Source organism: Rana temporaria, chromosome 1, assembly GCF_905171775.1.
Source record: "Rana temporaria chromosome 1, aRanTem1.1, whole genome shotgun sequence".
NCBI lineage: Eukaryota > Metazoa > Chordata > Amphibia > Anura > Ranidae > Rana > Rana temporaria.
Window position 1 is genome coordinate 529,333,876 of NC_053489.1, and position 288,358 is coordinate 529,622,233.

The 288,358-nt window shown below is 42.5% G+C and overlaps 3 protein-coding genes and 1 long non-coding RNA gene across 8 annotated transcripts; 3 read left to right on the forward strand and 1 right to left on the reverse strand.

Annotated features, from left to right (window-relative positions):
- The first annotated feature begins 26,576 nt into the window (after nucleotides 1-26,576).
- Nucleotides 26,577-153,775, forward strand: LOC120920129. Of its 3 annotated transcripts, none has more exons than XM_040332046.1 (21): nucleotides 26,577-26,666; nucleotides 48,465-48,750; nucleotides 50,493-50,593; nucleotides 52,749-52,818; nucleotides 55,532-55,662; nucleotides 58,906-58,994; nucleotides 62,381-62,480; nucleotides 66,088-66,131; nucleotides 70,598-70,675; nucleotides 80,615-80,811; nucleotides 97,814-97,872; nucleotides 112,954-113,060; nucleotides 113,316-113,421; nucleotides 115,268-115,367; nucleotides 132,319-132,358; nucleotides 133,772-133,823; nucleotides 134,901-135,012; nucleotides 140,629-140,712; nucleotides 141,584-141,707; nucleotides 150,119-150,209; nucleotides 152,514-153,775. In XM_040332046.1, exons 2-21 carry the CDS (start codon nucleotides 48,546-48,548, stop codon nucleotides 152,586-152,588), a joined length of 1,965 nt encoding a protein of 654 aa, XP_040187980.1. In that variant the 5' UTR covers nucleotides 26,577-26,666; nucleotides 48,465-48,545; the 3' UTR covers nucleotides 152,589-153,775. The 3 variants fall into 3 exon arrangements, with proteins under 3 accessions (XP_040187980.1, XP_040187986.1, XP_040187992.1); XM_040332052.1 differs by having other exon boundaries at nucleotides 26,605-26,662; XM_040332058.1 differs by lacking the exon at nucleotides 26,577-26,666 and adding an exon at nucleotides 46,669-46,760.
- A 491-nt stretch (nucleotides 153,776-154,266) lies between these two features.
- LOC120920151 lies at nucleotides 154,267-157,636 on the forward strand. The gene is made up of 2 exons (XR_005744687.1): nucleotides 154,267-155,148; nucleotides 156,171-157,636. It is a non-coding gene; the product is annotated as an uncharacterized LOC120920151 (long non-coding RNA).
- Nucleotides 157,637-180,993: 23,357 nt separating this feature from the next.
- On the forward strand, nucleotides 180,994-196,452 carry LOC120920155 (lecithin retinol acyltransferase-like). 2 transcript variants are annotated; one of them, XM_040332086.1, is made up of 2 exons: nucleotides 180,994-181,764; nucleotides 187,064-189,651. In XM_040332086.1, exons 1-2 carry the CDS (start codon nucleotides 181,231-181,233, stop codon nucleotides 187,094-187,096), a joined length of 567 nt encoding a protein of 188 aa, XP_040188020.1. In that variant the 5' UTR covers nucleotides 180,994-181,230; the 3' UTR covers nucleotides 187,097-189,651. The 2 variants fall into 2 exon arrangements, with proteins under 2 accessions (XP_040188020.1, XP_040188011.1); XM_040332077.1 differs by lacking the exon at nucleotides 187,064-189,651 and adding an exon at nucleotides 196,132-196,452 and having other exon boundaries at nucleotides 181,023-181,764.
- Nucleotides 196,453-226,531: 30,079 nt separating this feature from the next.
- LOC120920168 (lecithin retinol acyltransferase-like) lies at nucleotides 226,532-261,940 on the reverse strand. 2 transcript variants are annotated; one of them, XM_040332105.1, is made up of 2 exons: nucleotides 261,274-261,940; nucleotides 226,532-226,897 (listed from the first exon to the last, which is right to left on the reverse strand). In XM_040332105.1, the coding sequence occupies exons 1-2, from the start codon at nucleotides 261,802-261,804 to the stop codon at nucleotides 226,745-226,747; spliced, it is 684 nt and encodes a 227-aa protein (XP_040188039.1). In that variant the 5' UTR covers nucleotides 261,805-261,940; the 3' UTR covers nucleotides 226,532-226,744. The 2 variants fall into 2 exon arrangements, with proteins under 2 accessions (XP_040188039.1, XP_040188030.1); XM_040332096.1 differs by lacking the exon at nucleotides 261,274-261,940 and adding an exon at nucleotides 229,919-231,382.
- Between the last annotated feature and the right edge of the window lie 26,418 nt (nucleotides 261,941-288,358).

Here is a 288,358-nt window from a genome sequence, read left to right on the forward strand (position 1 = left end):
GTAAGTAGCGGGAGGACGGTACCCGCCGACTGCAGTGGCTCCAGCCGGGACCTTAGCCCACACTGAGGTGAGTGTGTCGAGACAGCGTGCACGCTGAGCCTAGATGGATATCATCCGCACTCCTCCTCTCAGCTGATCCAGACCCAGAGGTACATTCGATGCTAACAATTAATTTGTGGAAGAAAAAATCAGAATGTTTGAAAACAGCAATTTAATGCAGACCTATGGAGAAGAGAGAGGTATTTTGCTCTGAGAAGTTAAATTAGAGCTGCATTGCATGGTATGACATAGAACAATTTAATACAATTGAACACATGAGAATAGAAGATCAATAAGGGAAGCTAACGGGAACCCAGAGATAACCAGCTGTATACGCTATGCGAACTTGTATAAAGAGGTGGATAAGATGTGTCACTATGAATAACTGATTGCTGCAGCACTTTTCTATACTACTCGATTGGGGGAGACTATTTATACTGCATGTTAAAAACCTAAAATAGGTAAAGCCGGCATATACATTTTGTATTCAAAATTCTATCTGCACGTTCTGCTTGGAGCCTGGCCACTCGTATTTCCTAAATTATTTATTTATTTAATTTTGTTTTCTTTCCTTTGATGGAGGGGAACCTATACGCTCCTCTTCCCTTGGGGAACTCTTAGGCACCCCTGGTGTTGGACCTTTATTTCTTTTGGGTATCTCCTAAATTCCCTGGATGTTAAACAGCAGGAAAAGGGAAAGACCCTTGGAGTTATCCTGCCCCCCTCTTCAAAACCCTATAAACGAATGGTAAATAAGGGAACTCCGTCTATCCATACCCCTTATAAATACTATTTGTTGTAAATTGAGCAGGCAATATTTAAGGAAAGAAAAAAAAAAAAAAGGGGGGGGGGGAAACAAAGGGGGAACAACGATATTATTTAAAACAAAAGAAGACTGAGGATAAATAAACCCTCGGGATATATCAAGTAGGAAAGTAACATTAGATAAAAGGGACCCTGGGCTAAAATTTAGGAAAATACATATAAAATGTTGATATGAGTCAAGTGGACCCACAAATGTAGGATATGATCTGAGCAATCCAAAGCGGGGACACTGGAATCAATATTTAATTTGTTTCTCTGAATCGATGAGACCATATACTTAGGGAGTCCTTTGGTACCCCTTGGCTCCGAAAAGGGGTCATAGCTCACGCTCACCCCGAGAGCTTTTTTAACCCCGGGCCTCAAATACCTAGACACTCAGACGATCCGAAGAACCGACTGTCTATACGCCTCCCCTGGACTAAAAAGAGAAGGGAGTAGGGGATAAAGAGGAGAAAGAACTCTGAGGAAATCTGAAGCTCAGATTTCGTTTTCTCCTATTACCCCCATAGATAGAGGAATATAGGGAGACCCTCTTATCCTCTCTACCTTATCTTGCCCTTTGTACACACAAATATTGGATATATTGGTACATCGATAAGCGTTGTTCAAATTATCAGAACCGCCGAAATAATATTAGTAGGGTAGGAGCCAAAAAGGGGGTAGAGGGGGAGAAAATAAAATTAAAATAGTAAACCCCTACAAAGAAAACCTCTGGCCCAACCCAGTATAGTACTTTTTACCGGTTTCTCCCTTTATATATTGGTTTCTATATCAATTGGGGGAATAAGAGGTCAAGCTGGGGAAGAGAATCAGAAAGAAGGAGACTAATATGAGTAGAATGACGAGTAGATCAACAAAAGGGGGACCCCCAACTACTCCAAGTAACACAACAGCAACAAGCTCAATAAGGCCATTTGTAACTAGAGGGGAAAGTCCGCGTGTTCCTGGAGCCCAGGGAGTAACAAAGCAACAACAAGTGAATAAAGTAAAAAAGGTTGAAAATAAGAAACCCCAGAGTGATAATTCCAGAGAAACATCTATAGAACTAAGAGAGGAGGGGCCCACTGGAAATGTATTAGAAAGCAGCAGGATGGATGAACGAAGCACGGATACTCAGTCCCCCTCAAAGGGAGAAATGGCGGAGATGCTGTTAAGATTGGAAAACGTGATAAAAAGTGAAATACAGAACTTAAGGACCGACTTTGGTCACATGCTCTCCAGATTAGAAACAGTAGAGGAACAAATAGAGAAACAAGACCAGGAATCAAATACACTAAAAGTCCAGATGGATCAGATTCAACTGCAACAGAGACATATTCTCTACAAATTGGAGGATCAGGAAAACAGAAGCCGGAGACAAAACTTAAGGATACGGTCCATACCGGAGAAGAGGGGCGAGGACCTCAGGACAATAACACAGACGATATTTAATCCACTACTGGAAAGAACAATAGACAATCCAATTAGGATCGAAAGGGTACATCGAGTAGGAAATCCGAAAAGAGTGACCACCGAGCGAACAAGAGATGTCATAATAAGGTTCGGATTCTATGAAGATAAAGAAGCAATTTGGAAGAAGCTGAGGGGACAATCCCCGATAGTGTTTGAAGGGACGGAGCTGCAGATATTCACCGACGTGGCCCCAGAAACCCTGGCAAGGAGATGGTTGTTAAAACCACTCTTAAAACAGATGATAGATCTGAATATTAAGTATAATTGGGGTTTCCCTGCTTGCCTAATTGGAATAAAAGAGGGGAGATCTGCGACACTAAGATTTCCCGAGGACTTGAATGAATTCTGTAGGAAATTGGATATTCAGGTCCCTAACCTACCAGGCTGGGGGTAGGAGGGGAGGTGGAGGTGGGAGGAGGAGGAGGGGAGGAAAATGGAAACTCCCCCCCCATCCTCATTTCCTCAGCTCTCTTTCTAGTTGCACTTTTTTTTTTCTTTTTTTGTTTTTTTTCTTCTGGGCTACGTTTGAAGTTCTTTTTGTGTCTCTCCTCTGAATTCGGGCTTGGGACAGGTCCCCTCCCCCCCCTCCCGGGTGGAAAACCGGAGGGGGGGAGGTGGTCCCAGACCCCACCCGGAATGATCTGAACCATGACATGGAAGATGGTTCAGAGGTCTTTAATAGACCAGATAGGGGGGGTAGGAGGGAGGAGGGAGGGAAGGGGGGAGGGTTGGGTGGGTTGGGGGGAGGGGATGGGAGGGAGGGGGGAGGGTTGGGTGGGTTGGGGGGAGGGGGGAGGGATGGGAAGTAGGGAGGGAAGAAACCCTATCTCACCAAAACAATCAGCAGAGATCGTAACCCGAAGAAAGGTAAACAAAGATGCCAGTGATTAAATGTTTGTCCTATAATGTAAAAGGCCTTAACAGCCCAACTAAGAGACATAAGATATTAAAGGAGCTGAAAAGGTATAGGACAGACATTGCCTTCTTACAAGAAACCCATCTTACACTGGGGTCAAACACAAAGATATACTCCCCCGACTTTCCCAGATGGTACTATGGAGATACCATTTCCAAAAGAGCCAGAGGGATAGCAATCGGAATAGCGAAGGGGACTAGGTTCGTTCTAACGGACAGAATGACAGACCCGGAAGGGAGATTCCTCTTTTTAAGGGGAAATCTGGAGGAGGAGGAATACACCCTTGTAAATATATATGCCCCAAATACCTCCCCGATGAAATACCTGCTGGGAATTCTAGGGAAATTAAAAGATTATAGGAGGGGAAAGTTAATATTGGGTGGAGACTTAAACTTTTGTATGGACCCGAAAGTAGATAAGACTCACCAGACATCAGAAACCCAAGACAAACAACTAAGAAAGGTTAAGGAAAGTTTATATAGAAATCAATTAGTGGATACATGGAGGATCTTTAACCCAAGCCAACGAGATTACACGTTCTATTCCCTGGTTCATGGGAGCTACTCTCGGATTGACCACATACTGGTAGACCATAGAATACTGGAAATGGTGGTCGAGACGAGAATAGAAACCATGACGATTTCGGATCACGCCCCCATTAGCATATCCATAAAAATCTCAGGGAATCAAAAGCCCTATCAAAACTGGAGACTTAATGAGGATCTAATAATCAAAGAGAAAGGTTTTCTGAGGGTTAAAAAAGAATTAGAAGAGTATTTTAAAACAAACGAGATAGATGGAATTTCTAAAGCAACCCTATGGGATGCCCATAAGGCGGTGATAAGAGGGATCTTGATCTCTGAAGGAGCAAGGAGGAAGAAAGAGGAGAGTAGTAAAAGGGAAAAACTAATGGGGGAGATCTTTAATCTTGAACAGAAACATAAGAAAATGGGAAAACAACAAAACCTATATCTAAACCTAGTAAATAAGCGAAATGAACTTAAAGAACTCTTAGATCAGGACACAAAAAGGGAACTTAACTTAATAGCAAGGGAAAGATACAGGTGGGGGAATAAAACAAGCAAACATCTAGCTCGGATGGTACAAAAAAAGAAATCAAGGAATTATATAGACAAAATTAAAAACGAAAAAGGCGAGGTCTCACATACAACAAAAGATATTTCAGAAACATTTAGATTATACTATGAAAAACTATACTCGGTAGAACAAAAGAACTGGCAAAAAGGGGAAAAAGAAAATAAGATCACTACATTTTTAAAGGAAGCAGGAATATCGAAAATTGGACAAATGGAGGCAGAAGAGATGGACAGGCCTATTACAGAAAATGAAATTAAACTAGCACTAACAAGTACAGAGGCCGGTAAAAGCCCGGGCCCTGACGGCTTCACTGTGATGTATTACAAAAAATACAAGGAGATCCTCCTCCCAAAATTATGCCAGTATTTTAATGGCCTTGGAAGAGAGTATAAATTAAGTAAAGAAGCATCAGAGGCAACCATCACGGTTATTCCAAAGGAAGGTAAAGACACGGGAAGCTGCTCAGGGTACAGGCCGATATCTCTTCTGAACACTGATATAAAATTATACGCAAAGGTACTGGCCGGAAGAGTTAGACAGGAAATGACAAAATTGGTACACCCGGACCAAACGGGCTTTGTTCAAGGTAGAGAGGGAAGAGACAATGGAGTAAAAACACTCCTGATACTCCAGGGAATCAGGGCGGCAGGATCCCCAGGTCTACTTCTGTCGATCGATGCAGAAAAAGCGTTCGACAGAGTAGACTGGGGATTTATGTTGCTTACCCTGAAGGACATGGGGTTTGGACAGAGAATGATAGATTGGATTGCAGCACTTTATGTGTCTCCCACGGCCAAAATAAAGATAAATGGCAGTTTATCTCAAACTTTTTCAATGAAAAATGGTACAAGGCAGGGGTGCCCTCTGTCGCCGCTCCTGTTTGTGCTCTCATTGGAGCCTCTTCTGGCCAGGATCCGGAACTGCCAAGAAATAAAAGGGGTTAAAATAGGAGAGGAGGAATACAAACTCTCTGCCTTTGCAGACGACGTCCTCTTCTATTTGGATGAACCCAAAACATCAATCCCAAGCCTATTAAATCTATGCAGAGAGTACGGGGAAATTGCGAATTTCAAAATTAACCTCACCAAAACGGAGATTATGAGTATAAATATAAGTAAATTAGAAGAGCAATTCTTGAAAGTGAAGTACCATTTCGCCTGGGTCAAAGAACTTAAATACCTAGGGATATTGTTAGCAAACTCTACTAAAAAAATGTATGAAATAAACTTCATCCCCCTATTAAATGAAATTAAGATAGAAACAAAAAGAGTGGAAAATAGAGCAATATCATGGATAGGACGAATCAACTATTGCAAAATGGTTATTATACCTAAAATCTTATATAAATTTCAGATGATTCCCATAGCCCTCCCGAGAACATTATTTTCTGTACTAAAAAAATTAATTATGAATTATATATGGAAAAATAAGAAACATAGGATATCACTCCAGACCCTAAAACAACCAAAAAAAAAGGGGGGTTTAGCGGTACCGGATATTAAAGGATACTATGACGCAGTGGTAATAACAAGGGTGGTGGAGTGGGCCAGAGCCAACAAAGAAAAAAGGTGGGTAAGTTTAGAAAATTAATTAGCACAGGCGAGGTTGGACAAGATAATTTGGAACCCTCCCCAATTTAGGACACTAGATAAAAACGCACATGAAATAACAAAAAATGCACTTAAAATATGGGATAAGGTATATAAAAAAACTCAGAAAGAATATAATTCACCTTTTATAGCACTAAAAAATAACGATTATTTTGCACCAGGTAAAACACAAGTGGGGGGTAATTGGATTAAACAGGACACTGTACAACTAAGGGATATAATGAAGGATGGTCACATAATAACACTACAAGAGTTAAAATTTAAAAATAATTTAATGGAAATCAATGAATGGAGGTACCAGCAGCTTAAACATTTTATTCAGGATCTCCCAGGACCACTGAGAACGGGAGACCAGTTAACAGAATTAGAAAAAATATGTTCCACGGAAAGATCAAAAGGAACTACCTCAAAGTTATATAGGATTCTATTGAAGATGGATAGGCAGAACATACCCCCATTCATTAGAAAATGGGAAAGGGAACTGGGAACACAGCAGGATGGGGGCACAATAGATAAAATGTTGGCTCTGACACACTCTTCAGCGGTAGATAGCAGTACTGCGGAGATGTGTTTTAAATGCATATCCGGATGGTACATGACTCCGGATAAGCTAAAAAAGTATAAAGAAGAACAGACAGGAGAGTGCTGGAGGGGATGTAAAACATCAGGAAATATGGCACACCTCTGGTGGGGATGCCCTAAGATTAAGAGGTATTGGGAACAAATTTTGGCCTGTGTGGAAGAGATCACGGGGAAAAAGATCAAGATGGACCCATGGGTCATCCTATTCCACGGGGGGGACGAAGGTATAAAGAGTTACAGGAAAACGCTTGTACCGCATCTACTCAACGCCGCTAAGAGACTTATTCCAAGGAAGTGGCAAGAGGTGGAGTGCCCCTTAATCTGGGAGTGGATAGATGCGGTTGAAGAAACATACAAAATGGAAGAACTAAAAGAGGCTATAGAGGGTAACAACATCCTACAAATCACTAATTGGGATAAATGGAGGACTTTTAAGAAATCGTGGAGTTACGCAGAAAAATTAAGGGTAGATACTTAAAAAGATATACCAGAAGAAAATTAGAGAGAACTAGAGATATAAGAGATTGTTTAAGGTGAGATAGGGGGGGATGGGAGGGAAGGACTAGGGGGGGGGGATAATTGAAATTACAATTACTTTGCGCCTCTTAAGCATGAGGAATGATATTAAATAAATAATTATAATATATACTTATATAAAAAAAAAAAAAAAAAAAAAAAGGGAAGAAAAAAAAAGTAAATTTCCACACAAAAGAAGCGACACTTATGATGCAAAACCAATATAGAGATGCAATGGGCTGGTACGCAGAACATGAGCATATAATGCACACTCTATGAGGTTGAGTCTGAAGTGGAAAAAAAAAAAAAAAAAAATAAGTGTGTCAATGGGAATGTTTGACCATTCTTCCAGAAGCGCATTTGTGAGGACAGGCACTAATGTTGGATGAGAAGGCCTGGCTCGCAGTCTCCGCTCTAATTCATCTCAAAGGTGTTCTATTGGGTTGAGCCTTGAGGTCAGGACATTTTTGGCACCACATCGTGGACACACTGGACAGGTGTAAGGTTAAGTAGGGGTGAGCAGCCTTACACTGAGGTCCTGCCCTAGGGGCTGACGTAAGGCTGCCCTATACAACACGCTGGACATAGCACTGTATAGGGCAGCCTTATGCTGAGGTGTGTGATGTCCTGTCAATGCACCACAGGACACCAGACAACTCAGCAAATAGACAGAAAAGGCCCCTGCACAGCGCTGCTCTATGGAGGGCCTACATATAGGTTTTGGAAGTGCTGTCAATAGTAGTAAATACTATTCACTGCTATTGACAACATTCATAGCAACAAAGGCCCAGATTCAGTAAGAATCTGCGCCTTTCTTACGCAGGCACAGGGCAGCGTTTTTTGCCCTGCGCCTGCGCAAATTTTCTGCGCTGCCCGCGATTCACGGAGCAGAAGCTCCGTAAATTGCGGGGGCGCTGTGTTAACTTTCCCGGCGTACGGGCGCCTAATGTAAATGATCCCGCCGGGGGCGGGAATCATTTAAATTAGGCGCGCTCCCGCGCCGAGCGTAGAGCGCATGCTCCGTTGGGAAACTTTCCCGACGTGCATTGCGGCAAATGACGTCGCAAGGACATCATTTGCTTCAAAGTGAACGTGAATGGCGTCCAGCGCCATTCACGATCCACTTACGCAAACGACGTACAATTTGAACGTCGCGGGAACGTGGCCATCCTATAGCATTGGCTGCGCCTGCTATTAGGATGTGTAACGTTGCGCGAAACCCGACGTACGCAAATTACGTAATTTGCGTACGCAGGGCCAGCGCAAGTTTGTGAATCGGTGTTAGTATGCAATTTGCATACTATACACAGATCACAATGGGAGCGCCCCCTAGCGGTTTTCGCTAGAATGCAGCCTAAAATCTGCGTGGCATAAGACCCTTATGCCGCGCAGATTTTAGGCTGCAGTCGGCGTAGCGATGTTTCTGAATCAGGAGCATTCGCTACGCCGGAGCAAGTAAGCAATTGCGCCGTGTAACCGGGCGCAATTGCTTCTTGAATCTGGCCCACTGTGCATATAATTGACAGTTACTGGTCTATTTTTCTTTTTCACTAGTATGATATTTACTTTTATTGTCAAATTTGTCAATGCTAAGAGAGAGAGAGAGGAGTTGATAAAAAGCAGTGGTTGTTAAAGTTTCACATACTAAAGGCATTTATCATTATATTTTTTTCTTTATTTATTTTTCGTGTTCTTTATTTTTATTTTCATTTTCATTTTCAATTTCAATTTCATTTTTATTCATTTATTTTTATTTTTGATTTTTTTTTTTTTTTTTATTCTATTTTCATTGTTATTTTCATCTTTGTTTTTGTTTTTGCTTGTTTGGGGGTGGAGTCTGGACGGCCCCTGGGAGTGTTTCTGTGGTCGGTGGTGGGCGGTGCCTGGGCCTACATGTTTTCCTATTTAATCAGTGGAAGTGGATGGTCATGTCACTGCTGGGCCCTGAGGAAGAGGTCTCTGTTACCTCGAAACGCGTCAGCCAGCAGCAACGCACCTCGCCACCCCCCTACAGTCTGGAGTGTGGTTTGAGGGGTATTTCAATTATCGTTTGACAAGCCTTTTATCATTTCATGTTTGTGAGTAGTTTTCATTATTTTATTATTCCATTAAAATTTGCCAAACGGTAGTACACGTGGCTGGTGCGCCTTTCTTTCTCCCTTTTTGTCTAAAGGCATTTATAGCCTGTGCATTTTTTCTGTGAATTTGATTAGCAATTAGGACTGTTGTTGGATTATTGGTTCTTGGTATTGAAGTAAGCGTGACACACAAGTATTGTGTATGCTTCCTATGTTAATAAATGGAGAATAATACACTTCTATTTGACTATAGAGAGGTCGCCTGTGACAACGAATACTCTCTCTTCAAAGGCTTGAAAAGCTGGCATAGCCAACAGGTCTAATGCAAAAGACTTTGGGCCAGATCCACAAAAACGGGCATATATTTAGGCGGGCGTAGCGCATCTCATATGCGCTACGCCGCCATAAATCTGAGTGGCTCGTAGGGTATCCACAAAGAATTTGCTCCCATCGATGCACCAGCGTAACGTAAATCTGCCGGTGTAAGGCCGCGTAATTCAAAGTAGGCTTGGAGTGGGCGTGTTGTATGCTAATTTAGTATGACCCCGCGTAATTGACGCTTTTTACGAACGGCGCATGCGCCACCCGTGAACGTATCCCAGTGCGCATGCGCAAAATCACTTCGCAAATAGTCAATGGTTTCGACTTGAACGTAACTTACGCAAAGCCCTATTCGCGAACGATTTACACAAAAATGATGTAAACGATGGAAAATTCGACGCTGTCCCGACGTCCATACTTAACATTGCGTACGCCTCATAGAGCCAGGGGTAACTTTACGCAGGAAAAAGCCTTACGTAAACGTACGTTTGAGGATCGGCATATCTAGCTAATTTGCATATTCTACGCGGAAATCAACGGAAGCGCCACCTAGCGGCCAGCGTAAATATGCACCTAAGATCCGACGGCGTACTAAGACGTACGTCAGTCGGATCTAGCCCACATTCAGGCGTATCTTGTTTTGTGGATACAAAACAAAGATACGACGGCGCATCGTAGAACTTACGCGGCATATCAATAGATACGCCGCCGTAAGTTCTTTGTGGATCTGGCCCTTTAACTGGTAATGGAGTGTCGCTCTTTGCCGGACAAAAATCTGTTCTGGTGTCCTTAGTGAAGGCAACTCTTCCTTAACCACTTGCCGACCGCGCACCGTCGTTATACGTCCACAAGGTGGCTCGGCTGGGCGAGAGCACGTAATATGACGTCCTCTCTCCCAGCCGCCACTAGGGGGCGCGCGCGCGCGCCCCCCGCTCGCCCCTGACTCCCGTGCGTGTGCCCGGTGGGCGCGATCGCCGCCGGGCACACGCGATTGCTCGGTACAGAGCGGGGACCGGGAGCTGTGTGTGTAAACACACAGCTCCCGGTCCTGTCAGCAGGGGAAATGCTGATCTTCGGTTCATACAATGTATGAACCGAGGATCAGTGTTTCCCCTAGTGAGGCCACCCCCCCCCCACAGTAAGAACACACCCAGGCATACTTAACCCCTTCCCCGCCCCCTAGTGTTAACCCCTTCACTGCCAGTGTCATTTTTATAGTAATCCAATGCATTTTTATAGCACTGATCGCTATAAAAATGCCAATGGTCCCAAAAATGTGTCAAAAGTGTCCGAAGTGTCCGCCATAATGTCGCAGTACCGAAAAAAAATCGCTGATCGCCGCCATTACTAGTAAAAAAAATATAATAAAAATGACATAAAAATACCCCCTATTTTGTAAACGCTATAACTTTTGCGCAAACCAATCAATAAACGCTTATTGCGATTTAAAAAAAAAAAAAATATGTAGAAGAAAACGTATCGGCCTAAACTGAGGAAAAAAAATGTTTTTTTATATATTTTTGGGGGATATTTATTATAGCAAAATGTAAAAAATATTCATTTTTTTCAAAATTGTCGCTCTATTTTTGTTTATAGCGCAAAAACTAAAAACCGCAGAGGTGATCAAATACCACCAAAAGAAAGCTCTATTTGTGGGAAAAAAGGACGCCAATTTTATTTGGGAGCCACGTCGCACGACCGCGCAATTGTCTGTTAAAGCGACGCAGTCCCGAATCGCAAAAAGTACTCTGGTCTTTGGGCAGCAATATGGTCCGGGGGGTAAGTGGTTAAAACTCAGAACAATTCAAGATGAGGACTTTGTTAGCATGATGTAGACAGTACATAGGAAGATTACCTTTTTAACCAAAACTGAAATAAACAATTGGCAAATATTATGAAGATGAAAAACAAAAATTCAAAAAGAGATTGACTGCTGCATGGAGGGTATCTATTTGCAATGATTTGTGGACAAAAAGGACTCATTCATTGCTATAAGTGCATGCTACTTTTGTAGGTACCAACAGATCGACATGGACCAGACACCATCTGTGTGGGGCATACTTTACAACTTGTGGCCCATGTGGTGCACAAGGAGGGACAGAACGATGCCTTTGAATCAGTCCATGAAATGACAGACACAGCTGCCCCTGTATCAACATCCATGGAGACAGGATAGCCATTGAGTGTGATATCCACTGTATGCAAACATGGGATGGGAAAGCTTGCTCCCCAGTGAATGGCAAAAGCTGCTGTAGCACCCTGGTTGTAGGCAAGGTTGCTAACAAATTTAGTTTGCTAGGTGCTAACTAGGGATGAGCTTCATGTTCGAGTCGAACCCATGTTAGACTCGAACATCGCATGTTCGATCGTTCGTCGAATAACAAACGTTATGGGCCGTTCGCACCAAATTCGAGTGGCGTGTCATGGTCCATAATTCACTGCAGCATCGCAGTGCATTGCTGGCTGATGATTGACCAAGCATGCACTATGACCCGCATGCTTGGCCAATCACAGCTTGCAAAAAACAGAGAGCCATAATTGGCCAAGGCCAGGGTGGCTTTGGCCAATTATGGCTCAGGGGGTTTAGTACACGCCCCACACTATATAAGGCCGCCTCCCTGGCAGCCTTGTGTAGTGTGTTGCGGTGGTTTACAGAGACAAGAGAGACAGTCATTTTTTGCAGTTAGATAGAGCAGGCAGGCTAGTCAGTTAGAGTTACAGTGTGTAGAGGATATATATGCATCCCAGGTGTTGTATATATATTTATACACTGTATTGAGTTTAGCTAGATCCGCTCTTCCTAATATACTGACAGGCAGGCAGGTGATTGTGCTAGCTGCAGTATTTTCAGGTGGTGTACTGTCTGTGTCCTCTGTACAGTGTGCACCTAAAGCTACGTAAAGCTGGTGTTTCTCATATTAGAAGCAGGGATCTGCTCATATTAATACCACAGGCAGGGGATCATTCTGCAAGTACTTTCACGTGGTGTACTGTCTGTGTCCTCTGTACAGTGTGAACCTAAAGTTACGTGGTGTGTGTACTGTGTGTGTCCTCTGCACAGTGTGCACCTAAAGCTACGTAAAGCTGGTGTTCTCATATTAATTCCTACAGGCAGAGATCTGTTCATATTAATACCACAGGCAGGGATCAGCAGGTATTGTCAGTATTTGTGCAGCTACATCTCCCTGCAGGCCATTAGTATGTCTGGAAGGACAACAAGGAGAGGCAGAGAGTCACGGACCGATAAAAGAGGGCAAGCAGGCTCTGCGTCTAGAGGCAACAGTGCTGGTCGTGGACACAGTGCATCCTCATCAGCACGTGGCCGTGGGACACGCTCGTCCTTTTTTTCGGCAGCTGGCCGTGTTGAGCCTCAACATGCCGAAGACTTGGTAGAATGGATGACCAAGCCGTCCTCATCCTCCTCATCCTCTCTCACCCAGGCTCAGGGTACTTTGTCTGGCAAAGCAGCTGCCAACGCGGCCTATTCCCTCTGCTCAATGGCATCAGTCACTCCTTCCCTAGCACTACCATGTTCTCCTGAGGAGTACCCCGAACTGTTTGATCACAGTGTTGGGTACATGCTGCAGGAGGATGCACAGCGTTTTGAAGGCTCCGATGATGGTACACAGCTAGAGGAAGGCAGTAACGTGAGCCCAGAGAGAGGGGGTGCCCAAGAAGGACAGCAATCTGGCAGTCATGATCCCCCAGCTGCAGCATACCGCCAGGTTTTCTACAGTGATGAGGAGGGAGGGGATGATGAGGTCACTGACTCCACGTGGGTGCCTGATAGGAGAGAAGAGGAGGAGAAGAAGGAGGAGGCACATCTCCAACGAGGCAGGATGCCCTCCGGGGGCCAGCTTAAGGGCAGCACACCGACTGCATCACAACGCAGAGCTCTGCATGTGCAGGGCGCTGCTGTCTCTCAGCGTTATTCCAAAAGTTCTTTGGTGTGGGCCTTTTTTGAGACGAGTGCATCAGATCGTACCACCGCTTGGGTACCACATGCTTGACCAGACATATGTCGACCTGCCATGCAGTTCGTTGGCAAGCGTACCTCAAAGATCCACACCAAAGAACAAAGCGGACCTCTCCTTGCTCTTCATCAGCTGGGATCTCCAACCCCACTGTAACGGCACCCCAAATGGGACAGGGGTTAACGCAGTTTCGGATATTCAATTCCCAAACACAAGGCAGCTACCAACACTCCACAGTCAGGCGAACGCAACACAGCTCTGTATGAAGTTCAAGCAGGTCTGACCCTTTATTGAGAAATACAAGCTCTTATATACAATTTAGGATACTGCAGTAACCAAATGAACAATGACCCAACTCCACCCACAACATCACACAATGGTACAGGGAAAGGGAGTCACCGCTCCAGGTGGGTCCAACAAGAAATCAGGAACCTCTCAGGAAACCAAGGGTGCTGGCAGTGCACTAGGCAAATGAGGAAGTTTCAAAAAGGATGGATAGCCGCACTCCAAGGGAACTTCAGAAGTTGTCTTTATTAGTAAAATTGATGGAACTGGATCACAGAATACAGCCAAAGAATCGGGAAAAAGGAACAGCCGACGCGTTTCACACTAATTAATGCTTAGTCACACAATGGTACCTAACGAGCCCCCCCCCCCAATACACATCATCCTTAATACATCTTTTAGCAGACATCCTGGCTTCGGGACCTGACCTAATTTACATGAGCTAATTAACTACAGCTGATGACTCAGACACCTGACCTTTAGGTTGTCTGTTAACTTACAATACACATTATCACAGGACTCCTTCACACAATACAGGGTCAATTAGCTCAAGCACAATGAAAGGTCCTCAGAAGCCATCCTAGATTCATTTACATCACAACAGACAGACAGGTGGGCTGCAGTTGATGGCATTAGCATCTAACAGTATGTGTCCCCGCATTATGAACGAGTCACTCTTTCAATTAACCTGTTGAGTTCAGAATCAACAACCAGTAAATAGTTCTTTACAGATATCCTGGAATATATTGTGAATTACAGACCCATGTTAAAGCAGTCCAAGACATATTCTGAATGTCCATTATTTTCTGGCTCATGCTTTCTAAGAGCTTCTGGGTTCCGTGGGCCCTCCCATTACACCCACTATACCCGCAGTCCTCTCTAAAGCCTGCACTGATAGGACTGAAGGAGTAGAATTACTTGCGGGCAATCTACTATCGGTACACTGACGTCAGATTGTACCAGGAAAATTTCCCTGCCCCAGCTGCTGCAGTGGCGAAAGAAGTTCTCTCCCAGCCATCCACATGCCCAGCGGTTGAATGCTAGCTTAGCTAAATTGCTAGCACTTTAACTGCTGCCTTTTCAGTTGGTAGATTCTGCCCCCTTCCGTGAGTTTGTGGAATGTGCGGTACCTCTTTTTCTCACAGAAGGCGATTCCGGCTCTGTACCGGGATGTGGAAGGCAATGTCCATGCCGCGCTGGACAGGGCGGTCAGTGGTACGGTGCATCTTACCGCTGACTCATGGTCCAGCAGGCATGGACAGGGACATTACCTATCTTTCACAGCGCATTGGGAGACTCTGCTGGCAGCTGGGAAGGATGCAGGACAAGGTACAGAAGTGTTGGAGGTTGTTCTGCCACCACGCCTCCAAAATGCTACTACTGGTTGTGACACACCTCTCTCCTCCACCCCCTCCTCTTCTACTTCCTCTGTGGCATCTTCCTGTGCTGATGTGTCCTCGGAACCAGCGGTGCTCCGTAGGGGTTCAAGGGGCTACGCAGGTACGCAGGCAAAGAGATGCCATGCGGTGCTTGAGCTGGTGTGCTTGGGGGACAGGAGCCACAATGGGGCAGAGGTTCTGTCAGCTCTGCAGGGGCAGGCTCAGAGGTGGTTGACACCGTGCCAGCTTAAGCCAGGAATGGTGGTTTGCGACAATGGCACCAACCTCCTCTCCGCCCTGCGACAGGGACAACTGACCCATGTGCCCTGTTTTGCTAATTTCCTTAACTTGGTGGTGTAGCGGTTCTTGGGCAGGTACCCGGGCTTACAGGATGTCCTGAAGCAGGCCAGAAAACTCTGTGTGCATTTCCGACGGTCATATAATGCCAGTGCTCGGCTGGCAGACCTCCAAAAGGAATACAACCTGCCCAAGAACCGCCTAATCTGTGACATGCCCACCAGGTGGAACTCTACGTTGGCCATGCTGCAGCGGCTGCACACGCAGCAGAGGGCCATCAATGAGTATCTGTGCCAATATGGCAGCAGGACAGGGTCAGGGGAGCTTGTTTTTTTTTCCCCATGCCAGTGGGCCATGATCAGGAATGCATGCACTGTCCTGTCACCATTTGAGGAGGCCACAAGGATGGTGAGCAGTGACAGTGCATGCATCAGTGACACTGTCCCTCTTATCCACCTGTTGGAGCACACGCTGCGTGGAATAATGGACAGGGCCCTTGAGGCAGAACAGAGGGAGGAAGAGGAGGACTTCCTTACCTCTCAAGGTCCCCTTTATCCAGACAGTGTTCCTGCTTGCCCGCCTATCACACAGGAAGAGGACGAGGAGGAGGAGGAGGATTGTGTCAGCATGGAGGTGGAGCCTAGCACTCAGCATCAGCAGCAGTCTTCAAGGCATCAATTACAGTCCCAAGAAACCCATGGACTTGTACGTGGCTGGGACGAGGTGGCTGCGGATCCTGTCATCCTCAGTAACCCAGAGGACTCCGCACCGAATGCCTCAGCAAACCTACGCTGTATGGCCTCCCTGATCCCGCAAAGCCTGCGGAAGGATCCTCCTATTCAAGGAGAGGGATCATTACTGGCTGGCAACCCTCCTCGATCCACGTCACAAGAATAAGGTTGCGGACCTTATCTTGCCGGTGCAGAGGGAGCAGAAGATGAAACATCTTCGGGATTCCTTGCAGAAAGGTCTGTGCAACGTGTTCCCAGAGACTGGGAGGTTACAAAATCCTGGTCCTGGACAACGTGTTGCTGAGGCTTCGGTCAGTCACAGAAGGAGCGGTGGCAGAAGGATGCGTTCAGACAATTTTTTAGTCCGCAGCCCCAAGGTATGACCGGTTCCAGCAACCATCGCCAGCGTCTGTTTTACATGGTGCGGGAATACCTAGGGGCAAGATCAGACTTGGACACCTTTCCCACTGAAAATCCTTTGGCTTACTGGGTCTTGAGGATGGATCACTGGCCAGAGCTTGCACAGTATGCAATTGAGCTACTGGCCTGTCCTGCATCCAGCGTTCTTTCAGAACGCACATTCAATGCTGCTGGAGGCTTTGTAACCGATCACAAATGGTGCTCCTCTCCACCGACTCGGTCGATCCACTGACCTTCATAAAAATAAATCAGGCTTGGATCACCACCAGCTACCAAGCACCTAATGCTGATGTAACTGAATATTTTTTTTTTAAATGTCAGATCCCTTCAAGACTGCTTATGCTGATGCTGAGTGACTATCCTGTTATGCTGAGTGACTATCCTTTTCCTCCTCAATGATCATGCTGATAGCTTGTAAGAACATTTTTGGTTCTGGGCACCAACACCAGTGCCTAAGGCCTAATTTTTCTGCCCCTGTTTAACAGGGGCATGTAATTACAATTTTTGATGCAATACTTTGCAGCGGGCTCATTCCTGCGCTCCAACTAGAGTATCTGTGAGGGGTTGCAGTGTTGTGGCACCAACACCAGTGCCTAAGGCCCAATTTTTCTGCCCCTGTTAAACAGGGGCATGTAATTACAATTCTTGATCTAATATTTCACAGCAGGGACCATTCCTGTGCCCACCAAGATTAACTGTGAGGACTTACAGTGTTGTGGCACCAGCGCCAGCAACAAAGGCCCAATTTTTCTACCACTGTTCAACAATGGCATTTAATTACAATTCTCGAGATAATAGTTCACAGCAGGGCGTTCCAGCTCCCACCAAGTCTAACTGTGAGGGCTTACAGTGTTGTGGCAACACCAATACCTAGGGCCCAAATTTCTGCAGAGTATATACGACAGGCCCCTACTTTCAAACATCCAACTTACAAACGACTCCTACTTGCAAACGGAAGGAGACAACAGAAAGTGAGAGGAAATCTACCCCGAGGAAAGGAGATTCTCTTCTGTAAGAGGTGTCTCCTGTCTACTGATGCTTTATCACCAATCCCTGTTTCAGTAAAAAAAACAAATTTTCTAAAAATCATTTGTCATTGGGACAGAAAGTGAGGTGCAATCTTCTGAACAGATGCGCACAGACAACAAAACAAATGTTACAGGGGTAAAAACCCTTCTCTATGTTTTCCGAAAAGCTTAAAAATAGATTTTGTGGCTGAAGCTACACTTTAAAAAAGTACCAGTTCAAAATGACAAACAGATTCTACTTAACAACAAACCTACAGTCCCGGTGTTGTTTGCAACGCCTGTATACTGCTGTTCAAAGTATATAGGGCTAAAGGGGCTGGTAATGACCAGGGGGGAGGGGGGGAAACCTATGCTATTTTTCTCAATGATTTTCATCCATGTTGCAGGGACCAGACATTACATTAAAGCCGCAAGCAGTTTTAAATGACTTTTTTCTTATAGTAATGTCATTTTGTGCAGGGACAGTTCTAAACACGTGCCACTTCACAGGCATACTATAGACACCCAGCAGGTACGATATTTAAATGAATTTTTCAATTTTTTTTTCACTATAAGCATCATTAAAATCACTGCTCCGGGAGCTCAGTGAGTGAAGATCTACAGTGGGAATACTGTGAGATGTGAGAAAAGATCTGTAATGGGTTACTGTTAGTTACATGTATAGATCTCTATTGAATGTTGAATGTTGAAAGTTCAGTTGCCATAGGATACAGCAGTTCTACAAATACAGTTGCTGCATCCAGCTTAAAGGCCCTCCACCTGTCTGCCTATTATTTTTGCCTCAGAGTCTGACAATTGTTGCATCTGCCCAAGGGTGTTTTGGCCCTAACCCGTTCTCTACCAGTTCTGAGTGAGTGAGTGAGAAACTTATATAGCGCAGCACATGCAAACTAAATCGCCTCTGGGCGCTTGCTGTTCCTTTCTCTTTTGAGATCAAAAGAGATGAGTTTTGATCTTTCTTCTGAAGGCCAAGTGGTTCTCCTCTAACCTAATGCTGGTTGGTAAAGCGTTCCATAGCCTAGGGCCTTGCAACGCAAATCTTCTTTCCCCTTTGGATTTGTATCTGGCTTTGGGCATCTGGAGCAGATTTTGGTCGGTGGATCGCAGAATGCGATTGGGATTGTAGGTTTTTATTTTTTCGCATAGGTATTGCGGGGCCTTCTCATGGATGCACTTATGCGTCAGACAGAGTGCTTTAAAATCAATTCTGTCTTTCACTGGCAACCAATGGAGGGTTCTTAACGAAGCTGAGATTGATTCCCAGGGTTTTTTCTCGGTCACCAGTCTGCCGGCCGTATTTTGTACGGCTTGCAGACGAGCAATTTGGTACTTTGTGAGTCCGAGGTAAAGGGCATTAGCATAGTCCAGTCTGGTGTTCACCACTGTTCCCACCACGACTGCTATGTCTTCTTTGGGAATAAATGGAGTAAGTCTGCGTAGTAGGCGCAGCAGATGGTGCGATCCTCTGACTACTGACCCTATTTGTGCATCCATTGTCATGTAGGTGTCGAAGATGACCCCCAGACTTTTGACTTTGGTGCTAGGGGTGATGATTTGGCCCAAAATGGGTGGGGGTGTCCAAGTTGTTGCAGGTTGGTTCTCACAACTGGCGTGAAACAGGAGAAGTTCTGTTTTGGAGCTGTTGAGTTTAAGATAACTCTTTGTCATCCAGTTTTCTATCAAAGAGAGACATGCCTCTAGACTGAGATGATGATCCTTTTTGTTGCAGATGCGAAAAATATAGTTGTGTGTCATCTGCATAGGAGTGGTAAAGTAGATTTTGGCTACTGATGATTTCAAAAAGAGGGTGGAGATAGATGTTGAACAGCACCGGTGACAGAGGGGATCCTTGCGGGACCCCGCATGACACCGTGCGTTTTTCAGAAGTGAAAGGTCCCAGTTTCACTATCTGTGATCGGTTTTCCAAAAAAGAGGAGAACCAGGAAAGATCATTTTCTGCGACTTTGGCTACTTCCGCTAGCCGAGCCAGTAATAGTTTGTGATCTACCGTATCGAAAGCTGCGCTAAGGTCCAACAGAACTAGAAGACAAGATTCTCCTTCGGCTGTGGCCTTGAGAGCGTCATCCCATATTTTAAGTAGTGCTGTTTCCGTTCCATGACCAGGACGGAAACCTGATTGGAGTGGATCGAGTAGTTTGTGGGTATCTAGATGCTGTTGCAGCTGTTGTACCACTACTTTCTCCATTACTTTGGAGAGGGCGTTTAGGCCTGTTATGGGGCGACGGTGAGTTGGGTCTTTGGGGTCAAGGGTTGGTTGTTCTGTTCTGTTTAAGAGACAAAAAAATCTATTTTTCTTGCATTCAAAAAGTAACTGGCGCCCATGTTTCCAACTTGCATTACACCCACCATGCCTAATAACCCACACTTTGAGGAAGGATGTCAGCTTTCCCTGACTCTGGAGGTCACCATTAGGCCTTTAGGGTCAGAACACCGCTACACTTGTATCATTGCATGACCTACTACTACTACCTTTTGTGGAAGAGACTAAAACCCTCCCGAGTGACAAGATGTCCATGTCCCAGGCTGCCCTTGTCCTCTTTGATCTACTCAGCCACCTTGAGGACTTTAAACAGAACACTAGCTAACAAGATGTTGCCACAATTGCACAGAAAATGATAGGGAACGTAAACTAGAGTTTTGCATCATTCTTAGATCCAACTGATGAAATGTTCTCACCGCTTGCGGCAGCTGCTTCTTTTGTCAAACCTACTGTTTATCAAACTCTTGTTGATTGCCCCACACACAAGATGAGGATCTGTCTGAAGATGAAGTGGAAGAGGAGAATATAAAAAAATAACAGGAAGTGGAAGAAGCACCATTCACATCAAAGCAGCCAGTATTTCGGTTTCTTTCCATATTCCTCAGAAGACCCTGGCAGAGGATCTTCCCATACAGCATAGAGCAGCACAGCAGATCAGTCTGACTGGTAATTCAATGCGCCCAATCCATTTGGCTATGGCCTCCTCCCTGGCTTGTTGTTCCTTCGAATCAATTTTGTATTTTGAAGCACTTAAAAGAGCAGTGCAAATTGTTTGCTGTGATGCACTGGCTTGACTTAAGGGGTTGTAAACCTTCCCGTTTTTTAACCTTAATGCATCTTATGTCAAATCCAATGACGCCGGCGTCAGGGGGCGGGGCCGAGTCCGGTATTCATGTCTATGGACGCAAATGCTGGACTCGGGAGCGCGCCCACAAGGTAACCCCCTTGGCAAAGCTCTTCCCTGAGGGGGTTATCTGATGCGGGGAGGAGCCGAGACAGCCACTGAGGGACCCCAGAAGACGTGGATCGGGGCCACTCTGTGCAAAACGAGGTGCACAGCAGAGGTAAGTATGACATGTCTGTTATTTAAAAAAAATATATTTCAAACCTTTAATATCACTTTAGCCCATCATTGGAGGTATTGTGTATCTGTATCGGTGGGGTTGCATTAGGGGGGAGGCCTGTAATGCACAATGAGTGCTCTGGATGGTCTGAGGAGGCCTGTAATGCTCACAGTTCTCTGGATGGTCTGAGGAGGTCTGTAATGTAGTGAGTGCACAGGGCAGTCTGAGGAAGCCTGCAATGTACAGTGAGTGCTCTGGATGGTTTGAGGAGGCCTGTAATGCGCACATTGCTCCGGACTGTTTGAGAAAGCTTGTAATGCACAGTGATTGCTCTGGATGGTCTGATAAGGCCTGTAATACACAGTAAGTGCTCTGGACGGTCTGAGAAGGCCTGCAATGCACAGTGAGGGCTCTGGACGGTCTGAGAAGGCCTGAAATGCACAGTGAGGGCTCTGGACGGTCTGAGAAGGCCTATGTTGCACAGTGAGGGCTCAGGATGGTCTGAAGAGGCCTATAATGCACAGTGAGTGCTCTGGATGGTCTGAGGAGGAGGCCTTTAATGTGCACAGTGCTCTGGATGGTCTGAGGAGGCCTGTAATTTACACAGCGCTCTGGAGGGTGGTCTGAGGAGGCCTGTAATGCTGTACACAGTGCACTGGATGGTGGTCTGAGGAGGCTTGTAATGCCATACACAGTGCTCTGGTCTCTGGATGGTAGGGGGTGTCTGTAGATGCTGCACAGTGCTCTGGATGGTCGACTGAGGAGGCCTGTAATGCTGCACAGTGCTAAACACACCACGCCACTAAGCATGCTACGGTCACTACCTTGCTTTCTGGGAGGGAAACACTCATGGGCTTTACAGGCAAAGGGTATATGTCCCTCCCTCACATTTTTGTTCCGTTTTCATTAGTTGCCGAAAATTGGAACTGATTTTTTGCCATAGTTTTCATCAATTGCTAAAAATTTGGACACATTTTTTTGTTTTGTTTTCATCACTGGAAACATGCTGTTGACTAAAATATTTTCGTCAACGAAATTAACACAGTTCTGGATACTGAAACAATCTGATGTAATCAGGTGTAGGGGAGGGGGGGGGGTGTTCAATTTTACAGCCACTGCACTGACCACCAATGTGGGGGTCAGATTAAAAAACATGCCACTGACCACCATTAGTGGGGGATTTAAATAGCACCGCTACTGAGCGCCAATGCTGGGGATTATTATTGCATTCACTGACACCAGGGGCGGATCCAGAGTCTAATCTCCGGAGGGGCACTGCCAACATTTATGCAGGCAATTTGTAGGGGCAATGGTTGGTGTTGGCGCTTCAATCATCACGGCACCGTGGTTAATATGGTGTCAGGATGATTGAAGCACATTATTTCAATTATTACTGTGTGGGAGCAGCCAGGTGGAGGGGGGAGGCAGGGGGGTTGCAGCAAGGTGGAGGGAAGGAAAAGGTGGTTGCAGCCAGGTGGAGGGAAGGAAAAGGTGGTTGCAGCCAGGTGGAGGGAAGGACAGGGTGGTTGCAGCCAGGTGGAGGGAAGGACAGGGTGGTTGCAGCCAGGTGGAGGGGAGGACAGGGTGGTTGCAGCCAGGTGGAGGGGAGGACAGGGTGGTTGCAGCCAGGTGGAGGGGAGGACAGTGGGGTTGCAGCCAGGTGGAGGGGAGGACAGGGTGGTTGCAGCCAGGTGGAGGGAAGGAAAGGGGGGGTTGCAGCCTGGTGGAGGGGAGGACAGGGTGGTTGCAGCCAGGTGAATGGGGAGGAAAGGGTGGTTGCAGCCAGGCGGAGGGGAGGACAGGGTGGTTGCAGCCAGGTGGAGGGGAGGAAAGGGTGGTTGCAGCCAGGTGGAGGGGAGGACAGTGGGTTTGCAGCCAGGTGGAGGGGAGGAAAGGGTGGTTGCGATCAGATGGAGGGGAGGACATGGTGGTTGCAGCCAGGTGGAGTGGAGGACATGGTGGTTGCAGCCAGGTGGAGGGGAGGTCATGGTGGTTGCAGCTAGGTGGAGGGGAGGACAGTGGGGTTGCAGCCAGGTGGAGGGGAGGAAAGGGAGGTTGCAGCCAGGTGGAAGGGAGGACAGTGAGTTGCAGCCAGGTGAAACGGAGGACAGGGGGGTTGCAGACAGGTGAAAGGTAGGACAGAGGGGTTGCAGCCAGGTGGAAGGGAGGACAGGGGGGTTTTACCAGCCATTGGCTCTGAACGTAGCCAATAGCATCAGGCATTGCCGGGTGAATTAGAGCTACTGGGCCCAAGGAGGAGAGGGAGGGGTGGAAATCCCCTGCAGCTGCAGCTCTGCCTGTGTCCCTTCACAGAGAGCCTGTCAGCAACGCTGATGGGGTCGGCATCAGCACAGCCTGCAGTGCAAACTATTTTTTCGGGGGGGGGGGGGGGGGGCAATTGACCCGTTGCCCCCCCCCCCCCCCTGGATCCGCCCATGACTGACACCAATGCTTGGGGTTTTTATAGCTGATACCAAGGATCACCCCAACTATCTCCTTATTGTTTATTGCTTTACATTGCAAAAAATACAGCAGGACCAATTTTTGGTGGAGATGAGTGCATTATAGCCTATTCATTTTTAATGGGCTGCCTAACCCAACACAATGGGGGTTATTTACGAAAGGCAAATCCACTTTGGAGTGCACTTGGAAGTGCAGTCACTGTAAATCTGAGGGGTAGATCTGAAATGAGGGGAAGCTCTGCTGATTTTATTATCCAATCATGTGCAAGCTAAAATGCTGTTTTTTTATTTTCCTTGCATATCCCCCTCAGATCTACAGCGAGAAGAGCACTTGCAGTGCACTTGTAGTGCAAAGTGGATTTGCCTTTCGTAAATAACCCCCAAAGTGTCTCAACTCGTGAAAAAGTGCTGGAAAAAAAAATAGCTGGATAGCTGCACTCCAAATATTCACATTTATTGAAAAATTAGGTGAATATTTGAAGTGCGGCTATCCAGCTATTTATTTTTTCCATTATCTCTGTTGCAAACAGAGCCCCTTATTGACTGTGGAGACAGCTGAAATTAGGAAAAACAATTGTTTTTCTAGGTTTCCTCGTTTAAAGCACACACTGACAATTACCTTGAGTTTTTGAGTTTACTGAACTCCATTCTTCAAACAAAGATCTGATATGCTGATGTACTAAGTAAGATAAGTCATATTCAAATATTTACTTCATGTTATGAAACTGCATAATGTGTGAAGGAAATGCAGATCACATGACCCACAGCCAATCCATTTCCTCTCTGCACTTTAGGTAAAAAGTCCACTAGAATTGAATACAGTGTCCCATTTGACCATCATTGTATGGTATAATATTTGCATAATTGTTATAGTATTTGCAGTACATTCACTTAAAGTTATATTAAACTCCAATCGTTTTTTTAATGGGCCCCCAGGAGGTTTATGCCCTAATGTGCTAGTATGCATAGAATCTGCATAGCATCTGCGCATCTGCATAGCATACTAGCACATTATATCAGACCTACCTGTCAAACCAATATTCATATACAGTGGAACCTTGGTTTAAGAGTAACTTGGTTTGAGAGCGTTTTGATTTGCGAGCAACTTTTTTTTTCTTTTATTCTGACTCGGTTTGACTCGCAAGATGAGCAGAATTCAAGCTAAATAGGCCTGCAGTACCTCATTTGGCCCGAGGTACGGGGGCGCAGAAGCCGAGCAGAGCCGAAAATAGGCCTGCAGTACCTCATATGGCCTGAGGTACGGGGGCGCAGGAAACAAGCCGAAGTGTCCTCGGGCCTTTTCGGACGTTTTCGGTGCTCTCTGGCGCCCTCCCACCTCTGGCCGCATTCGGTATTGCATCCCATTGAAGTCAATGCGGAACTAATTATTTTAGTTTCCATTGACTTCAATGGGAAAATTCGCTTTGATATGCGAGTACTTTGGATTACGAGCATACTCCTGGAACGGATTATGCTCGTAATCCGAGGTTCAACTGTACTGTTAACTTTCCGCCGGTCACAGGGGCTTCCATATTAGCCTGGTCTTCCTTGCAGCTTCGCTTTCTCCAGCCACTCGAATAACTAGGCTGTAAGACATCACTCCTACCCTCCATAAATGTGGTCTGAGCTGCACGACTCAGATTACATTACGGCTGACAGGCCTGGTGAGGCATTTATGAAAGAAGCAAAAATCAATCCAATATAATAAAATAAGGGCTAGATTCAGGTAGGGGCGCGCATTGTTACGGCGGCGCAGCGTATCGTATTTACGCTACGCCGCCGTAAGTTAGAGAGGCAAGTGCTGTATTCACAAAGCACTTGCCTCCTAAGTTACGGCGGCGTAGCGTAAATGGGGCCGGCGTAAGCGCGCGTAATTCAAATGAGGATGAGGGGGCATGTTTTATGTTAATTCTTGGTGACCCGACGTGATTGACGTTTTTCCCGAATGGCGCATGCGCCGTCCGTGGAATTCCCCAGTGTGCATTGCTCCAAAGTACGCCGCAAGGACGTCATTGGTTTTAACGTGAACGTAAATTACGTCCAGCCCTATTCGCGAACGACTTACGCGAACGACGTAAAAAATTCAAAATTTTACGCGGGAACGACGTCCATACTTAACATTGCATATGCCTCATAATAGCAGGAGCAACCTTACGCCGAAAAAGCCTAACGTAAACGACGTAAAAAAATAGCGCCGGGCATACGTAAATTTGTGAATAGGCGTATCTAGGTCATTTGCATATTCTACACCGAAAACGACGGAAGCGCCACCTAGTGGCCAGCGTAAATATGCACTCTAAGATACGACGGTGTAAGAGACTTACGCCAGTCGGATCTTAGGCTAATATCGGCGTATCTTGCTTTCTGAATACAGAAAGAAGATATGCCGGCGCAGCTTTGAATTTACACGGCGTATCTATAGATACACCGGCGTAATTCAATGCTGAATCTAGCCCATAGTTTTGTCTATAGTTTTACTTTATTGGCAGATTTGCTCTTACTTCCTGTTTTGGCTATAGGACAGGAAGTAAGGGTATGTTTCACTGGAACATAGAAGGGGGGGGGGGGGGAACTGACAGGAATTATACCCCTTCTATGATCAATCCAAAAAAAAAAAGTTTTGTCTGTTTCAACTTTAATTTACAGGGATTTCCACCCACTTCCTGTTTTGTCTATGGGATAGGTAAATCTCCTCAATGGGACACACATGGCAAAAAACAAACAAACAAAAAAAACTGAAGGGTTGATCAGTCCAATATAATACAAATACGTTTTGTTTATAGTTCTACTTTATTTGCAGATTTGCTCTCACTTCCTATTTTGGCTATACTACAGGAAGTAAGGGTACATTTTACTGGAACATAGAAGGAAAAAAAACTGTCAGGGATTATAAACTAGGTAGGTACAGACAGTATATACTCCATACAAAGTGGAAAAAAAATAAGTTGTGTAGATAGTACTTTTGTGTTACACGGCGCTCTACTGACATCTACTGGACAAACGTGTGAAAAGCACCAGAGCCGCCCTGGTTGTATTTTTTCCCTTTGGACGATTCCATTGTCTCAGTGGGGGGATATAAAAACCAATCCAGAATGCGAAAATAATCTGTAATGTGTTCCGAGATACAATAACACAATAACTGGTATATTGAACATTTAAAGGACACCCCTGTTTAAAACCAGGTGCTTTTATTTGCATTATTTTATTTTTTTCCCCTGCCGATGCTGTCTTGGTCTCCCCGGTGTTAAAGTGCGGGATGGGGGAGACTGTTATGTTCTTCCGCACAAGCTGCAGCCTCTGCAGAGTAAGTAAGTAAAGTTTGTGTGGTGGTGTGTGTCCGGCTGTGTGCGGGTGGGCGGTGGTGGGTCAGTGATAGGGAGGGGGTGGGGTGGTCTCCGTGTACCCCTTTCTTCCGCCCGGTCAGGGTGCTGGAGAGCCCCCCGGAGGTTGTTTGTGTGTCACCGTGTGTACACCTCTGTGTTCCATTGTATATGACAAGGAGCCCCTTCCTTCCCCCTGCTGTGCTGTGGGCACCATATATAGCGTGAGCAGTGCCTGTCATTGTAGGGAATAGTAAGGGGCTGTGTGTTGTGTAATAGAGGCTCTGTGTTATGTAAGTATGGAGATATACCCAACACACAGGAGTCCCATCCTCCATTCTACTACTACCTATACATAGGAGATGGTGGAACTTTCTACACAGGAGGAACAATCTTCACCCCTCCAGTACTGGGCACATTCACCCCCTTCCTGCCCAGGACAATTTTCAGCAGTGGCAGCCCCCCTAATCCATGCGCCCGTCCCCTAATCTACATGCAGGTCGCCGGACACATGGATTCCAACAGGGGTTTTTCTTTTTAAGCATGTGATTAGAGCCAGAGGCTCGAAAACGGGTGGTCTCAGGGAGCAGAGAACTGAGCCCACCCAGTTGTGTGACAATAGCAAATTAATATTCGCTATTGTCTTCCTGATTCTCCTCCCGACCAGTCAGGAAGTGGGTCCTTAGCCCTGATTGGCCAGCGAGTCTTAGGACTCCCTGGCCAACTGTTACTTGGTGTCCTCAAGTCTGGAGTAGGGTGGTGGACCCTCTTGTCTTGATGACAGGTCCCTGGAGTGTGGGGGAGCAGACGCTGTGGGTAGGAGTAGAAGATCGGGTCATTTTATCTCCTTTTATTGTTCCCCTAGCCAGGGGTCTTCAAACTACGGCCCTCCAGTTGTTCAGGAACTACAATTCCCATAATGCCTAGTCATGTCTGTGAATGTCAGTGTGATACAATGCCTCATGGGATGTTCAGTTCTACAACAGCTGGAGGGTCGTAGTTTGAGGATCCCTGCCCTAGACATAATCAAGCAATCAACCCTCATAGGGTCGCAGTCGCTGGTGTATTAGGAGTTAATCCTTACTAAATTGGAAGTAAAGGCAAAACCTTAGGCCTTTTACACAGGCTTTCCGATCAGGTCCGCCTGTCAGTTTTTTAGGTGTGCCTGATCGGAGTCTCCATTCACTCCTATGGGGCAGCGGATGTCAGAGGTGACATGTTCCCTGACACCAGCTGCTATCCGATCTGATCCTGTCCGTGAGATACAGACGAATTGAGATCCTATTTTCCATCCGTCTGGCGAATCGGATGAAAACGGACAGGCTGATCTCCCCATAGATGAGAGCCGGTGGCTCTGACAGGTCTGTCTTTGCACAGTGAGCGTAGACGGACCTGTCATCTGCCTGCTCAGCGCTGAGCACAGCGGAGTACGCCAGGCGGACCGCCCGCGTGAGAGTGCCCCTAACTAACTCAAAACCTACTCCCTCCCCCATTCTTAGCCGAATCTGTCTAGGAAAGATTGCTTTAATTACCTGTTCTGAAGCTGGTCCCAGGCTGAGTTGTCAGCAGCGGCTTCAGTGTGTAAGAGATTTTGGGCCAGATTCACGTAGAATCGCGGCGGCGTAACTTATCCTAGATAAGTTACACCGCCGCTATTTTTCATCGCAAGTGCCTGATTCACCAAGCACTTGCAAAGAAAACTAAGCCCGCGGCGTAAGGCGGGCCAATTTAAATAGGCGTGTGCCATTTAAATTAGGCGCGCTCCCGCGCCGGACCTACCGCGCATGCTCCGTTTCCGAACTCCCGCCGTGCTTTGCGCGCCGTGACGTAATTTTTTTGAACGGCGACGCGCGTAGCGTACTTCCGTATTCCCGGACGGCTTACGCAAACGACGTTGATTTTTAAATTTCGACGCGGGAACGATGGCCATACTTTAGACAGCAATACACTTGCTGACTAAAGTTAAGGCACCAAAAAAAAAAGTGTAACTTTGCGACGGGAAACTTGACTAGCGGCGACGTAGCGAACGCGAAAAACCATCGTGGATCCGCCGTAACTCCTAATTTGCATACCCGACGCTGGTTTACGACGCAAACCCCCCAGCGGCGGCCGCGGTATTGCATCCTAAGATCCGACAGTGTAAAAACGATTACACCTGTCGGATCTTAGAGCTATCTATGCGTAACTGATTCTATGAATGAGTCGCATAGATAGAAACCGGGATACGACGGCGTATCAGGAGAAACGCCGTCGTATCCCTTTTGTGAATCTGGCCCTTAGTTTTTATTTAGGTTATTATTATCATTATGGCCTATGTTTACACTCTGTTTCAGGTTGATACACTGATACTTGTGCATTTGCAGAGTATTGGTGGCTCATATTACCACCCATACAAACTGTTACATTCTTTCTGACTCACAGCTGCCTTTCATTCCTTACAGGGTCATTCCCTCCCAGCGGCCTGTGATTCCTTGCTGGTGAATGTGCACCACTTTAGAACAGCCCCAGTGCAAGAGATCTTTTATTTGCCCGGAGTTGGGCTTTAACCTCTTCAATACTGGGCACTTTCACTCCCTTCCTGCCCAGGCCAATTGTAGCTTTTCAACGCGGTCATACTTTGAATGACAATTGCGCGGTCATTCAGCGCTGTACCCAAATGACATTTTTATAAAAAAAAAAAAATTCACACAAATAGAGGTTTATTTTGGTGGTATTTAATCACCACTGGGTATTTCATTTTTTTGCTAAATAAACAAAAAAAAAGACCAAACATTTTGGGGGAAAAAACGTGTTTTTTCTAATTTTTGTTATAAAATTCTGCAAATAAATAACCTTTCTTCATTTAGATCAAAATGTAGTTTGCTACATTTCTTTGGTAGAAATAACCCAAATCACTGTATAGTTTTTAGTTTGTGTGAAAGTTAGAGCCCTTTCACACTGTGCCGCCCATAGCGTCGGCGGCAAAACCCCGCTATTTTTACCGACGACGCTATAGGCGGATTTGCGGCGCATTTCAGCCGCTAGCGGGAGGCATTTACCCCCGCTAGTGGCTGAGAAAGGGTTAAAACCGCCCGCAATGCACTGCTGAAGCAGTGCATTGTGGGCGGTATAGCCGCCTTGTCCCATTGATTTCAATTGGGCAGCAGCGGAGGAGAAGCGGTAAACACACCGCTCCTTCTCCGCTCCAAAGATGCGGCTAGCAGGAGTTTTTTTGCCGTCCTGCTAGCGCAGCGCTCCAGTGTGAAAGCCTGAGGGGATAGGAATAGTGAATAGGGACAGATTTTTAAGAGCGTATTGCAGGCGCTATTTTTAAAGCTATAGCGCCTGCAATACGCTCCAGTGTGAAAGGGGTCCACAAACTACAGTATATCTGAAAATCGATTACTCTTTCTTGATGCCCACAAATGTCAGGATATTACAAATACAGTACCCCCAAATGACCCCCTTTTTGGAAAGAAGACAGTTAAAGGTATTTAGTAAGAGGCAAAGCAAGTTTTTTGAAATTGTAATTTTTGTAATTTTTTTTGGTAAATTAAATGTAACATTTTTATTTTATTTTTTTACATACTGTCATCAGTACAGTACAGTACAGCGTCATCATATAACTGGTGTGGCGGTGATCAGGAACACTTTTTCTTTTTCATTACATTTGTTTTTTCTTTTTTAACAAATTTTCTTTTACATATTGTTACCACAACAGAAAAGGGTTACTATAGTAAGTGTGATCAGGATTTTTTTTACACACTGTGATTGCTTATAACAGTATTAATCTCGGTTATAAGCAACCATTTTTTTATGGATGACACCCAGCCATTCAGTGTGTACTATTGTGATTAGCTGTGATTGACCACAGCAAACCACATGGCACAGATGGGCTGCAATTGGCTTAGTCTGGTTGTCTTGGAGGTGTGTTTGGGGTCATTATCATGTTGGAATACTGCCCTGCGGCCCAGTCTCCGAAGGGAGAGGATCATGCTCTGCTTCAGTATGTCACAGTACATGTTGGCATTCATGGTTCCCTCAATGAACTATAGCTCCCCAGTGTCGGCATTTCACTCATGCAGCCCCAGACCATGACACTCCCACCACCATGCTTGGTTGTAGGTAAGACACGCTTGTCTTTGTACTCCTCATCTGGTTGCCACCACACACGTTTGATACCATCTGAACCAAATACATTTATCTTGGTCTCATCAGACCATAGGATATGTTCCAGTAATCCTTAGTCTGCTTGTCTTCATCAAACTGTGGGCTTTCTTGTGCATTTAATGTAGAAAAGGCTTCCTTCTGCAGACCAATTTGATGCAGTGTGCAGCGTATAGTCTGAGCACTGACAAACTGCCACCTCTTCAACCTCTACAGCAATGCTGGCAGCACTTAAATGTCTATTTCCCAAAGACAACCTCTGAGCATGTGCACTCAACTTCTTTGGTTGACCATGGCGAGGCCTGTTCTAAGTGGAACCTGTCCTGTTAAACCGCTGTATGGTCTTGGGCACTGTGCTACAGCTCAGTTTCAAGGTCTTGGCAATCTTCTTATAGCCTAGGCCATCTTTATGTAGAGCAACAATTCTTTTTTTTAAGATCCTCCGAGAGTTCTTGGCCATGAGGTGCCATTTTGAACTTCCAGCGACCAGTATGAGAGAGTGAGAGCGATAACACCAAATTTAACACACCTGCTCCCCATTCACACCTATGGCCTTGTAACACTAACGAGTCACATGACACCGGGGAGGGAAAATGGCTAATTGGGCCAAATTTGGAAATTTACATATTGGCCTAAACTGATGAAGACATTTTTTTTCCATACATTTTTTGGATATTTATTATAGCAAAAAGGAAAAAATATATATATATTTTTTAAATTGTCGCTCTTTTGTTGTTAATAGCGTAAAAAATAAAAACCACAGAGGTGATCAAATATCACCAAAAGAAAGCTCTATTTGTGGGGAAAAAAGCACATCACTTTTATTTGGGTAGAGTGTCGCATTACCGCGCAATTGTCAGTTAAAGCAACACAGTGCCGTATTGCAAAAAATGGCCCGGTCATTAAGGGGGTTGTAATGGTTTGTGTTTTTTCATCTTAATGCATCCTATAAATTAAGGTTAAAAAACACCTGGAAATGACTGCCCCCCCCAGCCCTGTTTTACTTACCTAAACCCGTTCACCTACTGTGCGCGTCCCCTGGCGTCCTCTTCTCCACGGAGTCTGGCTGTTGATTGGATAAATTGATAGCAGCGCAGCCATTGGCTTGCGCTGCTGTCAATCACATGGACACAGTGTGTATGACAGGGAGCGCACCCGCAAGCTAACCCCCTTGGGAGAGAGCTTCCCAGAAGGGGGTTAGCTGATGTGGGGAGGAGCCAAGACAGCCGTTGAGGGACCCGAGAACAGCAGGATCGAGGCTACTCTGTGCAAAACAAACTGCAGAGTGGAGGTATAATATGTTTATTAAAAAAACAAAATAAAAAAAACAAAGTGAAGCAACCCCTTTAAGTGGGAAAATCTTTCCGGTCCTTAAGTGGTTAATCAGGGCTGGGCAAGGCAAGTCCCTCTCAGGCTCTCATGTCTCATACAACCTGTGATGTGTATTTGTACTTACAGTTTTGCTTCGGACTCCACCACCAGATGCGGGTTGTCACCAGCCACACGATGCGGATTGTCACTTGCCACACGTTGCGGGTTGTCACTTGCAACATGTTGCGGATGGTCACTTACGTCACCTGCGGGTTGTCACTTGCCACGTCACATGCCACACGTTGCGGATTGTCACTTGCCACAACGTCACCTGCCACGCGTTGCGTATTGTCACTTGCCACACGTGGATTGTCACTTGCCACACGTTGCGGGTTGTCACTTGCCACACGTTGCTGGTTGTCACTTGCCACACATTGCGGGTTGTTACTTGCCACATGTTGCGGATGGTCACTTGCCACGCGTTGCGGATGGTCACTTACGTCACCTGCGGGTTGTCACTTGCCACGTCACTTGCGGATTGTCACAACGTTACATGCCACATGTTGCGGATTGTCACTTGCCACACGTTGCGGATTGTCACAACGTTACATGCCACACGTTACGGATTGTCACTTGCCACACGTTGCAGATTGTCACAACGTCACCTGCCACACATTGCATATTGTCACTTACTGTGTTTCAGTGTGAATGCAGGCAGCAGAGTGGTTTCGGAGATATTATGCATTATATGTTGCCAAACCACACAGACTTTACACCTTGTTATTAAATCTTACATACAGAACTTACAGAACCTATACTCAGCTTGGGTTTCCTTAATGTAATGCTCCTCCCACTGTACCCTGGAAAACGCAGTATTAGAGCTCAAACAACTGTATATATACAGGTGAAGCTCGGAAAATTAGAATATCGTGCAAAAGTTCATGTATTTCATTAATGCAACTTAAGAGGTGAAACTAATATATGAGATAGACTCATTACATGCAAAGCAAGATAGTTCAAGCCGTGATTTGTCATAATTGTGATGATTATGGCTTGCAGCTCATGACAACACCAAATCCACAATCTCAGAAAATTAGAATATTGTGAAAAGGTACAATATTCTAGTCTCAAAGTGTCACACTCTAATCAGCTAATTAAGCCATAACACCTGCAAAGGGTTCCTGAGCCTTTAAATGGTCTCTCAGTCTGGTTCAGTAGGAATCACAATCATGGGTAAGACTGCTGACCTGACAGTTGTGCAAAAAAACATCATTGACACCCTCTATAAGGAGGGGAAGCCTCAAAAGGTAATTGCAAAAGAAGTTGGATGTTCCCAAAGTGCTGTATCAAAGCACATTAATAGAAAGTTATGTGGAAGGGAAAAAAGTGTGGAAGAAAAAGGTGCACAAGCAGCAGGGATGACCGCAGCCTGGAGAGGATTGTCAGGAAAAGGTCATTCAAATGTGTTGGAGAATTTCACAAGGAGTGGACTGAGGCTGGAATCAGTGCATCAAGAGCCACCACACACAGACGGATCCTGGACATGGGCTTCAAATGTCATATTCCTCTTGTCAAGCCACTCCTGAACAACAAACAACGTCAGAAGCATCTTACCTGGGCTAAAGAAAAACACACCTGGTCTGTTGGTCAGTGGTCCAAAGTCCTCTTTTCTGATGAGAGCAAATTTTGCATCTCATTTGGAAACCAAAGGAACCAGAGTATGTAGGAAGAATGGAGAGGCACGCACTGCAAGATGCTTGAAGTCCAGTGTGAAGTTTCCAGTCTGTGTTGATTTGCGGAGCCATGTCATCTGCTGGTGTTGGTCCACTGTGCTTCAATAAGTCCAGAGTCAACGCAGCAGTCTACCAGTAGATTTTGGAGCACTTCATGCTTCCTTCCGCAGATGAGCTTTATGGGGATGCTGACTTCATTTTCCAGCAGGACTTGGCACCTGCCCACACTGCCAAAAGCACCAAAACCCAGTTCAATGACCATGGGATTACTGTGCTTGATTGGCCAGCAAACTCGCCTGACCTGAACCCCATAGAGAATCTATGGGGCATTGCCAAGAGAAAGATGAGAGACATGAGACCGACCAATGCAGAAGAGCTGAAGGCCGCTATTGAAGCATCCTGATCTTCTGTAACACCACAGCAGTGCCACAGGCTGATAGCTTCCATGCCACGCCGCATTGAGACAGTAATTGTTGCAAAACCAAGTACTGAGTACATGTGCATACTTATACTTTTCGGAGATCTGATATTGTACAATCCTTGTTTTATTGATTGCCTGTAATATTCAAATTTTCTGAGATTGTGGATTTGGGGTTTTCATGAGCTGTAAGCCATAATCCTCACAATTATGACAAATCAAGGCTTGAACTATCTTGCTTTGCATGTAATGAGTCTATCTCATATATTAGTTTCACCTCTTAAGTTGCATTAGTGAAATAAATGAACTTTTGCACGATATTCAAATTTCATCTGTATATATAAAATACATTTTAACGACTCGCATTTGTGTAATGCCTACTTCACTCCTTCTAGAGGTAGTAAAACCGAATCACTGAACCGTATGCTTAGCCAAACGAGGACAATATAGCTAAACTAGAAAGTTAGCAGAATTGGAGAACGATACCGATACCGGAACTTCCGGTAAGAGAATGATTTTCTCTGACCGGCAGTTCCGTAGGGGAACATAGAGCCAGCTTCCCATGCGATTAGGAAGCTGGGCGGCGAGTAATGACCCACCTTGGGGCCTTCTGATTGGCCAGGAAGCCGGTTCCATGCTGATTGGCTTGAAAGCCGGTTTTCAGGCCAATTACAATTTAGCCGGCCAAACAACATGCAGCTGGCTTCCTGGGCAATCAGTCATTACTCTCTGCCCGGCTTCCTGATTGCCCAGAACGCCGGCTCAATGCCAGCGGAAGCACCGATATCGGTCCTCGGCATCAGCGAGTACTGACACAAAATATCGGTACTTGATACCGAAAAAACAATATCGGTGCATCCCTACCTGTAAGATTTTCATCTGTACATGTTGAGGGAAATTAAACGATAAAATGAAGTATACAATCTCAGGATATGTAATATTAGAAGTTAGAAATTTATTCTTTTGGTATAAAGACTATACTAAAAAACAAAACATTCTTGTTTTGCTCAGATGCCTAGGAAGCCAGCTTGTGAAAGTGAGGACATTATCAAAGTCATCTGTGCTGCAAAGGGAAAAATCATTACAGGACAAACAATAGCAGTTCCCTCAGACAAAGTATGGGTTGACTTGTGTCAACAATTAAACAACAAACTGTCACCCAAAAACCTTTATACATTTGTAAAGACAAACCTACACAATATATAGCAAGTCCTTGGTCTATGCAAAGATGTCAAAGATATCGATAAACAAACTTCCAATGGTGACAGCCCAGAAGGTGCAGATAGTCATTCATCAATTTAGTATTATAAGATTCAGTTTGAATTCAGTCTCTCTTTTCAAAGATGGTTAGGAATCTAGCCTGAGAAAATAATTTACAATGACAAATCCATGTACACTGGGAAAAGAGAATGCACCATCTTAAAACCCATTGCATGGACTCGCATCTTGAATGAAGAGATCTGGAAAAAATATCAAGTCAACATGCGCACCTAAATTCAAGCGGGCAACAATGTATCCAAATGTTGCATCTTGCTACATAGATATAATAGGGTGCTGCACTGAGTGTAATGCACAGCTATCCATAACAGTTGACAACGTACCAGAGATTGGCAAACCTGTATTGCTTAAGTGCATGATCTGCAAAATTGACAACAGTCCCCACACAGGAAATTCTAAACGCAAATTATCAGGAGATTTGAGAAGGAGTGTCAAAAGAACTCTGGGAAGGATGGAAACAAGCATATGTATGGCAGGCAGCTGAGGCCCACAAAGTTATGGATATTGGTGACCCTGAGCCGAGTCAACTACCAAATCTGGCAACATTACGAAAAGCCAAACAAGAGATGGGCCATAAGGACCCAATCCTTTCATTACAACTCTTTAAATACAGTGTTCCCCATAATGGAAGCATACACAACATAGGCTTGGATAATTTTTTTTGCAATTACCAAAGGAAGTCAAAGAACATAGGCTCCTATGTGAGTTTTGATGCAACAGGTTCAGATGTGAAAAAACTAAAGAGACCTGTTGACATTTCAGGACATCTTTTTGTATCAAGGAGTTTTAAATTCATTTGGAGACTGGTCCTAGTAGTGCTGATGCTTTCTGAGAGCCATACTAGAAGCAGTCTGATTTCTCCCTTGCTTTGCTTGGAGTACTAGTTCAGGCCTTCACCTTTTACCCAGACTTATATAAATGAGTATTTTGGAGTGCTGACCAGAAGTAGCTCCTCAAACCTGCCTCCTTGCTTCATTAGAATTGATGCCACACACTGTATCAAGCTCATTAGCCGATGGGAATGCCTAAGACAAAAAGGAAACGGTGAGCAAATTCTACCTCAGAGCAATGGCACAACTTCTTCAATCAAATTCACTGGATGATGCAAGGGAGCTCAATCATTCAATTTCAGTTGTTGCATTTAGCGAATCAGAAGGGATTGACGACAAAGGCATACCTGTTATATCTAAGACATGCAAAACTCAACTGAAGAGACGTATCGCAGAGGGATGTCTCTTGGCTAGTGTGACTGAAGATGATGATTTAGTGGCGATGAGCAAACAGGAAAATTTGACAATTCAAACAGACCTGAAAATATGGGTAACATAAATTTGTGAAAGGAGTAAGATGCTTGCTGCAAATCATGGTGACCGAGATAACTTACATTTTCTTTCAGAGCTTGTCCCTAGTGTTATAAGAACGGCATGTTACCTTCCGCTTTGGACAGCTGTCATGGTCCCACACTTCAAAAGTGTGAACATAACGACAAGCTCTGCAAGTGTTGAGGCTAAATTGAAAAATATAAAACATGGACTCTTCAAACATGAATGCCTGCCTATCAAAATTTACCATTTTGTGATTCGTCACCTTGAATTCATGGAACGCAAAAGGAGGCTTTCTTCTTTACCAATAAGGAAAGCAGATTACAGTGAAGAAATGAGTGAAAAAAACGATAAAACAAGTAACAACTGTGAGGTTCCATGCACACTGGAATAAAAAACGTTGCTTCTACAGGAGTTTTGTGTTCTGCCTGTAGAAGCAACTCAATGTTACCCTTTGTGTCCATACACATTAGGACGTTAAGAGGCATATTTTTTAAAATAACGTTTAGAGGCAGGAAAAAAAAACCTTCTCATTTGCGTTTCTGATTGGAGCTCACTGGCAGAAAAAACGTAAAACTCTCCTAAACTCATCTAAACGTTGTACAAAAAATGCTCTATATGGAAGTTTTTTACTCCAAAAAGAACAGACGTTTTTTTAAGCCCAGTGTGCATGGAGCCTGAAGAGAATCCACAGATTAATGTAAAAGTAAAAGAAGAAAGTAGAATGCAAGAGGAGCATGTTGAGAACTGGAAAGGCCTCAATGCCGCGTACACACAATCATTTTTCGGCATGTAGAAAAAACCTTTGTTTTTCCAACTTCATCATTAAAACGACGTTGCCCACACACCATCATTTTTAAAAAATACTATAGCAAAGCGCGGTGACGTACAACGGCACTATAAAGGGGAAGTTCAATGCGGATGACGCCACCCTTAGGGCTGCTTTAGCTGATTCCGTGTTAGTAAAAGACGATTCACGCTTTTCTGTCTGTTACAGCGTGATGAATGTGCTTACTCCATTATGAACGGTTGTTTTACCAGAACGAGCGCTCCTGTCTCATAACTTGCTTCTAAAGAATGCGCAGGTTTTTAATGTCAATTTAGCCCACACACAATCATTTTTTACAACCCGAAAAACGACATTGTTTAAAACGTCGTTAAAAACGCAGCATGTTCGAAAAAAAATGTTGTAATTTTTCAGAACTTGAAAAATTATGTGAAGCCCACACACGATCATTTTAACCACTTGAGACCCGTAGGACGTCAAATGACGTCCTGGACTTTGTGCGGTGATATCTGAATGATGCCTGCAGCTACAGGCATCATTCAGATATCGCCGTCTTCAGCCGGCGATTCTGTGCACCAGAAGAACGATCAAAGCTGCCCGGAGAGCGAATCGGCCGGCGCTCGTTGGTGTACCATAGAGATGACTGGTGACCAGACGGTCACAGTCATCTCTATGACCGTCGGAGGACCGGGCGCGACGTTATGACGTCACGCCCGGTACCCGGAAGTAAACAAAGCCGCAATCGCGGCTGTCGGCATGTAATCGGTGATTTTTTTTCCACCAATTTCATGCTTGTAAGCCTGTAGGAGAGATATGGGGTCTTATTGACCCCACATCTCTCCATAAAGAGGACCTGTCACAGTGATTCCTATTACAAGGGATGTGTACATTCCTTGTAAAAGGAAAAAAGTGATCAAAAAAAAAAAATGTCAAAAAAAGTGTAAAAATAAAAAAATGAAGTAAAAAAAAATAATCAAATAATAAAAAAAAAAATTTAAAACGCCCCTGTCCCGATCGCTCGCGTGCAGAAGCGAACGCACATGCAAGTCTCGCCCACATATGTAAACACCGTTCAAACCCCACATGTGAGGTATCATCGCGTGCGTTAGAGCGTGTGCAACAATTCTAGCACTAGACCTCCTCTGTAACTCAAAAATAGTAACCTGTAAAAAAATTTAAAGCGTCGCCTATGGAGATTTTTAAGTACCGAAGTTTGGCGCCATTCCATGAGTGTGCGCAATTTTAAAGCGGGACATGTTAGGTATCTATTTACTCGGCGTAACATCGTCTTTCACATTATACAAAAAAATTGGGCTAACATTACTGTTTTGTTATTTTTGAATTCATGAAACAGTTTTTTTCCCTAAAAAAAGGCGTTTGAAAAATTATTGCGCAAATACCGTGCGAGAAAAAAAGTTGCAATGACCGCCATTTTATTCCCTAGGGTGTCTGCTAAAAAAAATATATATAATGTTTGGGGGTTCTGATTAATTTTCTAGCAAAAAAATTGTGATTTTTACATGAAGGAGAGAAGTGCCAAAATAGGCCCGGTAACAAAGTGGTTAAATAACATTTAAAAAAAAAAAAAATTTTCATGCCGAAAAATGATCGTGTGTACGCGGCATCAGTGTTCCTCCAAAAAAGAGACTATCCTACCTCACTCCTTGCTCTGAGTGGTTGCATATGGACACAAACCTGGAAAAATAAAGGTAAAAAGTTCTGAAAAACGACAATCATTTAGCTAAAGTACCTATAAAAATAAACAAAATGCTTGTAAGTGTCATACCTGTGAGTTTTGATTCCCTTTGCCTATGTCTTTGCTGTGCATTCTGTGTTCAGATAGCACTGAAAGATGGGCTACATCTAAATCTGTCCAAATGTCTGAAGCCATTACTTTCACCTCAAGAGTGTCCAAAGAATTGCAAAACCAAGGATGTAACGTCATTGAAATAGCTTTGCAATGGCTCAGTCACACATACAGGGCCAGATTAAGAACATCATGGGCCTGGTGCTGAAGATTTTGGTGGGGCCTTTTAGGCTGCATTCACACCTCCGCGACAAGTAACGCCGCGTACGCGGCGTATTTTGCTGCGAATAGTGTAACTTTTTTTTTACAAATCCTTCCTATTGCTTTGTATGGCCGAATGCCAACTTTTTTTCATGCCGCAGGTGTACGGCGTCTATGAGATGTGAACCATCTCATAGACAGCAATGGGAATTCTCCCCTCCAGCGGCACGAGCGGCCGTCGTCGGGCGTTTTGTCGCGGAGGTGTGAATGGGGTGTAATAAATAATAAATAAATGCGTGGGAATGACATGAACGCAGCCCAGCCAAGGCAAGTGACCAAAGGCACAGAACCCAGAAGGAAGACCGGGTGAAGATGTAAGCGCCCGGGCCCCGCCTGATTCATCGCAGCACTGGAGGGCTCAGTCTGAAAATTGAGGTGTACACTAATGTGCTAATATGCTGTGCATACTTGTACGTTGTGGCATAACCTACCCCAGGGCCTCTAAAAAGCAGTAATGTCAGGAAAGTTTACTACTGCTTTATTATCACAGGATCCCAGGAGCCTCTCATGGGGCCCCCTACTGACCTGGTGGACGGTGGCCCTTGGGAAGTGCCTAAGTGCACAGTTGCCAACATTTAAAAAATATTTTCAGGGCCACTTTTTTATATAAGTGCTATAATTAGAGTAGCTGAGATCCCCGATGTTCCTCTATACATCATAGTAGTAATCACAAAATTAAATGAGTACTAATAATGGGGCAGAACAAATATGAGAACTGATATTTCCTTTAGTTGAACTAACAAAAGTGTGTCCATTCTAGAGCTGGTAACATTGAGGATATTCAGTATAATTTTAAAGAACTGTTTTTGTGGGTAAGTGACATAGGGGAGGAGTATGGACGGTATATAAGTGGGAAGTATGTGCAGGTGAGGGAGAGGAATGTGGAGGGTCTAACAGTGGGCACTATGTACAGGAGAGGAGTACAAAGGGTACGGAAAAAAGCACTATGTACAGGAGAGGAGTGTGAAGGGTATGACAATGGGCAGTATGTACAGGAAGAGTGAGGGGGTATGACAGAGGGTAGTACGTACCAGAGAGAAGTGTGGAGGGTATGATGGGGCAGTATGTACAGGAGAGGAGTGTGGCGGGTATGACAGTGGGCAGTATGTACAGGAGAGGAATGTAGACGGTATGATAGTGGGCTCTATGTATAGGAGAGGAGTGTGGAGGGTATGACAGTGAACACTATGTATAGGAGAGGAGTGTGGAGGGTATGACAGTGGGCACTATGTATAGGAGAGGAGTGTGGAGGGTATGACAGTGAGCAGTATGTACAGGAGAGGAGTGTGGAGGGTGCGACAGTGGGCACTAAGTACAGGAGAGAAGTGTATGACAGCAGGCACTATGTACAGGAGAGGAGTGTTAAGGGTATGACAGTGGGCGCTATGTATAGGAGAGGAGTGTGGAGGGTATGACAGTGGGCACTATGTACAGGAGAGGAGTGTGTAGGGTATGACAGTGGGTACTATGTATAGGAGAGAAGTGTGGAGAGTATGACAGTGGGCACTATGTACAGGAGAGGAGTGTGGAGAGTATGACAGTGAGCACTATGTACAGGAGTGGAAGGATATTTAGGGACTGAGTAGTGGTTAAGCGGGTCATACATGGATTGAAATTACGCCAATTATGCAGAGACCAGCCATAGTCAATCTATGTATGGGCTAGCTGGTTTTACACAAGTCAATCTATTAATCAACTTGAGTACAACCAGCCTGTTTTTTTTTCTTAAAACAATCAGTGCTGCCAGCTAAAGTTAGCAACACTGATCATTGTACGCACTGGCAGAAAACAATAACACTGCAGGAGTGATTCCCCCATCCACAGGTCAGCAGGTGAGAGGGTGTGTGGGGACAGGCTGGGGAGAGATACTAGTCAGTGGCTGGGTAGGCACTGGTAGTATCAGAGCCAGATACACACAGGTTACATACGCCACGATCGTTAGAGCAAGAACAATAATTCTAGTACTAGACCTCCTCTGTAACTCTAAACATGTAACCTAAAAAAATGTAAAGCATCGCTTAGGATACCAAAAAAAATTGTGCTAACTTAACTAACTGTTTTTTTAATGAATGAAACATTTTTTTCCAAAAAAACATGTTTGAAAAATTGCTGCGCAAATACCGTGCTAGAGCTGCACAATTAATTGTTAAAAAAATCGTGATCTCGATTCAACCCCCCTGACGATCTTCAATGCAGAGTTTGCTGATTCTTTAATATAACAAGTGGAGAGACTTTCAGCTGTCAAAAGAAAATATCTGGGCAGTCTGCCAAGTTTTTAACAGGAAACATTGTAACTGACACTTCCTTCTTAGATCAAAGGGATACACTTCTGTGTGTAAAGAACAAATCTGGGCAGTCTGCGAAGTTTGTAAACAAAATGAAACATTGTAACTAACTAACATTGTAACTAAATGTAACCACTTAAAGTCCAACACTTGTTTCTTAAATTAAAAAGCAATATTATTTGCTAGAAAATTACTTGGAACTGCCAAACATTATATATATTTTAGCAGAGACTCTAGGGCAGTGGTCTCAAAGTACCGGCCCGCGGGCCATTTGCGGCCCGCGGACCAGTTTTAAATGGCCCGCAGGCAGGGTGGAAGTGAGGGGAGCCATCTGGTGGTGAGCCGTTGGTATTACAAGTTATTACCACCAGATGTGAGCTGGCGCCATCTGGTGGTGGCCGTTGGTATTACAAGTTAAGCATTACAAGTTAAACAGCAATTCTAATGTAATTTTACACTATTTTCACTGCCATATTCTTCCCTCTAATTAGAACCCCCAAACATTATATATATTTTTTATATAGATTTTTTATCCTAACACCCTAGAGAATAAAATAGCGATCGTTGCAATACTTTCTGTTACGCCGTATTTGCGCAGCGGTCTTACAAGCGCACTTTTTTGGGAAAAAATTACACTTTTTTAAATTAAAAAATAAGACAACAGTAAAGTTATCCCCATTTTTTTTAATATTATGAAAGATAATGTTACGCCGAGTAAATTCATACCCAACATGTCACGCTTCAAAATTGTGTCCGCTTGTGGAATGCTGACAAACTTTTTTACCCTTTAAAATCTTCATAGGCGACGTTTAAAAAAATCTACAGGTTGCATGTTTTAAGTTACAGAGGAGCTTTAATTATTGCTCTCACTCTACCAATCGCGGCGATACCTCACATGTGTGGTTTGAACACCGTTTACATATGCGGGCGCTGCTCGCGTATGTGTTCGCTTCTGCGCGCAAGCTCGTCGGGACGGGGTGCGTTTTCTGGCTCCTAACTTTTTTAGCTGGCTCCTAGATTCCAAGCAAATTTGTCAAACCCTGACTTACACCAGTGCTGGTGGTAATAATGCGCTCGCTGACACCAGTGCTGGTGGTAATAATGCGCTCGCTGACACCAGTGCTGGGGGTTAATAATGTGTTCGCTGACACCAGTACTGTTGTTTTTGAAGTTTGAAAGTTTGCATGCGGCCCCCCATGGCATATGAAAACTTGTCTTGTGGCCCTCAGGTAATTTGAGTTTGAGACCCCTGCTCTAGGGAATACAATGGCTATTGCTGCAATATGTTATGTCACACTGCATTTTCCCACTTCAATGAATAATAAAAACCATAAAAACAAAACAGTGAAGTTAGCCCATTTTTTTATTTTTTTTTGTTTTAATGTGAAAGATGATGTTACGCCGCAACAATCGTGAGAGAATCGTGATCTATCTTCTAAGCAAAAAAATTGCAATTCTCATTTTAGCCAGAATCGTGCAGCTCTGTACCCTGCAACATAAAAAGTGCAAAGACCACCATAGAGTAATTTTCTAGCAAAAAACAAATGATGATTTTTACATGTAGTAGAGAAGTGTCAGAATTGGCCTGGGTGGCAAGGGGTTAATTACCATGAGTAATATACAAATAATTATTATAAGCACTGTGATCCTATCAGTCTGCTGCAGTGTGTCAGCTTGTATTTATATTGGCCGCTCTGAATGTAGCTTCTGACAGGCTGTGCAAGCAGGCCCGTATCTCCGGAACCATAAATGATAGCCGTCCCATATTTTAACCAGTTGTGGGGTAGCTCTCCCCATGCCTACCCCCAAATGTGGGGTTTCTGTGACCTCTGGTCATCGAGCTACAATCCCCCAAATTCGATCTTAGAAAAAAAAAAAATCTTAAAAAAAAAAAAAATGTTTTTTTTTTTTTTGGGCAAATGGGCCTATCTTGAGAAAGGGGCCTGGAGCTGCAGCTCCATCAGCCCCATTGTTAATCCGGCCCTGCACACATAGGTGCACCACTGGACAGCTAATTTGTATTGAAATAAGTGCCGAAAGACATTATCCATTATCTGAAATACCTGTGACCATGCACCTTGACAGTCACTCATTCACATTCGAGGGGTTGTTGCCTTTACTCCAGGAATCAGCAGAAATTCCCTTGGTCATTTTGTAGCCTATTGTAGGAGAAGGTCAGCTGACTGGGAAAAATATCATGACCTGTGTGAATCTGTTATGATAGCCTCTGCAAAAACCAAGATACAACCCCATGTCGTTTTATTCACAAAGTAGGAATTAAATATATAACGGAATTTGGAAATGTTAAGGTGAACGTTTTCATTTATTGCTTTTTTTCATTATGTTTAAATAGTTCTATGGTTCTTTAACCACTTCCTGACGGCCGTACAACTTTATACGGCCGCAGGGTGGATCTAAATTTCTGGGAGGCTGTCTATATACGGCCTCCAGCCACTGGGGGCGCGCGAGCGCCGCTGCATCACTGAGATGCCGATGCTCGTGCCTGGCGGCCGCGATGTCCGCCAGGCACCCGCGATCGGCGGTTACAGAGACAAGGACGTGGATCTGTGTGTGTAAACACAGAGATCCACGTCCTGTCAGGGAGAGAGGAGACTGATGCTGTGTCCCTTGTACAAGGGACACAGATCGGTCACCTCCCCCAGTCAGTCCCCTCCCCCCACAGTTAGAAACACTATGCAGGGCACACATTTAACCCCTTCCTCATTCCCTAGTGTTAACCCCTTCAATGCCAGTCACATTTATACAGTAATCAGTGCATATTTATAGCACTGATCGCAGTATAAATGTGAATGGTGCCAAAAATGTGTCAAAAGTGTCCGATGTGTCCGCCATAATGTTGCAGTGCCGATAAAAATCGCAGATCACCTCCATTACTAGTAAAAAAAAAAAAAAAAAATAATTCTGTCCCCTATTTTGTAGGCGCTATAACTTTTGCGCAAACCATTCGCTTATTGTGATTTTTTTTAACAAAAATATGTAGAAGAATACGTATCGGCCTAGACTGAGAAAATGTTTTTTTTTTTTTTTTTAATTGGGCTATTCATTATAGCAACAAGTAAAAAATATATTTTTTTTTTCTGGAAATTGATGCTTTTTTTTTTTTATAGCGCAAAAAATAAAAACCGCAAAGGTGATCAAATACCACCAAAAGAAAGCTCTATTTTATGGGAAAACAATTTTGAGGTATGAATACTTTTTCAAGGCACTGTATATATGGTAACGTTCATCACTGAGGTCGTATAGTACAGTCTCCTGCTGAGCATGCAAATGCTATCACACAAGTAAAGCAGTTTGTTTAGCAAACCTGCTGGAGGACGTGAACCTTTGCCCGTTCCTTATCAGGAACATTAGAATTGACAGACTTCACATTACATGTTTACATTAAAGAACACATGGTTTAGCAGACGTCTTATGGAGTTAGCTTAGAAAAAGAAGATATGGCAATGATGTACATATGTGCAGTAAGTTCATTTATTTAGGTTTCTCTTTCCTCTCTCCTTTACCCATCAAAACCAGCAAGGTATGATTTACTAAAAGAATAGAGCATGTTTTCTTTGAAAAGTGAATTTTCACCTAACTTAGTGCCTCTTCACACCAGCTGCTGTGTTAGCAAACGGCTACTGGTGTGCGGTGTCAAGACAGCGGTGCTGATGCCCTGTAAACAGCATATTGTTGTGTTTACTTTGTTGCATGAATTGTATTGAATTGGCAGAAAGTGACATTTCATTAAGCTCTATTTTGGTGCAATGAGGTAGATTGGGTCACACCATGCTGTGCTGTATGTCAAAATGCTTGTCAGCGCACACCACTGGCATGATAGGAAACAAGGCTTGTTGTCTTGTCTTGCGTTTGGACAGTTCCAACACACCTGGTGTGAACAGCAATGCTGTATCCTGGCCTAGGCCAACAAGGCCCAGGCCTAGGGCAGCACTTTGCAGGAGGGCAGCACGGACAGTGTCCCCGCCGGCTTGGAGTTTAGCGCCCCCATAAATCGGCCGCACTGCTTCCAGTATGTGGGCGGTTGGCATTCTGCAACTGTGGGAGGGGGGGGGGGTGTCGCTTCTAATTTTTTACCATCCCTGTCCCATTGCAGAGATTTCCCTTCCCTTACTGTCCCATAGCCAAACAGGAAGTGAGAGGAAATCTATGCAAATTAAGGGAATCCATTGTCTCCCGCCCCCAGGGCATCAGAACTAGTGTCCCCACTTGAAAATTTCAGTGTGGGTCTTAAACCGCAAGGGGTGTGGCCTTGACAGGAAGGGGTGGGTCATATTTAAATTAGGGGGTGCACGAGTTTAGTCAGGCCTAGGGCAGCACAAAACCTAAATACACCCCTGGTGAAGAGGCCTATAGCAAGTGATGTAAAACTGTGCTGACTTCAGTCATCCAATCATATGTAAGCATAAATCCTGATTTTTTTTTTTGTTAGGTTGTACTGTGCATAGTGGTATGACTGACTGAAGGCCAAGGCAGCTGTGCAGAAATAACTTTTTACCTGATGGATTGTATTAGTAAAGATCATAAAAAAATATTACTCATTTTTTGCAGGCAAATTATTATGAAGTTGACAGGTTCTGTTTACTGTATGGCACAGTTAACTGTGTGAGGGCAGGAGAATTGTTCTGCATGGTACTGCTGTGCTAAACATCATAATGGTGGCTTCTGGAGGAAGCAAGCAAGCCTCTTGCACTGGGCTCCACAGAATTCTCAAATGTGAGCATGTGTCCTACCACTGATCTTTGGTATAATTATTATTATTATTACATGTACTTATATAGCACTGTCCATTTACTCTGCGCTTTACATATATATTTTACATTCACATCAGTCCCTGCCCTCAAGGAGTGTACAATCTAAGGTCCCAAACTCACATTCATACACATACTAGGGTCAATTAACCAACCAGCCTGTCTTTGGAGTGTGGGAGAAAAATGGAGTACCTGGAGAAAACCCACACAGGCACAGATGATTCCGTAGAATCATACTGGAAGAATATACGTTATCTAAAGCTAGCTGTACATGGATCAAAATGTGTCCGGTTCAGTAGACTGGACAAATTTCAATTCATGTATGGGCAGGCTGGAAGTTGATCTACCAACCAGCCTGTTGTGCTTTTCCGGAAAGATCAGTGCTGCCACCTAGATCAGTGTATTATGACTGCAGGGAAGTCTCCCCGCTGTCAGAATACAATGACTCAGTGGGAGTGATTCCCCCATCCACACCAAGTATGTGGAACAACATTTTTTTCCCCTTTTTATTTTTTTATTTCTATTTTTTCTTTTACTATGTGTTGCTTACCTTGCCCTGTGCTGTCCTTTACTTTTACATCAGTGGATGTTCTCTCCTCTCTTCAGATTTAGGCGTAAAGCATTTCTATGTACAGGCTGAGTGACAAAAACCCTTTAACTGTAACCTGGTTGTCACTAATGGATGCTCAGGCCCACTACAGATTACAGTTGAGTGTGTCTCAGTGTATGTCTGTATCATACCCCACTCTATATATTGTGCTTATTGTGAGATGTCTAGTGCAGTGGTTCGCCATGACCTCTCACCTCTTGGGCCTCCAGCCAGCTGCAGTGCAGATCACGTAACCTACCCACAAACCTACTATAGTGCCCCTAACCTCCCATAATTGCCCACAGTGCCCCCTCCGAAGCCACCAGGCCCCTTCAGAGCTCTTATCCCGCACAGTGCCATCCAGCCTTCTTAAGTGCTGCCAAGCTCCCTAGCCTGCTGCAGAGCTTCCAGACCCCCGTAATGCACCCAATCTAACTAACAGTGTCACAGAGTGCTTTCCAACCTCCCACAATGCCCCCTAGCCCCTGAAATGCACTTTAGCCTCCCAAAGTGCCACTGCAAAGCCTCCAACTTCTTGGTGAGACCCCAGTCCCCTCCAGAAAAAGATTAACCCACAGCTCCCCCCAGCCCCTACAGAAATATGCATTTCAATATATGTTATGCATTTATTGTGTGAGTTTAAACTTTTTGCATTTTACTCTTGGGGTATGGAAGCATTTGGAAGGATTTACCAGGACTTGCTCTCAATAAGGGTGAGAACCATTTGTCTAGTGTATCCTTCACGGTGTGAAGATTGAGAGGGGGGACAGTAGGCTTGCCCTTCAAAAGAAATTGTCCGCAATTCTGAAATTGCGCAAAGGTCATTAGGAATTGTAAGCCACAGAGTGACATGTCTGATTTCAAACATGCAGCCCGAGCTAGAGAACAGGTGCACAAATGTGGAAGTGAAGGATTTCACATAGATGGAGGTGAGAATGCAGAACACGAAAATTCAAATTTTTAAATGGATTTGTGATTCAACTAATGAGCAGTTCAAATGCATAAAGGATTATATGCGGCGTTACTTTATTTGTGAGGAGACTTAAGTTCCACTTTAACAACCCATTTTCCATCTTTCAGGGATCCTAGCTGCAACCCAAGATACCTGAGAGAGATCCGATACGTCACTGCAACTGACTTTTTAAGTGCCAAGCCTCAGACATGGGGTGGACAGTGTTTCTTCTAGGAAGAAGATGTATACAAACCCAGCAACCTCAAGCCAGGCTGCTTAAAAGTACATTATGTTGCACTTGTATGAGGCAAATTTCATCAAGTTCTGTGGTACAAGACTGCCCGCCTTCTCAGAAAAGGGCACCGGTGAGGATTGGATGTGCTTCCGGATTCTGGGGGGATACTGCAGCTTCAGGTAATGGTTCCCTCAGCTGTGTCAGGCCTCGTACACACGACGGAGTTTCTCGGCAAAAACCAGCAAGAAACTTGCTGGGAGATATTTTTTGCCGAGGAAACCGGTCGTGTGTACATTTTCGTCGAGGAAACTGTCGAGAAACTCGACGAGCCAAAAAGAGAGCAAGTTCTCTATTTATTTGACGGGAATGGAGAAAATTGGCTTGTTGAGTTTCTCGACGGCTTCACAAGGAACTCGACGAGCAAAACAATGTGTTTCGCACGTCGAGTTCCTCGGTCGTGTGTACGAGGCTTAAGACTTGATCCTGGTTGATGTATGTTGTACCCAGAGGCAACGCTGTATCCTGGCCTAGGCCAACAAGGCAGTCCCCCTGCAGCACTTTGCAGGGGGGCAGCATGAAAAGAGTCCCTGCCGGCTTGCACTACAGCTGCTTCTAATTTTGACTGTCCTATCATCCTGGACCACAAACCTTTCTCACTGTGCTATATGTTTTTTACTGCACCATTGGCATGGTTATATCTTCATAGTCCTCTCCATAAAATTATCAGAAATTTGTGCTTAAAGTAGAACTAGAGGCAACCCTTTTGTTTTTCATTTTGGATAGAGTAAGGGAGGGTTAAAGCCCCTGTCAGTTAATTTTTTACCATCCCTGTCCTATTGCAGAGATTTCCCTTCACTTCCTGCCCCATAGCCAAACAGGAAGTGAGAGGAAATCTATGCAAATTAAAGGAATCGAATGTCCCCCCTGGCCCCAAGAACTAGTGCCCCAACTCGAAAATGTCATGGGGGGGTCTTAAACAAAAATGGGTGTGGCCTTGACAGGAAGGGGTGGGTCATATTTAAATTAGGGGGTGCACGAGATTAGTCAGGCCTAGGGCAGCACAAAACCTACATACACTACTGCCCAGAGGAGTTACATGATTTCTGTAATTCAGCCAAACTCTGTGGGCCAGATCCACAACGAACTTACGGCGGCGTATCTATTGATACGCCGCGTAAGGTCTATGATGCGCCGTGGTATCTTTGTTTTGTATCCACAAAACAAGATACGCCTAAATGTGGGGTAGATCCGACCGATGTACGTCTTAGTACGCCGTCGGATCATAGGTGCATATTTACGCTGGCCGCTAGGTGGGGCTTCCGTTGATTTCCGCGTAGAGTATGCAAATTACCTAGATACGCCGATTCTCAAACATACGTCCGCCCGGGGGATTTTTTTACGTCGTTTACGTAAGGCTTTTTTGGGCGTAACGTTACCCCTGGCTCTATGAGGTGTTCGCAATGTTAAGTATGGACGTCGGGACAGCGTCCGTTTACGTTGTTTGCGTAAAACGTTTGCGAATAGGGCTTTGCGTAAATTACGTTCACGTCGAAAGCATTGACTATTTGCGACGTGATTTCGAGCATGCGCACTGGGATTCCTCCACGGACGGCGCATGCGCCGTTCAAAAGAAACGTCATTTACGTGGGGTCACGATGATTTAACATAAAACACGCCCACATCTCAGACATTTGAATTTCGCGCGCTTACGCCGACTCATTTACACTACGCCGCCGTAACTTACGGCGCAAATTCTTTCTGGATAAGGAACCTGCCGCTATAAGTTACGGCGGCGTAGTGTATCTGAGATAACGAAAAACGGTCGCGTGTACGCGGCATAAGATGCCACTCTAGCCCAAAGAGCAAAGTGTGTTTCTTTTCCATTAAATTAACGAAATAATGTGTTTTTATTGTCTTTCAGTTCCACAACTTGTTTATGGAGGAAAGTTAGATTTCTTGGTATTTGACTACCTCTCTGAAATCACTATGTCTTTACTGGCTGCTGCGAAAGCCAAGTCACCTGTGAGTAAACCCATAGTTCTGATTCTGTAATCATCATGCATTTTCCATCTTCTGAACTTTTGTCATACTAGTATCTTCTCCAGCCAAACAATCTTTAGATAAAATACTGTTCTAATTTGTTTGGGAGTGAGGTTGACATTCTATTCATTGCTGGTTTGAGAAAGGTATGAGGAAAAATCTCTTTTACCAGGTTCAGATCATTCCCTTACCGATGTAGAAAATGTCCTTGCCTATGTAGAAAAGGGAGTCGACCTTTGCTGCATCCATCCATTAGCCATCTTAGGGAGAGTTGGGTTCCCAGCTTTCCAAAAGCACAAGTGAAGAAGAGTAGCTGTCACATCTCTCATTGCTCTTAGACCCCTTTCACACTGAGGAGTTTTTCAGGCGGTACAGCGCTAAAAATAGCGCTGCTATACCGCCTGAAAAACTCCTGCACTGCATACTCAATGTAAAAGCCCAAGGGCTTTCACACTGAGGCGATGCGCTGGCAGGAGAGAAAAAAATCTCCTGCCAGCAGCATCTTTGGAGCGGTGAGAGGAGCGGCGTGTATACCGCTCCTTCCCATTTAAAACAATGGGAAACCGCGGCAATACCGCCCGAAATGCACCTCTGCAGAGGCGCATTGTGGCCGGTTTTAACCCTTTATCGCCCGCTAGCGGGGGTTAATACCGCACCGCTAGCGGCCGAATCCCGCGGCAAATCCGACGGTATAGCGCCGCTATTTTTAGATCCCATTAGATCCCATTACATCACATACTAATTGGTTTTCAGGAAACAGCAGCTTGCACGCACAAGCACACAAGGTATAAACATGCGCTAATGGCAAGCACCCCACTAATTCGGATAAAGTACAAAATATTCTATGGTCAAAGCCACGTTTAACAATTACAGGTCAGGAGCTCTGAGTTCACGCAGTATCTATGCAGAATTGCGGAAAAGTCTCTGAATCTGTTATTTTTATGCAGGATTAATGCAAAGGTTCTGAATCTTTACAGGAACTATATAAGATTTCCTGGAAAGGTTCCGAGTCTATGCAGTATCTATTGAGGCTTTTACTTTAAAGGTTCTGGGTTTATGTAGTGTGTGTATATATACTGTATATATAATTGAAAAAGCTCAATGTCTATGCAGTATCTAGTTAGAATTGCTGCAACGCTTCCGAGTCTACAGACTCTATATGAGATTGCTGAAGATATCTGCCATCTCTGACAAGACTGCAATGCAGCTGAGGCCGCGTACACACGGTCAGTCCATCCGATGAAGTGGACTGATGGTCTGATGTGCCTACACACCATCAGTTAAAAAAACGATCGAGTCCAACGCAGGGGGAAGTAAAACACAACGACGTGCTGAGAAAAATGAAGTTCAATGCTTCCAAGCATGCGTCGACTTGATTCTGAGCATGCGCGGGATTTTAACCGATGATTTTGCATACTAACCGTCGGTTTTGACCTATCAGTTAGGCGTCCATCGGTTCAATTTTAAAGAAAGTTCTAAAATTTTTTTTTTTTTTTAAACAGTAAAATAAGTTCTAAAATTTTTGACCGAAGAATAACTGACCGATGGGGCCCACACACCATCGGTTTGGACCGATGAAACGGTCCTTCAGTCCGTTTCCATCGGTTTTGACTGACCGTGTGTACGTGGCCTAAGAGTAGAATTCAGGTGACTGCTTTAAGACCCCTTTCACACTGAGACGCTTTGCAAGCGATATAACGCTAAAAATAGCGCCTACAAAGCACCCTGAAAGAGTGGCTCCCTTCACTCCATTGTGAAAGCCCGAGGGCTTTCACACTGGGGTGGTGCGCTGGCAGTACATTAAAAAATGTCCTGCAAGCAGCATCTTTGGAGCGGTGAAGGGGCGGTGTGTACACCACTCCTCCACTACTCTGGCTTATTGAAATGAATGGGCACTGCAGCCGAACCGCCGGCAAATCGGCGATTTGCGGGTGGTTTTAACCCTTTTTCGGCCGCTGGCAATTTTTTTTTACCGCTGATGCCCCCCACATGCCCCAATGTGAAAGGGGCCCAACAATCAGTTTCACTTATTACACTGTAAAAAGTAGCGAATATTTGATCATCAATATATGTTTTTCTTACTGTACCAATCTGCAGCTATCTCATTAAAAATCTTGTTTTTTTTCTAAATTTTCAGAATTTAGGATTCACTCCAGACTTTGTGCATACAGCTATGGCACCATATTTAAAAGATATTCATAAATCAGGTACGTTTTTGGCTTCCTTTTTTGGTATTTTAATTCTGCATCGGTCTAAAGAATATAAATGCTGTATAATTACATGATGACGTGTACAAAGAAAACCTTCCAGCAACATACTTTACTATCTATTTTTAGTAAACATTCCCCACACAGCTGGCTTCCTGTTCTATAGATCATTATCTGATTGTCATCCAATCCTGGAAATTCCACGTGACAATCCTGATGTGTGTTTTTATTAGATGCCTCTGGCTGTTCTTTTATCTGCAATTTTATCACTGACTGTAGCATCTCCAGTTCTCCCTACCACTCCTATTTCTACCAACATGTATTACTGATCTTTTTGTAACTTTTTGTATCTTTTTGACCACCCCCAGAGCTGAACTTCAGACAAAAGTCTAAATACACACTTGAAATATATATATATATATATATATATATATATATATATATATCCTGACCTCAACCCGATAGAACACCTTGCAGATTAATTTGAGTGGAGACTGCGAGCCAGGCCTTCTCGTCCACATCAGAGTCTGACCTCACAAATGCGCTTCTGGAAGAACGGTCAAACATTCCCATAGACACTCTCCTAAACCTTGTGGACATCCTTCTCAGAAGAGTTGAAGCTGTTATAGTTGCAAAGGGTGTGCCAACGCAATATGAACCCTACGGACTAAAGCCTCGTACACACGATCAGATTTTCCGACAGGAATTGTGTGTTGACAACCACGATCGGGAAATGTCTCACTGCTTGTGATTAGCGATTTGCAGTGCCGACTTCCTGGCGGGCTCTGCACGTGCGGTTGTGAACACGCCTTAGCTCATCCTTAATCTTCACCACTGACCCCAATAATTCTCCTGTAGGGTTATACCTTATGCCGCATACACACCATCACTTTATGTGATGAAAAAAAACGACATTTTCTGTGAAGTAAAAAACGACGTTTTTGAAACTTCAATTTTCAAAGACGAAGTTGCCTACACACCATCGTTTTTTCACAATGCTCTAGCAAAGCGAGGTTACGTTCTCACCACTTTTTCCATTGAAGCTCGCTTCATAACTAGCTTCTGGGCATGCGCGGGTGTAAAAACGTCGTTTTTTGCTACACACGGTCAATTTCTGTGAAGTAAAAAACGACGTTTTGAAAAACGACACATAAAATTGAAGCATGCTTCAATTTTTTTTTGTCGTTTTTCAGAAGACATAAAACGACCTTTTCCCCCACACACGGTCATTTAAAGTGACGTTTTTAAAAACGTCGTTTTTTTTCATCACATAAAGTGATGGTGTGTACGCGGCATTAGGTGTGCTGATAGTTTAGTGGTTAGGTAATTAGTTTAGTGGTTAGGTAATTAACCCACCTCTACAAGTGACCACTTGTGAGGTCTGATTTCTGTTAGTGAGGAGATGTGAAGGTTGTGATTGTACTTTTTATGACACAATTCTAAATGGTCATTTTTTTGAAAATTGGTATTTAAAAAATTAAAATTTTTATAATTCTGGCTCTGGTTTATGCCGCATTAGTCTCTAAGGCCTCGTACACACGACGAGACATGTCCGACGGACAGGCTTCCAGCGGACATGTTTCTTAGCATGCTAAGAAACATTTGTCCGCTGGAAACCTGTCCGATCCGCCGGAAAATTGTCCGGTCGGCCGTACAGACGACCGAACATGTCCGCGGAAACTGGTCCACGGACCAGTTTCAGCAGACATGTTCGGTCGTGTGTACGAGGCCTTAAAGTAACCACCTTCTTGGTGGACATCCTAGTGCTCCCTTTTTTTTTCCAAAGTGATCTTTTTCTGATACCTGGCTGTTGGCAGAGGAATGAAAAGTCAAAGTGAACCTGTGATTTGCCTGTCTAGGAAAAGTAACAGGTTCATTTTATCACCCCCTTTCTAGCTTTATCTATGTTTTTTTTACCCCCCAAACACTATTGAATACAGAAAGGCAAAGGAAAACCTGCAAAAGTTTTTAAGCACTCCAGTTGGAGCTTGAACAGGGCTAAGGACTCTCCCTGTCTTATGTGACAGTGCTGGCCCAATGACCAAACACCTGTTGTCACATGAAGTTAGTCACAGACTCATGGCTCCCGCTGCTGTCAGCAAAGCCTGTGAGAGTGAGAAGAGCGCCTCTGCAGACGGGCACAGCGCTGGATTGAGATTGGGCTCAGGTAAATTTAAGGGGGGTTGAGGGGGAGATATAAATACTGAAACATTTTTTACCTTAATGCGAGGAATGCATTAAGGTATGAAATGTTTAGGCTTTACAACCACTTTAAGATAATTAACTAGTATGCCTATTGCACTTTCATAGTCTTCATAGTCTCCTCATTCAGAAATAGGTCACAGCAGTGGTGATCTATTGCTGGGTAAAAATAATAGTAGATCATTATTATAATGTATCTGTTACTGCAGAGGTGTATGGGGGCATATTTTTTTCTAATTTTCTGATTTTCTTGCTAACTATAAAAGATGCATAATTTATTGTGTGAACAGATCATGGAGATACGAGGTTCACTGAAATGGCAACAGTAATATATTCCGGTGAAAATACTGTGGTTCTAAATTGATTTATGAATTCAGAGCATTTAGTATGTTGAGTTTGTGTTCTAAAGGGATGAGTGCGGCTGAGCAACCCAGTAATGCTTTTTTACAATACCAGCACTGTCAGATTGCAGATCCATATATACAATATGATGTTCCTATTTTTGTAATAGGTATTCGTGTGATCAGTAATGCGGGAGGAACCAACCCCCTGGCCTGTAGTGCTGCTTTACAAGAAATAATAAAGAAGTCAGGTCTGGATATGAAAATTGCAGTGGTTACTGGTGATGATTTAATAAAGCAGGTGAGCAGTTACATTTCTAGCAAAAACAGTTGCTGCAATTCACTATGAACAATATTTTACTGCACGGATCTCACTGTCCTTCTTTAACGTGTTACTAAACCCAGGACCCTGCATTCACTATATCTTGTCTCCCACAGTACACAGAAGATGGAAATGCAATTATTGTAGTTAATTAAACTGCTAAATACCTTTTCTCATCAGCAGTATATAGCAGTCTTGTGACTTCTATCAGTGTCGGGTTAAAGCTTGTAGGAGGAGTTTTCATTCTCCCATTATTGTCCTTTGAGGCTGCAGGACCCCTGACCCTCTGTCTGGACAGTGTTGATTGGCACATGCACTCTCTCAAGTAAAAAAAAACTCTAACAAAACACACCAAACTGAGCATGTGCAGCTTGCCCCCCAAGGCTCTAATCTATCAGCTGATAGATTGGGGACAGTGCAAGAAGGGAAGGTTAAGAGAAGACAGGATCAAGCATCCTTTTTACACAATGCAGAGGATTAACCCCTTAGGTTCCACAGTGAGTATAACAAGCATGCTTTACTGCATATACAGATTGATTTTACTGTTGTGGGTTTAGTAACACTTTAAGCTGTAGACACAGAGGTGAATATTGCTGATCATTTACAACCTTTTGATTATTTAGTTATGTATTATTTTTTTTATTAGAATTCCAGGCAAACCCTTAAAAAAAGGTTATCCCCTATTAGCTATAACCCCCACCACCCACACCCCCCGGCCCCTTTCCCTAAGTTTTTAGGAACTTTTTTCGAAAGTGCACAACAGGATACAGGCTATTGCTATAAAAAAACAAGATAAAAAAATGAAAGAATTCCCTGTACACACTCATGGAATTATTTATTCATACAGAAAACAAAATGAACACCTTATATTATTCAAACTAAGCATGAGATACTTTAGTAGCACTCCCTTCTCTAAAGCCTCGTACACATGAACGGTTTTCTCGGCCAGAAACAGCAAGAAAACTGCTCGCAGAGCTTTCTTGCCGAGTAAACCGAGCGTGTGTACGAGGCTTTGAGGTTTCTCCTCAAGAAAACTGCCCAGAATCTAGACGCGAAAAATAGAGAACCTGCTCTCTATTTTCTTGTCGTGAGATTCTCAGCAGTGTTTTCCTGCCGAGAAACCCGAGCGTGTGTATACTTACCTATCCATGGAAACCCGCGCATGCTCGAAATGATTTTGACGAATGCGCGGTAGTTTCCAAGGCATAGGTAGGGTGAAGCAAGATGGCTGCGATGGCATTGAGTGCATGTTCGTCATAGTCGATGACGTCACCGCGTTCATGCCATTCAAAAGAATGGCAGTTCTTTTGAATGGAGTGTCTGTACACTCGGCCGGCAAGAGATTTTCGCCAAGAATCTCATCAGGAAAAACAACGTTTTTTTCCTGACGAGATTCTGGGCCGTGTGTACAGGGCTGCTCTCTATTTTCTCATTGTGAGATTCTCGGCAGTGTTTTCCTGCCGAGAAACCCGAGCGTGTGTATACTTACCTCTTCATGGAAACCTGCGCATGCTCGAAATGACTTTGACGCATGTGCGGTAGCTTCCAAGACATAGGTATGGGGAAGCAAGATGGCGGCGACGGCATTGAATGTGACGAGTGCATGCTCGTCGTAGTCGATGACGTCATCGTGTTCGTGCCATTCAAAAGAATGGCAGTTCTTTTGAATGGAGTGTCTGTACACTCGGCCGGCAAAAGATTCTTGCCAGGAATCTCGACATGTAACAAGTTCCAGAAAGCTGCAGGTCCATTCACAAAGCGCAGCCAGCTCACGCATGTGCAGTGACCATAAACCCCCATTGCATTAAAACACATCCGCATAAGGTTCAGCACTTCTACATCCAAAGAATGTTAACTTAACGACAGTCCAGCAGGTCGCAAAGGCAGTGCGTTTGCCCCCACAAAAGTACAGACGTACCATGCAATCTGGTTGCAGTGCTTTTTTTCACTGGTGTGGTCCAGTACGATTCATCCCATACAAAATGAATGGGCATAAATCGCAGCACATGGGAATTGCACAGGAATGCACAGCACATCCGTATGTGATTCCTGGTGTGAACTGGCCCTAAGGTTTTTTTTTTCTAATTGTCAGGTAGGTTCAACTGACATTATATGCAGATCAAAGCATATCTCTTTGATCTGCATATGAATGCAACAGAGTAGATTCAAAAGAATTAGTAGAAGTAATATTACTTCATATCTCTTTATCTTGTCTGAACAGTGTTTATAAATACTGTGTCTGAAGGTCTTTTTTTTTTGTTTTTACAGCCATTGCTATATTTACACAGCAACACCTGCCATTTGCTCACATGCCCTGTGTAATTTGATGGTCTTTTTTTGGGTGTGTGAAGCACGCCTAATGTCCCCAACTGCTTAATTAGTCGCTGACCAGTAAGCTTCTATTGCCTACTAATTCCATTTAAAAAATAGCATGGACTGAAAGAAAGAAAGAAAGTGCACTAACTAGAAGCATTGAGCTAATGACACCGCAGCACTACTATTAGACATGGTTCACATCAGTGTGGCTTTGAAATCACGCTACTTCAGTACGATTTGAAAACCGCACATCAGTGCGATTTGCACTGCTGATTTAATTGCAGCTGGTGAATTCATTTAACAGAAGTCTATGCAAGTCGCAATGAAATCGGTAAAAAGTAGTGCAGAAAGCTTTTTCATAATCACTGCGACACGAGTCGCGACAATATATATGGGTTCTATTGCTGGCAATGGGGTTCGACTTGTCATGCAATTTGGAACTGTCAAATCGCATGACAAGTCGCATCGGTGTGAACAGGGGCTTGCAGTCACATTACACTTACCTCCTGTTGTCCTTTCCCAAGAAATATCATGAAACTCTCCTATAAAATAGACTAAAAGTAAAAAAATGGAAATGATTTGAAGGAGGTTGCACTCTGAGAATGGAGACAGAGTAAAGTCACAAGTCAGGTCTAAGGGGGCTCATTGCACAGGCATTGTCAGTGCTGGAGATTTCAGTCTGGAAGAAATAAACAGCAGAGGAGGAAGTGTTTAGTAACAAGTGAGCATCAATACTTGTATTATGCTTCATAAATAGGCCTTAAAGTAGTGTATTCTCATGTTTCCTGATACATGTTTATGTGCACAGTTATGAGTTATGTATGGTATAGGAGTTATATCTAACAATCTTGGGTATTTTGTGTAATACAAGTTTGGTTTTATATTTTACTCTTTGTGTGTTCACAGAAAGACGCCTTCAAGACAGGAGGAGTCACTGACATGGATAGTGGGAAGCCATTCCCAGAACATATTCAGAGTGTGAATGCTTACCTGGGGTAACTAAAGATCCTCTAAACTATTCATATATACCTACATATATATATTGTATTCAGTTATATATTCTTTGACATATTCTGCTGTGCTGTGGTTTGTAGAGAATCAGCCATATCAAACCTTACTCCCGCATAGGTCTTATGCTGCGTACAAACGATTTCCGACAAGAAAACCGTGATTTTTTTCTGACGGAATGTTGGCTCAAACCTATGTTGCATACACACGGTCACACAAATCGTTTCGGAAATTCCGACCATCAAGAACGAGGTGACATACAAGACGTACGATGAGCCGAGATCAATGAAGTTTAATAGGCAGTTCGGCTCATCTGCTTGATTCTGAGCATGCGTGTTTTTTTGCACGTCGGAATTGCATACAGACGAGCAGATTTTGCGATAGAACCAGCTCTCAATCTTTTGTTGGCAGAAATTCCGACAGCAAAAGTCCGATGGAGCATACACACGATCGGAATTTCCAACCAAAAGCTCACATCGGACTTTTCTTGTCGGAATTTCTGATCGTGTGTACGCTGCATTACAGTCTAATAACACTCACCCACTCACTCTCCCTCCTCTGCTTCCTCAAGGGCCACAATGGACTGATGCCGTTTATCATACATACATTTATCATACATGGATTGTTAGAGCAGACCCTTGCAGACGTCGTTATGAAATACAGTGTTGCCATATGGGTATAAGTTAGTAGTGCTGTGTGCCATGAAGGTTACAAACCTCAAGGTTTTATATGTGCAACATAAATTAGCACTGCATGTCTGAACTTGTTGAATCAGAGCTAAAATCAATGAAAATATGCAAAGTGCAACAATCTATAGAAAACAGGTTTCCGTTTACTAAAGTTAAAGTAATATTAAATTCAAAGATTATAGCCCAGATTCACAGAGAGAAAGGCGCACATTACGCCGCCGCAGAGCAAACACCGTACGCCACGCCAATGTAGCGTGGAGAGGCAAGAATAGCATTCAGCAAGCCAGTGCTCCCAACGCTGCGCCAGAGTGGCGTAGGTTTCGAAGGCGCACGCCGGCGTAGGTGGAAGTGGGCGTGAACCCATGCAAATGATGGGCTGAGCACCAGACAGATACGTATCATGAACTGCGCCGTGACGTGGACGCATACACAGCACCCCCCTGCGCCTGCTCGCAACCACGCCAGCACAACTGCCTAAGCTACGTCGGATCACCACGTACGCCGTGAACATAACGTACGCCCAGCCAGACACACGTCCAACGCACTATACGCCGGCTTGTGTTCCCTGGTGCAGACCTGTGCATGTCTGTTGCCGGGTTGCACCTCATGTATGGGTAATAACTTTACGCCGGACATACAACTTACGCGCATCTCGCGTACCGTGCGCCAGGCACACGCACGTTCATGAATCTGCGTATTTCCCTCATTTGCATGTTTGAATGGCTAATCAATGGGAGCGGCACCATGCGCCCAGCCCATATGTGCGCCCACCCTACGCCAGCGTGTGCAAGATACGCCGGCTGGGTGTAGCCTATTTTTAGGCGCATGTTGGTTCGTGGGTCTGCCGCACACATACACCGGCGCATATTGGCACTTACGTCGGCGTAACGTGTTATACGTAGGCGTAAGTGCTTTGTGAATCTGGGCTTATGTGTCCATGCACATTAGGACATTTAGAGGCTTCATTTAAGCTCAGCGTCTAGAGATAGGGAAAAAAAAAAAAAACATTTTGGTTTGTGTTTTTAAACGTAGTTTTCTGGCAGAATAAAAAAAATGCTAAACGCTCCTAAATGCCTGTACCAGTGGGTTTTTTTTTATACCAAAAGAACTGGCATTTTTGTACGCCCAGTGTGCATGGAGCCTTAGAAAGTAAAGCCTCATACACACGATCAGATTTTTCAATGGGAATTGTGTGTTGACAGACAGTTGGCCGAAAATCCGACCACTTGTACGCTCCATCGGACAATTGTTGTCAGATTTTCCGCAGACAAATTTTGGATGGCAGGCTGTAAAATTTTCCGCAGACAACGGTCTGTTGTCAGATATTCTAATCACAAATCCGTCAGACAAAATACCAAAGTAGAAACACGCTTGCTCGGAAGCAATGCTTACCAAACACAACATTAGCAAAAGGTGCCCAAAGGTTGGCGCTATAGAGCTGAAAAAACACGTAGTACGTAACTACGTTCGTGTTTGTTGGCTGACAATTGTGTGCCGTTTGTATGCAAGACAAGTTCCTGGCCAAGTCCGACGATTTGTCTGCGGAAAATCTGATCGTGTGCACGAGGCTTAAGGTCCTGTCACATGGGCTTACTGATTGGGTACACCTGTCATTTTTTTAGGCGGACCCGATTGGATCATCCATTGCTTGTTATGGAGCGGTGGATTTCAACGGACATGCCGACATCCGATCTTATCCTCTAAAACAGACAGATGGGAATCCCTTTATCATCAATCTAGTAGTGGATTGGATCAGATGACAGTCGGATGTAAACAGGCAGGCAATTCATTTCCATCCAACAGGCCATAGAGGGCAGCAGGCTGTGTCCATGACTGCTTTGCATCATAGACCTTACATCCGCCTGCTCAGCAGAGAGGTCCTCTAGTGTCAACGAGCCCCAAGAAAAAATAAAAATTATATTTTTGTGAGAAGGAATGTTATATGTACATATGAGTAAAATATTTTCCTATTTGATTGTTCTATTTAGTGTGATCTGCATTGATCCCTGTACACATAAGTGCTGACAATGCAGAAAGATGTGCTGAATCTGCACTGTAGTTGCACATAGTCATCTTCTTTTGAGAAGAAGAGGACTTGGTAATAACTGTAGTAGCAATTAAAATGAATCTGTGAATATAGAAATATGGGCGCTGTCACTGCTGAATTCTTTTCAGGCTCTCAGGCTGTCATCCTGATCCTGGCTTCAATGCTTTCAGGACTGCAATTATCATGCAGTCAATGAAGTCAAAAAGTCTGAGCAAGAATCAAGATGACAGCTCGGGATCCAACATGTTATAAAAACCAAGTCACCAATTGCAGCTCTTTCTCTCGTTATGGTTTATCGTTAATTTGCTGAAATTCCGTGTGCTTTGTGGGCGGAAATGGATCCCTGGGCAGTGCAGTGAGACACATAGGTACTTCTTACCGTACGTAACATATTTTACACTTATGTAGAAGGTTTAATATATTTTAATAATACATTTTTGACAGGGTCATGCTAGCAATGTGTTTCATGGCTATATTAAGGACTTTTTTCCGAAAGTTTGACTAAAGGCAGGCAATGTAGTAAAATCTTTTCCAATGGTGCAGATCCATGTGTGTGTTGCTCTTCTCTGTATTTTTTGGTTACTCTGTTTCATATTATGGTATAAGCTTATTGACCGAACATTTTCCATCTTTGTAGGGCAAAACCAATTAGCAGGGCTCTGGATCTTGGGGCAGACATTGTTATTACTGGAAGATGTGTGGACAGCAGCCTCGTCTTGGGACCACTAATACACACTGTATGTGTACTTTGTTCTTCTATTATATGATTAACATTAAAAAAGTAGGAGAACTTTGCAACCTTTTAGGGCTCATTCATATGTGCTGTGCTCTCAGAAGGGGGATCCACACACTCTTCAAAGAGCATAGGGCAGCTAGGGAATTGCGGGGCACTTGCAGAGTGGTCCTATTCACTTGAATGGGTCACGTTCTGGAAGCGCTATGCTTGTCAGAAGTGACAAGGGATATAACTCTTGCCACTGGTTGTATACACTGGCGGCCACTGTATCTGGGGGGCAGTAAAATCACTGTTCAACAGTGGGGTTCACACCAACACCTCCAACCTCACGAAACAAGAAAAGCTGCTCCAGAGTGAGTCTCTGGTTAATCCCCACACACTAGTCAGGTGCCAGCCCAGCTTGCATGCTGTGCAATGTGAAGAAATAATTCCGGATGTCTGCACTTCCAACAGGGGCGGACTGACCATTGAGTCACTCGGGCACTGCCCGAGGGCCCCATGTCACTAGGGGGCCCCATCAGGGTTGCCAGGCTCAGTAAAACCAGGGACAGTATGTAAAAATCTATGTTTTTTTTACATCTGTCCCTGATATGTCTGAAACCAACATGCTTCTGATGTGAAAATCCAGAGATTTTGGCTGCCCCGCCTCTGCACTGCCTCCTGGCGTGGTGGCCATCTGTAAGCCCAGGGGCCCCATAGTCTTCTATTGCCCGGGGGCCCCATGAGTTGTCAGTTCGCCCCTGACTTCCAAAAATCCTTTTATTAAAGCTTCATATGACAAGTGGTTGGCAGATGGAGCAGGGGACAAAGAGGTAGTCGCAGTTCTCGCAAATTTTAGGGCTTAGTCATTACCTCCATCCTCACGTGTGAATGAGCCCTTACTGTTGCATTCTTCTTTTAGAGTTAGTAATTTATTCAGTGTATTAACAGCCTTGGTAATGACAGACACAAATAACAAATGTAATGCTATTTGAAAATATAACATATAAATATAAGAATTCTTAACTAAAGATGCCTTTTCACCCCAGAGTCTTGCCCACATACGCGGCATGGCACAGATAATCAGACCAGACACATGCATGATGCAGCTCTGGAGATGAGACTGCAGTTCTAATTGTAGTATATACATATTAAGTTGGTAGGATTTAACCAATCGTTAACAACATTCCATTTTATCTATAGCATGAAGTCATCTAAGGTAACTAGACTTTGGGGACTTGCTTTCTTAGATACTGTGAGACAACTTTAACCACTGAAGACCCGGACCATTATGCAGCTAAAGGACCTTGCCCCTTTTTGCGATTCGCTTTAACTGACGTCTGACGTGGCTCCCAAACAAAATTGGCGTCCTTTTTTCCCCACAAATAGAGCTTTCTTTTGGTGGTATTTGATCACCTCTGCGGTTTTTATTATTTACAATATAAACAAAAATAGAGCAACATTTTTGAAAAAAATGCAATATTTTTTAACTTTTTGCTATAATAAATATCCCCCAAAAATATATAAACATTTTTGTTCCTCAGTTTAGGCCGATACGTATTCTTCTACATATTTTTGGTAAAAAAAATCGCAATAGGCGTTTATTGTTTGGTTTGCGCAAAATTGATAGTGTTTACAAAATAGGGGATAGTTTTATGGCATTTTTATTAATAATTTTTTTTTTTTACTACTAATGGCGGCGATCAGCGATTTTTCTTTGTAACTGCGACAGACAATTTTGACACATTTTTGGGACCATTGTCATTTTCACAGCAAAAAGTGCTATAAAAGTGCATTGATTACTGTAAAAATGACAATTGCAGTTTAGCAGTTAACCACTAGGGGGCGCTGTAGGGGTTATGTGTGACCTCATATGTGTTTCTAACTGTAGGGGGGGCGGGGCTGGACTTGTGATGTCATTGATCGTCCTTCCCTATATCAGAGAACAGACGATCAGTGACAGCGCCACTGTGAAGAACGGGGAAGGTGTGTTTACACACACCTCTCTCCGTTCTTCAGCTCCTGTGACCGATCGCGGGACACCGGCGGCGATCAGGTCCCGCGGCCGCGGAGCTTCAAATCGGGTCGTGGGTGCGCGCCCGCGGCGCATGCTCGCGACCTACGGCTGGGCACTTAAAGGGGATGTACCCTTAAGTGATTGTGCCCAGCCATGCCATTCTGCTGACGTATATCGGCGTAAGGCGGTCCTTAAGTGGTTAATAAGGAAATATGAATGTCCCCATTATGAGAAGAACACCAAAGTCACAAATGCTTCATCATTTTGATAAATATATAACTGCATTTTTGTGATTTTAGTGATGTCAATGTATAATTTCTACTCCAGACTAAAATTACTATGGGGGTTATTTACTAAAGGAAAATCCACTTTGCACTGAAAGTGCACTTGAAAGTACAGTTGCTGTAGATCTGAAGGGGACATGCAAGGAAAATAAAAAACAGCATTTTAGCTTGCACATGATTGGATGATAAAATCAGCAGAGCTTCCCCTCATTTCAGATCTTCCCCTCAGATCTACAGCGACTGAACTTGCAAAGTAGATTTTCCTTTAGTAAATAACCCCCTATGTATCCTTAGTAAAATGCAAAAGCCTTTTTACCCACTTGCCGTTTGGACCTAGTAATATACTTTAGTGCCAAACCACGCAATCTTTAAATGATGTTTTTGGCAGCGAGCTGTTAATTATAAGGGCTTTTTTGTTTCCTTAATTGGAAAGTTAGTTTGAAATATCTATTGCAAAATAAGAACATAAATCAAAGTTAAACAAGAAACTATACCAAATACGACCACAAGGTGGTGGTATGGCATCTCATGCACTGCCTAAATTATTTTTACAGCACAGACAACATGGTAATGAATCGTAAGACTATAATGGACCATTAATAACTTTTTGGTGCTGAAAACAAGTTAAAAGAACCTATGCCAAACAACACAACAGACCCCAACACCTAAAGTGTACATAATCCCAAGAGAAAAAAAAATGATATATTGCAGCATACCAGTCTTTAGGTTCGATGAGCTGGATTTGTTTTCTTTCCCGGCATTTTTCTTCTATTTCTTTTCCCCTGGCAATCCTGTCGGTAGCACAGGTCCTGTTCTAGGCTAAAGACTTAGGATTTCTGTCAAGATCAACAGGTAATTTTCTGTACCTGTAACCTGAAAAATGAAAACAAATGCAGCCACCACATCTAAGGGACTGTTAAGCTGCAATATATTAAATTTTTGATTAAGTTAAGATATACCTAAATATATATAATTTATGTATTGCCATTTTTACAGAGAACATTAAACTACTGGGACTATAATTTTTTAATAGGACTATATTTGTGTTGTTGTTACCATTATTTATTTATTTTTGGCGGGGGGGGGGGGGGCATTAAAATGCAATAGGGAAAGCTAACAGAGACATGGGGACTGTATTAACCCTGTCCTGAGTGCTCAGGATGTAGATGTACCAAGCATTTTGTGCCCATCCACCATGTTTCTATATTGTTTCCTTTCAGTAATATTCTAACACACAGTATGTGTCATTATTACGTTTGATAATTTATACTCTGAATACATTTTATTACATTTATTAATAAAAACTTCTACTACTTTTTCCTTTGTAGTTTGGATGGAAGAGAAATGATTTTAACTTACTTGCATCTGGAAGGTAAGCGCCAAACACAAATTAATATAAAAATGTGTGTGTGTGTGTGTGTGTGTGTATATGTGTGTATATATATATATATATATATATATATATATATATATATATATATATATATATATATATATATATATATATATATATATATATATATATACATACATACATACAGGGGGGGGGGGGAGTATTTGATTTTCTGCTGACTTTGTACGTTTGCACACTGATAAATAAATAAATCTGTTTATAATTTTAATGGTAGGTTTATTTTAACCACTTCAATACCAGACACTTTCGCCCCTTCCGGCCCAGGACAATTTTCAGCTTTCAGCGCTGTCGCACTTTGAATGACAATTGCACAGTCATCCAACACTGTACCCAAACTACATTTTTATAATTTTCTTCCCACAAATAGACTTTCTTTTGGTAGTATTTGATCACCACTGGGGTTTTTATTTTTTGCAAACTAAACATTTAAGAAAGAAAAACTAAAGGACACTGATAGTCAGTACTGATGGGCACTGAGAGGTGGCACTTATGGGCACTGATGGCACTGGATAAGCAGCTCTTATGAGGAGCTACTGACAGGCAATACTGAGTGGCATCCGAACAGCCCTGACAGGCATTACTGATGGGGCAATGATTGCCACTTTTATGGCCACTGATTGGCACATTTATGGGCACTGATTGGCACTTTGATGGGCACTGACATGTTCTTTATGGGGCACAGGCTGGCAGCTGATAGGCAGTGAATGACAGCTGATGGGCACACCTGATGTGGACTGTGCTGATAATCAATGTGCTGATTATCGGCGCAGACCCCCCCTCTTATAGGGAGAGCCGCCGATTGGTTCTTCCTGTCAGCGCAAACCGATAAATGCCGTTTACCGGCACTTCCTGGTTCACGTGATGATCAGCTGCGATTGGTCACAGCTGATCATATGGTAAGAAGCCTCTGTCAGAGGCTCCATACCACGATTAGAGATGCTGTGTGTCAGACTGAGACACAGCACCTCCGATTGCCGCACTGCTTGCCCCCAAGGGCACGCTCCGGCTTTGTTATCCTGATCACATCATATGACGTCCGGTCAGGATAACAGAACCACTTTGCCAATGTCATATTGCTATGTGGCGGACGGCAAGTGGTTAACAGTGAGAGACAGAATAACAACAAAAATATCCAGAAAAACGCATTTCAAAAAAGTTATAAATTGATTTGCATTTTAATGAGTAAAATAAGTATTTTACCCCAAAACACGATTTAGTACCTGGTGACAAAACCCTTGTTGGCAATCCCAGAGGTCAGACGTTTCTTGTAGTAGCTCACCAGGTTTGCACACCTCCTAGGAGGGATTTTGTCCCGCTCCTCTTTGCAGATCCTCTCTAAGGGCCAGATTCACATAGAATTACGTTACTCCACGGCGGCGTAACGTATCCCATTTACGTTACACCGCTGCAGGTTTACAGTGTAAGTGCCTGATTCTCAAAACTCTTACCTGTAAACTTGCGGCAGTGTAGCGTAAATCCGCTCGGCGCAAGCCCGCCTAATTCAAATGGGCGGGCACCATTTAAATTAGGCGCGTTCCCGCGCCGAGCGTACTGCGCATGCTCCGTCGGGAAAAATTACCCGACGTGCATTGCGTTAAATGACGTCGCACGGACGTCATTTGTTTAGACGTTAACGTAAATGGCGTCCAGCCCCATTCACGGACGACTTACGCAAACGACGTGATTTTTTAAATTTCGACACGGGAACGACAGCCATACTTAACATGGCTTAGAAAACCTAGGGCTCAGCCCTAATTTTACACGGCGTAACTCGACGGAAACGACGTAAAGTTAGATCAACGGGCAGCGCGGACGTTCGGGAATCGCCGTAACTAGTCATTTGCATATACTACGCCGACCGCAATGGCCTCGCCACCTAGCGGCCGGCCTAGAATTGCATCCTTAAGATCCGACAGTGAATGTCAATTACACCTGTCGGATCTTTTGGCTATCTATGCGTAACTGATTCTATGAATCAGCCGCATAGTTAAGACGGGCGGATCACAGAGATACGACGGCGTATCAGGAGATACGCCGTCGTATCTCTTCTGTGAATCTGGCCCAAAGTCTTTAACGTCATGATGTTTTAGTAACTCTAACCTTCAGCTCCCTCCACATATTTTCTATGGGATTAAGGTCTGGAGACTGGCTAGGCCACTTCAGGACCTTAATGTGCTTCTTCTCGAGCCACTTCTCTGTTGCCCTGGCTGCTTGTTTTGGGTGATTGTCCTGCTGAAATACCCATCCACGACCCATTTTCAATGCCCTGGCTGAGGGACCAAAGATTTGACAGTACATGGCCCCGTCCATCGTCCCTTTCATGCGGTAAAGTTGTTCTGTCCCTTTAGCAGAAAAACACCACAAAGCATAAGGTTTCCACCTCCTTGTTTGACAGTGGGGGATGGTGTTCTTGGGGTCATAGGCAGCATTCCTCTTCCTCCAAACACAGAGTTTCATTTTGGTCTTATATGACCACAACACTTTCACCTAGTTCTCCTCTGAATCATTCAGATGTTTATTGGCAAACTTCAGTTGAGCCTGTACATGTGCTTTCTTCAGCAGGGGGATTGTTTTCTTGGTGACTATGGTCCGAGCTGCATTGAGATCATTGACAAGATTCTCCCGTGTAGTTCTGAGCTGATTCCTCACCGTTCTCATGATCATTGAAATTCCACGAGGTTGAGACCTAGCATGAAACCCCAGACTGAGGGAGATTGACATTTGTTTTGTGTTTCTTCCATTTGCGAATAATCGCAACTGTTGTCAAGCTGCTTGGCGATGGTCTTGTAGCCTTTTCCAGCATGGTGTAGGTCTACAATCTTGTCCCAGACATCCCTGTACAGCTCTTTGGTCTTGGCCATGGTGGAGAGATTGGAATCTGATTGTTTGATTCCTTCTGTGGATAGGTGTCTTTTATACAGGTAACAAGCTGAGATTAGGAGCACTCCCTAATTCACATTCATCTACTTGCATCTGTGCTGTCATTTTGTAAATATTTTTGTGTCTAGTTTAGCTAAGTGGGCTTTAATTTAAGGAGTTGTAAAGGAAAAATTTTTTTTTGCTGAAATGACTGTTTACAGGGTATAGAGATATAATAGTTAACTGATTCCTTTTAAAAATGATTACAAATAGATAAAAATCAATCATATAATGTACCTACAGTTTTAGTTTCGTTTTTGCATGCTGTTTCCTGCTTCTGTGATGTACAGAGACACAGAGCCAATACAAGGCAGTGATGGTTTGGAAAACGAAACTGATTGGTGTTGAGGGGTTTTAGACACACAGTAATCACACCCCCTTGATTAGTGACCACAGAGAGAAAGTACTGTGGTCATCAGGAAACAGATAACCAGGAAGTGTGGAGATCAGAGAAGAATTACAGCAATTTGAGATAAAAAACGAACAATGAGAACATGAAAACAGCACGGCATTAAGGTAAAGGAAGCTATTAAAGTGGAGTTCCACCCATAAATATAACATTACATCAGTAGTTTTAAAAAAATTTCATTAGTCCTTTAAGAATTGTTTTATTTTTTTTTAGATGCCTTCAAAGTGTTGTTGCTAGGCAGAATAGTTAATCTTCCCTCTTCCTGCACCTAGGTGCTTAAGCTTCCTAACCTACACCGCACAGACTCCTGGGAATGTAGTTGGTGTAACTTTCCAGGAGTCTGTGCACTCCCCAGTCTCCAAGAATCATGTGACTTGGACAGTACAGGTGCTGAAACCTGATCTGACACTGCTTGTGCAGCACTGAGCATGTGCAAGGCTGAAATCCAGGAAGTCATACAGTCTGGCTTCATGATGCCCACACTTAAGATGGCCCCAGTCAATTTCTATTTTATAAAGTGTCTAAATGCTGTAACAACCTAACAAAACGGACCTTAGTTTACAGACTAACTTTACTAGAATACATTAAGCTTGTGTATTACAGGGGTATTTATATTTAAAAAGTGAAATTGTGTCCGGAACTCCACTTTAAGATAAAAAAAAAAATCCCTTTACAAACCCTTTAAGTGCATTGCCTATCCTATCCCACAGACCTGCAGGCTTTCCTCCTGTATAATGACCATTTTACCAAAGCCACCCCTCTTAGCCAGTTGTTCTGCCGCCCCCGTGTACAATTTAGGGCCAGATGTCCTTCATTGTTTGTGATGATGTTGAGAGCCAGGCGAGGGGAGAACGAGAGGACCAGCTACCACGGGACTGAGATGTAAGGTAAGTATTTGTCTTTATTAAATCCCCCAGACTAAATAAACATTAAATTGAGTATATGTTGGTGGAGGGAACCATTATTTGGTTTTGGTGCAAGCTCGGAGGTGGGCGTTATTGTAACAAAGGTAAAATAAGGACTTCAGAAATGTGTAGTAATCCTGAAATAACAGCATAGCATTCTGATCTAGTGTGCATCTCTTATCTTTTTGCAGCTTAGCTGGTCATCTAATAGAATGTGGTGCCCAGTGCACTGGAGGAATATACACAGACTGGCATCTAGTACCAGACTGGTAAGAAATCGTATTATATTTATATACATAGTCATTAAAATCGAAAGCAAGACTGCTGTCCCACAAGTCAAAATGTTGCTACTTTTGCTACACAAGAGAAAAAAAAATCTTCATGACCTCCCAAGGTCATATGGCTAATTTCCTTGGATCAACTACTACCACTGTACTACTTTATGTGATAAAGCTTGTCACAGATTAACTGCTGTTACTCTTAAGTCTCATACACACGATCGTGAGACATTTGTCCAAAGGGCATTGGCCAGGAACTTGTCTTGCATACAAACGGCACACAATTGTCAGCCAACAAACACAAACGTAGTTACGTACTACGTGAAATTTCAGCTCTTGAGCGCCACCCTTTGGACAACTTCTGTTAATGTCATGTTTGGTGAGCATTGATTCTGAGCATGCGTGTTTGTACTTTGGACTTGTGTGCACACGATTGGAAAATCCGACAACAGACCGCTGTCCGCAGGAAATTTTTAAAGCCCGTCATCCAACATTTGTCCGATGGAGCGCACAAATGGTCAGATTTTCCTAAACAGGTTGAAAAATCATTATCCTTCTATGTAAAAGTGATGTGCCTTGTTCTTTGTACAGCTTTTTGGATAAAAAGTGCATTTCATAGCTATATAGATAAATAGGTAGTAGGGAAAGGTAAAACCCCTAATAAATATTAATAATAATGTGCAAGCTAATAAAAGTGAATGGGAGGCTCAGCACCAGCGGAGTCAGTCAAACCCTTTGAGGAGGGGATGAGGCCAAGCCCCACTGTGTGTGTGTGTCTATGGACGCACACAGCCCAGCTCAGGATCAAGCCTGCATAAGTGCCCACATAGCAAGCAGCTTGCTATGGGGGCACTCAGAGAAGCAAAGGAACCAAGATCGCCGGCAGGGAACCATAGAAGAGGAAGTTTGGGGCTGCTGTGTGCACAGCCATTGTACAGAACATGTGAATTTAACATGTTTATTATTTTAAGAAAAATATTGCATTTTTCAACTGCTTTAATCCTGTCCCTCTGCAGTTTAATGCCATAATGTGCTAGTATGCACCACATGCTAACACATTATGGCTCCAGTGAGTGGGGAGGGGCTGAGCAGAGAGCGATTGTCAGTGTTTAATCGCTCGGTTCTCACCGATGCTGCATCCAGCTAAGTAAGTATAAATCTGCAAAGACCTACTACATTAGATGTAGTTTCTGTATTTGTTTTATTTTTTTAGGAATTTTCTCTTTGTTTTCATCTGCTGATCTGGCCAGTAACACATATCCTGCATTATAAAGACACCACTCTGGATGAAGGCGCACAGGGGACAGATTTGGACAGCAACATTGTCAGTCTGGGGGGAGGGAAGTGTAAGATAGACTAGTAAAGTTAAAGCGTTTGTTACCCCAACATTTTATGTTCCTGATATGTGGCTGCTGTACCATGTACTTCTATGAATAAGTATCCTGTTCTCTTTGTATTGCTTCCTTTGTGTGAAATCCCTGGTTTTCCTGACAGTCCCTCTGCTTTCCTATTAAAAAACTGGCCACACTAAGCGGGAGAGCCATGGTCAGTTCTCTAGCTATGCTCCTCCATTGATCAGGCTTGTCCTGACAAACCCCATCTGCACAATCTTTCCCTGTGAAGCTCAGTGTACTGCAGATTCTCTTCCCCCAGCTCTTATGCAGCTGAGAACATAGGGAACGTGATCACTTATAAGAAAGGGAAAAAGAGTTATTTAAAATGTTTTTTTATACCCATAAACAGATATTTTGCCTTTCATTTCTATTTTAAACTGAATTGGTTGTTTTACATTGTGATAGTTTACAATCACTTTAAATATACAAAAATATTGATGCAGAACTTCAGCAAATAATTTGTATAGGTTTTACATTAATAAATAACAGCGTTTATAAGGGATGCCACCATAGCCGTTAGTTACCGCCTATGGCATCTATGTATAAACTTTGTAATTTTGCTGTATGTAACATGTTGCCAATTTTTATCTTTGTTCTGTCAATGTGGTCACTGTGGACCTGACTCTCGATATAAATAAACTATTTAAAAAAAATTAAAAATAACAGCAGATCATTTTAAGCACTCCGGCCAGTGTTTAATGGTTTGTCTCATCCCTGTACGTTACGACGCACGGGGGCGGAGATCAGCGCCAAATTTTAAAAAGTAAATACACACAATACATACATTATACTGTAATCTTATAGATTACAGTACTGTATGAAATAAATACACACTCCCTTTGTCCCTAGTGGTCTTCCCAGTGCCCTACATGTACTTTTATATAATAAAAACATATTTTTTTTCTGCCTGGAAACTGGAGATTGTCCATAGCAACCAAAAAGTGTCTCTTTATGTCAAAAGTGGTTTTAGAGCAGCTAGAAAACAGCGATAATAAATTAGAATCACTTGTAGAATTGAGCGATAGTGATTTGTGGGAAAATTCGTCATCAAACAATAAAAGTAATGACAGCGACAATTCTGCAACTGAGCAAATTTCAGTGTTTTTGATTTGATTACATTATTGAATAATTTTTATTATAATTACATTATTATTTGTTACAATTATTATAGTATTATTTATTATATTATAATTTATAATTTTGTTTTTCAAACTTTATCATACCAAAGATTTCTACTAGACTCTTGTTTGGACAGATTTAAGTGAATTACAGGCCTACAATGTAAAACGCAAAATTTCCTTGCAAAATAATGGTACCGCTTTCAGCACCTAAAATCTAAAATAATCATACCGCCAGGGAGGTTAATACTGGTTTAACCTTCTAAGATCATTTGGGTTACCATTGGTGAAATATATCCATCATAACTCCCAGTTTCAGCAAGTGACTTGGCCAAAACAAAACTAGAGTGGGGGTTTGGTCTCGCCATTGTGGTGCATTTGTAAGTCAAGACTAGAGTTGAGCGGACACCTGGATGTTCGGGTTCGGGTCCTAACCCGAACTTTAAAAAAAAAAAAAAAAACTCCGAACTCCGAAATTTGCGGGGACCTCCGCGCATTTTTTTCACTCCGAACCCGGACCCAAACTTTTTCCAATTATTCGGGTTCGGGTCCGGGTTCGGGAAAAACCCAAAGTCCGTACCGAACCCGAACTTTACAGTTCGGGTTCGCTCAACTCTAGTCAAGACTACTTGTCTTACGGTGAACAGAAAGATGTTTATTAAAACATACACGTGCATAGGACATTCTCCAGGGGATGTTCTGTGACAAGGCTATGTATACAACGTAAAAAGCACATACCGGTACATGTTTAGTTAACATAAATTATACAAATATGCAGAACAAGTTTCTAAAGTAGCCAAACTATGAATAATAATTAGGTCAGGTGCAAGATAAACAAGATAACCTTTGACACACCCACAATAACCTATGACATGTTACCAGATGTAAATGGCAAAAGAACAATTCCACATTCCTCAGAAAATTACCATAAGAAGCCATACAGAGGTCCTGACCCAAAAAGGGAACTATTGCTTAGCTCAGGTCTATTTTATATATGGGACAAGTTGGTGCAGCGCTAGTGACAATTTGAAATTTAAATTGGTGATCTAAAGTGCATAGATAACCTGATACTGTACATATCTAAATATATCAAAGTTAGAATATTGTGAAGATATCAAACTAACAATATTCATGTGCAGTATTGAAATAATAATAACAGGTGATTAGACCAATATATACCATACATATAAAATGCAATGATATCGGGTGATTGAACCAGTGTATACCATACATATACAATGCAGTGATGTCAGGTGATTAAACCAATGAATACCATACACATACAATGCAGTGAACAACTTATTATAAACTCAATAGCAATAATAAAGAAAATAAATAAAGAAAAAGTCCACTGAGTAATAAAGAGTGTTTGATGAAAAGGAAGTGTCCAAAACATATGTATCTTGACGCCCCAAATGGTCATTTTCAAGCCACCGCTGAACGTGCATGAAAAGGGGGAGATGGAGCACCGCCACCAATAACACTGAGGCTTACCGAAAAGTGTGGATTCAATAGGACATACGCCCCATGAATCAGACAGACTTGTCGGTGATTCTTCACCAAAGATAGTAGGGCCCGGATGGATATAGGCGTTGATACAATTGGATAAAATAATCTTCTCACAAGGACCACCGGTCAACAATAAAGGAAGCTCCAAGATATATAAAACGTTATGTGGATTCAAGCATATAGGGCCAAAAAGGAATAAAAACGCACATAGCGTGAATCCGCATAACACAAAATGTATTAATAAAATGAAAGATTTACACTCACTATTTTATATATGTTTATTTGATAGTTAGGTTAATTTCTTTATCGCCACGGGGTCAATTAAAAAGACCTGATGAGTGAGAGAGTGAGGCCCCATACACACGAGAGGATTTATCCGCAGATACGGTCCAGCGGACCGTATCCGCGGATAAATCCTCTCGAGGATTTCAGAAGATTTCTATGCGATGGCGTGTACACACCATCGCATTGAAATCCGCGCTGAAATCCTCTGCCGATGACGTGTCGCGCCGTCGCCGCTATTATGACGCGGCGACGGGCGCGACGCTGTCATATAAGGAATTCCACGCATGCGTCAAATCATTACGACGCGTGCGGGGAATCCCTTTGGACGGATGGATCCGGTAAGTCTGTACAGACGAGCGGATCCATCCGTTGGAATGGATTCCAGCAGATGGATTTGTTGAGCATGTCAGCAAATATCCATCTGCTGGAAATCCATCCCAGGGGAGATTTATCCGCGGATAAATATCCGACGGAGTGTACACACCATAGGATCTATCCGCAGAAACCCATTTGATGGGATTTATCTGCGGATAGATTCTATGGTGTGTATGGGGCCTGACACAGTTCGTACTATTTGATGTGGTAGTAGAGACATAAACCAATGTGGGGAATAATATTAATATTGAGTTTCTAAAAGGTATGAGACTTCTGTAGAAAATGTACCTTTTTCTTTTTTTTAGTTTGAAAGAACCATATAGAACTAATATGACTTTATAGAACTTTATAGGAGTAAAGTTAGAACGTACTTTAACTAATGATCTTAGGAGACCAACTGTTCTAATGGGGCTAAGCTACAGAAACATGCTGTTCCCTTATACTGTGAGTATTTAAATTGTCAGGATTTCTCTGAGTGGGATGCCCAGAGGTTTGTGTACAATTTGAAGCAATTTTATATATCTGTGTTCTAGCATGCATAGAAATTGTAAAAAGGTTTTCAGGCTACCTACAATTTATGAAAATTTGGTATGGCAATTTTAAACCCACAAGTTTTAAAGGAAAGCTTAGAAAGGACAAATAAACCTAAAAGGTGAATCTGAATAAAAGAAAGGCATTTTAATACTCGATGTAAAGATTTTAGAACCTTTTGAGATCTGAGAAGCTTTGGTACTTTAACCTCCCTGGCGGTATGATTCTTTCAGAAAAAACATGCTGAAAGCGGTACCATTATTTGCATGGAAATTTGGCGTTTTATATTGTAGGTCTGTAATTTTTAGAAATAACTCACTTAAATCTGACCAAACAAGATTCTGATAGGCATCCCGGGTATGACATTTTTTTAAAAACGAAATTATAAATTATAATATAATAAATAATTATAAATAATTATAACAAATAATTAGCTGATCTAAAACTATTTTTGACATAAAGGGACACTTTTGGTTGCTATGGACAATCTACAGTTTGCAGGGAGAAAGAAACGTTTTTATTATATAAAATGACATGCATGACACAGGACAGACCACTAGGGACAAGGGGGGTGTGGTTTTTTTACATACAGTACTGTAATCTATAAGATTACAGTATACTGTATGTAAAGTGTTTGTTTACTTTTTTGAATTTGGCGCCGTTCTCCGTCCCCGTGCGTCGTAACGTCGCAGGGAACGGAGATCGGCGTCACACAGAGGCACTGTGTGAATCGAGCGAGGTCCCGCTCGCTCACACAGCGCGGTGGCATCGCTGGATCCAGGGACAAGGTAAGTAAACCAAGCCTGTGGATCTAGCGAGGCAAGCCCGAGTCTGACTCGGGGTTACCGCTCGCAGCAGGAAAATCTAACCCCGAGTCAGACTCGGGAATACCGCCAGGCAGGTTAAAGATAGTCATGTTCATTGGGATAATATTTTCCAACAGGCAGAAATTGCTTTTCGTATCAAAGTAATAGTGAATCAGATAATTATACCAGTGACATAAAAAAAACTAAAATTAATGTAATGCATCAATATGATATACTGAACACACCAAAAAAGAAAAGTTAAAAAGAAAATAAAACGGAAAGAAAATAAAAAAGTATCAAAAAGTGAAATACTGAGACGCCATATGACAGGTCCTCACTAATCAATCACATGTATTATCAAGTGAAAACAGTCCACATAATGATATAATATAAAAAAGAAATTCACACAAAGTCTCCTTTAGAGAATATTTAAGTGAAGTATATGCTGTAACACCCTGTGACAAGTCTTCAATAGACGTGTGAGCCATCTGCAGCAGTGGAGGATCTCAGCAACCCAGGTTGGGTGACAGGCCAATTTAACTAGAGGAGCTGGTAAGCCTTCAGTCTGTGTGGTGACAGATTCACAGTGTCCAGTGTCTATTGAAGACTTGTCACAGAGTGTAACAGCATATACTTCACATGAGACTTTGTGTAAATTTCTTTTTTATATCATATCATTATATGGACTGTTTTCACTTGATAACACATGTGATTGATTAGTGAGGACATGTCATATGGTGTCTCAGTATTTCACTGTTTTTGATACTTAGGAATTTTTTTTTAACTTAAATTTTTTTTTTTTGGTGTGTTCACTATATCATATTCATGAATTACATAAATTTTTGTTTTTTTATGTCACTGATATAATTATCTGATTCACTATTGGCGCAGCTTTCTTTGATACGAATTTTGTTTGTGTGTATATCACATTTGAGTTGTAGCTAGTTATATTTAGCTTTAATAGAGCAGTTTTTTTTTTTCCAGAATATACCGTATATACTTGAGTATAAGCCGAGTTTTTCAGCACATTTTTTTGTGCTGAAAATGCCCCCCTCGGCTTATACTCGAGTCACCCGGAATTTGGGGACCCAGTACTGGCCAGCCGTAGGTCCATTGGACCCCAAACTTGGCACACATGTAGCCCCACTCTTCATCTACAAGTGTGCAATGTTTGTTGTCCAGAGGACCTACGGCCGGGGAGCACCGATTTTTCAAAGCCGGGCACCCCTTTTATATACTCCCATGTTAAACGTAAGTCTAGACATGGGCACAGTGAGGCATGGGTACAGTGAGGCATGGGCACAGTGAGGCATGCACATGGACACAGTGAGGCAAAGTGAGGCACAGTGAGGCATGCAGATGGACACCCTAGGCTTATACTTGAGTCAATAACTTTTCCCATTTTTTTTGTGGTAAAATTAGGTGCCTCTGCTTATATTTGGGTCAGCTTATAATCAAGAATATACGATATTTTTGTCCTGTAATGACTCTCTGGGGATGATTTACTAAAGGCAAATAGACTGTGCTCTTTGGAAGTGCCATTGCACCCTGAAAGTGCAGTTGCTCTAGAGCTTACTAAGTGAGATAAAGCTTAACTTTATAAAGATTATCCAGTCACATGCTTGCACTTGATTAGATGATGGATGTCAGCAGAGCTTCCCCCATTTTCTAAGCTCTTGCAAAGTATATTTGTCTTTAGTAAATACACCCCTCTTTTCAAAGCCTGAAATGGTCAACGATGTTAAAATGAACACAAAAAAACAATAGTACAATATGAAATATATAAAAAAATGTATTACAGAAAACCTTTGTCAAAAAAGTTTCACATTCTCACATTGATGTCTTCTTCTGAAAATGCTAGTTCACTGCTTCTCAAGTTGATCACACTGTTTAGGACAAATATGCAGTATTTGGTCAGTGACAGGTATTGAAGTTAGTGAGACACCATCAAAGCCAGGCAACTACATTATCTTCTCCTTTTCCAACTCCCTAGTGTTATTGTTTGTGCAATACGCTTATCCAGATGAGTGTGGCCCAGAGCAGTCTTATCAAAGCATATTTATTCTTCTGGATTCTAAAATACAATTTTTTATGGGGATTATGTGAAGTAAGACACTTTCCAGTGCCACCACTTATTAAAAGAAGCTCACCATGCTTATTTGATTCATATATATATAAGAAGGTCAAAATGAAGTCACGTCAATCCCAATATGATCCAGGGTATGTACTTCCACCAACAGTAGGTAAATAAAAGGTTTTAGATATATCCCTTCTTCAGCAAGGAATCACGGGTAGGATATTCTTAAAAAGATGAAGACAAACTTCTGATAGTGAAATACTGTTTTCAGACATTTAGTAAGGCATAAAAAAACGTAAAACTCAACTTTCCTTAGTGTATTAAGGCACTATCAATTCTGCTTAATAAAGTATCTCCCAACATGGAGCAGAGCAGATCAGTGAGGCAGAGAATGTTAAACACTAACAGTATGAAGAAAATGTGATGACATCACCAAGGACTTTTCCTATTTGTTTCTTCAATGGATAACACCAAGAGCAACTGATGAAGTCCATTGACAAAACGTGTAGGGCCTTCGTTAGGCACCATAAACTCATTCTAATGGTTGTATGTTTTACTTTTTTTTTTCTTGGGTTCTTTAAGAAAAATTACATGTCTTTGTCTATCAGCAAAGCCATTGGTTAGTATGTCAAACAAATGTCACCTAAGCAGTCTACATGTTGCAATGTTAGGCCAATATCGACAACATTTGAAAGAATGCTAAATCAATTCACTTATCCCTAGTGTTTTCCATGGGTCACATGACTGCTCTTATTACTTTTCCACCCTCCACATCCTGGTTTATTAGCAGAATAGCAGCTGTCACGCTCCCTTTAAAGTGTAAGGCCTCGTACACACGACCAAGTAACTTGTCGGGCGAAACACATCATTTTCCTTGTTGAGTTCCTTGTTAGGCTTGTCGAGGAACTCGACAAGCTTGCTTTGCGTACACACTGTCAAGACAAAATCTCCTCGTTCTCAAACACTGTGATTCACAACACATACAACGGCAGGGGATGTTCGATTCCACTTGCACAACTCTTGGGGCTGCTTTTGCTAATTTCATGTGTTTGCGTGTTAAATAAAAGTTTGGTAAGAGACGATTTGCACTTTTCAGTCTGTTACAGCTTTACAAATGTGTTATCTCCATTACAAATGCTACTTTTACTCCCGTCTCATACTTTAATCTGAGCAAGCGCGGGTTTCTTAGCATACACACGCTCAAATTTCTCGTCGGAAACCAGCCCGACGAGGAACTCGACGAGCCAATTTGAGACTCCCGTCGAGGAAAAAGAGAACTTGCTCTCTTTTTGGCTCGTCGAGTTCCTCGACAGTTTCCTCGATGAAAAATGTACACACGACCGGTTTCCTCGGCAAAAAATCTCTCCCACCAAGTTTCTTGATGGATTCTGCCGAGGAAACCAGTCGTGTGTACGAGGCCTAAGTGCCAATTGCTTCAACAGTGGGAAGTACACTGAATTGATGCAGACGCTGCCACATACCTTACTGTAACCCAACACTATCTGTCAGTCATAAAAGAATGTGAAGGTATGCGCTGCTCTTCTCACACAACAACCCTGACATACTACTGTCATAGCTTTGTTTTGGCCATGCTGAGGAATAGGCATCAGTGAATTTAGCAGCCATGTTCTGATGGTAAAGATTACTGCTCAGTGTTTTGTATCAGGATCACCAACAGCAGGAGGGGACAACACGATACACAGCATGGCAGGTGTCGCTGTTGTTTACATTGTAGTATTGTTTTGCAGGTTGATATTGTTCTATTGCAATTTAGCCTTGTGTTTCACTTAAATATGTGTACATTGACAGACTTGTTGCCCTTTTTTTATCAACAGGCACAATATAGGATTTCCAATAGCTGAATGCACCTCGGATGGGAATTTCACAATATCAAAGCCACGGGAAAGCGGAGGTCTTATCTCTTTTGGCACTGTTGCAGAACAATTAGTCTATGAAATTGGTGATCCTCGACACTACATTCTACCAGATGTTTCTTGTGATTTTTCCCATGTTACTATTACTGAAGTTCAAGGTATGCATGAAAACAACTCAAATGTGTTTTCAGTTTCTTTACAGAATTTATGATTTGGGTAAAAAGAAACAATATGGGTATAAAATTTGTGTGAACAAATACTATACAACCTGACTTCAAAATATCTTCGATGGGCACTAGCAGGACAGAGCTAATACACACAGTATCTAACAAAAGTGAGTACACCTCTCACACACATTTTTATTATAGCTGTTTATGTGACAACACTGAAGAAATTACACTTTGCTACAATGTAAAGTAGTGAGTGTACAGCTTGTATAACAGTGTAAATTTGCCATCCCCTCAACACACAGCAATTAATGTCTAAACCACTGGTAACAAAAATTAGTACACCCCTAAGTGAAATTGTCCAAATTGGGCCCAAAGTGTCAATATTTTGTGTGGCCACCATTATTTTCCAGCACAGCCTTAACCCTCTTGGGCATGAAGTTCACCAGAGCTTCACAGGTTGCCAATGGAGTCCTCTTCCACTCCTCCATGATGACATCCTTGGACTGGTGGATGTTAGAGACCTTGTGCTCCTCCACCTTCCGTTTGAGGACGTCCCATAGATGCTTAATAGGGTTTAGGTCTGGAGACATGCTTGGCCATTCCATCACCTTTACCCTCAGCTTCTTTAGCAAGGCAGTGGTCGTCTTGGAGGTGTGTTTGGGGGTCGTTATCATGTTGGAATACTGCTCCAGTCTCTGAAGGGTGGGGATCAAGCTCTGCTTCAGTATGTCACATTACATGTTGGCATTCATGGCTCCCTCAGAGAACTGTAGTTCCCCAGTAGCTGTAGCTCATGCAGCCCCAGACCATGCCACTCCCACCACCATGCTTGACCATAGGTATGACACGCTTCTCACCTGGTTGCCACCAAACACACTTGACACCATCTGAACCAAATAAGTTTATCTTGGTCTCATCAGACAGGACAAGGTTCCAGTAATCCATGTCCTTAGTCTGCTTGTCTTCAGCAAACTGTTTGTGGGCTTTCTTGTGCATCATCTTTAGAAGAGGCTTCCTTCTGTGATGACAGCCATGCAGACCAATTTGATGCAGTGTGCAGCAAATAGTCTAAGCACTGACAGGCTGACCCCCCACCCCTTCAACCTCTGCAGCAATTCTGGCAGCAATCATACGTCTATTTCCCAAAGACAACCTTTTGATATGATGCTGAGCAAGTGCACTCAACTGCTTTTGGTCGACCATGACAAGGCCTGTTTTGAGTAGATTCTGTCCTGTTAAACCGATGTATGGTCTTTCAGTTTCAGGGTCTTGGCAACCTTCTTATAGCCTAGGCCATCTTTATGTAGAGCAAAAAAAAAAATTTTCAGATCCTCAGAGTTCTTTGCCATGAGATGCCATATTGAACTCCCAGTGACCAGTGAGAGACCAGTGACCAGTGAGAGCGAAAACATCAAATTGAACACACCTGCTCCCCATTCACAAAGGGGTGTACTCACTTTTGTTGCCAGTGGTTTAGACATTAATGGCTGTGTATTGAGTTATTTTGAAGGGACAACAAATATACACTGTTATACAAGCTGTACACTCACTACTTTACATTGTAGCAAAGTTTAATTTCTTCAGTGTTGTCACATGAAAAGATGTAATAAAACATTTACACAAATGTGAGGGGTGTACTCACTTTTGTGAGATATTGTACATAAATGGTCTGACCTACTGACAGTATATGATAATGAATACCTCCTCTTTTTAAATTGGAAGCTTATTTTCATTCTTTATTGTACCTAAAATAATTGGCTTTTAGGTAGAAGAACAAACTATTGCTGTCTGTGTCTGCAGATTCATGTTTAAAAACAATAAAGAAGATATAGTTCTATTCATTAGGCTTGACATTTGATAAAACTGCTGATAATTCTGAACAACAGGCAAGACATGACACTTTATATAGTATATCATATTACACAGCTTAAAGCAGAACTTCACCCAAAAGGGAGAGTTTTGCTGTTCCTCCTCATCCCCTCTCCTCTGTCCAAATTGGCATATTTTTTAAAGGGAGGAAGAGCAGGTACCTGTTCCCACTTCTGCTCTGACCACCTAGGCGGTCAAAGCGCAAGTTTACCTCTCCTTGTAGCCTCTTGGGACACATCACAGGTCCCGATAGACTGCTGAACCATTCACATGGCACTGCGCGGCTCGCTCATGCACAGTGGGCAGCCAGCTGTGAAGCCACAAGCAGTCAGTCAGCTGCCCAGAGTTATGATGCCGGCACCAGCACCGAAACAGCACCGCTGTTTTTGTTCACACAGGGGACTGAAGAACCGCTTTAAAGTATATGTATATATGTAATCTAATTCTTAAAATGTTATGAGAAAAATATGCATTGCACATGGTTGTAAAATATTTGCATCACGTCCTCATTCACTTGAATGAGTGTAAGTGTGACAGGAGCAACAATGTTTGATGAGAAGCAAAGTATCATGACTGTGGCATGTAAACACCCATATCCGCTGTCTTTGCAGCTTAACTACTTCCATACCGGACCCATTCTGGCACTTCTCTACTACTTGTTAAAATCATAATTTTTTTGCTCGAAAATTACTCAGAACCCCCTAACATTATATATTATTTTTTTTGGCAGACACTCTAGGGAATAAGGGCGGTCGTTGCAACTTTTTATCTCGCACAGTATTCGCGCAATAATTTTTCAACGTGTTTTATTTGTAAAAAAAAAACAAGTTGAGTTTTAATGAATTAAAAAATAACAAAAGTTAGCCCATTTTTTTTGTATAATGTGAAAGATGATGTTACGCCAAGTAAATAGATACCCAACATGTCAAGCTTTAAATTGCGCACACTCATGGAATGGCGAGAGAGAGAGAAACTTGTAAAGCGCAACAAATGCAAACTGAATCGCCTCTGGGCGCTGTATCCATTTCATGGGTAAGGAACCCCTTGACCTCAGAAGAGATGGGTTTTAATCTTTCTCCTGAAGTCCAAGTGGTCCGACTCCAGTCGGATGGTGGTTGGTAGTGCATTCCACAGGCGGGGTCCTTGGACTGCAAATCTTCGATCTCCTTTGGACTCGTATCTGGCTTTGGGTATCTGGAGGAGGTTTTGATTGGTGGATCGCAGAATGCGATGGGGGTTATGGGCTTTTATTTTTTCGCATAGATATTGGGGGGCGTTGCCTTGAATACACTTATGTATTAGGCAGAGTGCCTTGAAAGTGATTCTGTCTTTTACTGGCAACCAATGAAGGGATCTCAGTGAAGGTGAGATTGATTCCCATGTTTTTTTCCCAGTCACTAGTCGAGCGGCCGTATTTTGAACAACTTGCAGCCGAGTGATTTGGTATTTGGGGAGTCCTAGATAGAGGGCATTTGCGTAGTCGAGTCTGGAATTGATGATTGTTCCCACCACGACTGCAATGTCCTCTTTCGGGATAAAGGGCGTGAGTCTGCGAAGTAGGCGCAGCAGATGGTGGGATCCGCTGACTACTGACCCTATTTGTGCATCCATTGTCATGTAGGTATCGAAAATGACTCCGAGACTTTTGACTTTGGTGCTAGGGGTGATGGTTTTACCCAGAATGGGTGGGGGAGTCCATGTTGACGCGGGGTGATTTTTCCTCTTAGCGTGAAACAGCAAAAGTTCTGTTTTCAAACCGTAGAGTTTAAGATAACTGTTTGTCATCCAGTTATCTATTAGAGTGAGGCATTTCTCTAGTCCAAGAGAATGATCCTTTTTGTTGTAGATGCGGAAATATAGTTGTGTGTCGTCTGCATAGGAGTGGTAAAGTAACTTCTGGTTACTGATGATTTCAAAGAGAGGGCGAAGATAGATATTAAACAATACTGAGATCCCTGAGGGACTCCGCATGACACCGTACATTTTTTAAAAGTGAAAGTGAAAGACCCTAGTTTCATTATTTGTGATCGGTTTTCCAAGAAGGAGGAGAACCAGGGTAAAGTACCTTCAGCGACTCCGGCTACTTCAGCTAGCCTAGCCAGCAGTAGTCCGTGGTCTACATTGTCAAAAGCCGCGCTTAGGTCCAGCAGTATCAGGTGACAAGATTCTCCTTCGTCTGCGGCCTCTAGAGCGTCATCCCATATTTTGAGCAGCGCCGTTTTTGTTCCGTGACCCGGACGGAAGCCTGATTGAAACGGATCGAGTAATTTATGGGTGTCTAAATGCAGTTGCAGCTGTTGTACAACTACTTTCTCCATTACCTTGGAGAAGACATTTAGAGCTGTTATGGGCCTCCGGTTGTTTGGGTCTTTGGGGTCGAGGGTAGTTTTTTTTAGAATTGGTTTTTATTGTACCTTGTTTTAGCAAGGTGGGCACCATGCCCTCCTTGAATGATTGGTTTATGAACTGCGTGATAGCTGGTGCCAGTATATCGGCACTTTCTTTCTGCAGTTTAGTGGGGATGATATCATTGGGTGCTGTGCTATTACGCAGAGTCCCGATGATATTTTTAGTGGCATCGATGGAAATGGGTTTTAAAGTGAATTTTGGTGATTGTGGCGGATTTATGTGGGTATTAGATTTGTGATTTGGGGGGGAGTTGGTGACGGTTCCATTTTGCTGAAAACTTTCACTGATTTTTTCAATTTTATTAATGAAATAATCCGAGAATGGCGCCAAACTTCTGTACTTAACAATCTCCATAGGCGACACTTTCATTTTTTTTATAGGTTACCAATTTAGAGTTATGCCCTGTACACACGATCGGCTCTTTGTCCGACCAAATTCCCATCGGAATTTCTGACGGAATTCCATCGGAGTAAAATAGAACATGTTCTCTATGCAAACTCCGATGGAATTTCCCATGGAATTTCTCCAATGGGGCATACGCACGGTCGGAATTTCCGATGAAAAAAGTCCGTCTGACTGTGTACGGGACTTTACAGTGAAGGTCTAATGCTAGATTCGTTGCTCGCGCTCTAATATGTGCTGCGATACCTCACGTGTGGTTTGAACAGCGTTTACATATGTGGGCGGGACTTACGCATGCGTTCGCTTCTGAAAGCGAGCTGCCGGGGACAGGGGCGTTTTAAATAATTTTTAGTTTTTTATTGTTTATTTTACCTATTTTTTTTTATTTTTACACTTTCTCTTTAAAATTTTTTTTATCACTTTTACTTCTATTACAAGGAATGTAAACATCCCTTGTAATAGGAATGGTGCGTGACAAGTCCTCTTTATGGAGAGATGCAGGGTCAAAAAAGACCCCACATCTATCCTCCAGTCTGAAAAGCATGAGATAAAAAAAAATAAAAAATTCACAATCTCATGCTTACCAGCCAAAGCCACGGCTTTGTTTACAATCGCGGCCTGGACGTGACGTCATAACGCCGCGCCCTGGCCTCCGACGGTCATAGAGATGACGGCGGCCAATTCTTTCTCCGTGGCCCCCGATGAGCCGGATGGCGGCGGGAGGGGGGATGTCCCCTCCTGTCTCCTGTTAGAACGATCAAGCAGCGGAACTGCCGCTATCATCGTTCTTATGGTGCGCAGAATCGCTGGTTGAAAACTAGGATATCTGAATGATGCCTGTAGCTGCAGACATCATTCAGATATTCCCACTGAAAGTCAGTCACATTATATGATGACAAAAAAAAAAATGTTGAATACTGCGCCAAAAAATATAATTTATATGTAAAAGCTGCTAACACAACAATAAGACAAAATTGTAACGGTGCAGAAATAATAAAGTGTAGCGCTAAGTGTTAGAAGAGATGGGATAACCCCACTCTATAGCATATAAAATGCTAAAATATGAAGTATAAAAACCAATATGTGATATGTGCAAATCACTGTAAACACTATAATATTATATAATCAAAGTGTATGTGCACTACATAAATTCATGAAACGCTGATGATCATAAAGATAATAAACAACACAAATGAAAGTGTGAATGTGAATAACCAAGAATGACATAAAAAAAATCACTGCGATAAAAGAAATGAATCAAATGACCGTTAAATATATATATAAAAAATATATATATTAAACAAAGTCCAAAAAAAAGTTCTGTGACACCCGTCACCGTGAGATCATCAATAAGTGTCCAGATTAAATGTCACAGATCAATGTGATGGGAAATGATAAATAGCTTCAAATGATCTATATAAGCAGGAGCATGCGCACTGGGATGCGGCCACGGGACGGCGCATGCGCCATTCGTTATTCATATCTTTATGGCGCTCAGGTCATCATTTGCATGGGGTCACGCCTCATTAGCATTGCTCACGCCCACTTCCACCTACGCCGGATTACGCCGAGGAAACCCAGCGCAGTTTGGGAGGCAAGTGCTTTGTGAATTCTGTGCTTGCCTCTCTGCACTGTGTCGGCGTAGCGTATATTAGATACGCTACGGCGGCATAAATATGCGCCGATGTATGTGAATCTGGGCCATAGTGTTTACAGTGATTTGCACATATCACATTATATGATGTCCTTGGACTGAAAGTAGTTAAAATAATTGTGTTATAAATAGCAGTTTTGGGTGTAAAATATTTAAGTAGGCTACATTTCATATTTGTATTTGTTTATATATCTCAACTTACTGTTAACGCAAATGTACCCTGAGCTGTAGTAATTATTAGCAGGGGTTCCCAGAGGCGCACAAGTTATTTGAAGGGTTCCTCCAGCAAGTTACTAAAGTTGAAGAAGACTGCACTAGACCAATGTTTCTCAAGTACCCACAACAGGTCATGTTTTCAGGCTTTCCATTATTTTGCACAGGTGATTTGATGAGTTTCACTGCCTTATGCTGGCCATACACTGTACGAAAAATTGTCCGAAATTCGATCGTTTAGACAGTTTGTTCGTTTTTCGAACAGTTAATGGGCACAAAATCGATAATCCTTGGGACGTTTTTGAGCCCAAAAAACTAAGGACAAGTTTAGAAATTTTCGGCCGAACGAACGATAAATTGAAAGGTTAATATGTTTCTCATCCGAACTGCCTGCACTAGGTATATTTAAAAAAAATATGTTTTATTTATGTCCACTGAACAATTTATCGTTTGCGCTCACGGCCGAACGTTCGTTTTTCGAAAATGGGTTTGGCCGATTTTTCGTATAGTGTATGGTCAGCATTAGTAATTACCACAGCCGTTTCATCTGAGGGAAATCCTGAAAACATGACCTGTTGGGGGTACTTGAGGACTGGAGTTGAGAAACACTGCACTAGACCATAATCCACACCATTGTTTTTGTTTGATTTAATTTTTTATTTATTTTTTTATTATAGCTTTGTGTTTGCTTTTCATAATTTTTGAGAATCCTCGGACAGGCATTCAGAAGTCGATACTGCAGACTCCTAAATGCCTATTTTTTTTCTGACCGCTGAACATAGTTTTTGAATGGGAATTCCGTTCTGAAACTGGGGGCCTAGCATTAGGCTTATGGTTGTGGCCCCATTCACTAGTACTGCCATCGAAAACAACAGGGGGTATCATTTTTGCTGTGGCATGTGTACAATTTCATCTGTGTGTGGTGTAATATTTTTGGGGGCGGGGGGACATTTGGGGTGCTAATGACATTGCACAACCGCCTATATTTTTAGCAACGCCCGACTGTAGATGTAAATGATCCCGAACACTGCTGCCATGCAGTGTCCATGGATGATATATCCAACCTTCCACTGTTTGTACTTTTCCTTATTTGTAATTAAATATTTATTTCTAAAATAGATGTTAAAGCCTGTTCACATTAGGAACTGCTTGTGAATTGTACAGGAACACTGTGCGGTTTCTGTGCGATTCCCATGCAGTTCTGTGCAGTGCGATTTTAGCCCTATTAATTTTGAATAGGCTGAAATGACACTGCACTGCACAAAGTAGTGCATGCAATACTTAATGAAACGCATGGCAACAGCATCACATGATACTTCTGTTATATATGTGATCCGGTTCAGATAAATGCACTGCATATGCAAGCTGCGTTTGGGTTGTCTATAACTTTGACCCCCACAGCAGATCGCAAGAGCAGTGCGATTGGAATGCAGTGCAGGAAGCCGCATGGGAACACAGCTTTCCTGCACTGCATTCTAGTGTGAATAGGTCCTTATGGTTTCACTACATCTATTTAAACTATATAGTGAGTTATGGTGGCATATACTGTATCTCAGAAGAACTGTACTGTATTTTACCTTTAACAAGATGACGGAACATTTACTAGTTGGAGAGTTTCCGGCAGATGTTCAGCATAATATTTACCTATAGAGAAGTGATGAGGTATATCATAAACAGTATATTATTTGGCAGCCTGCTCGATTGAAATAGATTTTAACCTTCCAATGAACTTTTACCTTGACAAAAGCCTAATATAACATGTATGAACTCTTAAAAAAGTTCACCAGAAAGTTCATTTAGAGTTCTCTGGATAAGAAGTTGTGCAGATGGGGAAGTCTTGGATTCCTTGCACATTTTAGACTCTAGTGCCTTGACACGTACAGCAGGAGATGGGAGGTTAATTTCTTCTCATTTGTCATAAATTATTTTTTTAATTGAAGTTATCTCTAATGTACATGCTTGGATGCTGTTTACACTAAAACTGAACTTTTCCAGCAGATTGCAATGTATTTCTTTTCCCAAAAAATGATGGGACGTGAACTGTTATCTATACCAACCAGAATTTTAAAGATGTTCTTCACATAACTAAAAGACAGTTACTGTTTATCACCTTTTACTGCCTGCAGCCCTGAACTAAAAGAGCTGGAATAATGACTCTGCGCTCTGACCAGCCAATACTGATATTCAGTAGTTGCAGCAAAGATACTGAAGGAGATATGGGTATCTGTAGCTAGCTACATATGGCTCATTTGCAAGCTAGATTTAGCCCCTTTGTAGAACAAATTAAAAAGCTAAAGGTTTCAAAGGTTTCAAATCATTAACTACCCCACCTTACCATGGTAGTAAACTGTTTTTGGTGACTGAAAACTGACCTTTCTCCATCGCTCAACAATCTTTGGCGCATGTGCCTCTGCATGCACATCCTAAAACATTTGTAAATCAACTTTAAACTCAAGTGTGACCAAACCGTCCTGAACCCAGCTTCTATTAGTATATAGCTTTCACCTGTTTGAACTTGTTATCAGTATAAAAGACACCTGTCCACAACCCCAAAGATCTGTCGAAGAACACCAGAAACAAAATTGTAGACCTGCACCAGGCTGGGAAGACTGAATCTGTAATAGGCAAGCAGCTTGGTGTGAAGAAATCAACTGTGGGAGCAATAATTAGAAAATGGAAGACATACAAGACCACTGATAATCTTCCTCGATCTGGGGCTCCACGCAAGATCTCACCCCGTGGGCTCAAAATGATCACAAGAACGGTGAGCAAAAATCCCAGAACCACATGGGGGGACCTAGAGAATGACCTGCAGAGAGCTGGGACCAAGGTAACTAAGGCTACCATCAGTAACGCACTACGCCGCCAGGGACTCAGATCCTGCAGTACCAGACGTGTCCCCCTGCTTAAGCCATTACATGTCCAAGCCCGTCTGAGGTTTGCTAGAGAGCATTTGGATGATCCAGAAAAGGATTGGTAGAATGTCATATGGTCTGATGAAACCAAAGTAGAACTGTTCGGTAGAAACACAACTCATTGTGTTTGGAGGAGAGAGAATGCTGAGTTGCAACCAAAGAACACCATACCTACTGTGAAGCATGGGGGTGGCAACATCATGCTTTGGGGCTGTTTCTCTGCAAAGGGAACAGGACGACTGATCCGTGTACATGAAAGAATGAATGGGGCCATGTATCGTGAGATTCTGAGTGCAAACCTCCTCCCATCAGCAAGGGCATTGAAGATGAAACGTGGCTGGGTCTTTCAGCATGACAATGATCCCAAACACACCGCCCGGTGGCTTCGTAAAGGCCCATACACACGGTCTGACTTTTTGCCAACAAACTTCAAAATTAGCAAGTTTTCAAAATAGTCCGACCGTGTGTACGCTCCATCGCACAAACTTTTTCGGGTTTCATCGGACAAAAAGTTCGGTCTGCAAACGGACTAACTTTACGTCAACAAAAGTCCAATGGTGCCTAGTCTGACCGTGTGTACAGCAAGCAATCAGACTTTTGTACAAAGTACAGACGCGCATGCTCAGAAGCAAAGACCAGCCGGAAGCGTTCTGTCTGGTAGAACTAGCGTTCGTATTTGAAAGAGCACATTCGTGACGCGGCAAGTTCTGAAATCAAGAAAAGCAGCGCACATTCTCTTCTTCTTTATAATGTGATAATACTAAAATCTGCTTTGCTGGTGATACTGACGGAGTAAAAACAAATGTCTTTATTTTGGATTAGTGTATTTTGGTTATATGAATCAAACATATTTTTATATTTTTTTTTTGTGGGTCAAGTTAGCACAACCTCATTGCGCAACATGTCTGCTTGATGAACGGACGTTCAGAAACGAACAAAATTGCACGAAACTGAAAATCGCGAATGCACACAGACGAAACCTCTACTAACTCTCAATTAGCAGAAGGAGCCCAAAGGGTGACGCCGGAGAATTTAACTTCCTCTTTTAAACTCTCGTCAGTACGTTGAAACATCACTATGTTCGTGTTTGTTGTCGAAAAAGTCAGAGCGTGTGTATGCTATGGGTGTGACCGGACACAAAAATCCAAGGGAAAGTTTGTTTGATGTCCGATCGTGTGTACGAGGCTTTAGAAGCATTTCAAGGTCCTGGAGTGGCCTAGCTAGTCTCCAGATCGAAACCCCATAGAAAACCTTTGGAGGGAGTTGAAAGTCTGTGTTGCCCAGCGACAGCCCCAAAACATCACTGCTCTAGAGGAGATCTGCATAGAGGAATGGGCCAACATACCAGCAACAGTGTGGGACAACCTTGTGAAGACTTACAGAAAACGTTTGACCTCTGTCATTGCCAACAAAGAATATATAACAAAGTATTGAGATAAACTTTAGATATTGACCAAATACTTATTTTCCACCATAATTTGCAAATAAATTATTTCCAAACCAGACAATGTGATTGTCTGGATTTGTTTCCACAATTTGTCTCTCATAGTTGAGGTATACCTATGATGACAATTACAGGCCTCTCTCATATTTTTAAGTGGGAGAACGTGCACAATTGGTGGCTGACTAAATACTTTTTTGCCCCACTGTAGCTAACACTAGCTTAGGTGATCTGGAACTGGAACTCACCTTTTTGTAAAATCACACAGAATATATATTAGACAAGATCAGCTGAGCATAATCACATTATCGTAGGCAAAGGAAACAGTATACAGGAGTATATTTAACATAGCTAAGGAACAGCCAACATAAACAGTATGCTAATCCACCTCTAGCAACTAATAGCTGACAGTGATCTAATAAACTAGCCACTAGGGATGAGCTTCGTATTCGAGTCAAACTCATGTTCGAGTCGAACATCGTATGTTTGATCGTTCGTCATATTACGAACGTTTTGGGGCGTTCGCGCCAAATTCGAGTTACGTTTCACAGCCCATAATTCACTGCGGCATCGCAGTGCATTGCTTGCTGATGATTGGCCAAGCATGCACTATGACCCGCATGCTTAGTCAATCACAGCTTGCAAAAAACGGAGAGCCATAATTGGCCAAAGCCAGGGTGGCTTTGGCCAATTATGGCTCAGGGGGTTTAGTACACGCCCACACTATAAAAGGCCACCTGCAGGTCGGCCTTGTGTAGTGTGTTGCAGTGGTTAAAAGAGAGAAGACAGAGAGAGAGAGTGTCATTTTTAGTAGGTAGATAGAGCAGGCAGGCAGGCTAGTCAGTTAAAGTTACAGTGTGTAGAGGATATATATGCATCCCAGGTGTTGTATATATATTTTTACACTGTATAGTTTAGCTAGATCAGCTCTTCCTAATTTACTGGCAGGCAGGTGATTGTGCTAGCTGCAGTATTCTCACGTGGTGTATTGCCTGTGTCCTCTGCAGTGTGCACCATAAAGCTACGTGGTGTGTGTACTGCCTTTGTCCTCTGCACCTGAAGCTACTTGGTGTGTTTTGCTTGTGTCCTCTGCAGTTTGCACCTAAAGCTACATGGTGTGTACTGCCCGTGTCCTCTGCAGTTTGCACCTAAAGCTACGTAGTGTGTGTACTGCCTTTGTCCTCTGCAGATTGCACCTAAAGCTACATAGTGTGTACTGCCCATGTCCTCTGCAGTGTGCACCTAAACCTATGTGGTGTGTGTACTGTCTGTGTCTGTGCTATTTTTCTCAATGATTTTCATCCATATTGCAGGGACCAGACATTACATTAAAGCCGCAAGCAGTTTTAAATTACTTTTTTCTTATAGTAATCTCATTTTGTGCAGGGACAGTTCTAAACACGTGCCACTTCACAGGCATAATATAGACACCCAGCAGGTACGATATTTAAAGGAATTTTTAATATATATATATTTTTTTTCCATTGATACATGTTCCCTGGGGCAAGACCCGGGTTCTCAAAGACGTTTTCACAGGCATAATATAGACACCCAGCAGGTACAATATTTAAAGGAATTTTTCATTTTTATTTTTTATTTTATTTAAGCATCATTAAAATCACTGCTCCAGAAAAAACAACCGTTTTTAAAACTTTTTTTCCATTGATACATGTTCCCTGGGGCAAGACCCGGGCCCTCAAAGACGTTTTACGACAATAACTTGCATATTAGGCTTCAAAATGAGCACTTTTGAATTCGAACGTTCAAGTCCCATAGACGTCAATGGGGTTCTAAATGTTCGTGAACGGTCGGTCCGTTCGAAGGTTCTGGTGCGAACCGAACAGGGGGTTGTTCGGCTCATCCCTACTAGCCACTTAAACCAGCCTAGGTGACCAGACCGTCTGACACCCAATCCACAACACTGGATACACAATACATTACTCATTATTATAAACACATAGGGCCAGATTCTCAAAGGCGTTACGACGGCGCAACACCATTAGCGCCGTCGTAACACCTCATCTGGCCCCGGGTATCTATGCGACTGATTCTCAGAATCAGTTGCGCATAGGTACCCATTAGATCTGACAAGCGTAAGGCTGTTACGCTGTCAGATCTTAAAAGTAATTTTTTTTCCCGCCGCTAAGTGTCGCATCGTCGCTTTTCCCCGTCGTCTATGCAAATGAGGTAAGTACGGCGATTCCCGAACATACGCGAGGACGACGCAGCGAATTAACGTCGTTTGCGTAGCGTACCCGACGCGTAAGGTTGCCCCTGCTAATTAGCAGGCGCAACCAATGTTAACTATGGCCGTCGTTCCCGCGTCGAATTGAATAAAAATTACGTTGTTTGCGTAAGACGTCCGTGAATGGCGCTGGACGCCATTTACGTATACATCTAGGCAAATGACGTCGGGGCGACGTCATTTAGCGCAATGCACGTCGGGTAATTTACCCGACGGAGCATGCGCAGTACGCTCGGCACGGGAGCGCGCCTAATTTAAATGGTGCCCGCCCCATTTGAATTGGGCGGGCTTGCGCCGAGCAATCTAACGCTACACCGCCGCAAGTTTACAGGTAAGTGTTCTGAGAATCAGGATTTAAACCTGTAGACCTGCGGCAGTGTAACGTAGAGCTCATACATTACGCTGCCCAGGAGCAGCGCTAATGTATGAGAATCTGGGCCATAACATCTCACAATGGTTCCATAACAAGGTAAAGTGGTTACAATATTAATCTCATCTCCAACAGATGATCAGACAGACAGAAACAATAGATGGCTCAATTAACAATGTGAATGCAAACCTAGGAGGTACATATTGGGAGAACGACACTTAACACATTACACCTTAAACATATTATATCAGGAGACCTCAAAATTAGGTTGCTTTGAGCTGATGATATTAACACCTGCTCTGAGTATCATAATCTAAAGCAGTTATTGCTTATTTAGGCATAGAGGCCCTAAATATGTATCTGGGTCCTCCAGTTCCCAGAGTCTGTGTGTTTTGGGGAGACATGGACTTGAATCAAAAACAAGACAACTCCAAAGGTCTCCCATGCACACACCTCCCAAAGGGAAGTGTTTCCTGAAAAGCCAATCAGTAGGCAAGAAGCCACCCTGCAGTCCCCTCCAAAAGCCCCTGTCCTGGTGTGGTCTGTCACATCAAGTCTATATTGAGCTTCTTACTTATAATTGGACCTTACTTCCTAATTAATTGAGGCACTGGTGACATAGCCAGGACCTAACAGATGCCTTCTGGGTCACCAGTGCCTTCCCTGGAGATCTTGTCTGTACAGTGGGGGGTAAAGTTTTCTTTACCATAAATGTATGTGAGCGCTGGGAGAGAATGCGGTCACATTCTGTTTCTAACAAGTGCTAAGATAAGCACAGTTAACCCTATAGGTATGCATATTTTATTTTAAAAAGACCAGACCTATAGACTTACTTTGAGGAAGAACAGTGAAGCTCCATCACTATACAGCAAGCAGATTCTGCCTATGCAATGGACAAATAGGGCTACCCCTATGTACATATATATAAATAAATAAAAATAAGTGTTCAACACATTATAAATCACTGATCCGGAACAAGTACAGTATATAGTGTATATTATATTTTAGCCATGTGATGCAGCTCAACTCTTTGGTTTTCTTCTAGGGATGGTAATATAACCCTATGTTCCAGCACCCCACCAAGCATAATTGTCTGCTATAAATACATATAAACACTTTTTTAAAACACCATACTGACTTGCATTGCTGACTTTTACATATAGAAAATGCTAGTTTCCTTGCTGTCACGTGGGGTCTGTAACTTTTGGTAGTTACTGAGCTGAAATAAGAATGTAGATTAAAAAGTATTAGTCAGCTCCGAATATCTGTTCTGTATTCTTGTTGTGGGTTAGTGACTGAGTATTAGGCTTAATGTACAAGAGACGTTTTAAAACCTCTCCTGAACGATTTAACTTCACAGATAGTAACCAACAATTAAAAACATTCGTTTTGCTGCGTTTACATGCTGCATTTAGCCTCGCATTTGCCTTTAAAAGCGTTTTTTTTTTCAACTACTCAAAAATGTATCTCCATTAAAAATGCATGTAAAGGAAACACGGCTAAACACGTTTAAAGCTGTCACAGGCATTTGCCATTTCAAATGCCTCTGAAAATCCGTCCTGAATGTATTTTTTTGCTTTCCGAAAAATAATTCTAAACTCAACTGCCTAGAAACAACTATAAACTACTCTGTGTACAATTACTGATAAGATAACAGGAGAGTTCAGGGGCAGCTGAAAAAAAACGCCCAACTGCTCAAAAACGTCCGTTTACTAGCAGCAGTGTACAATGAGGCCCTAAAGTTACAGATAGTTAGTATTTTCAAGTGGTGGATATCAATTGCAACCTATGTAGCCTCCAGATAATTTTATTTTAGTTGCCAGGCTCCCTGTCTCTTTTTGCGCCTCTGGTAACCAAACCTATTTTGCTTTTTTTCACAAGTTCAGAGTTTGTCAAATTAGTCTCAGAAAAAGGTAGATTACCAGAAATCATCAGGCCTATATGTGGTATTATTTTATTAATCTAGCTCACAAGCTTGAAAACACGCTGTTAAAGTGCATCACATGTAACCTCACAAATTTAAATGCAACTTTGAAGAAAATAATTTGGTCTTCCTTTGCCATTAGCATGCAGTGCACCAGTGTGCTAGACCATTTAAATGTGACCAAGCCACTTAAATGTGATCAAGCCCTATTGCCAGCTTCTGATTCAGCTCACCGCTACCGTGATCCTCCAGGTCCAGGATACAATCACAATTGAGTAACATTTTGTCCTTCAGATCATGTCTGCTGCATTCAAATGTGTCTATCTGTAAAAACCTGGGGCCAGATTCAGGTAGAATAGCGGCGGTGTAACGTATCGCATTTACGTTACACCGCCGCAAGTTTTACGGGCAAGTGCTTGATTTACAAAGCACTTGCCTGTAAAGTTGCAGCGGCGTAGCGTAAATCCCTCCGGCGCAAGCCCGCCTAATTCAAATGGGGAGTGGATCATTTAAATTGGGCGCGTTCCCGCGGCGAACGTACTGCGCATGCTCCGTTTTGAAATTTCCCGCCGTGCTTTGCGCGAAATGACGTCGCAGCGACGTCATTTTTTGAACGTCGACGTGAGTTACGTCCTTTCCTATTCACAGACGACTTACGCAAAAAAAAAAAAAATTCATTTCGACGCGGGAACAACGGCCATACTTTAACATGGCAAGTCTAACTTTAGACCACAAAATAGCAGCTTTAACTATACGCCGGGAAAAGCCGTCTATCGACGATGTAAGAGAATGCGACGGCCGCGCGTACCTTCGTGAATCGCCGTAAAAAGCTAATTAGCATACCCGACGCGGAAAACAACGCAAACTCCACCCAGCGGGCGCCGAAGTATTACACCTACGATCCGAAGGCGTACGAAGCCGCACGCCTGTCGGATCGAAGCCAAAAGCCGTTGTATCTTGGTTTGAGGATGGTTTGAGGATGGTATGAGCAAGCTGATACACTGACAGACCTGTATGGCATCAGTGATCAGCTGATCGATCGCTGGTGCAAAGCTTTACAGGCTCCCAAAACAAAAAAAATTATAAATGCAAATTTTGTTTTACCTGGGGAAAAAAATTGAATTTATTATTTCTTGTCAAAACATAAACTTATCCTTTCAGCTTGTTTAATAAAGCTTTGCCAAAAACTGGAAGTTGCTCCAGATTTTGCACTCTCTAGTTTTAGAAAATCAACCAGTGTCTTTTTCTTTTACATTAGTATGATAGAATTGAGTGTAACTAATATAGAATATATTTAAATCTTTTAAAACGAGTAACAGGAACTAGAAAAAAATGATAATATATTGACAGGTTATACGTATTATAGAGCTGTTCAACTTAGAACACCAGATGTACCATATGAAAAAGCTAAGATTACATTTAAAAATATGTTCTTGTCTATGCATAGGGCATATCTACTGCAGTATTTATCATTGCTATCTGAATGCTGTCAACATATTTAAAGGTTTTGTTTTCTTTATCTGACTGACATAATATTTATTCCCCTAGATGAGGAGGCTGTCACTGTAAATGGAGCAAGAGGAGTTCCACCATCTTCATCATACAAGGTACTGTCTACTGGATAATCATTTCTATGATTGGTCCCTTTTATTCCAGGATATGTAAGTAGTAGAAAAAAGGCTGTACTGCTTGTAGGGATCAAAAAGGTCAGGAAGAATTACTGATGATGCTTATCTGCATACTTATTGAAGAACAGAGACTTCAGATAACTGAGCCTTTCTGGCAAAAAAAAAAAGCATTAACGATTTGTATGAAAGAGAGAAAATCCAGCTGCTTGAACATATTTTTGATTTCTACTACAGTACCTTTGGAACCCCAAAATAAATTAACCTCTTTAACAAGGAGTTTAGTGCATTGACTGGCCTCCTGCTCCTATTGGTCAGTTAGGATGCCCATTATAGTGATGGACAAAGTAAGTTGCAGGAGCAAGCAGGCAAAGATTCAACATGCTAGATGAAATGAGTAGTTCTTTATCATCCCATGGGGGAAACATGAAGTCATACACTGGTATACTACTGCCTACAAATACTTTGAATACAGGCTAACAAAAAAAAGTAGGCCAGCCCAGGATGCCTCTTCCTATTCCCAGCATGCCTTTGTTTTTTACTAGTGTCCTAGAAGGATGGATTTATCTGCTGTACAAAGTCTTAACTAATTTTCTAGCATTTTTCCTTCAATTCTTCACCCTTGTTTGTTCAATCAATATTCTCTTTCCATTGACTGCAAAGGCTCCATGCACTTTCCTCCATCTTTACCTTCAGAGTAGGGATGAGCTTTGTGTTTGAGTCGAACCCATGCTCGACTCGAACATCCTATGTTCGACCGTTCGTCGAATTACGAACGTTACGGGCCGTTCGCGCCAAATTCGAGTGGCGCATCACCGGCCATAATTCACTGCGGCATCGCAGTGCATTGCTGGCTGATGATTGGTCAAGCATGCACTATGACCCGCATGCTTGGCCAATCACAGCGCGCAAAAAACGGAGAGCCATAATTGGCTAAAGCCAGGGTGGCTTTGGCCAATTATGGCTCAGGGGGGTTTAGTACATGCCCCACACTATAAAAGGCTGCTTGCAGGTCGGCCTTGTGTAGTGTGTTGCGGTGGTGGTTAGAGAGAGATTGTGAGAGAGAGAGAGAGTGTAATTTTGTTCTACGTAGATAAAGCAGGCAGGCTAGTCAGTTAAAGTTAGTGTGTCAAGGATATATATGCATCCCAGGTGTTGTACATATATTTACACTGTATAGTTTAGCTAGATCAGCTCTTCCTAATTTACTGGCAGGCAGGTGATTGTGCTAGCTGCAGTATTCTCACGTGGTGTATTGCCTGTGTCCTCTGCAGTGTGCACCATAAAGCGACGTGGTGTGTACTGCCTTTGTCCTCTGCAGTGTGCACCATAAAGATACGTGGTGTGTACTGCCTTTGTCCTCTGCAGTTTGCACCTAAAGCTACGTAGTGTGTACTGCCCGTATCCTCTGTAGTTTGCACCTAAAGCTACTTGGTGTGTACTGCCCGTGTCCTCTGCAGTTTGCACCTAAAGCTACGTAGTGTGTGTACTGCCTTTGTCCTCTGCAGTTTGCACTTAAAGCTACTTGGTGTGTACTGCCCGTGTCCTCTGTAGTTTGCACCTAAAGCTACTTGGTGTGTACTGCCCGTCTCCTCTGCAGTTTGCACCTAAAGCTACGTAGTGTGTACTGCCCGTATCCTCTGTAGTTTGCACCTAAAGCTACTTGGTGTGTACTGCCCGTGTCCTCTGCAGTTTGCACCTAAAGCTACGTAGTGTGTGTACTGCCTTTGTCCTCTGCAGTTTGCACTTAAAGCTACTTGGTGTGTACTGCCCGTGTCCTCTGTAGTTTGCACCTAAAGCTACTTGGTGTGTACTGCCCGTCTCCTCTGCAGTTTTCACCTAAAGCTACTTGGTGTGTACTGCCCATGTCCTCTGTAGTTTGCACCTAAAGCTACTTGGTGTGTACTGCCCGTGTCCTCTGCAGTTTGCACCTAAAGCTACTTGGTGTGTACTGCCCGTGTCTTCTGCAGTTTGCATCTAAAGCTATGTAGTGTGTACTGCCTGTGTCCTCTGCAGTTTGCACCTAAAGCTACTTGGTGTGTACTGCCCCGTGTCCTCTGTAGTTTGCACCTAAAGCTACTTGGTATGTACTGCCCGTGTCCTCTGCAGTTTGCACCTAAAGCTACTTGGTGTGTACTGCCCGTGTCCTCTGCAGTTTGCATCTAAAGCTATGTAGTGTGTACTGCCCGTGTCCTTTGTAGTTTGCACCTAAAGCTACTTGGTGTGTACTGCCTTTGTCCTCTGCAGTTTGCACCTAAAGCTACTTGGTGTGTTCTGCCCGTGTCCTTTGTAGTTTGCACCATAAAGCTACATGGTGTGTACTGCCTTTGTCCTCTGAAGTTTGCACCTAAAGCTACTTGGTGTGTACTGCCCGTGTCCTCTGTAGTTTGCACCTAAAGCTACTTGGTGTGTACTGCCTTTGTCCTCTGCAGTTTGCACCTAAAGCTACTTGGGTGTGTACTGCCCGTGTCCTCTGCAGTTTGCACCTAAAGCTACGAGGTGTGTGTACTGCCTTTGTTCTCTGCAGGCCATTAGTATGTCTGGAAGGACAACAAGGAGGGGCAGAGAGTCACGAGGGCAAGCAGGCTCTGTGTCTAGAGGCAACAGTGCTGGCTGGCACGTGGCTGTTTTACACGCTTGTCCTTGTTTTCGGCAGCCGGCCGTGTTGAGCCGCAACATTCTGAAGACTTGGTAGAGTGGATGATTAAGCCGTCCTCCTCCTCCTCATCCTCTCTCACCCAGGCTCAGGGTACTTTGTCTGGCAAAGCAGCTGCCAAATCGTCCTCTTCTCTCTGCTCAACTCCTTCTCTAGCCCCACCATGTCCTCCTGAGGAGTCCCCCGAACTGTTTGACCATATTGTTTGGTACATGCTGCATGAGGATGCGCAGCGTTTTGAAGGCTCCGATGATGGTACACAGCTAGAGCAGGGCAGTAACGTGAGCCCAGAGAGAGGGGGTGCCCAAGAAGGACAGCAATCTGGCAGTCATGTTCCCCCAGCTGCAGCATACTGCCAGGTTTTCTACAGTGATGAGGAGGGAGGGGATGATGAGGTCACTGACTCTACGTGGGTGCCTGATACGAGAGAGGAGGAGGAGGCACATACACATCTCTAAAGAGGCAGGATGCCCTCCAGGGGCCAGCTTAAGGGCATCACACCGACTGCATCACAACGCAGAGCTACGCATGTGCAGGGCGATGCTGTGTCTCAGCGTTATTCCAAAAGTGTGGGCCTTTTTTGAGACGAGTGCATCAGATCGCACCGCTGCTATTTGCAACATATGTTGCAAAAGTATTTTGCGTGGCCAAAACATCACCCGCTTGGGCATCACATGCTTGACCAGACATATGTCGACCTGCCATGCAGTTTGTTGGCAAGCATACCTCAAAGACCCACACCAAAGAACAAAGCGGACCTCCCTTTGCCCCTCATCAGCTGGGATCTCCAACCCCACTATACCCTCAGTCCTCTCTGAAGCCTACACTGATAGGACTGAAGGTGTAGAATTAGGTGTGTCACAGCCTAGTAAATGCGGGCAATCTACTATCGGTACACCAATGGCAGATTGTACCAGGCAAGTTTCCCTGCCCCAGCTGCTGCAGCGCCGAAAGAAGTTCTCTCCCAGCCATCCACATGCCCAGCGGTTGAATGCTAGCTTAGCTAAATTGCTAGCACTTCAACTGCTGCCTTTTCTGTTGGTAGATTCTGCCTCCTTCCGTGAGTTCGTGGAATGTGCTGTACCTCAGTGGCCAGTTCCCAAACGCCAATTTTTCTCACGGAAGGCGATTCCGGCTCTCTACCGCCATGTGAAAGGCGATGTCCATGCCTCGCTGGACAGGGCGGTCAGTGGTAAGTTGCATATCACCGCTGACTCATGGTCCAGCAGGCATGGACAGGGACGTTACCTATCTTTTACCGCGCATTGGGTGACTCTGCTGGCAGCTGGGAAGGACGCAGGACAAGGTATAGTAGTGTTGGAGGTTGTTCCGCCACCACGCCTCCAAAATGCTACTACTGGTTGTGACACACATCTCTCCTCCACCCCCTCCTATTCTTCTTCCTCTGTGGCCTCTTCCCTTGCTGATGTGTCTTCGGAACCAGCCGTGCTCCGTAGGGGTTCAAGGGGCTACGCAGGTACGCAGGCAAAGAGATGCCATGCGGTGCTTGAGCTGGTGTGCTTGGGGGACAGAAGCCACACTGGGCCAGAGATTCTGTCAGCTCTGCAGGGGCAGGCTCAGAGGTGGTTGACGCCACGCCAGCTTAAGCCAGGAATGGTGGTTTGCGACAATGGCACCAACCTCCTCTCCGCCCTGCGACAGGGACAACTGACCCATGAGCCCTGTTTTGCTCATGTCCTTAATTTGGTGGTGCAGTGGTTCTTGGGCAGGTACCCGGGCTTACAGGATGTCCTGAAGCAGGCCAGGAAAGTCTGTGTGCATTTCCGACAGTCATATAATGCCAGTGCTCGGCTGGCAGACCTCCAAAGGGAATACAACCTGCCCAAAAACCGCCTAATCTGTGACATGCCCACCAGGTGGAACTCTACGTTGGCCATGCTGCAGCGGCTGCACACGCAGCAGAGGGCCATAAATGAGTATCTGTGCCAATATAGCAGCAGAACTGGGTCAGGGGAGCTCGTTTTTTTCCCCACGCCAGTGGGCCATGATCAGGGATGCATGCACTGTCCTGTCACCATTTGAGGAGGCCACGAGGAGGGTGAGCAGTGACAGTGCATGCATCAGTGAGGCTGTCCCTCTTATTCACATTTTGGAGCACACGCTGCGTGGAATAATGGACAGGGCCCTTCAGGCAGAACAGAGGGAGGAAGAGGAGGACTTCTTTACCTCTCAAGGCCCCCTTTATCCAGACAGTGTTCCTGCTTGCCCGCCTATCACACAGGAAGAGGAGGAGGAGGATTGTGTCAGCATGGAGGTGGAGCCTAGCACTCAGCATCAGCAGCAGTCTTCAAGGGATCAATTATAGTCCCAAGGAACCCATGGACTTGTACGTGGCTGGGATGAGGTGGCTGCGGATCCTGTCATCCTTAGTGACCCAGAGGACTCCGCACCGAATGCCTCAGCAAACCTACGTTGTATGACCTCCCTGATCCTGCAAAGCCTGCGGAAGGATCCTCGTATTCGTGCTATCAAGGAGAGGGATCATTACTGGCTGGCAACTCTACTTGATCCACGTTACAAGAATAAGGTTGCGGACCTTATCTTGCCGGCGCAGAGGGAGCAGAAGATGAAACATCTTCGGGAGGCCTTGCAGAAAGGTCTGTGCAACGTGTTCCCAGAGACTGGGGGGTTACAAAATCCAGGTCCTGGACGACGTGTTGCTGAGGCTTCGGTCAGTCACAGAAAGAGCGGTGGAGAAGGTGGCCATCTGACCGATGCGTTCAGACAATTTTTTAGTCCACAGCCCCAAGGTATGACCGGTTCCAGCAACCATTGCCAGCGTCTGTTTTAAATGGTGCGGGAATATCTAAGGGCAAGATCAGACTTGGACACCTTTCCCACCGAAAATCCTCTGGCTTACTGGGTCTTGAGGATGGATCACTGGTCAGAGCTTGCACAGTACGCAATTGAGCTACTGGCTTGTCCGTCATCCAGCGTTCTTTCAGAACGCACATTCAGTGCTGCTGGAGGCTTTGTAACTGATCACAGGGTGCGCCTCTCCACCGACTCGGTCGATCGACTGACCTTCATAAAAATGAATCAGGCTTGGATCACCATCAGCTACCAAGCACAGTCATTTTTTTTGAAATGTCAGATCCCTTCAAGACTGCCTATGCTGATGCTGAGTGACTATCCTGTTATGCTGAGTGACTATCCTTTTCCTCCTCAATGATCATGCTGATAGCTTGTAAGAACATTTTTGGTTCTGGGCACCGCCACCAGTGGCTAAGGCCCAATTTTTCGGCCCCTGTTTAACAGGGGCATGTAATTACAATTCATGATGCAATACTTTGCAGCAGGCTCATTCCTACGCTCCAACTAGAGTATCTGTGAGGGGTTGCAATGTTGTGGCACCAGCACCACCACCAACAAAGGTCCAATTTTTCAGCCCCTGTTCAACAGGGGCATGTAAATACAATTCTTGATCTAATTTTTCACAGCAGGGCCCATTCCTGTGCCCACCAAGAGTAACTGTGAGGGCTTACAGAGTTGTGGCACCAGCACCAAAGGCCCAATTTTTCTACCCCTTTTCAACAATGGCATGTAATTACAATTCTTGATATAATAGTTCACACAGCAGGGCATTCCAGCGCCCACCAAGACTAACTGTGAGGGCTTACAGTGTTGTGGCAACACCAACACCTAGGGCCCAAATTTCTGCAGAGTATATACGGCAGGCCCCTACTTTCAAACATCCAACTTACAAACGACTCCTACTTGCAAACGGAAGGAGACAACAGGAAGTGAGAGGAAATCTACCCCTAGGAAGGGAAATTCTCTTCTGTAAGAGGTGTCTCCTGTCCACTGATGCTTTATCACCAATCCTTGTTTCACTACAAAACCCACATTTTCAAAACATCATTTGTCATTGGGACAGAAAGTGAATTGCAATCTTCTGAACAGATGCACACAGACAGCAAAACAAATGTTTACAGGGCTGATAACCCTTCTCTGTTTTCAGAAAAGCTTAAAAATAGATTTTATAGCTGGAGCTACACTTTAAAAAAGTACCAGTTCAAAATTACAAACAGATTCTACTTAACAACAAACCTACAGTGCCTGTCTTGTTTGCACCGCCTGTATAATGCTGTTCAAAGTATATAGGGCCAAAGAGGCTTGTAATGACCCGGGGGAAGTGGGGGGAAACCCATGCTATTTTTCTCAATGATTTTCATCCATATTGCAGGGACCAGACATTACATTAAAGTCGCAAGCAGTTTTAAATGACCTTTTTCTTATAGTAATCTCATTTAGTGCAGGGACAGTTCTAAACACGTGCCACCTCACAGGCATACTATAGACACCCAGCAGGTACGATATTTAAATTTTTCATATTTTTTTTCACTTTAAGCATGATTAAAATCACTGCTCCAGAAAAACAACAGTTTTTAAAACTTTTTTTTCCATTGATACATGTTCCCTGGGGCAAGACCCAGGTTCTCAAACCCGTTTTCCGACACTAACTTGCATATTAGGCTTTGAGCTCTTTTGACTTCGAACGTTCGAGTCCCATTGACGTCAATGGGGTTCTAAATGTTCGCACGAACGTTCGGTCCGTTCGCAGGTTCTGCTGCGAACCGAACGGGGGGGTGTTCGGCTCATCCCTACTTCAGAGTCTATTACTGACCTTCCCACACCTTAGATGCCTTTGGTTGCAATGACCATTTCTGACTGGATTGGGGTCCTCTTGGTACCCAATGAGATTATTTTTGATGAACCAGTCTTCTGTCATTTACATTAGATTTACATGAGACCATGGTGGCTCTTATTGATGCGGTATACACTACTCTGCATCTGGAGGATCAGCCTGCTCTCTACAATCTTGGGTCAGAGTTCCCACAGCTGCAAAGCCCTTCCCACTATGCCCACTCTTAGAGGTATTCCTGAATGGGAATAGGAAGCACCCCAGTGGCTCGCTAAGAATTTATTGGATTTGTTCCTGTTTGGAAATAAGTTTATTTAACAGTAGTCTATACCCGCTGTGGATCTGTCAGTGACCCACCGGGGAAACCAAAAGACCAGTTCTCACATTCAAGGATTTTACTGACCAACAGCCAGAATTTTTAAATACTTATATTATTACTTCTCAGTTTACACAGGAAGACCCAGCCCTATTGTGACAGTGACTATAAGTTTCCGAACTAGGCTGAATGGTCTAAATCCCTTAAAAGAGATCTTTCCATTGTTGCAGTGGATTATTTTCTTATACCATGTATGAAACAGAGGTTGAAGGCCTTACACTTCTGCTTCGGTGTCTATCTCGACTTGGCTCTATTTTTGGTCTGTTTTCGATACGGATGTGCAAAGCTGGGTTGCAGACACTGTGTCCAGGGAGGGCCTGATTTGTCTAATCTTCAAGGAGCGATATCTCTTTGGACCTACCCTTGAAATTATCATACTGAATATTAACGCAGGACAGAGCACCCACCTGCCTCAGTATAAGAAGACTAAGGCCGGGTACTCACAAGCAAACATGTACGGTGAAACCGGTCCGTCGGACCGTTTTCACCGTACATGCCTGCCAGAGGGCTTCTGTACGATGGTTGTACTAACCATCGTACAGAAGTCCGCGCGTAAACATTACGCGGGGCGTGTCCGCGTCGTCGCCGCGGCGATGACGCGGCGACGTGGGCGGGCCTGCCATTTAAAGGCTTCCACGCATGCGTCAAAGTCATTCGACGCATGCGAGGGACGGCGGGCGCTCGGACATGTACGGTAGGTCTGTACTGACGACCGTACATGTCCAAGCGGCGGGATTCCAGCGGACGGTTTTAAAACACGTCCAGGAATATTTGTCTGCTGGGAAAAGGCCCGGCGGGCAAATGTTTGCTGGAATTCGGCCCGCTCGCGCCTACACACGACCGAACATGTATGCTGAAACTGGCCCGCGGACCAGTTCCAGCATACATGTTTGATCGTGTGTACGGGGCCTAAGAAGTGACCAAGTCTTCTTCCTAGGTAAGGCTGGTCAGAAGAACCTTCAGAATGAAGTTGCACCCCCCATTTTCCAAGTGTGTGGATTTTTCATAGGCTGATCTCTCATTTTCAGCACTCTATTCAGCTCCTTGTCCTCTATTTTTTGTACCACTGCTGTCCTATTGAGATCAATTGTTCATTCCCTTTGGGACATGTATGGCCTTCAATTGTGACTGGTATCTATCAGTTTACCGTCTCATTCCCTCCCCAGAGCAACGCCAATCAGCCTGGATGAGGAATTGTTGATGACTTCCTACCAGTGCTGTGACTCCCCAGTCCCGCCCTGCACCACAAGTGTTTTTTCGGGTGTAGACTCCAGTGTTTTCCATACTGCCTTCACACAGAATCCCCATTGTGGAGGACTCACACAACCTATGATAAAGAAAACAGTCAATGTGGACCCCCCCCCCCCCCCCCCCAGTGGACATTGTTATCTAGAAGGTTCAGATGCCTCCAAGATTCAACTGGATCTTGTTTCAGAAATAGTCGCTAGCAATTTTCATCATCTTCAGACAGCTCTGACCAGTAGGGTTCCTCAGCTTATGTGTCTACAACAGGTTTACCCCATGCCACTTTCCTTTGACCAGGGAGTTATTCACCTCTCTACTTTTGCAAGAGAACTGTGTATTCATGGGTCATCCTCTTGTAGAGAACCCCTTTTCTCTAGTTTCAATTCGGACTACCTCAGACATTCCCTCTTCTGTTGCGAATAAGATTTACGGCCAGACCAGATTGTCTGCCACTGGGGATCATGTAGACGTTGGCCTGATTAACAAGTCATACAGTTCTAAGGTTGGTGAGGACTGTACAGGGAGATCCTGTCAGAGAATACTTGTCTCTTTGGCTACCTTCTAATGTTCTAGAACAGGAGTTCTCTTCACAAGAGAGGTAGTATGGATCCTGACAAGAATGAAACCTTATATATAAAGGTTATTGCAGCACCACACAAATGATTACCTTCCGTGTAAATAATTGAAATAAATGTGAATTCCATGCCATTAAATACCAAATATAGTGCCACTGTTACAGATAAAATAAAAAAAGAAACAATTCCAAATTCATGAAATATCACGTGATCAAAATCAAATACAATGCTTAATACATAATGATCAATCTAAAATATTATGAGCACATGATAAAATAAATCGCACAAATCAGTCCTGTGACTTCATGAAGCTCCAGGATGGGCAGTTTTTTTCAGGCAGGATTTTCTCAGGGATTACTTTAGGGACATGTGATCGTCTTACATATATGTAGGAGTTAAGCTTGATCCTCTGTTTTTTCTGATCTATAGCATATCCCCCTTGCACATTTTGAAGGGGAGCTCTACCTTTTATACTCTGTCTAATCCTTATAGAGGAAACTCCCATATTCCTTAGCCGACTGGTCATGCTGGCTTCTTGATATTGAACCTTGGTTCTCTAAGAGGCCTCGTGGACCACTGTTTCTCTCCTTGGAATTCCTGCTGACCAGGTCATCTTCAGGGGTCTTCCTGGATACTCCTTACCTTGGTGAGATAGATGCCTGCCCTGGCAGTTCTTGGCATGCACAACTCTTTCTCACTTGGCCCTTATGGGGAATTGAGGTTAGAGACCTTGTACCAGATCCACAAAAACCTGGCGCAACGTAACTTTTTCTATTTAAGTTACACTGCCGGAAAATTTCTACCTAAGTGCCCGATCCACAAAGCACTTACCTAGAAATTTTCTGCTGTGTAACTTAAATCCGGCCGGCGCAAGGCGTTCCTATTCAAATGGGGCGAGTCCCAGTTAAATTAGGCGCGCTCCCGCGCCGGCCGTACTGCGCATGCTCACGACGTAATTTTCCCGACGTGCTTTGCGCGGTTTTACGTTGCGCCGGGTTTTGAGAATCGCGACGGGCGTAAAAAAAAAATACGAGTTGCGGCGGGAAAAAAAAAATTTGAAAAAAAAAGACGGCGACGCGGGGTAGAAGGGTCCACTTTTACAAGGCCTAAACAGTTTAGGCCTTGTAAAAGCAGCCCTAATATTGCGATTGCAAACTAATACTTACGGAGAAAAAACGAAGCGTAAAAGCTTTGTGGATCTCCGTAAGTGCTAATTTGCATACCCGAAGCGGCATTTCGACGAGAAATGCCCCCAGCGGCGGCCCGAGGTACTGCATCCTAAGATCCGACAGTGTAAGTCCCTTACACATGTCGGATCTTCTCCCTATCTTTTGGAAACTGATTCTGAGGATCAGTTCCAAAGATAGAAACAGGGATACGACGGCGTATCAGTAGATACGCCGTCGTATCCCTTTTGTGGATCTGGCCCAATGTTCTCAGTTCTTGGGGAACGGGTTTTTCTCCTTATTGACCATGCTCAAACCTTGTGTCCTTACCTGTTGGAAAATTTATTTTTCATTCCACCCTTTTGGCGTATCAGGAAATCAGTTTCCATGTTATGGTCTATGATACAGGGCTCTCTTTTATATTGTGTTATTCCTGACTAGATGTGAGTATTCTGGCATCTTGGGTCCTCTGACATCAAGTAGAGCTGCGTGATTCTGGCTAAAATGAGAATCACTATTTTTTTGGGCTTAGAATAAAGATCATAATCTCTCACAATTCTCACGGCGTAACATCATCTTTTACATTATACAAAAAATTGGTCTAACTTTACTGTTTAGTTTTTTTTTAATTAATTGAAGTGAATTTTTTCCCCAAAAATTGCATTTGAAAGGTTTCTGCGCCAATCCAGTGTGACATAAAATATTGCAACAATCACCATTTTATTCCCTAGGGTCTCTGCTAAAAATATATATATAGGGCCAGATTCACGAACGAGTTACGCTGGCGTATCTATTGATACGCCGCATAATTTAAGAGTTGCGCCGTCGTATCTCTGCGCGGTATTCTGGGAACAAGATACGCCTGAAATATGTCTTCAGCCGACCAACGTAAGTCTTAGTACGCCGTCGTTTCTAGGGTGCATATTTACGCTGGCCGCTAGGGGCGCTTCCATAGATTTACGCATTGCAAATGTAAATTAGGTAGATACGCCGATTCACGAACGTACTTGCGCCCGCTACGCCGTTTACATTAGGCTTACGTCCGGCGTAAAGTTACCCCTGCTATATGAGGCGCAGCCAATGCAAAGTATGGACGTCGGCATTTTTACGTTGTTTACGTAAGTCGTACGTGAATGGGGCTGTGCGTAGGTTACGTTCACGTCACAGGCATTGGGCCTGGCGAATCTTATGGAGTAAATTCGATGTGATACTGAGCATGCGCGCGCATGCGCCGTACGATCGGCACTTCATTTGCATGGGGTCACGGCTCATTTTAATAAAACACGCACACCTCTTCCACATTTGAATTACGCGGGCTTACACCGGCCAATTTACGCTACGCTGCAGCAACTTACGGAGCAAGTGCTTTGTGAATACAGCACTTGCCTGTCTAACTTGCGGAGGCGTAGCGTAAATAGGATACGCTACGCCTGCACAAAAATACGCCCATATACGTGAATCTGGCCTATAATGTTTGGTGGTTCCAAGTAATTTTCTAGCAAAATAATACAGATTTTAACTTTGTAAGAAACAACTGTCAGAAAAAGGTTTACTTTTTTGGTTAAACTGCCTTCATCTACACACCGAAGTTCATTCCTTTGATCTAAGAAGAAAAAGCTACTGGGCCGGATTCAGATAGATTCATCTATCTATCTGCCGGCGTAACGTATCTCAGATACGTTACGCCGCTGTAACTTTGGGCGCAAGTTCCGTATGCAGAAAGAACTTGCGCCCTTAGTTACGGTGGCGTAACGTATGTGTGGCGGCGTAAGCCCATCTAATTCAAATGGGGATGTTGTGGGCGTGTTTCATCTAAATTTAAGATGACCCCGCGTATTTGACGTTTTTTGTGAACGGCGCATGCGCCGTCCGTGAAATATCCCAGTGTGCATTGCTCCAAAGTACGCCGCAAGGACGTATTGGATTCGACGTGAATGTAAATGACGTCCAGCCCTATTCGCGAACGACTTACGCAAACGACGTAAAATTTTCAAAACTCGGCACGGGAACGACGTCAATACTTAACATCAGCTACGCCTCATATAGCAGGGGTAACTATACGCCGAAAAAGCCTAACGTAAACGACGTAAAAAAATGCGCCGGCGGGACATACGTTTCTGAATCGGCGTAAATACCTAATTAGCATATTCCTCGCGCCACCTAGCGGCCAGCGTAAATATGCAGCCTAAAATACAACGGTGTAAGACACTTACGCCGGTCGGATCTTAGAGATATCTATGCGTAACTGATTCTCTGAATCAGGCGCATAGATACGACGGCCCGCACTCAGAGATACGACGGCGTATCTGGAGATACGCCGTCGTATCTCCTATCTGAATCCGGCCCACAATGTTTATAGTTATCTACTAGCGCACACAATGTTGTGAAAATCATGGCAGGCTGCCCGTTTTTTTTCTTTTCACAGCTGAGTGAGCAGAGAACTCTCTACACTTGTTACAAAAATTGACCTGGAAATTCTGCATAGAGATTGTTTAAATCGAGATCACAATTGTTTAACACTTAATTGTGCAGCTCTAACATCAAGCTTGGTTTCCATGTTAACTTACCACTTGGTCTTGCCCCTTCCTGCCAGGTCAGAAGTTTGTGATTGTTTGCTTTTGCCCACTCCTCAGTAAAATGTCCAAACAGTAAAAATCGTACAGTTCTATTTTTGTAGTTTATTATGGGACACCGGTCACAACCCTCTGTGTTTGTGACGATGCTCTGGTACTGCTTGCTATAAGACATGCTGGGAATAGGAGGGACTATCTTGGCAGGCCTACCAAATTTTTTTTGTCCAATCCTCTTGTAGGTCGGCAGAATAACTGGACATTATGACTTCCTGTATCCCTCAGTGGCGCACACAAATCATATTTTTTCAGAACAGAGGGCCAGATTCACATAGAATTGCGGCCGTGTAACGTAAGCCGTTTACGTTATACCGCCGCAAGTTTTCAGTCTAAGTGCCCGATCCACAAAGCACTTACCTGTAAACTTGCGGCGGTGTATCGTAAACACGTCCGGCGCAAGCCCGCCCAATTCAAATGGGGCGGATACCATTTAAATTAGGCGCGCTCCCGCGCCGGAAGTACTGCGCATGCTCCGTTCGCTATTTTCCCGACGTGCTTTGTGCGAAAATTACCGCGGCGTGTTTGTGAATCGCGACGTGCGTAACGTACTTACGCCGGAAAAAATAAATTCAAAAGCGACGCGGGAACGACAGGCATACTTTAACATGGTGGAGTAATTTTACACCATGTTAATAGCAGCCCTAACTTTGCGACGGGAAACTAAGACTTGCGCCGACGTAACGACGGGAAAAACCTTTGTGGATCGCCGTAACTGCTAATTTGCATACCCGACGCTGGAATACGACGCAAACTCCCCCCAGCGGCGGCCGAAGTATTGCATCCTAAGATCCGACGGTGTAAGTCAATTACACCTGTCGGATCTTAGGGGTATCTATGCGGAAATGATTCTATGAATCAGCCGCATAGATACGACAGCAGATACGACGGTGTATCAGGAGATACGCCGTCGTATCTGTTCTGTGAATCTGGCCCAGAGTATCCAGGATTTTGGAACTGTTGGTTATTTTAGAAGAAACTAGAAACTGTATGCAGGTTCATGGAGGAAGTGCCAGATTACCAACATCAAACTTCAAGTTATCCCTACACCATTTTTTGTATGGCTACATAATGAACGTTCAAGAGTCTAAGGCCCCGTACACACGAGAGGATCCATCCGCTGAAAAATCTCAGCGGATCGGTTTCAGCGGATAGATCCCCTGGTGTGTACGTTCCAGCGGATATTTATCCGCGGATATTTCCGATTTCCAGCAGATAAAAATTTGTTAGCATGCTAACAAATCTATCCGCTGGAATCGGCTCCAGCGGATCGATCCGGTGGTCTGTACAGACTCACCGGATCGATCCGTCCGAACCCGTCCCTTGCATGCGTCGTAATGATTCGACGCATGCGTGGATTTCCTTATATGACAGCGTCGCGCACGTCGCCGCGTCATCATCGCGGCGACGGCGCGACACGTCACCGCGGTTGAATTCCGCGCAGATTTGGATCCGATGGTGAGTACATGCCAACGGATCCAAATCCGCCAGAGGATTTATCCGCGGATACGGTCCGGCGGACCGTATCCGCGGATCAATCCTATCGTGTGTACCAGGCCTAACAAGGACAGGAAACAAATGAATATAGTGTCACTTACAAAAATCATCAGACATGTTTGTTTCAGTTGCTTTAACCTGAATAGGTTTGGCAAAGTAGCATTTGGCAAATTATACCATGTACAGGAGCATTGTTTTAAAAGTATATGATGGTAGAGCATGTTTAATATGTGTAACTGAAATGTCTGTAATTAGGTGTGTGCCACATATCTGGATGGCTTCAGAGCCACAGCCGTATGTGCTGTAGGAGGACCACGAGCTGCAGAAAAAGGAAGACGGACAGCTGAAAGCATTCTAAAAAGGTAAGTTCCCTAGAGATCAATTTCAGTTGTATTCCATTTTAGACTACACTACAGCAATTCATCTAGCTTCTGGTCAGATTTTAGTGTGATTGCTCCAGGTATTAGACCAAATGTATGATCTTTTCAGAAGTGGGTTTTAAAATCTGATTATGGAGAGTTTTTGAATGGAGATTTTGCATGTTCAATAGACCTATTTACGATTGGGTGATATGAATTGTTGCCATGTGACTTCTTTTGTGTTACTTTTTTTTCTAGAACTCGAGATATGTTCACTCATCTTGGCTTGGAGGATTACAGTGCAGTACATCTGCAGATTATTGGTGCGGAAGATTCATATGGACCACATGCTAGAGGAAAAGATGTAAGTGTTAAGGGCAGTCTCTGCATACTTCTGGTTTTAAATGAGCCCTAAAATTGGTTGTAAACCCACTTTTTTTTAATATGCTGACAGGTAGGGTTTTTAATGACTCTACCTGTCATCAATTATGTACACTGAGCTGCACATGAGCAGCTCAGTGTACATTAACAGCACTGATCTGTGCCACAATGATGTGACTCCCATGCACAAGGCCAGGAGTGACTTCATTGCAGTCCAGCCAATCAAGCAGCTGAAATGACGGAACCTGGAAGGAAGGAAGACCAGTCAAAGAATGGTGACACTGAAGCGCTGGGGGGCTCATTATGACATGTAAGTCTGTCATAATATGTTAGTATGCTGGTTATCATGCTTTAAAGGAACAGGGTCTTTTTTTTTTTTTTTTAACGGTTACAACAGCTTTAACCACTTCCATACCAGGCACTTACGCCCCTTCCTGCCCAAGCCAATTTTCAACTTTCTGCACTGTCGCTGTTTAAATGACAATTGCACGGTCATGTAACACTGTACCCAGAATTTTTATCATTTTTTTCCCACAAATATAGCTTTCTTTTGGTGGTATTTGATCACCTCTGGGGTTTTTTTTTTTTTTGCTATACAAATAAAAAAAGACCAAAAATGTTGAAAAAAATAAAAGTTTTTATTTTTTTTCTGTTATAAAATTTTGTAAATAAGTACGTTTTCTCCTTCACTGATGGGCGCTGATAAGGCGCCACTGACGGGCACTGATAAGGCGGCACCAATGAGGCAGAGCCAATGAGGTGGCACTGATGGGCACTGAAGATGGGCACTGATATGAGGCACTGGTAGGCGGCACTGATAGGCAGCACTGATGGGCATTGATAGGTGACACTGATGGGCACTCATGGGTGGCACTGGTGGGCACTGATAGGCGACACTGGGCACTGAAAGGCTGCAATGATGGGTACTTATGGGTGGCACTGATAGGTAGTACTACTGGGCATTGATAAGCGGTACTGATGGGCATTGATACATGGCACTGATGGGCACTGACATGCGGCACTGATATGTGGCACTGATGCTTATTCCTGGTGGCACTGGCGGGGATTTTGGGTGGGCACTGGTTGGCAGCTGCCTGGACATTGATTGGCAGCTTCCTTGGCACAGATTGGCATTCCCTGGTGGTCTAGGGTGCATACCTGGTGGTCCAGTGTGGATGCCCATCCCTGGTGTTCTTGGGCGGCATGCTGGTGGTCCTGGACGGGGATTCGAAGGGGGGCTGCGCTGATAAACTATCAGCACAGACCCTCCTGTCAGGAGAGTAGCCGATCGGCTCTCCTCTACTCGCATCTGGCAGATGCGACAGAGGAAAAGCCGATCAGCGGCTCTTCGTGTTTACATTACGTGATTGGATACGGCTGATCACGTGGTAAAGAGCCTCCACCGGAAATGTAAATGAATAATAAATGACCGAACATTTGGAAAAAAAAAATAACAGTTTCTCATAATTTCTGTTTGGTTGATCATTTTGGCATGGGAACTAAATGTAGGTAATTTCTGCCTATACTCAATTTGAATTATCCCTGTTTGTGGCGAGTTTGCTTTAAAAGATAAGTTCACTTTTGTAAATAATAATAAGTAATATACACTGATTTGGGTTATTTTCAGCAAAGAAATGTAGCAGAATACCGTTTAACCTAAGATTATAAAGAAAGGTTATTTACAAAATTTTAAAACAGAAATATATATATTTTTTTCACATCAATTTTCAATTTTTTTGTTGTTTATTTAGCACATTTTTTTAAATCCAGCCGTTATTAAATACCACCAAAAGAAAGCTATATTTGTGATGCCTATATATTTGTTTTAGGTTGCTCGAGAAGCTGTCATTTGGCTCGGTGTTCACCACAAGCAGAAAAAAGCACTGGAAATCTTTGCAAGAGAGATTGCACCCGCTGGCACTGGAATGGGTAAAGTTTTTATTTACATTCCTTGCAAAACAACAATTATTGTCTATAGCCGATGACTGAGCCTGAAGTTATGCATAGGTACAGTACAAATTTTAAAAATACACATGCATTCACAGAATCTCAAACCTGCATTTGATCCAGAAGCCAATAAACCCTCATAATGTGTGGTCCAACTTGCTCCCTCCAAAAAAAAATCCTTCCTGATCCTCAAAGGCAGTAAGATAACTCCCAGGATAAACATTCTACAATGGCATTTCTTATGTACCGTATTTATCGGGGTATACCGCGTGCCGGCGTATAACGCGCACCCCAAGCTTAGAAAGGTAGTTTAAGGGAAAAAAAGAAAACTTACATTTTTGCCCTGCGTCCATCGGCAGCCTTGTCCGGCGTCTGTCTGCGGCCTTGGGCGGGGTCCGTCCAGCCTTGTGGGTGTCCATCTGCGGCTTCCTTGCACAGGGTCCGTCCAGCCTTGTGGGTGTCCGTCTGCGGCTTTGGAGGTGTCCGTCTGCGGCCTCCATCCAGGTGTCCGTCTCCGTTCAGCGCGTCTGTTTGTGAGTCCATCAACACCTTGCCCGGGGGGTTGCAGCAGTGTTTGTTTTTGGATTTGGCGCAGAGAGGAGCCGGATTTCCTGTGTGTTCGGCTCCTCTCGGCTTCTTTTGGCTCCTCTCACTTGGCTGCGGGTGGAGCGTGGCTGAGCCTAGCCGAGTGCGCAGCTCTAGGCTGCGGCGCTCAGAGACAGCGGAGATCGGCGTATATCGCGCACCCACGATTTTCCCCTGATTTTAAGGGGAAAAAAGTGCGCGTTATACGCCGATAAATATGGTATATCGATATCTGGTAAAGTGTTTTTCAAGGCAAAATAAAAATGCACATTTCCCTATGCTTTATCCTTTTAAAGACCTTTCAAGGACAGAAAAATAACTGTTGATTTGCCATAAACACACTCAGCTCCTAATTCCTGTTGTGACCTACAAACGCACACCATTTTTGTGAGTGGTGCATGTGCCCTGCCCAGTTTTTCTTTGTAAAACTGCTCAACTACTCTCTGAGAGCCCTACAACATAAAGTCTAAAGCTGGCCATGCATGGCTCAGCTTTTTGAGTTCAGCCAGCGTGCTGAACAAAAAAAAAAACTAGGCCGATTCCCCCATCCATTACATACACTTTAATAGTTTGTGCTTTTAGAGTGGCATCCAGATTATTTTTTAAACAGTCTACCGAGTCATCAGCAAGGATTTTAAGATTGATTTCCACATGTGGGAGTTAAACTTCCATTGACTAAGAGGATGACTTTAAAATGTCTATTTACTCAGTTATAGTAAGTTACATTGTTCCATATTCTCAAAGCTGAATATGTTTAGTTCAGTTTTCTCTTCATTAAAACATTCATTTTTCATTGCAATTCGTGCCTTAAATTGTATTGATATCAGTCTCTTGTAATCCCATATATATCACCACTCATCACCTAGGTCAGAGAGGGCTAGCACTGAGAACCAATCAGGCTCTGCTGCACTGCTCATGTTGACAGTTAATATGCTGATTGGATGAGGATAGGGTGACGCCTTATCACTGTGTATAGATTTAACAAGGTGTTGGAAACATTCCTCAGAGATTCACGCAGTTGCTGCAGATTTGTCGGCTGCACATTCATGATGCAAATCTTCCGTTCCACAACACCCCAAAAGTGCTCTATGGTATTGAGATCTGGTGACTGTGGAGGCCATTGAAGTACAGCAAACTCATTGTCCTGTTCAAGATACCAGTGCTGAGATGATTTGAGTTTGTGACATGGTGCATTATCCTGCTGGAAGTAGCCATCAGAAGATAGGTACACTGTAGTCATAAAGGGAGGGACATGGTCAGCAGCCTACTCCATGGCGTTTAAACTATGCTCAAGTGATACTAAGGGGCCCAAAGTGTGGCAAGAAAATATACCCCACACCATCAGCCTGAACTGTTGATACAAGGCAGGATGGATCCATGCTTTCAAGTTCTGACCCTACCATCTGAATGTCGCAGCTGAAATCAAGACTCATCCAACCAGGCAATGTATTTTCAATCTTCTATTGTCCAATTTTGGTGAGCCTGTGCCATTTGTAGCCTCAGTTTCCTTTTAGCTGATAGGAGTGGCACCTGTTGAGGTGTTCTGCTGCTGTAGCCCATCTGCTTCAAGGTTTGATGTGTTGTGCATTCAGAGATGGAATTCTGCATACTTTGGTTGTAACGAGTGGTTATTTGAGTTACTGTATTTGAGTTACTGTTGCCTTTCTATCATCTCAAACCAGTCTTCCCATTCTCCTTCAGACATCAACAAGACTTTTTGTCCACACAGCTGCCACTCGCTGGATATTTTCTCTTTTTCGGACCATTCTCTGTAAACCCTAGAGACAATTGTGCATGGAAATCCCAGTAGATCAACATTTTTTTTAAATACTGAGACCAGCCCATCTGGCACCAACAACCATGCCACGTTCAAAGTCACTTAAATCCCCTTTCTTCCTCATTCTGATGCTCGGTTTTAACTTCAGTAAGTCGTCTTCACCACGTCTAGATGCCTAAATGCATTGAGTTGCTAACAAGTGATTGTGTGATTAGCAATTTGTGTTACCAAGCAATTGAACAAGTGCACCCAATAAAGTGGCCGGTGAGTGTAGATTTGTGTTGTTGACAAGGTTGTGCTGCATATAAAGCTATGCTGTCTGACAGGGGGACCTGCATATCATTTTCATGTTTGTGACAGGGCTACTTTAATGATAATTGAAATGGTAGCTCAAATTCTCTGTGGATGTAGATTACATATAGGCCAGGATTATATAGATGGAAAGTCTCCAGGACATGTGTATGTCTCATTTAGCCTAAGGCCCCGTACACACCATAGAATCCATCCGCAGATAAATCCCAGCAAATGGGTTTCAGCGGATAGATCCTATGGTGTGTACACGCCAGCGGATCTGTTTCCGCGGATATATCTCCCCTGGGATGGATTCCAGCAGATCGAATATTCGCTGACACGCAGAACATATCCATCTGCTGGAGTCCATCCCAACGGATGGATCCGCTGGTCTGTATAGACTCACCGGATCCATCCGTCCGAAGGGATCCCCCGCATGCGTCGTAATGATTCGACGCATGCATGGAATTCCTTATATGACAGCGTCGCCGCGTCATAATCGCGGCGACGGCGCGTCACGTCATCGCCAGAGGATTTCGGCGCGGATTTCAATGCGATGGTGTGTACACTCCATCGCATGAAAATCCGCCGAAATCCTCGAGAGGATTTATCCGCGGAAACGGTCCGCTGGACCGTATTCGCGGATAAATTCTATCGTGTGTATGGGGCCTTAGGGAGTAATGGCAATGATGGCTATTATTATTTTTATTTCCAGACCCATCTAGTGCATATTACTGGAATATGACCTTTGGGGAATGGTCACAAAAAGATAGAAAGGTTGTTTGGAAGGAGGTGGACCAGCCATAAACATCCTTATGGTAGTGAGACAAAGGGCTGGGCAAGGGTTTCAATATCAATTTTTTTTCCCATGATTCCAATTATAATAATATTTCTATAATTTGTTTTACTCCAGTTTCATTTGAACAGACAATATACATGTTGCTGCTTCAGGTTAATTTACATGCTTTTTAAATATACTATATAGAAAGTGTTTGGTTTAAAGTGGAGGTTCACCCAAAAACTCAATTTTTAACATTAGATTCATGCATTAGATTCATGCTTCCGACGGTCGCATACAGCGCATCACGATTTTCCGAAAGTAGCAAAAGGTCGGTGCGCAGGCGCCGTATAGAGCCGCACCAACGTTCGGCTTCTTTCGGCTACTCGTGACGCGATGTATGCGACCGTCGGAAGCCTGTCGGAAGCCTGTCTATCAAATAGGAACGCCCAGTCCCAAAGACAATACCCGGAAGCGGCGGAGAAGATCTATCTCTAAAACGGTAAGTACGGCTTCGATTTAAAAAAAAACACCCGATTCCCCTTGACAAAACGAGCATGAATCTAATGTTAAAAATTGTTTTTCAGGGTGAACTCCCGCTTTAATGTGAATTTGAACTTTTTGGTAACTCTCACATGCAGTTTATGTATGGTATTTCATAGAATCCAACGTGTCATTTTACTTGTGGCATGCCATGTCAGGTTATAGTTACCAGAATTGGTGGTATGCAATATTAGCTTTCATTTACTTTTTATGCCGGGGCACTTATTAACTTTTATTTGTGTTTGGATGTTGTGCACATTCTTATAAAATGTAATTTCCTATTCTGCTGTGAATAATAAATGAAGTATAAAACAGTCTCTTTTTCAGTCAGTCCTGTGAGTATCAATCTGGTGGTGATGTACCAACGGGTGCCCAATGTTTTCTGTGATGTCAAATTTTCATTTTTTTTTTATTCTTTATTGTGCCTGTGAATACAAAAAAAAAAGCAGGTCTCTGATCTCTGCACCTGTGCTTTCTTAAAGTGATACTTAAATCTTTTCAATTTAAAAACGTATGTGGTTTTGCACAGAGCAGCCCAGATCCTCCCTCGTCAGCTTTCCTGGCCCCTGCCTCCTGTCGAGTGCCCCCACAGCAAGCAGCTTGCTATGGGGGCACCTGACTCCATTCAGACACGGAGCTGTGGCTCGGCCCCATCCCTCTCTCTCTTCATTGGCTCACTGATTTTGATTGACAGCAGCGGGAGCCAGTGGCGCCTCGCTGCTGTCTCAGCCAGAACAGCCGAGACTCTAGTGCAACATCACTGGATCGAGATGGGGCTCAGATAAGTATCAGGGGGGCTGAGGAGGGCTACTGCACACAGAAGTTTTTTTATCTTAATGCAAAGAATGCATTAAGATAAAAAAAACCTTCTGACTTTAGAACCACTTTAACGTTGAACTTTAGCTATAACAACTTTTAGCAAAGGAGCATACATTTCACATTAATAATTATGCTACCAAGTGTGTGCTGTAAATTATCTCCAGCATTATCCATGTGTCTTCTTGCTGTAGGCCGCTATTTTGCTGAAGCCTAGAGCCCCTAAACAGCAGTAAATCTTTAGGCTGTCCACAGATTGGCCCCCTAGTGGCTCTAATATTCGGCACAATGCCAAACATGGAGAGCAACTGAGCATGTGCAGAGCAGTGTATTACTGGATTTTAACCACTTCAGGCCCGGGCCAATTCTGACACCTTATTTCTACATGTAAAAATCATAATTTGTTTTGCTACAGTAAAGTTAGCCCAATTTTCTTGCATAATGTGAAAGATGAAGTTACACCGAGTAAATAGATACCTAACATGTCACGCTTAAAAATTGCACACACTCGTGGAATGACGCCAAACTTAGGTACCTAAAAATCCCCATAGACAACGCTTTATTTTTTTTTTTACTGGTTACATGTTTTGAGTTACAGAGGAGGTCTAGGGCTAGAATTATTGCTCTCGCTCTAACATTCGCGGGGACACCTTACATGTGCGGTTTGAACACCATTTTCATATGTGGGCGGGTCTTACGTATGCGTTCGCTTCTGCATGCGAGCACACAGGGACAGGGGCACTTTAAAAAAAAAAAAAAACATTTTTTATTATGGTTAATTTTACTTAATTTTTTAAAAATTTGACACTTAAAAAAAAAAATTTTTTTTTAATCATTTTTATTATTATTACAAGGAATGTAAACATCCCTTGAAATAGGAATATGGCATGACAGGACCGCTTTACAGTCAGATATGGGGTCAATAAGACCCCACATCTCACCTCTAGGCTGGGAAGGCTAAAAAAAAGTATAGGCAGTTATTTTTAATGTTTTACATAGCTATACCTGAAAAAGGGGCCAGAATGTGCTACCAGGACTTAATTTTCTGACTAAAGTTCTACTTTAAAAGAAAAGTTTGAGAATTTTTTTTTAATTTTAGAATCATACTTACCTGGGTGGATGCAGCATCAGTCCGAGCAATCTTATATCATTGATCGTTCACTTCCTGAGCAGAGAGCTCTTGACAGTCAGTCACCGCTGTCTGCTCTGCCCCTCCAGTGCTTACTGGAGTGCTGGACTTTGAAGGGGACAGGAGTAGCTAGCTCAAGCTCTCAGCGGCTGCCAGTCCAGGCATGTGGGCGGATCCCGACCATATGGTCGCAATCTTTCTCGAGCCTGGACCGTCTCTGTGGCGTCAGTCGACAGTGGGTTCAGCCCGCTGTCAAGTTTAAAATGGGTCACAGGAGTTCAGAACAAATTGCACCACTGTGATCCACAGGAGAAGTACAGCCAAACAAGCTTTAGCTGTATGTCTCCCTTAAGCTGGCCATAAATGGATTGACATTTTTCCAGTTCAGCAGGCACCAGCCACATTTCGATCAATCTATGACCATTCCTGCGCCACAAAAGTTGATCTAACAATCGACTTTCGTTAAACAAGAATGTTGGAAAACTTTTGTCGATTAACAGCTGCAGTCACTGATCAGTGTATTCTGACAGCAGTGGAGTTCCAGTGGGGAGGATTCCTTCACCCACCTCACTTGTGGATATGGGAATACATTATTTTTTTTCTCGATTGGTCCACTGGTTGAAGGAAAAAAAACAGTTACACTTGGGGCAGTGTAGATTCCATTGTATTAGACACAAATGAAAAACGCAAGTATGCTATGTTGTATATATTTTACAAGTACTATGGGCCAGATTCAGAGACATTTGCCCTGGTGCAGCGTATCAGAGATACGCTACGCCGCTGTATCTTACCTGGCGGAATTTAGAATCCAGGAAGATTTTGCGCCGTAAGTTACGGCGGCGTAGTGTATTTCTCGGTGCGTATTTCAAATTGGGCGGGTAGGGGGCGTGATTCATTTAAATGAAGCGCGTCCCTGAGCCCATTGAAATGCGCATGCTCCGTTTTGAAATTTCCCGCCGTGCTTTGCGCGAAATGACGTCGCACCGACGTCATTTTTTGAACGTAGATGTGAGTTACGTCCTTTCCTATTCACGGACAACTTACACAAAAAAAAATTCTAAATTTGACGCGGGAACGATGGCCATACTTTAACATGGCAGGTCTATCTATACGCCACGAAATAGCAGCTTTATCTATACGCCGGGAAAAGCCGACTAGCGACGACGCAAGAGAATGCGACGGCCGCGCGTACCTTCGTGGATCGCCGGAAAAAGCTAATTAGCATACCCGACGTGGAAAACGACGCGAACTCCACCCAGCGGGCGCCAAAGTATTGCACCTACGATCCGAAGGCGTACGAAGCCGTACGCCTGTCGGATCGAAGCCAGAAGCCGTCGTATCTTGGTTTGAGGATTCAAACTAAAGATACGACGCAGCAAATTTGAAAGTACGCCGGTGTATCAGTAGATACGCCGGCGTACTTCTTCTGTGAATCTGGCCCTATGTATTTAGTTCTAATTGAATGTTTTTGCATATTTTCCCATCTGCCTTAGACATTACCACGTTTTTTTTTTTTCTTGTTTTTTTTTTTTACATGGATGGAAAACTGAAGAATGACAGATCATGTAGCTTTGTACAACATGTTCTATACATTTAGTTCTAATTGAATGTTTGTGCATATTTTTCCCACCATCCTTACATAATAAATGATTATCCTTCTACATAATTAATAGTCACAATATAATTTTAAATGTGACCTCTGAAGGATGTTTGTTTGGCGCTGTGAAGATATGGTGTTGGCTGTGTCTTTTTTAAAAGCTATATTTACACAAGAAAGTTCAATCAGTGGTCATGCAATTTGAATGGAAGGGATTTTGGCATCTATAACCTAGAAACATGTTCATGTTATTTTGCATTTACAGTATGGAGAATGATTAAAATAGTTTGTTTAGTTTAACTACTAGTTTAGTACCATGTGCTGTATCTTAGGACTCAGTCACACTGTCCATGTTGAGCTGCATGGCTCAAAGCAGGCTCAGTGCAAGGGCACATAGAAAACAATTGTTCATACCGCAATGCCATGTTTAGGTAGGTTGTGGTGTGTTGTGTAAAATGCAGACCTGCTTTATTTTTACACAATTATTTCTCAATTTTGTGACTCACCCATAAATTTAAAAAAATAAGCAAGCACTGCGATGGGTTGTAACTAGGGTTGTCCAGATACCGATACTAGTATCGGTATCGGGACCGATACCGAGTATTTGCGGGAGTACTCGTACTCGCGCAAATGCTCCCGATACCTAAATAGAATACTTTTTTTGTATTTATCAACATGTTCTATGAAAATTCTTTGAGTTTTTTACTACTGCGTGACAAGCAAATAAAACATTTTTATTCATTTTTACTCATTTTTATTCTTTTATAATGTCTTGAGTTAGAGTTCTTCATAATTCTAAAGAAAATATCCTTAGTCTGTATTGTGGTTTGAAAACTGTCACATGACATTTAAAAAAAGTATCGGTATTCGGTATCGGCGACTACATGAAAAAAAGTATCGGTACTTGTACTCGGTCCTAAAAAAGTGGTATCGGGACAACCCTAGTTGTAACAACAACAGATCACAGCACCCATACACATTGCACACGAATAAGATGAGGTAATCATCTGACAGAATGAGAAGTAGATCTAAAAATATATAGGCAGTTACCGGTATATGCAAATCTCAACTCTTTCTTTAGAAGTCAAGCTTGACTTTGCCCTCCACCATGTCCTTTGCTTCCCGTTAAAGACACCAATAACATGAAGGCAGGGACGGACTGATAACTCATGGGCCACCTGGGAAATAGGAGATCATGAGACCCCCTGTGTCCCTACCCATACTTAAGCTGCACCCACCCAAAGCCCCACCTACATATTGCACAGGTTAATGCAATCATGAAACTCCTATATCTTAGGCCCTATACACACGATCGGACAAAACCGATGAAAACGGACCGAAGTTCAGTTTCATCGGTCCATACCGACCATGTGTGGGCCCCATCGGTCCGTTATCCTTTGGTCCAAAAATTTGCTTTAAAATTTAACCGATGGACGCCTAACCGATCGGTCAAAACCGACAGTTAGTACGCAAAAGCATCGGTTCAAAACCTGTGCATGCTCAGAATTAAGTCGACGCATGCTTGGATGCATTGAACTTCATTTTTCTCAGCACGTCGTTGTGTTTTACGTCACCGCGTTGGACTTGATCGGTTTTTCAACTGATGGTGTGTAGGCACATCAGACCATCAGTCAGCTTCATCGGTTAACCGATGAGAACGGTCCTTCGGACCGTGTGTACGCGGCCTATCAAGCAATGGGGCTCTATTTGGGGATAATAGAAGACACAATTCTGAGACATTTCCAGGGAACAGATCTGCAACTGTTTCTGCAAACCTGCTTTTAACTCTGACGTGCCCGGTTATGCTGGCACCTATAACCCCCTCTTCATTAGCTGGACAGTTGCAGCGAGTTGCAGTAATACTTATCAGATCTTAAAGGGTCTGCTCACCTTTCTGAGCACTTTGCGACAGTTGCTGCAGATCAGGTATACCCCACTGTTGCTCAGGCTCTCCGTGCTGTTCATGGTGTCCCCCACCCCGGGCAGTGCTCTGGTTGTTTGCTGCTCTGTGGGCCACACCAAGAGCACAGACCGGCCATAGAAGAGGGAGATCGAGTGACAGGCATGCTAGGGCAGGACTGACTCACACAGCAACGCCCACCCAGCTGAGGTATTCAGAATTTCTCCACAGGTCACACCCACCACCCTACCCCTTACACACACCCACAAATTTAACTTTCACACTGGCTCCTCCCCATTGCTGCCCCTTTTTACTCACAGCTCCACACACTTGGTCCCTGGTCGCTCTGACAGGAGCGCTCCTCTTGCCCACCTTTGTTCTGGTAGTTTAGCTGCTAGAGCATCACACACTCTGATAACTGCTCCTGCCAGCCAATCGTGGAGTGGGGAAAGAGAAAATGGCTTGGCCAATGGGAAAAGCTCAAAACAGGAGTCGAGCTTGACCCCTTAGTTCCAGTGAAACAGTTGTGTCACTAGGGGGGCCCCAACATTATAGCGTGCCCTCCAACGTATTAACTTATATAACAGCCGGCGTCAAGGGCCGCAGCTGCCCGCTTACGTTTTTTTTTTTTTCTAGTGGACTCACTCCTAGCGACTCACTCGTCTGTCTCGGAGGAAGTCAGGACTAGCTGACATCAGTGATGTGGCGGGCGCCGCTGTTGCTTCTGGGAGTTGTAGTCCACGGCTGCGTGCTCAAGCTCCCTGCTCCCGGTGGATGGAGTGAGTCTGGAGAGCAGTGCAGCAAGCCTAAGCCTGGTACTTCAACTCCTGGTCAGATCTCTCCTGTAGTTGGGAGTCGGACACCTGTCTGACTCACTAGTTCCTGCTGGGCTGGGCTGGCCTGGGAGCACCACTGGCTGCAGTCAGTGCATGCATTTGAAGTTGACCCCAGGACAGAAGCATCGCAATCACCCACCCCCCCAGGACTGGAGGAGGCTGTGCAACTTGCAAGGAGGACCTGTCCTGCTGAGCTGAGCTGGCAGCTGCCATCAGCCCATCACTGAGGTGATCCTGACACCCCCAGCTGACCCCGAGGAGACACTGACACCCCCAGCTGACCCCATATGATCATCCCATCTATCTCCCTTCTGCTGGGAGCTGCCCAAGTGCCCATGTAAATCCTGCTGGGAGCTGGCCGCGGACCTGTGGCTCCTGCCCACAGGCCATGACTAGCTCCCATCAGGAATTACAGGTCAGAGTCCAGCAGAACCCACAGGTCCGCAGCCAGCTCCCAGCAGAACCCACAGGTCCACAGCCAGCTCCCAGCAGAACCCACAGGTCCACAACCAGCTCCCAGCAGGACCCACAGGTCCGCAGCCAGCTCCCAGCAGGACCCACAGGCCAGCAGGACACATAGGCTATGACCAGCTTCCAGCAGGACCCATAGGTCAGTGGCCAGCAGGACCCACAGGTCCACAGCCCCAGCTCCCAGCAGGCCACTGACCTGTGGTTCCTGCTGGCCACTGACCTGTGGTTCCTGCTGGCCGCTGAGCTGTGGTTCCTGCTGGCCGCTGAGCTGTGGTTCCTGCTGGCGGCTGGCCTGTGGGTCCTGCTGGCGGCTGGCCTGTGGGTCCTGTTGGGAGCAGGTCATGGCTGGTGGGGCCTGCTGGCCATGGCCTGTGGAGCCTGCTGAGCACTAGCCTATGGTTACCTAGGCTACCATGAGTCCCACTGGGGCAATTGGACTGCCTTGGAGTCGAAGAGGGGCTAGACGGATTGCACAGAGCAGGGATCTCCCACTTTACCGGTGGTCGCTGTCCTACGAAGTCGTGCCTCCCGGACAGGCTCCTATGATAGACTGCACACTGGTGACGTCTATTTTAGGAGTCGATCCAGGAGGCGGGACTTCGTATGACAGCAGGCCACGCCGGGTAATTGGGAGGTCTCCACTGTGTAATCCGGCAGCTCTCCGCTCTCTAAACACTATGCACTGAATAGGCTGCATTGATGGGCACTGGTGAGGCTGCATTGATCTACACTGGTGAGGCTGCATTGATGGGCACTGGTGAGGTTGCATTGATGGGCGCTGGTGAAGCTGAGCTGATGGGCACTAGTGAAGCTGAGCTGATGGGCACTAGTAAAACTTAATTGATAAGCACTGATCTGGCTGTATTGAATGGCACTGGTGAGGATACATTAATGACCTCTGCAGTGCATTCTATTCTTGAAATATATATATATATATATATATATATATATATATATATATACTGTGTGTATGTATATATATATATATATATATATATAAAAATTGTGTTTTATGGTTGGCCCCCCTACTTTTGTCCCTGTTCCCCCATGTACCCCCCTATATATGAAAGCTGAAGACGCCACTGCAGTGAAGGGAACTCTTAAGGCGTCAGCATACCAAGACATTTTGCTAAATTTCATGCTCCCAACATTGTAGGAGCAGTTTGGGGATGGCCACTTGCTGCTCCCACATGACTGCACACTAGTGCACAAATCAAGATCCATAAAGACATGAATGAGCGAGTTTGGGGTGGAGGAACTTGACTGGCCTGCCCAGAGTTTTGACCTCAACCTGATAGAACTCCTTTGGGATGAATTAGATCGGAGACTGCAAGCCAAGCCTTCTCTCCAACATCAGTGCCTGACCTTACAAATGCGCTTCTGGAAGAATGGTCAAACATTCCCATAGACACACTCCTAAACCTTGTGGACAGCCTTCCCAGAAGAGTTGAAGCCGTTATAGCTGCAAAGGGTGGGCCAACTCAATATTGAAGCCTACAGACTAATAGGTAGATTCAGGTACAATAGTGCAAAGTTACGGCGGCGTAGCTTAGCCTGTTTAGGCTACGCCGCCGTAAATTAGCTAGGCTAGTAATGATTCTCAATATACTTGCCTGCTAATATACGGCGGCGTAGCCTAAAGCGGGCAGGCGTAAGGGCGCCAAATTCAAATGACTTGGAGGGGGGCGTGTTTGATGGTAATGAGGCTTGACCTCACGTTTTTGACGTTTTTTTTCACTGCGCATGCGCCAGGCGACTACATTTCCCAGTGTGCATTGCGGTTACGTACGCCACACGGGCCTATTGATTTTGACGTGGACGTAAACGACGTAAATCCCGATTCGCGGACGACTTACGCAAACGTCGTTAAAAATTCAAATCTCGCGGCAGGGACGGCGGCCATACTTTAACATTGTTATTCCACCTAATAGATGGAATAACTGTAGGCCTGTAATGCGCTACGGAAACGGCGTAAATCGACTGCGGCGGCCGGGCGTATGTTCGTGAATCGGCGTATAAACTCATTTACATATTCTACGCCGGCCGCAATGGAAGCGCCACCTAGCGGCCTTCCAAAATATTGCAACCTAAGATAGGACGGCGCAAGCATACGCTTAAACATAGGTCGGCATAGATTCTGAAGTTAGGTCGACTTATCTACTGATAAGTCGGCCTAACTCTTACTGAATCTACCTATCAGACTGGGAAGTCGTGGAAAGGCGGGCGTCTCAATACATTTGGTAATGTAGTTTGTGAGAGCTTTTTGCATGTAAAAACTTTTTATCATTAGCTTTTTTTTATTTTAGTATAGGTGTGTTACCTTTTGGTAGTCTTGTAAAAAGTCTTTTGACTTTTTATTAAGTTTAGATAGAAGACCTTTTAAAAGCCAGTGTGGATTGCAGATACCAGCAGGGTAGTTTAGCGGTCAAATCATGAACATATGGTCTATATTAGATTAAATCATTTCATGGTCAAAAAATGATAGCTAAGAGATGCCGAAATGAGATTATTACTGATAAGAATGACTAATTTTTGCATGTTGCATTCTGAAAGAATTCCACCTACGTCTGTATAGCATATATCCACTGTATAAGCTGCTGACCTGCGATTCACATTGAGCTGACCGCCGTTTGACACTGCAATGGCAGCTGGTTAGTGTAGCTTGAGATTTCAAAGTGCTTCTGTATTTATAAATATTATGACTGATAAGAAGTACATAGCAAGCTGAAGACACTTTGCGAAAGAAGTCATAAGTTTAAGTGTTTGACCTACTCCCTGTTTGACCTCATTCTTAAAGATAATAGCTGACAATGTCAAGACCTTTCCTAGCCAATAAGGTCAATGGCTTGGTGACAGTGTATTTCCCTGCTCATGTCTTCAAAACATCAACAGTGACTAAGCTGGAGGCAAGCTCAAGAGTCTCACTTTCCCACAATAAAACCTTCACAATATGTACTAAAGATAGACTAAAGGATTCTTTTTATGAGAATATCAGTAATGCTACTGTGTCATTAGGACGTATTTTTATTTTGCATGTGCATGTGGTACATTTTGTTACTTCTTGGTTTTTAACAGTTTAAAAATACATAAATTATTTTAAATAATAATTATCATTATTAGTTTTTAAAATTCACACTCTATACTAGTGATAAAGCAATTTTCATATTCACATGGGCCCAGATTCTCATATCTGGGCGTAAAACTGTGCGGGCGTAACGTATCTGGTTTACGTTATGCCGCCGCAAGTTTTACAGGCAAGTGCTTTATTCACAAAGAAATGTAAATCACCCGGCGCAAGCCCGCCTAATTCAAATTAGCAGGGGAGGGGGCGTGGAGCATTTAAATTAGGCGCGTTCCTGAAAATATCCCAGGGTGCATTGCTCCAAATGACGTCGCAAGGACGTCATTGGTTTCGATGTGAACGTAAATGGCGTCCAGCCCCATTCACGGACGACTTACGCAAACTACGTAAATTTTTAAATTTCGACGCGGGAACGACGGCCATACTTAACATTGGTTGCCCCTCATATAGCAGGAGCAACTTTACGCGTCGCAAATCTAACGTAAACGTCGTAACTTCACTTCGTCGACCGCATGTACGTTCGGGAATTCGCGTATTTTGCTAATTTGCATACTCGACAGGGAAAACGACGGAGGCGACACCTAGCGGTGAAAAAAAAATGCATTAAAGATCCGACAGCGTAAGAGCCTTACGTCTGTCAGATCTAATGGATATCTATGCGTAACTGATTCTAAGAATCAGTCGCATAGATACGACGGCCCAGATTAGGACTTACGACGGCGTACATTGCGTTGCACCGTCGTAAGCCCTTTGAGAATCTGGGCCATGGAGGTTTTACAGCAGTTCAACATTCGGTTTGCAGAGAAGAGCCTAAACCCTGACCCATAGTCTGCACACCTTTGAACAAGACCCCCAGGTATATGCCATTGTGCCCACCTGTCAACATCCTTGAAAGCAGAGCGGAGAATAAGCTGGAATAAAATGAGTCAGCCTAGCTGGCGTTTAATACCATCTGTACAATACTTTAAAAGCATTCTCCAATATAAGTACATTCTTAGAGCTTTTAGAAAGCACTAGGGTCATAATCTGACAGTCCTCTGGGTCAAATCTCCTCCCCAATTCCCATTCCCATTGGGGATAAAAGGACCTTCTTTAACATTTTAACAAATCAGCAAACTTAAAAACAAATTTTTATTAGACATTAAAGGGGTTGTAAAGGTGAAAAATGTTTTCCCTAAATAGCTTCCTTTACCTTAGTGCAATCCTCCTTTACTTACCTCATCCTTTGATTTTGCTTTTAAATGTCCTTATTTCTTCTGAGAAATCCTCACTTCCTGTTTTTCTGTCTGTAACTCCACACAGTAATACGACACTTTCTCCCTGGTGTGAAGAAAGCCTCTTGAGAGGGAAGGGGGCAAGCAGAAGTGTCAGGACGCCCACTAACACACAGCTCCTTTCTCTATCTGCAACGTAGATTGCGTCCTGACACTCCTGCTCGCCCCATCCCCGCTCAAGAGGCTTTTTACACACCAGGGAGAAAGTGTTGCATTATTGTGTGGAGTTACAGACAGAAGAACAGGAAGTGAGGATTTCTCAGAAGAAATAAGGACATTTAAAAGCAAAATCAAAGGATGAGGTAAGTCAGGGCCAAAATGAGCGGAACAGGCAAATGACAGGTCACGGCTACTCTATAGGCCTTCCGATCTGCCCAGATGGAAGGGGACGAACTCCCTTCTGTTTTTCGGATTGGAGGTAGGCGGGCATAAACAGACATCTGTCGCTCTATAGAGGTGAATTGAGGGTCCCATTTGGTCAAGCTGATCGTGTGAAATGGGCCTAAGACTGCTTTCACACTGATGTTCTGTGGTTTACAGCGTAGTGCACATGTGTCTATCCTGTGGGTTAGCTGAACTTTGCCATAGACTCTGCCAGTGCTAAAGCTGGCACTGTAGAGGAAGCATCGGCTTATGGGGCTCTGCTCTGCAGCCGCTTTCTTCCTCTACCACCAGCCTCATTCACAACACTGATGTTGTGGTATGGCGGGTCGGCAACCTGCGATCTGGGATTGCCAGCCCACCATTTCAGAGCACGAGGTCGCGGGCCACATCAGAGGGCTCCGCGGGCCACTGGTTGGCCACCCCTGAGGTAAGTGAAGGAGGACTGCACTAAGGTAAAGGAAGCTATTTAGGGGAATTTTTTTTTTACCTTTACAACCCCTTTAACTATTGAATTACTTTTCATGGGTTTTTACGGCAAGATAACTCTAGTCATTAAATAATTCATATTAATTCTTAAAGGAGCAAATGGAATTTGCTTTGCTGGTCAGACTAGTACAACATAAATTACAATTCTTTTATGTTGGTTAGAAACATTACTATTTAGAAAGTAAAGTTTATCAAATACCAATTTTGAAAAATAAATTGGCAAACCATTTTGATCTTTCTCAGGTTTTAATGCTATGTCACCCTCAGAATCTGTGCAGTGACAAGTATTCAGTCCTGCTACAGGCATACATACCCTTCACATCTCCAACATTGGGTGCAGGCCTCCCCTGCCCCATGAAAAACACTTTTGAATAACAAAAGAAAGGATCCTGATCTCCATTAAAAGCCTTGAGTATGTTTATTGAAATATAGCATGCACAAGGTGATCCTCCTGTCCCACAAGCCCAAATGTGTTTTCTCTATCTGCAGCTTATCCATAGAATCTCTGATCGCAGTTGCAATGCTTTGAAGGCTCTAACACAAGAAATACATGAACATGTTTTTATTATTATTCAATATGCAAGGATTTATTATTTTTTGCAAAAGGAGGACTTAGCCTCTTTTTAAACTGATTATTGTAAGGCATATTATGTAGGGCACATAAAAGTGACACTGATTTTATTACTAATAATTAGGCTAAAACCACAACAGTGGCTGCACTTTACGTAACAAATCTTTTACAAATAAAATATGCTAAATGCATAAAATGGTTGTTTCAGCCTGGCTTTAATTTGTTTTAAAAAATTACTATTTTGCCTTTTGCTATTTAGCTTGAGTGTAGAAAAAAAACAATCACTGCTAGATGACATTTAACTTTTTTTTTATTTATTTTTTTTTACAATATTTTATGCTAAGAAATTATTTTTAATACAAAGAATGTGATATTTAGACCAGTTCTTGATAACATTTTTATATATTTGTTAGCTCCTGGTCTAACTGCAATTGTCGGAGGACGGCCAAAAGTGTAAGTATCTATCATTGGGGTTTAATATGTCTTTGATTTGACTGTAATGCTGCGTACACACGATCGTTTTTCAGCATTAAAAAAAACGACGTTTTTAAAAACGTAATTTAAAATGATCATGTGTGGGCTTCAATATTCAAACATGCTGCATTTTTTCACGTCGTTTTTTAAAATGTCGTTTTTCGTGTTGTTAAAAATGATCGTGTGTGGGCAAAAACGACATTTTAAACCCGCGCATGCCCAGAAGCAAGTTATGAGACGGTAGTGCTCTTTCTGGTAAAACTACCATTCATAATGGGGTAAGCACATTCATCACTCTGTAACAGACAAAAAAGTGTGAATCGTCTTTTACTATCAAGGAATCAGCTAAAAGCAGCCCAGAGGCGAATAGAACTTCCCCTTTAGAGTGCCGTCGTACGTGTTGTACGTCACCGCGCTTTGTTCATCATTTTTCAAAAACGATGGTGTGTGGGCAACATCGTTTTTAATGATGAAGTTGGAAAAACTTTGGGCCAGATTCTCAAAGGCGTTACGACGGCGCAAAGCCATTTGCGCCGTCGTAAGTCCTAATCTGGCCCGGCCTATCTATGCGACTGATTCTTAGAATCAGTTACGCATAGATATCCCTTAGATCTGACAAGCGTAAGGCTCTTACGCTGTCAGATCTTAAATGCATTTTTTTTTCCCCCCTGCTAGGTGTCGCCGACGTCGGTTTCCCCGTCGCTTATGTAAATTAGCAATTTACGACGATTCCCGAACGTACGTGCGAACGACGCAGAGGATTTACGACGTTTACGTAAGCGTAAACTTGCCCCTGCTAATATGAGGGGCAAGTTTACGTAGGTCCATCGTATGCCATGTTAAGTATGGCGTCGGGTCAGCGTCGGCTTGTTCCGTCGGTTACGTCGTTTTCCTAAGTCGTCCGCGAATACGACTTTACGTCAATGACTCCCACGTCGGCGTCATTGACGTTTTTCGTCGAGAACTGGAGCATGCGCACTGGGCTATTTTAAGCCCGGCGCATGCGCAGTTCGATCGGCACGGGGGCGCGCTTAATTTAAATACAAGCCGCCCCCTTTGAATTACGCGGCCTTACGCCGAGCCAATTACACTACGCCGACGCAAATTACGGAGCAAGTGCTTGGAGAATACGGCACTTGCTCCAGTAAGTTGCGGCGGTGTAGTGTAAATGGCTTACGCTACGCCGCCGCAGATTCTATAAGAATCTGGCCCTTTGTTTTTTGGACATGCTGTAGTGTAAATATATCTTCATAATCAATTACAAAGTATTGTTTTAAAAGAGAATTTGGCTTTGTTTTCTGCTGATTAAAATTCTTTGTCATGGTATACATTATGGTATTGATTAACCAAGTGATTTTCCTTCTATTAAATCCGTCTCATTTATACGTATAGATCCCCTGTCTTGAAGCCATTTTTCTTCCTGTATCCCAGGAAAGATGTCAAGGTAGGATTTCCTTTTTTTTTTTTTTCTTCTTTTATAAAGAAGCACATTCTACAATTTTTACAGTACCATAGATAAGCAAACTTTGCAGTCCACATCAGCTATATGGGAACCCTTTCCTCCCATCTTAGACCTACAAAAAAATGACCAGAAGACAAGGAAAAATACTTATCTTAAACCCTGGCTTCCAGCTTTCTTGCCTCATGCCAGTGATTATTTTTCAGCCTCACTTCAGTATCCTGGGAAATTAAAGATTACAAATCTCATCAGATTCAGAATGCTCTATTGCACTGTGCAGAAAGTACATCTCACAAACTTTGGGATCCTCCCAATACCCCAGAGTGCTAAGTAATGTCACAGGCACCTATGCAAAAGCTAGGGTCTGAGTTTTACATTTATTTCGTTATTTTATTTATTAAATTATTGTATTTATTATTTTTGGAAAGGACTGCAAGGTCCAATTTAAAGAGTGTTCCCATTTTGGCAGTGAAATATGTCAAGTAGTAGTAGTCATAATAAGTAAATACATTGCCTGCCAATACTAAACTATCCTTTGAAAATGGTTATTTGCCCGACTTTTTTTTATTGACATGGCTTCTCTACCCAGTTCTAGCACTGTATAGCAATCCTGTTGCCTGCAGGTTGTCACGACTTGCTAGTGTGCTCTAAGGCCCGGTTCACATTATTGCGCCTTCAAAATTCCGCGATTTTACCGCCACGATTTTGCCGCGAATTTGCCGCGATACGCTGCCGCGATTTCAGGGAATGCCAGTCTATAGAGCTGAATTCCCATTGCACATGGATCAAACTCAGACAGGACCCTTTTTTAACGCAGCTTAGATTCGTAATGCATTGATGTGAATGGCACTCATGGAAAACTATGTTAGTAAAATGACTTGCGAATTTAAACAATCGCAAGGGATCAAATTCGCAATAGAATTCGCAGCACTGTGAACCAGGCCTTACTAAATAAGGCAGTAGTTTTTATGTATAACGCTATAAATCTGTGGTAGTAGACGTTGTATTATCCCATAATCATATATTGATATTCTTATAACATTGTAATTTTTTTCCTTTCAGATTGATATTTTCATGGATGGAAAACATATAGAGCAGTTTGTAGATGATCACTCATTCACTGTGGATGAATATATTTCTTCTGTTGAGCCTATAACACCAGAAGTACCTAAAGGTATGCTTTATAGGTGGAATCAATGCTTTCACAGGTTTAGAGTTTGATGGTATCAGTTATATAACATTTTCCCATTAAAACTGTTGTTAGTTTAGGGGTAAGTTCTGTAATTGGGCCTTTAAAAAGGGAAGCGATTTTACCAGTAATAACTGGTCATTGTTTGGTAATGCTGCTTCTTTCTATAGTCACCACTATTACTGAAAAGATGTTCTTGGCCTATACTTTGCCATAAGTTTCTTGCACCTTGGAGGTTTTCTAGAAATCAGTAAAAGCAAGTTTAAAATAATGAACTTTGACCTAATTTCTTCCATAATTTGTCCATATCCTTCTGCTTTCAGGTAGCCACAGATGTAAGTGATAGGCAGTGTAATAGTCTCACAGGCAGACCAGCTATTATAGGAATGGTAAAAGCTCTTCACCTTCTAAAAGTCAAAGGGTGATATACAGGTCACCATATCAGTTCACGGTTATTAAATCAGTGAACCTAGAAATGCTAATGCACATTTTTCTTAATATTCTGGGACTTTGTTTTAGTCCCTGGCTTTAGGGTGGGGTTGACCTTAAGGGAAAGAAAAGATGACCTGCTGGACGGTCAGATCATTCCCTGAGCCATTAACTGCAGTATCCAGGTCACTCTGAAGGGTGGAATCTGAAATTAGGTAATCCAGGGTGAACTCTGTGACCTACCGATCATCTCATAATCCATAGGAAAGCTAATTATCAGACACATCATAATGTTATTACAAAAAAATGAAATGCAAATTACTGTTAAATTAATTTTAAGTTTTCATTGTTTTCACCAGCTGCAATGTAGTGTTGTTAAAATTCACAGCAGTGAACTATCAAAATAAACCATTGAGAAGTAATATATAATATGTTGTTGCCATTTCTACTGAAGCAATTGTGTCTTTTTGTTTGCTTCAGAAACAGTAACACATGTTCAAGGGATCAGTTTCTAGGAGTGGTTGTTTGAAATGGTGCCTGTACCCTAAAACTGAGGGGAGGTGCTTCAAATATTATATCATACAAAAAAACACACAAGGAAAAATGCACCTACCAGGCATTAAATTAAAAAAATATATACATTTATTGGACATAATATATCAATATTGTATCAATGTGGCACAGGGAAACCCCCCACCCACTCGAGGGTGTCCCCAACATCACACAGGTCATCCTGACCCCCTCTCTTCCTCCCCACAGCGCACCCAGAAACTCCCCCTCCTCCAAATGCATCCCCCTTTCACCTTTCAACCCCCGCGGGGGTAGAAGGTTGAGGGAGGGTACCATTGGGAGAGGCGTGGCGCCAGAGCATTTAGAGTGGGGGGTTTTCTGAGTGTGCTGTGGGGAGGGGAAGGAAGGGGGTGACCTGTGTGATTTTTGGGACACATGGGTCGGGGGTTTCCCTGTGCCACATTGATACAATATTGATATATTATATATTGATATATCATGTTCAATAAATTTATATATATTTTGAATTTGTAGTATTGGAAGGGTACATTTTTCCTGGTGTGTTTTTTTTCTTGTATGCCCCCTCACTACTACCTTTGTGTGTTTTCAGAACTCCTGTTGCTTGCTCTATATTTTAAAATAAGGCCCCCTTTAAACTTGGCCTGCTTTTGTAAAGCATTAATGCAGGCACATTATATCCAAGCAGCCTACAATGGACCAAAAAAAGACCAGCACAATTTGAAAAGGTCACAGCAGGTGTGCAGTCTTAGAGCCGGTTTACACAGGGGCAATACGACTTTGTGCGCGACTTTGCGAGACGACTTGGACACGACTTGAGCGTAAATTACAGCGTGACTTGGAGCAACTTACAATGCGACTTGAAGTCACCTCCAGGAGGGGGAACTCCACGCCAAATTTGAAATAAAAAAACGGCATTGGTTCCCCCTCCAAGAGCATACCAGGTCCTTTGGTCTGGTATGGATTTTAAGGGGAACCCCCTACGCTGAAAGAAAGGGGGTGGGGACAAGCAAGCTCCCTCCCTCCTGAACCGTACCAGGCCGCATGCCCTCAACATGGGGTAGGTGCTTTGGGGCAGGGGGGCACCCTGCGCCCCCCCACCCCAAAGCACCTTGCCCCCATGATGATGGGGACAAGAGCCTCTTCCCGACAAACCTTGGCCGTTGGTTGTCGGGGTCTGCGGGCGGGGGTATTTTCGGAATCTGGGAGCCCCCTTTAATAAGGGGGCCCCCAGATCCCGGCCCCCCACCCTATGTGAATGGTTATTGGGTACATCGTACCCCTACCCATTCACCTGGGGGGGAAAAGTGTCAAGAGAAAAAACACACTAGACAGGTTTTTAAATTAATTTATTAGGCAGCTCCGGGGGTCTTCTTCCGACTTCGGTGGTCTTCTTCTGACTTCTCTGCTCTCTGGTTCTTTCTGCCTTCTGCCGGGCTCCTCCACTATCTTCTTCCAGCTCTTTTACTAGCGGTGGCCTGGTTTTCTCCCTTCTTTCGACTTCGAGGATCTTCTTCCGACTTCTCCGCTCTCTTCTCCCGCTCTCTGTCTATTTCTGCCTTCTGCCGGGCTTCTCCGCTATCTTCTTCCAGCTCTTTTACTAGCGGTGGCCTGGTTTTCTCCCTTCTTCCGACTTCGGGGATCTTCTTCCGACTTCTCCGCTCTCTTCTCCCGCTCTCTGGTTCTTTCTGCCTTCTGCTGGGCTTCTCCGCTATCTCCTTCCAGCTCTTTTACTAGCAGCGGCCCGGTCTTCTGCGTCATCCTCTTCCCTCTTCTCTTTTTTCCGATGTTGACTCAACAACACTTTTTTCCCCAGGTGAATGGGTAGGGGTACGATGTACCCCATACTCATTCACATAGGGTGGTGGGCCGGGATCTGGGGGCCCTTTTTTAAAAGGGGCTCCCAGATTCCGATAAGCCCCCACCCGCAGACCCCAACAACCAACGGCCAGGGTTGTCGGGAAGAGGCCCTTGTCCTCATCAATATGGGATGATTCATACCAAATACCAGCTCTGTGGGAGGGAGGGGTTTGCGTTAGAGCCGGTTCACACAGGGGCGACTTCCTGTAAAGTTGCCTCACTATGAACTATGGAGGCGACTTCCATTGAAATCGATGGTTACAAGTCGCCTAGAAGTCGGATTGAAGTAGTACGGGAACCTTTTCTGAAGTCGGAAAGACTTCAGTAGTGTCCATTAAGACGGCTCCCATTCACTTCAATGTAATTTGACATGTCGCACGACTTGGGGCAACTTCAAGTCGGATCCCAAGTCTCCCCTGTGTGAACCGGGTCTAAGGAATTTAGGAAATCTCACCAACGGAGTTCCTGAGAGATATAGGACACAAATTAACTCTACAGCATCTACCATAAACTGAAATATAGCTTTTGGGTGAACTTGACATTTTAACATTACATTAATTACATGTGGCTGCACTAGCTGCTTCACAGATACAGTAAAACCTTGGTTTGAGAGTAACTTGGTTTGAGAGCGTTTTGCAAGACAAGCAAAATGTTTTAATAAATTTTGCCTTGATATACAAGCGATGTCTTGCTATAAGAGTAGCGTTATGTCACAACTGAGTATAAAAAAGAAGAGAGGAGCCTCTAAGTGTAGCAATATGGTTACATTTAATGAAGGTACAACATTTAGCAACTTATTGCTACACTAATGCTGCGTACACATGGTGGTTTTTTGTGATGAAATAAAACGTCATTTAAAATGATCGTGTTTGGGCTTCACATCGTTTTTTGTCTTCTAAAAAAAAAAAAAAACGTTTTTTTGTGTCATAAAAAATGATCGTGTGGGGGCTAAAACGACGTTTAAAACAACATTTTTAAACCCGCGCATGCTCAGAAGCAAGTTATGACGCGAGCTTGAATGGAACAGAGTGCCGTCGTACGTGTTGTACGTAACCGCGCTTTGCAAGAGCATTTTCAGAAAACGATGGTGTGTGGGCAACGTCGTTTTTAAAAATGAAGTTTGAAAAACTTTGTTTTTTTTTCATGATAAAAAACAACGTTTTTTTACAAGAAAAAAAACGACCGTGTGTACGTGGCATTAGAGGTGCCTCTCTTCTCTTTTATACCCTATAAAAAATAAAATGCTTTGATATACAAGTGATTTGGATTACAAGCATGTTTCTGGAACGAATTATGCTCGCAAACCAAGGTTTTACTGTACTTGTTCCTCACTTTCCCATCTCTTGAATTAAACCTCATAGTGGTCATAGACAGGAAAGTGTCTCTCTGAGAATGAGTGCCAAGACTTACCCGATGGTGACTGCCGTGCACATGCATTTTTTGATCTTTTTCCCTGCTCCATAAAAGTGGAGAGGATTGAGACAGTTTGAAAGGGCAGTTTTTTCAACAGGTTGCTAAATCCCCCTGTGCAATATTACTTGCCTTTTGGGCAGTTGGTCAGAAACTGCCCAAGAGCAACTGAGCAAATTTATGAACATCACTTGCAAATGTTGGTCCATAGCCACTCTCAGTCAGGTATGACTCAGTAAAAACAATGGGCCAGATTCACAAAAGAGATACGACTGTGTATCTCCTGATACGCCGTCGTATCTCTGTTTTAGGGCCGTTCTAACTATGCGACTGATTCATAGAATCAGTTACGCATAACTAGCCCTAAGATCCGACAGGTGTAATTGAATAACACCGTCGGATCCTAGGATGCAATACTCCGGCCGCCGCTGGGGGGAGTTTGCGTCGTAAACCACCGTCGGGTATGCAAATTAGCAGTTACTGCGAACCACAAAGGTTTTTCCCGTTGTTACGTCGGCGCAAGTCTTAGTTTCCCGTCGCAAAGTTAGGGGTACTTTAACATGGTGTAAAATTACTCCACCATGTTAAATTATGCCCGTCTTTCCCGCGTCGCTTTTGAATTTTTTGTTTTCCCGGCATAAGTACGTTACGCACGTCGCAATTCTCAACACGTCGGCGCGTCGTAATTTCGCGCAAAGCACATCGGGAAATTTGTGAACGGAGCATGCGCAGTACGTCCGGCGTGGGAGCGCGCCTAATTTAAATGGTACCCGCCCCATTTGAATTGGGCCGCCTTGCGCCGGACGTGTTTACGATACACCGCCGCAAGTTTACAGGTAAGTGCTTTGTGGATCGGGCACTTAGACTGAAAACTTGCGGCGGTGTAACGTAAACGGGTTACGTTACGCTGCGCCGCAGGTACGAGAATCTGGCCCAATGCATTTTCCATGTGGCTGGAAGGAGTAGTTGCATGCAATGTATTACACGTCTACTCCTAGTGGGTGGTCAAACAAATCATGTATGTAGTACAACAGGGGAAATTTGGCACAGCAAATGTTATATTTACATAAAAACTAACATTAGAATAATAACTTTGAACACATGCCCACTAAAAATGCTCTTTAGTTTCCATTTAAACAATTTTGGACACATTTTAGTGTGATTAAATATACAGTAAAATTCCTTTCTTCTGGCATCTATGGAACCCAGCCAGTGCAGAATTTCCAAATGTCCTATTGTATAATATATGGTTTAAGACTGCATGAATTTTACTGTAGTAACTGGTGCCCTTTACATGAAATTTCTGGTTATCTCTAAACTTTAAATTATTAATTAATATTACTATAAATTTAATATTGTTGCTTTTCTTTTTAGATCTACCAAGTGGGCCTTATTCATATCGCTTAGAGGAGCTTGCTTATACAAGAAGTGGAGACAAAGGAAACACTGCAAACATAGGTTTATTTTTATTTATTTTAGATTTATATATGCATTTCTATACAGTGAGTGCTGAGCAGCCCAAACATTGTACGATTATGCTTCAGCACAGTGCAAGATCTCATTCATGAGATTTAGGTAACATTCTCAACATGCAGGACTGGTCTTTCGCATGGGGAGAGTCAGGCCCCGTACACACGACCGAGTTTCTCTGCAGAATTCAGCCAGAAACTCGGTCGGAGCTGAATTCTGCCGAGAAACCCGGCCGTGTGTACACTTTCGGCGGAGGAAGCCGACGAGGACCTCGGCTAGGAAATAGAGAACATGTTCTCTATTTCCTCGTTGTTCAATGGAAAATTTCGGCTCGCCGAGATCCTCGGCGGCTTCACAAGGAACTCGACGGGCAAAACGATGTGTTTTGCCCGTCGAGTTCCTCGGACGTGTGTACGGGGCCTCCCTGTTTACTGTGACTTAACAACTCGTGCTGCATTCTGTTTATCAGGAGCTGCTGTCAGAATGGGCAGTTGTCACAGTGACACTGGAGCCACCATTCTCCCACTGTGATCTGCAACACTGGGCAGTGTTACAGCTCTGCACAATGCAGGACCTATGTGGACACTAAAAAGCAGAGGCTCCTGTCCCAGGTGCACCACAGAATCATTTGGCCGGCATTTTGCTTTAATGATGATGTACAAACACAGGTGTTTTGCATATTACCTCGTGTTTTTAATGCTTTTCATTTAAAATAAAGCCACTTTCTAAGCTCTAAAGAGTTAGATAGAAGGAAAGAGTCAATAAAAGGAGATTCCTTTTTTCAAGGTGTTATTTTAGAATGCATATCGACTTTAAGATGATTATACATTGGTACTATTGATGTTATCTTCTGTTTTAGGTGTTGTGGCTCGTCATCCTTTATACTACCCATATCTACAGAGAGCACTTAGCGCCCAAGTTGTAGAAGAATATTTTCAACATCTACTGCAGAGAGAAGTTGACAGTGAGCAACTGGTCACTAGGTATGCCCTGTCTATATTTTTGTCATGCATTCCACTGTGTGCATCAAACATACATTATGTACCTGAATCTTATTAGCATCCATAATTGCAATCTTCTATTAAAAGCGGAGTTCCAACCACAATTAGCATTTTTTAAATGTATGTCCTTTCATCCTGCGTTTTTATAATATAAATCTGGTCACTTACTATTTTACAATCCGCCGCCGATCCGCATAGATATTCAAAAAAGATAGTTTATAAAACTATATCTACACTGTTGTCATTTTGCTTGTGGGCATTGTGAAGCCTACAAGCACTTACTTCCTGGAAGTCTTGGATGGGGAGTGATAATTGGACAGCGCACTGCATCCTGGGAAATGATGACACACATTTCCCAGGAGCATTAGAGGGAGATGATGTCAGAATCCTAGGTGGTTTCAAGGGCAGATTTTGTGGGACCGCACGCATAGCAACAGGCATTTCCAGATGAGTAAAAAATAAATATTCTTTTTTTTTCTTTTTTAGGTGTAAGCTACAGTTTAAAGCAAAATAGTTTTTTTGATGGAACCTCCACTTTAATTTATTTGCAAGTTTGACATACCCCGATCTTTATCATTCTAACACTTAAATGTCATATCAAAATAAAAATATTTCCAGCTTTGACATTCACATTATTCAGTACATTTTTGTTTTGTACAGTCAAAGGCCATTTCCACCCAGTGCTGATGTTTTAGTTTCATATGGATATTCCTAAATTGATAATATAGGCTTGCTTCTTACATTTATTAAGGGTTCCAATGTAGAGGAGTTTCCAATCCAAAGACATGCGATCATTTTGGGCTCCAGCTACAATTTTTTTTATAATATATAGTGCAAATGCCCGACTCAGAAACCCCAAGTCATATTTTATATCGCACATAGATTTAAAAAAATGTATATATCCAATGACAAACAGAGTTTACAGGTCCTGACTCCATCGCACAATGCAGCTTTGTACTCTTAAGCCTCGGTCTGAAGGACAGTTGTCTTAGGTTAACCGATGAAGCTGACTGATGGTCCGTCATGCGTACACACCATAGGTTAAATAACCGATCGTGTCAGAACGCGGTGACGTAAAACACAATGACGTGCTGAAAAAAACGAAGTTCAATGCTTCCAAGTATGCGTCGACTTGATTCTGAGCATGCGCGGGTTTTGACCGATGGTTTTGCATACTAACGATCGGTTTTGACTGATCGGTTAGCAATCTATCAGTTACATTTTAAAGCAAGTTTGCTTTTTTTTAACCGATGGTTAAATAACCTATAGGGCCCACACACGATCGGTTTTAACAGATGAAAACGGTCCGTCAGACCGTTCTCATCGGTTTAACCGATCGTGTGTACGCGGCCTTAGGCTTGTAGGGCCCTCCTCGCACAGACACTGGGCACTTTTATAGGGTGCCGTGGCAGTCCAGTTATGGCCTTTGGCTGGGCTAAGTAGTGTGTCTGCCATAGAGGTATGATAAGGATAGCTTGGGAGTAGAACGTGCAGAGCCAAAATGCACTTACAATTTCATTTTAGGTGGTTTTTAGAAGCCATGTGTTAAATTATCTTGCTTGATTCAGATATAGATAGGTCCTGTGACATCAGCCAACAGAAGAACTAAGTGCACTCATTTGACCCACAGGAGAAGTAAAGCCAAAAGAGCTTTGGCACTACTTCTCCTTTAAGGGTTTACTTCTGCTTTAACTTAAGCCACAGTCACATGATGGTCCTTCTTTCTTTTTTCCTTTACTTTTCTTTACTCCCTTCCTTCCTTCGGGTGTCCAAATCACTGCCTACTTGATGTGCACAACCCCATATTGGTAAAGGCAAGACTTCCAGTGGCTATGTCCTCTCTTATAAGCTCCAGAGGCATGAGAACTCATGGGAGCAGTAAGGGGAATAGTGCCCAAGAAGATAATGAGCAGGTAACAATGTCTGGCCCTCGGGGCAGGATATTAATTTTGCTCATTGAGGAAACTATGACTTTGATATATTACACTGCAGAATGGCTTAGGAAGAGGTGTTTGGAATCAGGTCTGAGGAGTAATTCATGCATAATGAACTATTTAAATGTATTTTTTTTCCTGAAGTTGGGCTTTAACTGTCCTCTTCGGCCTTACTCCAGCTGTTAGTCACTCATCCGTTATCCTCTTTAGCCCTTCTTTTCTCACACACCAATAGTCATGTACTTACCTGCTGCAGCATCGATCCAATACTGCAAGCTGTTCCACTGCCAGCTCTAAACTAGAGAACTGAGCAATAACGTGACCACTGATTGCTCAGTTCTTGGGTCTGCTATAAGCACAGAGCAGTGGCTATAGTCACCACTGTCTGCTCTGCCCCTCCAGCACTCACTGGAGCGCTGTGCAGGAGAAAGGGCGGGAGCGACTGGCTCAGGCTCTCAGCAATGTGTTGAGAGGCTGAGCCAGCTGCCTGTAAGGCATCTGAGTGGATCCCAACGTTATTACCATAATCTCTCCAGAATCTGCAGCAGCTCTGTAATATCAGCCGTCAGCAGGCGTTAGTGTCACTTTAAAAGCCTCCCTCCTTTTTTTTTTATCCCTGCTTACCTCGTAGTGTATTCTGCAAAGTTCAGATAATCACCCAGCATTGACCTGCTTAGATCCTCTTGTCTTCTGCCACCGCTCAGTCACATGCTGACATGTTGTTTGTGACATCATCTTCCAGGTGGGCCTCCCAATGTCACATCGCTAGGCCGCCCTAATCCCCCTCCCCCTGTGAATGAAGGACTATGCTTTCTGGGATGTGTGACTTGCCTATCCCAGGAGGTACAGCAAGCACTGTGTAGGTCATTCACCTAGGTAAAAAAAAAAGCAGTGCTATTTGTGGAGAGGAGGAAAACGTTATTGAGAGTGTGAAGATCCGCTTTAACATGTGTAGCGCAATCTTCATTTTTATATCTAGGCACACCTACTACATGCCTATATTTTTTTGTGTTTTGTTACTTTATTTTTTAATTATTTATATTTCTCTTTTTAAATAAAAATATATAATTTTTATTGCTTTCACATGGGGGATCATATAGCATACTATAATGCCAAGTTCTGTGTACTGAGAAATCAGGGATATCAGGGGTATATTAGACCCATGATGTCTCTCCTGTCTTCCACTGAAGCTAACAGAGCACATGTGGAGCGATCACAGCAGCTGGGGAAAGTGACAGTTAATCCAGGAAGTGACATAATACACACACTGATTCCTTTTTCATTCACTGGAGGGGAGATAAGTGAACAGATGTTTGCTGATTTCCATTCATTTTACCAGCTGACACCCACCATGCTGGTCCTGGGTCTGTGGGTGGACAGGAGAGACCAGGATACATGGCAGGGACAATTGAGCAGGGCTCTTTACAGCTGCCGTAGCACCTCTGCCAGAAAACTCATTGCTCAGTCTACGAATTTAAACACAGTCCCAGCTCTGTTTAAAATCCCAGTCTACCAGCCACTGTTTATAAATGGGGCAGGTAGACAAGTGGTAAAAGCTGAGCAACTGCTATAAAAGCAAGGGGCCCTATTCCTTTTTTTTTTTTTTTTTTTTACGGTTGCCAGTTTCCCCATTATCCCCATGCAGATGCAAAGCTGCACTTAAAAATTGCACACCCAGCATTAAAGTGTACTGGTTGATGAGGGATAATACTGACCGTTCTTGTAATACAGGTTGATAAAATCTAAATAATAGTAAGAGTGAAAATAACCTAAATAATAGTAAGAGTACAAGAGTTAATTGTAAATTGTGTATTTGAAGTGGATTATTTCTTCTTACCACACGCTATAACCCGATAATCAGCCTTAGTGAATATGCACAGTAGGGTGAATTGTTCCTTTCATAGTGCATTTCAGGTCACATAGTTTAGCTGTCATGTTACAAATCAGATTTATGTAAGCTCTTATAATGCCATTCTTTCAACCTGTGTTAGCACCAATTGCTAAAAAAGTGCTAAAAAAAAAGTTTTCTGCTTTTCACTATTACCTATGCAGTGTTAACAAATAAAACATGAGAAGTGGAACAAGGTAAAAGAACAATGCATTCATAGCTAGGTAGATAGAATTAGATCTTTTTTCTAATGGTATTAAACCTTTATTTGCCTCTATTATGGCATGCATTTTAACTAATTGCACAAAATCAGTAAAGTCCAGTCTTCATCCAACTCATCATTTAAAGTGATTTTAAAGGCAGAAGGTTTCTTATCTTAATTCATTCTATGCATTAAGATAAAACGCCTTCTGTGTTCAGCAGCCCCCCCCCCCCTCAGCCCCCTTAATACTTACCTGAGCCTCCTCTCGATCCAACGAAGTTGCACGAGAGACTCGGCTACCCGGAACTGTCCCTCCTCATTGGCTGAGACGGCAGCGAAACGCCATTGGCTCTCGCTGCTGTCAATCAAAGTCAGTGAGCAATGAGGAGCAAGCTGCTTTTTGTGGGGGGGTTTCAACAGGAGGGAGGGGCCAGGAGCACCAAAGAGGGATCTGAGGAGAGGAGGATCTGGGCTGCTCTGTGCAAAACCATTGCACATAGCAGGTAAGTATAGCATGTTTGTTAGTTTTAAAGTAAAAATAACAACTTTTAATCGTTTAGTTTTTGTTCATTTTGTATGTTTTTTAAATATGAAATCTTATAAAACTGCACAGGTGGTAAAATGTAAGATTTTTTTGGGGGGGCTGAGCATATGCATTATTTAAAATCTAGATATTTAGCCTTTCAAATACATTTGTTTTGCCTGGGAGTTTCTCTCTTGCTTTCTGACTCCCTGCTTTGTTTCGATCTTAAAGTGAACCTCTAGTTTGCACATGCTGGGTAAAATATAAGGCATACTGGATTCACTTTACAGGAGAGACTTAAAAGAAAATCTATACTTTGAACATACAGAGCATAGCAACTTTTCTTTTTTTAATGCCCCTCTCCCCAGCAGAATGCAATCATCCCATATTTCCCCTCCTCTTCGTTCTGTTCAGCTGGAGTAAAAAGTGAGCTTATTTAAGGCTACCTTTCCTTCAATCCGGTGACTGACACAGCAGCAAGGAAGTGAAATGGATTGTAAACCCCCCTTTTTTTAAAAATAACAAACATGTTATATTTACCTCCTCTTGTGGCACTTCTGGCTCCAACCCCCCCCCCCCCCAAGTGCCAGTCATAGTAAGCTGCTTGCTATGGGTCAATCTTGCAAGCTGCTCTGTATGTCCATTGACACACAGAACATGTCTCGGCCCCTCTTCCTTCTCTCTCCTTACTGGCTGTGGCTGACAGCAGCGGCTGCCAATGGCTTCCCTTGCTGTCTATAAGCCAATGAGGAGGGGGAGCTGCACTCCTTCAGCCTTTAGAACCACTTAAACGAAAGATGTATACGTGCTGCTGGGAAAGGGGGGGCTTTAAAGTAAACGTGTTGGTTTGCCCTGCATGGACAACATACAGGTTTGCTTTAAACAGCTAGTTCTTACATTCCTTAGCTGCTCTAATTCATCAGCAGGCTAAAAAAAATGTGTGCCACTCCCTAAAGTGCAACTTTCAGAGCTTGAGTGCCTAAGCATCGGCACTGTTTCATAAGGGGCAGGGGGAACGTAACGTGCATAGCTCTATATTTATTTTGATTTGTTCAGTAGGTTTAAATTGACAGAAATCTTGGGTGGTTTAGCAACATATTAGGGAGTCCAGGGGTAACACAGGAAAGGGAAATACTGGCATGTAAATTTGCTTAAAGCCTTTCTTGTAAAATTACCTGTTACTTTGCACAGTATGAACAAAAAGTATAAATGGCCTTTTAAGGTCCATATACAGTGGGGATCGAAAGTAAAAATCTATTAAGCCTCGTACACAGGATCAGTCCATCCGATGAGAACGGTCTGAAGGACGGTTGTCATGGGTTAACCGATGAAGCTGACTGATGGTCCGTCGCGCCTACACACCATCGGTTAAAAAAAACGATCGTGTCAGAACGCGGTGACGTAAAACACAACGACGTGCTGAAAAAAACGAAGTTCAATGCTTCCAAGCATGCGTCAACTTGATTCTGAGCATGCGTGGATTTTTAACCGATGGTTGTGCTTACTAAGGATCTGTTTTGACCTATCGGTTAGGAATCCATCGGTTAAATTTAAAGCAAGTTTGCTTTTTTTTTAACCGATGGTTAAATAACCTATGAGGCCCACACACGATCGATTTTGACCGATGAAAACGGTCCATCAGACCGTTGTCCTCCGGTTAACCTATCATGTGTACGAGGCCTCAATGTGCATAACAAAGCCAAGGAAAGATGGACAAATCTCCAAAAGGCATCAAATTACAGATTAGACATTCTTATAATATGTCAAAAAAAGTTTGATTTTATTTCCATCATTTACACTTTCAAAATTACAGAAAACAAAAAAATGGCGTCTGCAAAAGTTTGGGCACCCTGCAGAATTTATAGCATGCACTGCCCCCTTTGCAAAGATGAGACCTGCCAGTGTCATGGATTGTTCTCAATCATCGTCTGGGAAGACCAGATGATGTCAATCTCAAAGGTTTTAAATGCCCAAACTCATCTGACCTTGCCCCAACAATCAGCACCATGGGTTCTTCTAAGCAGTTGTCTAGAAAACTGAAACTAAAAATAGTTAACGCTCACAAAGCTGGAGAAGGCTATAAGAAGATAGCAAAGCGTTTTCAGATGTCAATATCCTCTGAATATCCTCTGTTCGAAATGTAATTAAGAAATGGCAGTCATCAGGAACAGTGGAAGTTAAAGCAAGATCTGGAAGACCAAGAAAAATATCAGACAGAACAGCTCGCAGGATTGTGAGAAAAGCAATTCCAAACCCATGTTTGACTGCACAATCCCTCCAGAAAGATCTGGCAGACACTGGAGTTCTGGTACACTATTCCATTATAAAGAGATACTTGTACAAATATGGTCTTCATGGAAGAGTCATCAGAAGAAAACCTCTAATACATCCTCACCACAAAAATCAGCGTTGAACTTTGCAAATGAACATATAGACAAGCCGGAATGAGCAAAGGTATGTTTGGAGAAGAAAGGGCACAGAATTTAATGAAAAGAACCTCTGTCCAACTGTTAAGCATGGGGGTGAATCAATCATGCTTTGGGGTTGTATTGCAGCCAGTGGCAAAGGGAACATTTCACAAGTAGAAGGAAAAATGGATTCAATAAAATTTCAGCAAATTTTGGATGGTAACTTGATGCCATCTGTGAAAAAGCTGAAGTTAAAGAGAAGATGTCTTCTACAAATGGATAATGATCCTAAACACACCTCAAAATCCACGGGGGATTACATCAAGAGGCGTAAACTGAAGGTTTTGCCATGGCCTTTACAATCTCCTGACCTCAACATAATTGAAAATCTATAGATAGACCTTAAAAGAGCAGTGCGTGACAGACAGCCCAGAAATCTCAAAGAACTGGTAGACTTTTGTAAGGAAGAATGAGCAAAGATACCTCAAACAAGAATTGAAAGACTCTTGGCTGGCTACAAAAAGCGTTTACAAGCTGTGATACTTGCCAAAGGGGGCAGTACAAGATATTAACTCTGCAAGGTGCCCAAACTTTTTCAGATGCCATTTTTTTGTTTTCTGTAATTTTGAAAGTGTAAATTATGGAAACAATATTTAACTTTTTTTGACATATTATAAGAATGTCTAATCTGTAATTTGATGCCTTTTGGAGATTTTTCCATCTTTCCTTGGCTTCGTTATGCACATTAATACAAATTTTTCCTGGGGTGCCCAAACTTTCGATCCCCACTGTATACTGTACATTTGTGGTGTTGTCAGCAACCTGCAATTTAAAAGGTTGGGATGTGAAATTATTATTATCTTTATTATACAAGATTTATGTAGCACCAGCAGTTTGCCCAGTGCTTTACAGCATGAGGAAAGACAGTGCAGTTACAATTCAATTCAATACAATACAGGAGGAATCAGAGGGTCCTGCTTGTTGGAGCTTACAATCTAAATGGGAAAAGGCTTGGAAACATAGATAGCATCCTTGGGACACCATCGTAAGAAGAACATTTAAATAGTGGAAGTTTTAGGTCTTTCTTCCCTTCCAGAGACATAGGAAACATGTTCCACTGGGACAGGATTATATGTCTTAACTTCCTGCTATGGTGTTGTGCATAAGGAATTGTTCTGAAAGCTGCTCCCAGAAAGACCTAAAACATGCATGCATTGGTGAATGGACAACCACCTGAGAGCATGCAGCAAGTGAACCTAAAATTGTAGTTTTCATAGTTTTTCTTCCTAAAGGAACACCTTGGCCTTGTTTGTATTCAAGACCAGCCCCAGGTATTCCCGGTAAATGTTGATTTTAAGCTGAGCTGTGTCCTCCTAAAAATGCAGACAATGGTTTTTACTGTGCTTAAAAAAATTCCTGTAATTTCTTTGTCTAACAGGTATGAGTTACCAGGAACACACGCCTTAAACTTTGTCCTGAAGAATTCCCTGGGTGGTGGAGGTATTGCATCACTGAGGAGCGACCCTCAGGTAAATGGCATCTCTAAACTTCTGACCTATGTCTACCTAATATTGGCATTTGATGGCTACTGTTAGGCCTCGTACACACAACCGTTTTCCTCGACAGAATCCATCAAGAAACTTGGTGGCAGAGCTTTTTTTGCAGAGGAAAACGGTCGTGTGTATGCTTTTTATCGAGAAAACTTTTGAGGAACTCGACGAGGAAAAAAGAGAACAAGTTCTCTTTTTCCTCAACGGGAGTCTCAATTTCCTCGTCGTGTTTCTCGTTGGGCTGGTTTACGACGAGAAACACGTTTGTGTGTATGCTTAGAAACCCGCACATGCTCAGAATAAAGTATGAGACGGGAGCGCACCTTCGGTAAGAGTAGCGTTTGTAATGGAGATAGCACATTCGTCACGCTGTAACAGTCTTAAAAGTGCAAATCGTCTCTTACCAAACTTTTACTTAACACGCAGTAACATGAGATTAGCAAAAGCAGCCCCAAGGGTTGTGCCAGTGGAATCGAACTTCCCCTGCCATTGTGTTGTACGTCACCGCGTTTGAGAACGAGGAGATTTGGTCAAGTTTCTCGACAAGCCTAACAAGAACTCGTCAAGGAAAATTATGTGTCTTTTCCGATGAGTTCCTCGGTCGTGTGTACGAGGCCTCAGGTTGAACCACTCACTTCAATGTATTATATTCCTAACTATAAGGTTAAACATGCATTCTTGTATGAATTAACAGTGGAACCTAGTGACTGCTTATTAAATGTAATACGTGTACCCATTAAAGCTAACATAAACGGGTTATATTATATGAAATCTCAAATGTAAAACTATCTAGAAACATGTATATAAAATAAAAAAAATAAATTACAGTTATGTAACTTCGCAAAGCATCCCGTTGCTATGCTGGTGGCCATTTTAGGCTAAAGCAGGCTTGATGGGAAACTATTATAACCTTGCTTAAAGATGAACTGCAGTCTGCTCACATTATTTGTAATAAAAACATCTTTGGCATTCTGAAGCTTCCCTCCAAACACTTTGCATATTATTTTATATATACTGTGATTCTGTACTTGCCAAATATGCTGCAGAAATCTCCCTCCGCTAAGTCTGGCTGCATCCATTTTAACTGTGGGCAGCTGAAGCTGCTGCTTGCTCACTTCCTGGATTTACACAGACACACCTTCAACTCTGCAGCTCTCATTGGCCCTCTTATAACTCACCCCCTCCTTTGCAGGCAAACTCTCAGAAGAGAGAGAGAGAGAGCTGTGCATGATGTCAAAAAGCCTAGGCTAATGACCAGACAATAAACAGGAAGTGGGCTGTATACAGTATTTACTGGCAGAAAAATAATGTTTTACTATCCAATGTTAAAACAACAAGGGCAGAAGATTTAATAGATGGAAAGTTGAAAAAATGACTGAAGGTCTGCAGGCCACTATCCTCTAACCTCTTGGGATATAGGGTGAAGCTACATAACTGTGCAACTCACTGAATGTAGCATCACTTCTAGGGGTCAGCAGAAAATAGTCTTAGCTCACACATGCTCATCATTCATTCAAAGAGTTCCGTGACAAAAAAAAAAAGAAACTACCGCCTGCCACCACAGAAAGCAAACTTTTCGTTTAAACAGGCTGCGAGTGCGCTGCTCCGCTCATAGCTCATTTATTCTTCCAGCTTTGTAACTGAAGGCCCATAACGAGGATATAGGCACAAAGCTAGAGGAAGCGGAGGGGGAGAGGCAGGAGCCTGACATTGTACCCACAATCTGCTGGGTGCAATGCTCTGCAGGCTCCAGTAAAGAAAAATAATAAATGTACCTGCAAAAATATGTGCATTTATTATTTCTTAAAGGTGAACTTATCCATTAAGCATTCTTGATTTACTTAAACTGGAGAGTGCAAAATCTGGTGCAGCTGTGCATAGCAACCAATCAATCAGCTTTCAGTTTTTTTGGTCCAAGTTCAATTGAACAAGCTGAAGTTAGAAGCTGATTGGCTCCCATGCACACAGATTTAGTAAATCAACTTCACTGAGTGTGTCAATAGAAGCACATACACTGATTTGGCATTGAACCTTCACGCCTGCTCCCAAAGCAAGCAGCTTGCTACGGAGGCAAAAGGAGAAGAGGAGGAGCTTACAGCGCCAGCAGGGGGCCCCAGAAGAGGAGGAACTGAGCTGCTCTGTGCAATACCTTTGCACAGAGCAGGTATGTCTAACATTTTTATTATTTTAATTTTAAAATGTGTTGACTTTAGAAACATTTTAATGTGTGAGTCCTTTCACTGTTTCTGTATTAAATCTTATTTTTCTATTTCTTTATTTTAGGGGAAGGCATTTGGACAAATGCTACTAGACCTCGAGATCAAAAATGTCCCTGATCTAAAATCATTGATTGATTAAATATTCGTAGCTTTTATACACGCCTGTGGCAATACAGTAAAAAGTATTAGTAGAATTTATTTACAGAGAAACACTTTTTTTTAGAAATCATTAACGGGTAAATATAAAAAGCTACCTAAACAACAATTATGCAGCTATAACTAAAATATTTGGTAATCATTTGGTAACGGTTTTATTCAATTTCTGTACTTGTATGTTTTAATACGTTGCTGTCCTTTGATAGGTAAATGTGTTTGTATGATTGCAGTGCTATGTGTGCTTCTCTGTGCATGCCATAGGCAAAAATTTAATACAGGCCAATCACTGTTTCGCTGGGAACACCAGTTTTGAGCCAGCGAATATACAGACCAGATATGTTCTTTCATGTTAGACTTTGTACTGTTTTAGGATTCATTCACACAGACGTTAGCCCTTGCCTTCCCTTTGAAAAGCATTCACCAGTGGATCGCTTTTTAGAGAGAGGTTCATAGGCTCCTGAGAGGTAATATGCATTATAAAGTGCAGGTAGAAGCACAAAAAAAAATATCAAGTATTTTAAATGCTTACTTCTAGCATTTTTTCCTTTTCATAAACAATGTTTTTATTTATTGTGCAATGTGCCTTTGAACTTGCTAGGGAATTGGAAGAGCCATTTCTCTAGCACAACTACAGTTCCCATTCCTCTTGCCATGCTATTCCCCTCTCCTTTTCTGGGATTATGTAAAAACTGTCTTTGCTGACCCAGCTCCTCTGCTCTTCACCTCTCTACATAACAGAAAAAATACTGCCATACTTGCAATAATTTTCCTTTCTCAGTGTCTACCCATGGCAGCATACATATTACAAGCCCCACCCCTAACTACCAACAGGACCACTGATATCTAAGTTTTTAAACCCAGTGCCAATCATTTCAGTAAATAGATTAGAATGTCATGGGTGGGCATGCATGCTAATATGTTTGAGCACCAGAAGAGACAATTATGGTAAGTATGGCAATTCACTTTCTATTTTTCTTGTGCTTCCATGGCAGCATACATATGGTATTTGGGATTTTTCTCCAAGACTAGATGGTCTCAAGCTGTTTTCTGAGGGACCTCTTCTGTCTTCCCCATAGTGTAAAGTCGTTGTAAACCCTTTCAAAGGAGAAATTAACAAGCATATCTTTATATAAAACTTACGTGCCTCAATAAATAGCACCTGGATCTGGACTGCTCTCTTCTTTCTTTGCAATCTGCATCTGTCACTTCTGACAGTCTTCATGACACCTGGCAAACCATGGTGATGGCCTGTCCTCTACCACACAGCAGGTGACTGACAACCTCAGATGTCCATGGTTCTCAATGTAACTATGTCAGGTGGAGGGAAGGGGGGTGTCCCTTCCCTTACAATAGGCTCAAGCCTCGTACACACGATCGGTTTTCCCGCCGGGAACCTGCTCAGTTGCTTTTCCCCGTGTACACACGGCTGGTTTTCCTGACAGGAAAACTGCCATGATATCTTTGGTCGGGAAAACTAGCCATGTGTATGCTCCACTGCAGTGTTTCCCATTGGAAAACTGCCGAACCAAAAAACGCAGAGAATCGCGGCAGGAAAAAAGAGAACAAGTTCTCATTTTTTTGCTCGCAGTTTTCCTGTCGGGAAAACTGCTATGGAACATACACACGGACGGTTTTCCCGACCAAAAGCTAACATGGCAGTTTTCCTATCGGGAAAACCGATCGTGTGTACAAGGCATTACACTCGGCTCTCTACTGTGCAGTGTGTGACATCAGATCCCTGCAATATGCCCCCCAGAAATACCATCTGATCTGTGTACTGTGGAGGGCTCTAAAGGAGAAAGGGCTGCAGGTAAACAATTACAGCTAATTTGAGAGGATTTTCTTTATCGCTATGTATCATATTAGAATCGTTATTGCACAGGGAGGAAGCCATAACAAACAGATCGAATAACTAGAATAGCAGAGCAAAAAAACTAAACTGCAATGCCAATACATAAAAAGTGCAACAAAAGGAGCATATGCACAGCCACTTATCCACAGGCCAGCAATAGAACTCAGTCAATCACAAAGGAAGACAGCCTTGGGGTATAGCAGCACTTGTGTGCCAGATATCTGCACTCATTGCCGCTATAAATATATATATATATATTTTTAATTCTTTATTTTCATCACAAGGCAACGATACAGAAAATGTATAGCATGAAATCAGAGTTAACAACATGTACAACCAAGAGTTCAACAAAGGGGAACCATGTTCCCACATATCTTTGTGCAATTTGTTCACTGAGAAACAAGTGTGCAAACCGGAAAGATTTATTAACATGTTAAAATTGAACCCAATCTAGGACAGTCAGCACTTTCCAGATTGACGCACAATAATAATGGATTGGGGGTTATGCAATCTATTGGCTTCCAATTTTAGTTAAGCCAATGACCATTGTCATGGCGTGCTCTTTTATATTGTTCTTTTTCCCTGGTTTGCAAATATACAGCATAAATGTGGTTAAAGCAGAACTCCCCTGAAATCAAAGTTTATTTTGCTCAAGTACAACTAAAGAACCAGCATTAAATGTAAACACCAGGTAAACCAGTGGTCTCAAAGTACCGGCCCGCGGGCCATTTGCGGCCCGCGGACCAGTTATAAATGGCCCCCAGGCAGGGCAGAAGTGGGGGGAGCAAAAAAATATATATTTTTTTTTTTTTTGTGAGCTTGCGCTATTTGGTGGTGAGCCGTTGGTATTACAAGTTATTACCACCAGATGTGAGCTGGCGCCATCTGGTGGTGGACGTTGGTATTACAAGTTAAGCATTACAAGTTAAACAGCAATTCTAATGTCATTTTACACTATTTTCACTGCCATCTTCTTCCCTCTAATTAGAACCCCCAAACATTATATATATTTTTTATCCTAACACCTTAGAGAATAAAATGGCGATCGTTGCAATACTTTCTGTTACGCCGTATTTGCGCAGCGGTCTTACAAGCGTACTTTTTTTGGAAAAAATTACACTTTTTTTAATTAAAAAATAAGACAACAGTAAAGTTATCCCCATTTTTTTAAATATTATGAAAGATAATGTTACGCCGAGTAAATTCATACCCAACATGTCACGCTTCAAAATTGCGCCCGCTTGTGGAATGCCGACAAACTTTTTTACCCTTTAAAATCTTCATAGGCGACGTTTAAAAAAATCTACAGGTTGCATGTTTTAAGTTACAGAGGAGGTCTAGTGGTAGAATTATTGCTCTCGCTCTACCAATCGCGGCGATACCTCACATGTGTGGTTTGAACACCGTTTACATATGCGGGCGCTGCTCGCGTATGTGTTCGCTTCTGCGCGCAAGCTCGTCGGGACGGGGTGCGTTTTCTGGCTCCTAACTTTTTTAGCTGGCTCCTAGATTCCAAGCAAATTTGTCAAACCCTGACTTACACCAGTGCAGGTGGTAATAATGTGCTCGCTGACACCAGTGCTGGGGGTTAATAATGTGTTCGCTGACACCAGTACTGTTTTGTTTGAAGTTTGAAAGTTTGCATGCGGCCCCCCATGGCATATGAAAACTTGTCTTGTGGCCCTCAGGTAATTTGAGTTTGAGACCCCTGAGGTAAACTGATGAGTTTAATCACAAACCTGAAGAGTTTTATTTGCCAGTAGCCTTGCAAATAATGTGAAACTGCATAGTTTTGTGAACCACCCTTACCTGTTGCGTTGTATTGCTCCATGGCAAAAGTAGTTTTACTACAGGCTGCAGCCTAAAATGAAAATGCACTTCCTCCTGCCTGCACTACGTGTTACTCGAAGACATCACTTGACATCACTTGTGATGGCCACCCTTAGCCCTTTCCATCCCAAAGCCACCAAAGTGCCTCACCTTTCTGTACCCTAAGGCTTTGATCCAGCCACTTCCATTGCAGGAACAACTGTACAGTATACGGACAGCTTTTTTATAGGAAATTAAACTAACTGAAAAAGGATGCCAATTTTATAGATTTATATAACACCAAAGATACAGGCAGCAGATCTAGAGGACAGGGCGGTGGAGGTGCTATGAGTGTATATTTTGTCAAGCAAATTACTAAATAATTATTATGGATAGAGGTTTGCCTTAAATACGATGCCATACCATGTGTGTTTCTATATATTGTTCTGATTTATATATATCTTTGATGTAAAGCAGTTTCTGTCCACCAGAATGGTATACATGCCTTTCATTTACAGCACTGGGCTGAAATAGTGTTTTTGAACTCTGATCATCTTCATCCTACAACTGTATAGGCCATTTCTCTAGCACAACTACAGTTCCCATTCCTCTTGCCATGCTATTCCCCTCTCCTCTTCTGGGAGTATGTAAAAACTGTCTTTGCTGACCCAGCTCCTCTGCTCTTCACCATCCTACAGCTGTATAGGCCGGGCATTGTAAGCTCCCTTTTTATCAGAGGTGGTGGTATTCACACTAGGAGTCTTTTTCACTTGAGGTACTGGAGATCTGAATGAACTTTTAAAGAAAATTGCTTTAATATTTTTTCACCATTTCATGAGGACTCTTTTCATTATATCGCATTTTTTAAATAATTTATATGTAGCGTGACTTTGTTGATTTATACAGGGATGTTCAGGAAGATGATCACATTGATTTAGCACACTGGTTACTGGGGCACAGAGAAATGGACACGTTTATGGACATTTTTGAAATTTTTATATGTTGCGCTGCACCATTGTTATAATTACTCGCGGGCATCAAATTGCATAGTACCGCAGTATAATGCGGTTTGGTGCACATTTTTAAAAGTAGTGCAAGCACTACGTTTTGTGCAGTCTAGTGCATTTTGCAACCCATTCCAATAATTGGCCTGTCAAAACGCACCATGTGCGAAAAGCATAAAAAAGCACATGGAAACCTGTGTGTTCCTGTGCATTCCTGGTGTTACCTACCCTTAAAGAACTACCCTTGTAATCTTGTAATTGTGACTGTGATTCTGTAAAGGGACATGTATCACTTTTGTGCTTTTAAAACAGCTGCAGAAAAGGTCATAAAAGAATTGCAGTAAAGCTGGAAATCCCCATCTATGATCCTTTAATGTCATGCTTCTCTTTGATAACAAAAGAAACAGTATCCTTCTGGTAAACTATGAGGGTGGGTCGTTAATTATCTGCACTTTTGCTATAATAATCTTTAGGTTGACTGTACTGAGTTCTGATGGCCACGTTGAAAGATGACGCCGTGGTCGTCTCTTTATTGAATCTTTGACCTTTGTCAATCAGTTTTCTTTGCTGCCATCGATGTGCTACTCTCTGCACCAAAAAAGAACCCCAAAGAGTGATACATTTTTTGTGGTTTGATGGTGTACCAGAAGCCAAAATCCATCAAAGGCTTTCATCCCAATATGTGGATAGTGATTTACCAGGGCAAAGCGTATATGAATAGATTGAGAAGTTCAAAAATTGTCAGACAAGTGTTAAAGCATGCAAAAAGAGCAGGACTTTCACATCCACTACTGACGACAACATTGAGCAAGTCTGTGCCATGGTTATGACAAACCGAGAAGTGACTATTGAAGGGGGAAAACCATTTGCAAATTAGTCATGGTTCTGCATATGAGATTATCCATAACAAGCTCACTTAAGTGCACAAGTACAATCATCTGGTCACCTGTCAACACTTACTGAATTGCTTGCTAAAAAAGGTGAAGCTTTGAAAAGAATAGTCTCTGGGGATAAAACGTGAATCCATTGCTTTGAACCGTAAAGCTAATGCCAGAATATGGAATGGAAACACCTAAAATCAACAGTCAAGGAAAAATTCAAAACTCAGCCCTCCACAGCAAAAGTGATAATCACAATTTTTTGAAACTTAGAGAAGAGCGCAATGGTGAACAGTGCATGTTACAGTGGAGTGCCATGCAACAAGCTAAAGCCAATTCCAAACAAACGTTGAGACCTATTATGCATGACAATGCACACCCACATACTGCCACCCACACAATCAAATGCTTCAGAAACTGGGGTTTGAGGTATTGGAGCATCCTACATATAGTCCAGATCTCGCTCCCTCAGATTTCCATCTGTTTGGTCCAGAGGTCGTGCAAGAAGCAGTGCATACAATCCAGAATTTTTTTTTCCCCAAGGGTAAATACAGTATTGTGGATGCTGGAACAAGTGCATTGATTAAAAGCAAGGGGACTATGTTGAAAAAATTATGTAACTGTACATTCTCTACTGTTCTAGAGTGCAGAAAATTATTGACTCACCCTCATATATATATATATATGCACACACATACTTTTTTACTTGTCTTTATCCGTTCTGACTGGGATATTTATAAGTGGAGTGTTACAAAATGTGTCATGATAAATTAAAATCCTGTTGCAGGGGGGTGCATGCCATTTAATTTCAGTCTCTGTAAAGGCTTCTGGGAAAAACAGCTAGCCATTCACATAAGCAGACAATGTGACAGTTGGAGGGGAGAATCTAAACAGTGTATGAAATGCCTTCAGGCTGCCACAGTGTAATGCATTTACAATTTGTTTCCACCTATTAACATGCTCCTTCTTAGCAGGTTAGCACAGCTGATTGGCTCCATGTACTGCCCCCCTCCCAGTCTGATCTCTGCTTTACCAGGACTGGAACAGGCTATTACCAGGTCAAATTTAGATACTTTTAACTATGTAGTAATTAATACATAGTTCAATTAATTTGGTCCTTTATATCAGTCTGGAGTTCAAGTTAAATTTCTAAAATAACTTGTGTAGTAGTTGTGCATATGTCTATAACAAAACTGAGTTTCCCTTGAAACTCTTAATGCCTCGTACACACGACCAGTTTTCCCAACGAGAAAACTGCCATTTTTTAGATTGGTTGGGAAAACCGGTCGTGTGTATGCTCCATAGCAGTTTTCCCGACGAGAAAACTGCCATTTTTTAGATTGGTTGGGAAAACCGGTCGTGTATATGCTCCATAGCAGTTTTCCCGACGAGAAAACTGCCATTTTTTAGATTGGTTGGGAAAACCGGTCGCGTGTATGCTCCATAGCAGTTTTCCCGACGAGAAAACTGCCTGCAAAAAAAATCGAACCTGCTCTATTTTTTCCCATCGTGTTTCCCGTCAGTCTTTTTCTCGTCACGAAAACTGCTTGTGTGTATGCTTTTCCAAGGGGAAAAAAACGAGCAAGCTCAGAATCAAGTATGAGACGGGATTGCTCGTTCTGGTAAAACTAGCATTCGTAATGGAGATAGCACATTCGTCACTCTGTAACGGGCTGAAAAGCACGAATCATCTCTCACCAAACTATTACTAACACGAGGATCAGCAAAAGCAGCCCAAAGGTTGGCGCCATTTGAATGGAACGTCCCCTTTATAGTGCCGTTGTACGTGTTGGACATCACTGTGCTCTGGTCGAGCGTTTTTTTGACTGAACGTGTATATGCAAGGCAGGCTTGAGAGGAATCGCATCTGGAAAAATGACGGGTTTTGGCATGTTAGGAAAACCGGTCGTGTGTATTAAGCATAACTTTCATATTTCACCTACATCACCACCTGTTTTTATTGCCGTGTAACCATAAAATACCATTGTCAGTGGACACCTCTTTTATGTCAATGGCTGAATGTCTTTGCGACAAGATAGAACCTCACAATTCTAATCGCGTTCTGCGATCCACTGACCAAAATCTGGTCAAGGTGCCAAAAACCAAATACAAGTCCAAAGGAGAAAGAAGGTTTGCTTTTCAGGGTCCTAGACTATGGAACGCTTTACCAACCAGCGTTCGGTTGGATGAAAACCACCTGACTTTCAGAAGACAGATTAAAACTCTGCTCTTTTGATGTCATGAGACACGAAACATCAAGCGCCCAGAGGAGATTCAGTTCGCATGTGCCGCGCTATATAAGTTTTTCATTCATTCATTCATTCACTGAGTTTTGCAGCAGGGGTCTCACAGTCAGAAATATGCCCTGAAAGGGTTCCATGCGTATAAGGGTTTTCCATTTTTTTTAAAAGAAACCCATTTTATGATAGATACTAAAAAATAAGATACAAGAAAGAAAGACAGATATTTCTATAATTGGAGATGAAATTTACTTTGTACATAATATTTCACATTAAAGTGAGAATGGCCATGGTATACTTTTGAGATGTGCCAACTGTTTGTTTGTTGCATGCCATGCCATTGTTTAGGAAAAACCTGTAAAATAAAAATTCACTGTATAATAAAAAAAGTAATTTTACAAAAATAATTGTACTTAAACCCAAACCCAAAATATAATCTGGCTTTCCAGTCTAAATTTAAACTTGACCACTGCTGCTTACACTTCCCACACCCCCGATTAACATGAGTTAATAGCCCTTTGTTTTATTGTTTAAAGGGAATATAGTGGCTTTGTATATATTTTCTTTCAATATTTATTACAGTCAGAACTAAGAAATAATATTTTAATAGATATATCTATTTTCTTAGTCAGGCAAATGTGGAAGATTGCATGTGAATTTTATATTTTCATATACAGTCAGCAGGTGAAGGTCTCAGCTCCTTTTCTTATGTTTTGCGGACTTAGTTTCTCTGTCAAAAAATGTCTGTTTAACAGAGCTCAATAGCTCAAGCTGAAGTTTACAAAGAGAGCAAATGACTCATCCTGCTAGCTTTCCAGAATTCTCTACTCCAAGTTTACATCTAAGAAAGAGATTTTTTAATAGTTTTTGCAGTGTTCTCTCTTTAGAAAATCTATAATGCTTTAAAAAAAACAAGGGTTTAATAATCATTTGTAAAACAAAGAGTTTATATATAGTAAAACACATTAAAAAAAACAGTTTATAAATGTATAAAAATACATTTTAATCAAAGCCAATATAGTTTCCTCTAAAGTGGTTCTAAAGTCAGTTTTTTTTCCCCCTTAATGCATTACCTAGGGTAAAAAAGCTTCCACAGGTTGTTGCCCAACCTCCCACCCTAAATGCTTACCTGAGTTCTGTATCGATCTATCATTGTGCCCGTCTCCAGCAGCACTGGTTCTCTCTCTCCCCTCTCACAGACATTCGAGATAGCAGCGGGAACCATTGGCTCCTGCTTCTGCCAATTAAATGCGATGAGGAAGGAGTAGGGGTGAGGCCAAGCTGCCATGTGTGTCAATAGCTAGGTTCGGAGCAAGCCCTCAGGTGTTACCCCCATAGAAAATGGCTTTCTATAGGGGCACACCGAGAAGAGGAAGAGTGGAGAGCGCTAGATGTGGACCCCAAAAAACAAAGTTCGGGCCGCTCTGTGCCAATGTACAGAGCAGGTAAGTATAACATGTTTGTTAAAAAAAAAATATATGCCTTTACAACCTCTTTAATTCCAATCACCCTTATAGAATATCACTGTATTTTAGTGGTCGAGAGAATAAAACTGAATATATGGCTTCACTTGGTGGCAAGTGAACACAGGAAAGATTGCAATAAGGTGAACTGTTTGTATAAAACTATTAGCAACTGGCAAAATTTCACCTGCATAACTCTTTTTATTTCTGAATAAAATATCTACACTTGAATTGTACAGGTACACCCGAAGGGCCCGTTCATGCTGTGCAGGAAACCCACATTCCATACCGGTTTCGCACATCACATTTAAAAAGCACTGCCCTTGCGATCTGCAGTTGGTGTTAGTGCAAAAATAACAACACCCTAAATGTACTACATTTGCCGGCAATGGGTTGCATGGTCAAAAGTACCATGTAATCTGGTTGCAGTGCATTTCCAAATATAATACGTGCACTACTTTTGTTGAGGTGCGATTTCAGCCCATTTAAAATGAATAGGCTGAAATCGCATTGCACAGAACTGCATGTGAATCACACAGAAATACGCAGCGTAGTTTGAATGGGCTCTAAAGGTTCTGTTAATGTTTTCATACCTGATTTATACAACTTTCACACAGTATTTAATAATTTAACAATTGCAGTTAATAAGAAAATGTGTGTTTCTTGGGTGAAAGTAATGCGAATCTTGTGTAAAAAAATAAATTATGGATAGACCCTTAAATTTACGTATGTGTTAAGTTTTATATATCCTGTGTTCTTCCTTCTTGGCAGTTACTAAGAGGATATTTAGTATTTTACTGGGTTCGGACAATGTGGTATGCATGCTTTTTAGCAGATAAATACGTAACTGTGTTGCTGTACTACCTTTACTTTTTTTTCTATTTTGTTGTGATCGGTTTATCATGTTGCCATTGTAATCATTTAATTCAAATAATTTTTTTACAATATTTGCATGTTATATTACTACTTTTCATTAGCACCTTGAATTACTTATAATTGTCATAATAAAATTGTAACTCTAAAAGCGATTGATTATGTTGTTCTTCAAAAGACTTCTGCGTATAATTACTGAGCTTATATTGTATTTGATGTATACTCGTAAGTTATCAGTGAGGCCCCGTACACACGACCGAGGAACTCGACGTGCCAAACACATCGAGTTCCTCGTCGAGTTCAGTGTGGAAGCCGCCGAGGAACTCGGCGGGCCGACTTTTGACATTGAACAACGAGGAAATAGAGAACATGTTCTCTATTTCCTCGCCGAGGTCCTCGTCGGCTTCCTCGGCCTAAAGTGTACACACGGCCGGGTTTCTCGGCAGAATTCAGCTCTGAACCGAGTTTCTGGCTGAATTCTGCCGAGAAACTCGGTCGTGTGTATGGGGCCTCACACTTATATAAAGTAGTCTAAAGCCAGCCATGCACGGCTACATTTTTTTGGTTCAGAAATCAATTAATTCCTCCATCCAAGCTAAAACGTGTGGATGGGAGAACCTGCATTGCCAGCTATTGTATGTATTTAGTTAGCCACCCACAACACCTACTGCTGCTTGAATACTCAAACTGTGGGGTTAATGTACTTAAACTGGAGAGTGCAAAATCTGGTGCAGCTGTGCATGGTAGCCAATCAGCTTCCAGGTTATATTGCCAAAGCTTAACTGAACAAGCTGAAATTTAAAGCTGATTGGCTACCATGCACAGCTGCACCAGATTTTGCCCTCTCCAGTTTTAGTAAATCAACCACAGTATGTGATAAGATGCAGTCACTCTTCAGCCAGCTGTTTGATTCTTCATTCAAGCTTTGTCAAGCCAGGTGGTGCTGACAGAGCCACTCACAGCCTAAATTTCCGCAGTAGGAATCGCTTGAAATTCAAGCTATTTATAGTCAGCCTAAATTCAGTATGTAGTTGTTATTGTTACCTGCCATTACACCATTATTTCCAGCAATCTTTGCCAATGACGGCTGGAAATAAACCATATGGCAGAAATTATTTTGTTATGACATTAACATTTAGTGAAATAAGCCTAGTATCCTCTTTGTTTCAAACTAAGCTCTTTCTGGCCATGTCTCTTTTTTACATTTTGCTCAGTGATGACTTATATGAGTGCCACTGCAGCCTATGCATAGGGCAGCTCACAGCAGCATCAAAAGAAAGACTGAAGACCCTGTTTCAATAGCACAAAATGTACTGAATTAAGAAATCTGTGGTCAAATAGACTCCTCCTCTCACCTCTGTCACAGTGGTCACATCACAATCTCCACCTTGCCCAATCAGAAAATTCCCTGTAGTCATTAAAAAAAAAAATACAAAGGGCCAGATTCAGAAACAACTTACGACGGCGTATCTCCAGATACGCCGTCGTAAGTCTGAGTGTGAGGCGTCATATCTTGGCACCTGATTCAAAGAATCAGATACGCCCCACGGTTGCCAATATATGAGCGGCGTAAGTCTCCTACGTCGTCGTATCTTGGGGTGCATATTTACGCTGGCCGCTAGGTGGCGCCTCCGTTGATTTCCGTGTCGAATATGCAAATGACCTAGATACGCCGATTCACAAACGTAGTTCCGTCCGGCGCACCTATTCAGGCGTACCCCACTTTTAAGTACACAATGGGGTTTATTTACTAAATCTGGAAAGTGCAAAATCAGGCTCACTTCTACATAAAAACCAACAAGCTTCTAACCCCAGCTTGTTCAATTAAGCCTGCTAATAAAACCTGGAAGCTCATTGGTTTCCGTGCAGAAGTGAGCCTGATTTTGTGGTTTCCAGCTTTAGTAAATAAACCCTGTTGTGTACTTAAAAGTGGGGTATGCCTGTTTACGTAAGGCGTCGGTCCGGCGTAACTTTACCCCTCATAAAGCAGGGGTAAGTCATATTAGGTATAGACGTCGGAACAGCATCGTATTTTACGTTGTTTGTGTAAGTCGTCCGTGAATGGGGATGGGCGTAGGTTACATTCACGTCAACTAAACATTGAGCCGGCGTAATTTACGGAGGAAATTCGACGTGATACGGAGCATGCGCCGTTCGTTAAGCGCGTCATTTACATGGGGTCACGATTCATTAACATACAACACGCCCACTACCAGCCTAGTTTGAATTAGGCGGGCTTACGCCGGCCCATTTACACTACGCCGCCGCAACTTAGAGCGCAAGTTCTTTGGGCCAGATTCTCAGAAGAGTTACGACGGTGTATCTCAGGAAACACCGTTGTATCTCTGTTTTTGGCCCCGGGTATCTATGCGTATGATTCCTAGAATCATTTTCGCATAGATACGGCGTAGATCCGACAGGTGTAAGTCACTTACACCGTCGGATCTTAGATGTAATTCGACGCTGGCCGCTAGGTGGTGTTTACGTTCAGTTCTCATTTGACTATGCAAATGAGCCTGATACGCCGATTCCCGAACGAATTTGCGCCGCGTCGTTGTCATTTACGTCGTTTCCGTAAGCGTAAGGTTACCCCTGCTATATGAGGGGTAACCTTACGTCAGTCCGCCGTATGCCATGTTAAGTATGGCGTTGGGTCAGCGTCATCTTTTTCCGTCGGTTACGTTGTTTTACTAAGTCGTCCGCGAATACGACTTTACATCATTGACGCCGACGTGAGCTGGAGCATGCGCATTGGGCTATTTTTCCGCCCGGCGCATGCACAGTTCGATCGGTGCGGGGGCGCGCTTAATTTGAATACAAGCCGCCCCCTTTGAATTACGCGGCCATACGCCGGGCCATTTACACTACGCCGCCGCAAATTATGGAGCAAGTGCTTGGAGAATACGGCACTTGCTCCAGTAAGTTGCGGTGGTGTGGTGTAAATGGCTTACACTACGCCGCCGCCGATTCTATGAGAATCTGGCCCTTTCTGAATATGGGACCTGCCGCTCTAAGTTACGGCGGCGTAGTGTATCTGAGATACGCTACGCCCGCCTAAAGATAGGCGATTCTCTCTGAATCTGGCCCAAAGTGTTCTGTGAATGGCGGGCAGACTTTTTTGGGCATCCTTCACCTGTGGACATCTTGTGATGGAGGTACTGCATGCGACTGATCAGCAAAATAGTGAGTATTACAGACAGAGTTGCCGCTTATTTTGTTTTTCCCAAGTGTTGGGGGACCCTTTAAAAAATATAGCATAGCTGATTAGTGCAGCTAATAAAAAAGGGAATTGATGATTTTAGTTATGCTTGCTCTTTCCCTCTGGATTACAAGTGCCTAATAATTGGGCTGAAGCCGGCAAACTGTCATAGATGGGATCTATACATTCCAATAGGGACAGGGGGGGGGGGGGGGCTTCTTATTAGCAACATTAGCTGTGCGGTAATTGAAACACTAATAATTGCTTGTTCATTTGTAATATTTTGGTTATTTTTCAAAGCTCCTTTTCCATTGTAGATCCTCTATAGATGTTATTATCAACTGTGTTAAAAAAAAAAAAAGAACAGAGGGGGCAAGGGGACAAGTAAAACACATAGGACAAGTAGAGGAATTAAATGTAACTAAGAGATAAGGAAAGGAAAGAAAAATTGCTATAGGTAAACCTATTAATGTGCATTAAAGAGCTTAAAGTGGTTTTAAAGGCTTAAAGGGGTTGTAAAGGTTCGTGTTTTTTCACTTTAATGCATTCTATGCATTAAAGTGAAAAAACACCTGGCAATCACGCTCCCCCCAGCCCCCCGTTTTACTTACCTGAGCCAGTTCATTTGTTCGACGGGTCCCCGGCGTCCTCTTCTCCACTGAGTCTCGGCATTGATAGGATAGATTGGTAGCAGCGCAGCCATTGGCTCCTGCTGCTGTCAATCAAATCTAATTTGCAGGCATCGGGACGCTGAGTGTATGACACAGGAGTGCGCCCGCAAGGTACCCCCCTCAGGTAGAGCTTATCTATTGCGGGGAGGAGCCGAGACAGCCGTCGTGGGACCCCAGAAGAGGATGTTCGGGGCCACTCTGTGCAAAACGAGGTAAGTATGACATGTTTGTTATTGAAAAAAAATACCTGAACCTTTACAACCACTTTAAAGATTTATACTTTAATGCATTCTTAAAAACCTTCAAGTATTAGCTCCCCCCAGCCCCCCTTTTCCCCCGCACACTTACATGGCTCTGCTTTCAATCCAATGCAGTGCCCAAGATCAGCATAATTGCTTTCTCTCTCCCCTCACAGGCACAGAGACAGCAGCAGAATCTGTTGGCTCCTGCTGCTGCCAATCAAATCCTGTGAGGAGGGCACAGGGGCAGGGCTGAGCTAACCTGTGTGTGTATATAGACACACATAGCCTGGCTTGGGATTGAGCCTGCACGTCTGCCACCATTGCAAGGGATTGATATAGAGGCAGACACAGAAGAGAAGGAGCAAAGAACGCCGGCGGCGCACCCCAGAAGAGGAGGTTTGGGGACGTTCTGTGCAATACCATTGCACAGAGCAGGTGAGTATAGCATTTATTTTTTTCATTTAAAAAAGAAATTGCCTTTAAAAACACTTTATTAGATATGAAAAATTCTAAAAATAGTGCAGTTGACCATTGAAAGTGAGCTTTTTCCAGCTTGACTGCAAAAGGCAAAATTTTGACCAGTTGGATTGTTTACTAAATGCCATTGGTGTTTGCATTATAAAGCATTTCCACACAAATTTATAGTCCATTTGCTAACCACATATAAATGGAACATGCCCTGCTAATGTATATAATACTGCACTATGATACAATGGCTTTTTTTTTTTGGTAGCTTCCCTTAGGTAGCATATTGGAATTTCTAATCACTGATGTACCCTTATTAACAATGCGTTCTTCACATATACTTGAAAGAAAGGATAAGGCTGAACATCTCTATTTGAATCTGCCTGAATAGGCTAGCAATGCAGTTGCATAACTTAAGACAGAATGCTATTCAAGTTTGTGCTTCTTGCTCTGAATATTCTGTATTTGCTGGCCAGTTAATGAAGAGAGTTGTTGTGTTGTGTCTCTAGGTTACCCTCAATAAGACAATGTTTACTGGAAGATGAATTTAACTGTAACAAACACAATCCTAAATTAATTTTATTTGGTTCTAAAGGCTAAAGGTTTTTTTTACTTTCATGCATTCTATGCATGCAGGTAAAAAAGCCTGTATGCATCTCCCCCTCCCAATCCTTACCTGAGTCCCCTCTGATCCAGCAATGTTTACAATAGCCTCAGCTGCATGTATGAGGATTCTCCCTCCTCATTAGCTGAGACATCAGTGGGAGTCCATTGGCTCCCACTGCTGTCAATCACAGCCAGTGAGCCAATGAGGAGAGAGTGGGGGGAGGCTCTGTATCTTATGGACGCATAGAGCAGCAGCTCGGGAGCAAGCACGCAGCAATTCCCCTAAGGCAAACGGCTTTCTCTGGGCGCACTGCTTGAGGGGGAGGAATGTGTGTCAATAGGGGACCCAAAAAGTAGAGTATTGTAGCTGCTCTGTGCAAAACCACTGCACAGAGCAAGTAAGTATGACATGTTTGTTGTTTTTTAAAAAAAAAGCTTTAATCTCACTTTAAACATTTTCAGCATATTCATCTTGCATTGTTTAGGCTAGTTCGTTTTTTTTTCTTAAAGGTTTTATTAAAGAGTAGCAATTACTAGTGTAGCGCCCCCCCCCCCCTACTTTCAGTATGCGCGCTACACAAAAGTTAGTGGGGAATGGGAGGCTTAGTTTTTCTCCCATTCACAAATTATGGAAATTTAGGCTGCTGTCCATTCCAGAATTTGTTCTGTAGGTCAGTCTGCGCTCCAGGGGTACGTTGACACCCCTGGGCGGCAGTTGGTGCTAGAGGGATTCTGGCAGACCCACCTTCTCCAGCAGCCAATCAGAGGAGTCTTCCCTCGTTGGGCATGCTGGGGGGGGGGATATATCTGGGGCAGACGCTTTTGGCGGGTTCTGCTTACGGGGCCCAAGTTCCAGGTCCGGTACCCACCTTCAGGGTACGCGCATCCATGGGCCCCGCCACCGTGTCCTGCCATGCTGAGGCCATGTACCATGCAGAGCCTCTTCCTACTATTGAAAGGGGCCCCAGCGACTTGCTGGGTCCCTGTCTTCTGCTGAGAGGATCCTAAGCTGGGAGCTGTGCGATGGGGGATTGGCCCGGGAGAACCTAGAACTAGAGGTTGTCCAGGAGGCCCAGACGAACCATCGGGGATCCGGTCACCACACCGTATGACAGGTATGCTCAAGCTGTCAGTGGGTGACATTGATTGAACTGACTGGGAGGATTTGCTCAAACGGTTTCATCACAAATCCAAAATTGTCCAGCCTGTGGCAGAGGCCTTGAGTCAGGCCTGTGGCAGAGGTCTGTTTTCTCCCAGTGATTTATAAGTGACACTCCGGCTGCCAGGCCTGAGATAACTGCCTGTCCGGGGGCACTTTACCCACCCTGATTGGGGTGGCGACAAATTGAATATCCAAGGCCTGAGACTAAAAGTTCCTCTACGCTCATCAACCTTCTCTATCGTGTTTCATGTTGATGTTGGCCAGGTTGGGCCTTGGAATAAAGCATTGAAAAACTGAATTGGTGTCTGGACACTTGCTCTTTGCTACACTCACAGAAGTCACCCCTAGATCAAGTCAAGAAGGTAACTTAGAAAGCCGGTCCCAAAACTAATCAGCGGCTCCTTCGGGGGTGAGTGCTACACTAGAAACAGTTATCAACAAGAGGGGTACAGTGCCATATGTGCACTGAATAAAGTAAACCCTAAACATTTGCTTTTTTTTTTTCACCCTTTTGTAATCTTTTGTTGTATATCAGCACTTCTGACCTCTGATGGCTGCATGGCATTTCTCAGAATGGGTTTCCTGATGGTGACAACAGTGTAACTTTGCCTGTGTAATGTGCATAGCCATTGTAATCTACTTTAGGAGAATATGAAAGGATGACAAATGCAAATGCTCAATTGGGAGACAGGGGCAGACCATTGGCACTCTTTAGGAAGTACCTAAACAAGGACCTTCATTGCAGGATCACAGGTATTATTTTTATGCAAGTTGCAGATTCAAAAAAACTAAAAGCATTTTAATATGTTAAATCTTATATGCGTTTTTTTGTTGATTGGGCATAAATACACAATAAATATTGATAGGAAAGAACCAGGGTGACTGGTTCTTAATAGAGAAGCTCTGAAGTTCAGCAAGTATTGTGATCTATCAGAACTACTAAAAATGTTTATCAATGGCCATTAGCTCCCTGGCGGTATAATTATGTCTGGAATTTTGTACCAAAAGCGGTAACAATTTTTGCATGGAAATTTGGCGTTTTATATTGTAGGTCTGCAATTCTTAGGAATAACTCACTTAAATCTGTCCAAACAAGAGTCTAGTAGACATCTCAGGTATGATAAAGTTTGAAACACATAATCATAAATTATAATATAATAAATAACTATAAATAATTATAACAAATAATAATGAAATTATAATAAAAATTATTCAATAATGTAATCAAATCAAAAACACTGAAATTTGCTCAATTGCAGTCATTATTTTTATTGTTTGATGACGAATTTCCCCACAAATCGCTATCCCACAATTCTGCAAGTGATTCTAATTTATTATCGCTGTTTTCTAACTGGTCTAAAAGCACTTTTGATGTAAAGGGACACTTTTTGGTTGCTATGGACAATCTCCAGTTTCCAGGCAGAAAGAACAGTTTTTATTATATAAAACTGCATGCAGGACACTGGGCAGACCACTAGGGACAAAGGGGGTGTGTATTTATTTCATACAGTACTGTAATCTGTAAGATGTATTGTGTTTTTCACTTTTTGAACGGAGCTCGGCAGCACTGTGAATCGAGCGAGGAGACACAGCGGAGGAGCCCGCACACACAGCGGGGACACATCGCAGGATCCTGGGACAAGGTAAGTAACTTGTAACCCCCTGTATCCTCCTGCAATGCAATCCAGAGTCTGGCTCGTGGATACCGCTTTTGGTATAAAAAATTCACCCCGAGCCAGACTCGGGATTACCGCTAAGGAGGTTAAAGGGTTTGTAAAGGTTTTGCGTTTTTTTTTTTATTATTCATAACAAACATGTTATACTTGGCCTTGCACAGAGCAGCCCTGATCTTCCTCTTCTTGGATCTCCCCCCCCTGTGCTTCTGGCCCCTCCCCCTTGCCAAGTGCTGAGGGCACTGGTGCGTACTTGCTCCTGAGTCACCTCTGTGTGTCTATGACACAGAGAGCGCGGCTTGGCCCCACCCTCCGCTTACTCCTCACTGCCTGTAGTTGATAAATAAACTGTCAGATTCTTAAATTCTCAGGTATACTATTAGTGAGAAATCTGAGTACCTGGGTCTGCATACCAGCTATGGTTATTATCAAGGGTCCTTATAAGGTTTGTGGATACATTTTACTAAATAGCAGAAAGATTTGAGTACAGTACTTTATTTTATGTTCTGGAGTTTTGGCTGCCTTGCAAAAAGTGAAGTCAATACCAGTTTGCTGTGGATGTTGGAAGGAGAGAGCAATTAGGAGTGGCAATCTAGTCATAAATTCCCACTCATCCCCGAATGTTTATATATGTACAGTTGTGCTCAAAAGTTTGCATACCCTTGGAGAATTGGTAATATACAGTATGCACCACTTTTAAAGAAAACATGAGTGCACGGCAGGGCTGGACTGGGACAAAAATTTGGCCCTGGACTTCATCCAGACCGGCCCACTTTAATTCAATAAAATGTTGCCCCCACCCCCTGAAAAATCACGCCCACCAAAAGGCCCCTACATCCATTATTATATATCATGAGCGGGTGAGAGAGAGGGGAATGAGATAGAGAGGGAGGGTTGAGGGAAAGTGGGTGAGAGAGGGGGGTGAGTGTAAGAAAAAGAAAGTGAGCATCTCTGTTTTAAAAAATGGCCCACTGAGCCATCGGCCCACCGGGAAACTCCCTGTAGTCCCTATGGCCAGTCCATCCCTGGTGCAGGGGCAAAGCAGATTCCTTTTTATTCTTATGGGATTCATATTCAATCGTAGGTCATAACGGAATAGCACAATCCTGAAACAAAGCATGGCAAGTAAGCAAATGAAATGACCCCTGTTCAAAAGTCTGCAAATCCTTTGTTCTTAATACTGTGTATTGCCCCTTTAGCATCAATGACAGTGTACATTCGTTTGTAATAGTTGTCTATTAGGCCCGAATTCTTGCATGAGGTATAACTGCCCATTCATCCTGGCAAAATGCTTCCAGGTCATGCAAAGTCTTTGGTCGTCTTGAATGAACCGTGTGTTTGAGATCTCCCCAGAGTGGCTCGTTGATATTAAGGTCAGGAGACTGTAATGGCCACACCAGACCCTTCCCCTTTTTCTGCTGTAACCACTGGGGGGGTCAACTTGGGCTTGTGCTTAGAGTCTTTGTCATGCTGGAAAGTCCAAGAGCATCCCATGTGCAGCTTTCGTGCAGAAGAATGCAAATTGTCTGCTGCATTCATCTTGCCATCAATTTTCACAAAATTCCCTGTGCCTTTAGACACACCCCCCAAAACATCAGTTTTCACAGTGGGGGTGGTATTCTTGTTGCTAAAGGCCTTGTTGACCACTCTCCAAACCACTTATGGTTGTGACCAAAAAGTTTTATTTTGGTATCGCCACTCCAGATTACAGTGTGCCAGCAGCTATGAAGCGTGTCAAAGTTTTGTCAGGCAGATTGTAACTTGTCTTTTTTGTGGCATTGACCCGGTAAGGCTTTTTTTCTGGCAGCTCGACCATGCAGCTAATTTTTGTTCAAGTATTGTCATATTGTGCTCCTTGAAACAACCACACTGTCTTTTTTCAAAAAAGGCTGTAAGTATATCTCCTGAGGTTACTTGTGGGTTTTTCTTTGTGTCCCAAACAATTCTTCTGGCAGTTGTGGCTGCAATCGTTCTTGGTTTAACTGACCTTGGCTTGGTATAAAGGGATCCCTGAATTTTCCACTTCTTAATAAGTGATTGAATAGTACTGACTGGCATATTCAAGGCTTTGGATGTATTTTTATATCCTTTTCCATCTTTATGAAGTTTATTTACCTTGTTACTCAGGTCTTTTGGCAGTTCTTTTCTGCTCCCCATGGCTCAGCATCTAGCCTGCATCCACATGAGAACTAACAAACTGATTGACTTTTTATACACAGACACTAATTGCATTTTAAAAAGCCATGAATGTGGGAAATTAACCTTTAATTGACATTTTAACCTGCATGTGTCACCTTCTGTGTCTGTACCAAAACCAAACATTCCAGGGTATGTAAACTTTTTATCAGAGTCATTTGGGTGATTTCTGTTATCATTATGATTTAAAAAGGTGGCAAACAACTATGTGATAATAAATGGCTTCATATGATCACTATCCTTTTTTGGCATGATTAGTCATATTTTCAATATCAATGCCAAAGGTTCACAATTTCTGCTAGGGTATGCAAACTTTTGAGCACAACTATGTGTGTGTGTGTGTGTGTATATATATATATATATATATATATATATAGCCATTACTAACTCATTCATAGCAAGCTATTGCTTAAACAATAAAACGGTGACTGTTAGTTTGCATATATTGTAATACATATTCCAGCTGGTCAACTGCATCAAAATGATCCCTCCCTTGCCAGTCCCTACTCCACCATGCAGATTGCCAACCTAAGCTATGCAATTGCTATGAATGGGTTATTAAATGGTTACATCTCTTTAGTATCTCATGTGTTGTTTACAGTATACGGAAGCTATTTAGGACCTGAACACACATCTCCATTTCTACTGCATAGTGCTGATTAGTAATCAAAAAGAGCAGGAATGATAGAAGGCACTGCATTCTTTGCTAAATGATTTTCTCACTGTGCTGTCACCCCCTTACCGTATTTGCCGGCGTATAAGATGACCTTTTATACTTAAATAAAAATAAAACCGGGGGTCGTCTTATACGCCGGATGCAGAGCAGTCAGACTGCAGGTGTCCATTTTTTAAAAGCCGCGCCTCCTCCTCGTGCTGTTCCGTGATAGGCGGAACACTCAGTTTCCCAGCAGAGCCTGTGTTCAGTGTTCCGCCTATCACGGATGTCCTCTTGTCCGAGGACGAGACGATGTCCGTGATAGGCGGAACACTGAACACAGGCTCTGCTGGGAAACTGAGTGTTCCGCCTATCACGGAACAGCACGAGGAGGAGGCGCGGCTTTTAAAAAATGGATGCCCGCAGTCTGACTGACTCTGCCAGGGATAAGGTATGGAAATCATCAAAGTGAGGTGAGGCAATGGCACGGTGAGGCAATGGCACAGTGAGGTAAGGCAATGGCACAGTGAGGTGAGGCAATGGTACAGTAAGGGGGGAAAGGGGTCGTCTTATACGGCGAGTATATCACAAAACCAAAATTTTAGCACGAAAATTAGGGGGCCGTCTTATACGTCCATGTGAGTACCTGGTTGCTGGTGTGGTCCACCCTTCTTGATTTTGTGTATTATGCCATAATGGACATGCTTCGCTGGATTTTTGTCAATAGCTAATTTCATCTCCAAGTGTGTCTGTTTGCCCCATGTTGGCATTATATATCCATGCTCTTAAAGCCAGCCATAGACTGGGCAAATTTCAATTCATCTATGGATAGGCTGGTTGTACTAAAGTTTTTTTTTCTCGTATGCTTTAGCCGGCAGCAGTAATCCTTGTATCTTGACCTTGGGGAAACCTCCCATTGTCAGAACACAATAGCACAGTGGGAGGGATTCCCCCATCATCACTTACTTCAACCAGTGGTTGGAGGTAAGAAAATTCAATAATGTACGGCCAGCCTAAAGCCTGGTACACACTATGAGCTTTTTTTCCCTTCAACCCAGCGGGTTGAGCGAAAGTTTGTATAGCGTTAGTGAAGTTAGTCGGACAGGGTGGCATACACACAGGCTGAATGACAGATGCTTTTTTTTTTTTAACCAGCCGATTTCCCCCGACATTCAGCCTGTGTGTACGAGGCTTAAGAGTATGCTATATTAGTAAATAAGAGGCTGGCAATCTGCAAGAGTAGGGATTGACCAGAGAGGGATTACTTTGATGCAGATGGCCAGTTGAAAGTGTTTACTATGAAAGGGATTATTAAGTGGTTACATATCTTTAGTATCTCATGTGTTTTATATATGGAAGCTATTTGGGATCTAAATACATCTCCATTTCAAATGCATAGTGCAGGTTAGTAATCAAAAAGGGCAGGGAGGGCTAAAGGCACTTTATTCTTTGATGTTCCATAAGGGGTGATTAGGGTGGCTGTCCTGGACCTGGCTGTCCAATTTTTATTTATTTTTTTAAAGCTCCACTTTGTTGTAATTCCTGAGGCCCCATACACACGACCAAGTTTCTCGGCAGAATTCAGCCAGAAACTCGGTTCAGAGCTGAATTCTGCCGAGAAACCCGGCCGTGTGTACACTTTCGGCCGAGGAAGCCGACGAGGACCTCGGCGAGGAAATAGAGAACATGTTCTCTATTTCCTCGTTGTTCAATGGGAAATTTCAGCTCGCCCAGGTCCTCGGCGGCTTCACAAGGAACTCGACGGATAAAACGATGTGTTTTGCCCGTCGAGTTCCTCGGTCGTGTGTACGCGGCCTAAGAGTTATTATTAATCTTTTAAAAGTTGCAGCTTTCATTAGAGTACCTGGTGATCTTGCCATGAAGGTCTACAAGTCTACAAGTGGCTATGCTGACACACATTGCATGGGCATGATCCACTACTGCCGCCATCAGTAAACTGATCCAGAGCAATGATCTGCATGTAGACAGAAATGGGTAAAAATGATGCAAAAAATTATGAAAAAGTAAGTATGAAAAATAAATAAGCCAGTTACCATGGGTTTACATGTACTTTAACCACGTGCCGCCAAATCATGTGACTTCAAGTGGTTGTAGCGGTATGATACCTTCAGCTGCAGGCATTGCCCCGCTACTGTTTTTTAGAGCCGTCGGTGGGTTCTCTTGTGATAACAATCTGAGTGGCTTACCACTTGCTACCGCTGCTTGCTATCACAAGCAGCAGGAGTGATCCCCCTCCTGCCGCCTTCCACAGCTCTCTCTGGCTTTTCCGTCCCACCGGGAGAAACGTTCTACCAGCCGGCACGTCCGCCGGCTAGCCAGAGACCCATACAAAACTCCCTTTGATCTGGTCTTTGCTATAGTAAACTGGAAGTGATTACATGACTTCACTTCCGGTTTACCTATGACATTTTTCAAAAATTTACCGTATTTAAAAACACAGATCTTGGTGTTTTGAATGCTTTTAAGTTCAAAGGAGGGATTTGGGGTCCTATTGACCCCAGATCCCTTCCTAAAGAGTACCTGTCACCTGCCTATTGCTGTCACAAGGACGTTTACATTCCTTGTGACAGCAATAAAAGTGATAAAAAAAAATCTAAAACAACTAAATTAACAATGTCAAAATAAATAAAATAATAATAATAAAAAAAGAAAATAATTTAAGGGTGCCCCATCCCCCTGTGCAAAAGGGAACACGTGCGTCGGTCCCTCACGCATGCAAACAGCGATTGTCCCTCACATGTGAGGTATCGCCGTAAACATCAGATCATGGGCAGTAATTCTAGCACTAGACCCCCTCTGCAGATATGAAGTGGTAACCTGTAAAGGCTTTTAAAGGGTTGCCTATGGATAGTAACATTTACATTGTTTGTTGCCGCTGCACATGCGTGTGAAGTTTTAGAGCGTGACATGTTTGGTATCTATTAACTTGGCAGGACATCATCTTTTATATTTTACAAAAAAAAATTGGGTTATATATTGTGTTTTTATGCATTCAAATTTAAAAAAGGGTTGAAAAACCACTGGGCAAATACCGTGTGATGGAAAAATTGCAAACCCACCAATTTATTCTCTAACCACTTCAGCCCCAGAAGAATTTGCTGCTCAATGACCGGGCCATTTTTTGTGATTTGGCACTGCGTCGCTTTAATTGACAATTGCGTGGTCGTGTGACGCTGTACCCAAACAAAATTAAGTCCTTTTTTCCCCCCACAAATATAGCTTTCTTTTGGTGGTATTTGATCATCTCTGCGATTCTTATTTTTTTTGCGCTATAAACAAAAAAAGACCCCCAATTTTGAAAAAAACACAATATTTTGTACTTTTTGCTATAATAAATATCCCAATTTTTTTTTCTCCGTTTAGGCCGATATGTATTTTTCTACATATTTTTGGTAATAAAAAACGCAATAAGAGTATATTGATTGGTTTGCGCAAAAATTATAGCGTCTACAAAATAGGGGATAGATTTATAGCATTTTATTATTACAATTTTTTTTACTAGTAATGGTAGCGATCTGCAAATTTTATCGGGACTGCGACATTATGGTGGACACATCGGACACTTTTGACACATTTTTGGGGCCGTTGGCATTTATACAGCGATCAGTGCTCTAAAAATGCACTGATTACTATAAAAATGTCACTGGCAGGGAAGGGATTAACACTAGGGGCGATCAAGGGGTTAATTGTGTTCCCTAGGTGTGTTTCTAACTGTGGTGGAAGGGGACTGACCTAGAGGAAATGACAGATCGTGATTCCTAGCTATTAGCAACTCACGATCCGTCTCTCCTCACAGAACAGGGATTTGTGTGTTTACACACACACGTCTCTGTTCTGCCTCTCGTGCCCACGATCGCTCGCGGCCGGCGGTCACGAGCACCGGCACCCCCAAGATGCAGCGGGTGTGTGCCTACTATACTGCTTAAAGAGACCGATTTACAGCTACAGAATGCTATGCTAAAGTGGGACTTTAAATGAGGCAAACCTAGTATATACCTCCATCCCTGATGAATTTGAAAAAGGAAGACTAAATGTTTGGGACTTTAAGATGAAGCACACTGCTGAACTGAATGAACCAACTGAGGTAGACATGTTTATTAATTACAAAGAGGGCATGACAAACACCAATTATGGGATAAGTAGATAAAATAATAATGAAATTCAATAGCTAGAGTCTAAACAATGCAAAGTAATACCTAATAGTTTAAATTTAGCATACATGGTAATATATGATAATCATAGGTTGCACTAAATAAAATCTAGACAATACATAGTTGTATCATCAATCTATCTCATAATGACAAAGCATGATAATAAACCAAGCATCTGAATGCCGAAACTGTAATGATGGTAAATAAATAAAATAATAACAATAGTGGTTGGTCCATTGAAAAATTTGACAATGTAGATAATAGGCCTGTACTGTGACATATCATTGTAAAGAAGCTCTACGCGTTTCGTGGTTTGTACCACTCGTCAGGAGCAGATATGCAGTATGGGGATATCTATGGTGGAAAGAAAATACCAAATTAAAGTCCCACTTTAGCTTTAGCATAGCATTCTGTTCATAATATCGGGGATGGAAGCACACAGCTATATTACTATATGTACGCTCATGACCACTGTGACACGTCTATTTGCCAATGTTTCCTTCGTCCCTATATAGGGATCAGTTCAGGCAGTTGAGGCTGGGCTTGTTTCCACCATCCCCGGGAGCTGCGACCCACCTTGGGACCTCCCCCTCTCCTCCCACTGTGGGGGCGGGAAACTCACTGCGGGTCGACGCCACGCCCACATGGTCAGCGTGCGACGTCACTTTGTGACGCCGCGACGTTCCTCTGTTTGTCCATCCACGCTCATCTTGAGGGAGGTTTGGGCACCAAGCGCCGAGTGCGTCATGTCGCTTGGACGCTGGTGGCGCCCCTTCCTCTGAATGACGTTGCATGGCCTTGACAGGTACCATTGGTCTGCGGCTACTATTTCAACTCCAGCTGCACCGCTCTTACACTTCAGGATTTTTTATCCTTATAACACGATCGCACTCATTTAGATTACTCCCTTCCATATACCCCAGCAGGTACCTTTACTCATTTCCACACCATTCTTACATTCCTACACCTTCACCCTGGCACTTCTTTATGTCTTTCTATGGCCTTTATTTAATGCAATCTCTCCACTTTCACACATGGAATGTTTCTTCCATCCCACAAGCTATGTTACCAACCCATTTTATTTACTTATTTATTTCCACAGATACCTCTGGAAATTGATTACACTATCATATACATCCCATATGATAATCAATCACAATATTTTTTATTATACTGCTGGTGCTGCCGCCGTACCTTTGGTTTTAACCGTCTCAGCCCCCGGGGATGATGTATTTCATAGCCGCCCCCTACCATTAATACCATCGTATTACCATTTTATTATGCTACCAATAGGTGAGAGTGATTGGGACTTCTCTTGCTCCCCCTCTTTCTTCTATACATTATATATGTTTTATATTTCTCTTATTACCATTATATCAATTTGGTATTTTCTTTCCACCATAGATATCCCCATACTGCAAATCTGCTACTGACGAGTGGTACAAACCACGAAACGCGCAGAGCTTCTTTACAATGATATGTCACAGTACAGGCCTATTATCTACATTGTCAATTTTTTCAATGGACCAACCACTATTGTTATTATTTTATTTATTTACCATCATTACAGTTTCGGCTTTCAGACGCTTGGTTTATTATCATGCTTTGTCATTATGAGATAGATTGATGATACAACTATGTATTGTCTAGATTTTAATTAGTGCAACCTATGATTATCATATATTACCATGTATGCTAAATTTAAACTATTAGGTATTACTTTGCATTGTTTAGACTCTAGCTATTAAATTTCATTATTATTTTATCTACTTATCCCATAATTGGTGTTTGTCATGCCCTCTTTGTAATTAATAAACATGTCTACCTCAGTTGGTTTATTGAGTTCAGCAGTGTGCTTCATCTTAAAGTCCCAAACATTTAGTCTTCCTTTTTCGATTTACAGCTACAGCCGTTCACGGGATCTTACCGACTTGCCGCAGTATAATGACGAGGGCTGGTCGGCAAGTGGCTAGGGCAGGGATCCTCAAACTACGGCCCTGTTGAGGAACTACACATCCTATGAGGCATTGTAAATCACTGACATTCACAGACATGACTAGGCATGATGGGAATTGTAGTTCCTGAACAACTGGAGGGCCGTAGTTTGAAGACCCCTGCTCTAGGGCCTGTACTTAAAAAAAAAATGTAAAAAGTAATTTTCTAGCAGAAAAAAAAAGGTTTTCACATATATACAAAAAGTGCCAGTAAAAACCTGGGCCCAGACTCAGGTAGGGGCGCGCACTGATACGGCGGCGCAGCGTATCGTTTTTACGCTACGCCTCCGTAAATTACTGGAGCTACGCTGCATTCACGAAGCATTTGCTCCGTAATTTGCGGCGGCGTTTCGTAAAAGGGGCGCGCGTAATTTAAATGATCCCGTAGGGGGTGTGGATCATTTAAATTAGGCGCGTTCCCGCGCCGAACGTACTGCGCATGCTCCGTCGGGAAAATTTCCCGATGTGCATTGCGGTAAATGACGTCGCAAGGACGTCATTGGCTTCGACGTGAACATAAATGGCGTCCAGCGCCGTTCACAAACGAGTTACGCAAACGACGCAAATTTTGAAAATCGCGACGCGGGAACGACGTCCATACTTACCATTGGCTGCGCCTCCTAATAGCAGGAGCAGCCCTACGGCGAAAACGACGTACGCAAACGACGTAAAAAACGAGCGCCGGCCGCGCGTACGTTTGTGAATCGGCGTAAGTATGCAATTTACATACTCTACACTGACAACTACGGGTGCGCCACCTAGCGGCCAGCGTCAGAATGCACCCTAAGATATGACGGCATAAGAGACTTATGCCAGTTGTATCTTAGGCTACAGTCGGCGTATCTAGCTTTCTGAATACAGAAAGTAGATACGCCGGCGCTACTTAGCAATTACGCTGCGTATCTATGGATACGCAGGCGTAATTGCTTTCTGAATCTACCCCTCGTCTTCAAGTGGTTAATTCTCCTTTACATTGTATGTACTGTTAAACATTCCCGACAGTCAGCTGCATCTTCTGAAACATGAGAATTGCCTGAAAAAGTCAAATATAAAATGGATTGCAATTTACTCATCTGCGGTGCCTATGTGTTAATAGAAGATGAAAAGTAAAAAGCAAGTGGAAAGAAGTAGTAGGCCCTCCAGGTTTGTTTCTGTGAAGCTCTGAGAAGCCTCATTCATGAATCACCCAGTTATATAGTGTGGAAAATCTCTGCTCTGTAATAGGGAGCGCCTGTTCTATGCACACATTGCAATTTAAAGCTTCGGGGAGAAGTGCTACTGCGGGCTCTGTGTTTATGTCTGCAGGCTTTATTCCAGTGATACATAAACAAATCACTCCAGCCACTGCCAAATTCCCTCTAGCCAATCGTAACCAGTGATGTCATTCTATAACACCCAAACCTTATAAATATTCTCCAAACCAAGAACCTCACTCAGCACTAATTCTAGTCTCAGCAGACAGACAACAAAGATGAAGAACTCCCTGGCGGATTGGTTGATCTTTTTCCTGGATAAGATATCAGTGGTGGCCAGCTTCAAACTCTTTAGCATGCCAGATGAAAGTGAGGGAGATCACCATTATCAGGACATTTCCTATTTTAGGCGGGGAGATTTGTTAGAAGTTCCCAGGACGCTGTTTGTACACTTTGGGATTTATTTGGGGAATAACAAGGTTGCCCATCTGATGCCAGATATCCTTACCACCCTGACAGATGACAAGTGTCTGATTGACAAAGTGGTGACTAACAAAAGGCTGATCCTGGGGGTCCTGGCTAAGGTGGCCAGTATCAGGGTGGACACTGTGCAGGACTTTGCCTATGGTGGAACCATAATAGTTAATCACATGGACAGCAGCTTCAAGACAAAACCCCTCTGTAACGAGGAAGTGGCCCAAAGGGCTGAAAAGTTACTGGGGGCCACGCCATACAGCCTGCTGTGGGATAACTGCGAGCACTTTGTGACCTATTGCAGATATGGCTTTCCTGTGAGCTTTCAGACCGATAAGGTAAACGACATTGGTGTGCATCACTTCTTCTTTTTTTGTTTGTTTGTTTTTTTCCAAACAAGCTTTATTAAGAGAAAATTAAGTGGTACAAAGGTCTGTTAACCACTTGCTTACTGGGCACATATACCCCCCTCCTGCCCAGGTGAAATTTAAGCTTTCGGCACTGCGCCGCTTTAACTGACATTTGCGCGGTCGTGCGACGTGGCTCCCAAACAAAATCAACGTCCTTTTTTCCCCACAAATAGAGCTTTATTTTGGTGGTATTTGATCACCTCTGCGGTTTTTATTTTTTGCTCTATAAACAAAAAAATAGCGACAATTTAAAAAAATATATATATATATTTTTTACTTGTTGCTATAATAAATATCCCAATTTTTTTTAAAAAAAACTATTTTTTTTCTCAGTTAAGGCCGATACGTATTTTTCGACGTATTTTTGTAAAAAAAAAAAAAAAAAAAACGCAATAAGCGACTGGTTTGCACAAAAGTTATAGCACCTACAAAATTGGGAATAGATTTATGTTTTTTTTACTTGTAATGGCGGCGATTTGCGATTTTTTTTGTCAGGGCTGCGATATTGCGGCGGACGTATCGGACACTTTTGACACAATTTTGGGACCATTCACATTTATACAGCGATCAGTGCTATAAAAATGCACTAATTACTGTATAAATGTGACTGGCAGTGAAGGGGTTAACACTAGGGGGTGAGGAAGGGGTTAAATGTATTCCCTCATTGTGTTCTTACTGTGTGGGGGGAGGGGACTGACTGGGGGAGGTGACCGATGCTGTGTCCCTATGTAAAGGGACACAGATCGGTCTCCTCTCTCCCTGACAGCACGTGGAGCTCAACGTCCTGCTGTGTAACCGACGATCGCGTGTGTCTGGCGGACATCGCAGCCGCCAGGCACTCGCATCGGCTCCCGAACGATGTACCGGGCACGTTGTTTCCCCGCTGCACGCCCCCAGTGGCGCGCACAGGGAACAACAACGACAGGACGTCCAGGGACGTCCACCCAGCACTTGAGAGCCGCGCTGTGGACGTCTTTCGACCATAGCGCGGATCTCAAGTGGTTAAAGGGGTTGAAAACGTTAATTTTTTATTTTCTAAATAGGTTCCTTTAAGCTCCTATCATCCCGGTGGTGGTGGATTCACAGGACTTTTTTTCAGCAGGAACGTGGGGGAACGCAGTTCCGGCACCTCCAGCTCTGAATGTATGTAATGGCAAGGGGTGCTGGGGTTTACTGCAGGGTCTATTAATGCTGGCTGCTGGGGGATCTATTGTTGCTGGAGGCAATCCATTTATACAGGGGGAGGGTGTATTGTTACTGGGGAGGTTAGTTGACGCTAATAGGGGATCTATTGTTGCTAAGGGGGGGGGGGGCTCTTATGCTACTAGGAGACAATGGTTGCTGGGAGACATCAACTGTTGAGGGAGGGGTCTATTGTTGCTAGCTGTTTAGAGTCTACTGTTGCTGGGGGAGCTCCATTGTTGCTGGCTACAGGGGATCTATTTTACTTCCTATCATTAACAAATTACTTAGCACCGGAAATTGATACTTTGTTCTGTATCCATTACTGAGAGGTGGGTAGGGGGTGGAACCAAGGAATGGTGCTCAGAGGTGGGTAGGGGGTGGAACCAAGGAATGGTGCTTGTAGGTGGGTAGGGAGTGGAACCAAGGAATGGTGCTCAGAGGTAGGTGGGAGTGGAACCAAGGAATGGTGCTCAGAGGTAAGTAGAGGGTTGGAACCAAGGAATGGTGCTCGGAGGTGGGTAGGGGGTGGAACCAAGGAATGGTGCTCAGAGGTGGGTAGGGGGTGGAACCAAGGAATGGTGCTCAGAGGTAAGTAGAGGGTTGGAACCAAGGAATGGTGCTCGGAGGTGGGTAGGGGGTGGAACCAAGGAATGGTGCTCAGAGGTAAGTAGAGGGTTGGAACCAAGGAATGGTGCTCGGGGGTGGGTAGGGGGTGGACACAACAGGTGACTCGGAAGTAGGGAGTTCCTGCACCTATTCTCTGAGAAAAAAAGGCCTGTGGATTCACCTATTTCAACGTTATTTCCACGTCCGATTGCTTAATATTCACCATTTCGTGGACTTTTATCTACATTATTGGGACTTTCCATTTATTCATTTACTTAATTAATTGCTTTATATATACATATTCACATTTTTATATTATTTAGTGCACAATTTATTCAATTAATCATGTATGTTTAATTTGTTTCACTAGATTGTTTAATTTTAGCGCAACCTTCTTTCTTCTTTTTTACATATCCTTTAAATCATTAGATTGATGCTCATTTTGTCAAGGGGAATCGGGTGTTTTTTTTTAAATCGAAGCAGTACTTACCGTTTTAGAGATAGATCTTCTCCGCCGCTTCCGGGTATGGTCTTCAGGACTGGGCGTTCCTATTTGATTGACAGGCTTCTGACGGTTGCATACATCGCGTCACGAGTAGCCGAAAGAAGCCGAACGTCGGTGCGGCTCTATACGGCGCCTGCGCACCGACGTTCGGCTAATTTCGGAAAATCGTGACGCGATGTATGCGATCGTCTGAAGCCTGTCGGAAGCCTGTCAATCAAATAGGAACGTCCAGTCCCGCAGCCCATACCCGGAAGCGGCGGAGAAGATCGCTCTCTAAAACGGTAAGTACTGCTTCGATTTAAAAAAAAACACCTGATTCCCCTTCACAAAACGAGCCTGAATCTAATGTTAAAAATTAACTTTTTGGGTGAACCTCCACTTTAAGCTAGTGCATTGTTGGTTCACTTACCTTTTCCTTCGATTTCCCTTTTGAATGATTTTTTTCTTTGTTTTCTTTGTCTGAATTTCTCACTTCCTGTTTCTCCTCAGTAAGCTGTTCTGGCTGACTAACCCCCAGCCAGAACAGCTCGGATGATGGGGGCAAGCTTACGGAGGAGAAACAGGAAGTGAGAAATTCAGACAAAGAAAAAAACATTTAGAAGGGAAATCGAAGGAAAAGGTAAGTCAACCAATGCACTAGCTTAAAGGAACCTATTTAGAAAATAAAAAACAAACCTTTACAACCTCTTTTAGTTACAGTAGCAGTATTTGCTCTTTCGTTTTTTATGATGTTCTTCTTGCATTGACTTATAGCATGCATGATCTTTTTTTTTTTGTATAATCAAGCTTTATTAAAGTTTGCAAGAAAAAAAGGGAACAAATCCAGTTCAACATATGGCATGAACATAAAATAGGAACTAATCTGTTATAAATATTTATGTCATACAGAAATTATCCACATATTTTTTTCTTCTAGCACATTTATTACCTAAATGCATATTTTTTTTTTTTTTAATGTACTACACACTTAGATTCTGCTTCTGTAGGATAATATTATTTTGAGGTACGGCATACAAATTGAACCTATTTTCCTGGCTGCATACATACTGTTCATACATTTGCATGCATCTACCTTTAAAGGGTAACTCCACCTTAATGGGGAAAAAAATAGTAAATAAAAAAAAATAAAAAAAAATAGATGAGAAAATTGCAACACAAGTCAGATTCTAATTGAAATTTAAAAAAAAAATTGCCTTTCCCTTTCAATCTGCAGAGCTGTCATTTTCTGTAAAATGCAATCTGGCAACCTGGAGGTGTTCTGTACACAGACGGTGTACAGAATGCCCCCACAAATTGTCATTTCCTGCTTGTGTGTTTGGCTTACTTATTTCCCCAGAAGTCTGAACTAAGATACAAGTCATATTTGTGCAATCCCCTGCAACAAAAGGGAAATCACATCTAAAAGAATGCAGACCCTGACACTTTCCTCATTAGAGCCCTGAAAGTGCAGCAGCTGATTGATAATTATACAATTATTCCCATTCTCATCCAAACAGCTATTTTTTCAGATTAACAAAAGATACGAATGATACGAAGCCTGACGGTTTCACTGCCCGATTCCCTACTGCGCATGCGCGAGGATCGCAGCGCCATCACTGGTTTCGCTCTCTCCTGAGAACAGTGTTTCCCAGAAGACACAGGCTGGATTCCCAGCGGAGATCAGACCCGGAAGGGGTGCAAATACCTGTCTCATATCTGCACCCTACTCCTCCCAAATTTTCTTGTGAAAAAAAAGAAAGGTGCCAAATGTGTCACCGGAGGGGGGGGAGGGATTCCTGGCAAGCTTGCCTTGCAAAGCCATGTATACAGACAGCCACTCAAAAGAACAGCTGTTCTTTTGAATGGCAAGAACCAGTGTCTTGTCACATTCGATGCCATCGCCGCCATCTTGCTACACCCCACACTAACCTTGTATGCTACCGCGCATGCGTCAAAGTGTTCTCAAGCATGCACGGTTTTTCACCGCATACAGACGATTGGTTTCTCGGCAAGAAACACTTTTCTCTACGTGATTCTTGTCAAGCCTGCCTTGCATACACACGATCGTGAAAAAAAAAATGCTCGGTGACGTATAACACGCACAACGGCACATTCAGATGGCGCCACCCTTTGAGCTGCTTTTGCTAATTTCGTGTTAGTAAAAGTTTGGTAAGAGACGATTCGCACTTTTCAGTCTTTGTGCTTTACAGTCTGTTACAGCGTGACGAATGTGCTATCTCCATTACGAACGCTAGTTTTACCAGAACGATCGCTCCCATCTCATAATAACTTGCTTCTGAGCATGCGCGTTTTTTTACGTTGTTAAAGCCTACACACGACCGTTTTTCACAACGAAATTTAGAGCATGTTCTAAATTTTTGATGCCCATTTTTCACGTCGAGAAAAATGCTCTGGAGCCTATACACAATCGCTTTTAATGACCATTTAAAAAAAATTGCATTTTTCACGTCATGAAAAACGGTCGTGTGTACGCGGCATCAAGACATAGAAACTTCTTAAGGGTGCCACCACCAGAAAAGTGGCATTAGAACCATTTTGAATTTCCCAGAATGTCTTCTGTACACAGTCGGGAGGGATACTTGAGTAGTACTTTCTTAAAAACAATCTTAATATTTTTCTAAGCAAAAACAGTTATTCATACAGGAAATCATGCTATGAAATCATAGTCTGTACTTTCTTGAAAAAAAGCTGTTTCACTCAGTAGCAGTAAAATGTGTTAAATGGCTATGAGAACAGAACTCTCATTTATGCCAGGTACAAACTGTTAACTCTGTATGTAAAGATGCTGAATAATAACACACCAGTATAATCTACTATAATTCTCAGGGTTTTAGCTATATTTTTCTGCTGACAATGGAATGAGAAACAACAATTCTATGTTTTTACTTTAAATCAAAAAGATTAATATCACATTTGTATATTTTTTCACAGAATCTCCAAATAAAAACAGGTTCCGTATATTAGTATTGAAGTACTGTATATTGTTGTCTGCTGATACTCCTTATGTTATGACACATCTGTCCTATCTTTTTGTCTCCTGTTATCCCCTTATGTTATGACATGTCTCTCCATCTTTTTGTCTCCTGATGCCCCCTTAAGATATGGCACATTTCCCCATTTTCTGTCTTCTGACTTCTACCTTGTGTTGTGACATGTCTCTCCATCTTTTGTCTCCTGATACCCCCTTGTGTTATGATGTGTCTCTCCATCTTTGTCTCTTTATACCCCCTTGTGTTATGACATGTCTCTCCATCCTTGTCTCCTTATACCCCCTTATGTATTGACATGTCTCTCTGTCTTTGTTTCTTGATACCCCCTTGTGTTTTGACATGTCTCCCCATCTTTTTGAATCCTTATACCCCATTGTGTTATGACATGCCTCTCCATCTTTTTTTTTTCTCATTATACCCCCTTAAGGTATGGCACATTTCCCAATTTTCTGTCTTCTGTCTCCTACCTTGTGTTATGACACGTCTCTCCATCTTTGTCTCCTGATACCCCCTTATGTTATGACATGTCTCTCCATCTTTTTGTCTTCTCATACCCCATTGTATTATGAACTGTATCTCTGTCTTTGTCTCTTGATACCCCCTTGTGTTATGAGATGTCTCTCCATCTTTGTCTCCTAATACCCCTTGTGTTATGAGATGTCTCTCCATCTTTGTCTCCTAATACCCCTTGTGTTATGACCTGTCTCTCCATCTTTATCTCCTCATACCTCCTTGTGTTACAACATGTCTCTCCATCTTTGTCTCCTGATACCCCCTTGAGTTATTACATGCATGTCCATCATTGTCTCTTCATACCCCCTTGTGTTATGACTTGTCTCTCCATCTTTGTCTCCTGATACCCCCTTATGTTATGACGTGTCTCTCCATCTTTTTGTCTTCTCATACCCCATTGTGTTATGAACTGTCTCTCCATCTTTGTCTCTTGATACCCCCTTGTGTTATAAGATGTCTCTCCATCTTTGTCTCCTGATACCCCCTTGTGTTATGACATGCCTCTCCAGCTTTGTCTCCTGATACCCCTTTGTGTTATGTTTCTCCATATTTGTGTCTCCTCGTATTACCTTGTGTTATGACATGTCTCTCCGTTTTTTTGTCTCCTAATACCCCCTTGTGTTATGACATATCTCTCCATCTTTTTGTCTCCTCATATCACATTGTGTTATGATCTGTCTCTCCATCTTTGTCTCTTAATACCCCCTTGTGTTATGATCTGTCTCTCCATCTTTGTCTCTTGATACCCCCTTGTGTTAAGACATGTCTCTCCATCTTTGTCTCCTAATACCCCCTTGTGTTAAGACATGTCTCTCCATTTTTTTGTGTCTTCTGATATTCCTTGTGTTATGACACATTTCTCCATCTTTTGTTTCCTGATACCCCCTTGTGTTATGATGTGTCTCTCCATCCTTTTGTCTCCTCATACCACCTTGTGTTATAACATGTCTCTCTATCTTTGTCTCCTCATACCCCCTTGTTTTATGACATGTCTCTCCACCTTTTGTTTCCTAATACCCCCTTGTGTTATGACATGTCTCTCCCCCTTTTGTTTGCTAATACCCCCTTGTGTTATGACATGTCTCTCCACCTTTTGTTTCCTGACAGCCCTTTGTGTTATGACATGTCTCCACGGTCTTATATCTGATGTCTGCCCCCTAATAACAGGAGACACTTCTCCCCCACTCCATTTTTCCATTGTTATTCCCCTGTGTTATACTCTTCTCCAAATTTCTGTCTGTAGACACCTTAGTTGAGTCATGACACATCTCCATTTGTATGTCTCCTGTGGCCACCCTTGTATTATGGCACACCTCTGCAATTTTCTGTTTCCTGTCCCCTCCCTTGTGTTATGGCACGTCTCTCCATCTTTATGTTCCTAGGTAGAAATCACAGGTGCCAAGTGAGGAGTAGACTGCTCTCTAGTTGGCAGACAAACCAGTTCCTGAGGCAGGATTTCCTTTGCTTCCAAAACAGTAAAGCAGAATTCTTATTCTCACTGGGTTTTAATACACACACCCCATTATAAGCTTTCTTCCTTCTCTCACTCTGTTTTGCTCATAAAGCATTACATTTTAATAGTCACTTTCCCAGCTCACCAGCTTTATTTCAGAAACTGAAGCCAATATTTTCCAGCGAAATGTAGTATAGTGATGAAAGTAACCATGACTTACACAGAGGGGTTCATTTATAAAATCTGGAGCAAAGCAATATATGTTGTCATAACAGCCAAAATGTAATTTTATTTTATAACCTGTATTGATGTTCTGCAGATAAAGCAATAAATTGTAGTACTGTTTTTATAGCTGAACTCCAGAAAAAAATAATTTACACGTGCAGTAGGTTCCCCTCCCCACTGCAAGGGTGAACTGCTCAGTTTGCCTAGAAGATGATGGATACAATACCTTATACCTTGCTCCCCTGGAAGCTGGTGCTCTCCTCTACTGTTGGCCTACACACGACCGAGAATCTCGTCGTAAAGGAAAAGTTGTTTTCCTCAACGAGTTTCTTGTCAAGCTTGACGAGATTCTTGTCAAGCTTTCCTTGCATACACACTGTCGAGACAAAATCTCGTCGTTCTCAAACGCGGTGACGTACAACACGTACGACGGCACTATAAAGGGGAAGTTTGATTCCACTGGCGCCACCCTTGGGGCTGCTTTTGCTAATCTCATGTTACTGCGTGTTAAGTAAAAGTTTGGTGAGAGACGATTTGCGCTTTTCAGTCTGTTACAGCATGATGAATGTGCTATCGCCATTACGAACGCTACATTTACCGAAGGTGCCCTCCCGTCTCAGCATACACACGAACGTGTTTCTCGTCGTAAACCAGCTCGACGAGAACCACATCGAAAAAATTGAGACTCCCGACGAGAAAAAGGAGAGCATGTTCTCTTTTTTTTCTAGTCGACATCCACGACAGTTTTCTCGACGAAAAACATACACGACAAACAAGCTCTGCCAGCATTTTTTTGCTGAGGATAACGGTTGTGTGTACGAGGCATAAGCCTTTAGAATACTACAGCACACAGTGGCAGCTAGTTGGTTGTGAAAATGGCAAACAAATCTGTATACATTATGCATTTGTTATATCAATGTTTGTCAAAGTGTGAGACTTGTACCATTGGCAATACATCTGTAGAGGGCACCTGGCAGGGCTCAGCAGTTATGTTAAGGTCTTGTGCACAGACATTAGATAAAGCATTTTGAACCACAAGACAGGATTTAACCTTCAAGGCTGCCCCAAGGGCATTTTAAAGAGACCTGAATGCTTATTAAAGACTGACTCAAAGGTCAGAGTGTATGTATAGTCCATGTCATTTGAGAGAGAGCACAAAAGGCACAGCACAAGATTAAAACTGATAGCAATGTGACTCCATAGATGGGATATTGTCCCCGTTGAAAGTGAAGTATGCATTTTTGTTAAAACACAAGTTGGTTTCAGGAGTGGACAGCTCTCCTACTAAGGCTAGGTATATGTGGGCTGTCAGTGACTATCTAATTCAGGGTTTCATCAACTAGGGTTCCATGGCTTGCTCCAAATATTGCTAGGGGTTCCTTGAGCAATGAGCAATTTCTGCCTTTCAAATAAGTTACCACTGACACCATTGATCTTTTTAGCTATCTGTAAGAAGCATTCTTCTTCTGACTGACCATCACACTTAATGTATCATGAATGTAGATATAGTAATTTTTAGCAGGGTTTTCCTGAGACCGGAAAGTTATTTCAAAGGTTCCTCTGTGTTGAGAAAGGCTAGCCTAGCTACACCTGCCCCTGGCTATGCTTGCAGGTAGCATGGTCACACTGGCTCCAGTTCACACTGTGCCAGGCACACCCAGCATCAGGTGGACCTTTAAAATCTCATATATACCCACCCCTAAAGCTGTGACAAACATTACTGTCCAATTGTACAATCTTCTTTCAATTAACTGACCTCTATTTAGTGTAGCGATTGCTTAAATAATTCATTCAGTGTATATCTAATCAGATAGACCCTTGCACTGCATGGCATGTTTTTTACCCTAATACATTCTGTGCAATGAGGCATACCTCTCAACTTTTTGAGATGGGAATGAGGGACACCTATCAGAAAAAGTATGCAGGCATAGGATGCACCCTTTGCCACGCCCCTTTAAAGGAGAATTGTACAAAAAACAAGATTGGTTAAACCCACACGTGCTTTTTTTTTACCACTACAATTCCTTTATGTTGGCTTTTGGAATTTACAAATGCAGCAATTTCAAAATTGGATGAAAGGTTAAGTGCTAGAAAATACTTTTTGATAGATAAAAAGTGCATTTTATATACATCTATATAGATCAGACCAAAATGAGGGACAAATGAGGAGGAATGAGGGACTGCGGGACATTAGTCCAAATCAGGTACAGTCCGTCAAAATCAGTGACAGTTGGGAGCTATTATTGAGTTACAAAAGGCCCAGCTAACAGTTCCTCTCTGTTAACCTCCCTGGCGGTATGATTCTGTCTGGAATTACGTACCAAAAGCGGTACAATTGTTTTGCAAGGAAATTTGGCGTTTTATACTGTAGGCCTGCAATTCTTAGGAATAACTAATTTAAATCTGACCAAGCAAGAGTCTTGTAGGCATCCCGGGTATGATTTTTTTTAAAAACAAAATTATAAATTATAATAAATAATTATAAATAATTATAACAAATAATAATATAATTATAATAAAACTTATATAATAATGTAATCAACTCAAAATCACTGAAATTTGCTCAGTTGCAGAATTGTCACTGTCATTACTTTAAATTTTTTATGACGAATGTCCCCACAAATCGCTATCGCTCAATTCTGCAAGTGATTATAATTTATTATCGCTGTTTTCTAGCTGGTCTAAAACTATTTTTGACATAAAGGGACACTTTTGGTTGCTATGGACAATCTACAGTTTTCAGTCAGAAAGAACAGTTTTTATTATATAAAACTACATGCAGGACACTGGGCAGACCACTAGGGACAAGGGTGATGTGTATTTTTTACATACAGTACTGTAATCTATAAGATTACAGTATACTGTATGTAATGTGTTTGTTTACTTTTTTGAATTTGGCGCCGTTCTCCGCCCCCGTGCGTCATAACGTCGCAGGGAACGGAGATCGGCGGCACACGGGTACTGTGTGAATCGAGCGAGGACGCCGCTCGCTCACACAACGGGGATGCATCGCAGTATCCAGGGACAAGGTAAGTAACTTTGTCTGTGGATGCTGCGAGGAGGTAAGCCGCGCCTCTGCACGCTCTGCACATCTACCCTGAGCGTGACTCGGGGATACCGATCCTAGCATGGAAAAACCACCCGAGTCACGCTCGGGGATACCGCTAAGGAGGTTAATAAAACTTACCTGGCTTCATGTAACCACTCCAGTGTTGTCTCTGACTCCCTACCGCTCACCTCACTTCCTGCTTTTACAGGAGAAATTGAGGGCAGTGGAATCCTAGGCTCCTGCTCCTGGGGAGCACGAATGTGGTTTACCAGTTTCTGTGTGTCAGGGCTCCACATGAGTGCCACCTTAGCACCTGATTTGCTACAGGAGGCACCCAAAAAAGGGAAGAGCTGACAGCACTGGCAGGGACTACCAGATGAGGTGGTATGTGATCTTTGTGTGCAATATTGTTATTAAGTATATTTTTCTCGTTGGATAGAGTAAGGTAGTGTTATAACCCCTGTCAGTTTTTTTTGCCATCTGTGGTCCCTTTGGGGAAATTCCTAATTATTTCCTTCCCCATAGCTAAAACAGAAAGTGAGAGGAAATCCCTCTAAAGTGAGAACAGAACTAGTGTCCCCGTATGAAGAGTTCCTCTGTTGTTGGGAGAACCCAGAATTTGGGATTTTCTTTCACATTCACTCTCAGTAATAATAATAAACAAGACAAATGGAGAGGATAAATCTTTCTAACAGGGACATGGAAAGCAATAAAAATCTAATCTATATTCGCTATATCCAAGCTGAAAAAAAAACATTTTTACTTATACCTAAAGAAGTGTTCTGCCTGGGGAAAAAAAATACTGTAGCTGCTGACTTTTAATATATGGACACTTACCTGTCCAGAGAGCCTGCAATGTCGGCACCCCAGACGATTTTCAGATCGGCTGTCGGGTGTTGCAGCCGCCATTCCTCGTAAGGGAAACCGGCAGTGAAGCCTTTTCGGTGGAGAAAGGAGGAGGGATGGCTCTGCGGCACTGTCTCCAGGAAGTAGGGAAGGGTACCTGTCAAAAACAGGTACCTGTTCCACCCTTTACCCGAATGGCACCAGAGGGAGGGAGGAAGCAGATAAGTGGAAGTTCCACTTTTGGGTGGAACTCTGCTTTAAAGTGATTGTAAAATGTATAATAATAAAAAAAACATATATTATGTGCTTGTAAAGCGGTCATGAACCTCCTCTTCTTGGACTCCCCACCAGCACCCTTGGCTCCTCTTCTCTGTGTATCCCCATAAGAAGCTGGTTCCTATATAGGGTGCACCTGCCGACTTACTCAGGCCCTGTCCTGCCCCCTGCTCACATGATTTGATTGACTGCAGAATGAGCCAGAGAGAGAATGGGGACAGTGCTGGATCGGGAAAAGACCTGGTTAATTATAAAAGAAGGTAAGGGGGAGATACAAATTCATGAGGAATGCATTTAGGTAAAAAACGCCCTGCCTTTAGAACCAGTTTAAAGGAGTATTAAACCCAAAAGCAAATATATTGTAGCTTATCAATTCTTACAAGTGATGGCTGCATTCATTTTCTTTCACTCGTTTTATTTTTTAGACTTAATTTTATTTTATTTGTTTTGTTTAGGCTTTCTTTCTTTTATTGTCCCCTGGTGATCTAGCCAGCAAGTTTGTTGTTTTGCAACAGAACAAGCTGTCCTGAAAATGTAACAGTTTGAGGGTTGAGACAAACCATTTACCACTGATGGGGGTGCTTGCAGTGATAATTTTTATTTATTTATTTATGTAAAACCTTTATCCTAAAAGGAAACACAAATGCTGTAACTGCTTATAAAGTGTTAGCTGGAGTTTGGCTTCAATTTATTAGTGTATCTAAATCTACTAGCAGGGGCGGACTGACCATTTGGGCACTCAGGCACTGCTCGAGGGCCCCACACCACTAGGGGGCCCCATCAGAGTTGCCAGTCTCAGTAAAACCAGGGACCGTATGTAAAAATCTGCGTTTTTTTAAAAATCCCAAGATTATAACTGCCCCGCCTCTTGTACCTTTTCAGTGTGTGTGTATTCTGTGTGTATGTATACTGTGTGTGTATATTGTGTGTGTGTGTGTGTATACTGTGCATGTATACTGTATGTGTGTATACTGTGTGGCCCCATAATCTATTGCCTGGGGGCCCCATAATCTCCTATTGCCCGGGGACCCCGTAATCTCCTATTGCCCAGGTGCCCTATGAGTTGTCAGTCTGCCCCTGTCTACTAGTACATCTAACAATCCCCTCCCCCAGACTGACAATGCTGGTGTCCTCTGTGCGCTTTTATCCAGAGTGGGGGCACTCTAATACAAGAGGTGAGTTACTGACTAGATTACCAGGTTAAAATAGAGAGAAAAAAGCTAGAAAAAGGAAAAAACAAACGCATCACATTTAATGATTGGTAAGCTGCTTTGTAATACATTTTTGGTTGCCGCTTTAAGCACAGATAGACTGATGTTTCCTTGTTGCCAGATCTCCGGAAGTAATGTACTAAAAGTCCAGTTTCCTTTATTCCTTTGCTATGATATAAATTTCTGCAGCAATAGGAAGGAAGATTTTGAGATCTTAATATCTATTGGGCAATAAGACTATAAAGATGTGCTAAGTCTGACCTTAGGCTGCATTCACACACGATTGCAGATGTAATCGCCGCAATTCTGCCCCGCAATTTAAAATGGCTGCAAAACGGGGGATGTGATTGTGATGGCCATAGGCGTGCGCAGGGGGTGTGCCTGGGCACACCCTAATCACCCCTGGGGCACAGATTACCCCTGATGATACTTCACCAAAGCCCCCCAACAGGGCTCCTAAAAAAAAAAAAATGTGTTGTTTTTATAAAATTGTAAAAAATAATATAACAATAACATTGTAAAAAATAAAAATAAATAAAAATAGGAAAAACTGAAAACACCATCCACTGCCTTCTGTTTTTTACATGTATTTATAAGAGTGTGTGTATGTACTGTATGTGTATATATATATATATATATATATATATATATATATATATATATATATACATACGGTATATACACACACACGTGTGTTTGAGCTTTGGGGTGCACACCCTAATGCAATAGGCTGCGCACACCTATGGTGATGCCCTTCTAATGGCACCCCGATTGCGCCACGATTTTGTCGTGATCGGCGCACAGTAAATCATGCTGCGATCGCAACGTGTGACATGAGCTTTTTCTGGGCGATTCGCACATTGCGTTTACAATGCGATTTACCGCGTGACAATCGCAGCAAGTAATGGAATCGCAAACGCGTCCTGCATTTTGCAGCCATTTGAAATTGCAGGGACGGAATGCAGCCTAAGGCCCTGTACACACGTCCGAGAAACTCGACGGGCAAAACACATCGTTTTGCTCGTCGAGTTCCTTGTGAAGCCGCCGAGGATCTCGGCGAGCCAAGTTTCCTCATTGACTAACGAGGAAATAGAGAACATGTTCTCTATTTGGCTCGACGAGTTCCTCGTCGGTTTCCTCGGCCAAAAGTGTACACACGACTGGGTTTCTCGGCAGAATACGGCTCCGATCGAGTTTCTTGCTGAATTCTGCCAAGAAACTCGGTCATGTGTACGGGGCCTAAAGAAGAATCCTGAAGAATTGTATTCCTTGGTAAGAAGTATTTTCAGTTATAAAACGTGCCATTATTTAAAATGTCCCAAATCCTTGTTTGTGAATAGATTTGATAACTGTGGGAAAATCATTGAAATTGCTACTTCTTTGATGCTACTTGTCTATTTATAATCACTCTAACAAATATTTGCCTTGTTTTCTAGTTTTGTGAGACTGTCAAGAGGATTATCAGAGACCAAAGAAGCGTGTTTCTTTCCGCTGCCTTAGGCCTTGTGCTAATACTGTGTCTGGGAATGGAGCCTTCCACCACCCTGCCCAGTCTCTTCATCACATTCTCTCTGTGGATGGCAAGCTAGTGGCAACAAACATTCCACACCTTGTATATATTGCCTCATGTAATATAGTATATTTATAATAAACAGATAAAATAACAAGGGACGCGAAATGCATGTAATGCCTGTAAAAAAAATTGCATAGATCCATTTTGTACTGTAAAAAATAATAAAACGACCTTGCTTAAATGAGAAAGCCTGATTTTCACTTCAACACCAATAAACCGAAACATTCTTTTTTTGTAGTGACGTCCCTCAAACGCTTATTTTACGAGATTCCGTGTTACCATTTCCAACAATGAGTAGTTTAGATAAACTGTATTGTATGCTTACAAGGATATGAATCATGTCAGACATGTTCTGAGGATGTTTACTTTCTGAGGGTGTAGGATAACAACAGTAAATATCATTTCTACAGACGTCAGCAAGCCCTCTTTTTATTAAACTGTTTCCCTCTAACATAGGAGATGTTAACAAGACGCCGAAAACACAAAGGATTTCTATTCCTTGCATTTAAATCAACTCCTTCATAATCATTCAGTATAAATCGACTTCAAAAGCAATAATGCACAAAAGCAATAAAATTCCTGTCAGAAGATATAACTCTCCTTCTTTCTGCTGTGATTTTGCTTTGGTCTGTGTCACCATTAGAGAGAATTCCAATCAAGTTTTGCCCAGACAGAAAATTAAGGTAAATCGCCCCAATAGGGACACAGATGTCAATATGAATCCAAAAATGACTATAACCCTTCAATCAAAAGTTTGGGCTGAAGTTAGGCTTCAAAGCTGAATTACAATAGATTAAATAATAAAAAATAAAAATAATATATTGGTCTCCACCACTCACTACCCAATCCCCCCTATACCTATTTATTTATTTTTTATAAAAGGTTGTAACATCCACTTTATAAGCTAGATTCACAAAGACTGCCCTAACTTTGCGGCTGCGTAGTGTATTGTGATTACACTACGCAGCCGTAAGTTAGCGAGGCAAGTACATGATTCACAAAGTACTTGCCTGCTAAGTTACGGCGGCGTAGCATAAATCGGGCGGGCGTAAGCGTGCATAATTCAAATTCGGCTGAGGGGGCGTGTTTTATGTTAATGGGGGGGTGACCTGACGTGATTGACGTATTTTACATATGTGTACATATCCCAGTGTGAATTGCGGCAAAGTACGCCGCACGGTCGTATTGGTTTCAACGTGGACGTAAATTACGTCCAGCCCTATTCACGGACGACTTACGCAAACGACGTAAAATTTTCAAATTTCGACGCGGGAACGACGGCCATACTTAACATTGATTCCAGTTATTTGATGGAATAACTTTAGGCCTGAAAGTGCGTTACGTAAACGGCGTATCTTTACTGCGTCGGGCAAGCGTTTTCCTTTCGTGAATCGGCGTATCTACTCATTTACATATTCTAGGCCGACCGCAATGGAAGCGCCACCTAGCGGTCAGCCTAAAAAGTACACTTTAGGATACGACGGTGTAAGACACTTACGCCGCTCGTATCTGAGCCTAATTTAAGCGTATCTGGTTACCAGAATACGCTTAAATTTGCGTCGGCGGAGATTCAGACCCCAAAAAAAGATCCTGATCCTGGTTCCCGTCGGGCGCATACACAGCAATCTGTGGGCACATTCGCTAGCGGGGGAGCCAATCAGCGGGTCCGCTGGCCACCCACGATCGCTCCACAGAGAAGCAGAACGGAGATCTGCCAGTGTAAACAAAGCAGATCCCCATTCTGTCAGGGGAGTAGCGTGAGATTGTCTGTTCCTAGTAATTAGGAACAGTGATCACTTTCTACTCCCAGTTAGTCCACTCGCCCCACAGTTAGAAACACCTCCCTAGGGAATTTTAACCCTTTGATTGGCCCTGGTGTTAACCTCTTCCCTGCCAGTGTCATTTATACAGTAATCTGTGTATTTGTATCGCTGTATAAATGTCACTGGTCCCAAAAAAGTGTCCGATCTGTCTGCCGCAATGTCGCAGTCTTGCTAAATATCACATATCACTGCCATTTCTAGTAAAAAATAATAATAATAAAAATGCCATCAATCTATCCCCTATTTTGTAGATGCAATAACCTTTGCGCAAACCAATCAATGTATGCTAATTGGGATTTTTTTTACCAAAAGTATGTAGAAGAATACATATTGGCCTAAACTGATGAAGACATTGGGTTTTTGTTTTGTTTTTTAAAAATGTTTTGTTTTTTAAATTTTTTGGGGATATTTATTATAGCAAAACGAAAACATTGTTTTTTTTTCAAAATTTTCGCACTTTTTCTGTTTATAGCGCAAAAAATAAAAACCGCAGAGGTGATCAAATACCACCAAGAAAAACTCTATTTGTGAGAAAAACAGGACAAATTTTGTTTGGTTACAACGTCACACGACTGCGCAATTGTCAGTTAAAGCGATACAGTGCCGTATCGCAAAAAATGGGCTGAAGTGGGTAAATCTTTCTGGGGCTGAAGTGGTTAAAGCATTTTATACAGTACAGTGCTTGTACTGGCTGATCCCACCTGGCTATGCTCTCCCCTCTGTAAACTGACCATAGTATATCATGGCTGCTAAGCCCTTACATCCTGGTCAGTTTCCATGCCTCCGTCATCTGCTGCTCTCCTGTCCTCTTCTGCCTGTCGGGTCATGTGTCAATGCCCGCCCCCTCCCCTCCTGCTGCTGAAATATCTTTTATTGTCCGATAAAATCCTTCTTGTTTCCTAATGAAAGGTGCTCCTGTCTCTTATAAAAGTCAGCGCAGATAGAGGAAAAGCCGATAAGTGGCACTTCCTGTTTACGATGTGACAAGCTGTTATTGGAAACAGCTGATTGCATGGTAAAGAACCTAGGTCATAGGCTTTTTAACAAGATGCAGTGTGACACATCACACTACCGATCACCCCGCTGCGCACCCCTGCGGGCGCACGTGAGCAGCTTGTCCAGCTGGACGTCATATCACACCCAGTCAGGATAATGAAACCACTTTGCGCCGGGAAGTGGTTATTCTGTCCCATCAGCAGGCCTTTTTTTCATCTGGAACTTGGTGGAACTCAGTTCCACCACCTTTGGCTCTGGTTCTCTGCCTACCACTATCACCTGTAAACACGGAAGTCACCTACAGTGGAGGTACTAGAGACAGCTGGGTGCTTCAGCTTAATACAGCAACAAAAGTAAGATATGTGGACGATGGTGGAGCTTTAAAGGAAGGGGGGGGGGGTTGCATGGAGAGGTCAGAGCTGAAGATGGGTGAAAGTGACATGTAGATGGGGGATGCAGAGGTAGGCGGCTGTGGAAGAAGGCTGAACTCTGCACTCTCTTTGTAGTGCACCCTTGAGCTCTGCACTCTGTATGTAATGCACTCCTGGTGTTTAATGCCCCTTAGAACCCTTCAACTGTTACTAAAATTTAACCACACTATTAACCCACTATGTGATGAGGTTTGGAGGGTGTGTGTGTGAGGGGGTTTTGGGGGAGGGGGATCGTCAGGGCCGTCTTTACCGCAGGGCAAATGGGGCAGCTGCCCAGGGCCCTGTCACTTTTGGGGGGGCCAAAGCAACTCCCTTTGAAAAAAAAAATTTTTTTTTTTTATTAGGGGTCCGGAGGTCCCCAGGGACCCGGAGCCCCCCAGGGCCCCAGATGGCAACCCCCCTTTTTTTATTTATTTTTAAATAAAAAAAAATTTTTTTTTTATATATTTTTATTTTTTATTAAAGGTCCCCAGGGCCCCGGATGGCAACCCCCCTTTTTTTTTATAATTTTTTTTTCATATTATTTTATTTCTTTTTTTCTTTTTTATTTCTTTTTTTTATATATATATATATATTTTTATTAAAGGGCAACCCCCCTTTTTTTTATAAATGTTTCTTTTTTATATATATTTTTTTTATTTTTTATTAAAGGGCCCAGAGGTCCCGGATGGCAACCCCCTTTTTTTGTAATTTATTTTTATGAAAAAAAATTATTAAAGGGCCCAGAGGTCCCCAGGGCCCCAGATGGCAACCCCTTTTTTAAAAAAAATATATATATATTTTTTTATATATATTCTTTATTTTTTTTTTATTTTTTTTATTAAAGGGCACAGAGGTCCCCAGGGCCCCGGATGGCTACACCCCTTTTTTTATATATATTTTTCTTTATTTCTTTCTTTTTTTGTAAACGGCCCCCTGCCTCTAAATTCGTGGCAGCCCCCCCCCCCTGCTTCTCAATTTCAGGCGGCAGCACCCCCCCCCCCGGTTCTCTGCTCCAGGGGGCCCATGCCTGAAGCTGTGTAAGTGGCCCCATAATTCCTGATGACGGCCCTGCCGCCCGTTAAGCCCCTGTGCTGCCCACAAATCAGGCTGAAAATCATCAGCGGCACGCAGCCAGTGACAGTACTGCTTCCCTTCCCAGTGTTTTAAAATGTACAGCACCCCTGGCTTCCCTTTAGACATGCACTTCTCCCTTCCTGCCACTGGGTGCTGCTTGTATATAAAAGTGAATTAGAATGTGATTTTATAACATCCCCAGTTTGCTCTTCCCGAGGCTGACTTCTTCATGTTCTGCTCCTCAAGGTATGTCACTGTTTGCTAATCTATATTGTAAATAGAAGTTTTCTGTAGAGTGTGCCCAAAGTCTTTATAATATTTGATGATTCACTGCAGGTCTGGTCAGTGTTTTAAAAAGTTCCTCTATTTTACACATGGCATGGCATGGGGTCACAGCACCGTCTGTCCATTCTGCTTTAGCACCATGGGACCCCATGCCATGCCATGTGTAAAATAGAGGAACTCTTTAAATCACAGACCAGACCTGCAGTCCAGGCTGAGTAAGGCCTCAGAGCACATGGCATTACTGTCTGTATTTAACTGCTTGATGGGCTTTTTTTGGGCCTGGCTGGTTCACATGTATGTGTTTTGGTGGCCCACATTTGCGCAGGCACAGCAGCCCATTCATTTGAATGGGCCGCCATGCCTGCGTTTCCTGCAAAGAAAAGCGCATGCCTCATGTAATAGGCTGCGCACACGGCACCCCTATGCCCATGAAGCACTGAAATACAGCACTGTCTGTCCATTCTGCTGTGACTTATCTGCAGTTCCCGCACTGTCAAACTTGCTGCATTTTTAGACGTTTAGGTCACGCTTTTAAAAACACAGTGCCTTTGTGTGTGCAAGAACTGCAGGTAAGTAGCATGGTGCAAAAGCAGAATGGATTTCAAGGCAACTGTATTTTTAAAATGCTGAATGCACCTTTTTTCTGCAGGAAACTAAGGCATGGCAGCCCATTCAAATCAATGGGCTGCTGTGCCTGCACAAATGAGGACCGCCAAAACATACATGTGAACCAGCCAGGCCCAAAATAAGCTGGAGGGGGGCCCAAAAAAAATGTTTGCCCAGGGCCCAAACCATATTAAAGACAGCCCTGGGGATCGTGATTGAGTTCCTGCACCTATTTTCGGAGAAAAAAATCCCTGCCAATCAGAGTCCTCCAATGTCTGGTGCTGAAATGTGGACAGGTATTTCTATAAGTGGTCAAGTTTAATACTGATGATAAATAAATAAATGATAAGTGCTTCAAATACGTGATCTAATTCACCGTGGAGGGTAATACCAGTGATGAGTGCACAAACACAATAAGAGGTTAAATGTGATAAGTAACCAATAAATATTTTCAAATAATCACAAATGATGTGAACCTGAGAAGGTGCAAATAGTGCAATGAGATGTCCTTCAATATTAAATGCAAACAACAATTGGTGCAATTAGTGGTTCAAAAAAATGAAAATTAAATATACAAGAAAAAGTGAATGAATGGATGATAATGAGATCAGAATATGATCGACAGTCTATATAGGATGGATCAGATGAAATCAATTTCTAAATCTCTGCTCTCCTCCCGCAGAGATTTAGAAATTGATTTCATCTGATCCATCCTATATAGACTGTCGATCATATTCTGATCTCATTATCATCCATTCATTCACTTTTTCTTGTATATTTAATTTTCATTTTTTTGAACCACTAATTGCACCAATTGTTGTTTGCATTTAATATTGAAGGACATCTCATTGCACTATTTGCACCTTCTCAGGTTCACATCATTTGTGATTATTTGAAAATATTTATTGGTTACTTATCACATTTAACCTCTTATTGTGTTTGTGCACTCATCACTGGTATTACCCTCCACGGTGAATTAGATCACGTATTTGAAGCGCTTATCATTTATTTATTTATCTATTCTTATTTTGTGTTATGTGAACACCCCTAGATACAGCGGCCTCAGATTCATTTTACACATCTTATCATCACCACTATATTATCACATTCGTTTACTCACAGTAGCGCACTGAATTTCTCACCAATTAATACTGATGATGTTGCACAAATCTGGGGTGGCAAAAGGCAACCAGACATAAATGGAGTTCAATCCTGATAAAGTGGATGCAACTTACACTGATTACAGTACTGTTGTAATGACGTCAGCGAGTGTTGGGATGAATTTACACTATGTGCGGTGACCTGCGTTTTATTACAATGTAAAACGCAGGTCACCACAAGGACACACAGAAAACAATTGTTTTCTGTGCATCCTGTTTACACTGCAATGCAGCCCGGAGCTGTGCTAAAATGTAGACATTTTGCATTTCATCACAACACACTGTACAGGATCGCATTTCACTATACAGCAGGTCATCACGCTCAGTGGCGGTGCGTCCATAAGGGCGCATGGAAGCTGCCCCCTCTTTCCAGTCATCCCCTCTATGACCAATGTATAGATTCATGCATAGCACAGGCTCTAATAGGCATCAAAAACCCAGGTGTGTTAGAACAGCGAATGTACATTCGCTGTTCTAAAACTGAACCACCTCTCTGCCAATCAGGTGCTCGGGATCAGACATCCAATTGCCTATAAGAGAGGATGAGAGGAGAGGAGGGGAGATGTCCATGGAGGATACGGCTCGCCGTCACCAGCTGCTCCACCGAGACAGGGTAAGTGCCGGGCAGATGGCGAGCGGGTGGGGGAGAGTCACAGTGGCGGCATTTTATGGGCACAGTGGCAGCATTCAATTGGCAGAGTGGCTGAATTAGATGGGCACAGTGGGAGCATTCGATGGGCACAGTGGGAGTATTTGATGGACACAGTGGGAGTATTTGATGGGCACAGTGGGAGCGTTTGATGGCACAGTGGCTGCGTTTGATGGGCACAGTGGCTGCGTTTAATGGGCACAGTGAGGCTGCAATTAATTTTTTTCAGAATTTTTCAGCTTTCAGTGCGCCCCCCCCAAAAAAATTGAGCAGCACTGATCATGCTGCTGTTCTGTGACATAAATGACATGTACTTTTGTCAACTTCAAATAAAGTTGAGTGAGGGAGAAACAGGGGAGCCGTGCGATGTGCTGAATGGCGCACCACTCTGCCCCCTACCACAGCCAGAACTGACAGCTGCTGAAGAGGAAACTGCTGTGGTTTACCTCTCCAGATGCTGTCTTTTGTGTGTGGATAGAGTCAGGTTTCAGTGGGTTTTTATTAAAAAAAAAAGTATAAACTGCCTAGTAGGGGTTTTGTCTTTTTTGTTTTTTATTAGTCATAGTCTATCTTTAAAAATATATACAATTATAATTCCTGTTTTTCCTGCTGATGCACATTCTATACTGGGAATATTAAGAGGCGTCCACTAAAGTCTGTGTCTCATTTACATTGACTATGCAAAAGAAGTTCTAATCCTTCCCCACCCTATCCAAAACGAGATAAAACGTTTTTGGCTTGACTCACTCACAATAAAAAGAGCTTCAAAACAGATGTGAGCATTTCTGTCTGTTTGTATCTTGGTGATAGACCTGATGATCACATTTCAAAGATTCTGGATGCCATTTGGGAACTGATCACAGGACCTTCATGATGACAGCTTTCCCTCAAGTCCTGATTATAACAGAAACAGTGATCAGATGACCCCAGGGTTAACCTTTCTTACCCTGTAATGGGCCTTCAGGATATGAAGAATCTGACACAGATAGAGTGCTCAGGACACATTGCCTATACTATATGTAGTATGTTATATTAAGAGTTGCTGGAATAAAGTAATATCTGCATGAAATGAAGTAACCAAGTAGAATTTAGCAGACCGGGAGTTGTCACTCCATAACAGGAAGGGCCACCAGGTATTATTTTTCAGCTTGTTTTGCCCACACCGGACCTCACTTAACGTGCAGAATGCCATTCTTTGTAATTGCCCTTGTTCTCGCTGGTACGTTCTGTCGCCCTGCTCTCCACACCTAATAAAGTACATGAACTTTTTTATGTGCATTCAGGTGTTTTTGGCCATAAAAACTTGCTACGTGTGTAAACATGAGATAGGTTGATTTTTGTCCTACTCTAGATCTGATCTCCTTCCCTAGCCCAGCCCAGAAAACAAATGCCTGAAGCCTAATACATGTGCAAAAAAAGCTTGTAAAACATGGGTCTAATGCCGCGTACCCGCAACCGTTTTTCGGGAATGTAAAAAATTACATTTTAACCCGATTATTGTAAAACCGGCCTTGCCTACACACGATCGCGAAAAAAAAATGCTCTAGCAAAGCGCGGTGACGTACAACACGTACGACGACACTATAATGGGGAAGTTCCATTCGAATGGCGCCACCCTTGGGGCTACTTTTGCTTATTTTGTGTTAGTAAAAGACGATTTGCGCTTTTCAGTCTGTTACAGCGTGATGAATGTGCTATCTTCATTACGAACGCTAGTTTTACCAGAACGAGCGCTCCCGTCTCATAACTTGCTTCTGAGCATGCACGTTTTTTCACGTCGTTAAAGCCCACACACAACCATTTTTTACGATGTTAAAAACGACAACGTTAAAAACTACTTGGAAAAATAGAGCATGTTCTAAATTTTTAATGCCCATTTTTTTACGTCGTGAAAAATGCTCTGGAGCCCACACACGATCGTTTTTAATGACATCAAAAAAATACGTAATTTTTTACAACCCGAAAAACGGTCGTGTGTACGCGGCATAACACCAGAGAAGAATGCTTCAAAATCTCCAAGAATGCACAATGTTCAGATGTGAATGCAGGCTTGTGGTGGACCTAAATGCGTTAATAAATGATTCAATTTATTTTCCGATTGATCTCGTCCGAAGGAACAATCGATCTATACTCAAAACCCCATTTCATCGATATAGTACACACAGGAAATTCATTTTGATCGATAGTTGAGATACAATTTTTCACTTACAATCGAGTTATTAATTGCATCTCTGTTTAATTTCATAGTGGATAATCGTTTGATTGAGCCCTGGTTCACACTGGTGCGATTTGACATGTCAAATCAGCGGCAAATGGCACCGTCCTAATCAGTGTGTCGCCGCATCTGCGGCGCTGCACCGATTTCAAAAAGTAGTTTCTGTACTACTTCTTGCAATTTCGGCACGCTATTTATATTGACATCTGTGCAGAAACCTGCACAGATGTCTCTGTAATTGCGGCCGAAATCAGTACTGACAAGCGGGAGTGAAACTCGCACGGCTTCACTCCCGCAGCCCAGTGTGAACCTGGGCTGAATCCGATCCAAACTGAATCTAAATCGATTGGAATTGAAGTTATGGCTATTTATTGGTTTGCAAACAATTTAGATCAATTTAATTGTTTAGATCAAATTGCACAGTGACCTGATAAATCAATTAAAATGTGTGGCCGCCATAAAGGGTGCAGAATTTTTTTTTTAATTACATGAACAATTTAAAGATTATACACACTAGCCACCCAGACTTATGAGGACATGCCCTGATCTCACCTAAATTAGATGTTTTAGGACTTTGACCAACTTGACAACCATTCTCATCTATCATATGGTTTATCTTCTTTCCTCTCATTATAATCCCTATATGGTTAAATGCCCCTTGGGCTTCACATTACCACCCATTGCTGCCACCTCTCTGAGGGTTCTCTCCTCCTGAAGCTTAGTGTACACGTATGGAATTTCTTGACCTCTAATATCATAGAACAATACAATAGTTCTATAACTATATGTTCTCTACCTTGATTTGCTGTGTCCAAATATGTGGGCTGCGACCCAATCAGTTAAAAAATAAAAAGTCACCAGCGCCAATCAGTTAAACGTTACTTTTTTGGACCTTAAGCTATATTCCCCTTCTCTGGGGGCTACATTGTATGTATGTACATTTTGTGAATGTTTTCTTTCCCTTTACCAATAAAATATTTGAACAAGAAAAAAAATATAACAATTTAAAGGATATATAAGATTTTAGTTATTGGATGTATTATACTTTACTTGGTTATTTACTATATATTCTTTGTATTGTATATATATTTCCTTATGCTGTAGTACATGTACAGTATATTATACATAATTTAAAAAAAATGTACATTACATTTATATTATATATCTTATGATATATACATATGCAAATATGGGTATGTTACATTTATATTTACTAAATATATTTTAAATGGTTAATATGGATGAGCTGAGTGTTCATCCCATATGTTTACTGTTTGGACATTTGTCTGAGCGCCGAGCGTTTAGAGTGTTTGGCCACATTAACAAATTTTACAGCTTCCCGCTGTCAATGGTTGCTAAGGGATCAAGCGGCTAGTGACATTACATGGTCCTATTTGCTTACCTGACCGGAAAAAACTGGCCACATAATTTGAACTTATCTAATGTTCGCCAGACCCTGCGCAAACCGATCGTTCAATTCAGCTCATCACTTTAGGTTAATGTGGCCGATATCTCTTTGTTCCTACTAGATTCCTAATTGATCAAAGGCCATGTGAGGTTATAGAATTAAAGCAAATGAAGCATGCACTTAATGGACTGCGATACAACATTGTATTTTGTAACAAAAACAAAAGTTTCATTTATTAGGTTAGCCCTATATGGATTGAAATTCGGCCAGTTCAACAGTAAGGCCCCTTTAACATGGGGCGGATCAGTAATGATCCGCCCCGTGAACCTCCGCTTGCTCAGCGGGGATCGCTCCGTTGATCCCCGCTGAGCCAGCGGATGACAGGGCGGTCCCCTATGGGGGGATCGGATGAACACGGACCGTCTGTCCGTGTTCACCCGATCCGATCCACCAGACGGTTGGAAAAGTAGGTTTTTCCTCCGTCACACTTTGACGGATCGGAGCGGGTCGGATGTCAGCGGGCATGTCACCGCTGATATCCGCGGCTCTATAGAGGAGCACGGAGTGCCCGTTCAGGTCCGCCTAAAAAACTGGCAGGTGGACCTGAACGAGCCGCCCGTGTAAAAGAGACCTTACTGGCCAAATTTCGATCCCTGTATGGCCATTCCTATTCATGAGAAGTCAATCTATTAATCGACCTTTCATGAACAGGCTTGTTCTAAAATTTTTGCTTGTTCAGCACATGCAGCCAATGACCTGATCAGTGTATTTTGATGGCGGGGAGTTCTGCTGTCAGAATACAATAACACAGAGAGAAGGATTTCCCCATCAGCTGGCTAAATACAAAAAACTGAGCCATGTATGGCCAGCTTTAAAGAGTAGTGAGCAGGGGACCCACCCCCCGTTTTCTCTTCCAGCTTTAAAGAGACCAGTTCTTGGGTGCAATGGCTGATTAGGTTTTATTTCTCAGGATAAAAATACATATTCCGTTTTTTTAAGTACAGAACCTGTTGAACGCAGAACCATCTTAAAGCATAAAACCATCATGTCAGAAATTCAATGTTTTTGGAGCCCTGAAAGCCCAATTTTTTTTTAAAATCTGCAAAAAAATGAATTACCCTGTCCCGAATGTAATCAGGGTAAAGGGAGGAACACGTATTTGTATTCCAAATTGGGACAATAGGCTTGTGGAATGAAATTAGAGCACCTGAAGGAACCACATAGTAGGAGACTTTATAAACTTGACGCAGAAAGTGCCTATTCTGACTCCAATTGTTGTTATAGTGGCTTGTCCCTTTGTGAGACCTCTATGCATGGCCTAAATGGAGCAGAAACAATAACTGCAGGGAATCTTCATCAGATAGCTGGTTCAGGAAAACAATATGATGCAGTAGATCTTGGTATTTGAAAGTCAACGTAATATTACTTTCCTAGCCTCAGGGTATATTTTGCAGGAAAGATATCACAGACAATGGCGAAAGAGGTAATTGCTCATACAAAGTGGAGGATACAAAGAAAAATAGATGCAGTTAGAAGAGTGACCATAAGGTGGCAGCAAAACAACAACATAATAGAAGGCATAGGAAGTATACACAAATACAATTGCATTGCCCACATAATTCTCGGAGGCAACACGGTGCCTCTGGTAGGATTTTAAAAGCTCAACCCCACTTTACTACCCCCAAAACATGTCCAGAGACCATTCAATAAAGCCATTTGTTCAAACCTAATGAACACACAGCATTGGAGGCAACAGAAGTATATTTACAGTGATTGCACATAGAAATAAATGTGGTAACTGTACCAACATATGTAGATCCCAGAAATCTACCCTGTGGTCTTTACTTATCTGATATGGATCATCTGTGATACCCATTTTCTCATCTGAGCGGTTCTCTAGCATTCCATGCCTTACAAACGAAGTCAGCTTAGAAATCAGTTGTTTCAATCTGTTTTGTCAGTCAGTAAAAGTAATGCAAGTAAATATATTTGAAATGAAAGACAAACAATTGATGAATTAGATATACAGCAAACTCAAATTAAGTCTAAGTGACAGCTGAGACAATATAACCCAAGTCAATGCTTATGGGTGGTCAGCATGAACCTGCTTGCAAGGGACACCATAGATCAACAAGTAGATCAGTAGGCAATCTGTCCTCGAATGAAAGATGCTCATTTACTAGTGACAGAACCTGTCATTACCAATCAGAGCAAAGGATTTTGGAGTAATTTCAGTCAGCACAATTGCAGAAACATACCTATACTCATCACTATTAGTATTTGCATGTATTATATAACTTGCAGTTCATATTTGTAAATGATAACTTCCTAAAGCATAGCATATATAACTGCTAAAATGTCTATCTCTGCTGAATTTGACTTGTCATCTACTTGACAGACAGTGTTCTGGATATATTATAAACTGCAGGGATCTACTGCTCTCTACTATCTGAATTTGTAAATGCTTGTGTAGCGGCCTGCTCCTGTCGAACAGGCGCTGCTGTAAATTTAGAGGGGGGTCTGAGTTGCTATTCGGCTCAGACAAATGTAATTATGGGCAATTTAGCCTCTGTTCCAGCCATGGCTGTGCTGGGAGTAACCACTATTGTTTTCCTGGGGGTGTTATTACCGTCCCAGGGTGGCAGCAGTAGAGTCAGGGTGTATTGGGTTCTCCCCCTCGGCAGCGAATCAGGGGAGTGATCGTCCCACTGTGCATGATGGGGAGGGGTACTTAAGGGACAGACGCCATTGAGTGAGGGGTCGGGCTGTTGTCCCACGCTCCTCGTGGCCCGTTTGGCCTGGGATGCGTACTCCTGAATCCTGACTCCGGGACCACGTTGGTCCGGGGTTGCGGTTTCCCTTTGTAGGCCCAGTAGTCAGACTGGGTCTGCACTTTCAAGGTTATCCTGTGCTGTCTGTCCTGCGGGAGGAAGCCACTTGATGAAGGAAGCCAGGGGAGGACCTATCCTGGAGAGGACCATGCAAGAGGCTGGTATCTTGAGAGAGGGCCTGGAAACTTCATCGAAGCATGCACCATACACTGAGAGGCTTGATGGTGATCGCCTGTCAGATCTAAGTTCTACAGAAGTTATTCTGGAGAGATCCGGGTGCTGAATCCTTTGGCAGAGGATTCTGGACCAAAAGTGTCTCCCCATAAAGGAAGGTCTGTGGCAGAGACTGTACTTTATTCCGTGCGCCATTCCGGCTGCTAGGCCAGTGAGAGGGACCTATCCGGGTGAGCAATACCCACTCTGGCTAGAGTGGCGACGAGAACTGTTTGCTGGAAGCAGGAGTGTTTCCTATTTGAGATTATACACCTGAACCTATTTACCTATTTACCCTTCCAACTTCTTTTCTACTAAGTTCTGCAAATAAATCCTAGAAAAAGAAGTGTATCTTGTGGACATTGGAATTCTTCAGACTCTCTTTTATCACCCTGGACAGCGAGGAAATAGAGGTAACGTGCCGCCTGAAATACTCAGCAGCTTCTTCGAGGGTAGTGCTACACTTGTAAATATATTATGTATGCACTTTTTGCCCCTGGATCTTGGCTTTGAAACCCTGGAAGGACGCAGTGGGGAGAGAGAGAAAGTCTCAGCCACATGTCCTGTCCATATACCTAGATCTGTTCTACTGTATGTATCTAGTGGTCAACTTGCTGTATATTAGTAAGTGATAGATACTACAAAAACAAGACAAAATGGAAGGCGCACGCACCTAGTGCATTACTAAAAAACATTTATTTAATAATAAAATCAGTAAAAAGTGGGTATTACAAAGTGGCAACTATCAACTTTTTACTGATTTTATTATTAAATAAATGTTTTTTGGTAATGCACTAGCTGCATGCGCCTTCCATTTTGTTTTTGTAATATCTATCGGATCACCCCATCTGATGAGCTGGAAATTACTGCTTGCCTTTGTATATATTAGTAAGTGAACCTGTTTATTGCAATATTGTTTATATACTGCTCTTGTTAATACACTCCTAGGGATGGATTAAAGCATATAGATAGGCTGACTCTGAGTTCTGGTGCCATACCACAGTTTCTGCCTGTGGGAAGTCCCATTCTAGGCTGGTCGGACAACAGTTGGAGGATACCCCTGTGTCTGCTGATCTTGTCTTCAGGTCTCTGACACAAAGACTGATGCCACATCATCCTCAGGGGCCCTTGCAATTGAACTTTGGGTATATGCGCAAGATTCCACCAGGATTCCTTTTGAACCCTTTTCTGATAATACCTGTTTTTACATTGGATATATGTACAGTTATTAATCTCTTCTTATATAAAACTTGTATTTTTTTTCTATACTGGTATGCGTCTATATGCTTATGGTTAATATTATAAGCTGGTTGCAATAGTTCTTCTGCTCTCAATTACGTTGTTTAGATTAATGATTACCTTTCCAAGAAGGGAATCCCCTCTGTTCACAGAGGCCCCGTCCAGAGTGGAAGGACTGACAACTTTACAATCAAACCCGCTCTTCCACATAGCGAAGGTTCTGGTTCTTTTATTTTCCCAAAGGTTTAGCTCAATATCCTGTTTGGGAAAGGCAATTTCCTATAACTTACTACCTGGCTTCTTGGAACGTATGGGGGTAAGTTAGATCATTAACACCCATACCAAATTCAATAATATTCCTTTAAGTCTACTTTTAACTAGTATTTACATTTCACGGTCCAGCAATGTCTAAAGGTGTCCACCAGCATCCATTCACAGTTGGCTGCCTAATGAGCAATGAAAAAATCCCCATACTTGGCATGGTTTTATTTGCTCATATTTACTCAATTAGTTCACTTTGCAAGTGAATTTTTCTCAGAGCTTAGTGAAGGTGCTAAGATTGCACAATATTTTTGCCCTTTAGTAAATTAACATCCTGAGGAAGCTTCTCACCTTGTAATTAAACACAATATGAATATTCTATGTCATTGTCACATTATTTAAATAATCTAGAACTTTCAGGATTGGGCGAAAATCCATTATACAAACAGTATAAATGAAGAAAAGCACCGGGATCTCGGAATGAGTGATTATTCTGTTATCTCCAGCTGCCTTAGAACAAGCACCCTGATCACTCCCCTACTGTGTGTTGATCTGTCCATCACTAGCTAGCTACTGTTCTGTCAACAACGGGGTCATGCCCCTAACAAACAAAAAACCACTTGAGGGATTCGTATATGGACCATTAAAGAGCAATTCCAGTCAACAAGAAGAAGCAATCTGTGAGCTATTAATGCTAACCAGCAAACATCTTTCAACATTTTTTCTTAATTTACCTTAACGCCCAACTCCAGCTTTCTATCACTTTAAAATAGTTAGTTTGGACCAAAATGGTCTAAAAGAACTATTAGGCTTCATTTCCATAGACGTTTTTACAGCCACTTTTTTTAGCCGTTTTTACGGCTTAAAATCACCTGTCCATGTTTTTTGTTTTTTTTTTGAGCCGGAGCTCAAATTTTTTTTTTTAGTGTTTTTGCAAGTTTTTTAAGTGTATTTGAGCATTTTTTAACGTCTGGCGTTTTTACAGCTCTAAGGTTGGAGCTTCAGAACGCACTGGTCCTGTTTTTTTTTTGCAGATTAAGGCTGCATTCACACCTGAGCGTCGTTTTTTTCGGCGTTTTTTTTCGGCGTTTTGTCGCGCATATTCATGCTTATTTGCGCGTTTGCATACAGCGTTGTCTGACGTTTTTGTACTTTGACGTTTTTTATTTTAGCCAATAGGAAAAACTATCATCTTTTCATCACTTGTTGCTATGTTGGTAGATTTTTTTAATCTTCTGCATGGGCGACAAGTTCTATTGATTAAAGCGACGAAACGCCCGTAGCAAACGCCCGTTGTCGCGCAAGTCGCTTGAATCGAGCGTTTCCATTACTTTCTATGGGAAATGGAAACGCTCAAATACGCCCAAACCGCCCGATACGCGCGACAAAAAAGGGTCCGGAACTTTTTTTGGCTACAGGCGATGGGCGTCAGGCGCATCAGCGTTCAGATGTGAACCCTCCCCATAGACTTTAATGTATTTTGGTCCCTCTGGCGTTTGTGAGCGTCGCGCTACAGGCGACAAAACGCCTAGGTGTGAATGGGCTCTAAAAACAGCTCAGCCATCTACAGCTCAAAAACGTCATGGTGGGCATGAGGCCATAGACTAACATGGAGAGCTGTTTTTAAGTTGCAAAATAAGCTCAGAAATGTGGCTGTAAAAACGTCCAAAAACGTCCATGGAAATGAAGCCGTATCTTCACTAACAGATTCCTGTGAATGCCTGAGCAGCCCTAAGTCCAATTTGATTTGGTTCTGGGTGTGCGATGGGAAGTCCCTCTACCAATTCCGAAACACAGCGCTATATACTGTATGTAGCTGATGATATATACAGTTTAACCACTTCCAGCCCAAGGCCGTCATATGACGTCTTTGACTTTCAGTGGAAATATCTGAATGATGCCTGCAGCTACAGGCATCATCCACATATCCTCGTTTTCAGCCGGCGATTCTGTGCACCATTAGAATGATGATAGCGGCAGTTCCGCCACTTGATCATTCGTACAGGCCTTACAGGGACAATCCGCCTCCTGCCGACATCCGTGCTTCTCCGGGCTCTCCTGTGCCATCGTGACCTGGAGAAAGAATCGGCCACCACTGGATGATGACCATAGAGATTTCTTGTGACCAGCCTGGAGGAGAGACGTGGGGTCTTATTGACCCCACATTTCTCCATAAGGAGGACCTGTCACAAACCATTCCTATTACAAGGGATGTTTACATTCCTTGTGATAGGAATAATATGTGATAAAAAAAAAAAAAAGTAAAAGAAAGTGTAAAAAATAAATAAATAAATAAAGTAAAAATAAAATAAAATTTAAAACGCCCCTGTCCCCGGTAGCTCGCGCTCAGAAGAGAATACACAAGTAAGTCCCGCCCACATATGTAAACGCTGTTCAAACCACACATATGAGGTATTGCCTTGTGTGTTAGAGCGCAAGCAACAATTCTAGCACTAGACCTCCTCTGTAACTATAAACGTAACCTGTAAAAAAAAAATTAAAGCATCGCTTATGGAGATTTTTAGGTAACAAAGTTAGTCCCCATTCCGTGAGTGTGCGCAATTTTAAAGCGTGACATGTTGGGTATATATTTACTCGGTGTAACATAATCTTTCACAATATAGAAAAAAATTGGGCTAACTTTACTGTTTTTTTTTTGTTTTTTTTTATTCCCCCCAAAAAAACGTGTTTATAAAATTGTTGCGCAAGTACCATGCAAGATAAAAAGTTGCTATGACCACCATTTTTTTCCCTAGGGTGTCTGGTATAATGTTTGGGGGTTCTGAGTAATTTTCTAGCAAAAAAAATATGATTTTTACATGTAGGAGAGGAGTGCCAGAATAGGCCTGATATGCTTACAGCAAAAAAATAAATAAATGCTTGTTTGGAACAGCTTGGCCCAAACAAACTACAGGACAGGCATCTGGAGTTTGGCTTTAATTGGAATTTTATGTAACCCACTGCAGCTCATCATAGGGTCACCGTGAGTATACATCCTAAAGCAAAGCTAAACTGAATTAAAGACAAAAATGAATTTTGGCTAAAGTCACATCCGAAATAGAAAGTACCAAAATATACGGGACCAGTGAAGCCAGAACCGTCTAAATTGACAAGACTTTCAGGGCTTAGCATGGGAGACACAACACATATATAAATAAATATATAAATCTTTACTGTACATATTTGCCCACTGCATATATACTGCAGCAATGTGGCTCTATTGCGCGAAACAACGTACCTGTAGGCTGTTTTGTGCACTAGATACTGTGGGCGCGCGTGCGCCTGCTGCATTGCGGAGGAGCCAATCCTCAGGTTTGGCAGACCCGATGTCCGTCTGCCACCCGCGATCGATCCACAGAGAGACAGACCGGGGATCTGCCTAAAAGGCAGATCCCCGTTCTGACAGGGAATTACACTGAGATCTTCTGTTCTTAGTAATCAGGAACAGTGATCTCTGTGTTCTTCCTGTCAGTTCATCCCCCACACAGTTAGAAAACACTAGCAGGGAGCACAGTTAACCCTTTGATTGCCCCTGATGTTAACTCCTTCCCTGCCAGTGTAATTTATACAGTGATCACTGTAATGGCGTCACAGGTCCCCAAAAAGTGTCACTTACGGTCAGATTTGTCCGCCACAAAGTCGCAGTGAGGCTAAAAATCCCCACCATTACCAGTAAAAATTAAATCCTTAAATCTATCCCAAAGTTTGTAGATGCTATAACTTTTGAGCAAACCAATCAGTATATGCTTATTGGGATTTTTTACCCAAAAAATGTAAAAGAATACATATTGGCCTAAATTGATGAAGAAATTAATTTTTCTACATTTTTTGGGGGATATGTATTATAGAAAAAGGTAAAAAATATGTATATATTTTTTTAAATTGTCGGTCTTTTGTTTGTTTATAGCGCACCAATATACCACCAAAAGAAAGCTCTATTTGTGGGGAAAAAAAGGACATACATTTTATTTGGGTACAGTGTTGAACGCCCACGCAATTGTCAGTTAAAATAACACAGTGCCGTATAGCGAAAAAATGGGCTGGTCATTAAGGGGTAAATCCTTCCAGGGCTGAAGTGGTTAAAAGACAAATTCATAAAAGCAATAGCATATAAGCCTATAAATGATTATTTATATGGTCATTATAGGCTTATAAGCCATTTCTTTTATGAATTTGACTTCTAAATATGTACGGTAAAGATTTATATATTTTTTATACATTTGTTGTGTCTCACATGCCCTGAAAGTCTGGCTATGTAGACAGGTTCTGGCTTCACTGGTCCCGCATCTTTTTAAACTGAATTAAACTCTGTCAATCAACAATGTGTGTATTCATTATGCTACTGTAGCACTACCCCCGTAGGGGTTTCAGATGACTGGCTTCCACACTCCTACACAGCCAGGCAAATAGCATTTTCCAGCTTTGATCCAGAGACAAGGAACAGTCTTTAAACTTTTTTTTATTTTTTTTAATGTTTTATTAGGGGTGTAATAACTTGGATTGGGAAGAGGAATTATGGGATGACAACTTTCTCCCTATGTACAGCTCTAATTTATTATTCTCCTTTGCAGCTAGCAGTCTCTGTTAGAAAAACAAGAGCACCTTAAGGGCTAGGAATTCTCAGTCCCTTTAGGAAGTAGCACAAAGTGTTGTAAACTTCATCCTGGTACCTCTAACTCCCTTGTAGATACTGATCCCAGCTCCACAACTACAGGAAATGCCAGCCCACCTTACTGCTTCTAGACCAGCCCACCCGACTGCTTCTTTACCATCTACCCGACTGTCTCTCGAGAGATCTCCCAAGGCAAGGTTAGGGAAGCTTTAAGCATACCGCTATCTTACATGTGGCAGTCTCTCCCCTTGTAAGTCCCTGTCTGTGCTGTAGTACTCACACTGTTCTCCTTGCTTCCGCTGCCTTTCAGGGAAAACTCCTTCCAAACTGCTTCTGTTGTCAGGATCCTCCCATGCCAGCACCCGAGCTCCAGCCCGAGGCAGAGTACACCCCCCCCCCCCAAAACTAGGGGGTTTGCCTCAAGGGTCACTGACAGTCCCTTCAGAACTCCATCTATATCTTCCACCCGATGACCCTGCCAGCGTGACTCATTCATATTTAAGGGTTGGCTTAGCCCCATACCAGGCCAACTACCCAGGGATTGGCTAAACTCCCCTAAGTATGCAGAACAACCATCCTAGCCTCCACCCCCTAGTTTCCAGAATGTTCTTCAACTTTCCAGAACCAGGGGAGGCACCAGAGCGTTGTCTGTATGAGTCATCCAGCCCTGACCTAAAGTAAACCCATGACCCAATTAAAGAACCACAGGTTTAAGCATGAGTGAAAATGTAAATTTTCCTGTACTGACACTAGTAGCACACTAGAGGGCAATACACTACTAGCATTAGTAAATAGATAGGAAGGTATACAAACCTCCATCCATTCATTCCATCCCTTCATCCCAATGAGCTTTATTGTTGACAAACAATATGTACAGTATATGTGTTGGACCTCTTATAGCGGTTACTGCTTCCCCCTAAAAAGCAATGGTCCCATGCTGCAGCATGCTGGCAGGACACAGGCTTACCATTCATGTCTGTTACAGTAACAAGCAATCACAGTGTAAAAAAAAAAAAACCCTGATAACTATGGGGATTTTTTGCCAAAATGTTTTTATTTGTATTTTACATACTGTCATTCAGTATCTCAGATTACCACCCCACTGGTCATACAATGTTGATGTACTGCATTGTTGACAGCTTGTAAAAAAAATGAGAAAAAGGTATTTCATTTATTTATTTTCCCAAAAATTGTGACCAAAAATTACAACTTCAAAAAACATGCTATGCCTTTTACTAAATACTTTGGACTGTCTACTTTCCACAAAGGGGTAATTTGGGGAATATTTGTACTGTGCTGGCATTTTAGGGCCCCAAGAAATTAGATATGCCATCAGTACATCAGGATTGATAGTTTGTAGACTATATAACTTTCACACAGACTATAAAAATATACAACAATTTGGGTTATTTTTACCAAAGAAATAGCAGAAGTAGCAGAATATATTTTGGCCTAAATTTATGAAGAGTTTTTGTTTGCAAAATTTTATAACAGAAACCAAGAAAAACATGTATTTTTTTTCAAAATCTTTGGTATTTTTTTTTGTTTATACAGTATAGCAAATAGTGATATAATAGAAAGCTCTATTTGTGAATTATTTTTGATAAATTGCATTTGGGTACAGTGTTGCATGACCAAGCAATTGCTAGTTAAAGTAGCACAGTGATGAATAGCAAAAAATGCTCTGGTCATAAAGGGGGTAAAACCTTCCAGAGGTCGTGGTTAAAGTGATTGTATGCATTAAGATAAAAAGCCTTCTGTGTGCAGCCCCCTCCAATACTTACCTGAGGTCCCTCTAGATCCAGCGATGTTGCAGGAATGTCTCGGCTGCCCGGGACTCCCCTCCTCATTGGCTGAGACAGCAGCGTGGCATCTTTGGCTCCAGCTGCTGTCAAACAAAGTCATTCAGCCCATGAGGAGAGAAAGGGGGCGTGGCCACGCTATGGCTCCGTGTCTGAGCCGTAGGGTGCCCCTATAGCAAGCTGCTTGCTGTGGGGGCACTCAACAGGAGGGAGGGGCCAGAAGCAGCAAAGAGGGACCCCGAGAAGAGGAGGATCTGGGCTGCTCTGTCCAAATCAGCTGCACAGAGGAAGTAAGTATAAAGGGCCATATTCTGAGTAAATATCCGCCTGCTTCGCTTAGGGCACTTACACTCCGCTGTCCCAACTTACTGGAGCAGGTGTTGTATTCCCCAACCACTTGCTCCATAAGTTGGGACAGCGGAGTGTAAGTGTCCCGGCGTAGCCTGGCGGATCTCCAAGGGGGCGGCTTCTATTCAAATGAAGCGCGCCCCCGATACAAAAGAACTGGGCATGCGCCGGGCTGCAAAAAGCCCAGTGCGCATGCTCCAGTTCCCCGTGGAAAACGTCAATGACGCCGACGTGTGCGTCATTGACGTAAAGTCGTATTCAAGAACGACTTACGTAAACGACGTATCCGACGAAAAAACACGACGGGGACCCGACGCCATCCGTAACATGGCCTACGCGAGACTTGCGGAAACTTACCCCTCATATAGCAGGGGTAAGTTTCCGCTTACGCAAACGACGTTAGCGACGGTTACGCGACGCGAACTCGTTCGTGAATCGGCGTAGAAGGATCATTTGTATACGCAAATGACTCCTTCACTTAAATGCCATCTAGCGGCGGCCGGCGTCATTGCATTTAAGATCCGCCAGTGTAAGTGACTTACAGATGGCGGATCTTAAGTGTATCTATGCAAAAATGATTCTGAGAATCAGGAGCATAGATACACGGGTCAAAAAAGGGAGTTACGATGGAGTATCCTGAGTTACTCCATCGTAACTTTACTCAGAATATGGCCCAAAATGTTTATTTTTAACTAAAAAAACCCAACACTTTACAATTACTTTATGGAGCCTGTTCTTCTGTTGACAGTGCTGTAATAGAGGGCTGTTTGATTTTTCTTGGCCCACATCACCAACTACTTCCCGCCCGCCCGCCCGCCCGCCATCATATGACGTCCTTGACCTTGAGTGGGGATATCTGAATGATGCATGCAGCTACAGGCATCATTCAGATATCGTCTTTTAGAGCCGGCGATTCCCTACACCATAAGAATGATCCTAGAGGCTGTTTCGCCGCTTGATCGTTCTTACGTGATGCTAAAGGGCACTCCCACCGCCCTACGGTGCTTCTACCGACTCACTGCTGCAATCGGTGGGTCGAAGAATGGATCTGCCGGATGTTTACCATAGAGATTTCCAGTGGACCAGATAGTCGCTGGAATCTCTATGATCGCCGGAGGCCTGGTGGGACGTTATGACGTCACGCCCGGCCTCTGCATTCAAACAATTGGCGCCGCCTCAGCTGGGAAGCTGAGATCTTTTTTTTTTTTCAGGCTTCCCAGACAAGAGGTGAGATGTGGGGTCTTATTGACCCTATTTTTCACTGTAAAGAGGACCTGTCATGTCATATTCCTATTACAAGGGATATTTATATTCCTTGTAATAGGAAAAAAAGCGATCACCTTTATTTTTTTTAAAGTGTCAAACTACAAAAAATAAAGTGTAATTAACAATAATACTTTTTTTTAAAGCGCCCCTGTCCCCAGAAAGGAACGCATACGTTCCGCCCACATATGAAAAAGGTTCAAACCATACATGTGAGGTATTGCCTTGAACGTTAGAGCGAGAGAAACCATTTTGGCACTAGACCACTTCTGTAACTCAAAACTTGTAACCAGTAAGAAATTTTAAAGTGTCGTCTATGGGGATTTTTAAGTACCGAAGTTAGCGCCATTTAACGGGCGTGTACAATTGTGAAGTATGGCATGTTAGGTATCTATTTACTCGGCGTAACTTCATCTTTCACAATATGCAGAAACATTGGGCTAACTTTTTTTTTTTTAAAAGCACAAAACTTTTTTTTCCCCAAAAAATAAAAACAACCGCCATTGTATTCTCTAGTGTCTTTGCTAAAAAAAACATATATAATGTTTGCGGGTTCTATGTAACTTTCTAGCTAAAAAATTATGTAGAGAAATGTCAGAATTGGCCTGGGTAGCAAGTGGATAAACTGATTGGCTGATGGCTGCTCAGGAAACATAACCATGGCATAGAGTCTGGAATGAATGTGGCAACTAGTCAAATCCCTGACTTCTTTTGACAGATGAAATCCCATTGTTTTATTGTGAGCAACAATGTTATTTTTGATTCTGTGTATTTACAGCTTAATACATTTCCCCATGTTTTATCCTTCATGTACATAAAAATATTTATTGCTGTATAAAATACTATAGTGTGCTCCTAACTTCCTCCTTACCATGAGAACACAGCGTATATTTGGTTGTAAATGCCAAAGCACCTGGTGTCAGCCCTGCCTACGTAATTTATGATACAACGAACACAGCCCTCTCTACATCGCTACCCCTCCTCATCCCCATAACTCCTCCTTCTGCACAGGAAGAACACAGAAACGTATCAGCTTTCAAGATTTCTGATAAAATCAACATTTTTGCATTTATTGAACAGTAAATGTTAAAACAATAAAAACTTTCTGGTGTAAATTTAGCAGTCCTAAAGGGGAGAATATATGTTAAGGTTTACATACATTTTAAATCAACCCCTTTGACTATAAAAAAAAAACAATGTTTTGTAACTGTAGGATAATTCAAACACAAAACAAAAACATTTATATGATTTTCAACAAGACATACATTTGTTACCATCTATATCAAACTGAACATTATCTTACAAAACATGCTATTATTATACATATTTTTTATAAATATAAATAAAAGTTGTTAGTAAAACGTATTCACAGTTACTGTGAGGCCAACTCTTGAAGGTCACCTGTGAGACCTGGAGTATGGGAACTGTCATTGCGGATGTGGTTGGTATAGGTGCAGGTTGTATCACTCCCTAGTAAGTCCCGGATCTGTATGGAGGGCAGAGGAACTGACACTTTATAATCAATAATAGCATGATTGTTTCAAGCAGTAACTCACAATTAGTAAGCCTTAAAAGCTTAGACTTTGTGTTACTTTAAAGTAATTCTAAACTTTATTTTTTAAATAGCAAACATGTTATACTTACTTCCTATGTGCAATGGTTTTTGCACAGGGCAGCCAAGATCCTCCTCCTCTGGCATCTCTCGCCAGCACGCTGGGCTCTTCCTCCTTTCCATGTGCAACCATAGGAAGCCACTTGTATGTTCGCTCCCAATAAGGGCTGTGTGCATCTATTGACAAACACACTGTGGCTCGCCCCACCCCCTGCTCCCTTGTCACTGGATTTGATTGACAGCAACAGGAGCCAATTGCTCCAGCTACTCTCACTGAGTCCAGTGAGGAGGGAGGGAGAGAGAGGAAAATGCTGCTGCTCACAGGCCTTGTACACACGACCGAGTTCCTCGGCAAAAACCAGCAAGAAACTTGCTGGGATTTTTTTTTTGCCGAGGAAACCGGTCGTGTGTACACTTTTCGACGAGGAAACTGTTGAGGATCTCGTCGAGCCAAAAAGAGAGCATGTCTTCTTTTTCCTCGACGGGAATGGGGAAATTTGGCTCGCCGAGATCCTCGACAGCCTAACAAGGAACTCGACGAGCAAAACGATGTGTTTCGCCCGTCGAGTTTCTCGGTCGTGTGTAAGAGGCTTCAGACACTGCGCTGGTTGGAAATCAGGCTCAGGTTACTAGTTTGGGGGCCCACCTCCCTCCTTAAAGGCACAGGAACGCACGTGACCACCAGAAAGAGCACACTGGCAGCGAAAGGCATCCAGTGTGTACCCAATTCATCCAACTGTACAAAGAAAGTGGCAACCACCCCAACCTATAACTGGTCTTTGCAGTAAGGGGAACTTGGAAGGGCAATGCACATCACAAAACAAACAGAAAATTTTCCAGCACACCTACCAGACAGTCTGCAAAACAACCAAATTGGTCCTGTTTAACAGTTTATGTTAAAAATATAAAGTTTTGTTTGCAAACATTTGCAAATATATGTGTAAGCAGCAGTGCCCACGCTAAGGGACCTCTGTATATACTGCAGTCCTAACTCTAAATTTCCAGAGCCTCCATAGTAGGAGCGCGTAAAAAAAATGGATAGATTAAAGTCGCTGGTCTTCACGTGTGTCCCTGTGCCTTTTAGGAGGGGTGGGCTCCCTCCAGGCATACTTGCCCTTAATCTATCAATTCTTAATCCTGGAGGCTCTGGAAATTTTGAGTTAGGACCACAGTATATACAGCGGTCCCTTGGCGTGGGCACTGTAGCTTACACATATATTTGCAAAAGTGTGCAAACAAAACCCTCTTTTTTTATCCTAAACTGTTAGGAAGGACCGATTTCGTTGTTTTGGAGGCTGGCTGGTAAGTGTACTGGGATATCTTTTGTTTGTTTGTAATGTGCATCGCCCTTCCATGTGCACCTTGCTGCAAAGCCGCAGGTAGGTTGGGGTGGTTGACACTTTTTTGTAAAGTATTCAGGGGGGGGGGGTGGGGGTGGGATCTGCATATAGAAAGTTTTTACCTTAATACAGAGAATGCATTATGGTAAAATACTTCCTTTAACCTTTAGAACCTTTACAACAAGGCCCAAACAAAGTATCTAAAGTAACACAAAACCTGGAGTTACGCTTTGCTAATAAAATCAGCAGTGACAGCTCTGATATTTCTACCCTTACAGGTTCTCTTTAATAGCTCTATATCAAAAGGTCTATCAGCATGACAGTCTGTTTTAGGATCTATATTTCTTAGGAAAGTGAGCAGCAATAAAAATATGAAACATATTAACAGAAGTTTATTTGTTGAATGTGGGGGTTTTGAATAAATATGTGCCAGTGGAGGGTGTCATCCTTGTTAAAATATATAGCACAAAAGAGTAAATGGTAGGACTTTAAAGTGGAGTTCCACCCAAAAATGGAACTTCCGCTTTTCAGGACCCTTCCCCCCTCCGGTGTCACATTTGGCACCTTTCAGGGGGGAGGGGGTGCAGGTATTTGCACCCACTTCCGGGCATAGACTCCCCCCCCTCCCCGCTGTCTCCTGGGAAACACACTGGTCCCAGGAGAGAGCGCGGACAGTAGGGAACCGGGCAGTGAAGCCGCAACGCTTCACTTCCTGATACCCTCACCGAGCATAGCGGCTGGGGCAGCCAAGAGACAAGCAATTGCTCGGCCTCGGCTGCCGACATCGCGAGCGCGCTGGACAGGTATGTGTCCATTTTTTAAAAGTCAGCAGCTGCAGTATTTGTAGCTGCTGGTTTTTAAAAAAAGAAATTCGGGTGGACCTCCGCTTTAAATACCCCTCCAGTGAACACGCAGATACATTCATATATAGAAACATACGAAATTGTATTTCTGACAATAAAATGTCTAAAAACTCATATCAAATGTATCATATCATTTGATATGAGTTTTTAGACATTTTATTGTCATAAATACAATTTTGTGTGTTTCGATATATGAATGTATCTGTTCACTGAAGGGGTATTTAAAGTCCTACCATTTACTCTTTTGTGGGAAATATGAAACAGGACAGTATATCTTTTTGACTAAGCGGCTTCTTTAAAAAGATTGCTATTTCAACTACCTACTAAATCACACCCTTTGCTGCAAATGTGATGTAGAGATTAGAAGTCTGATTTACTAAAAGTCCAAATCCAGGCTAGAATATTTGTAGTGGCTGTAGTTAAAATGTACAAACATTGGACTATTTGCCTTACTCTGGAAGCTATTGCTTTAGGTGTACAGATCAAGAGTGATCTAGCTGTCTTTTTCCGTCTCTACCACCAACCCTGGCAGGACTAAGTGGCTATGACATCTATTCTTATTGTGTGTTGTGCTACACTTAGGCCTCGTACACACGACTCGTCGGGCGAAACACATAATTTTTCTCGTCGAGTTCCTTGTTAGGCTTGTCGAGGAACTCGACAAGCTTGCTTTGCGTACACACGTAACAGACAAAATCTCCTCGTTCTCAAACGCGGTGATGTACAACACATACAATGGCAGAGGGAGGTTCGATTCTACTTGCACAACTCTTGGGGCTGCTTTTGCTTATTTCATGTGTTTGCGTGTTAAATAAAAGTTTGGTAAGAGACGATTTGCACTTTCCAATCTTTTACAGCTTAAAAAATGTGTAATCTCCATTACAAATGCTACTTTTACTCCCGTCTCATACTTTAATCTGAGCAAGCGCGGGTTTCTTAGCATACACACGCTCGAGTTTCTCGTCGGAAACCAGCCCGACTAGGAACTCGACGAGCCAATTTGAGACTCCCGTCGAGGAAAAAGAGAACTTGGGGCCAGATTCACATAGAATTACGTTGCTCCTGGGCAGCGTAACGCATGTGATTTACGTTACACCGCCGCAGGTTTACAGCGTAAGTGCCTGATTCTCAGAACTCTTACCTGTAAACTTGCGGCGGTGTATCGTAAATGCGCTCGGCGCAAGCCCTAATTTTACGCGACGTAACTCGACGGAAACGACGTAAAGTTAGATCGACGGGCAGCTCGGACGTTCAGGGATCGCCGTAAGTATTAATTTGCATATTCTACGCCGACCGCAATGGCCTCGCCACCTAGCGGCCGGCCTAGAATTGCATCCTTAAGATCCGACAGTGTAATTCAATTACACCTGTCGGATCTTAGGGCTAGCTGTGCGTAACTGATTCTATGAATCAGTCGCATAGTTAGGACGGCCCTAACACAGAGATACGACGGCGTATCAGGAGATACGCCGTCGTATCTCTTTTGTGAATCTGGCCCTTGCTCTCTTTTTGGCTCGTCGAGTTCCTCGACAGTTTCCTCGATGAAAAACGTACACACAACCAGTTTCCTCTGCAAAAAAGCTCTCCCACCAAGTTTCTTGATGGATTCTGCCGAGGAAACTGGTCGTGTGTACGAGGCCTAAGGGTCTATTTCCGTGGTCTCCAAACTGCAGCCTTTTCTTGCTTTTTTCTAGCCCTTGGGGCACTCTTCCTCCCATTAATACAAGGCGATATTCATATCTACCCACTGACACCAACGATAAAGCACCAATCCTTTCACTGACACCAACATTGGGACATAATAACTGCCATGGACAGCAACAATGGGGCACTATTCCCTCCCAACACCAACAACGGGGCAATATTCCTCCTCCTACTGACCAGAGATGCAATGTATTTTTTTTTCTTCCACTGGCCACCAAGTCTGAAGCATTGTCTACTCCCATTGATGCTGGGGCATTTTCTACTCCTCCGGCCACAGCCCAGCCCCCCTAAAGTCTAAAGGACTCTGAACTGGCCCATTGTTTACAAAGTTTGGAGACCCCTGCTCTATTTATAAAGAAATAATAAGGCCATACTGCATCGATAAGACAGCTAAATCAACAAAATAAAAATTAAATCTGAATATTTATAAAGCACAGTACGGTAATTTGCTTTACAAAGTGCATCGCACTTTGCTTGTTTAAAGAAAACCATGCCATCCAGCAGTCTCCTCTCTGCAGCCTACAAATGATCAAGAGCCTAAAAAATGTAAGTGCTGAGTAACTTTTCAGTTTATGGCTAGAGCAGATAGTTATATAAATGAACCCATTAGTCTAGCAAGTGGACTGGAGTAGGAGGGTCGCGCAGCATTACAGTTGGCGTAAGGGGCAAAAAGTATAAATCTATCCCAGTGGCCCAGCCTGTGTTGACTTTACATTTTGAATCAAGCTCAGTGCAGTAAAAAAAAAAAAAAAAAACTTGAATAATCTCTAAAGTAAACTCAGGTTAGGCTGAAAAAGGTGTTCTTTAGTAAACCAGACTTCTAATCCCTAGCCCACATTTGCAGTAGAGGATATTGGATTTTTTTTTCACATTAGCAAATTTATGCTTGCTTCCAAAATTGAATTTTTACATAATTTGCAAATGCTTTTCCAAACAGTGTCATGGTACCTTTAAATCTTGTCCTAGTACTTGCTCCAGAGAAAGAATGCATTAAACTGAATGAGCTAATGTTTGGGCCACAATGTGCAGAGTGACTCCCTTACTGATACATAGACCAGTGCAGACAAGTTCCTAACAGCTGCAGCACCAGGAGCCGTGCATGTGGAATCTTAAACTATTTGGTTGTCAATAAAGAGCATGGGTTCACTGAGGCAGCTTAAAATGTGGTCCTTTGGCAAATCACCTCCTCGTCGTGCATTGGAAGTCTTGGAACTAAAATTCAGAGTACTGAGAGCCCTAGAAAAAAAGAGTTCTATTAATGATTTGCTAAAGGGAATACTGTTTTCTCCAAGTTACGTGAAGATGCATCCACCTAAATGGTCTAGTTGGTTGAAGAGAAATGCCACTTTGTACTGAAGCTTGTGAAGCACATTGCTTACTCACTTTAATAAATAGACACTGAAATGCAGTAACACAATGTAGAAATGCAAGAAGTCCAACAGATGTCCAATTAAAATGCATTTGCCGAAGTTAATTGCTATTGAACAAAACATTATTTCAGTACAGTAATTGCACACCCCACTACTAAACAATCAAAACACTAAGATTAACAACTCTTCTTTTAGTAAGTCTTTATGATTTACATGACTTATTTAGATACATTATATCCAGTGTTATTGAATGTTCCCACTACTGGCGACTCTAGCAAGTACAACACCAATGCTTTCAAGCAGGTTGTCCGATAGGTGTCATGCTGTGTTATTTCTATTGTCAGTAGCTTCATCCCTCCAGGTCATTGCTTTGTCACCATTTTCCATATTCAGCTTGCCATCCAGAGTGTAAACGTAAAAAGAAAACATGGAAGGGTAGTGGAAGATCCTATACCCATAGACAACGTTAATGCCAACCCTAAAGCAGCAGAAATCAGTACACTTCTTTGGTCTCGAATAATCTTCTTCACAATTTCACAGAACTGAAAAATAAAGTGAAACATATGAATCAGCCAGCAGAAAAGTCATGTTTGTATATGTAAAGAGAAAACCATATCAAATTAAATATGAACGTGCCCATAGAGGATAAAGTGATGGTTGGGAAAATAGACTGACTAATTATTATCAAGAATGATTCATAAATATACACAGTTATATGGACCAATTGTGTATTTTTACAAAACCTTGGAGCTAGTACAAGCTTAGGAAACAATAGCAATTGGCAGTGAATATCCAACCTGAATAATCAATACTGCTTCTGAGATTAATTGGCCAGGTTACAGAATGTCCATAGATATAGTTATACAGTTGTCTTCACATCTAATCATAATTGGATATTGTCTATTCGCACCTAAGTTGGATTCATGTACATGTATTTTGTAATCATTAAAAAGCATTTTTTTCTTTTTAGCAAAATACCAGAGCAGTAGCTTCTGTTTATCACCTCAGTGAACCTAAGAAATATCGGTAATTATTAATAATTAAATCTGGCATGAATCATTACCTAACATACTCTTAGCAACACACTTTAGCTGTCTGAAATTTAAGAAGACTTTATATGGAATTTTATTGTCAGTTTTCCAAGTGGTTGCCACATTTTGTTAGTAAGCAGATTAGCATTATTTGTGCCACAATTTTATTGACCAAAATTTCACCAACACAAGCAACAGTGGAAACATAAAAAATTGGGGGTGATTTACTAAAACTGGAAAGTGCAGAATCTGGTGCAGCTCTGCAAAGAAACCAATTGGCTTCTATTTTTTTTTTTTAAAGCTTAAAGTGGATGTAAACCCAAAAACCCAAGAATTCCAGATAAAAACTTGCCAAATTATAAAGTCCGTTTCTCTGTTCTTGCTTTGTGTTACAGGTTATTTACATATCTAGAGCTTGGACATGTTTATCATATGTTATGTTATGTTTATCATAATATGAGGTGATCCAAAGTTCATTGTATATTACCAGGATATGTAAATAACCTGTAACACAAAGCAAGAACAGAGAAACTGACTTTATAATTTGGCAAGTTTTTATCTGGAATTCTGTTAATTTTCACTGAATATTAAAAGAGGATTGCTCAGCGCTGGATTAACTCTGTGTGGCAAGACTGGGCACAGATGATAGGAAATCTTATACTCTACATTGTGACATCAGAAAAAAAAAAAAAAAAATTGGGTTTACATCCACTTTAATTGAACAAGATGAAATTAGAAGCTGATTGGCTACAATGCACAGCTGCACTATATTTTGCACACTCCAGTTTTAGAATCAACCCCTATGTGTAATAAAAAAAATTATGTTTAGTTCCAATATTATTGAGTATAAGAATTATGGACTACAACTGTCCAATAGAAATGAAACCTAAGACTCAGTAATAATAATACTTTTCTTTATTTAAATTATTTAAATTACATTTTAATTTAAAGGCTTTTCATACAGACAATTGTTTTAATTAAAAAAGAAGCAGCAATGACAACGAATTTCTGTAAACGTTGCACAATGTATGTATACATTGTCTTTCCGTGTTTATGATAAATTCAATAAAAACTAATTGATGGAAAATGAGGCAGCCATGTCAACACAGACAAAATACAGGGACATGTAAAAGAACATCTACAGGTACTTTAAAGGTATAGATACATTGGGCAATGAAGGACAGGAATCCCATCCACAGTCAGTTAAACATGCAAGACGGCAAGGCACTGACATGATTTAACTCCAGTCCTAACTTTTAATATAAAACAAGAAAAGAGAGAGCTAAAAATAAATAAATAAATACAAATAATGGCAGTGCAAAAGAGGAAGAACAAGAAAAGAGAAGAGGTAAAAGAGAGATGTAGAAGTTGCCCCTGCAATTAATTCCACGTTGTCAAGATAAGGAAAAATATTACTTGGGAACCAGAGATCTAATCTTCAATTATCAAAATAGTTTTATATTAAATTACAATACTTAATGGCAACCTTGTGCATTTTACTGTGTGTAAAACAAAATTAATCATGTTTCCTAAATTTAAATTAAATAGATTTTATTGAATCTGTGCTGTTCATGTGGAGTCATCCAATTTAAAAAACATAACCCCCTTCACTTCATAGGAATCAGATTACCACTCCATTTATTACCCGTGCTGAGTAACAAGATTAAAATATTTACAAGATTAAATTGAAGCAAAACTTTAACAGCTAGCTTTAGATATACAGTACTTATATATAAAAAAAATCTTCAGATACGTGTAATTATCTATTTTCACACACCGTCTAATTATTCATTTCCTTAACTTTTGAACAGCTGAGAGGTTCTTACTTTCATCCGCCAGTATTACGACTGAAAACATAGATGCAATAAAAAGGAGTGGAGGTATGCATATGTAAAAATTTATTGCATGGATCAAGGAAGTAACACTTTCATAGACTTTTAAAAGACAGTCCAGACACAACTTCATGTCTCCTGTTACTACAGGAACTGTTTAATTAATAGGAGGGTTAAAGGTTATTAGCAATAAACCTGAATTGTTCCAGAGGAAGCTGTAATACCTTACCCATTTACAATAGGTCACTTTGTAGTCTGCACCTCCACACATTTTATGTGTAAATAAAGGGGAGTAATTGCAGTGTGTTACATTTATATTACTCAGCCACAGACAAAAAAAACCCTTCCAGAAACCAGACACAGTTAGGACAAATACATTTTAGTGCAGGCTGGCTGAGAATGATATTGGATTTCTGATAAACTGTTATCTTACCATTTATTCGGTTAAATGTCTTGCCTATTTGTACCTTTTGCTTTTATAGGTGTGCAGTCAGAGGTTGAAAAAACTACAGGTAAACCTGTACTTACCAATTAAATTTAGAAAACATATTGTAACAAAATGGAATTCCTTAGTACGATATCTTTTACTATCTTATAACTATTTCTAGGATTTAGTATTGCTATATAACTGGGTTCAACAGAACGAGAAAGTACACCAGGCACAAGAACAGAGTTATAATAACTATAAGGCACAGTTTACCTTATCGGTCTGAAAGCTCACAGGAAAGCCATATCTGCAATAGGTCACAAAGTGCTCGCAGTTATCCCACAGCAGGCTGTATGGCGTGGCCCCCAGTAACTTTTCAGCCCTTTGGGCCACTTCCTCGTTACAGAGGGGTTTTGTCTTGAAGCTGCTGTCCATGTGATTAACTATTATGGTTCCACCATAGGCAAAGTCCTGCACAGTGTCCACCCTGATGCTGGCCACCTTAGCCAGGACCCCCAGGATCAGCCTTTTGTTAGTCACCACTTTGTCAATCAGACACTTGTCGCCTGAAAGGGCAGGAAGGATATCTGGCATCAGATGGGCAACTTTGTTATTCCCCAAATAAATCCCAAAGTGTACAAACAGCGTCCTGGGAACTTCTAATACGTCTCCTCTCTTCAGTTCACAAGCAGAAGAACATCTTCCTTTACTCTTCTTCTTAGTCAGGCTAAACTTCTTAAAGTTGGCAAAGATAAAGAATTTCTCAAAAAATAGGACCATCAGTCCTACCAGTAGAGACCTCATGATGATCACCTTGAGGATTCCAAGACAAGGCTTAACTGCAGTGATTTGCCTCATGCTAATGTGTGTTTTTTGTTAAACACGTGGGAGAGAATCATCAAAGATTAAAGTCAGCAAGCATTGGCTGAAAGTGATGTGGGAGTCCTCTGGGAGTCCCTCTTCATTCCATTGTAATAGAACCTTTATATACAAGATAGAGCACTTAGAGCAGTTATTTAGTACTATTCAGTTTACAAGGTATTTCTGAAAATGAATCCACAGTCTTTAAAAAAAAATGCTATATATTAACTGTAGGATGATATTGATGTGTTTTCCTTCAAAAATTAGTTTTGGGTTGAGAAGAGTAGTTTTTTCTGCATATTCGTGGCAATATACCTGATGCTTCCCCTATGTGTGTGTTATCATAGTGAGGGGGGGGACATAAAAATTGTCCATTAACTTGGATTACAAATAATGTTGGGAATTATTTTGTGCATCCGGTTAATTTTAGAATTGGGGAATAGCATGTAGATAACAACCAGTATTAATGTACTCATTTATTGTAAGTCATTTTTATTCCATTTTCAGCTCCTTTTTATACATTTATGTTTTCATGGATGTATTTACTAAATAAATTAAACAATTTCATGAATGTGACTAATGAATTATTTCTACAGTTGTGAATGCATGTCTAAAAATATTCGGTCACAAGCAAAATACAATTATTTGTAGACTGTTGAAGGTAGAATTTTTTTTTTTTGGTGAACTTTTGTCCAGCAACTCCATATCTACTACATAAATTGTGTACAGCTCCTATTGTAAGATAACACCCATCCTGAAAATCTGGCAAAACAGGCGTTGCTTGCTTTATTGGTATTTATATTGATTGAATCACACAGGGGTAGATTTACTAAAACCGGAGAGTGCAAAATCTGGTGCAGCTGTGCATGGTAGTCAATCAGCTTCTAACTTCAGCTTGTTCAATTGACCACTTGCCGACCAGCCGCCGCAGTTTTACTGCGGCAGGTTGCCTCGGCTGGGCAAATCGACGTTACCTTACGTCGCTTCCCATTGTGGCCACTAGGGCACGCACGCTCACCCGCTGGAGCCGATGCGAGTGCCTGGCGGGAGCGATGGCTGCCGGGCACACGCGATCGCTCATGACAGAGCGAGAACCGGCATCTGTGTGTGTAAACACACAGATCCCGGTTCTTTCAGGGGAGAAATTACTGATCGTGTGTTCATACAAAGTATAAACAGTGATCTATCATTTCCCCTAGTAAGTCCCATCCCCCCTTCAGTTAGAACACAGAGAGGGAACACAGTTAACCCCTTGATCGCCTCCTAGTGTTAACCCCTTCACTGCCAGTGACATTTTTACAGTAATCGGTGCATTTTTATAGCACTGATCACTGTAAAATTGTCAATGGTCCCAAAAAATTGTCAAAAGTGTCCGATGTATCCGCCATTTTGTCGCAGTCCCGATAAAAATCGCAGATCGCTGCCAATACTAGTAAAACATTTTTTTTAAAAATGCCATAAAACGACCCCTTATTTCGTACACGCTATAACCAATCAATCAATATAATAATCAATCAATTAGGCTCATTGCGCTTTTTTTGCGCTTTTTTTATCAAAAATATGTAGAAGAATACATATCCGCCTAAACTGAGAAAAAAAAATAGTTAAAAAAAAAATGTGGGTTATTTATTATAGCAAAAATTAAAAAATATTGCTTTTTTTTTCAAAATTTTCGCTCTTTTTTTGTTAATAGTGCAAAAAATAAAAACTGCAGTGATCAAATACCACCAAAAGAAAGCTCTATTTGTGGGGAAAAAAAGGACATACATTTTGTTTGGGTACAATGTCGCACGACCGCGTAATTGTCAGTTAAAGCGGCGCAGTGCCCAATCACAAAAAGTGCTCTGGTCAGGAAGGGGGGTGAATATATTGCAATACTCTGACAATTACCGGTAGTTCCTCCAGTACAGCTCAAGCTGTTCAATTTACTTTGGAGACACTATCCTAACATTTTAGTAACGCATTTTCATCTTTACTAGTAAAGATTTGTTTCTAAATATTTATAGCCAGAAGCTTGGCTCATGTATTGTGTGTGCAGTGTCAATGCTTGCAATCGGAATACTATGTTGTAATTGAATCTGAATATGAGTTGTTCTGGAGATGCACTATTGTGTACTGTGTATGTTTTTTATTCTCAATAAACCTATTTAAAACAAATATATTATAATAGCCAGAAACCTATGAATTCCTCTTGACTAGCTTCTGATCTCAAAAGAAAGAGGAGCATATTTATAAAGCAGTAGGTCTAGGTTCACACTGAAGGTGTGTTTAAAATCATGCGACTTCACTTGAAATCGAACAATCCCAAAGCCGCATATTAGTGCGACTTCAGGCGCGACTTAGCTGACATCTGTGCACTAACGTCAATGCAAGTCGCACTTGAAATCACCAAAAATAGTGCAGAAGTTACTTTTTCAAATCAATGGGGCGCCGCAAAGTCGCAGTCGCACCAATTTGAACAGTTCCATTGCCAACAATAGGGTGCAACTTGTCACACGCTTTGACCTGTCAAAGCGCATAACAAGTCGCACCGGTGTGACCAGCTGCTAAATGTGACATTGACCGAACACTTACAGGTGGTTTAGAAACACGTGCACCAAGAAGACCTGCAGTGATTATTTGGCGACCGTCACATCCACTGCTTTAAAATATGCTTCTTAGTAATTATTAGTGAAGGACAGGCATAGTTTTCTATGATTGCTGGTTGACGCATTGCTACATAGGTTTAAAACACTACTATAAAATTTTAAGAGGATGATGTAAAATCACAGAATCACAAAATGCAGACATCTATTCATACTGTTATTGCTGAGTAATCGGCAGTGGAAAATCAATACTGTTCTGTGCCTGAGTGCTACAAGAGTTTTTTTCAACATGACATCACTCAGGCTAAATGTACTATTACCTTCTGATAAACTTGCCTAAAATGTGGCTTATCTGATCAGTAAATGAATGCTAGTGCAAGCATTCTTTTACAGAGGACAGAATTTCTTTGCAGTAAACATGTACTTTTAATAAAAATACTAATTCCCCATCTGGATGTGAAAGTTTTCCCAGGAGACTAAAATTTACCAGATGCACTGTACACAGAATAATAATAGAGGATGAATGATCGTCCATTTTTTATTTATTTTTTGCATGCTAGTCTTATATCGAAAACTCAATTGGTTAGTAATGAAATTACCAGCTTTAGCAAGGAACTTGGGGCCAGATTCCAAGAGAATTGCACTTGCGCCGCGTATCCTAGATACGCTACGCCGCCGTACCTTACCTGGCGTATTTTGAAATCCTCAAAGATTTTGCGCCGTAAGTTATGGCGGCGTAGTGTATTTTTGGCGGCGGAATTCAAATCGGCGCGTAGGGGGCGTGATTCATTTAAATGAAGCGAGTTCCCGCGCCGAATGAACTGCGCATGCTCCATTTCGAAAATTTCCGCTGTGCTTTGCGCGAAATGACGTCGCAACAACGCCATTTTTTGAACTTAGACGTGAGCTACGTCCTTTCCTATTCACGGACGACTTACGCAAAAAAAAAAAGTGAAATTTTGACCCGGGAACGACGGTCATACTTAACATGGCAAGTCTATCTATACACCGCAAAATAGCAGCTTTAACTATAAGCCGGGAAAAGCCGACTAGGGACGACGTAAGAGAATGCGACGGCCGCGCGTACCTTCGTGGATCGCCGGAAAAAGCTAATTTGCATACCCAACGCGGAAAACGGTGTGAACTCCACCCAGCGGGCACCGAAGTATTGCACCTACGATCCGAAGCCAGAAGCCTGTCGGATCGAAGCCAGAAGCCGTCGTATCTTGGTTTGAGGATTCAAACTAAAGATACGACGCGGCAAATTTGAAAGTACGCCGGCGTACTCTCACTGTGAATCTGGCTCTTGGTACTTTTATCCCACACTCTGCACCTCACTATTGGTCCCTGAGGCCACCAAATATATATTAAGGGGCCAATAACAAGGCAAAGGGAGGCAGAGGTAGACAAACCCCCCAATGCTTGGCTTGTCTATATATACCAAATAGCATGCCCATCATTTTGAAGTACCTTCAAACACACGATCAGGCTTTTGCCCGGCCAAACTCACATCAGAATTCCGACGGAATTCCATCGGAGTAAAAGAGAACATTTTCTCTATCTAAACTCAGTCGGAATTCCTCGTAAAAAAAGTCAGATGGGGCATACACACGGTCGGAATTTCCGAAGGAAAAAGTCAGTCTGACTTTTTCCATTGGAAATTCCGATCGTGTGTACGGGGCTTTACTGGCACTACACCCAAAATCTCTGTACAGTGAGTATCTGATGACACAATTCTAGGCCTGGACACATCAGAATCAAAACTGCCACATTTAAGGGCACATTGATGCCAAATGTGTTGGGCTGTGTCTGGTAGTGTTGTCCAATGCAGCCCCAGCACATAGACAAGGCAATTTCCCTTCTGGGCCGGTTCACACTAGATGCGGTGTGAATTTACAGCAAATCCAGACTGCATCTAAATTGCAAACCTGTTCATGCAAACTGATTGCGGAGCGTATGTTAAGTTTCATAGTTTTATAGTTTCATAGTAGGTAAGGTTGAATAAAGACAATAGTCCATCCAGTTCAACCTGTGTAGGTGTATGTGTGTCAGTGTCTATAATTAAAACTACTTCATATTCCCAGCGCACACATTCCTGGATAAGCTCTCGAAATGTGGGTGCTGAAGCAACAATCAGCTGGATATTGGTTTACGTCACAACGAAGATATTTGCCAGCACACCATGGATCGACATAAAGTAGCATGTGACATGGTAGAAGAGAAGAAGCTGGGACAGCTAATTACAAAATTAGGACAAAAGCTGATGCGTTTCGCACTGTACTTCAGTGCTTATTCATAGCTCATTCATGTGACATGCCTGACGAAGGGGTCCTGTGTGACTCCGAAACGTTGCACTTTCCTTGTGTTGTGATCAGGCAATAAACTATCCGTTTGGACGCTACTTTATGTCGATTCATGGTGTGCTGGCAAATATCTTCATAGTGTCTATAATTATTTCCCATATCCCTGTGTGTTGTGTTCTCTAAGATGCACGTCAAAGAGTCTCTTCAAAAATATCAATACTCCCCGCAGCCACCACCAATTGTGGGAGAGAGCTCCACATCCTTATAGCCCTGAAGCCTCGTACACACGACCGAGGAACTCGATGGGCGAAACACATCGTTTTCCTCGTTGAGTTCCTTGTTAGGCTGTCGAGGAACTCGACAAGGCAAGTTTCTCCATTCCCGTTGAGGAAAAAGAAGACATGCTCTCTTTTTGGCTCGACGGGATCCTCGACAGTTTCCTCGTCGAAAAATGTACACACGACTGGTTTCCTCGGCAAAAAAAAAATCCCAGCAATTTCTTGCTGGTTTTTGCCAAGAAACTCGGTTGTGTGTACGAGGCCTGACAGTGAAGAACCCCCTGTGAAGTTTAAAGTTAAACCGCTTCTCCTTCAATTTCATTGTGTGACCCAGTGTCCTCTTACACTCCTTGAGACTGAAAAGTTTGTTTCCTATGCTAGGATTCCCAATAAGGTATTTGTAAATTGCTATCATATCTCCTCTCAAGCGTCTCTTCTCCAACGAGAATACATTTAGTGTTTGCATTTATTCCTCATAATTGAGGTCCTCCAGTCCCTTTATTCGTTTTGTTGCTCTTCTTTGGACTCTCTCCAGTTCCAGCACATCCTTCCTGAGGACTGGTGACCAGAAATGGACAGAATACTCCAGATGTGGCCTAACCAGAGTTTTGTGGTAGGATTATCGTTTTATCTCTGGAGTATATCCCTTTTTTTATGCATGGCTTTTGTAGCTGCAGCTTGATGTTGCATGCTATTGCAGGGTCTTCCACTAGGATCCCCAGATTTTTCTCCATCCTTGATTCCCCCAGCAGTTCTCCACTTAGTGAGTAGTTTGCATTTATGTTTTTGCCCCAAGTGCATTACCTTACACTTTTCCACATTAAACCTCATTTGTCATGTATTTGCCCACTGCATTATTTTGTTCAGGTCTTTCTGTAAAATTTCTATATTGTGATGTGAAGTTACTGCCCTGTTTAATTTCTGTGTTGTCTGCAAAAACTGAGATTGAGCTATTTATCCTATCCTCTAAATCATTTATGAATACATTTAATAGAATTGGCCCCAGTACAGAACCCTGGGGCACCCCACTTACCACTCCAGACCAGTTTGAGTACACGTTATTTATCACCACCCTTTGGACATGCCCCTGTAACCCATGAGTAAGTCACGTGACGAGTGATGCAACACGTAGAGGAGGAGCCTAGACCATGGGATGCCAAGTCAGTCGGATCCGAGTGAGGAGACCTTGAAACTGAGTGGCGAACTACTTGTCTGAGTCCTAGTGGTGTTTCGTGAGTGCACACACTACAGATGTAATCTCTGTCCATATTCCATCTTACTCAATATATTGCGCAATGAGGTTTTTCTTTTTCCTTCCTTTTTTTGCACATGATTGTCCCTGAGTATTGCTGGTGCCTGCACACCTGACCCTTACAGCCTGGAGCGTTGGGAGCGTCTCTGATCAGAGGGGAGGCATTGTGGATTATTGCAGTCAATATCAGGACTCTTAAAATTTCACTTAATATTGTGTTATTTGTGTCGGGATTGAATTATTGTGAATTTGCAATTTGCACTATTTGTACCTTGTACCATACATTAAGTTAATATTAGCGCCTTAATATTTCACATCTGGTCCTACTGATTTATTTGTATTAAGTTTATTAAGTCTTTCCTTCACTCTGGCCTCTTAAACCACAAGGGTATATCCGGTGATGTGTCACTAAAAGTACTGTCGAGGTCGGTATATCTTTTTCTGCGTAAAACTGAGGAGAAGAAGGCATTTAGTACAGTTGCCTTCTCTGTGTCATCCGAAACCTTCCTCCCATCCTCATCTTTTATGTGGGCTATGTGCTCTGAACTTGCCTTTTTACTGTTAATGCATCCAAATGACAGCCCGCAATCAGTTTGCAAAACACAGCGCGATTTGCAGACTCAGATCACATGGGTGTGAACACCCATGCGACCCGATTCTGGTGCGGATCAAAAATAATTGCTGTGCAGATCACGTGTCTGGCATCGCACTAGTGGGAACTGGCCCTATGTCCTATTGTTTCAGTTCACACCAACATGCTGCATTGGTGTGCACTGGAAAAGGCAGGACAAAACACTTTTACGCAGGGAATTGTGTTATGACATACAACACCTCATTGCAATGCAATGCTCAAAGTTAAACAAAATGTAATTTTAAAGTTTAACAAAAAGGTAAACTATGTAATGCATTGTAACATCATCCTATTGCCCCTTCATAGCGCAAAACAGCGAGCGTGCTTTATACAGAGCATCACACGTGGCCGCTGGTGTGAATGGGCACTAATGACTGTAAAATAAGTACAGTCTGTAACCTCCGAACTTAAAGTAAATACGCTAGTTTTCTAGTGATTTGCTACAAACGACTATATAGGTAAACTGCTGAGTATTTAAGTGTGCTGGTCACAATACAGGTAAATAATTTGTCACTTATGAAGACAAATAGGGGTTGATTTACTAAAGGCAAATAAACTGTGCACTTTGCAAGTGCAGTTGGCCCAGAACTTAGACAATGAGGTAAAGCTTCACTTTGCAAAGAGTACCCAATCAAGTGCAAGGAAAACAAAAAAAACTGCCATTTTGCTTGCACGTGATTGGATGATGGAAGTCAGCAGAGATTCTGCTCATTTACTAAGCTTTGGAGCAACGGCTCTTGCAGAGTGCAACTGTACTTTGCCAAGTGCACAGTCTATTTGGCTTTAGTAAATCAACCCCCATACTGCAAACGGCCTATTGCAGACCTGCAAACTGTATAGCACAAAACCTGCTCAGTAACTTTACTCAGCAGAAAAGTTAGATCAGATTTTTGAAAAAAAGAAGAGAAACCTTTTTCTTTGAGCCTTATATATTTTGTTAATACGACAAGTTGTTCATTTCCTAGTATGTTTGGAGATTACATTTCTTTAAGTCTGTTAAAAGTAACCCATTAAAAATGTAGCAATCCGTTTAAGTGCATTTGATACAGGCTAATCCATTATGTAAATGAATAAACCCCAGGAACAAAGCTCACAAAAGGGCAGCTCTGTCTTGTCAACAAAGCGCCTTATTCGGTAGCTAATAGCATCAGCATCCAAGCAAATGCACAACTAACCCACAGGGCTTCAACTTCCCAGACAGCTTACAAGTAATGATAGATGGGAAGACACATTCATCTTACCTGAAAAATGACTGAGCTATTGAGATTCGGAGAAAAGGAAAACTTGACCCTTTATCTAGCTGTATACAGACAGCTTTTCCTTTAGAGCCTGCCAGTACACTGTCATCAGCCATTAGCTGGGCCTTTTTGTCCCAACTTAACAAGTCACCACAAAAGATTATCTTATAGCGCCTACTTGGCAAGAATCCATCCTCAGCCAATAAAAGTAAAGTAGCAAATGCGTACACCTTTTACACAGACCTGTGCTTTGTGAAGTGACATATTTATGGCCCCATTTCCTGACATTCCACCTTATTCCTTGCTGGCATCTGTCAGCTGCATTACTTTGCAAAGAAAACTCTCTGTCAGCAGTTTTCCTTTCAATCTGCCTATCATACAGATACAAATGCTACAATAATAAAAACCCTTTATGACAACTCTGGAAGAGATTTTATGAACACAACTTAGGCCTCATGCACATTGGGTGTTTAGTCCCAGAGTATGAGAATCTGACGTTTAGGTGGAGGTGGAAGGTACAGACACACTGATCTGCTGGCAGACCTCTAAGGTCGGGTTCACACATATGCAAATTGGATGACAGGTCTGGTTCACACAGGTCCGGGGCAGCTGCAGCGTGGGTGGCAAAAAGGTCCTGTGCGTGTTTGGATCCAATTTAGGTGCAAATTCAGGCAAAAACTTGGACCTGAATCACACCTGGACTGGTGCACAGACACTGGGCCTAAGAGAGGCTGACAGTTGCTGCACATGGACAGGGCTTGAGGGTGCACAAAGCAGTACTTACATTTAGTGCAGTATGCGTCCACTAACAAATGCTCGGACGGATCCCTGGGCACATACTGCTACAAACAAGTGTGGCATTTCTAGACCAGAATCACTAAGGTCACAATGGTACAAAATAAACACCACTGATTTAAACTAGATTCAAAAGGTTATGATTCATGCTGAATATGAGGGCTAACCCACTTTGAAACATTCATGGTTCTAGAAAATGGTAAACTAATGCAGCTGTTCCTCCCGCTGTAGCAACCAATTACAAGTAATGCACTTCCTGGCCTTTGAGCTGTGGTTAGGTGGCTTGAAAGGGACAATATTAAGGCCCTTCTAAGCCAGGGTTCCAGAACATCTTTGTCAGTGTGTGGAGACTTGGAATAGATAGGTATGGCTGGTATGTAATACAATGCTAAACAGTTCGATATGCAGAATTATACACAGCGATTGTATTGAGCTAGCAGCATGAGAGGTGCCTGCTGATGAGGGAAATTGTAAGTTTTGCCTTCAAGGCCTACCTGAAAAACTGTATAATCTATAACATATGTATTGTTACTACTATAATTGCCTGCCTATTTCATTTGTACAATATATAAACAGCGTTCAATAAATTGTGTTTTTTGACACAGAAATTATATACAAACTGCCTTGTTGCTCCTTTTTACATTGTGGTTTCATCTAATTGCTTAGATACACTCCTGCAAATGTACAATATTTGTTGGTATTATGACTATAATTTGTATATCCAGGTAAAAACCTGCCTCACTTCCCAATGAAATTGTGGCTTACTAAAGCTGATTTCATACAATTCATTGACTGTACAATATTTCTGCCTGTTTTCTGTGAAATAATATTAAAATATATTCAAATTATATTATTTCTTGATAATTTCTCTCTCTCTCTCTCTCTCTCTCTCTCTCTCTCTCTCTGAAATTGTGGAATACTAAAGTTGAATCTTCATCTGTTAAATCTATGCCACCAGGCCAAGCTCAGATGTACCAAGGAAATAAATTGTTGCCAGGCTCAAGGCCTCTGCCTCCATTGCGAAGGAGCATTTCCTTAACCAATGTCGTCAATGTCTGGGAAATCCCCAGATATAAGATGCTTTGAGGGGGGTACATTTCTGCAAATTCTCTCAGCCTTACCATTCATCTCTGTGCCAGAGATTGGTCAGTTCCAGTTCCAGTCTTCATTTATTCTGAGGTCGTAGCAATTTCATTGAGGAACCCCAAGCTAGTGTTGGAACCCATGAGCACACCTCCCTGCATGTTGGCCATTGATTTTCCTTTACATTCCATTAGGCCCACACAACAACAAACTTTGCCCCTTGAGATGTCTTCTGAATTGCTACAAGAAGAAACTCTTACCTTCTTGGTTTTGCCACAGGTTAACTCCTCAATCATCCTGTGCCATCTTTGGCTGGACCGTCACTGATCATAAACTGGTCCACTCTCGAAGGTCTCGCTTGGAGTCTGCTCTGCCATTCCTAGTTAAATTCCCATTACTCCAATTAAAAATGTAATATCACCAGCCTATGCTCAGACCCTCATGCAGGTTCCAGATGCCTATGCTGATTTATCTGATGTCTTCTCTAAGCATGCTGCTGTGACCCTGCCACCTTGCCATCAATCTAATGCCCTGATCTACTCACTGTACAGCCACTCCCAGTTCCCAAGATGTATTCCATGCCTCAATATGTTTCAAAAATCAAAAATAAATACTTAATCTGGAAATCCATCTCCCCGACTGCCTGCTGGAGCTGGCTTTTTCTTTGTTGAGAAAAAAGATGGAACCCTAAGACCTTGTAAAGACTATCAGGGCCTACAATCAGGTCCATATAAAGGTACATGAGGAAATAGAAGAACACCTTAAACACCTGGAATGAGCATTATAAATATTTCATGATGCTCCTGCTGTCTTCCAACACCTAGCTAATGAAGGCTTTAATCCCTCCCTCTATGTGCATGTGGTGATGTATCTTGACAATATTACAAGGCAGAGATGCCAGTTAAGCAGCAAGAAGTACTATTCCTCTGGTACATTGTCTCCAAGGACAGCCTCCAGTCCGACCTTGGCAAGGTGTAAGCCATTGCAAATTGTCCACATCCCACCAGTCTGAAGGCAACACAATGGATCCAAGGGCTCACCAACTTTTAGGCCTCATGCACACAGACATAAAAAACATGAATTTCAAAGCATTGTTTGTTTACAGATCTGGATATAGGTGTATTATTTTCAATGTGGACATGCACACAGGTCCGTAAACATGCATCACATTCAGATGAGTTTTATGCTTCTATGAATGTAAGTGCGTATAAAAGCATGTATAGGCATATAAATAGATGCAAAAAGTACATTAAGGAATTAAAAAAACAGGAGGATTTAGAACTACATTTTACACATTAAAAAAAAAACGTATCTAAAGGCAAGCATTATATTGATCATTCACTCAGGAACATTTGTTTCAGAAAAATCCTGCCTATATGATCGGTAAAATTCTTAGGTGGTGTGCATTATTGTCAGTTTATCATTTTTTTTCCAGATGACCCACATTATGCATGTCACTTCTCCTATTTAAACTCAAAAGGAACACTTTATCTATGCTCAAGAGCCTAATTGCTCTGCTGAGCTACTAAAGCTATTTGCCAGGAATTACAGCCCTAGCTCCTGCAGCGCCCTTAGCCAAGTTCCACTGCTGCTCCTCTGATACATCCACAGTCTCTGCTGCACCTTCATTGCACTGCAGCTACATTCCCAGCCTCTACTACATCTCCACTGCTCCCACAGCCTCAGTTGCTCTCACAGCCACAACAGCACCTACAGTCTCAGCCTATGTTGCACCTATGTTGCTGCATCCACAGTCTCTGCTGCATCCATAGCCTTTAATTCATCTCAGCTGCATCCACAGTCCATACTGCATCTCTGCTGCATGCACAGCCTTCACAGCACCCACTGTTCCACCATTTGCTGCACATGCCACAACTGATGCATCCAGTCTCCACTGTACCATCTCTGAACCCACAGCCCTCACTGTATCCACAGTCTGAACTTCTGTGCACCATCACTGCACATGTATTCTCTGCTTGATCTACAGTCTGAACCTATGCTGTGCTATCTCTGCACCTACAGCCTCCATCATCACTTCTGCTTTCAGCTGCCTCTATTATGCTCTAGTTCTTAGTTACCATGCACTTACCCTTCTTAGCATCTATAAACACCTCTTGAGTTGTCTGGGTGAAACCAGCAACTGTGCCTAAATCCTTGAAAGGAGGTCCCTGGCAGAACACCCCTCTATTTGCATAGCTACCAGTTGGATACAGCTTTCAGAGAAAGTTGTATAGAGGAGCAGGGCTCACATCTCGGATTGTGACAATTTTTAATTGTTGATAAAACCGCCTCATCTTTCCTTATATAATTATGGACTAATAAAGCTACTTACATTTTTTGCTTAAACTGTACAATATTTCTGGCTTTTGTTTGTGAAATAAGAGACTCAAGAGTTCTGCTGGTAAAGATTTAAAAAGCAAGAACTATCTAAAAAAATGCTGAAGCACATAAAAAAGACATTTACTGCATACAGATATTCCTGTAGTAGAAATGATTGGAAATGGTTGAGGAGTCAGAACAATATCTTTTAAAGTAGCCCTAAAGCTGAAGCAATTTTTTTTTGTTAGCTTCTGAAGCAAGCTGGGGAATGATTATTGACTGCTGGAACCACTCCAGAGGAGGACCAGCATCTAATACAGGCAGTTCCTCAAGAATGAGAGTATATTGATAATACAAGCCCTGCTGAAAATAAGGAGAACAGGAGACAAAAGATACTGGGAGCGGTCCTGTAAAAGTTCTAATTTAGTGGATAAACTGAATCAGCACAAAAAAAAGAGAACACAGGAATACAGCCATTGATTTATCACTTCAAGCTCATGTGTCAAAGTGTAAAGATTAAAGCTCAGGTGTGTCTCTACATCATATAAACACGCAGGCCCGCCCTTGTACACTTATTATGCAATTGGATTAATTAGAACTTAGTCATTAAGATCATGTTCCAGTTCAGGTTATGTATTGCCAGTACTTGTGCATGATTCCCAAAACACTAGAATAAAACTAATAAGCAATTACTGTATATTTTTTGTCATTTACTAAAAGATTATGTTTAAATATACATATCTAGGCATAATTTAAGTGTATGTTTCATAAAGAGTAAGGAAGGAGTAGAAACTCTGTTAAGTATTTATTAATGTATGTGTCCTGTTTGCCCCTTCTGTTTGCCTTGGTGACCATTGCTGCTAAAACAGAAAGTGATGGGAAACCCTAAATCTTATGCCGCGTACACACGATAATTTTTCGGCTTGTAAAAAAATAAGTTTTTCAGCCTCTAGAAAAAACAAAGTTTTTTCAAACTTCATCATTAAAACGACGTTGCCCACACACGATCGTTAAAAAAAAATGCTCGAGCAAAGCGCGGTGACGTACAACACGTACGACGGCACTATAAAGGGGAAGTTCCATTCGGATGGCGCCACCCTTTGGGCTGCTTTTGCTGACTTTGTGTTAGTAAAAGACGATTCGCGCTTTTCTGTCTGTTACAGCGTGATGAATGTGCTTACTCCATTACGAACGGTAGTTTTACCAGAACGAGCGCTCCCGTCTCATAACTTGCTTCTGAGCATGCGTGGGTTTTTCACGTCGTTTAAGCCCACACACGATAATTTTTTACAACCCGAAAAACGACATTGTTTAAAATGTCGTTAAAAAATGCAGCATGTTCGAATTTTTTTTGTCGTTTTTCAGAACCCGTAAAATGATGTGAAGCCCACACACAATCATTTTAAATTACATTTTTTAAAAACTTCATTTTTTTCATGCCGAAAAATGATCGTGTATACGCGGCATTAGAGTTGTCATTAAAACAGGAGGAGAAGAGAAAAATCCCCACCTCACGTTGTAGAGGTTTCATTTTACTTTCGGCTATGTCTCTGGGACATGATTTAAAGGGAAATATCCCCAATAGGACACAGACAGCAAAAAAGCAACTCTCTACATTTCTTGTCCAATTTAATTAAAGGGCGTGACCAGTTATTGTCTGTACGCTCTCAAAATTCCTTTTTGTGTGTGTGTTTTCCCGATTCAATTTATATTGCCTCACTGGTGTTACTTCAACTTGTGTGACCTCATTCCTTCTTTTCCATACCCCTTGCTTATACCCAAAATGTTAAATAAAAAATTATAAAAAGAATAACTCACATGACTTGTAACCCCTCCCCACTGTATCAAAAATTAAAAAAAAAAAAAAAAAACTGTGTCCATACCATACATACATTTTCATAACAAATTGTCAACAGCAAAGAGTATAGATGATAAACAAGATGGTTATTTTCTCTTTAATGATTTTATTAGGTTTTAACCTCCCTGGCGGTATGATTCTTTCAGAAAAAACATGCTGAAAGCGGTACCATTATTTGCAAGGAAATTTGGCGTTTTATATTGTAGGTCTGTCATTTTTAGAAATAACTCACTTAAATCTGACCAAACAAGCTTCTAATAGGCATCCCGGGTATGACATTTTTTTAAAAACAAAATTATAAATTATAATATAATAAATAATTATAAATAATTATAACAAATAATAATATAATTATAATAAAAATTATTCAATAATGTAATCAAATCAAAATCACTGAAATTTGCTCAGTTGCAGAATTGTTGCTGTCATTATTTTTTTTTTTTTATGACGAATTTCCCCACAAATCGCTATCGCACAATTCTGCAAGTGATTATAATTTATTATCGCTGTTTTTTAGCTGATCTAAAACTATTTTTGACATAAAGGGACACTTTTGGTTGCTATGGACAATCTACAGTTTGCAGGGAGAAAGAAACGTTTTTATTATATAAAATGACATGCATGACACAGGACAGACCACTAGGGACAAGGGGGGTGTGTTTTTTTTACATACAGTACTGTAATCTATAAGATTACAGTATACTGTATGTATAGTGTTTGTTTACTTTTTTGAATTTGGCGCCGTTCTCCGTCCCCGTGCGTCGTAACGTCGCAGGGAACGGAGATCGGCGTCACACGGAGGCACTGTGTGAATCGAGCGAGGTCCCGCTCGCTCACACAGCGCGGTGGCATCGCTGGATCCAGGGACAAGGTAAGTAAAACTCCCTGTACATCCAGCGAGGCGAGCCCGAGTCTGACTCGGGGTTACCGATCCTAGCCCAAAAATCTCACCCCGAGTCAGACTCGGGAACACCGCCCAGGAGGTTAAAAGAGTAACAATAGAAATAAGGCGGAGCAGCCCCATGTACAACATTAGGTTACAAAGTATGAAGCCTCGTACACACGACCGAGAAACTCGACGGGCGAAACACATCGTTTTGCTCGTTGAGTTCCTTGTTAGGCTGTCGAGGATCTCGGCGAGCCAAATTTCCCCATTCCCGTCGAGGAAAAAGAAGACATGCTCTCTTTTTGGCTCGACGAGATCCTCGACAGTTTCCTCGTCGAAAAGTGTACACACGACCAGTTTCCTCGGCAAAAAAAAAAACCAGCAAGTTTCTTGCTGTTTTTTGCCGAGAAACTCGGTCGTGTGTACGAGGCTTAAGAGAACAACAGTGTTAACATTGTTCTGGTGGTCTAGACTTTTTACATATATCGGCAGTACAGCCATCCATTTCATGAGTGTAAGGAGTGTAGTCAGAGGCTCTGCTGTGTGTGCTTGTTGGGTTCTGGAGGGATAAAAGGGGTAACGTTTGGCAGTAGGGGGTGATTTTAATTATATTGGACAATAGTTAGAATTTGAGGAGACAGGAAGGGAAGAGAGGTTGTCCAACCAACCAAACCAAAATTATGAAATAAGGGTTGGGATAGCCATGTCTTGTCTATTGTTTGTTACATGGCTGATGTTATTTTACAATGAGGGTTTGTGACATGCTCCAGCATTCTGTTGAGAAGGGCTTCCCATGGGTCTTTAAAAGGTCATGCTACATTTGATTTTCCTCACAGTAAGATCCATTAAAATAGATCTGCAAAAATATACACGAGAAAAGGGAATGGACAGCATAGGAAAATGCAAAAAAAAAAAAAAAAACATAACAGGAATAAAACACACATTTTAAGTAAGCCAGTCTAATTAATATTTTTAATTCACTGGCCTGAGTAAATACCTGGTTAGGAAAAATACTAACCAATGGCTTCTGGCACCCAAAGACCACAGAACTGCTGCCAAATGGCCACATTTGTCTATAGGGTTGCAACTTAAAACCAAGGGGTCTAGGGGGGAAAAGGTTATAGATTCTCATATACACAAACATTATCTGTAATTTTCCTTTTATAATCATGATTCATATATGGATTACACCAAACTTCCCTGTCAAATGCCCTGTACACACAATCAGTTTTCCTGACAGAAAAAGTGCAATGTGAGGTTTTCTTGGTAGGAAAACTGACAGAAAAAGTGTGATAGAGCATACACATGGTCGGTTTTCCTGACAAAAACCTCACATCGCACTTTTTCTGTCAATTTTCCTACCAAGAAAAGATTGAGAGCAGGGTCTCAATTTTCGTGACAGGAGAAATTCCTATCGCAAATTGCGTTCATCTGTATGCAATTACGACGTGCAAAAAACGTGCATGCTCAGGATCAAGCAGAAGAGCCGAACTGCCTATTGAACTTCATTGATCTCGGCTCGTCTTACTTGTACATAACCGCGTTCTTGACGTTGGGAATTTCAGCCAAGGTTTGAGTGACCGTGTGTATGCAAGACAATTTTGAGCCGTTTTCCTGCTGAAAAAAAACACAGTTGTCCTGTCGGAAAAACTGATCGTGTGTACGAGGCATTAGTTGTCTTCTGGATGTTGTAATTGTTCTTTTTGTGATTGTTCACCTCTATGAAATCCTATCCTAACCATTGTACCCTTACTAATATGGTGTCTGTTTTAACTACTCACATTTAGCAAAAATGGTTACCACTTAAATGGCTACATCTGTTATACCCTACACCACTTGGTATCATCCTTTTTTTTTTATTTAATAGAATTTTTGTAATTTTAGAAAACAGAGTTAAGATAGCTTTCCGATGACCTGCTAAGGCAGCCTGTAACATTAATGAACAATGCTATCAGTCTTTAAGGATCTTACAGTCCTCTGCAACTGAGAGCTAGATAGCACCCTATCCTAAATTGCTAGGGATGAAAAAAAAAAAGCAACACCCCCAAAAAGGGAAAAACATGTGTACCGTGGCAAGGTTGACATCACTCTTATAGATAATATGATGTTTTTTACTGTACTAGTTCTTTAAAACCCACTAAGTTCAAGCTCCTTAAACCCCACAATATCATTTTAAAAGATAAGGCAATACAGTATAGCACAATATCAACTGTGGGTATGAGATTCTGTATTTGTAGGCTTTCTATTTATTCATTCTGTTTGTTAATTGTTTCTATTGTTTACTATAAAAACAAAGAGTTACCTAGTGAGGGTTGGAGTTGGGTCTGGAGATAGATGGGAAGGTTAATGTTGTGGTTTTAGGAGGATTCAAATTAAAGCAGAGTTCCACCCTAAAAATGAACTTTCTATTAACAGCTTGCCTTTAATGCAGGGGTGTCCAACCAGTGGCCCGGGGGCCACATGTGGCCCGCGGAGCCCTCTGATGTGGCCCACAACCTCCTGCTCTGGGATGGAATAGATAAGAATACTGTTATTAAGGGTCAGTTTATTACTAAGATGACAGTGTATATATGGGCATATCTGTTCTACAGTGGTTACCGGGCTGCTTTCAAACTGATCCACAGATGCAGAACACCTACAGTTTACCTGAACTGAGCCATAGACTTCTGTTAATAACTGCAAATTTGGTGAGGTTTCTGAAAGTGCACCAAACCTGCAGAATATAATAGAAGTCTATTGCAAAGTGCAGGAAAGCCAAAGGTACACTGCGTTGCACCCACGGTGCGAGTAAACCGCAGCGCATCAGTGTGAAAGCAGCCTTGGGCCCCTTTCATACCGTCAGTTCGACCCAATTGGATCCTCCATTCACCTCTCAGCAGTGGCAGATGTTAACCGACTTGTGTCCTTTCTCCAATCCAATCCTTTAAAAAAAAAATAAACAAATAAAGGTGTATAGTGGGTTGTGTCCATATCCACTCTGCATATGCAGAGCTGACACGGACCTGCCATCTGCCAACTCCGCTCAATTTGACCCGCGACCGGTTACCAAGTCGCTTAAAGCGGGAGTTCACCCATTTCTAAAAAATTTTTTTTTCTTCCCCTAGATTCCTGCTCGTTCGGTCTAGGGGAATCGGCTATTTGTATTAAAATAGGTGCAGTACTTACCCGTTTTCGAGCTGCATCTTCTTCCGTCGCTTCCGGGTATGGTCTTCGGGAGCGGGCGTTCCTTCTTGATTGACAGGTTTCCGAGAGGCTTCCGACGGTCGCATCCATCGCGTCACTCGTAGCCGAAAGAAGCCGAACGTCGGTGCGGCTCTATACTGCGCCTGCGCACCGACGTTCGGCTTCTTTCGGAAAATCGTGACGCGATGGATGCGACCGTCGGAAGCCTCTCGGAAACCTGTCAATCAAGAAGGAACGCCCATTCCCGAAGCCCATACCCGGAAGCGACGGAGAGGATGCGTCTCGTAAACGGGTAAGTACTGCACCTATTTTTAAATAAATAGCCGATTCCCCTAGTAATAACGAGCAGGAATCTAAGGGGGAAAAGTGCCCTCTAAGGGTGAACCCCCGCTTTAACCTCCCTGGCGGTATGATTATTTCAGATTTTAGGAGCTGAAAGCGGTGCCATTAGTTTGCAAGGAAATTTGGCGTTTTACATTGTAGGCCTGTAATTCTTACGAATAACTCACTTAAATCTGTCCAAACAAGAGTCTAGTAGACATCTCGGCTATGATAAAATTTGAAAAACAAAATCATAAATTATAATATAATAAATAACTATAAATAATTATAACAAATAATAATATAATTATAAAAAAAAATATTCAATAATGTAATCAAATCAAAAACACTGAAATTTGCTCAGTTGCAGAATTTTCGCTGTCATTACTTTTATTTTTTATGACGAATTTCCCCACAAATCGCTATCGCTCAATTCTGCAAGTGATTATAATTTATTATCGCTGTTTTCTAGCTGCTCTAAAACCACTTTTGACATAAAGGGACACTTTTTGGTTGCTATGGACAATCTACAGTTTGCAGGCAAAAAGAACAGTTTTTATTATACAAAGGGGGGGGGGGTGTATTTTTTACATACAGTACTGTAATCTATAAGATTACAGTATACTGTATTTACTGTGTTTATTTACTTTTTTGAATTTGGCGCCGTTCTCCTCGCCCCCGTGCGTCGTAACGTCGCAGGGAACGGAGATCAGGGGAACACAGTGCATCGGGTGGAACATCCGGCCACCATGCACTGTGGAAATACATCGCTGGATCCCAGAGAAAAGGTAAGTAACCCTTTCCAGCATCCAGCGAGGCAATCCCAAGTGTGGTTGGGGTTACCAATCATAGCACAAAAATCTCACCCGAGCCACATTTGGGAATACCGCTAGGCAGGTTAAGTGGCCCCCATGCTTCAAAAGGTTGGGCACCCCTGCTTTAATGTAAAAAAAAAAAACACATTTTTTTACTTACTTCTATCTGGCTGTTACTAGGCAGAATTTGTAATCTTCCTAGTTACTGGTTCTAGGTGGTTCAACTTCCTGTCCTAAGACCCCATTGCCTCCTGAGAAATTATGACACTCATTTCCCAGGAGTCTCGGGGCATTACTGTGTCTAAAAATCGCCCAGCATGCACCTCTCCCTGAAAACCAGGAAGAAAAAAGAAACTGGGCTTCACATGCCCACACATATGATGGATACGGCGACAACGTGAGCTGGAGGATATAAGGCAAGTGTTTACAATGATTTCTGGAACGATTGGGCAGCTATTAATATATTTTAGGGACTATTTAATGTGATTAATGATTTAATGTGATTAAAAAATGATGCCCGGAACCCCGCTTTAAGGGGGTTGCAGGAAGAATTAATGTGAGGGATTCTGAGAGGGTTAGTGTTCGGTTCATAGGAGGGTTAATGTTAGGACTACAGGTTGTGTTAGTCATAGAATTACAAGGAAGTTTATTTGGAGGATGGGGCTTAGGGTTGCCCATTACTCTGTGCTCTGAGGCCCCGTACACATGTCCGAGAAACTTGACGGGCAAAACACATCGTTTTGCTTGTCAAGATCCTTGTGAAGCCGCCGAGGATCTCGGCGAGCCAAGTTTCCCCATTGACTAACGAGGAAATAGAGAACATGTTCTCTATTTGGCTCGACGAGATCCTCGTCGGTTTCCTCGGCCAAAAGTGTACACGCGACCGGTTTCCTCGGCAGAATACGGCTCCCATCGAGTTTCTGGCTGAATTCTGCAGAGAAACTCGGTCGTGTGTACGGGGCCTGAGAGTCCTATACCAATCAGTACAAGTGCCAATAGCCAGAAACTGAAAAGCATATCTGTATTTTTGGTGCTCATACACAAGTTTTGTGCACTGCTGTCTACAAGGACGTTTCCCATTGGGGAAGATTTACTAAAACTGGAGAGTGCAAAATCTGGTGCAGCTCTGCATAGCAACCAATCAGCTTCCAGGTTGTATTATCAAAGCTTAATTGAAAAAGCTGAAGTTAGAAGCTAATAGTAAAGCAACCCCATAGGGTGTCATTTATTTTTTTGTAGAGTAATTTGTCAAAATGCTTCATTGCTTCCTTTAAAGTTTTGAAGTTTTTATCATAATACACTTTCAGGCCTAGGTGCTAGGGAACACTTGAGACGAGTTAAGAATGAACACAATTTACTCCTTACTACTTATGTAATTCCTGTATGTAAGCATCCTTAACATACTCCAGAGCTAATCTTACATCGTGAAAACGATTAACTGGATTAAGACATGGTTCACATCTTTGTGCTGGACAAATATGGGCTAAAAGTTCTATTATAGACAGCTTTTGTAATAGTTAGGTGCCAATGTCTTTATGATGAAAAGGAAAAAAGAACACAACCTGTTTATCTATGACCAATTTAATTGCCCATAGATCTCTGCTGACATTTTATTAATTATCTGCATTGAAACAGTTCAGAATTACACAGAAAGTAACAGTCTTCTGGTGTCCTCAGTCTGATGGTCTGTATCATTCAACCCGCTTCCACTGAGCCTAGGTTGTCCTGGGCCTGTTACTGGACAGTGAAAGAAGAAGCCACACAGTGATGAGAAGGGCTAAGCAAAATGGGCAAACTTCAGATCGGGACCGTCTGCTGTATGTTATCAAAGCAGCTAGGTTTGCCCAAGATTCCCATCAGCCAGCTTATTTACAACAGAAGCCAACAGTAATTACTCAAAGTTCACCAAACTGTGAACAGGGTGGGTTCAATCCAAACCTGAGGCCTCGTACACACGACCGAGTTTCTCGGCAAAAACCAGCAAGAAACTTGCTGGGAGATATTTTTTTTCAGAGGAAACCGGTCGTGTGTACATTTTTGTCAAGGAAACTGTCGAGAAAATCGACTAGCCAAAAAGAGAGCATGTTCTCTATTTCCTTGACGGGAATGGAGAAAATTGGCTTGTCGAGTTCCTCGACAGCCTAACAAGGAACTCGACGAGGAAAACGATGTGTTTCGCCCGTCGAGTTCCTCGGTCGTGTGTACGAGGCTTCAAGCTCCACCTTAGTACAGAGCTCTTATCCCTGCCACCCTGCTTTCTCTGTCTCTGCATGCTTCTTATCAGCACAGGAAACTATTTGTTTATTGTGTTGCTACTCCCTGTACCACTCAAGCGCTGCTATACAGGCACATAGGCTGATACCAGGACACATTTAGGCTTATGCTGGCCATAGACTATGCAATTTTCCTTCCTGCAACCACAGGATCTGGCAGGGAAAACCGTCCCCCGCCGGGAGAATAGCAGCTAGCGATAATTGCAAGTGAATCCATTGATTGATCAACTTGGTACATTTCAGCCTCCTCATACACAGTTCGAATCTTGGATGGTTCCTGCTGAACTGGTCGAGATTTAAACTGTCTATGGCTGGCCTTTCACTGCTTATCTTCAAGAAAACACTTTTAGTGATGTTATATTGATTTCACAGTTGCATTACTTTTTTTTTATATATATATTTATTTACCATTTTCAAGAAGTAAGAAAATAATACAGATATAGACATTCCCCAAAAATATCTTGCAAAACATACCGTAAATTGTCATTGTCTGGGTTACACAATTAGGATGTAAAGATAACACCAGCAGTCTAATAACATAAACATATGCAGGGATCCCTGTATTGCTCACGTAGGTTACAGAAGGGGAAACTTGGGGAATGGATTGGAGTAAAAGGGGAGAAACCAAAGAAAAGAAAGGGAATGATGAGAAAGCCACCAAGAAGGGGACCACAGAGCAGAAATAAGGGAATGATACAAACCATCCCTCTCCTAAAGGAATTAAACAATAAAAGAGCATAAAGCACAAACACAGTGTAAACAAGACTTTCCGCAGGTCAGTGAGCCTCACTATGGAGCATAGGAAACAAAACATAGTTAAACAAGACTCCACAATTATAACGTTAACTGTTTATACATGTCAGAGGAACAAAAATCTATCCACAAGGCCCAACACTTGTAGAATTTTGGGTAAGTATTTGAGAACGATGCCTCCACTTCTCTGCCTTTCAGTAGTCATTTCTTGACAACAGTTGCATTACTTTTTGTCTTTTATATCTGCCCAGATTTCAGCAGATAACTATTTAAAATATTTAATTTCATGAGGAAGTAATAGTGACAGACTGTGAATAAAACTGTCCTTATCTTATGTAGCTTTGCTAATTAGACCCAGCACTGTGTCTTTTCCAGCACTCAGCACAAGCTGAATGACTCTGGCATAACTGTGTGACAGGTTCATCTTATATGGAGAGGAACTAATATGAAGAAGGATATATTGGGACCTTAATTATGCAGATTAGAAAATCTAAAGGCAATTTCTTTTGATGAAATAAAACATGACAGAAATATGGTTGCTGTCCCCGCTGATTTCCCTGTAAATTTTTAAGATCCATGGGTGTCATCCTTAGCTCTCCTATAATACTTTGTGAGTCACAGACCCAGACCAAGCATATTACAACACATGGATGCCTGGGGCAGCAACGTGGTTAGATCTGTCACTGAAAACGCCAGTCAGTGAACAATGTCCCTGTGCAATGTAACTTCATCTTCATGAAACATTTGCCTGCAACTTGGTAAACTTACTAATGCAGTATATGCATGGTGAAAATCTTACTCCTTTTTTTTTTAACAGACAAATGTGAAGAACTGTTACCAAAAATAAGCTGTATAACCTCAGTGTAAAATAATGATGAACATAATTGTCACAATGTAGCATTACATAGGAGTTGATTTACAAATAGACTGTTCACTTTGCAAAGTGCAATTGCACTCTGCTAGAGCAGTTGCTCCAGAGCTTAGTAAGGCCTCGTACAGACGAGAGGATATCCGTTGGAAACGGTCCGCCGGACCGTTTCCAGCGGACATTTCTGCTCCCGATTTTGATCTGATGGGCTGTACACACCATCAGATCAAAATCCCTGCGGAAAACATACGCGGTGACGTGCCGCGCCGTCGCTGCGACGATGACGTGGCGACGTGCGCGACCCTGGAAGGTAAATACTTCCATGCATGCATCGAATCACTTCGACGCATGCGAGGGATGGGGATCACTTGGACTTATCCGGTGAGTCTGTACAGACGACCGGATCAGTCCAACGGACAGGTTTCCAGCGGGTAGATTTCTTAGCATGCTAAGAAATTTTTATCCGCTTGAAAACCGTCGGCTGGAGAAATCTCCGCCGAAAAATGTCCGCTAGGCCGTACACACGACCGGATTTGTCTGCTGGAACTGATCCACGGATAAATCCCAACGGACAGATCCGGTCATCTGTACAGGGCCTAAGAGTGGAAGCTCTGCTGATTTCCATCATCCAATCATATGCAAACAAAAATGCTGTTTTTTTTCCTTGCATGTGATTGGGTATTCTTTGAAAAGTGAAGGTATACCTCATTTACTAAGCTCTGGAGCAACTGCAAAGTGCACAGTCTATTTGCCTTTAGTAAATCAACCCCATAGTCCACAAATAGCTCCAGCTGAGTGGACTGTCTGAAATTATCAGGTCACATATACCCACTCTATGACAGTTTATTATAGGGGATTTAAAGTGAAGTGACCCTGTGACCATTATCCATATCAAATCACATGCAGGAAAAAAAACAAAACAAAACGTTTGCATATGATTGGATGAAGCAAACACAGGATTACTTCAATTCAATTCACTTTAGTAGGCCAACCTCACAGTATGAAGGCTTTTAAATTTAAATTGTGAAAGGATAATTATCCAGCCATTAAGCATTAGGGAAATTGTTTAATGTTTACGTTTCTATTTCATTATGCATCCACCATTAGGAGATACAATTAATTATCCTGAATTGCCAGCTACAGTAAGGATCCTTTATTCCCTAAAGAACACATTCAGTGCAGAATCCTCTGGTGTATTGAGAAAAGAAAAGTGCAGGTGTTTATCTGATGTACACATACAAAATACTGGCAATATTAAAAATATCAAAGCAAACTATAGTTTATGATTTGTGAGTACACAACTCCATCTTAAAAAAATGCATTTATTTACTTGGCCTTCTTAAAGTTTGCTACGCCTAATAGCTGCCGTCCAACTTCCAAGTTGAACGACACTAATGCCTCGTAGACACGATGAGATTATCAGATGAATGATTTTTTATTTATTTTTTATTTTTTGCATGCTAGTCTCATATCGAAAATGAAGAGGTTACTAAACTTCTGAAAATTCTCATATGAAAGAATACAACTTTGGAAGTGATGTGCTGTATTGTATTGTAAGGTATTCTTTAGTTTCTGAGCATGCGTAGTCTTGCTCTTACGATTTTTGGTGGAGGAAAACTGTACAGAGTAAATGAAAATCGCAGGTTCTGGTATCGTACGAGAACAATTTTCATGTTTGTCCCTTCGGATAATTTTGGATGATCTGTCGTGATCAGCTCTCGAAATTTGATTCTCTAATTGCGTGTACTAGGCTTTAGCCTCCCTCAACCCAGAAGTGGGCACACAGGCAATTTATGGTTCTATCTCTTGTAGTCCTCAGGACTACAGATGGTTTCCAGGTGGTCCTTTACTCTTGAACCCATTTGAACAGCGGTGCCACACTGACCCACACTTGCCGTGCAGGATATCACTCATATATACCTTGTTGTTGCCATCTACAGTGCCTCAGCTTTTGATGTACACTCAACAGTGGGCAACAGACTTTGGAAAGACAAGGAAGAAGGTTTCGCATATGGACCCCAGTGAAATCTTGCATACAGAATAAACTAGCTGTCCAAACCAATAAAAAAGTCATAGCAAATCGATACTTAGTACCCATCACAATCCCTTTTTTTGTATCTAGCTACTCTCCCCACTGTCTTTTGGGGATGTGGATGACTGGGAACATTTTATCACGCTTGGTGGTTGTGCCAATGGCTCAGCAATTCCGGACTGCTGTTTTCTTGCATGGAATCATTTTAATCGTTCTATAGCTGAAACTAAATCAAGGATCACGCAGACTATGGTGCATGAGAAAGAAGAGGCCAGGTTGTCTGACACAGTGCAAAAATACTCAATGTGGTACCCCAGGTACTTTCTTCCAGAATTGACATGCACTTGCTGGGACTTCAGGCTTGGTTTGCCCCTTTACCCACCCTTTTTTCTCTATGTCCACTCTTCCTTCTTTTCTCCTCACTCCCCTTCCCGCCGCAGAATCTCATTGGTCTAAAAGAGAGGACCAGCCAACGAGTCATATCTTGTTCCTTTCTGTTTTAATAATCCTAACAATAGTAAACTAGTCCTAGACTATGGTATATACCCGACTCGATACCCAGTTGGTTCCTTATGGTAAGAAAAAACACAACCACTGTTGTTATCTCAATCTTTGAGATGTTTCTAAAGAAATTTTAAAAACTGAATAATAAGCTATTGAACTAAAAAAAAGACAAGCATTCCTAAATTAACAACTGCTGAAATAAAACCCACTGCAGAATAAGTCATCTAAACATAGTTCTCAAACACTCTAAACATAAAGATAGATTTGCATAAAAAAATGGAACATTCAGAGCTCATTCACATTTATGCATTGCATGTAGCACATAATGGCATACAAGCTGCTGTGTACTGCAGTGCCATTCAATAGCGTTTATCTGATTCTGCAAGATTAAATTCTAGATGAAAGTGATCAGATGAGTTAAGAAATCCAAGCTGATTATGGATAAATCAATTGATTTTAAAATAACCACTTTAGATGTGATTACCCTTTTTTTCAAAAATAGATTTACATTGTAGGCAATATGACTGATAAAGGCAAATTCGCCAATGGTGCGATTATTTAAATATTTGTTTTGGACATCCAACTAATCAAAATGATTGTATCGAATAGTAAATCACATGCAAGATATATATATATATATATATATATATATATATATATATATATATATATATATATATGTGTGTATGGCCATCAGTATATAAACTATTTAAAACTATATTTGTCATTAAAATTTTCTGCAGAATTCCACATTAAACAAAGCCAATCCATTGACTCTGCCCCTTTTTTTAAATGTTTGTATGACAATAAACCTATGCTTATCCCAAAAAGGCTTGCCTGGAATAGTAGATCTGCAACTATCTATACATAGTAAGGCTGCCCATACACTACGCAGTCTGATGATACATTTTCATTTAGATACCAATAACTATGTAGTACAAGGGTCTGCCTGATTTGATACTAATTGAATTGATTAGATTTGTCCTCATATTACAACGTTTTTTGGAAACCTAAAGGAGTTTGTAAAGAGATTGTACAATTGGCTTGCATAGTATATGACCAGCTTTGGAATTAGATCTGTCATATAGACAAAATCTACCCACCATAGTGCAGAGTGAAGGTCTCTTTGACTGGATATGATTTGAGTGCACTGATTAGGTAGATCTTTACACTACATAGCCAAGGTTTGTGGCCACCACTTCTACCTATATAGACATAAATATGTGGGCAACCCTTCCAATTCTTTATTAGTAGTGTTTCTAGTAAAGGGTACATGTATTACTAGAGCATACAACGGCAATTGTGCACTTCCCAGTCTTGTGGTAACAGTTTGCAGAAGGGTCTTTTTTTTTGCACACAAAGCCAGGTCCATAAAGACATGGTTTGCTGTAAAGAAACTTAAGTAGCATACACAGAGCCATGACCTGAGCCCTACTGAAATCCTTTGGGATGAATCAGAACATTAATTGTAAGCCAAGGCTTCTCATTCAACATCAGCATTTGACCTCACAAGTGCTCTTTTGGCTAATTGGGCACACATTCACAGAAGACACACTCCCAAATCTTGTAGAAAGCCTTCCAAGAAGTGTGGGGCTTTGAAGAACAAAGGGAACCATCTCCATATTAATGACATGATTTTGGAATGGGATGTCCAACAATTTTATATAGGTGTGATGATCAGGTGTCTGCAAACATTTGCCAATATAATGTAGTTGTTGGTAAACTGTGTTAACCTGAAAGATGTGGCTCTTTCTAGAGGCACCTGCTATGCACAAATTTCCTCCCTGTCATACTAAACAAACTTACTATGTATGCATCTACCTACAATTTGACCCAAATAAGGACATCTTACAGTTATAAGAAAATGTTCTTATAACTGTAAGATGTCCTTATATGGGTCAAATTGTAGGTAGATGTATACATGTTGCATAAATGTTGCTTGCTGTTTTTTTTTTTTTGCCGAGGAAACCGGTCGTGTGTACACTTTTCGACGAGGAAACCACCGATCTCGTCGGGCCAAAAAGAAAGCATGTCTTCTTTTTCCTTGACGGGAATTGGAAAATTTGTCTCGCCGAGATCCTTGGCGGCTTCACAAGGAACTCGACGAGCAAAACGATGTGTTTCGCCTGTCGAGTTCCTCGGACGTGTGTACGAGGCCTCATAGAAGCAGCTCTTTGGACCACCAAAAGACTTTTGAGATAGTTTTTTTTTATATTTTATATTGCTGATTTCTGTGTCTTATAAGATAGCTCCTATTTATCTAAAATCATCTTAAAAGTTGCTAAGGTAACCCAAACTGCCAACAGGGTTAGACCTGATGTTAGAAAGTTGGGAACTAGCAGAAAAGCTAGTTGTGGTGCACTATTTATGAATAAAAATCTTAAAGTGTAGATTTACCAGGTCTTGCCTGCCCACAGTACATTTACTGTGGGCAGGGGGCACGGGTAAGCTAGATCACAGACATGTATGTCACCCAGCACTGTGCCATCACTTGCCCCCACTATGCCATCACTTGCCCCCACTGTGCCATCACTTGCCCCCGTTGTACCATGACTTGCCCCTCACTGTGCCATCACTTGCCCCTCACTGTGCCATCACTTGCCCCTCACTGTGCCATCACTTGCCCCTCACTGTGCCATCACTTGCCCCTCACTGTACCATCACTTGCCCCTCACTGTGCCATCACTTGCCCCTCACTGTGCCATCACTTGCCCCTCACTGTGCCATCACTTGCCCCTCACTGTACCATCACTTGCCCCTCACTGTGCCATCACTTGCCCCTCTCTGTGCCATCACTTGCCCCTCTCTGTGCCATCACTTTCCCCCACTGTGCCTGAACTTGCCCCCCAGTGCAATCACTGCAAACACTCACTTTTTTGCAGGCGGTGACAGTCTCCGTTCTGCGAGCGTCAATGATTTGAAAGCCGCGCCTTCTCCTCAGACTGTCCTGTGTTAGGCGGAACACAAATCTTCCCAGCAGCGCCTCTGTTCTGTGTTCTGCCTATCACGGACGTCTTCTCATCTCGTCCGAGGATGAGAAGGCATCTGTGATAGGAGGAACACAGAACAGAGGCGCTGCTAGGGAAGATTTGTGTTCCGCCTATCACAGAACACTCTGAGGAGAAGGAGCGTCTTTTAAATCATTGACGCTGGCAGCACGGAGACCGTCCCCGGCGTATAAGACGACCCCCGACTTTGGATGCATGTTTTTGCATCCAGAAAGTCGTCTTATACGCCGGAAAATTCGTTACATACACACAGGGCTCTGTACACAGATCAGTGTTCTGGCTGATTCATCTTCCTGCAAAGCAGGGAGAAAAAAGCCAGATCTGTTAGTGAAAGCAGCACATATTATACGCATTACACCTGTTAGGCACACAGTTAACCCCCTGAGTTCCCCTAGATGTTAACCCCTTCCCTGTCAGTGTCATTAATACAGTGTACAGTATTATCACTATCACTAATCACTGTATTAGTGTTATAATTGATGTCAGTGTCAGTTACTCAGTTAGTGCACCTCCCAGTAGGGGTCTTCTAGTGCCAGATTGCCTGCCACACTTTCACAGTCCCACTATAAGTCGCTGATCACCACCATTACTAGTTTAGTGTCATACTGTAGCTGCGTAAATTCTAGTATACTGTATATACTATTGTTTGTAGATGTTAAAACTTCCACACAAACCAATTACACTTATTGGGATTTTTTTTTATCACAGACATGTAGTAGAATACATTTTGCCCTAAATTCATAAGGAAATTAGATTTTGTTATTGGATATGTTTAAAAACATAAAGTAGAAAATATATATTTTTTCAAAATGTTTCTATAATAAAAAATAGCAAAACCTAGTGGTAATCAAATACCATTAAAAGAAAGCTCTATTTGTGTGAAAAAAATTATATAAATTTAATTTGCGTACAGTGTTGCATGACCACGCAATTGCCAGTTAAATTAGCGCAGTGCTGAATAAAATGCTCTGGTCGTAAAGGGAGTAAAACCTTTCCGGAAGTCATATTTAGAAAAAAATTGTTCATATATATATATATATATATATATATATATATATATATATATATATATATATATATATATATATATATATATATATATATATATATATATATATATATATATATAGGTATTTTAAAATAACTAGTTGTACCCAGTAAATGCACACATATTTTTAAAAGGAAAACCAAATTAAAGTAGACATATACCGATACGGTATGCCAAATTTTAACTAATATTCAAACCAAATGTTGTTTACTCTTTGTGGTGTTTAGTAAGTTAGAATAAAGAGCAAATTGTGAAATCTGAAGGTAAATGGTATAGCTTGAACTATTGATACATTTTTTTAAACAGAAAAAAGGGCCTGACAATAACATTTGGTTTATTATTTATCAATGATGCTTGTATTTGATTAATAAATCATTCATTTTAATGATGTGAAAAGGAAACTGAAAAAATCATCAATTTTGGTATTATGTAGTAGAGGAAACTAAATTGGAAGAGTGCAGTGAAGATTGTTTTGGGGAAAACACTGACCTATACAAAGGCAAATCACAGATGAATACTTAACATGGCTGACATACAATAAAATAAAATGCAAATGATGTGTTTCAGGACTATACATTGCTATAAGGCTATGATTGTGATCGCCCCCACCCATGCTCAGCAATTACATGTATATTATGCTCTGCTTACATTGATCACACACACAGCAGGTGGTACATCTGCATCCAGCTATTTACTTGGTCTGTGAGCTTTTTTTAAAAAAAAAAACAATTTACCTTATCTGTCTGCAAGCTCACTGGGATGCCATATCTACAGTAGGTTACAAAGTGCTCACAGTTGTCCCACAGTAGACTATAGGATGTGGTCCCCACCAATTTCTCAGCCCTTTGGGCCACTTCTTCACCAGAAAGAGGTTTGTTGCTGATGCTCTGATCCATGAGATTAATAATAATATCTCCACCATAAGCGAAGTCCTGCACGGTGTCCACTCTGACACTTGCCACTTTAGCTAGCACCCCTGCAATCAGCCTTTTGTTGGTCACCACATTTGTGACAGAACCTTTGGTGTGCGATAATACTGGAAGAATATCAGGTATCAAATGTGCAACACGGTTGTCTCCAAGGTAGATTCCGAAATGAACAAAAAGAGTTCTCGGAACTTCCAGAAGGTCACCCCTTGCGAACAAGGAAATCTCATATTTGTTGCCATTTTTATCAGTTATTGAGTTGCAATTGGATTTTAGCTTTATAAAAATGAATATCTTGTCTAAAAGAAATGACAAAACAGACAACACTGGATTTTTCATCTTCAGTAGCTCTTTGCTGGCTTACTTGTGGTTTTAATGAACTCACATTCTTAGCAAATCCTGTATTTCATCTTGGTATGTGGGTTGGGACCTGTGCCTTAAATTGCTAAGAAGGATTGGTTTAAATTGTAGGCAGCTCTCAAGACAACTTTGACACTCATTCTGTACACTTAAAAAGGAAGAAAATTGTACTTGTGAAAACACTATTAGCATATCATTAACTCTTCCAACTTACATGTCATAGAAACAGTATTTATCCTATATTCATTAGTCATCCACAAATGCTGCTAAACCAGTAGGTAAATACCAAAGCCCAACTTGCTTCTTTCCAAAGAGTGAGTAGTAGCTGGCCCGTAGCCAAGGAACAGCAAAAATAGCAACAATTTTGTGCTATAATAACACATCGTAAAATGAATTATACTCATTGCAGATTTAAAGTGTTATGGATGACATCAGAAATTTTACTCCTAAGAGATTACACCAAGTCAGTTTCATTTCATGCCATTAATAAATGATACAGAATAAAAAATGAAACAAAACAAAATAAAAAGTTAAGAACATAAAAATCGTACAAATATTGCCAAGCCTAAAATTTCTTTTGATAGTCAAGCAAAAAAAAAATGCAAACTGAGTTTTTGAATTAAAGCAGCACATTCATGAAAACTGAGACAGATTCCTTAATGAATAAGACTTGTTAAGATCCTTTTGCATTTGAGAAAGTACAGATCAGTCTATTACATGAACAACATAACATTACCTCAGGGATGACCGTTTACCTCCTTCCCTCCGTTTGCATTGATGTAGTTGGAAAATAAAATGTTTTGTATTACACTGGTTGTACTTTGGATGATACAATAAAGATCGTGTCAAGTGCCATTGCATTATAATAGGGCTATCACACAGAAGATCTGAGATATGATACTGTCTGTTTGGTAACCCACACATTTAACCTTGTGTTCATTTGGATCTCTGCTTTTGTGACCTTAACGTAAAATAAACTCAGATATAATGTAAATGTCTGGACGCTGCAGCATCACCTTGTAAATTAAAAACACTTGTTGATACAAGAGGACATTTTCTTAAAAACTGTGTTTTCATATGCTGGTAAATCTAGGGCATGAAATGACACAACAAAAGCCAAACATATAGTACTGTTGCCCAGAAATATTAGAAAAACCAGAAAGACAGAAAAGGAAACGGCTTCCCCTATTCTTAAAAACTGACATGAATCAGCCATGACAGCCTAGTATTTAAACTTAGGCCTCGTACACACGACCAAGAATCTCGTCGTAAAAGAAACGTTGTTTTCCTCGACGAGAATCTTGTCAAGCTTTCCTTGCATACACACTGTCAAGACAAAATCTTGTCGTTCTCAAACGCGGTGACGTACAACACGTACAACGGCACTATAAAGGGGAAGTTCGATTCCACTGGCGCCACCATTGGGGCTGCTTTTGCTAATCTCATGTTACCGCGTATTAAGCAAAAGTTTGGTGAGAGACGATTTGCACTTTTCAGACTGTTACAGCGTGACGAATGTGCTATCTCCATTACGAACGCTACTTTTACCGAAGGTGCGCTCCCATCTCATACTTTATTCTGAGCATGTGCGGGTTTCTAAGCATACACACGAACGTGTTTCTCGTCGTAAACCAGCCCGATGAGGAACACGACGAGGAAATTGAGACTCCCGACGAGAAAAAAAAAGCATTTTCTCTTTTTTTCTCGTCGAGATCCACGACAGTTTTCTCGACGAACAACAAACACACGTCCGTTTTTCTCGTCAAAAATGCTCTGCCAGCATTTTTCTTGATGGATTTTGCAGAGGAAAACGGTCGTGTGTACGAGGCTTTACAGTAATTACGTGGAGTGCTGTAAAACTATTTCAAAAGTATGCTGAAACAAGAATTAGGTGGATGCTGGTCAGTTCAGTTACAGACAAGTAACATGTGCACAACACAAATTACTATAATAACCCCACAAGTAGATGGTCAGGGGAAAAAATGACATAGCATGAATTACTTAAAAACTTAGGACTAAAACAGTCCATAGAGTCCATGAAAAAGTCCAAACACCGATGGCTGCCACCACATGGAAACAAAAGCCAAGTTCCACTCCTCTGCTCCTTCCGTGGCTGCACTGTGTGTCTCGCTGCTCACTGCTGTGGTTGGTGAACAGCTGTAGGGTGGTGAGAACCAGAACAAGGCTTGGTGTGCAGATGCTAGGTGGCATCACCAGATTGTGATGTGTTTCTTGAGCATGTGCGCAATGTAATCTGATTTGTCATGCTTGAAAAAGGAGCGCAGCTACCACAACACATGTAGCGTGCATGCTCAGGAAACGCGTCGCATTCCGGTGATGTCATCCCTCCATGCTGCCTAGCATCTGCACACCAATCCTCGTTCTGGTTCTCACCATTGTACAGCCGTTCACAAACCACAGCAGTGATCAGCAAGACACACAGTGCAGCCATAAGGCAGGAGCAGAGGACTGGCGTAAGATTTCCACTGATGACACCCCTTGGGACCCCTTACTATTGATGTGCCCAATGTACTTTTTACGCATGTGAGTTGCCAATTGGGTGCTTACCATTAAAGCTGTTTTTATTCCTACACTTAGAGGCGCCTCTCTCTTTGTTTTTCTTTTGGTCAGTTCAGTTATCTCCTGGTTTGTTTATTGTATTGGAGATGGACATACTGGTTTTACCCTTTCATAGTTACATAGTTAGTCTGGCTGAAAAAAAGATACAAGTTCATCTAGTTCAACCAATAGAAGGAAAAGAATTTAAAGTGGAGTTCCACCCATAAATATAACATTACATCAGTAGTTTTAAAAAAAAATTCATTAGTCCTTTAAGAATTTTTTTTTTTTTTTAGATGCCTTCAAAGTGTTGTTGTTAGGCAGAATAGTTAATCTTCCCTCTTCCTGCACCTAGGTGCTTAAGCTTCCTAACCTACACCGCACAGACTCCTGGGAATGTAGTGGGTGTAACTTTCCAGGAGTCTGTGCACTCCCCAGTCTCAAAGAATCATGTGACTTGGACAGTACAGGTGCTGAAACCTGATCTGAAACCTATTACACTGCTTGTACAGCACTGAGCATGTGCGAGATCTGCAAGGCTGAAATCCAGGAAGTCATACAGTCTGGCTTCATGATGCACACACTTAAGATGGCCCCAGTCAATTTCTATTTTATAAAGTGTCTAAATTCTGTAACAACCTAACAAAACAGACCTTAGTTTACAGACTAACTTTACTAGAATACATTAAGCTTGTGTATTACAGGGGTATTTATATTTAAAAAGTGAAATTGTGGCCGGAACTTCGCTATAAAATAATTTTATATATATATATATATATATATATATATATATATATATATATATATATATATTCTTATATATACAACCCTATACTCACAGTTGATCCAGAGAAAGGTAAAAAATGCCACTAAGGTACGATCCAATTTGCTGCAGCAGAGGGAAAAATCCTTCCTGATCCCCCAAGAGGTATTCGGATATTCCCTGGATAAACTTTACCTATAAATGTTATTATCCAGGTATATTATGTTTATCTAGAAAGATCCAGGCCTTTCTTAAAACAAGGTGTGATCATGATATTTCTCACTTAACTTTAGGCTGAGCAATGATTTACTCTATTTAAGCAACACATCTGCATGCTTTAAAATTATAAAAAGTATTCCTACAGCTGTAAAGCAGCAATTGAAAAATATTGCGTTCCACTATATGATTAAATAAAGCAGCTGAAATCTCTACAATGGTTATACTACCAATATCTTTTCAGGACCAACGTAAAGGAAACATAATGAGGTCTCAAGGCATGCCTTAAGAGACAGCTTATTTGTAAAGGAAATTTGGTTATAATTGTTTCATAGCAAAAAATGCCTTTTTGGGAGACATGGTATACATCTACTACTCATCTATCAATCATTTCATTGGCCAGCTGTCTATATAACTGAGTCACACAACTGATGCCTAATGACAACTGGGCCTGAAATCTTCATTCTACTGTTTCTTCTATAATTGACTTGTTATTTCAAACTACTATTTCAAAATACACTGATAACCTACCTAATTGGAGAGAAAAACATTAAAGTCAAATAAACTTCTCAACGGGTTTATACGATCTTCTCTTGGTGGGATGTGCTTGCTGTGTATTTGTTTAAAACACTTATATACATATACGTTTAGATCTTTTGCTGCCAGAGACATATTTTTAATTCTTCACACACATGCTAAAATGCTTTTTTTGATAAGAAAAATCCTCAAAACATATACTTTTTGAAAACCAAACAAGTGCAGTGCTTAAAAACCCTGAAAATCATATAATATATCTTAACCGCTTGCCGCCTGCCGCACGCAGATATACGTCTGCAGCATGGCACGGACAGGCAAAAGGACATATATATACGTCCCCTTTAAAAAGCGTTTTTTGCGGGCGCGTGCGGGTGTGGCGGACTCGATCGCTGTGGGCATACCCACGATCGTCTCACGGAGAGATAAACACAACATCTCGCTGTTCTGCCTAGTAAAACTGTCACTGATCGTGTTCCCTGTCATCGGGAACACGATCAGTGACGTGTCACAGCAAGCCATGCCCCCCTACATTAAGAATGACTCCTTAGGGAACACTTAATCCCTACAGTGCCACCTAGTGGTTAACCCCTTCACTGCCAGTGTCATTTTCATAGTAATCAGTGCATTTTTATAGCACTGATCACTGTAAAAATGACAATGGTCCCAAAAATGTGTCAAAAGTGTCCGATGTGTCCGCCATAATGTCGCAGTCATGATAAAAATCGCTGATCGCCGCCATTACTAGTAAAAAAAAAATATTAATAAAAATGCTATAAAACTATCCCCTATTTTGTAGATGCTATAACTTTTGCGCAAACCAATCAATAAACGCTTATTGCTATTTTTTTACCAAAAATATGTAGAAGAATACGTATCGGCCTAAACTGAGGGAAAAAAAAATTATATCTTTTTTTGGGGATATTTATTATAGCAAAAAGTAAAAAATATTGTTTTTTTTTTCAAAATTATCGCTCTATCTCAGAGGTGATCAAATACCATCAAAAGAAAGTTCTATTTGTGGGAAAAAAAGGACATCAATTTTGTTTGGGAGCCATTTCGCACGACCGCACAATTATCAGTAAAAGCAACGCAGTGCCGAATCACAAAAAGTGGCCCGATCATTAAGCAACAAAATTGTTCCGAGGCTGAAGTGGTTAAATAAATGTGAAAAAGCATATTTTATATAGTGTCCATTGGAAAACTCCCATATAAAACAGAAAGTCCCCAGGATATAAAATGATGTTAACAATTGATGAAAAGTCTTCTATCAGTGACACTTCCCAGTGCAGCAGTGAAAAAATATAATGTGATGCCAGTGCTCATCCTTCACCAATATGCACTTCAGCAATCAATCGATCAATCTTCCATATATACAGTGCTCAGCTAGGGGGGGGGGGGTTTCTAAACAAAAGATGCTCACCACGCAGAGCTACAAGTTTGTATATTAAAACAGCTTTTTTTTTAAAGAATCCATATGGTGTACACCAAAATAGAGCAAACACGGCAGGACTTACAGTGATGGGCGCTGAGCTAGACCTCGGAAGTGACGGTGTGACACAGCATGTAAGGCCTCTCCCAACAAGTTTCATGTGCATGGACATCTTCAGGGGATACTGCTATACTTTCTGAAAGCAGAGGACACATAGAAAAAAACATAGTAGTTACAATTTTTATGTTACATGACTTTAGCGCTAAATATTATATTAATTATTGGAGCTTGGTGATGTTTATAAACGCACCACCTCCTAATTATATATGAACAAAGAATACCCAAAGGGCAGAAAGATGGAGTTTTGAGGTACAAAAAAATTGATCAACATCAAATCATCAAAAAAATAGTTTTTTTGACATAGACAATATAAAATTACTATAAAATATTTGGGCAAAAACAGCCCTGTGGTCACGGTACAGAAGAATGGTTGCCTCTACATATTTCACCACAATCGTGGCTTCGTCTTCGTACTACAGAAGCTTTGTCTGAAGCTTCTGTAGTACCTTTACATACAATATCACCCTTATTGATTATGGTTCTAAATAATCCCTAAACCCCTCCTAGAGGTCCGATCGGGGATGTCTGTACCAAGAACATGAGGGATGAACAAATACCCTCCAGTTGAGCCTGTTTGTCTTAGAGAAGGGTACTTAACAGATTTGATCAGTCAGTATCCTTTTTCAGCCATGGCTGTTGCCATTTGTCCTGCTGCCGATGAAGCGTTCAATAACCGGACTCCAATCCAAGGGAATACCCCTTGGATCAACTTTAATGCTGATCTTCCCAGTGTAACAGGTGTTTTATTGACACTGAACTAAGGAACAGAGGCAACTCAAAGTAAAGGAAATGCATAGATTGCACAAATGTACTGACTGATCAAATCTGTTATTTTATTTATTATTACTATTTGTTTGTGAAGCGCACATATACCACCAATCGGTGGTGCCAAAGCGCTTTGTGACAGATAGCACCCTTCTCTAAAACAAACAGGCTCAACCGGAGGGTATTGGTTCTTCCCTCCTGTTCTTGGCACAGGCATCCCGGATCGGACCTCTTGAAGGGGTTTAGGGATTATTTGGAACCATAATCAATAATATTGTATGTAAAGGTACTACAGAAGCTCCAGACGAAGCCATGATTGTGGTGAAACATGTAAAGGCAACCATTCTTCTGTGACCACAGGGCTGTTTTTGCCCAAATATTTTATAGTAATTTTATATTTTCTATGTAATAAAATATTCTATTTTTTTGATAATTTGATGTTGGTAAATTTTTCTGTACCTCAAAACTCCATCTTTCTGCCCTTTGGGTATTCTTTGTTCATGACTTTACCGCTGTTCATCAAATGTATGTTTTTAGAAAACAAATACATTCAAATGAATTTTAATGCATGCAAACACAACAAAAATCTGCAAATTGTCTTTAAAATATTAGGTCTTAATTCGAGGTTTGTGTTCGCTGTCATCGCTGTATAAACCGTATGCGCTCCTGCATTTCTTAATAAGCTATCCAAACTGGAAACAAACTATTTAAAGTGGAATGAAGTCTGGAAATAGGCTTTAACCTCCCTGGCGGTATCCCCGAGCGTGACTCGGGGTGGGTTTTTCTTGCTGCGATCGGTATCCCCGAGTCACGCTCGGGGTAGACATGCAGAGCCTGCAGCGTGCGCTGGCTTACCTTCTCCTGGATCCAGTGATGTCACCACGCTGTGTGAGCGGGCGGGACCTCGCTCGATTCACACAGCGTCCTCCTGTGCCGCCGATCTCCGTTCCCTGCGACGTTACGACGCACGGGAGCGGAGATCGGCGCCAAATTCAAAAAAGTAAACAAACACTATACATACATACATATAGTGTATGATCTTATAGATTACAGTACTGTATGTAAAAAAAACACACACCCCTTGTGGTCTGCCCAGTGCCCTACATGTCATTTTATATAATAAAAACCTTTCTTTCTGCCTGAAAACTGTAGATTGTCCATAGTAGCCAAAAGTGTCTTTTTATGTCAAAAATGGTTTTAGATCAGCTAGAAAACAGCGATAATAAATTATAATCACTTGCAGAATTGTGCGATAGCGATTTGCGGGAAATTCGTCATAAAAAAAAAAAAATAATGACAGCAACAATTCTGCAACTGAAAAAATGTCAGTGATTTTGATTTGATTACATTATTGAATAATTTTTATTTTAATTATATTATTACTTGCTATAATTATTTATAATTATTTATTATATTATAATTAAAAATTTTGTTTTTAAAAAAATGTCATACCCGGGATGCCTATTAGATTCTTGTTTGGTCAGATTTAAGTGAGTTATTCCTAAAAATCACAGGCCTACAGTATAAAACACCAAATTTCCTTGCAAATAATTGTACCGCTTTCAGCATGTTTTTTCAGACAGAATCATACCGCCAGGGAGGTTAAAAAATGAAGTTGAGTAAATAGATACCAAATATGTTACAAGTTAAAACTGTGTGTACCTGCGACACTGTGACAAAGTACTATATCCAATATTACCCACAGACAACGTTTTAAAAGCCCTCATAAGCAACCAACTTAGAGTTAACCATGGCCCCATTCACATCTGAACATAGCATTTTCAGGCAGAAAGACGCACAAATTTACCATGATTTTGCCGTGATTTTTGCAGCGTTTTTTACTGTGTTTTTTTCCACGATTTTGTACAGATCAAAAGTTCACCAATGTAAAAAGCAGAAAAACACCCAAATCTGCCTAAAAAAGTGTCCCAGAACTTGTTTGAGCTTCAGGTGTTTTGAAGCTTCTGGCTTCAGGTGTTTTGGAGTGGAGATGTGAACCATCTCCATAGAGAATAATAGATTTTTTCCCCTCCAGGGATTTGTAGCTTCAGGCTTCAAGCTACAAAACGCTATAGAATAATTAATCTTATTCTCAATGTGTTTTGCACAATCATTGTATATGCATATGTGTGAGTACAAGGGGGCGAGGGGGCTCTGAAAACAAAATGTATTTCTTTCTTTTATAATACATTTTTAATTATTTTACACTTTTTTTCTCTCCAAACTTTATTGCTATCACAAGGGGGCTTCTAAGCCCCCTATGTTATAGAACTTTTTGAGTGGCAGGTACTTCTATTGGAGACATCTGGGGTCATTTGAATCCTTGTTGCCTTCCCTGCACCTAGACAACACTAATCGAAGATACAGCCTCTTTGATCCGCTGCTTCACCCAGCTCTCCTAGCCGGGAAATAATGGCCCTGTACCCAGAAGTGCTCAAGGCTGAAAGTTTCTAGGTTTAGAGTTTACAGGAGAGATGAAAGAATGTCCATCCCCCCACCCGCCGTCACAGTTCCCATCTTCTAGAACAGGGGTTCTCAACCTTTCTTTATATATTCTTTATTTTACATTTTTCACCTTTTACATTGTCTTGAACTCAGTTTAGTATCAATACACACAATATAAACAGTTTTCTATTGCTGTGTTTCTTGCATTTCCAAGAACTGTTATTCCTTTCTATCCCACTTCATCCTATTATATCGTCCCCTTACTCGTGTTCTCCCCTGGTTCAAAACATCACATCCCCCCCTCCCCCCCTTGCCCCCAAGCCCTTCTTCCGGGCTTAGAGAAAAAACACCAAACAACAAAAAAAAAAAAAAAAAAAGGGGAAAAATCCCCTCTCTCTCTCCTTCCCCCCTCCTCCCACACCCCGTCATCCCTCCCTAGTCCCCCCCCCGCTCCCATCTCACATAGGGTTCCCATGTCTCCCTCACTATCTCCTCCCTCTCCCCTAGAAATGCCGTAAGGTTCTCCATGCATTGCATTTCCTTGATTTTAGCTAGCCATTGTGCTTTACTTGGATAGCATGTGCTCTTCCAAAGTACCGGGATACACGATCTAGCTGTAACCACTAAATGTCTCACAAGGGATCTTTTGTATTTCTCCATTGACATAGGTATGTCTAATAGCAGATAAGTCGCCGGTTCCTCTCCTAGTGCTGTCTCCGTTATTTCTTCTATCACTTCAGATACCATTTTCCAGAAATCTTTAACCCCCTCACAGTTCCAAAAAATATGTAAGAGTGTTCCCTCTTCTTTTTGACATCGCCAACAGGTATTTGACACCTGAGGGTAAATCTGGTTTAATACCTCCGGTGTCCTATACCATCGGCTCAGTATCTTATATCCTCCTTCTTGAAATTTGGAAGCGATTGATGCTTTATGGTTAAATTGGAAGATTTTTTTTTTCTGAATTTCCGTAAATCTAACCCCTAAGTCTGTTTCCCACTTCTGAATAAAGCCTATCTCCCGCGGTGCTTTCATTTCATTTATCAAGGAGTAGAATATAGAAAGTGAATGTCTCACCGACTCTCCCCTAAGACACATTTTCTCGAACTCTGTTGGTGTTTCTCTCATCCTAATATGTCCCCGTATAGATCGAAGAAATCCCCCTAACTGTCTCCTCCTGTAGGGATCTATGTACTCTGATAAATCCCTTTCTATTTCTTCCTTTGTCATTATCCGATTCTCTCTCTGGAAATGTATCAGTCTGGTTTGTCCGCTATTTTTTAAATTCGCGAACCCTAAGTCCTTCATCCCCGGTACGAACGCTGGGTTCCCTAGGATTGGAGTCATCGGGTTCGCCCCGTTTTCATCTGTTACATTTTTAAATATTTTTTTCACAATGTTAATTGTCGTCCCTATCATCGGATGTCTTTTCACTGTCTGAGGTATCACCGATTTCGAGAGCCATATTAGTCCCTCCAGTGGAATCTCTGTCACTTCTTGTTCTAGTAGAATCCAAGGTTTATTTTTTGGCCTTACACACCAGTCTAGTGCTCTCGATAAATGTACTGCCTCGTAATAGGCTAGCGGGTCTGGAAATCCTACTCCCCCCTTTTCCTTAGGTAATGTAAGGATATCTCTTCTTACTCTAGCTGGTTTCCCTGCCCATATGAATCCTACAAACTTCCCTCTGATTTCTTTGAGGACTCCCTGAGATATTTTTGTTGGTAGTGTCTGTAATAGATATAGCACTCTCGGCATTGCATTCATCTTAATAATGTTTATCCTACCAAACCAGGTAAACACCTCCTTATCCCATTTCTGTAGGTCCTTTTTCAATTGTCTTGCCAAAGGTGCTAGGTTTAACTCATGTATTCTGCTTAATTTCTTTGGAATATTAGTCCCCAGGTAACCTATATGCGAGTTTGTCCATCTAAATGGAAAAAAGTTAGTCAGTTGTTGTTGTTGTATAATGCTCATCTCTACCCCCATCGCTTCCGATTTGTTATAGTTCACCCTGAAATTTGAAAGTTTGCCATACTTATCTATCTCAGCTAGCAGTGGGGGTAGAGATAGCACTGGTTCCGAGACAAAAAACATTAAGTCATCAGCAAATGCCGCTAGTTTCTGTTCTCCCCCCTTCGCTTTTATACCTCTAATATCTGTACATAATCTTATTGTCCTCAAAAAAGGTTCTAACGTCAAAATAAAAATCAGTGGTGACAAGGGGCATCCCTGCCGCGTCCCGTTTCGTATTTCGAAGGGTTTGGACATCATGCTGTTTATCTTAATTTTCGCTTTAGGTCTGGAATAAAGGCTCGTGATCCATCTTTGCATCCCCTCTCGCAGGCCTATATGTTGTATAATTGCTTTTAAAAATTTCCAATCTACCCTATCGAATGCTTTTTCAGCATCGGTAGATACTAGTACTAAGGGCATTTTATATGTCTGCGAGAGGTGGATAGCATTTATTACTCGTTGGGTGTTTTCCCTGCCTTCTCTTCCTGGCGTGAAGCCCACCTGATCTTGGTGTACCAGCCCAGGAATGTATGGTATTATTCTATTAGCAAGGATCTTTGCAAAGATTTTTAAATCGACATTCAGCAATGAAATTGGGCGATAGTTGGCACATTGCGCTGGGTCTTTACCCTCTTTCTTTATGACCGCTATGTGTGCCATTAGGGTTTCCTCTGGCATCTCCTGTCCCTCCCGTATCGAATTAAATGCATCTAAGAATCTCGGCAACAGTTCTTCTACATATGTCTTATAGTACAGGAGGTTAAAACCGTCTGGTCCTGGTGCTTTACCTGGTTTTAACTGCTTTAGCGTATTTTTAACTTCTTCCGCTGTTATTGGGTTTTCTAAACTTCTTCCTATTTCTTCTGATAGCTTTGGCATTTCCGACTTCTCTATATACTCTTTTATTTTTCTCTCCCTCTCCCCTGTTTTTTCTGACTCCTGCTCCCCCTTCAACTGGTACAGACCCACATAATAGTTCCTAAATACTTCCGCCATTTCCTGTGGGGATTTTGTTATCTTATCTCCTGTTGATTTTATACCCTCTATATGGTTTTGCGCTCTTACCTCTCCTAAAGCTCTTGCTAACATTTTACTTGGTTTGTTGCCAAATTCGTAAAAAGCTTGTCTACACCTTCTCAGCGATGCTTTTGCTTTATCCGTTAGCAATAAGTTCAGTTCCTCTCGTGTCTTCCTCAACTTTTTCTCTACCTGTATAGCTAATGATTTTTTATGCATTTTTTCCAATCTTCGAATTTCTCCTAGCAAGGTTTCCATCTGTGCTTCTGTCTTACGTTTCCTATGGGACCCCAAAGATATCAGGATTCCTCTAACAAAACACTTATGTGTTTCCCAAATACACATTGGGGACACCTCTCCTGCAACATTGTTGGAGAAAAACATCTTCATCTCCTGAATTATCTTTCCTTCATATTCTGGGTCTTTTATAAGGGACTCATTAATTTTCCATTGCCATTCCCGTGCTTCAGTACTCCCCCATTTTAATGTACATTTTGTCGGTGCGTGATCTGATATTGAAAATGACCCAATGGAAGCCTCTTCTATACTTTGTAAGGAATTTTGTGATATAAATATATAGTCTATTCTAGAATAGCTTCTATATTTAGCTGAAAAGAAGGTGTAATCTTTCTCATAGGGATGATTGGATCTCCAACAATCTACTACCTGTATCTCTTGCAAGAGTCTATTAGCTTTGCTTAGTTTACTGTATGCCAGGTGTGAGGATCCCCTCGATGTATCTAGAATTGGATCCAAGGCAATATTTAGGTCTCCTGCCATTATTAAAATCCCCTCCATATTCTGTTGTATCCTGTTTATGTATCTCTCTAATGCCCCAACTTGACCCTCATTGGGCAAGTATACATTTACCAGGGTCACCTTCCGGTCGTCAATGTATCCTTTCACAATAAGGAGCCTTCCTTCCTCTTCCTGTATTACGCTTAATTCTTTCCATGAGATATTTTTAGAGAGCAAGATTGATACTCCCTTTGTTTCAACCTTTCTAATGCCGTGACTCCTTGATAAAATTTCCCAAGTTGTGGGGACCCCTAACAGTAAAATTATTTTTGTAGCGTGGGTTGTCAGCACCCAAGGCAAGACAAGTAATTTGCGCCCCTAACTCACTCTTTCTCTTTGTTTTCCATTCATTCCCTTTCATCTTTCTCTATCCTAATTTCTTTTTTTTTTCCCCATCCCTCTCTCTAGCCGTCTTTCTTGTTCTTTCTCCTATTCTTTCTCTCCCTTTTTTGTTGATCCTCCCCCTCTTTTCCTCTCCCTTTCATGTATTCTCTATTTTTATACCTTCTCTTACTCCTTGGTGGGGAGGTGGGGGGAATGGGATGAGTGGAAGTGCTGGCGGTGGGTTCGGGATGAGTGGCAGTACTGGCGGGAGGTTTGAGATGAGTGGCAATGCCGGGGGGAATTCTGATCGGCCAACTTGGGTGCTCTTGATCAAGGTCATCTGCTAATCTGAGAACTGTAGTGGGGACTTTTAATGGCAACTATAATCACAGGTAGTGTTACTCACTGTGTCTCCGACTTTGTGGTGTCTTGTAGCAATAACACCTACGCCAAAATCAGGAGATAGGGTCTCCTCTAGCCCCTCCCACTTCACATTTCTCACCAGTCAGCTGACCGCTAGTCTCTGCCCCCCAGCCATACTGTGAACTGAATGGGTGGCTGGGAACAGGGTGAGTGGGATGCTGCAGGCTCTAGGAACAGCCCAGCTGGGTGACCACAGGCTCCAGGGACGGCAGCAAAAAGGCTGGGAGAGTGGTGCAGGCTTCAGGAACAGCCCAGGATTTGGTGACCCCTGGCAAATCATCATTCGACCCCCGAGGGGGTCCCGACCCCCAGGTTGAGAACCACTGTTCTAGAAGAACCAGGAGAACCACGGGACTGGGGGGGAAGACACCTTAGAAGCTTCTATAATGTAGCTAGCAACATTGCAACTAAAAAAGTAAATCTGTTGTGCCGATGAGTTTGTTTGTATGCCTCTACTTCCACTGACTTAGTAGTTATGTTGGCGGCAGTCAAATTATGAAAGTGGAACCATAAACAAAATAAACAGAAATTTTATTTATTTTTCTGAGACCTCCTGTAACATAGTTTTATTATTACCTTTCGACCCTTCCAGGAGATCCTGCTAAATACTGGACTGCCTCTGTGTGCAGTATTATACAGTAAAAACAGGTCTGTAGGCGCTACAACCTTCCCACATAACAGCTCTAACGTACCAGAAAAAGGAAAGGGATGGTCGGCATTTAGGATCAGGGTTGATCCACCTTATAGGCTCACTATGCAAGTCGCTTAGGGCCCCGCAAAGCTGCAAAGGGCCCCCCAAATTACTAGAGGCCCGCCTAGTGAGAAGTCATTTTCGCCCCCTCACCCCGCTTATCAACTCGCTGGCTGCATGGGAGAAGAGATAAGAAGTCAGCACCCCCTGCTTCTCAATTTAATGTAAGATGTCATTTCCGACAGCAGAACACACCTCCTACCCCCGCTTCTCAACTTTCTTCTTTCTTTAATGTAACATGTCACTGTAGTCAGCGCCCCCCGCTTCTCATTTTTAATGTGCCATGTCATTTTGCTTAGGGCCCCAGGGAGGTCAGGATCGGCACTGTTTAGGATGATTTTCAAAAAAAGTATTACTTTATTGAAAAGACATGTAAACGCTAAAAAACAGCTTACGCATTTTTGATGTAAGTAACTATGTTACAGTACCATACACCCTAACAGTGTATGTCCTATTACCAATCATGCACAGAGCTACCTTTGCGTACAATAATGCATATCTTCCTTACAAGCCTGCACATTGCTGCACTTGAACTGTACCTAGTACAACACACCCTACTCTGAATGCATGGATGGTATGCTGGACATCATATGTGTATATTGCAGCCCCACAATCCCTGTAGTTTCAGGAACCGAGAAGGAGAAGCCTTTTACCATACATTGCTGCTCTTTGCAAGCTCTGGCTGATGCCTGAACTAATTTCAGAATCTGCACCTTGTGCCAAGTGCAGAGTGACCAATAGAATGCTTAGTAGCTCCTGTATATAGAGCCAGTGCTTGGAGGTGCTGGTAAACAGTAATGACTCATTCCTGAACAACACAAATTGGAGGAGCTAGGTTTATCAGGGATGAGGAGACCCTCTCATCAACATTATGACATCTGACACATGCATGCATGTATCCATTTACCAATACATATGGGAGTGGGAATAGATATGTAGCGTTAAAATTGTGCAACAGTGAAATATGTTAAAATCACTAGCAATCTAAAACCCAACAGGGAAACATGAACAGTGAAAAACAAAAATAAGTCCACACAGTGAAAATTATATGGTGACAATGTCCGTCACAAATGGGTAGTGGTTCTCACGATGAGGATGACATAGTGTCTGTATAGACCATCACAAGGGACATGCCTTCAAATGAATGATATGACTAAACACGCTTACCGGAACCGTTGGACCCATCTGTCAGCGACAATGGATCAATCAGACATAAATATCCAATTAGCAGGTAGACCAGGCGATCCGAGGGATCCGGGAGAGCTCGAGAAGCCTCCCAATGAAATCTTGATGGGAGTAGCCACAAACGGAACTGTTGGACCCAACTGTTCACAACCTAGAATCAATCAGGCATGGATATCCCAATCTGTGGATAGACCAAACGATCCAAGAGGTCCTGGAGGAATCCAGAGATACTCTGTGAAATCTTAATGGTGACAGCCACAAACTGAGGTGACGATGACCAGGAGAAAGAACCGAAAAAACGTCCAAAAGAGCATGAAAAAAAGGGGGGCCTCCAATAGTTCAGGTCAAAAAAGTGTGTTTTTATTGATAAAATCCAACATACATGAGTTAAAAAGTGATCACAAATGAATAAAAGCAATATAAGGAGCGGTGAACCTGGCCCTGTACAATACATATACCAATACATAGTAGGCAATAGACATGTGCACACTGAAATATTTTGCTCCGGAATTTCGTTTTCGTCCGAAAAATAAATGTAGATAGTTACTTCCGAAATTCGTTTTATTTATTTAGTTTTTCGTTAAAAAAATGTATTCGTCCGAAAATCCAAATTAATTAAGGTCGAATCTGTCATTGAAGGCTTATGGTGTCTGTCGAATGTTCTAAGAAGATTTGATGGAATCTTTTAAAAAAAAAAGAAGAAGATTTGACGGAGCAACGAAACTGTACGATGCCGCAATTGTACATTTCCGGTCGAATGTTCCGCCTACAAGCTATAGAAGAATTGTAATGTTGTATGACGAATAATAATTATATTTATTAATTATTATTACTAGTCAACCAACATTAGAATTCTTCTATAGCCTATGGGCAGAGCATTTCACCATAAATGTCCGCTTGTTGCGATCGTATGTTTTTAGCTACTTCGTCGAATCTTCATGTCTCTCTATGTCGAATCTTCATGTCTCTCTATGTCGAATCTTTGCTCTCTATGTCCAATCTTTTCTCTCTATGTCAAATCTTTTCTCTCTATGTCAACTCTTCATTATGTCTCTATAATGTCAAATCTTTTCTCTCAATGTCGAATCTTTTCTCTTAATGTAGAATAATATTGGACTAATAGAGTTAAGGTTAGGCACATTCGACCGCAACGAAAAACGAAAATAAAGCATTTGTTTATGTCAGATCTTTCGGTTTTCGTTTTCTGTGCTTTCGTTATCGCTTGTTAAAATGATAACGAAAATACCTGAAATTCGGACGAAAACTAATGCACATGTCTAGTAGGCAATATTCTAACGGAGCACTAAACATGACACTGACTTCATCTAATTTATTGTACAAAACAATCCATGAATTCACAACAAATGTTACTGTTGTCTTGATGACCAATGATAATCTGTTGCAATCATTGTCTGTAAACAATTTAACTTTGCAGCTTTTATTCTGGAAATATTTTTTTTTTTTGAAAATTCTTTTTATTAGGTTTTTGCACACAAAAACAACACATACAGGCGGGCAACATACCCACCACAAAAGCGGCCGCGCAGGGCCTAAAACACATTTACATAGGGAAAACACAGTTCCCTGAGCACACCCTCCCCCCCCCTCCCCCCCCCCGACCAACACCCTCCCCCACAACCCTTGCATACAGGAGTTTTGTGTATATCTGATCTAACAACCTTGAAATGAGAAATCTTGCATAGGTGCAATCACATAATACAGTAGTCAATTGACTTAAAGGTCTAACCCACCGTTACCGGACTGTCTAGCCATGCCTGCCAAACCTTTGTAAACTTTTTCCCACAACCTCTTGATCTGTATGTGGCCCTGTACAGGTGAATTACAGAGTTTACTAGTCCCTTCCAGTACTCTAGCGTGGGAGCAGCAGACTTTTTCCATCTCAGTAAGATAGCTTTCCTGCCATAGAAAAGCCCTATATTTATCAAGGTGCGATGGGCCAAGGAGGGAGCAACCTCCTCGACCAATCCCAGGAGACAGACTCTAGCCGTCAAGGGGACCGGTATGCTGAGAACCTCTGACAAACACTCCACCACCCCTGTCCAGAAAGTTTTTATGAGGGGGCATGTCCAGAAAATGTGTTCCGAATCTGCTGGAGAGAATACACACCTCCAGCATTGACTGCTAGCCGATGGGTATACTCGGGATAACCTAGCAGGAGTATAATAAATACGGTGTAGAAACTTAAAGTGTATTAAGCGATCCCTAGCTGAGACTAAATGTTTGAAGGGATGATCCCACATATCCTCCCAGTCTTCGCCTTGAATGTCTGGAACTTCCCTCTCCCAACGCTCTCTACATCTGGTGACTCCTATGGGCGTCTTCGTGAACAATGCTTTGTATACTGTGGACAAAGTCTTGGGCAGTTCTTCACTTCCCAAGAGACTCTCTAGTGTCGAGGGCAGAGATTCCACCCTGCGATCTCCGAACTGCGCCTGAAAGGCATGGCGCAGTTGTAGGTATCTGAAGAAGAAAGAGTTCGGGAGACCATGCCTATCTTTCAACTGGTCAAAGGTAATGAGCTCGCCCTCTCTGGTGATATGCTCTAGCAACTTAACTCCCCCACAAGCCCAGATCATCGGGTCCGGGAGGGAGCAAAAGTCCGATAGATTGGGGTTTAGCCATAGAGGAGCCGAGGGGGACACACCCGAATAGGAGGGTGACATCAGGACCGTGGCAGTCTCCCACGCTCTGATAGTCGCCTTCATGGAAGTGGTGATAGGTAAGGAGGATTTCGGGCCCCTATAGAGGGCCAACCGTAAGCTTTCATACGAACCTAAGAGTGCGGCCTCCAGTACAGTGGCCGTGTCTCCCTCATCCGTCAGCAGCCACCTCCTGGCGAACACCATCTGGCCAGCCAGATAGTATTTCTGCCAGTCGGGAAGCGCCAGCCCTCCTTGTCCCCATGGTTCCTGTAGAACCCTGATGCTAATCCTGGGTGCCCGGGGTGACCAAATGAAAGCCCCAATTAAACCATTCAGCTTGGTGAAAAAAGATTTTGGTATCCAAATTGGAGAGTGTCGCAGGAAATAAAGAAGTACTGGTAAAAACTTCATTTTAAGTAGACTGACTCTACCTACCAATGAGAGAGGCAGCTTTTTCCAGACCTGTATTTTCTGTTTCAGGGACTCCACTGCCGGGAGGAGATTCAGGGGCATATAATCATATATATTGGCGGTAACCTTCACCCCCAAATAGGTGAGGGAGGAGACCCAGATCAGCGGCAATGTGTCATCCCTTCGCGACTGGGCCTCCGGGCCCAGAGGGAGGATAGACGACTTGCCCCAGTTCACCCGCAACCCCGAAAAAGATGCAAATCTGTCCAGGATCCGCAAGGCCGCCTTAAGCGACGACCCCGGGTCTCGGAGAAACAGGAGCAAGTCGTCTGCATAAAGCGCAACAGATTCCATGATGGAGCCAACCCTAATTCCTCCCACCTCATCCGAACGCCTGAGGGCCCTGGCGATGGGTTCCATCATTAAGGCAAAAAGGAACGGGGAGAGGGGACACCCCTGCCTCGTGCCCCTGCCTATTGTGAAGAAAGAGGATACCCTGAACCCCAATCGGACAGCCGTCCGTGGGTCAGCGTATAAAAGTCGAATCCATTGGCGGAAGCCTGGGCCGAAACCCATTCCCTCCAATACCGCATGCATGTAGTGCCAATCAACCGAATCGAATGCTTTTTCGATGTCAATGGAAACAATCACTTTGGCTAAACAGTCAGAATTATCCATTTGGATATGCGTGAACAGCCTCCTTAAATTTGTGTCCGTTGACATGCCTGGCATGAAACCCGTTTGATCAATATCTACTATGGACGCTATAACTTTTGCTAATCTCGAGGCCAATACCTTGGTTAAAATTTTTAAATCCGTATTTAAAAGCGCTATGGGGCGATAGGAGGAACAAGCTAGTGGATCCTTACCGGGTTTCAGGAGGAGCACCATGTAGGCCTCTTTCATGGAGTCCCCTCTCCCAGCAGTGACTGAAAAGTTTGTTAAGTCTAGGTGCCAGGTGTGAGCCAAACGACCTGTAGAAGTCCGCCGGGAACCCGTCCGGGCCCGGCGCCTTACGCGGAGGAAAGGCCTGAATCGCTGCCTCTATTTCCAACACCGAGATAGGTTCATCTAAAAATGCCGTATCTGAATCCGACAGACGCGGCAGCTCCACATCCTGCAACAACTCGTCTAAGTCAGCCGGGCTATATGCTGGAATGGGTGAGTACAAGGCTGCATAATAATCCACAAACTCCCCCAAGATTTTCTCAGGATCGGTGATCAGGTCTCCTCCCCCACCCCTCACCACAGGAACACTAACCGTTGTTTTTTGTTCCGCTGCCAAGTTGGCTAAGAGCTTCCCATTTTTATCCCCTTCTGCAAAAACATTTTCGGCCTTTTTCCTAACCTCGGTGTGCGCCAGGTTCGAAAAATGCAAGGTGAGCGAGCGCCTAGCCTCCAGAAGGGAAACATACGAGGCCTCCGAGGGAGAGTCTGCATGTGTTTTAGCACTCTCCCGCTCGTTGGCCATCAAGGTCTCACCCTCCTGGTTAAATTCCTTCCTGGCTGATTTTATGGCTGAGATACACTCACCCCTTGTCGCAGCCTTGAAAGCATCCCATACCACCGAGGGCTCCGCCGAGCCCTCATTGGTCTCCCAGTATGTAGATATGGACTTGCTCAGATGATCCGATACCTGATCCTCCCCCAACCACCCCGGGGACAGTCTCCAGCCCCCCCTGGCACCACCCTCCGGAAATGCCAGAGTGGCCAGGAGTGGGTTGTGATCAGAGGGGCCCCCCGACAAATATTCCATTGCATACACATGTTGTAGGGCAAAGCAGTTACCAAACGCTAAATCTATTCTAGCAGAAGATCTGTGTGTAGTGGAAAGGTGGGAGTATGAAATGACACCGGGGTGCTTCCATCTCCACAACTCGGTCAGCCCCGCCACTGACGCCCAGGAGCCAAGATCCCCCGACGCCTGCCTAGCAGCATTGGAGGAGTCCAGCACCGGGTCGAGAATGGCATTGTAATCTCCCATAATAAACATCGGTAGATGCAGGTGTGGGGCCAATGTCACCAGTAGGTCATGTAGTACTTGTACCTGAAAAGGAGGAGGCAGATATATATTAACCAGCAAGATTTTGTGCGCGGATATCTCCAAAAGGACTGCCACATATCGACCCCCCGGGTCTGTAAAGACCTGGTGGATTACACAGGAGAGGGCTTTGCTAATCAGGAGAGAGACCCCCCTCGAATAAGTAGAGTAGGTGGAGTGAACCGCCCTCTGCACCCATTGCCTGCGTAGGGCCAATATCCTACTCCCTTCTAAATGGGTCTCCTGGAGGAGGACGATATGTGGTCTGACCTGTTTGAGGTATTGAAACATAGCCGCCCTCTTGAATTTGTTGTTTAAACCCCTGACATTCCAGGACAAAATCTTGATGCGACTATCCATAATCCATTTCAGAAGCAAAATAAAAGTGTCTCCGTATTGAAGCAACCATACAAGAATAGATAATTATATACGTGCTATGTATAGGTAAATCAGACCATCTCAAGTCCCAAAGTGAGTTGCGAGGGTAGAGCCCATGGTGTTGGTCAAACAAACCCCCCCCCCCTGCCATTATACCAGAAACCCCTTTGAACAGAAAAAAACAGATAACTGTCTGGTATGCAGCTTGAACCCTGTAACAAACAAACCAGGTGGAGAACCACCTTCTGCGATCATAGTTCGGCATGAACAGATGATAAAAAATCTGTGTCCATTGTCAGAGCTCCATCGGCTAAAAGAAAAAGTATTGCACAGCCGACCGACCAAAAATAAAGAGCAACCAGTAGGTCAGCCACTGGCACTGCAGCATTTTGAAGCATGAGGAGTGATGTAAAGTATTAGTATGGATCTTGCATCTTAAACTCCTAAGGCCCCAGTCCACACACTGACATATTGATGTGACCCCACGCAGTACGTGAGGGAAAAAAAAACAAAGAAAACAATGGGAATCGTCAGTGGGAGCACTTGTCAGCAGAGAGAAATCATACATTAAAAGATCAAAAATCAAAGCAAATCAAGAGGGGGAAAAATAATCGGAGCACAAACCAGCTGAAGAACTTGCGAGTCCAAACGGATCTGGAGGCCTCAGAGAAAACGGTCTTCACGGCAACCGATCCAGCCAATCACAAGCATCCTGCGGGCGATCAAAGAACTTTACCGAGCCTTTGTGCTGTACCCTGAGGCGACTAGGGTACAGCATGCTGTATTTCAGATCTTTATCTCTGAGCCGTCGTTTCACGTCCGTAAAGGAGCGACGCCTCTTCTGGGTCTCGGCAGAAAAGTCTGGAAACAGCATGATGCGGGCGTTGTCATATTTCAAATCCTTCTGTCTACGCGCCTCCGACAGCAGCATGTCCCTGTCCCTATAATTCAAGAACCGGACGAGGAACGGGCGCGGGGGGGCCCCCGGAGGCCTAGCAGCCGTGGGTACTCTGTGGGCTCTTTCCACAACATAAGTGGGGGGGCGATCGCCGAGGTCTAGCAGCTCCATAAAAAATCTCTCCGCAAAATTGGCAGTGTCCTTCCCCTCAGCCCCCTCCGGTAACCCCACCACTCTTACATTATTGCGGCGTTGGCGGTCCTCGGCATCATCCGCCCTGTGCTGTAAGGCCCGGACCATGTCTTGCAGCTCCGCTAGTTGTGAGTCATGGGCATGCGAGACGTCCTCAACCCCGGAGATACGATCCTCTGCCGAAGACAGTCTGCCCCTTATTTTTTCCAGGTCATGGCGGATGAGGTTGCACTCCGTCGCCAGGCTGTCAATGCGGCCCACCAGCTCGGTTTTGGAGGCCGCAATGGCCTCGAGGATCGGGCCCGTTATGGCCGCCGTGTCCACCTCTATCTCCTGAGGTACGGGAGAGGAGGCCTCCAAGACCCCCCGAGGAACACCCTGCTGTGTCTCCATCTGAGCGGGAACAAACTTGGCGCGCGCCACGGAGGAGCAGGGAAGCAAGATGGCGGGGGCGGAGCTAGCCGCCATGCTGCCCTGTGATCGAAGCTGCCGCTGCTCTAACGGAGGCTGTTTCCGCTGTTCCTTTTGCTTCTTTTGGGACGAATGTGGCATGGTTCTGATCTGCAGTAGTTCCCCCAGCAATCTATCGCTTCCTCGGTGCAAATGTGTCGGTCTAGCCGTCAGAAATCGGATGGTTTAGCGGAGGGAAGCCGGAGCTCTAAGAAGACAGGTCCTGCCGCGATCACATCCGGCCACGCCATTCTGGAAATATTTAAGGGCTTCTAAAGCCTAAACATTTTTTTACCTTAATGCACTCCCTTGCACGAAGGTAAAAATTGTTTAAGTATTAGTATTGCCCTCCTCAATGCCACCTTATACTTATCAAGCCTTCATTCGATCCAGCGCTGTGACCATCTGTAGCGGCTATTCCTACTCTCACAGGCTTTGCTGAAGCATCAAAATCATTGGCTCCTGCTGCTGTCAGTCAAAATCTGTAACGAGAGAGCGCTTATGTTTATGGACGCAGGAAGTGCGGTTCAGAGTCAAGCTTACAGGTGTGCCACAATAGGAATTGGCTTCCTTATAGCGGCACACCGAGAAGAGGAGAGGCCAGGAGTGTCGGCGGGGTCCCCAGATAAGGAGGATCGGGCTGCACTATGCAATTCTATGTATACCATGTTGGTTATTTTAATAAAAAAATCTATATACATAAAAAAATTAAAAATAAATATATATATATATATATATATATATATATATATATATATATATATATATATATATATATATATATACAACCACTTTAAATGGAACATTTTTACACTGTGTATTTGTATATTTGCGTCTTCAGCCATAGAGTGGCAAAATATCTGAATAGATGGCCTCTACTTACCAATGAAACCTGCACTTTTTAGTAACCAGGGCAGTTAGGGTGAGAGAGTCACTCTAATGCCGCGTACACACGATCGGTCCATCCGATGAGAACGGTCTGATGGACCGTTTTCATCGGTTAACCGATGAAGCTGACTGATGGTCCGTCGCGCCTACACACCATCAGTTAAAAAACCATCTGTGTCAGAACGCGGTGATGTAAAACACAACGACGTGCTGAAAAAAACAAAGTTCAATGCTTCCAAGCATGCGTCGACTTGATTCTGAGCATGCATGGATTTTTAACCGATGGTTGTGCCTACTAACGATCGTTTTTTTCCCTATCGGTTAGGAATCCATCGGTTAAATTTAAAACAAGTTGGCTTTTTTTAACCGATGGATAAAAAACTGATGGCCAAATCAGACCGTTCTCATCGGTTTAACCAATCGTGTGTAAGCAGCCTTATCGTCATACAGACTGCAATAAAGCCATACATTTTCCTCTCTTTACCAAAAACTAGTAAAACAAATATCTGTCATTCTACTGTAATATTGCTGACATGGATTTTTATATAATTGCAAAAAAATAAAGTCGATTTTTAACGTGTGAAAAAAAAAAAATGCCAAGGACTTTAAGTTAAAGTACACGTCCCCTTTTGAAAGAATTTCTACCTGTAACATATTTAATAACTTTTATTTTTTTATATGTATTAATCTTCCCTTTGCTATGTCCTTCAGTCCCAACCATGGTTCAAATGTTACTAACTGCCCTGGGCGTTGAGTACTTACAAGGAGCCTCTGTATACAAACATATAAACTCAACGGTAACCAGTTTACACACAGAAGTGAGAAGCGCATGTGGGACATTTCAAAATAAATTTTAATTTCAAAATCCTCTCACACGACAACTTGTAAGCTTATGAATTTAAAGTAATATGTATTAGGAGAAAAAATGTATGTCCTGGCAAATTTTTTTTTTTTTAGTCTTGGATCGGGTCAGGAATAATTAGAACCACAGACAGGTTTTATTGTGACCTGGAACTTTATTAGTTAGATTCCTCCACACTTTCAGTCCTGGTGAAAATGTTTTTAACAGACAAAGAGAAGAGAGAATCTGAAACTGACATACAGTGAGCTCACAGGGGTTCTAGCCTTTACTTTGGGCTAATACACATTATGTACAGTGATTGGAATTTTTCTGCATCTGATCAACATCAGTCGCTGCAAAGGCACATAGAAAAACACATGTTTTCTATGTGCCATGTTCACACCACATTGCTGATGTAATGTCGTGCACACAACTGCAGACATGCTGCATTTTTCAGCAGTGCATCAGATACCAATGCAGGTCACCGCAGTGCAAAGTGCTGTAGTGCAGACAATTGGAATGGAGTGGAACTTTGCAGACTCTCAATAAAGTTAAAACAAAAGAAAAAGACAAAACAAATGGTAAACACTTTGTTTTAGTGCTCCTCCAGTGTCATGTCCGTCTTCCTCCAGTGCCGTGTAGAAGCTTAAGTCTCCTGGAATTCGTGCCGTGGATATTCAAGGAAGGTTCAGGAGCAGGGCCTCTTCATTCTCTTTATCTCTTCCCCTGCTTTCTCCAAAAAAAAATAATAATATTTTTTACCATGTAGTGGGTAGAGGAATGAAATAGGGGAATATTGTATGCAGCACACTTTTTGAAAGACCTACCTGCTCTGCTTTTGGATGTCTTTATACCCCATGACCTAAAAAGTAAAACACATCAGACACAAGCATGTACAGTGTCATAAAATGCATCCATTCCTTTATAGTTTAGAATACCTATAAGTCAACTAAATAAACAATACCATACAAATCATCTATACTTTAAAACATGTTTTAAGTGTTAACTTTGTTCAGAACAGAGGTTCAAGAGACATGGCTGATTTCAAGGATAAGAGTATGTAATGTAATCGTGAAAAGAGATAGCAAAATTAAATTACAACTCATTATACAATCATATAAATTAAGATAAGTGGAAAGACTAAAGCTTGTAGTCTACATTTGCTTGTTGCAATATTAACTTCAGCTTAACAGTTGCAAAAAATAAATTCACAGCCCTATTGCAATGTCCACACAACAGTAGCCACTGGTTAAAACGTGTATTGACAACTGAAGCCTCGTACACACGTCCGAGGAACTCGACGGGCGAAACACATCGTTTTGGTCGTCGAGTTCCCTGTGAAGCCGCCGAGGATCTCGGCGAGCCAAATTTTCCTATTGCCATTGAGGAAAAAGAAGACATGCTTTCTTTTTGGGCCAACGAGATCCTCGGCGGTTTCCTCGTTGAAAAGTATACACACGACCGGTTTCCTCGGAAAAAAAAAAAAACAGCAAGCTTCAGGCTGGTTTTTGCAGAGAAACTCAGACGTGTGTTCGAGGCCTGACAGGTATGTGATGTTAGCCCATAGTTTAATATTATTTAGTGGATAATTCCACCAAAAATTGTTACTTTACTTTTCCATATTTATCGGTAAATGAAACCACATTTTATATATATATATAAAACAGTGTCATGAATCCCAAGGAACTTTGTTACTGCCCATGGGAAGTGGCAAAAAACACAAAATGTAGGTAAATCTGATGAAATAGCCAAGGTGTAAATTCCCTCCACAAATGTTCCCCCAAAACTGAAATAACAACTTTGGTAGAGCTAGAGTTTGCCCTTTAATACTTATTAAACAAAACACTTTGTAACAATACCCTCTGGGGTTGATTTACTAAAACTAGAGAGGGCAAAATCTGGTGCAGCTGTGCATAGTAACCAACCAGCTTCTAACTTCAGCTTGTTCAATTAACCTCCCTGGCGGTAATCCAGAGTCTGGCTCGGAGTGGAATTCCAGTACCAGTATCAGTACCATGAGCCAGACTCAGGATCGCATCGCAGTATCCAGGCATGGTTACTTACCTTGTCCCCTGGATCCTGCGATTTCTCCCCACTGTGTGAGCGAGCTGTGTCCTCCTTGCTCGATTTACAGTGCCCGAGTGCCGCCGAGCTCCATTCCCTGCAACGTTACGACGCACGGGGCGGAGATTGGTGCCAAATTCAAAAAAGTAAAAACACAATACACATACAGTGTACTGTAACCTTTGTCCCTAGTGGTCTGTCCAGTGCCCTGCATGCACTTTTATATTATAAATACAGTTTTGTCTGCCTGGAAACTGTAGATTGTCCATAGCAGCCAAAAAGTGTCCCTTTATGTCAAAAGTGGTTTTAGAGCAGCTAGAAAACAGCGATAATAAATTAGAATCACTTGCAGAATTGAG

Bases quoted from the DNA above. Each gene is read 5' to 3' on its own strand.
- LOC120920155 (XM_040332077.1), top strand. From the start codon at position 181,231: ATGAAGAACTCCCTGGCGGATTGGTTGATCTTTTTCCTGGATAAGATA. The intron at 181,765-196,131 runs GTAAACGACATT...CTTGTTTTCTAG, and splicing joins TGAGCTTTCAGACCGATAAG to TTTTGTGAGACTGTCAAGAG.
- LOC120920129 (XM_040332046.1), top strand. From the start codon at position 48,546: ATGGGGTGGACAGTGTTTCTTCTAGGAAGAAGATGTATACAAACCCAG. The intron at 66,132-70,597 runs GTAAGCGCCAAA...ATCTTTTTGCAG, and splicing joins AACTTACTTGCATCTGGAAG to CTTAGCTGGTCATCTAATAG. The intron at 97,873-112,953 runs GTACTGTCTACT...GTCTGTAATTAG, and splicing joins CACCATCTTCATCATACAAG to GTGTGTGCCACATATCTGGA.
- LOC120920168 (XM_040332096.1), bottom strand. From the start codon at position 230,503: ATGAGGCAAATCACTGCAGTTAAGCCTTGTCTTGGAATCCTCAAGGTG. The intron at 226,898-229,918 runs GTAAACTGTGCC...TTTATTTTTCAG, and splicing joins TGAGCTTTCAGACCGATAAG to TTCTGTGAAATTGTGAAGAA.